This window comes from Erithacus rubecula (genome assembly GCF_903797595.1).
Source record: "Erithacus rubecula genome assembly, chromosome: 5".
In the NCBI taxonomy this organism is placed as follows: Eukaryota; Metazoa; Chordata; class Aves; order Passeriformes; family Muscicapidae; genus Erithacus; species Erithacus rubecula.
Window position 1 is genome coordinate 66640299 of NC_136687.1, and position 240035 is coordinate 66880333.

The 240035-nt window shown below is 48.4% G+C and overlaps 17 protein-coding genes and 2 long non-coding RNA genes across 38 annotated transcripts; 11 read left to right on the plus strand and 8 right to left on the minus strand.

Moving 5' to 3' along the window:
- Positions 1-862: 862 nt before the first annotated feature.
- LARP7 (La ribonucleoprotein 7, transcriptional regulator) lies at positions 863-22944 on the minus strand. 5 transcript variants are annotated; one of them, XM_079306258.1, is made up of 13 exons: positions 22759-22944; positions 19302-19510; positions 18194-18294; positions 18001-18084; positions 15769-15933; positions 15208-15316; positions 14560-14934; positions 13894-14023; positions 11324-11472; positions 10369-10487; positions 7744-7903; positions 5672-5763; positions 863-1380 (listed from the first exon to the last, which is right to left on the minus strand). In XM_079306258.1, exons 2-13 carry the CDS (start codon positions 19507-19509, stop codon positions 1300-1302), a joined length of 1773 nt encoding a protein of 590 aa, XP_079162384.1. In that variant the 5' UTR covers position 19510; positions 22759-22944; the 3' UTR covers positions 863-1299. The 5 variants fall into 5 exon arrangements, with proteins under 5 accessions (XP_079162384.1, XP_079162382.1, XP_079162380.1 ...); XM_079306256.1 differs by lacking the exon at positions 22759-22944 and adding an exon at positions 22248-22364; XM_079306254.1 differs by lacking the exon at positions 22759-22944 and adding an exon at positions 20293-20333.
- Positions 22945-23823: 879 nt separating this feature from the next.
- ZGRF1 (zinc finger GRF-type containing 1) lies at positions 23824-39206 on the plus strand. Its single transcript, XM_079306260.1, has 27 exons — positions 23824-23975; positions 24094-24174; positions 24287-24343; positions 24788-24973; positions 25252-27280; positions 27588-27670; positions 28339-28437; positions 28987-29083; positions 29162-29262; positions 29460-29589; positions 30336-30994; positions 31977-32115; positions 32488-32672; positions 32789-32976; positions 33533-33672; positions 33760-33906; positions 34496-34610; positions 34737-34996; positions 35428-35587; positions 36211-36288; positions 36439-36586; positions 36852-36979; positions 37227-37350; positions 37596-37772; positions 37900-38034; positions 38146-38407; positions 38906-39206. The coding sequence occupies exons 1-27, from the start codon at positions 23955-23957 to the stop codon at positions 39031-39033; spliced, it is 6057 nt and encodes a 2018-aa protein (XP_079162386.1). The 5' UTR covers positions 23824-23954; the 3' UTR covers positions 39034-39206.
- Positions 39207-44026: 4820 nt separating this feature from the next.
- On the plus strand, positions 44027-45426 carry NEUROG2 (neurogenin 2; the record flags this gene model as incomplete). The annotated part of the gene is made up of 1 exon (XM_079306259.1): positions 44027-45426. One exon carries the CDS (start codon positions 44027-44029, stop codon positions 44723-44725), a length of 699 nt encoding a protein of 232 aa, XP_079162385.1. The 3' UTR covers positions 44726-45426.
- Positions 45427-47091: 1665 nt separating this feature from the next.
- On the minus strand, positions 47092-81951 carry ALPK1 (alpha kinase 1). 5 transcript variants are annotated; one of them, XR_013774288.1, is made up of 16 exons: positions 80663-80784; positions 69813-70037; positions 66639-66793; positions 59564-59762; positions 58659-58718; positions 58004-58090; positions 57259-57335; positions 56197-56292; positions 55715-55819; positions 53347-55333; positions 52929-53082; positions 52290-52452; positions 52013-52199; positions 51564-51770; positions 49390-49499; positions 47092-48324 (listed from the first exon to the last, which is right to left on the minus strand). XR_013774288.1 is itself a non-coding variant. In XM_079305998.1 (15 exons), the coding sequence occupies exons 2-14, from the start codon at positions 69940-69942 to the stop codon at positions 51574-51576; spliced, it is 3597 nt and encodes a 1198-aa protein (XP_079162124.1). In that variant the 5' UTR covers positions 69943-70037; positions 80663-80784; the 3' UTR covers positions 49014-49499; positions 51564-51573. The 5 variants fall into 5 exon arrangements, 4 of the variants coding, with proteins under 4 accessions (XP_079162124.1, XP_079162122.1, XP_079162121.1 ...); XM_079305998.1 differs by lacking the exon at positions 47092-48324 and having other exon boundaries at positions 49014-49499; XM_079305996.1 differs by lacking the exons at positions 47092-48324; positions 49390-49499; positions 80663-80784 and adding exons at positions 49984-50232; positions 81872-81951.
- Positions 81801-85174, plus strand: TIFA (TRAF interacting protein with forkhead associated domain). 2 transcript variants are annotated; one of them, XM_079306019.1, is made up of 3 exons: positions 81871-81927; positions 83057-83206; positions 83873-85174. In XM_079306019.1, the coding sequence occupies exons 2-3, from the start codon at positions 83184-83186 to the stop codon at positions 84495-84497; spliced, it is 648 nt and encodes a 215-aa protein (XP_079162145.1). In that variant the 5' UTR covers positions 81871-81927; positions 83057-83183; the 3' UTR covers positions 84498-85174. The 2 variants fall into 2 exon arrangements, with proteins under 2 accessions (XP_079162146.1, XP_079162145.1); XM_079306020.1 differs by lacking the exon at positions 83057-83206 and having other exon boundaries at positions 81801-81927.
- An 862-nt stretch (positions 85175-86036) lies between these two features.
- Positions 86037-98848, minus strand: AP1AR (adaptor related protein complex 1 associated regulatory protein). 2 transcript variants are annotated; one of them, XM_079306012.1, is made up of 11 exons: positions 98668-98848; positions 95726-95774; positions 94843-94869; positions 94362-94387; positions 93854-93950; positions 93072-93170; positions 91164-91225; positions 90184-90257; positions 89271-89399; positions 88146-88410; positions 86037-88092 (listed from the first exon to the last, which is right to left on the minus strand). In XM_079306012.1, coding segments are annotated over exons 1-11 (906 nt in total). In that variant the 5' UTR covers positions 98745-98848; the 3' UTR covers positions 86037-88091. The 2 variants fall into 2 exon arrangements, with proteins under 2 accessions (XP_079162138.1, XP_079162139.1); XM_079306013.1 differs by lacking the exon at positions 93072-93170.
- A 1901-nt stretch (positions 98849-100749) lies between these two features.
- Positions 100750-109141, plus strand: CDKL2 (cyclin dependent kinase like 2). Its single transcript, XM_079306001.1, has 13 exons — positions 100750-101045; positions 102866-103060; positions 103339-103517; positions 103642-103754; positions 103921-104060; positions 104350-104438; positions 104918-105044; positions 105673-105944; positions 106127-106217; positions 106987-107098; positions 107208-107314; positions 107605-107697; positions 108152-109141. Exons 1-12 carry the CDS (start codon positions 100872-100874, stop codon positions 107662-107664), a joined length of 1659 nt encoding a protein of 552 aa, XP_079162127.1. The 5' UTR covers positions 100750-100871; the 3' UTR covers positions 107665-107697; positions 108152-109141.
- Positions 109142-109927: 786 nt separating this feature from the next.
- Positions 109928-126769, plus strand: RCHY1 (ring finger and CHY zinc finger domain containing 1). 2 transcript variants are annotated; one of them, XM_079305736.1, is made up of 10 exons: positions 109928-110081; positions 110161-110280; positions 111000-111115; positions 111179-111257; positions 111498-111542; positions 111645-111703; positions 112019-112045; positions 112318-112438; positions 112646-112763; positions 126756-126769. In XM_079305736.1, exons 1-10 carry the CDS (start codon positions 109968-109970, stop codon positions 126761-126763), a joined length of 807 nt encoding a protein of 268 aa, XP_079161862.1. In that variant the 5' UTR covers positions 109928-109967; the 3' UTR covers positions 126764-126769. The 2 variants fall into 2 exon arrangements, with proteins under 2 accessions (XP_079161862.1, XP_079161861.1); XM_079305735.1 differs by having other exon boundaries at positions 111000-111257.
- Positions 117263-127296, minus strand: PARM1 (prostate androgen-regulated mucin-like protein 1). The gene is made up of 4 exons (XM_079305732.1): positions 127161-127296; positions 119359-120021; positions 118594-118672; positions 117263-118043 (listed from the first exon to the last, which is right to left on the minus strand). Exons 1-4 carry the CDS (start codon positions 127210-127212, stop codon positions 117959-117961), a joined length of 879 nt encoding a protein of 292 aa, XP_079161858.1. The 5' UTR covers positions 127213-127296; the 3' UTR covers positions 117263-117958.
- Positions 127297-129896: 2600 nt separating this feature from the next.
- BTC (betacellulin) lies at positions 129897-134079 on the plus strand. Its single transcript, XM_079306029.1, is given in 7 exon segments — positions 129897-130023; positions 132664-132759; positions 133018-133085; positions 133087-133136; positions 133275-133293; positions 133295-133431; positions 133773-134079. Coding segments are annotated over 7 exon segments (549 nt in total). The 5' UTR covers positions 129897-129950; the 3' UTR covers positions 133879-134079.
- Positions 134080-137550: 3471 nt separating this feature from the next.
- GC (GC vitamin D binding protein) lies at positions 137551-141905 on the minus strand. Its single transcript, XM_079306002.1, is given in 21 exon segments — positions 137551-137620; positions 137703-137835; positions 137991-138014; positions 138016-138086; positions 138186-138304; positions 138307-138317; positions 138586-138650; positions 138652-138789; positions 138878-138892; positions 138894-138925; positions 138928-139007; positions 139233-139327; positions 139431-139563; positions 139734-139807; positions 139810-139880; positions 139883-139947; positions 140028-140068; positions 140070-140105; positions 140107-140161; positions 140604-140673; positions 141753-141905. Coding segments are annotated over 21 exon segments (1491 nt in total). The 5' UTR covers positions 141862-141905; the 3' UTR covers positions 137551-137566.
- LOC306802175 lies at positions 140104-141648 on the plus strand. 2 transcript variants are annotated; one of them, XR_013774294.1, is made up of 4 exons: positions 140104-140194; positions 140560-140699; positions 140796-140931; positions 141575-141648. It is a non-coding gene; the product is annotated as an uncharacterized lncRNA (long non-coding RNA). The 2 variants fall into 2 exon arrangements; XR_013774295.1 differs by lacking the exon at positions 141575-141648 and adding an exon at positions 141404-141442.
- A 4719-nt stretch (positions 141906-146624) lies between the features above and the next one.
- DCTN6 (dynactin subunit 6) lies at positions 146625-188556 on the plus strand. 2 transcript variants are annotated; one of them, XR_013774291.1, is made up of 8 exons: positions 146625-146727; positions 146868-146932; positions 147008-147113; positions 147682-147770; positions 147963-148010; positions 148099-148241; positions 148323-148484; positions 188530-188556. XR_013774291.1 is itself a non-coding variant. In XM_079306023.1 (7 exons), the coding sequence occupies exons 1-7, from the start codon at positions 146705-146707 to the stop codon at positions 148419-148421; spliced, it is 573 nt and encodes a 190-aa protein (XP_079162149.1). In that variant the 5' UTR covers positions 146632-146704; the 3' UTR covers positions 148422-148638. The 2 variants fall into 2 exon arrangements, 1 of the variants encoding a protein (XP_079162149.1); XM_079306023.1 differs by lacking the exon at positions 188530-188556 and having other exon boundaries at positions 146632-146727; positions 148323-148638.
- Positions 148786-158474, minus strand: LOC306802174. 2 transcript variants are annotated; one of them, XR_013774292.1, is made up of 7 exons: positions 158039-158474; positions 157259-157351; positions 155612-155709; positions 155100-155162; positions 153352-153700; positions 149209-149319; positions 148786-148995 (listed from the first exon to the last, which is right to left on the minus strand). It is a non-coding gene; the product is annotated as an uncharacterized lncRNA (long non-coding RNA). The 2 variants fall into 2 exon arrangements; XR_013774293.1 differs by lacking the exons at positions 157259-157351; positions 158039-158474 and having other exon boundaries at positions 155100-156588.
- Positions 150536-164072, plus strand: RBPMS (RNA binding protein, mRNA processing factor). Of its 2 annotated transcripts, XM_079306021.1 has the most exons (9): positions 150536-150667; positions 156597-156674; positions 156852-156890; positions 156998-157060; positions 157782-157932; positions 158483-158613; positions 160331-160400; positions 161688-161793; positions 162390-164072. In XM_079306021.1, exons 1-7 carry the CDS (start codon positions 150605-150607, stop codon positions 160391-160393), a joined length of 588 nt encoding a protein of 195 aa, XP_079162147.1. In that variant the 5' UTR covers positions 150536-150604; the 3' UTR covers positions 160394-160400; positions 161688-161793; positions 162390-164072. The 2 variants fall into 2 exon arrangements, with proteins under 2 accessions (XP_079162147.1, XP_079162148.1); XM_079306022.1 differs by lacking the exon at positions 158483-158613.
- GTF2E2 (general transcription factor IIE subunit 2) lies at positions 170713-191102 on the minus strand. 2 transcript variants are annotated; one of them, XM_079306014.1, is made up of 8 exons: positions 191007-191102; positions 190287-190453; positions 181059-181150; positions 180555-180662; positions 179831-180013; positions 179298-179391; positions 172195-172310; positions 170713-171574 (listed from the first exon to the last, which is right to left on the minus strand). In XM_079306014.1, the coding sequence occupies exons 2-8, from the start codon at positions 190447-190449 to the stop codon at positions 171455-171457; spliced, it is 876 nt and encodes a 291-aa protein (XP_079162140.1). In that variant the 5' UTR covers positions 190450-190453; positions 191007-191102; the 3' UTR covers positions 170713-171454. The 2 variants fall into 2 exon arrangements, with proteins under 2 accessions (XP_079162140.1, XP_079162141.1); XM_079306015.1 differs by lacking the exon at positions 191007-191102 and adding an exon at positions 190803-190875.
- SMIM18 (small integral membrane protein 18) lies at positions 181237-186885 on the plus strand. Of its 2 annotated transcripts, none has more exons than XM_079306025.1 (2): positions 181237-181297; positions 185698-186884. In XM_079306025.1, exon 2 carries the CDS (start codon positions 185742-185744, stop codon positions 186036-186038), a length of 297 nt encoding a protein of 98 aa, XP_079162151.1. In that variant the 5' UTR covers positions 181237-181297; positions 185698-185741; the 3' UTR covers positions 186039-186884. The 2 variants fall into 2 exon arrangements, with proteins under 2 accessions (XP_079162151.1, XP_079162150.1); XM_079306024.1 differs by lacking the exon at positions 181237-181297 and adding an exon at positions 182680-182847 and having other exon boundaries at positions 185698-186885.
- Positions 191103-191156: 54 nt separating the features above from the next.
- On the minus strand, positions 191157-217197 carry WRN (WRN RecQ like helicase). 3 transcript variants are annotated; one of them, XM_079305992.1, is made up of 35 exons: positions 217111-217197; positions 216648-216750; positions 216247-216362; positions 215155-215300; positions 212299-212447; positions 210465-210614; positions 209215-209287; positions 208173-208281; positions 207511-207916; positions 207226-207306; positions 206739-206883; positions 206211-206286; positions 205706-205773; positions 205418-205526; positions 203837-203905; positions 203267-203349; positions 202686-202792; positions 202039-202226; positions 201748-201925; positions 201103-201284; positions 200725-200826; positions 200280-200372; positions 199212-199353; positions 198307-198477; positions 198134-198228; positions 197787-197862; positions 197557-197630; positions 196360-196438; positions 195967-196079; positions 195670-195784; positions 194972-195097; positions 193964-194126; positions 193296-193510; positions 192150-192221; positions 191157-191485 (listed from the first exon to the last, which is right to left on the minus strand). In XM_079305992.1, exons 2-35 carry the CDS (start codon positions 216735-216737, stop codon positions 191363-191365), a joined length of 4284 nt encoding a protein of 1427 aa, XP_079162118.1. In that variant the 5' UTR covers positions 216738-216750; positions 217111-217197; the 3' UTR covers positions 191157-191362. The 3 variants fall into 3 exon arrangements, with proteins under 3 accessions (XP_079162118.1, XP_079162120.1, XP_079162119.1); XM_079305994.1 differs by lacking the exon at positions 212299-212447 and having other exon boundaries at positions 191157-191583; positions 217111-217196; XM_079305993.1 differs by lacking the exons at positions 210465-210614; positions 212299-212447; positions 215155-215300; ... (1 more) ...; positions 216648-216750; positions 217111-217197 and adding an exon at positions 209626-209889.
- A 231-nt stretch (positions 217198-217428) lies between these two features.
- PURG (purine rich element binding protein G) lies at positions 217429-221671 on the plus strand. Its single transcript, XM_079306011.1, is given in 3 exon segments — positions 217429-217844; positions 218813-219548; positions 219550-221671. Coding segments are annotated over 2 exon segments (1011 nt in total). The 5' UTR covers positions 217429-217844; positions 218813-218825; the 3' UTR covers positions 219838-221671.
- Positions 221672-240035: the final 18364 nt, after the last annotated feature.

Sequence of the window (240035 nt, forward strand, 5' to 3'; positions counted from 1 at the left end):
AAATGAATTTCAGCAACAAAATCCCAAACATTTCACCCAGGGTAGGCTGTGGGGTTTATTTATTCCCTTCACATCATAAAATCAAAGAGAAAAAAAACCCTCCTGTCTTTCAGGCTGGATGCCTAGAAGACATTCATTGATCAATTATTTTCACAGTTATGGGCATGAAAACTCCTCTCTGCTGTGTCACCCCATCTCTCACACACCTAGGAAAAGAGAGGAGTTAAAGAGTTGATAAGAATAAATTTAAAATGCTGCAATTGGACTGGATAGGATTACTGCAGGAGTGCCTGGCATCCAGGTTAGCTCCTGCTTTTCCCCTGCAGCCCTCTGGGAGGATCCTCCATACACCATTTCCAAGAACCATTAGCAAGCTCTTCACCTCCACCCCTGAAAGCTGGGCCCTTATCTTGCACTTTTCCTCTCTGTGTTCTTGCTATCTTCAGTCTGATCACTGCTATTCCCTCCCCATTCAATCCTGCCCCACCAGCAGACTTAGAAGTGAAACATTGTGGATAATTCCAATTTCACATTTAATTTTCCATTTTTTTTTCAGATATCTGGCCTCCTATGAAACACCTTAAAGCATTAAAACCACCATTCTAACTTGTGCATTACACAACTTGAACACTTATCTGCAAGTGAGTAACAGATGTACCAAACATACTCTTATTTCTTCTTCTGAAGAGTCTTCTAAAAAACAAAAAAATTCTAAATTCAGTTTAGTGTGTATTTATATAAGTAAATTTCCTTCCAGACTCCTTAATGGTAGATTTCTGGCCAACTCTATTCACTTGAAAATAGCAAATTATTCTCCTCTGTTTTGAAACAGCTTGATGGACTAAGAAGAGGCCTAGAGAGGTTTATGAAGCATTTACCATTTTTATTATTTATAGTCTCATAAAAAGCAAATGGAAGAATTAAAGATACACAACTGAAATTCTCAAGCATTTTATTTTATAACCTAGTGTATAAAACATACAAAAACAAAACAAACCAAAAAAAAAAACCCCAAAAAAAAAAAAAAAGAAGAAAACAAAAGAAAAAAAAATCTCAACAAACTGGAAGTGAACTAGAGGAAGATGTCATACACACATGTTCCAAAAAGCTTTACCTAGGGGCTCAGAAGCAGCAAACATTCAGCCTATTAGAAATGGGATTCAGAACCAATCTTCACCCTTGCAGTCTGCAGAGTTATGATCCAAGGGCCCGGGTTTAGTTGCTGTAAGCAGCAGTGGCTGGTTTTGGTTGCTGGGTTTGGATAGCCACAGGTCACTTCCAGGCTCACCACCAGCCCTGTTAGTTGTCATCAGTGAAACGAATGTGTTTGCTTGTCTGCTGAGTCTTCTCCAGTCTCATCCTCTCAGCTTTGGCAATCAGCTGCAAGCAGGGAAAATGGTGTGGAAAATTAGAGGAAAGCTATATTGTTAGGATTTGACCTTACAGTCAAGGATATATTCTATCCCTCCTTTCATCCCAGCATGGTTGAAGATAGTGACATTGCCATTTCAAAATCCTAAAATACAGCTTCATACAGGAAGTTAAAGAACTCTATCCTTTTATTAGATTCATTTTGCTACTGGTGTAGGAAATCCAAAGTTAAACCATAAAAAGAAAAAAAAATTAAAAACTGCTATATTAATAATCTTGGAATTTTAAACAGGAAAAAACTCTACATATCCCCAGCACACCAGAGAAACTCCACACAAACCCAGTCAAGAAAAACCACACATGAAGGCCACAAAAAAACCTCATAAAATAAAAAAAAAACTCATAAACCCCACACACAAATAAACATACAAACACACTGAAAACAGACACAAAATCCACATGCCACAAAAAAAATCCCTCCAACTCAGGCAAAAACATTGACACTGTAACCACCAACTCACATAAGAACAGGCACAGAACCCATAAAACCCCTAAAACCCACAGAGGAACATAAAGAAACCACAAAGTCCCTATAATGCACACAAAACCAAACACACAAACCACTAAACCCACAAATCAACACAAGAATACACCCACAAAGGCTCCTGGAGAAACACCACAAGCCAACACACCTCCACACCTAAAGGCACATAAAAATCCCAGAAACCAGAACTCCCCTATTTAAAATTCACCAGTCTCTCCAAAAATAACAGAAAAAACACAAACCCACCAGGAAATACCTAAACCAACCCATGAAAATATACAACCTGCCAAAAAAACACCCACAAAAAAATTTGGAATTGAAAAATAAATTAGTAAAACTTCCCCAAACTTCTTAGCCCCAAAGCCCCAGTATATGAAGACAACTAAAAGTACATATAAAACCCCAAACTCCACAAAACCAACAGTCAAAAGCATGTACAGAACCCACAAAACCCATCACAATACACACACAACCACACACACAGGAACCAAGAATCAACACATGAAAATACACTCACATGTAACACAAAAATACACACAAAAACACCACCACAAAAAACCAACTAAACAAACAAAAAATAAACAAAAAACCCCAAAAAACCCCACAGTAACTTCTCTGCTGTGGACTACTCAAACATATTAGCTGGTGTTATGGGGAAGGGTCACTTGCAGTCCAGTGTGCCAGATTTGAGCGATTTCAGATACAAATCAAATTATTTATTACTTCTGCATACAGCTGAGTCCTGCACACAGCATGGAGGGGCACGTCGTGCTGCTGCACTCACTGTGGCAGGCAAGATTTGAGACTTTCCCAGGCAGTTTCCAGCAATAAAACTGACCTAAAGTTGGCTAACCTTTATTCTTATTATTATAAACTTTTGTAACAGTTTAAAACAGTTCAACCCTAAGAGGAAGCAGACTACAGTGGTTTGCTCCTTCAGCACATGGGATGGAGAATGACAAACACGGGAAGGGAAGCTCTAACATCCAGATGTAGGCACAATGCTGCTCCTGAATCCAAACAGGGATCGAGCCATTCCACAGCCACCAGGGGAATCACAGGATCAGGGAAATGTATTCTGGAGCAGGAGCTGCCCGTTTTTGCAAGGACACAGCCCAGGCATCAGCAAGAGTGCCCAGACATTCCCCCTCATCCTTCTTTTCCAAATTATTCGGCCCTTCACAAATACTCAATTCTCACTCCCTTGACAAATGCCTTTCACTTCTACCACCCCTCCCACCCTCTTAAACTTCCTTCTTCCCCCCGTGGAGGGGCTCCAAGGTGCAAACGAGGTTCAGCAGCACCTCCCCCCAGGAGATGAGGATCCAAGCTGGAAGCTTGCAGGCACTCACGCCCTGGCTTTGGCAACGGGAGACTCCAATGGGTCTGGAGTTTAAGGCTATAGACTGATGAATTGCTGTAGGTCTGAATAAAGTGGCACTGCCCGAAAAAGCAGTTCTGGCTGGGAGTTTTCCATCTGTATCAGTAAATCATGGAGGTGGTTTTATCAGGCAGTTAAACAGACAAAAGGGAGATGGATTGGGAGGGGGCAGCAGGTAGAGGGGAGCAGAGAGGTGACAATTGTACCAAGCCTGGGGGAAAGACACTGGACACCTTTTTCACTTCCAAGGATGGCCAGGCCCTTGCTAAGGAACCTTGGGACATCCTATCTCTCTTGGACATCTGGTTTATTATAGGAACTATGCCAGAGGAAGTAAAATTCTACCATTTGCTTTGATTTTGGGCACTGCACCAGCCATCTGCTGCAGTGATCCTTAACCCTTACCATGAGGAAAGCTGGGTAGGGCTGGGCATTTTAGAAAACGTGGAGAAAACTCTCAAACTGCCTAAACTGAAACGCTGTGTGCTGCCTGTGATGGGATGCAGCTCATCCATTTCAACACTGATTCCAAGAAAATATAAGATGCCTTAATTCCAAGCATGAAGCAGCTAACAGGCAAAAAGTTTAAAATCTTCACAAGAAGGGCACATGTATGGCATATTTTACTGAAGATGTTTAATTGTGAATTATTATATTGCTTTTTTCTGCCTTTGAGACTTTCAAAAGAAATCACCTTGGAAGTACTAAGGAAAAATTTTCAAATGGGAAAATATTAATAACCAGAAAAATATTTTGTATTAGCAGTCTATATTTCAGGAATACAGTAAGGAAGGGGTTAAAACTTACTGACTGCTGTGAGGCATTCTTGTCTTGATGCTTTGCTTAACAGCTTTAGCATTTAAATAGAATTCCCTGGCTTTGAAGTTCACACCTCCCTACGTGGCAAGGTGATGGGCAGGGGGAAGGAGCAGGAGTTTGCATCCTTGTGCTGCCATTGTTAGGCAGAACTGAGACAGTTTGTATTTGCAAGGCTGGGTGAGGTACATTACTGCCCAATTTACACCAGCTTGGTCAACAAATATCAGCCTTCAAAAGATGGAGACACTTGAGAGCAAGGGCTCCTACAGTCGAAATTCAAGTCAAAGGTCTCATAGCACCTTTGGTTTAAAAAAGTAAAAGTACATTAAAAAAACCCCAAAACTGGCAGCAATCAGAAAAATGTTCTAAAGCTCTGGTTTTCAAAGTCCCTTTCTGCCTATATTAAATAACAACGTCTCGAATCGATGCCATTTTTAGGCTTTCAAGAAAATTAAATAAGACCTTTGGGCCAATTCTTTATGCACATCTTTGTTTTAAACAACTCAACTTATTTGTCTGTAGGATCTCTGACAGAACATCCACACAAACAGGATAAGACATGCAAAATATGCCTTGCACAAAATAAGGTTTTGACCTGTTCGACTGCCCTTCCTTGAGGTCAACAAAATATTTATTTTCCATTTTATATGGGACAATCTTTTTTTCCTATCGTCCAGGAAACAAAGAGTCTCCAAAGTCAACAACAAGTAATTAAGGTCAGATGATTCTGAAGTTTTGCAAGCCACAGCAAAAAAAAATTCAGATTAAAGCCAACTCAGAAACCTTATCTGGAGTGTGTGTGAAGCAAACCTGGCAATAAAACGTCTGTGAAATACTCTCTGGCTCCTCTCTGTCAAGTCAGGGATCTGACTGGCTTAATCAAGGAACCCTTCAGCCTGGAAAGACCTGCTGGATGGGGCTGGAGTAGAGGCTGCAAGCTCACTGCAACACTCCCTGGAAGCTGCAGCCCCACAGGCACACTGAGGAGAAGGCTGCAATTTCCCAGTTTGGAACTGGAAGCTGTACAGCTGTGGATGCAGCAGTCACATTTGGCTGGGTCAGAGCAATCACTGTGGGGCACGAGCTCCTGACCACTCTGGGAAAACACCAGCATTCACCACAGCACAAATAAAAAATGTTAATTGTTAGGAAAATTACATTCATTCTCAAGCAAATTATATTCTGGATCATAGTAGAGATTTAAGAGTGTGGCATTAGACTTGTTTTCACTAGAGCACATCAAGACTACTTAACTTATTAATGAGCTCATCCAGACAGGGTTTCAAAAGAAATCCAGCTTACAAATTAAGTTCAGGCCTTTAGTCATGGACTTAACTTTCTCCAATCGTCCCTGTAATGACAAACCTTGCACTTGTCAACTGGAGCAAGGCAGCCACACTCTTTATTTTGTGGCTGTAAAACCCTGCTGCCAAGTCAGCAGGAAGTGATTTAGCAGAATTAAATACACAAATTATCAAAACACGTGAAGCAATGCAGAAACAGTGTCATGTTTTCAACCCTTGCTGTAGAGGACAAAGCTGAGATTTGCAGGTTACCTTCTCAGTCCCTCGTTTCTTTTCTCGAGGCTGGTTCAGCTTAGCTTGTCTGTCCACCAAAATCTTCTGCCAGTAACGTTGTTCATTGTCACCTTGGGGGAAAATTGACATTGAGGAGGTAAACACACAGGAAAATACCTGCTAGGGAAACCCAACAAGTAATTCCCCAGTAGTCTTAAATTTCCTATCCACAGAAGCCATATAGAATTGCTCTCTATTTGCAATTACTGCAATTGCTCTCAATTTGTCACCAGCAAAAGGAGATGAGTTTTAGCTGAAGTTTAACTACAGCACATGCAGGCCCCTTTGATTTACTGATGTACTCGACCTCTGACACATTTTAAACAACTACCAAACAGCAGAAAAAAAAAAAAAAAAAAGGAATTACTGTAAGAATAAGTGAGACTATTTTGTTTCATGAAAACCATTGCCTGGGGAATTAATGAGCTGTCAGGAATATTTAAACATGGGCAGCAATACAAAAGCAAAAAATCCTGCAGCTTTTCTCAGCAGCTGCTTTGCAGGGAAGCAGCAGTTTGCCACTGTTCATCTGGTTTGTGATGCAATTATCACACTGGGAATTCTGTGATATCATTTTGCAGGGTCTCAGGGTTCATCTTCAGCCACAGGGAAGTTTCTGAATGATCGCAGAAGATTCCTGCAAAAGTTAACATCTAAACATGATCACAGATGCTTACAATCTTGCCAGATGCCAAGCTGAAGATACTTAAAGTCAAATCCTGAAGAGTAAAATACTACTGGGAAATCTTTAGTCCCTGCTGTAGGGAGCATTAAAGATTCTTTCCTTTTCATCTCTCACCTTCTGCCACCAAGAAAAACAAAAATCCTTCCTGTGACTCCTTTGTGCATTCCTGGAAAGCTTTTCTATTCTCATTTCAATGAGCCAGTTACAAAAAAAATAAAACTTAAGAGGATGAATGGAATGCTCCTACAATGTAGTACTTAGTCCTAATCTCCTACTACACTCTTATGTAAGGATACAAAACCAGAAACAAACAGACACAGAGCACACAGCTGTAGAACACAAAATTTAAGGTTATTTCTGGATCTCTGAAACACAGAGCACACAGGAGACAAATCTATCTCCAAATGACATTAGCAGCACTCACTGAGTCTCAAACTTCAATTAACTTTGATATGATCATGAAGGTTAATGCTTCCATCAAAGCTTCTCCTGCAGTTCTTAACTGGCATCTACATCCCTGCACCCAGTCTGGGTCCTAAATGAGGGTTTAGGCAGGAGTGGGGTAAAATATTTAAATACAGATGAGGTAGCTTCATATTGATTGTTTAATCTGCTGGGTTTTTTTTCCCCATATTTGCAATTTGGTGCATCTCCCAAACAGAAAAGTTTTATGAATACACCAAGTTTGACGGACTGGTTTTTTTTTTTGGTTTTTTTGTCCCTCAATCCCACAAAGAGGCTTCTCCACACTTGGCAAACTAATCCAGTCTAACACAAGATACAAATTTACAGTAATTTCAGAAAGAAATAACACACATTAAAATGAAATAGAAAAGTAGAGCCCTTAAGCACACTTCTTATTCTGGCCTAAATTATTCAACTTCCTGAAAAATAAAGATCAATTAGTAGGTAAGTGCTAAATCCACTTTAAGTGTATTCATGCTGTTAGATCCTTGCCATGTCTTTTCACACGTATGCTCAGTATTTTCAAGAAAGTCTTCCTTTAAAACTCTTTTGCATTATCAGAATGTTCTATTCATAAAGCTGAAATGTGAATTAAGTTCTATAGTTCTTTTCCACTGAAACTGAGGCAAATCCATCTAAAAAGAACAGAATTAAGTTTGTAATAGCAAGCAAAAAATCATCATTTTGCTCTGACTGGTGGTACAAAATCCCTTTTAGCTTTATCAAGTCCACAGTAATTGCAAAATGAGAAGATCCTCAGAAAAAAAAAAAAAACAGACAATTAAACATGCAACCTTTTTCTCCTGAGATATCTAAATATATCCATAAATTCACCAGGAACAATCCCTTTCACAGTAATTAAGGCTTCTCCTGTACTTTCATGAAAAAAAGGAAATCTTACCAGTGAGAACTTCGAATTTCCAGTTGTTTTTGATCTGTATTTCTTTGTGTGATTTCATGACAGTCTGTGCATCCTCAGGAGCCTTAAAGCGAACGTGACACTCGGTGTCTCCCTCCAGCATGTCAACATAAGCCACCTCAGCCAGCACTGCCAGAGCATCCTGCCAGGGCATGAGACAACACACACCATAAATCAGCCCTCAAAAAGAGAACTTAAAAAGAGAGACTTCTGACCATTCCATTTGGAGGTCATTAACATTTTCAAAAAGGTCATGAAGTAGGAGGCAGTAACTGAACTTTGTCATTTAATCGATCAATCTCTTGTCAAAGAGTTTTGAATTAACATTTTTTCTTAAGAAGGTTATAATTGAATTCTGATTTATGAGCCTGCAACATCTACCCATCTATCTTTCATCCTGCCCTCCCATTAACAATTTAAAGCAGCAATTCCTGGAAATGTTGTGGTATCATTTTACTAATGGAGCATCACCCGTTTATTTCAACACTATATCTGATTTTTTCAAAAGTAAAATCTGTGTACTATAACGTTGATAGATCTCAGCCTAACAGAAAAACATCAAACTTGGTTCTACACATTAAATATATAAAAGCAAACTCATGCATGGCAGATTATTTGAGAAAAGAGCAGCAGTAAAACATCTCCATTCTTTATGAAGTGACCTCTGCCTGAAAATTTTCACTGACAGCTGAAGGGAGAAGAGTCAAAAATGCTCTTGCAGATGAAGCACTTCACTTGTAATTCCTGCTGTTAGGGAAATTAAGAAGGACCACACATTCCTAGTCAATTTTGTTCACAGCAGGTAGCTCAAGTAAGATGCCTCTATTCAGTAATCACACACTGCTTTTAACCCTCCAATACCAAGGGCAGCCTTAAAACAAAACAAAAAACTAATTGACAACACGGTTAAGATCATTTGAGAGCCAACAAAAGGCACTTTCCAGCCTTATTCTGTTATCCCAATGTCATCACTTCATGGAAAACTAAAGCAAACCAAAGAGTTCCCTGGAGCTGGGAAAAGTTAGTAACTCTGAGGAGCACCTTAAGGGCAAAATAAGGAAGCAGTGAAGTGTAAAATTAAAACATCAAAATAATATTTAAACTACACTGCAAAGACCTTTCCAAGTCATGTGGCATGCATAACTGCTTTCCTACAACGAGAAATGCAGGTAATTTCTGGAAGTCTGAGGGGAAAAAAGCCCTGGAAACACTGCTTAGTGGCAGTTTGCTGCAGCTGATAGCCCAGGAACACAGCAAAGCCAGGTCGGGTTGGATTTCTGCTTTCCACAAAGGTATAATCTAGTATGGCCAGAAAAACAAACAAACAAGTAAACAAACAAACAAGAAAAAGGAAAGAAATAACAAAGGCATTTAAATCTTCTGCTGTTTAAATTCTAAATTTTCCTGCTGCCTACAGCATACCAAGGTGTAACTCAGTGAGGTTTATCCTGCAGTCAGAGGCCCTCAAAAGTTACAGGCACAACTTGTACCACATTCTCCCAGTGTCTCCAGCACTCAGACAGCTGCCTTCAAACACACACAGAACCATCAGGCTGATTAGGGTGAAACCACAGCACCAGGAGATGAGGGTTCTCAGTGAGAGAGAGTCTCTCCTTGCTTAGGTTCATGTGCACACCAAGCCTCACACACTTGCAGCAGTCAGTGAGATGAAATGGCCTCCCTAGTTACAAAGGTTTGATAAACAGTATCAGAACTGGCATTTTAAACCATTCCCTCCTTGTCTTGAGTGGGCTGGACATGTGCACCAACCTGAGTTGAAGTTTTTCAAATTCTTTCCAGCTGTTACTCATCCTAAAGTGCAATTTGGGAATGCAAAAGTCCTGGGTAACATTAATGGAAAATTCAGAATTTGGAAAAAGCTTGTTATTTCCTTTGGAAAACTCTTAATATTTCCATTTCAAGAGGATGCAGCTTAAAACTGGTTCTTTCCTTAAAAAGAAATTATGTGTGTAAGTTTTGATTCATGTCATCACACAAAACTGAAGGTACCTAACCACTTTTTAAATTTAGAAAAATGAGCACCTGCATCAGGAAAAAAGAGACTGAATCAACAAGTTCCACTGCTGTCACTCTGTCTGAAATGGAGTTTTTGTCATTGTAAAATTATTTCTGAAATAAAGAAAATTGGTTTCTCATGCAGAGAGCACTTTCCTGCCTCTGAAATCCTGTTAATGACAAACACCATAAACATTTAAAAATCCCCACCCTTATACTTTCACAGCTCTCTTGTCAGGATGACTGGCACAGTGACAAATGCAGAACACTGAAGCAGTCTCCGGATCCTTTTTGTCAAGTGAAAAGCACTACAGCATTGCTTATTCTCAATATTTTTATTATAAACTTGACATTGCTCCAAGCACACTAAAGGCTCGGTTTTACCTTGAGCACCCTATTTAAGCCTATTTTGCCACTTAAAATTCTGCAATTACAGATAATAAAAAAGAATTTATACTCAGATACTGGCCAAATAGATGAAGAAAAAACAAAATCAGTGAGACTGGGTGCAATGGTATTCCATATGCAGCCATTTGGGGGGCAGGGTAAGAGGAAAGGCTAACAGCTACCCTGAGGTTACAAAGGCATTACCTTGATCTGCTTCCTGCCCGGCAGGGGCTCGGTGCTAATGATCTTCACAATTACTCCGCTGACAAACTGAGGCCCCATTGTGTTGGCCTTGGCGGGAGGGGCACCATCTTCACCCGTGGCTGGTCAAGTTAAAAACGAGGGGGGGAAGAAAAAAGTTTTTATATTTATTAGGTTGAAAAAATTAGGACATTTTGAAAGCACAGAAGTAACAATTAAATATTGTTACTGCAGGTTGAGGATTACTAAAAGAAGGATCAAGATTGTCCATAAGTTCAAGTCAATTTTAGTAACAAACAACAACCTGAAGGAAATATCTTAGAAATTTTTACAGTCCATAGGGTACTTCCTATAACGATATTTTATATTGCACCAATAATAACCTTGCCGTTTCAGTGAATAAAAACATGCAGAGGGCCATTGGAACAGCAGTGTTGAGGTCAGTGAGGACAAGCAGAGATTATTCAGAGTATATAAAATAAAGAATTCTAAATGTGAAAAAAGGTAGAAATTTAACTACATAGAGCTGATAAACCTCAATTTCAAGCTGTTTTTTTGAATATCTCTGGTACAGTTAAACCCAAGCAGATCGGGTCCAAGCTGCAGCACCAAGAAAGCTGGAATTTCATTTACCAATTGGAGGCTTTAAAATTGCAATTACCTAAATATATCTGTAAGAATGGGAAGTGCTCCCGAAATCACTTTAGTATTTATTTATATAACTATTTAGTCCCAAATCCACCTAAATAAGGGAGGGGGTTACTTTAACTATCTGACATTTGGAGAAAACAGCAACATTTTACAAAAAAAAAACAAAAAAAAACCAAACAAAAAAAAACACCAAAAAACAAAAAAAAAAAAAATCCATTGTGGCAGTGTTTCTGCAAGATCAGGGTCTTGCACCATTTGTGTTTGCATACAAGAAACATGAAGAAAACAAGACAAAATCCAGGATTACTTTTGTCACTTTCAGATTTCTGCACACCAGATTCCGTCTCCATCTCTCCCACGGGCTCAGGTTTGATTTGAGACATTGTTTTCTTCAAAGAGGCCATGCTGGCTTTCTGCAGGGCCAAATATTCTTGCTTCAAATCCATCCATTCAGTCCTAAAAGCAGCAACACAGGCACAGGACATCAGTTGCAAACAAGAAACCGGTGTTTGAAAACATAATGGTAATTTTACAGGTTACAAACATCTTTAGGTGGACTTGGTGAACAGTGCAGTCCATTCTGCCACTGGAGATCCCTCTGCACTGTGGTCAAATTCAATTTTGTCCCTAGCTCAATTTCCCATGACTTTGCTTCATCTACCTATCATTCCAACAATGAGGATTTCAAATTTGCTTTAAATGTTCAGACAGCATAGAGAAGAGTTCGGTAAATTGTGTTTTCCACTGGAAATACACAGAGCACAGGCACCAAATTCAGAGTTAAATCAGAGACAGGGAACTCTCAATTCACTGAATTAGTTCAGTGAACCCGCTCCTGTGGCACTACATTAAGAATCAGTCATTCATTTTGTAGAAAAAAAAATCACTGCTGGAAAATCAACAACTGGTTAAACTCACCAAAAAACCTACCGAGATAAGGACATTCCTCACTATTCAAATGCATTTTGGTTAAAAAATACCCCCCCATGGAAGCAATTTATATATTTACATATATTTAACATGGAGATGTTTCAGCAAACAGCGAGAGCTTTGCTCCACAGCAACACAATGCCCGCAGTGCCACTGTGAGAACGACTCATTGTTACCCTAATCTGTGCTATCAAACAAGCTGATAGAGGATTTTTAAAGAGGAGGATATCTTGTGGTAATGGTTTTAGCTGTTAACAGTGACAACTGTATACTTCAAAAAAGCATCCAGACTCACCCAGGATCATACATTCTCAGCAGAGCAAAGGCATTAAAATAACAAAAGAGCCACGTAATGATTCTTGGAGATAAAAAGGCAATACCATCCCATAGCAAGGTTTGCTATAAATACAAGCTCAAGGAGAAACTTTGCAACACACTTCGAACGAAGAGGAGATCTTGGAGCACGATTCAGGCAAGTATTTGCAATGCTTATACTCTCTAAACATTTTACCGCTTTGCTACTTTTGAATAACTTTTAACCAAAACTCTTGTTTGTGTTGCAGTTTGCTCAAAATGCCGCTGGCAGAGGACAAGCTGCGACGATAACTTTTATTTTTTTTTTTTTTTTTTTACGTGGACCCCTTTTACTTTAACATGGAGGTGCTTTCTGTGATAAAGAAAAAGTAAGTGCTTCCATGTTTTAGTAGAGGTGAATCCTGATCGCAATCCTGAAACGCCATCCGGGATTATGTATTTTTTTTTTGGCCTACACTTCAGCTGAAGATTTTTAGGTCCTGAAAGTTTTTTAATCCGGGAAAAAGAAGTTAAACCGTGAGCGGATCTTTACCAAGAACTAAAATCTAAGTGGCTAAAGTTCATTTGAAGCTATTTTTAATTTTAAAGGTCTCCCTTTGCTTTAACATGGAGGTACCTGCTGCCTAAAAAAGTAAGTGCTTCCATGTTTCAGTGGCGGTGGATCCTAATCGTCAAAGGCTTTATACAGGAAATGTTCATCTATGTTTTTTATTACTGCATATTTTAATTTCAATTTTGTTTCTCCCCTGAAGGACCTCCACAACTTAAATGTGGACGTGCTTGCTTTGGTTCACAATAGTAAGTGCTTCCATGTTTTAGTGGTGGTGAATCCTTTACCTCAACACTTTCCTAAGGAAATGCATAAAATTATGAAAATGTTTGTATATAAAGCACAATTTTGCAGCACAAAGCGGCGAGGACCCCCTCTACTTTAACATGGAGGTACTTGCTGGATGCCTAAAAAGTAAGTGCTTCCATGTTTTAGTTGTGGTGACTCCTAAAAGCCCAACCAACCCTTTTGGATTATAAAGATACCAGAATTTTTACACATCAAGTAACAAAAACTCCAACTGTGTTATTTCAATCTTCTTGCTACAGGCTAATACTGTTGCTAATATGCAACTCTGTTGTATAAAAATTGGAATTGCACTTTAGCAATGGTGATGGACTGTCAGTCATACAAAGACTTCAGGAATAAATAAGTTTTAAACTTTGAAATATAATGAATTAATTTTTTTTGAGCAATAAAATGTCAATAAAATATACAAAACATGTGACTTAAACTCTTGCAAGTGATGGAAAAACAGGAAAACTTGAAAAACCAAACATTTAACAAACACTAAAAATGTGATACCACAAAGCAACAATATCTGCAATACTCTCGAGACATTTACATTGTAGAAACAAAATAAAAAAAGGCCCAACATACAACGACATTAACACTACATAAAACCTATGGATTTATTTCATAATTACAGTAGGTGTGACAACTGGGAAAACCTGGGGGAATTTTGTTAGCACTGGTGTCTCATCAGGAAGGTTCCTTTACAAACAGTAAACCATTTCCCACTACCATTGAGGTGAAAAAAATCAAATTTACTAATACCACAGAAAACAGTTTATATCACCTACTTGGAGAGTACTCTGAGGGGAATGACTTCTTCACCCATTTTGTGTCTTTCTTTGTGTTTTTTCTTGTGTTTCCTTTTAGACTTGGAAAGGGATGTGTCTTTTTTGTCTTTCTCTTCTTCTGCAGAAACTTCTACTTTAAAACAGATGAAGTGAAAACATAATTCAAACATGGGTAGTTTTAACATTATTACAATAAAAACATTCAAATCTCCTGGTTTTTTGAGTTCATTTCATTAACTACCCGAGTTTACTTTGCTCCTCACACTAAATCTCATTGCAATGCAGCTTTTCTTATCTCATGGAACAAATGGATCATTACCTTTTCCCTTTTGTATTTTAATTTATTTATCTAGATTCCTGTGCTGTCTCCATTTGCCCAGGCTTTCTGTTTAACCCCTACTTTACTTCACACAACTTCTATTGATATGAAATTCTTTGAACTATTTTGACTTTTGATTAGATTTCCCGACTTGGGTGTTGCAAGTTTTTCCTCATTCCCTGTGTAGCTCCCCTTCTTAGAGTGACTCCTTACCAGGTTTAATTTTAACTGCAGGGAGCACTAAAATGTCCAAGCTGAGCTAAAGCTTCCATTAAATCCAGCCCACCACTTCTAAATTTCATTCATTCATAGCAATAATGATAATTCAAAGAGGTAAGAATTTTTACCATTGGAATCTTTTGGAGCTTCTGGCATTTCTTCTTTTACTGTTTCAACTTCATCTTTCTCAGTAGTTTTCATAACTTTAGGAGCTGATGTCTCACCATCTCCTGAGGTGGCTCTTTTCCTCTTTCCTGGCCTGCTTTCCAAGGTTACCTCTGAGCTCTCTGTTTTGTCCCATTTCCTCTTCTCCCTTTTGGAAGGCTGCTTGGGAGCCTCAGTTCCCTCCATCTCAGAACACTCTGATGGAGTCCTGTTTCTTTTAGACTTTGGTACTGGCTCTGTTGTATTGTTAGTGTTTGATTCCTTTGGCTCTGCAGCTGCCTGAGCATTGCTCTCTTTCTTGATTTTGGATTTCTTCTTTTTCTTCTTTTTCTTCTCTTCTGGATTAAAAACACAGTTTTTAAAACTGCCCATGGTTAAACACTAGATTAAATCTGTGGTACTGGTTTGTACATTACAGTAGATTTTTCATACTTAAGCCCATGCTGGCTGAATGCAGCAACATAAATTGTTTTTCTCAAAAGCTTTTAAGACACATGAAATTGCTGCAACAACACAGCAGATGAGAATTTTCTCTTCAGAAGCTGAGGCACAAAACTGATCCCAGTAACTTAATACCACTTCCTTGATCCCAATAACTTAGTAACACTTACCTACTACAGTGTTGTCACTTGAATTCAGTGTAGGAACTGGTTTGTTCTTGACTGTTTTGGGGAAAATCCCAGGTTTCCGTGGTGCTTCTTCGGGTGGATTATTCAAAAACTACAAGAAGAAAATTGAGAACCACATAATACTACAAAATCATACTTTTGTTCACTCTGCATTCAAGTTAAAAGCAGAAATCCTCATCACATTTCAATACATAAGTACTTTCAAAGAAAATTAGGTCCATGCTTGCTTGATGAAATTTAAACACATTTGAACATAAATAAAATGACTTTTTTTAAAAAAAAAGTAATTTGGCATCTCATACAGGAAGAGAATTCTAAGTCTCCAGGTTATTAACATAATTAAATCTTTAAAGAATTGTGGCACTGATTGCAGGTCTGGGAGTAAGAAAGAGGAGCTAACTCCTGTCAAGTGAAGCTTTCAAATGGTGATATTTTCAAAAGTTCTCTTAAGAGGATTCAGTGGGTGACCTAGTAAAGAGCACACCATTCATATCACAACATGACACCAGGAACAATGTCAGCAGCAGAGGCACCAGCACTCACCTCAATGGCTTTCTCTGCTTGTTCTTTAGTTTCAAATTCAACAAAAGCAAAGCCCTTTGGATCCCCAGTACTTCTATACCGGGGGATACTGACATAAACTACATTGCCACACTTGCCAAACACCCGCTCAATCCAACTGTGATTGACATTTTTGGGAAGCAGCTCCTAAAGAAGGAAAAAAAAAAAAAAAGCTTGATGTCAAAACGTTGAGAGGCAAAGTATTCAGGTAGTAAAAAGTGACCTGAGAACAGATCTCTAATTATTCATATACCCATAACAAACACATGATAAATTTAATTTAGATGCTTATCTTCTTCACATGACAGATACCAAGACCTCGCCTGCAGCTGGATCTTTGCAACATAAAATCTCTTGGTAAATTTAAAACCTTGGAGCAAATACAAGACTGGTTTGTCCCAAACAATCCTCTGCAAACTTTTTTAAAAATTGGTGGTAATGCAGGGAGGTATCACAGAAAGAATTCCTGCAAGCCAGTAGAGAGTCACTACTGATAAATTTTTTACCAGTAGCCAGTATTTTGAGGTTTAGTAGTTTAGAGCTTAATTCATCAGATGAGCAGAAACTTTTAGGCAGCTTCTTGGATGACAAAATTGTCTTGATTTTTACTTCTATAAAGTCCTTAATATAGCAATGTGTTTTAGCAGCTTGCAGACATCGTGTCTGAGTTCAGCATTTCCTGTCCCCAGTCAAACAGAAATCGTGTCACACTGTTTTCTCACTAGACCCAACAGAACACTTTAAAATCCCACTCTCAAATTCCTGCCTAAACAACAGTGTCAGCACTACTTCATTTTTTTTCTCCAGAAGTTACTGCACTAAAAGGTTCTCCTTGTAGGGAAACACTTAGTACAGTAAAGATTTTCTTTTTCCATAAACTTTGCCATGCTCAGAAAAACATTTTGTTATGGTTTGGCTTTCAGTTGAAAAGTCAGTTACTTCAACATTTTTTCAAGTTTTAATAGTATAATAGTAAAGTCTATGGTGAAGCATATAAAAAAGTCAGATAATTCCAGAGAAATTTAATGTACCAACACTTGGACTACTTCTACTGTCCCACTGCCACAAACCACCTATGTACAAAACATTTAGCCTCACACTTGAACTCTGTATAGACAATGTAGCTCATGACTTAGAATATCTTATCCAAAAATGATATAGACAAAGTATTTCAGAGTTCTAAGCAGTCCCTGTAATCACATTAGGAAAATATTATGTCTGGCACATTGTATTTAAAAAAACAACAAAAGCCAACCACCTTTTCCAGGCTTTTGTTAAGGAAGGAATCATCAGAGCAATTCAGCTCCTCCTTATCTGGATGGGCTGGCATTTTGGCCATGATTATTTTGTGTCTTTATCACAGAAAACTCAGTGCTGTCTGGAAAATACTAACTCAGCTGCTAACAGCTACAGGTACATAGCAAAAATAGCACTTGTTATAAAAATTCCACAGTGGTTTCAAATCCAGCCAATAAAATTGCCCAGGGTTTAAATAAGCAAAAGCTCAACCATCAGACATCTTTCCAATCTACCACTTAGTTAGCTCCACAATGTAACAGCTTTTTTACTCAGACAGGGCTGAAATACCATGGTGAGATGCAGACTTATCCCATCAGCACAAGCTATTTTCATTTAAATTAAGCAGTCATCCCAGTAGCCAGGTAGCCACAGGACAGTGTGCTGTTAGGAGGATAGTTAAAATTTTTCAGGTATAGTCTGCCTTTAAAAGAATGGTGTTTGTGTGTACAAAACCAGAGGCACTTGTAGTAACAGATCTTTTAAACAGATAATGCTGTTTAAAGTACCCTGATAAACTTGGGAATGCAGCTGGATCCTGTTTGATGAAGCTAATTTAGTTGTTATTAGAAATCTTTAACTACATTAACATAATTAGTAAATATATCTTAATACAACTGGTGCTCTTCTAATGGCATTAAAAAAGCCCAGCAAACACAGCAATAGCTCAATGCACTGAAATTGCACCTTTTCAGCCAGGGAAGCTGCACTTTGCTCAGCATTTAAAATTATTTAAGCTGGCACAAGAAATCCCTTCTTGCCACAGTCACTCTCAGCTCTTGCTCACCTGCCTTTGCTTAATTTACTTCTTTTACCTTTGCTGCACAAGCAGCAGCAGCCAAGGAAGATGCTGGTGCACAACTGGAGTCCCCACAGTTAGGAACAGAGAAGCAGGGAGCCCCACGAGCTCAGCCTTACCACATAGACTGTCCGACTGTCCACGTCCTTCGGGCGCTCGCCCAGAGGCTGGCGTCTCCTGATCCTGGTTCCTTCCAAGTCCAACTGCAAGCAGGGAGAAAGAAGCATTTTCCATCAGGTTATTGCTCACTTCAGCACCCTACCAAGTGTTTTTCCAGCAGCAGCAAATACAGAGGGGTCAGATGTTAAATACCTCTACAACAGATGAACTCTTAACTGCCCGAGCGATCAGCTTCCCGTCAGTAGTCAATTTTTTCATTTTGTTGAAAGAAACAAGAAGTGATATGTCAACATCTAGGGGGAAAAAAAAGGGTGTAATTATGAAATCAGGTGGTGTGTTTTACTCCCCTTGTTTTCTTGTGAAACAATCTGCAAGTTCTATGCACAGTATTTAACCAAGGATTCACTGAAAATTTTTACCATCAAAATTTAAGTACATCTAAATTTAATTTTCTTCTGTGCTAACCTACATCAAAGGAATTTTGTTCTTTTACCTCCCCACTGATAACTGTTGTGTTTGAAAAGAAAGGAAGAACCCCCCCTTCCTGATGTAGCTTTACAGCACAAAAACGATTTGCATTGGAACATGCCTCTCCTCCAAGTACTCATAGAGTATTTAATCCAGTGCTGCCAACACAGAGCCCCTGCTTGCACTTCAACCAGACATGCTGCTCAAAACCTTGAAAGAAAATTATGTAGCACTAGTCTGTATAAAATGTAGACATTTCTAGTACCTCTAGAAAATGTAGGGTAAATTTTACTTATGACTTGATTAATTATTTAAGGTGGGGACCTAGAAAAGCCCAAACAATCACATAAAATTTGTCTGAAGATACTCAGAGAAACCCTATGAGCAGTTACACAATTTCTTATCAAACTTGTAGGGAGAAAATTAACAAAACACTTATGCTTAACAACATATTCGAGTAATATTTTAATTTCTGCATCTACCCTGCAAAACAAGTCCAGTACCTACCTGAGAGGGCAAAATTACTCTTGTTTCATGCCTTGTTCTTAAAATTATACAAAAATAAAAAATTAGGTCTCCCAAATAGTCATTTCACCTGGCAGATGCTTTGTCTTAGGGCTGGTAGGACAGGAGAAGAGGAAGAGCAAATAAAATTTTCAAAGTCTAGTACTAGTTCTGCCTCCTGAGCTGCTGATGCTGATTTCCAGCATGGAAATTTCCTGCCTCTCCCAGGGGAAGACAAGCACCTCAAAATAAGCTGTCACTGTTTCCAGCAATACAGGGAAGAACAAAGTGAAAGGTGTTTGCTGAAATATACTGAAAATAAACTTACACCCATCTCTGGACTTCTCTATTTGTTCTCGAAGAAATCTGTCTTTGTGGAGATTAACATCACCAAACCAGAAATCCACTTGCTTGGCTATATCTGCCAGCACCTGTTTCACTCTTGACCTCTTCTTCTTCTCTCTTTCCTTTTTCTGCTCAGTGCTTTCTTCTTCCATGGCTTTGTCTCTCGTTGTTTCAGCCTCCATTCCTGTCATTCTGTCAAATGAGACATAAATACAAATTTAAAAACACAAAAGTCATATTTCAAGGGGAAAACGTTCTTGTTTAATCTTGTTTAATCTTCTGCCCCGTTACCAGAAAAGCAACTTCCTCAAAAGAGTCTACAACAACTAAAGCTGAAAAGCAGGTATTTTTCCTCCTTATAAACATGTTTTTCTAAGAACTGAAAAAAGACACAATTTTTTTCTTCACTCCCCCTAACTCACAGTACAAACCATTAGAAAGATCACACACAAAACCCATGAGCACCACACACTTCAGAAACTAACCTTGCATTCACCTTGATCATGGCAGATCTGGTAACAGAAAAGTTTGTTTTTTAAAAATTGCTTTTATTATGTCAGAAATGCAAACCACTCACACCAGCAGCTACCAAGGCCCTGCCCAAGGGCAGCAATAAAGTGGCTCTAATGGCAAACCCAGGCCTGTCTGAACCCCAGAACTGGTCCCTGGAAAATAACTAGAATCAAGTCACTTAACATACAGATTCATCTTGAAAAATATAAAACCATTTTAATGCATCAATTCATCTCCTTTGTCCACGTTTGTGGCTGACAACTGCCAGTCACCACTTCAGCACCTCATTTCACACAAGCAAAACAAAGCCTCGCTGCCAGAAGCAGACAGCTTTTAGAAAATTAAATTAACACAAAAATTAAAGTAATTAATGTCGCAATCACCATATGAAAGACTTCTCAGCTCTCTGCCAAGGCAGCAGAGAGGGAAACCAGAGCAGAGCCATCAGAGAGGAAGCCCACTTCGACAACAGGATGGCAGGAATGGAAATGGCCCCCAAATTATTGTGCAAATCAGGCTTCCTCAGCCGGAGATCACATCCTCCCCCGCTGGGAGCTGAGGACTCAAGATAGTGAAAGGTCAGCAGTTACCTTGGAAAGATAAGCCAGGTAAAACTGCTCAGCAAGTGCAGCTCCACTCAAGGCCTCCAGCACGTTTTTTATGGTAATAACCAGCAGACAAAACTGCTCAGCAGCTTCATAAACATAAAATGTCATTATCTGTAGGGCTGAACAGCATTAAGGGACCACACCAACATATTAGTGTGGCACATGGACAGCACAGCTTTGTTTCAAGAAGCATTTTGAGTCACTCAGCTCTGGGACTTCCTTCCCAGAAAAGAGGTTCTCATTCAAGCTAGAAGAAAAGCAGCTGCAAGCTGCACTCCAGGCTTCCCTCTCACTTCGTGTTTTAGATCCTCCAGAGTCAGAGCAAATATCAACTATCAATACATACAAAACAATCCAAGTGATGAATTCAGCAATCTGCATATGCCCGGGTGTAAGGCAGTCTGCACTTTTCATATATCAACTCTCACACTGCCAGCACCACTCTGATAAACAATTAAAATCAGAGCAAAGCAAAAGCAGGGTCAAAACTTCACACTGATAAAGCAAAGGTCTCCTCAGGAGAAATAAAATCGCAGTGCCTCTTTGTGCCAGAGTGAAACCAGAAAAGGAGGGACAATTAAACAGGGGGAAGGAACTTTAGGAAAGCAGAGATAATGTAAATCAAAATAACACAGCTCCACACTCAACTAGAGAAACTTCTTTAGACTCGATAAAAATTTAGTAAAATTCAACTGCAATACAAGGTTTGGAAGAAACAGGGTGAAGATATAAAATATACTTCATTCTTCTAAGCATGGATGCAAATATTTGTTTGCTTAAAATTAAAATGGGGTAGCAAGGATGAGGGAGAAAAAAGAGGAATTCAAAATGTACTACAAAATGTTTTTGTGGTGTCAGGGGCAGCCCTAGGCATGCACTGCAGAATAAATGCAAGTATTCAGCAAACCTGCAAGTACTTAAAGAGAAACATCCTGAAACAGTTTGACACCAAGAGGCAGAGCTGCAGGGTGAAGTTCCTGCCCTCAAACTTCTCTCTATACAAAGTGAGGTAACAAAGGACAGGAGTTAATACTTGGGGTTAGCACAAATTTCTTAACCTAAAACCAGAGAAAATTCTGCTTTTCCTCTCCCATTTTACACAATGAAACCAATGCATTATTTTAAATGCAGTTTTGAGGCATTTGATAGATTCCATGAAACTGGTGTGCCCCCAGACAGAAAAAGGCTTTGCTTCCACATGACAGTGATGAGTGTTAAAGCTGTTGCCACACATAGGGAGATCCCTGTGTGTTAGTTGTGTCACCTCAGGAGGTGCAAAGTGGATTTATTTCTGTTCAAGACTGGCCATGGGACTTAGTGCCATGGTCTGGTTGGCAAGGTGGTGATTGGTCAAAGGTTGGACTCTCAGAGGTCTTTTCCAACTTAGGCGATTTTGTGGTTATAATTAAAGTATATGCCAGTACCAGACTGATTAGGGGGATTCACCTGTATGGCATCAAAAGGGCAGCCAAACTTCACCTCACAACATCTCTCCCTCAAGAAACACAACTGAATTTTAACACCTGAGAACTTACTTCTGGCTCTTCCCTGTGGGGACAGACAGGTGATTAAGGAACTGAACAAGCAGCAGAACTGCTGGAGGGAAACACAAGGAGTAAGTACTTGGAAGCAGAGTGGAAGTTGTTACAAAAAAGAGTGTTCTGCGGCCCTGGTATCTGCGACACTAGACCAAAACCAGTGAAAATCCATGGGAGAACATCACCTTCTTTACTCTTCAAGCCAGCGGCAGACTACAACGTGAGGTAGGATTTTCTAGCCCTGACTAATCCTGATCACCACACACTTACCACTGCACAGGTGCTGAGCACTGCAGGTGCTGCTGCTGTAGCGATTCACAGATGTTACCGACAGAACGCTTCAAAAAACAAGCTCAGGCTAAGTCTGAGAGGCCCAAAGCCCGCTCAGCCCCAACACGAGGCGTCAAGCCATGACACCCCGCAGGACAGAACAGCCACCTGCGGGCAAAGCCACCTCAGCGCCGCGGGGCAGTGAGGAGCCCTCAGGAGGGCGCCGGGATCAGCGGGCACGGGGAGAGGAGGATGCCCGGGGGCGGGCACAGGACGGCTGGGGGTTACAGCGGGGTTACAGCCGGTTTACAGCGGGGTTTCAGCGCGATGCCGGCGGCAGCGATGGCCCGGGGGGACCAACGGCCCCCGCCCGGCCGTGAGGGGAGCGCGGGGGCGGGGGGGGGTTTGGCGCGGGCGGCGGGAAAGCCGCTGTGGGGACGACAGCGCCCCCTGTCGGCGCCGCCGCCACCGCTGCAACCGGCAACCCCAGAGCCCCTCCCCGGCCACTGACCTGCTGCCGCCGCCACACCGGTTCGGCTCCGCCCGGCCCGTCCGCGGCTCCGGCTCTGCCTCCGCCCTCGCCAGTCCCGCCGCGACGCGCTGCGCCTTCCCCCTGCTTGCCCAGGGAAAAAAAAATAAAAAAAATAAAAAGCCCCGCGGCGGCGCCCGCGCGTGCGCGGCGGCGTCGGGGGCGCGCCGGGCTCTGGGCGCACGTGACTTCCTCCCCGCCGGGCGTCGCGGCGTCGTGACGTCACGCGGGCGCTGCGGCGGGAAGTTCGGAGCGGCGGCGGCGGCGGCGGCGCTGTCAGGAACCTGATCCCGATCCCGATCCCGATCCCGATCCCGATCCCGATCCCGATCCCGATCCCGGAGCCGCTGGGTAGGATCGGGGTGTCCGCCCGGACCCCCGCGAGTGGCGGGCGCTGCGGTCCCTCAGGGCGGTCCTGTGGCGTTCATTCCCTCGGGAGTCATCCTAAGGGCTCTGCTCTAATAACTAAATCTGTAACTCTGTCCTAAAAGTCAGCGTGTCCAAAGAATTTCACCTTATGAAGGACCCCGGGGGTTGGCAACCATAAGAAACAGCGTGAATCTTTCACCTTTTCATCATGTAAAGCCCTTCTCACCAATCCAAAGAGTATATGAAATTTATTTTAACACACCTCTCGGCCTCATTTCAAGTATGCCAAGAGGTTTGGCTTCACGGGCAGCTGGTTTGCAGAGTCAGTTATTTTTTTGCATGAGCTAAACATGCATGACCAACTCCACACCTGTGACAAAAATCAGTCTGGTAAAGGCTTCTCTGGTTTTTTTTGGGTTTTTTTTCTTTTTTAACTGCAAGTAAATGTTCAGGTTTTTAATTCAAGTAATTCTGAATAAGAGTATAAATGAATGAATTCGTTAAAAAGTTGGAAAATATATTGACATCTATTAAGAAAAGAGGGGTTTTTTTTTCTTTTTTTACCAACAGTCTGTTAAATAGTTGTTGAGATTTCTCTTTAAAATGCCCACAGGAACTCTACCCCACTGGTTGGACACTGTGGGGAATTGCATCTAATTATTTTATTTCCAGGGGGAAAAATGAGTAATTTTTCTGTCCACACTTTTCCTTCCCAGCTCTGGTGCATCCTGACCATTTCCCCCTCTCAGGCTGTGGGAAAATGTGAATATTTGTGAAATAAGCTGTTGGATGACAGTGTTGCCAAAGCAATGGCCTCTCAGGAATTCACTGTGAGTGATTTTAAACCCTTTGCAATTAAATAGGAATAAGTTTAAAGACCTTAGCTGATGAAATATTTGACCATCTTCTTACTTCTAATTTTTTTCAATATTTTTGTATTTAAAACAGGTGTTATACACTCACCAAAAGATGAAAAAATCAAAAACATGGCAAGATGGAATTCTGAGGGTTAGAACTGGCAGAAATCAGGTAAAAATTCAGATTTAACACTGTTTGATTTGATATTATCTGCTACTGTCAATGGCAGTCAAGTTAATTTGTGAAATGACTGGTTATTTAAAATCTTATTTTTATATTGCAGGCTACCTTGTTTGATGATAAAGGACAATGTCTGGAGAGTATCTTTATAAAATCTCAGGTATATTTTGTTCAGAGTTGTTATTTTTATATCTGATTGTTTGTCTTTCAGGCAGCATTTCACACACTTGCTTGGTAGCCAAAACAGTAATTTTTCTTGTTGATATAAAGCTCTGCTACAGTGCAAATAATGGAAAGGGAAAATCACTTCTATTTATTAATAGATCTTAATGTTTGTCCAGAAGGTTTCATGGAATTTTTCTTCCTTTGTGATAAAAGCAGTGACGTCCAGTGACACATGAAATAATCATGGAAGTGCTAATGCTTTTTAGGATATATGTATAAATAAAAATATTTTATGGCATCTGTGATCTAGTAGGTGTAAATACCTAAATTTTTTACATATAAGTACTTAAAACACAGTATTTATTTAAAATAAGACTATATAATATTGTGGTTTTTTTGTAGTACTATTATGTACACACTGCTGGTCTCTCTTTTCCAGGTGACTCCTGGAGATGATTTTGAAAGTGAGCGATATTTAATCACAGTTGAGGCAGTCAGAGTGGGTGAAAAGCCCTCTGAAGAACAGCCAAAGAAAGCAGAGGCTCCAGCAGTGGACAGAAATGGTGTAAAACCTGGTCTTCTACCCCCAAGGCATCTCCCTGTTGGCTTGAAAAGGAAGTTTACGGTGTGTTTTTGTTCCAGGATTTTATGTCTCATGTTTAAATGTGTTATAAAGTACAAGGGACACATATTTTCATGAATGCTGAATATATACATCACTTTTTCCTGCCTCCAGTAAAAATCACAAGGGGTTGAGGTTGTTTCTATGCCCCTGTGGAATCCTCATGTGGATTTGATCAGAATATATTTTCAGGGCATTTGATCAGAGTATAGTTCATGGAGTGTGCCCCATTTTCAACATTTGATTGGAAAACGTGGATTAATTAAAAATTTCTCTCCTAGGGGTTCCAAGGGCCACGCCAAGTTGAGAAGAAAATGCCAGCCATGGAAGATGAGGAAAAACCAACAGTGTTGCCTTTGTCCAAGGAGTGCCAAGGGAGTTTTCCATCCAAGTTTTGTATCAGCTCTCCATTATTTTCCACGATTTGCAAGAAGGATGCAGAAACAAATGCCTCTGCAGGCTGTCAGGAAGAGAGATGGAGGGACAGTGGCAGAGAAGACATGTCTGTGTCCTCACTGCTTTCAGCTCCCTTTAGTGACAGCTGTGAGGAAGAGCAGCCAAACTCCCCTCAGTTTGTTGTGAAGCCAGAATCTCCTCTCCTTTCTGGGCACTCTGGTCCTAGGGCAGTGTCCCACCACATCAGGAGCACAGCACAGATAATTGCTCTTCTGAAGGCCAAACCAGCACAAGGACACAGGGAGCAAACATCTGCAGTCACAGGTTGTCTTTCCAGGTTTCAGGCAGCAGAAAATGCAGATTTATGTGACAAAAAGAGCCCTGTCCCTGCTTTTTCAGGCAACCCCACCAAAGGACTTGTTCCAGATACTCAGCACCTGCCTTTCAGACAGGGAACTGTAAATGATGAAAAGGCCTGGAATGCTCAAAGGCTTCCAGATTCAGCTGAACAACCTTGTGGTGGAGCAGTCACAGGACAGACACAAGACAAAAAGGTAAATAATTTAAGTCAAGATTTACAGGATCACTGCAACACAAATAGTTACTTCCTACCTGAGTCCACTGTAAGTAGAACGAGTGACAGTGAGTTTGTCCCATCCTCAGGTGACATTTCACTTTCAGCAAGTCCAACTGCCTTTGAAAACAATCCCTTTGGGTACAGGGAGCATTCAGGGCCTGACAGGGAGAGTTTCTCAGTGAAGATGGAGAGTGAGCTCCATCCAACACCACATTCAGAGAGAGTGTCCCCAGAGCTCTCTGGGGATGTGACATGGACTGAAGCTGGAATTGTGAAGGAGGAGTTCAGTTTGCAGGGCACAGACTCTAGTCCTGATGGGGAACTGATGGAGGTTAGCTTTAACCTAATGGAGGCTTTTGATTTTAATGACACAGACAATGAAGATGTGTGTGAAAGAGAAGGGAAGGACTTGCCTGAGGGAGACTCTTCACAGAGCTCAGATTGCTTACAGGGAGAAGATGTAGCACAAGATGCTGCATTGAAGCCTCATTCTTGCTGTGAAGTAGAGACACACAGCAAAAATGAAGTAAAGTGTTCCAATTTTGATGGAGAGGGGGGTTCACCACCCCAGCTTTGTGACAATGATGCCAGGAGAGCTGCAGAAGACACTGCAAACCAGACCAGAACTGAAGTGGAACTTTTAGATGATGGATGCAACACAGAAGAGGTCAATGCAAGTCAACCAAGTTTTGAAGGCACAAACAAAGAGGAGGATCTGGATGGCTGTGCAGCACTCCCCATTAATGGCACATCCTGCATTAAAAACCAGCACTCTGATCTCTTGCCTGGTGACACCAATGTTAATGAATATCACCCTAAAACCAGGGTGTTGGAGGCAACTGGAAGTCTTCCAGGTATTTCTCCCAGCAGAATAATTTCTGCCATGGACAAAAAGACCATGGAAGGAGTTCCATGGGTTGGGTGCATGGAATCCCCAGGTGTTGGCTCAGAGAACTTCTGGGGTATTAAGAGTGATGACATTAAACCAGGCAGCCCTCTGCTGGCTTTGTCACAAAAATCAGATCCTTTAGAAACAGGTTATTCATCTCCAGAGGAAACAGCAGCAGGAGAAACTGCATTGGAAAATGCAGAGAGGGTAACTGCTTTTCCTGAAGCCTGCAAAGGAGAAGCAATAGGGGTGGATTTTCTGAAATGCAGAGCAGTGGCTCAGAATTCCACAGGATTCCCTGATCTGGTGAATGATCTTGCTCTTCTAAGAGCTTTCACTGAGCATAGCACAGCATTAGAGAGCTTGCAAAAGATGGAGGAACACACCAGCATGTTCTGTGAAACAGACACTTCTAAGGAGGCACTTGAACCCCTTGAGAAAGATGAAGGTTAGGTCAGCTTGTATTTTAAACTGGATTCTGTATGTACCTGTTTGATTTCTCTCATTTCTCCTCATATTTAGAAATACTTTCAGAGTGATGTGTTATGTAGGTTCCCTCGTGCAGTTGTTACTGTTTAAAGCAGCATTGTGAGCTCCAAGTCTGTCTCTGTTTGCTCTCATTCAAACTAACAATTAGTGTGCAATTTGTTGTGTGGGTGAGGTTTGCAAGACCTGTAAATATTCAGATATTTTAATGTAAAAAAACCTCCCAGACTATTGACTGTTAACTCACTGTACTTTTCCATCTCTTGTAGCTGTAAAAGAGTTTACAGAAATGCCTTACTCAGAAAGTTTACAGGCATCTTCCTGTTCATACTTTGATTCTCCTGGCCTTATGGTAACCAATTTTTGTCTACATATAGTTATTTGTACAAGATAAATCCATTTTCCACCTGGCTCCTGGAATAAAATTCTTGGTGTATGGAACTATAGAGGTTGAGCTACAAATTAGAAGCATTGTTTATGAAGCTGGTAATAAATAGAGGATGTCATCTTGACAATATTCAGGAGGCCTCATGTATGACAAGAAACTTAATGGAATTTGTAGAATTTACTAATGTTTAGTATTACACTTATATGGCTGGTACTTCTCCCTTCTCTTTCCCTATCCCATTTTGTATCACCTTTTTTTTTCCCCCTCATTATCTTTTAAAATACATGGCTTTCATTGGAATTTGAGCACTGGGGTTGAAATACACTGGGAAAACTGTTTGTGTTTGATGTTTCAGATTAATTTTTATCCAATGCTATTAACAGCCTTTTTTCTTTCTCACTCCATCTAAAGCTTAAAGAAAGATTTTTAGAAATGCTTCCCTTTTTCCTGTTCTGTTTGAAAAGCAAACATAGTTTCTTATCCTGTCATGGATGGTCTTGGATCCCAAATAAAAAGGCTGTAACTGAAAAGGCTTCCTTTGTATAAATACAAGACATTTCTTAGCCTAAGTTTTCACTTTAACTGGTTATTAAATTGTTAGACTAATTAGATTTTGATACTTTCCTGTGCAGCCCAATTGTGTGGACAATTTATTACAGAAGACAAAGGCAAATATTGCACCAATAGCAGCAGCCCAAAGAGACCCTGGGACATCTGACTGGCAACCAAAGGTACCAGTGTCAACAGATAATTTTTGTTCTATGTGTAAAAAGTGCCTGTGTTGACTGTAGAGAGTTGCAGAGCAGTTTTTACTTCCTGTTAGTGATAATTCCAATGCATTGTGTAGCCTGTTGCCTTCCAAGGGCACCAAGTGAAAGGATCAGCAGCTAGTGAGGTCCTGTTGAGAGCTCCCTGCTCCCAGCTGGGATGGCAGCAGCACCCAGAGAACATGGACTTTGCAGCTGAGACATTATTCTCACCCCTCTTTTCAAGGAATTATGACCTTTATGACTTCAGACAGGTAAAACATTTTTTTGTTCAGTTATCCTTACTAACCATAGTGCAAACAAGTATCCTGTCAGTTTAGGATAGGAAATAGTTCATTTTTAAACTGCTACAATCATGTCAAAGTCAATTACTTCTACTTACCTTTGTCATAGAACTTCATAATGTGTGACTTGTTTTTTTGTGCTCCTTTGATCAGATGCACTTTGAAAAAAAGAAGATACACAGTTTAATTTCTAATAAATTTTTGCTTTTTTTTTTTTTTTTTAATCTAGTCTCCAGGTTCCAGGAGCCTTTGTAAGGATGTTATCAGAGAAGGGAATTTTCAAATGAAGCCTGATGCTATTGAAGAGCCAGGAGTAAATCAGTCCTGTAAGTGAAAGTAAAAGGAGAAGGGCAGAGATTGATTGAATTTCTGCATGGCTTCAGTGCTTCCTGTGTTTTTCCTAGCAGTGGCATTGGATGTGTGTCCTGAAGTGCCACCATGGACAATGTCAGGCTCCCCCTGTGACCTGAGACAAGCACAGTGGACTGCCTGGGAGCCTGGCAAGGTGGGCATTGACAGCCTCTTGCAGACATCTTCTTTATTTCCTGTGTGCTTGTGGCAATTTCTTCTTGTTGAAACCCTTGTATCACAGCTCTGAGATGATGCAATTGCTGAGAATGATGGGAGAGGGAATAGTGATAAAAGAGCTGTAATCAGGGTTTTTCTTGTCATTCACCTGCCATGTTCATCCTTCACCTGTAGATTTCCTCACTTGATCCAGACTCTACAATTTCTCCACCTTGGGAAAATGAGGAGACTGTTGGAGACATCCAGGAACCCCTGATGTATGGGATCTTAGCAAGTGAACCAGAACTCCCAGATTTTTTTTTCAGTAAGTATTTACACTTTTATACTGGCACCTCACAGTGTTTTAGCTGAGAAATCTCTGAGGATTCATCAAGTACAATGAATTGTGCTCTCATAGACAATGACTCTGCCAATTACAGTCTCCTGAAAGAGACTTTAGTGGAGAGATTTAGTTTTATAAAGAAAAATCTGCTTTTAGTTTGGGGGGAAAAAGGCTGTAAATTAAGCTTCTAAATGATACCTATGTTTTTATTTACCTGCTTTTAGTTTTTCTTCCATATGCAGCTGTCCTCTGACCCTCTCCCATTTGACACCTATCTGTAACTGTCACTAATGATAGTTAATTTAGTCAAAAGGATGCTTTTTGGTAATAAGACCTTATTTATCTGCATTGTTTGATATTAATTCATAGGTTTGTGGGTTATCTTTTGGAAAATGCAGAGAATGTTAAGCTGGGTGCTTTCTAGTTGTCATCTGTGACATCAGATTAATGACCTCCAAAATTAAACCATGTTTATATAATGGTCTTTTATACAAGCAGAGTGGCTACACAATGTGTTCTGAGTATGGAGATTTTAAATAATTAAAACTAATTGAAAGAATCACACAAAATCCCTCATTTAGTGTAATACTGCACAGGAACACTCCAGAGAGCTTCCCAGTTAAAAGACAGGGTGTAAGAGGAAGAACTTAGAATTCCTTCCTTTTTGTACCCCTGAAGTGCCATCCCTGGGTGCTCCAAGGTGCTTGTAAGCTGTATTTGCCCCACAGCCCAGGAGGAATCCAGCTCTCCAGAGGGATGCAGCCTCCCAGCATTCAAGCCCACAATGAAAACAAGAACTCCATTTGTCACTCTTCCTGCCTCTGATGGGATTCCTGACATGTCTGACCCCACTGAGAGTGAGGAGGTTCAGCAATCTTTGGACTCTTCAGGAGGCAATTTGTGCAGTGAGCCAGTGACATTTCCTGAGGACAGGAATTATGAAACCTCTGTGTTTGGGGAGTACATGGAAGATGGACAAAGGGGATCTGTGCCACTAGTGCTCCCTAATGTGACTGCCCAACACAGACAAAGCAAGTGGCTGAAGTATCAAAGCAGTGCTCAGTGTGATTTGATCCCAGAAAACAGCACTGATGAGGAAGAGAAGGATGACATCTGTGCCCAGAGCATCCTTGGAATGCTGCCAGGTGACACAGGAGAGGGCAGAGCCATGAATCCAAGGGTGAACCCAAGTGCTCCCAGCTCTGCACTGCTGCTGCCAGCCAGGAGCTCACCTGGGGAATGCTCCAGGGCTGCCAACAGCAGCCTCCCAGATCTGGTTTCAGAGGGGAAGGTACTTTCCCTGCACTCAAGGCAGACACCTCTGGCTGCAGCCACACAAAAGGTGTTGAGTCACCTGAGCTGCCACACGGGAACAGGAGACAGCCAGGTGTGTAACTGTTCAAGCAAACACAGCTATCACTGACACAAACACATTTCTCTTGCCAAAGGCACTGCATTTATCTGATTTCCTGCAAGATATTATCAGTATGATTGGATGAAATCTTTCTACTGACAGAGTGATACAAAAAAAAATGTATTTTTTTAAAGTGCCATGACTAATCCTTTGTAAAGGTAATTCCTTGGCAAACATGGTGCCAGATTTAGATTTTTCATCTGAATGTTGATGGCAGGAAGATGAAAGAAAAGCTGCTGGGCTGTTTTGATATCTGTAATTGGTAAGAAATTGTGTGCACAAAGGGTTTTTCTTAATTGTGGTATCAGCATCATTTTAATGATTACTTATTCTTGCTTCAAGGCATAGTCTCTGACTTCAAAATATTATAAATTCCTTCAGTTTCAGTTGTGTAAAAGTCAAGTCATGGCACTGAATAAGCACTTAAAATTTAGCATAGCTGTTTGTGACCAGTAGACAAATGGAGCAAATTAGGGGAAAACACCAAACCAACCACAAGTCAGGTTTTTAAAGTTGTCAAATGACCTTGAGAGTTGAAGAAAATGATAACTCTTTTTAAAAAAGCTTTTTAGTTCTTTAAAACTGTCCATCCATTTGTGTGAAGTCGAGGTGAAGAAATAACTAATATATTTGATATATACATTGGTATACACATTTTGTGTGTTAATATACATCTATATGTAAAATGGTGTTTAAAATGATGTTTGAGTCCTCCTTCTCCATGCCTAGTGCAGAAAAGCATGGTTTTGAATTACATCATTTACTCTGAAGCCTTTGGAAGTATTATCTGTGTTATTATAAATGCATGCTCTTTGGCAAGGGGCAAATTTTAACCTCATGGTGCATCCTAACTGGCAGCCCAAGCTCTAGGAACATGTATTTTTACAAATCTGCAAAATTTTTCTCATTCAAGGTCTTACAGTTCTTAATTGTTTATTTTCCTGTGTCTTTTTAGGGCATAACAATTTCTGAGTTGTCTTTTCCTTCTGTGGATAAAGTGAAACATGCCAGTCTTCCTAAAAGGAAGATTTCCATCCCAGCTGTATTTCAGTCTCACACTCACTACAAACAGGTTTTTAAAGCTGCTCTGACAGGTAAGTCTCTGATGTGTGAAATACTGTCATTTTAAACATTGCCTATCAAAGCAACAGGGTGCATTTCATTTTCTATATACATACACTAAAATATAATCAGTTTATACTCAAAATTGCAAAGACAAAACAAAAAGACTTCTGTTCAACTATGTAACTTCAGGGCTGTTTTACAGTCTTAGGATTCCTAAGCCTTTTTTTCCCCCTTGGAATAAGTGGATTTTGCAGGTGACATGTTTTCTTTTAGGACTCAGATTAAGTATTTTGATTTGGGATGGAAATCTTCCAATGAAAAATACTTGTGTTTGGATGTTGTGTACCTGTGCAAGCATTTTAAGGCTGTGCTAATGATTCTGTTCTCCATTCCCTACCAAGAGCAATTGAACATCATGCTGTTTGAGCTGGCACAGAGGCTGCACAATGCCCTCTCCAAAATGGATATATCATTTTACTCTGCTGTGAAAGGTGGGCAAGGCCAGAGCCAAGGAAGCAGTGCTCCACTCTGCAACCACATGCACCCTGCCAAGCTGGTGATGGTTAAAAAAGAAGGTCAAAACAAGGTGCTGTTTATTCCTTGTGTTTTTACACTTTTGGGTGAAAGCCTCCATGGCTTTCTCTGTTTTTCTTGCTTGCTTTAGTGCTCATGGTCTCTTTTTTCCCCTCCCTTCCCCTGCAGGGTCGTTTGTTCTATGCCTGTGATGCCCCAAAAGCTGAGCAGTGTTCCTTTTTCAAGTGGATTGAAGATGTGAACCCCACACAGGCAAAATCCAGACCAAGTGCAGTGCTCCATGATACAAAAAGTATTGGGACTTACCTCAGGAGTCAAAAGATTGCTGTCTATGAGGAATGCCAGCTTTTGGTGAGGTATCCTGGAATGCTCTGCACTTCTCTCAAATGTTGTATGAATTCAGGGTTTATAAATATTCCAGTAGCTCAGGAGTTCAGCAGGATTGAACATGTTTTCTCTGTATTTAAAGAGTAAAGATTTCTTTCTGTAAAGAAATGCAAGAGCTAAATTAGTGAAGGAAAAATATTTGTAGCTATGATATTTCTTTCAAGCAAGAATCAAAACTGCTGACCAACAGCTTGATCAATTGCTTAATGTTTACAACTGTTACATTTGAATTATTGTTCATTTGATCTTCAGGAGGAGAATTTGATTTATTCTCTTCAAGATTATAATTTTAATGCCATAAGTCATCTCAAAGGCTATTCTGTGCTGTTTAACTGTAGAAAAAACAATTTAATTGTGGCTGAATATGAGGGAATTTTGCAGTCAAGATGAAAGTATTTAAAACTGGTTAATGTAAGATAATTTACAGTCACTTGGTCCCATCTGTGGAGGTTTCTTATTTTTGGTGCTGAATCCAAAATGTGCAGATTGTTTACATACTTTTTTTTAAAAATTCCAATTTCCCAGGAAAGCCTTTGAAATTCCAACACAGCGGTACAGTAAGTTCAAGAAATTTCTGAATACACCTGCCAGGTTTGATGGTGACTCCAAACCCAAATTATACCTGAAACTAAGCAAAAAGGAGCATTCTTCTCTCTACAGCAAAGGTGAGCACACCTTAAACATCAGACTTAAAGGGTGGCAGCAGGAGAAGCTCATGAGGACTCTATTTTTTTTTTTTTTTTTTTTGGTAGATGACATCTGGGTTGTTTCCAAGACCCTAAACTTTGATCCCATGGATACTTTCATTGCCAGCAGTGCTTTCTTTGGACCATCCTCCAACAATGAAATAGAATTGCTACCACTGAAAGGCTACAGTCCCTCCAACTGGAGATCAAACAGTGAGTTCCACAGCAAATCATTCAGAATTGGGAAACAAATAAGGAAAAATCCAGCCAGCACCAAAGGATGAGTTTAGAATTTCTCAAATTTTATATATGATGAAACTCACAGTATTTCTTTTTCCTTGTATGTTTGAATATATAATTTGAATGCAGTAATTAATGCAATTAAACCTGCAAAGTAGCTGGCAAATTGCAAATGGGTGGGGAAGAAATGAGTAAAATATTAACAATTTATATAAATTATAGAACATGATATACAATGCAATTTGACTGTCAGAGTGTAAGTAAAAGGGATATGCTTTTACTGCCCTTGGAAAAAGAAAATGCAGAAACCTCAAGCAACTCACTGGAAAATTTATATTTATATTAAAAGCCATGTGCTTTATATAAAAAGTCTGTGCTTTTGCACAAATTTCTTGGTTTTGCTGTTGAATTGATTTAAAGCTTTGGGGTTGTTTTGTTTTGTAAATGAAGTAGATGAAATCATTTAATTACTCTTGGCATTTTAAAATTCATTTACTTAGATGATTTGGAATTTCTGCTCATTTAATTTCTTTCTCATTTTGTTTTTCTGTGGCCTTTCCAGTGTGTGTTCATGCCTTGCTGGTTTGTAATGCCAGTGGTGAGCTGGCATCCTTAAGGAACATGGAGGAGCACTTCAATCCATCCACATTACCACTAATCCCATATCTCCTGAAAATGTGAGTTACTGTTCTGTGATACTGTGAGCAGGTCATACAACAGCAGCAGTCCAGTGTAGGAATATCAGAACCACGAGGTGCAAACCAGATGGTATAATGAGTTTTGGCTGTTTTTTGTTTTCTTAGGAGTTTTAATTCTGAAAATGCTACAAAGACAGTCAACAAAAGGAAATTTACTCCACCTGCCATGAGCCTGAAAAGCTCAATGATGTCTGGCCCTGTGAGCTCTGAAGTGGCAATGGGAGTGGCTGAAGAGATGATCCAAAGGTTCTCCCTGAACCCAGACCAAGCAGCATCACTGATTCACATAGCTCAGATGATGACCTCCTGTGGAAACCCCAAATCAGGGCAAGAACATCAGAGCTTTCCCATCACAATCATACGTGGTACACAGCCAAGAATTGTGACATTTGCTGCTATTGTGTCTTTGCAAAAGTGTTGATAAATATAAAATGCCAGAATCAGCCCCTCTGTGGCATTGATACATCCATTCTGTCAGCACAGAGCTTTTGCCCCTTAAATTTTCATTCTGCCTTTTGCAGGATTTCACATAGGAGGTTTTGCCAGAAATAGCTATACACAAAATCAGAGTTATTTAGTGTCCTCTGATTCTTTGTTTTCATATTAAAACCACTTTTTATCATGTCTTAGCTTGGTTTTTGTAAGTGTAAGGTTGCCCCTGGATACTGACAGCTGCTGACAAAAGCCCATGCAATGTTTTTAGAGGGATCACAGCATAACTGAAGTTAAAGCAATTGATTTAAACTTTCTAGGAAATGCTCAATTGTAACTTGGGCTTTTTCTTCCAAATTGCCAGGTGTTTTTGGGGCTGGCAAGAGCTACTTGTTGTCTGTGGTGATCTTGTTCCTCGTGCAGCTCTTTGAAAGCAGTGAAGCTACAGAGGGTCCCAGGGCAACTCCATGGAAACTTCTCATTGCTTCTTCCACCAACGTTGCTGTGGACAGGATATTGCTGGGGTGGGTTGCTGAGGCTTTTATGGACTCTTCTTCCAAAACCAATATTGCACTTACATTGTAGTGATAATTGTGTTGGTATTTCCTGTAAAACACGTGAAAAAGATGGATTTCTTTCTCTAAAAAGTGCCACACACAGGCTTTAAATTTACCTCAGCTCTTTTGCATAGTTAAAAAAAGAGCAAAAGCTACATAAAACATTTAAAGAAGACTAGTTTAGGCTCTACTCTTATTAAATTTACTATTAAAATCCATCATGACAAAGTAGTACTGCTCAGGAATCTTTGGAATGTAGCAATAGGGGGAGGAGGAGCAGAGAGAATCAGATTTGTGAAAATTCAGCATGAAGTTAGCATGAAATAAATGCATGGTTTGGAAGGAAAAGGGAAGGGAAGACACATATGGAAGGCTTGAGAGGGGAATCATCAAGGCATTAAGCATTTTTGAGGCAAAGCTTGATGAGGTAATTTATTTTGATTTTCTTGAATTACTGAGGTTCTTCATCTCATGAATCACTAAACTTCATGTTCCTCAGTATTCTGATAGTCTTTTGAAACCACTTTTGCAGTTTTCAGTGGGGTTTTTTTTCTATTTCTTTAATGTTTATAATCTCTTTTTCTTTAAAGCCTGCTCGATCTTGGATTTGAGGATTTTATAAGAGTGGGAAGTATAAGGAAAATCACAAAAGCAATTCTTCCCCATAGGTAAGAAACCTCTTTGAGGGATCTGAAGCAATTTGGGGGAAGTTAATACATTGTCATATTAACACTGGTGTTATGTATTAAGTGTGGTTATTTTCCCAAGCACTGCTGTTTTCAGTAACTGCAATGTATGTTACAAAATCTTCTTTGAAGTTTACATGCAGGCTCAGGAAATGAAAATGAGCAGCTGAAAGAGCTGCTGGCTCTCATGAAAGAAGATTTGACTCCAGCTGAAAAAATGTATGTGAGGAAGAGCATTGAGCAGCATAAACTGGGGACCAATAAAACCATTCTGCAACAGGTACAAAGAGATGGGATGGGAAAGCAGGGATTTGCTGTGTCTTATCCACAGGGCCCAGCAAATGGAAACTGGGATTCCCCTCCCACACCTGCCAAGCTCCTGGTTTTAAAATATAAAGTGAATGTTAGATTTGATTCCATAGGTATAGTTTAGTGTCCTGTTTGTAAAAATAAATTTAGGTGTGCTATAGTTTTGTGCTGCACAGAGATTAACTCTGAAATGATCCCAACACTTTGCCTTCTTGTTTTCTCCTCGCTCATGCAAGGTGAAAGTGGTTGGAGTGACATGTGCTGCCTGCCCTTTCCCTTACCTGAATGCCCTCAGGTTTCCTGTGGTGATGCTGGATGAGTGCAGCCAGATGACTGAGCCTGCTTCTCTCCTTCCCATTGCCAGGTACAGCCTGTCTGTGGGGCTTCAGCAGGGACACAGGCTCCAAACTCCACAGCTTTTGGAGCACATGAACCCCGAGGTCTGGCCTGAGAGAGCAAGAAGAGTGATTTTAAATTGAGGCCTGTTGTTTAAACTGGGGTGGAGAAGGGAAGCTGATGGGAAGCAATGTGATACAAAAACACAGCACTCTCTTTGGTTATGAACACTTCAGCATCCTCTTTTTTCCTGTTTTTTTCACATTCTTATTTAGGTTTCAGTGTGAAAAGCTTGTCCTTGTTGGAGACCCCAAGCAACTGCCACCAACTGTTCAAGGGTCTGAGAGTATCCATGAGCAGGGATTGGAGCAGACTCTGTTTGACAGGCTCTGCCTAATGGTAGGTGCTGCTGAACACACCTTTGGAAAAGGTGGAGAGTGGAATTGTAGGTCCCCCAAAGTCACTAGGGAAATTCTTGCTCAGGTGTCAGAGGATCAGGGTTTCAGCATAAAATCACAGAATGGTTTGGGTTGAAAGGGACCTCAAAGGCCCCCTAATCCAACCCCCCACCACAGACAGGGACACCTTTCACTAGACCAGGTTGCTCCAAGCTCTTCCCAGATTCCTCTCTCCTCATTCCTTAGGGCCATAACCCAATCCTCCTTCGGACCCAGTACCGCTGTCACCCTGCCCTCAGTGCCATTGCCAACGAGCTGTTCTACAATGGAAACCTCATGGATGGGATTTCTGAGCAGGACAGGGCTCCTTTGCTGGAATGGCTTCCAACACTCTGCTTCTACAGCGTTCATGGCATGGAGCAAGTAAGTTCCTCAACACTTCTTATATACTTCAAATACAAACAGTCAATATTGTAGTGCTTCCTCCATTCCAGTTCTTTTCACGTTGTTGGTGAGAACTCATTTGGGAATCTTTTTCCCTCCTTCTCAGATTGAAAGAGACAACAGCTTTTACAACATGGCAGAAGCTCATTTTACAGTCAAGCTCATCCAGTCTCTGATTGCAAGTGGAATAGAGGGAGCTGCTATTGGTGTGATTACCCTTTACAAATCACAAATGTATAAGGTTTGTATCATAAATCAGTAATAAAAGTCAATAAAGCCATTTCCATAAACACTGAGTAGCCAGACTCTGCACTATTCCTACAAGCCCCCTTCCCTGTTTCTTTGCCCACAGATCCAGAATTTGCTCAGTGGGGTTCACTCTGAGGCTTTGGAAGTCAAGCCTGTCCAGGTGTCCACGGTGGACGCGTTCCAAGGCGCCGAGAGGGAAATCATCGTCCTGTCGTGTGTCAGGACGAGGCAGTTTGGGTTCATAGACTCGGAGAAGAGGATGAACGTGGCACTGACGAGGGCCAGGAGGCACCTGCTGATTGTGGGAAGTCTGCCCTGCCTGAGCAGGAACAGGCTGTGGGGAAGAGTTATTCACCACTGCAAAGGTAAGAGATTCCTTGCTGGGGTTTTTGGAACCGTGCGCCTCATTTTTTAAAATTATGTATAATACACTTTATAGTGTTATATACTATATAATAATATATAAAATACATGGTATGTACAATACAGCAACCACTATATTCATTACTATTCATTATATTTATTACTATTCATTATATAAACTCCAATTTTTAATATTACCTAGAAAATCTAATATATTGCAAGAAAACCCAAGAATGTGCAAGTTGCACATTTGCAGTTTTACCTGCAAACTCTTTTTATGCTTGAAGGGGTTCTTTATCCAGTAATGGAATTTTACCTGCCTGGCTGACATCAAAGAAAGCATCCTGTTAGTGACTGAACTCCAAAGAGCCATTTTCCAAGCAGAAATGTCACAGCCAGTCAATACTCTTGGGGAAATTGGTGTTGGCATTGCCAGGGGCTGATTCCACTATGGATGCTGTAGAGAGAGGTGTAATTATCCTGTTTATTGCTGCTTTTAGGATGGGAAAATGGCTTGCAACATGCCAGCCAGTGCGAGCAGCAGCTAAATGACATTCTCAAGTCTTACTTGGAGAATTGGGAGGAAGAAGAACAAAGTAAGAAAAAGGAAAAAGAAAATATGTATTGATTTTATGAACAAAATATTAACTGCTTGTTATAGCAATAGCTGTGGTAATTTTTAATCTAGTATTTATTGAATGTGGGGGGGGTATTTTTGTTTGGTATTTTTGCACTGATACTTCTGTTTGACCTTGTGGTCATTGACTGAAAATTATTAAAGTGACTTTATTTGGTTGATAATCATCAGTAGAGTGGCTTTACTGCTTGAGAAATGAAATCCTTTTAATGTAAATCTAATAATAATGATATTAGTGGTACTTCATTGTTCTTCAGATTAAGCACCATGGTATTTTAGAGCAATTCCATCACCTCCCATATTTACAGGTAGGTCACCTCCAGGAAGGAGCTTGGCTGTAACAATTAAAAGGGAAAATCTTAAGTTCTATCCAGGGCCTACAAGGGCTCCAGGAGAGCTGGAGAGAGACTTGTCACGAGGGCAGGGAGTGACAGCACAGGGGGGAATATCTCCATTTCTCAGAGGATGGCTTTACCTGGGATATTGGGGATAAATGCTTCCATCGGCCGGTAGCGAGGCACCGGTGGAGCTTGCCCAGAGGAGCTGTGGCATGTCTGTAAGTGTTCGCGGCTAGGCTGGACGGTGCTGGTGAGCAGTGCCGCAGCGGTGTCCGTTCCGCCAGGTGCCCGCCACACCGGGAATTCCCCGTTTGCCTCCCGGGGCCCCGCCGCCGCCAGGGGGCGCCGCGCGCGCGGCGGAGGGAGCCGCCTCGGCGGTGATGCGCCCCTCCCGCCACTGCGGCCGCAGCACCGCCCCGCCCTGAGGGGCAGCGCCGGCTCCTTCCGCCGGGGGAGGGCTGAATAGCGCCTTTAAATTACTGCTGACACCTCTGTCCCAGCTCCCTAAAATCTCAATCAACAAGCCATTAGAACGCAACGGGAGTAAAACTAAATCCTCGTTTAAGTGTATTTATCCGCTCTCTTTTCTCTCTTTCAAATGCTAAATCCATTTCAGCATATGCCCCTTCTTTCTCTCGCCTTTCTCTAAAGACTGGCAGCCCGCACTACTCTTGTAAATATGAAAGATGCTAATCATATGACATATCACGTCTCAGTCGGAGCCTGGAATAAAGCCTTGAGATTTGGGATCATTGCCTCCAGACAACAGCTTCATCAGCCGGAAAGTTGGGTTTTTTTCTCCTTTCCTTCAACTCTCAATCCCTTCTTTGTCTGAGGGAAAATGCAGCCAACTCGAGCCACCCCGGCCATATGGTTCACTCTGTGTTTTCTTAGTTGAATCCTGAATTGTTTGTGACTTGCGAAGGGGTTTTTTGGTTGGGTTTTTTTTTGGTTTTTTTTTTTTTTTTTTTTTTTTGTAAGTGTGTATAAAGACATAGAAGAGGCTGCCCGGACCAGGGGTGGCTCTGCAGGATAACTCCATGTTCTTCACATGTTCGCTTACCAATAGCCTGTTCCACTTATCTGGTATTCTTCCCATTCTGGGCAAAAATATCCAGGTATTTTTCCCTTTTCTGGGTGAAAATTCCCTCTTGAAACACCATTTGTGTCTTGACTCAGCTCCTCAAAGCAGAGTTATTGCTCACTGGCAAAGCCCTTCTAGAAATGCCTTGACTAAGAGAAGCCCCAAAGTATTTTGAGTAAGGAAAAGTGTGTTTTTAGACCTGTATAAATTAGGAGGAAAGTGAGTTCAGCACACCCGAGTTTGGATATCCCCCTGTTTGATAGCCAGCCTGCCAAATTTTCTTTCTCTCTTTCCTTACCCAACCTCCCCCCCCCCTCCAAAAGGCCCTTTCACCAAACCATTAAATTCTACAGAGGTGGTCAAGCTAGTCCTGCTTTTCAGGCGTTCGAGAAAGAAAAGGGTCCTTGAAGTTTAGAAGATGCCCAAGGAAAACTCATTGAATGACATCAAAAGAATGAGTTTCCATAGCTGTTGAAGCACGAGAGCCGTGTAGCTGCACAAAGGCGGGTTGGGGCAGTGGGACTGTCCCACTGCTCTATCCCAGCACAATTGGGTCACTGAAATAGGGAATTAATTACCATTGGAGAGTGGGCAGCCCATTCACCACTGGCTGAGTTTTATTAAACGCCAATATAAATAACAAAACAACTCTTGTGGCTGCACTATTCCTACACGCCAAAGGAAGGATTATGTTGGGGATTAACATCTTAAAGTCTATGAGACTTTCTGACTCAAGGCTCGGAGCTGGTAATCGTATTTGTCTCCTGGTTCAGCGATTAGTGCTCTCCCTCGCGCACCTTCGCCTGGATGGCCAATGTCCCTTTTTGCAGGCACTGGGTTTTTCACACAATCGGCTGTTCTTTTCCCCACATCTATAGAAAAGAATAAGAAAACTGAAGCGTGTTCACGCGATCCTCAAGCTTCTTCTCTTCTTCATGGGAAAGGAAGGCACCGGCAGCCTTTTTTCACAAGGGGGGGGAGGCAAACCCTCCTGGGGGGGCAGGACTGCAAAATCGCTCCGCAGGCCTGCACCTGCCATGCAAATCTGCCGGGAACAATCGGCCCCCGACGAGGGCCAGGGTGGGGGAGCCAGGGCAGGATGCCGGGACAGCGCTCATGGGGGACCCCTCCTCGCCTCCATCCCAGAACAAACCCCAAATGGGGTTTATAGGTGCTGCCCAGGGCTGGGCACCACAGGATTCAGGGCACCCAGGGGACCCCAAACTCTTAGGACACTGCAGGCTGTGGGGTATGAGGGAGGCAGAGCTGGGAGGGCTCAGGCCACCCTGTCCCCACAGATTCGATCCCACATTTCCTGGGATGTCGTGCCTCTGTTCACCTGAGGCAGGCTGGCCATTAAGGCCGGCTCTCAACTTGTGAGGTCGACGTGTGGATGGGCTGTGCCCAAAGGTCTCTCAGCAACACAGACCCTAAACTTTTAGGGCTATCGGGTCGCCTCAGAGTTCAATCTTCTTACAGCAAACAAAGCCCTTCTGAAGGTCTCCTCCTCTCCCCCACACGAGCTCAGCGTCCTTTATTTCAGGGCTGTGTGATAAGCTTAAATCATTGTGCTCCCATTTCTTGATCGTTGCCTACTTTGGGCTTTTGTTCCCCTAAAGTAGGATTGAGTCTGGCAAAGGGGCTGAAGTTGAACAGTTTGACCCCTGGAGGACAGTTCAGGCTGTGGGCAGTGGCAGCAGCATTCCTGCTCCTGATCCCACTCCCTCTCCCACTGCTCTCAGCCGAGCAGCTCGGCCCTCGCTCTGCCCACAGACCACACAAGTGCCTGTCAAGAGCTGTGAGGATTTGGTGGCCAACCTGTCCTTGGTCACCTTGTGCTTAACCCTAAAGAAAAATGTTCTGCATGGCAGGGGCTGGCAGCAGGAATTGGACTGAACCCCAGAAAGGCACCACCTCTGCCTCACCTCTCCGTGGCTTTGCCTCAGCAATGGAAGCACGGAAATCTCAGCAAGCAGGGTGGTGACAGAGGTGGGCTGGCCCTGTCACAAGTGTGCTCTGCTTTGTCCCTTAAGGTGCTGAAAATAAATACGGTCCTTTTGCGTCAGTCTCCTGGGATGCCAGAGTCTCCTGTTTTTCACAAGGAAGCGGGGGGATTGTTAAAATGTTTCCTAGAGTCACAGAGATACTGATGGAGGCACCCGCCCTGCCTCAACTGCTCCCGAAGGCCATAAACCCAGAGGGCAGCAAGAGCGAGGGTCTGATTTGAGTGTGAGTTTGTGGTGTGCTGAGCACGACTTCTGCAGAGGTTTCAGCTCTTTCATCTGCTTTGGGCTTTTCCAGCAGTTGCAAATACAATTCTGTTTCAAAGCCCAGCTCCCCCAAAGCGCCCTGCTGATGGTGTTTCCATAAGGAGAGGAGAGTGTGCTGGGGTTTCAGTTTTGTATGTTCTCACTGTCATATCTTAGACAAGGGCTTGGAGTCACAGGCAAGAGAGGATTGCTTCACACTGCCTTCACAGAGGGCAGGGTTAGGTGGGATATTGGAAGAAATTCTTGCCTGTGAGGTTGGGGAAGCCCTGGCACAGGCTGTCCAGAGAAGTTTCAGAGGAAGCCCTGGAAGTTTCCCAGGCCAGGCTGGACAGGGCTTGGAGCAACCTGGGATAATGTAAGGTGGAGCAAAGCCAGCCTGCCGACTCCACGGGCACATCACCAGGCTCTGCCACTGAGGGAGGGCTGGAAGGGAAGAGGGTGGAAGGAATGAAGCTTTACCCGGTGCACTGACAAGCTGGCGTTTGGGGTTGTTCTATAAAGTCTCCTCCAGCCTCCGAATTGTATTCGACAGCAGTGAGCCGCCCGGAGCGCAGGGCTTTCCCCCACTTCGGGTTTGGCCTGATGCGAGCGCAGCAGCCGCAATCCATGAAACTGTGCACTTTCCCCACAGCACCAAGCGTCCCCAGAAAGGCGAAACGCTCCCGGGAACGAGAGGGGGCTGAAGGGGAGCCCCCCATCCCTCCCTCCATCCCTCCCTCGGTCCTTCTCTCGCTGCCTTTCCTGGCCGGGCCCGTCAATGCAGCGGCTGAAAGGGAGCCGGCCCCGGGCGCGCGCGTGGCGCGCGGGGCGCGGGGATTGGCCGCCTGCGCCTCGCGCGCGCCCCCCCGTCCCCATTCATTAATAAATTAGCGGCACGCTCCAGCCGAGCGCGAGGCGCCAATGGGGCCCCGGCGGGGGGGGGGGCGGCGGCGGCGCCCCCGACAAGAGTCGCGGGCGGGGCGGGCAGGGCGAGGGGGACCCCGGGGGTAAGTTTGATTGTTCCCCGCGGGGTATATAAGGGGTGTTAAGGAGGGTCGTGTGCCAGACACGCAGCCCGACGGGCCCCGGGCGCCGCTCCCGCCGCAGCCGCCGCCCGCCCGCCGCCCCCGGGGCGCGTGCCAGCGCCGCGCCCCCCCCCGTCCCCCGCGCTTTGCCCCCCCACCCCACCCCTCACGACCCCCGCCCCGCTCCGTCAAACCGGCGAACCGTCACACCGCCGGGGAGGCGAGGAGAGCGCGCCCGCTGCTTGCCCGGTGCTGCCCGGTGCGGCCCCGTCCCGCCGCCGCGCAAGGATGCTGGTGAAGGCGGAGGTCCTGGCGCCGCCCGCCGAGGACGAGCTGCTGCTGCTGGGGCTGGGCTCGCCCGCCCCCTCGCCCTCGCTGCCGTCCAGCGCCGAGGAGGAGGAGGAAGAGGAGGAGGAGGAGGAGGAGGAGCTGCGCGCCGCCCCGCCGGCTCGGCCCGCCGAGGCTCCGGGCGGCCGCGGGCTGCGGCGGGCGGAGGGGAAGCGGCGGCCGGGGCGGGCCCGGGGCGCCCCGCGGGCGGCGCGCACGGCGGAGACGGCGCAGCGCATCAAGCGGAGCCGGCGGCTCAAGGCCAACAACCGCGAGCGCAACCGGATGCACAACCTGAACGCGGCGCTGGACGCCCTCCGCGACGTGCTGCCCACCTTCCCCGAGGACGCCAAGCTCACCAAGATCGAGACGCTCCGCTTCGCCCACAACTACATCTGGGCGCTCACCGAGACCTTGCGGCTGGCCGGGGCGGCGCGGCTCGGCCCCGACGGGGCGGCGGCGGCGGCGGTCCCCGCCGAGGGCAGCCCCTCGCCCGCTTCCTCCTGGAGCGGCGGCGCCGCCAGCCCCGCGCCCTCCGCCTCCCCGTACGCCTGCACTTTATCGCCCGCCAGCCCCGCGGGCTCCGCCTCGGATCCCGAGCACTGGCCGGGCCGCTTCGCCCCGGGGCCGCCGCCGCCGCTGCCCCGCCGCTGCCTCTAGTCCGGCCCGGCGCTCCCCCCGGGGCGGCGGCGGCATCTGCCCGCTTCCCAGGGCAGGGCGGGCTGTGGGAACGGCACCTGCCAAACCAAACTTTCCGTCTCTCTCTCTCTCTCTCTCTCTCGCCGATGTGCACTTTGTCCAGTTTTCCCAGATCTGTCACCGCGGGGCTTTTGTGTGTGTGTCCCCCCCTTTTCCCCGCTCCCCTCTTTGCCATCTGTCCCTTATGATTTATAGGCGGGAGGGGGGCGCAAAGCGAGGGAAAAAAAAAAAAAAAAGTAAATTGTTTTGTTAGGGGTCCAGGTTAGAAGTCATTGTATAATTTGTAGGCTTTGTGAGGGCTGAATGCAAGCGTGGAAATTTAGGCTGAACTCTCTATCAAAAGGGAAAAAAAATCGGGAGGGGGGGAATGGGGAACGATCTCCTCATACATTATTTATTTCGACCTTTAGGGGACAAGGAACTCCCCCCTTCTTTCAGGAGATTAAAAATAAATCAACAGACTGAAAACCTCAACAGACACGGAACATTACAGCGATCAGCCACACACGTGTTCACATTTATTTATTATAAAGACAGATTTCATGGAAAATATGTATTTTTTTGTATAATTTACAGAGTTTATTCTAGTATGTATTTACAGCTGAAGAGCAAAGGAATTGTCCTTGTGATAAAATATAAATAAAAAGCTCTAATTTTCGTAACTTTGGGGTTGTGGCTTTTTCTGCTGTATGTGCGAGCAGCTGGGAATTGTGGAATTGGGCCTGTCCCTGTCTCTGGTGAAACCAAGGTGTCGTGGGGCCTGGTGTCATTGGGTCCATGGGCAACTGTTTCTTTGGGAAACAGCATTAGAGAGAGACAGAGGGAAGTTCAGTGGAAGTTTACTGATCATTTACATTTGGCTCTCAGTACAGAAGTAGCAGGATGAATGAATGGATGGATAAAGAGTTATCACACTTCAGGGTGAGGGACTTCACCAAGAAGGCCGTAGGAAATAAATGTTACAGTGGAAAAAAACGCACGGGTTAAAAGAGGAAGAATTTCCTCTCTGTGAGGGTCAGATGAATTCCAGGCAATTCCAGGGGGTTCGGTTCAGCGTGCACAGCACACAGCCAGGGATGTCACCATGGAGGGGGATGCTGGAGGCTGCCCGGGCCCTTCAATCATCATCCCCGTGCTCCCGGGAGCACTTTGTGACTTCTGGGTACAAACACTTGGAAATCATTAAAAACCAGCAGAGGCGCCTGAGTGTATTAATTAAATAAAATGCTCAGCACGCGAATCCCGCCCGGTGCCCTCCGGATCCTGGGAGCGTGAAACCCGGCCCTCGGAGCGACATCCGCGAAAGGAAGAGGGGGGGAAGAGAAAAAGAAGCTCGAAACGTGTGAAAAGAGAATTAGTGAAATTAGGTTAGGCCAATAAACCGCGCGGGGGTCCCGCCGGCCCCGCAGCCTCGGGCGAGCAGTGCTATCTAGCCTGATCTATTGTTTCCCCCCCTGGCAGGGGGGTTATTGTGTGATAAATAATTCCCTAAAAAAAAAAAAAGGGAAAAAAAAGTAGGAGCATTTGCATAATCACTTGCTTTGATGTGGCCAGCAAGATGAAGCTGTGTTCCCCCAAATCTGCCACGGGCCAGGAGGAACAAAACAAGAAGGAGCCTTTCACGGCGCTGGCGGTGTGTGGGGCAGCCCTTGAGGAGCGGGGTTTTCACTCTCACTCGCTTTTAACGACTCCTTCTGATGACTAAACTCCAGGAATGCCCAAAGAAACCGAGCGCTCCCTCCGTCTTTTCTGGTCGGGCCTCATTGTCCTTGCTCTCCTTAAAAAAGGTTTCCTTTTTTGAGAGACACTGGAGTAGGTGCCTTCGGCTCTCCAAAAGGCCGGGATGGACGGGGCGCGCTTCTCCCTCGGTGCTGGAGCCCCGCAGGAGCAGGAGGGACATCCCGGCTGGCTCAGCAGCAGGATGCTCCCTGCCGTCCCGAGGAGGGACGCTGCTCCTTGCCAGGTGCGTCATCCTGGAGGGATTTCCCCATCCCAGGTACAGACCCTGCTGGCAGGAGCGCTGCCGTCCTGCTGGGGCTGTGGCAATGGCAACCACCGTGGGAAAAAGCACACGACGTGTGGGAGGATGGAGGGGGGTGGAGAGGGGTTTGGGGTGGGAGCCACGCCAGCCAAACCTCCCCTCTGCCCTGGGGGAGGCTGGCTTGGCTGGAGATGCCCTCGGAGGAAATGGGCCTGAGGAGGGCAAGGCTGGGAGGGGGTGGCAAAAAGCTGAGTTGGAGAGGCTGGATTTGTCATTTAGCCCAGCCACCCTCATCCTGACTTTTTGTTTGAATGTGGCCAAAGGCGTTTATTTCCCTTTCTCGCCCCTTAGTTTGAGTTTATTCCTCTCCTTCATATCTTTTTTTCATATGTTTCCCTCTTTTCTCTCAGAAGACTGACTTTTGGAGGTGACAGGGAATTCCCAGAGCCCACTGCAGCCAACATGGAAAGGGACCAGAAGATGCAAGATGGGCCAACACCTCCTTGGATGATGTGAGGAACCTGGGGGTGGTTTCCATGGCAGCCCCTTGCCCCAGAACATGTGTTTATGATCCTTCTGTGTATTGTATTTTGGCATAAAAGCTCCTCTGCGCCGGCAGGCCCGGAGGGGCAGCTTGAAGGCCCCCAGGGGGGTTTACAGCCCTCCTTGGCATGAGAATGGCCACGAGGAGCCAGAGCAGCACCCCAAGGGCTGCTGCACGCTGCCTTTCATGGCAAGCATAAATCTGTCCCCACAGTGCCATCGTTAAAGAGCCCCCCCGACACGGCTCTCAGCTGGCTGGTGCATTTTAAACCCCCTTTTCCTAAAGCCTTCCTCAGGTGCCTCAGGTGGGGCTTCCCCATGGTCCTGTATTATGTATGGATTTGGCCCATGTAGCCCCAGCTCCCATTCCCCATGGGCAAAAAGGATCTCAATTATCTATTGTAACATCAATCCCCTGGCATAAGCAGAAATCCCAGGGGGATCTTTTTTGTAATCTGATATAGGTTGTTGTCTTACTACAAGGCAAAATCTTGTGTTTTAAAGCCTAAGACAGACTCTTTTGCTCTGAGAAGCTCACAATGTAAGGATATAAAGACATAAGGATATTCTGCCTTCTACCTATGATTCTGCAACAGCTGTGCAGGTCCAGCAAAATTCTGGCAGCCTGTTCATCCCCGTGACCTCTCGTACTGAATTCAGATTAAGGAGAGGCAGAACTCCTGCCAGATTTAAAATCAAACCTCTAGAAACTGACTGGAGGAAAAAAAAAAAAAAAATCCTTGGAGGGTCACACTGCAGCGGCTGGGAGGGAACAGGGATGGGGCTGGGGCGGCTGTGACACACAGCCCTCCCCTCTCCCTCGCTCCCCTCCTCCTCCTTTTATTAAAAAGCAGAGAGACCGGCCCAAAGCTGATGGCATATTTACCTTCATGAGTTTTAAAAAAAGTTAATTACCGCTCGGAGCAAGTTGGTCGGGCTGTCCTGAGCTGTCTTTTATTAGTAGTCGCCTTCATTAATTTCCCTCGCTGGATTTGCTGCTAATAGCTGCCTGGTCCTGGGCAGCACAAAGCAGCATCTGTGCCATTGAGAGAAAAGCGGGAGTCAGGCAAAGGGGGGCACTGGGGGGTGGGGGGGCGACGCCGTTTGCAAATCAACCTCTATTAACGTGATGTCCTGCTCGGAGGGCTCGGCTGCCCCGGTAGCCGGCACGACAGTTTGGGCTGTTACCGAGGGAGGAAAGGCACCTGCTGCCTGCCGGGGGATCCTGCCCCGTCCCTGGGATCTCCGGGACCCGCCTCTGTGCGCCCAGCTCCGTGCTGCCGCTGCTGCGGCATCAAATTGTTAATAACTGTGTCTTCTGATGGGAGATACACTCTGCCTTGAGAACAGCTCGGCAGAGAAGTTCGGGATTAGGGAACGGCATTAAGCTGTGTTTGGAGGGGGGCTGGAGGCACGGCGGGCTCACACGAGCTGGGGCTGCGGAGGCCAACAGCCCCATCTGCTCCCGCTCGGCCGGGGGACAGGGGACACGGCTTCATCCGAGTGGAAGAAAGGAGGGCGGCGTGTGTCACCCCCGGGACGGGGAGCTGCCGCCAGCTTCCCCGCAGGGCTGGGGGAGGCACCCGCGTGCCGGGACTTCCCTCCAGGCAGCAGGTGACAGCAGCAGGCACCAACACCTTGCTGCAAAGATCCCGGTTCTGCCTGGTGGGAAGGAGGTGCCGAGGAAGCTGCTGCTGTGTTCTTCCAAGCAGAAGAGATTGGGCAGCACGGGCTGGGTTCTGTGCTTGCTGACGTGAGGCTTTCCCCTCGTTCCCCATGAACAGCCGTGTCTGGTGCAGGAGCTGTGCCTGAGTCCAGCAGCTGGGCTCGGGGGCAGCTGATGCTGCTTTATGGCAGCGAGGCCGTGCTGCCTCGCGTGCAGGGGCTGCCTCACAGCTGGAGGGGTCACCCCGTGCCCGTTCTCTGCCAGCCAGAATGGCCTGGGATGCTGTGGGAGAGGCAGGCAGGCAAGCTTGGCTCAGCCGGCATTGTTGGGATAACTGAGGGGCTCCCTTTCCACTGCATCTTTTCTAAAATAAATTCCCCAGAGTGCTCCATAGAGTAATTAGTAATGGGCAAACGAGTGAGAAAGTCATTCTACCTGTTAGCAGGCTTTGGTTTCATCAGCTTGTTCCCTGGATATCAAATTTACTAACTTGGATGCACAAGCACGACACACAGCCAGCAAGACTCTGCCTTTCACCTGGATACCTGCAGAAAGGGAAGGAGGAAAAACCTCTTTAATACACTCCCTGAAGGACAGGAAAGTGTGTCACCACTTTGTCACAAGCAGGTTGGCTTTGTGCCTGACTTACAGCAGCACTTACACAAGGTCTCAACTCAAGTCCTGGAGTTTAGGTGAGAGGAGAAAATATTTCATGTTTCCTCAGGTGTGATGTCCCTGCAGTTCATATTTCACTGTCACAGCACAACACAGTTTCACTCATTCTGTAGAGACTGGCCCTCAATGATTATAAGGAGTACTTAGGTTGGAATCTGGAGAGTGTTCCAATTAATCAAGCCCAAAAAGCATCTTGGTAGCAGTTACTCAATACAAACCACTGAATCTCCAATAAAAACTTCCAATTACTAATTGAAAAAGAACAAGTATTCCTGAAGTCTCAGTTAGTTCAAATTATTTTATTCTGAAACCAGAGGAAATAACAGCTTTTTTTTTTTTTTTTTTTTTTTTTTTTTTGTCGGTAGCTCTAGGATGAAATTTATAGCCAAAATATTGAATTCTACATCCTCAGAGTCAAATATTTATTTCCTCAATAATCCCCTATTTATACCACAAACACGAACCAATAATTTAAACCCTGTGTGTTTGGAGCCATGTGTGCACCCCAGTTCTTCAGACAATGAGGTTGCGAATTCATGATTTCCAGTATCCAAGGCCCGGATGAAGACAGAATGCCTGATCCACCTGAAATTGTGCCCAGTCCTGTAAAGAGTAAGACCAGTAGAATATGATTCCACGTCTGTTTTAACAGGGAACTGGACAAGCTGACCCTTTACCCTAAAATATCTCCTAAGACCAGCAAAAGCAATAAGCTACTAGCTGGAAATACCAGAAAGGAAGCAAAATATTAAAATTTCACAGGGATGGATTTATTCACAAGCATGTCTAAACAAATTTTCTTTTTCCTCCTTTGAGCAGGAAGGAGCAGGACTGGTCAGGGGTCCCAAGGCGGGGCCGGCTGCTGGCAGCGCATTAGGACACTTTGTTGTGCAGAGATTGTCCCAGAGGTTTTGTTTTGGTTTGAATTGTCTCTATAGAGCAGGGAGAGCTTCTGCAGAGAGGCTTTAACACGTCCTCCCGCCCATGGATTCCCGGGATCTCGCTAACCAGCTTTGTTTGGCGGCCGGAGCCGGGCGCTGGCCGGCCGGAGCACGGAGCTATGCGCGGAGCGCGGCGCTTGTCACCGAGTTAAAGGCAGCATTTCCCCACTGCCGAGCACAAGGCCGCCTTTATTGGCTGCACAACAAGATAACGGGGCTTAATCTTCCCAGTAACACGTGAGTTTTCATGTATCACTTTAATCTGCGAGACACTGGGGCCGAGTGTCCCGTCACATGCCGATTTCACTGCTGTGTGAGCCCGGCTCAATGATGGATTGTTTGCTGGCTCTTAACAACAGGCAAGATGGTGAATGCCCCGGGGTGACAGACAGTGTGCAATGGGAACTGCTGCAAATCTGATGGCCCGGTTCAAGTTCACCTGACAAAGCTGGAGCAGTCTGTGAGCAGCGCTGGGGAAAGGATTATTCACACTGGCATTATATTTTTGAATGCATTTTTCTCCCCGCGCAGCTGCGCAGCTCCCCAAGACTGAAGGTTTATGCACCATAATAAAGAGATTTAATTTTTTTTTCCCCTCTTCCTTCTCCCAATTTACACTTAGTTCTAATCAGTTGGCCCAGGGATAGGGCATCTTTCCAAACAACTCGGCACAAACATCACCTAGAAAACAATAGCATTGCTAAAATGCGGGGACAAAAGCCTAAAAATCTCTGCTGGCTGCAGAAACAAAAGGGGATGGCTTTGTTAAAGCAAAGTCTGTTGGGGACCCATCCTTTTTGTGGAACTTTGATGCTGTGCTCCCTTTCTCATGGAGAAAATTTCCCCAAAGAAATGATCCCAGTGCTAGGGGGCAGCGGGAGATCAGGGCTTTGGAGGGGAAGAGGAGAATGGGAAATGAAGGCAGCTTTTCCTGCTCCCAAAGATGTGTAGGGTAAAACAGTGTCCAGCCCATGGCTCATTCTGTGGACTGACCTGTGCCAGTCTAGGCCAGCAGCTCCACCGAGGGCCTTCTCAAAGACAGGCAGCTACAGATCTCGTTGCACTCCACATGCTGATCATTAAAAAAGTAGTAAATTCCTTTCTTCCCAAAGTTGGAGCGTGAGATGTCTTTGCTATTGAGGGAATGGATCTGGGGGTCTGTCAGGTAGATGAGGCCTTTCCCATTGCCTGTCACCCAGCCTGTGGAAGAAATGGTACATCTTGATATCAAACACCACAGCTTTTGTATTGCCACACTCAGGACTCTCAGCCTGGCACGGCCCTTGCTCTGTTCATGTCACCTCAGTAATTCCCTCTTTCTACCCATGGCAGCAAAAGCAGAACCCTGTGAGACATAATGGATTTTAATGAAATGAATACCCCAGGATACCTGTGGGCTGGAAGTTGAGTGTGAAAGGCATAACCATCACTGTCATACACACCCTGAAGGTCCACGACGACGTCAGTTCCTTTGGAGAACTCGTAGGAGAAGTGGCCGTAGGCCAGACCGTACTCGGTGGCTTTGTACTCATTCTTCACTACCCTGGTGTTGTTGGACAGCTTCACAAACTCCCCCAGGATGTAGGGCTCCACACTCACACACCCTTTTATGGTTCTGCCCTCCAGTATCTGAAAGGAGACAGCCTCACTGCTGCTACAACTGACCCAAGACACCCTTCCTCATTGGGTCCTTGGAATTGCTTACAGGACAGCTCTTACCAGGAGTACTGCAGAGGGGATATAAAAGATTTGGGTAGGGACCTTCTGCTCATACAGCCTCTTGTTGAACTCTGTCACGTAGTACTGGGCGGTCATTTGTCGCTCCACGTCACTGAAATGATGGAGGAGTCCTTTCTCTTCTTTATATTCCTTCCCAACATACCTAAACAAAAGCAGAAGTGTCAGGAGCAGTGTTTGTTCTGGATGCTGTGATGGAGAAATATCACTGCAAAGCAGAACTTGTCAGAGGCAAATCCACCTGTGGGTGATGCATTTAAAATGGCTGTGATTAAAACTGGGTGGAATTCTTTTCTATCTCATAGAAGTGAAAAATTATCTATCAAATCTTCTTAACTCTGAAAGGAGATCTCACTCAGAGATATTAAAATACTGCTCTCCATCCATAATAATTCATAAGCTACTTCTAGTAATTATTTTAACTCTGCAATCACCTGTTAGAAGACAACAGTAAAGCAGCTTTTCCTTCCCAGAAATTAAAAGGTGGGGTGGTGGGACAGATTGCCAAAATGTCCAGCAAATATTCTTGCTACAGCAAGTCTTACCAGACAGTTTTTATCCATGTTCACAAATAAGCAGCAGTGATAAACACTTTGTTTCAGCAATCTGCCAGGTCCATACCTTCCCAGGCTTTCTTCTTGGTGCAGGAAGTGTATCCAAAAGGCTCTTCTCTGCTTGCCTTCCTTGGCCACGTTCAGGTAGTCCCCAATGAACACAGCTGTCTCCTGGCCTGTCCACAGCCCAGATTTCTTGGAGTATTTCAGAAGAAGAGCAGCTAGAAAAAAGAAAACACACAGGTAAAAGGGAGAAATCCACAGGACTGCTCTGAGCCTATGCTGAGGACTGTTATTTATTATTAACTTAATGATCATTATCTTAAACAGTTTTCAGGGATGGCATGTGGAATCTAAAGTCAAGTAATGGTGCAGAAAGCAATTAAAAAATTGAATAATAATAAATGCTGACTAAAATATTGTGTTAAAAAGCCTGAGTCAAGCTTGTGCTCTGTGGAGACACATGTTGCTGCGTGGGAACTCACAGTAAGCTTTGTGAAGCTCTTTGGTCCTAAAAATCCCAGTAGGCCTCAGTCTCTGGACAAGCCAATGATGCTCCACCCCTGCCAGAAGCTGCTTGTAATCATCATCCCTCAGAACCCGAGCATCCAGGATCTCTTCCTTCATCCTCCCAGGTGTGAAGGCAAAACCACCTTCCCTTGGGACTGAACCTTCAGGGGAGCTCGTGGGCATCTGTGCTGGTTTGATCCATGAACTCAGAGAGGAACTGGATTGTCTTTTGCTGCTGACCACATCCTGAGACTTCTCTCCATCTTCTTCTGTAGTGGCACATTCAAAGTGCTTGGTTGTGGATATCTCTCCCCTGGAGGGCAAAGCTGGCACACTGGGAGTTATTTCATGCTTTGGAGCCAGTGCTGTAGGATAATTGCTTACCAAGTCTCCCACACTGATGAGCTCAAAGTCAGTGTCATCTACTGTTTCTGCCTGGGTGTCAACTCGAGGCACTTGGAGAGATCTGCTCCCCAGCACAGCAGGTTTCCTCACCCTGTCACGCACAGAGGAGTCACTGCCCGTTTTCAGCCTGATGTTTGATGATGGTACAGAAGTGCCCCTGTTTTGGGGGGGCTGTGCCTCAACCGAGGGATCCTCAGTGCTGTCTGCAAGTTCTCCTGCGTGGACCCACTCAAAGTGACCAATGCCTTCCTCCCTGCTGCTGTCCTTGGTCCTGCAGCTCAGCTCTGTACAGGAAAAGCACTTCTCCTGCCCTGTAAGAACAGAGTGAGAGGTGGAGAGGGAAGGAAACTCATTGTTCAAACCCTTTGCTTTCTTCTCTGTAGAGCTCCTTCCATGGTGTCTTCCCTCCTGCAGCTCTTCTCTGCAGACAGACTCCTTCTCCACCACCCTCCCTGCTGGAGGTGCACACTCCTCTAAGGAAGGCTGAGGAGACCCCCCAGAGCCATGGAGGGACTCAGGAGGAGCAGGATGCCAGGCTCTGGGGGGTAATGAGCACGAGGGTCCATCCTGACCGTTCCCATTGGATTCTGTGGTGCAGCACTGCTCCTCCACCGAGCCCTTCTCCCCTTGCTGCCCGTCCCTGAGACACTCCCTGCTGCTGTTACAGCTTAGCTCCTCCCAGCTGGAAGAGTAACTGGATTTAGACAGCTTGCACCGAGAGTTCTCAGAAGTAGTGCTTTGGCACCCATTTTGCCCTCTGCTGAAAACACCATTTTTGCTGTTTATTTCTAATGGCTTCTCTTCTTCAAAGGAAATTTTCATCATGCCAGAGCCAATGCCTTGATTTCTCTGGCCATTGAGCCCCTCTGAGCTGCCTCCTGCTGTTGGTGAGCTCAGGATTTTCACAGCACCTCTCCTCTGGTGAACTGTGTCTTCAGTAGTACACACATTGTCCATGGTTTTGGTTTCTGTTCTTAAGGTTGTGATACAAGCTCCCACCTGGATTTCTCCCGGTGCGGTTTTATGACTCCTGCAAGTTTTTTCAAACACTTGGCACACTGACAGGTGATGCTGGGAATGCTTGGCAAGGATTTTCTCAAAGCTGGTTTCCCCTTGCAGGACAGGTTTTTGTACTGAGCCTTTATAACTGTCAGGGACATAAGACCTGGCATCAGAATTGGGGAAGCTTCCCACTCGCAGTCGCTTCTTTACGGTCGCAATCAGAGACATGATCTCTTTGGCAAGCCTCCCTTTATCCTCCTCCTCTGGAAACAAGGTGCTGTAGGAGTGCAGCTTTCCCAGGGCTTCCCTGCAGAGCTGAGTGACCTCCTGGAGCTCCTGGCTCTCCCCATGCAGCCATCGGTGCACGGTGGCCAGGCAGAAGGCAGCTTTGGTGAAACTGTGCAGCTCCTGCTTGCTGGTGATGGAACTCTGCTCCTCCTTGGTCAGCAGCCCGATCTCGAAGGATTCTTTGGCTTCAGACAAGTAGAACTCTCTCTTTTCCGGGGGACAGTCCTTGGAGTGACTGTAGGAGAGCAGACACATCCCACGGATGTTCTGGGAGGGGTCAAAGAGGAATGAAGGGATTAAAAATACGTTTCTTTTCCTTACAGAATTTGAAGCATAGCTCAGCTCTAAGTGACTGCTACTATGTCTCCTGGAGGAAATAAACTTTCTCTTTTTTTTTTTTTTTCCCTTTGAAATACAGCTGTAGTTCCAGGAGAAGCAGCACTCCTGGGGCTTGAAAGCCCATCCTCACTCTGTGGATAGCTCTCCTGTTTGGAGCAACATATACCCCAAACATAATCAACCAAATCCTCAACACAGGCACGACACCCTGTGTGATGCCCTGTTTAAAAGCCATGTCAGAGCCAAATTTGGCAGCCTGGACTCTTCCCCTGCACAAATCCCACTTCCAGAGGGAGGAGGGGCACTCACCACAGCTGTGAGGACAAACAGGGGGGTGTACTGGCTGTAGGCAGCTGCCAGCTTGCAGGCCTCAGCTGCTGATAACAAGCGGTGGCTGAACTCCTGCAGGAGGCTCTGAAGAAATAAAAAAAAAACCAACAAAACAAACATGAGGGAAAAAACTCAACTCAAGGACTTTATTTCTAAATATATGGGGCCTGCTAGGCAGGGACTATCATATCTTAAACAACAGCCTGGTCTGTTTCTGCGGGACCCTTTTTGCTAAGGTTTACCATGGATACCCCACTTGTGACTCATATATACACTCTATAAAATACTCTTAATATGTTCTTTTTCCTGAATCCAGGCATTCTCCCATCCAGTGCCACTGAACTTTTTCACTGGGAGCAATGGAAGTTTCTTCAGCCCCCTCAGCACAGGAGAGGAAATGTGTGGGTGAATTTGGGACCACCTGAAGAATCCACACACACAAAGCCCAAACCAAGTCTCACCAGGTCAATGTCAGCATTGGTTTTAAAGCGTGTATAATCCTGCTCACTCATGGAAGCAAAGATGTCTGCCATAATACCCAAGGATGTGGCAATTCCCTGAAAGAGAAGTAAAACAAATTTATAGTGGGTTTTTTCCCTGTATTTTGAATTTTACTGCTCTTCTGCGTAGAACATGCTGGAAAAACAAGGAAACAAAAGCTCAAACGAGATCCAAAGAGAAGCATGGATATAATAAATTCAGAGATGTCATCTTGGAATGGTTTTATTAATGTCACTTGCAGGAAGTGTAATCTGGAAGACCTGATGCCACCTAAGGGCCTGCCTGGCCAAATAATTAAGAAAAGCAGGTGTGCTCTCACAAAATTCACTGCAGAATTCCCTGCTGCCGCTGAAATGGGGAACACAGAAATGTTCTGAGCTTGAGGCCAAGCTTTAAGACGTGGCAGACAAGAGGTGACAAGGTCTGGGTTTGTGGGATATCTGATGCTGGGATCCAGTTACAAACCCTCTCCAAGCATCACCCGAGGACTTGCCAGGCTCAGGCTCACATTCCTGTTTAGCTATGGACACACAGTGCAAGTGCTGCTTCATCTCCAGAGGGAAGATTAGTGCTGCCCAGCCTCACAGAGGTGTTAGGGACAGGCACAGTGGCTGTGTGAGGTGTCCAGGTCCTGCAGGGCCAGGGAATCCATCATCCATCACAGACAGCGCAGAGCAGCTCTGCAAACAGACGTGCTCAGGGGAAAAGTATTAGTTCTTATGCTAAGGACTAGCTAAAATCTGTGGCTGCACTCTGGAATTAGTCTGTCCTTGTCAGAGGCATCCTCAGGGATGGTTCACTTCAGGTGGTTCTGCTTAAAGAGCAGTATTGCTTTCATCCCCTGCAGGGACAGGAGCGTGGCCAAGGCCGTGCGTGCACGCGGAAACAACGCGGAGTGCAGACCTTGTGCTGCCTGTTAACCCTGCCCCAGGTGTGTGATGGAAACACTGCTGAGCAAAAACAGACAGGCTGCAGTGCTTGCTGCATTGGCAGGGAGATGCAGAGTGGAAAGGAAATGCTACCTTTTTATCTGGCTGAGGAAGTTTGAAGTATCCCACGACTGAAGCCCAGATCAACTCTGCTGCCTCGTACCACATCCCTGCAATAAACCAGGAAACAGGCACTGAGCAGGTGACTGGCAAGGGTGGCTTTCCATAGCTATTCTACACCTCTGGTCCTCAGAACAGGATAAAACCATACCATGGCACGTTTTGCTTCAGTGACTCGGACCATTTATGAGTTTTCTTTAGCTTTTGGCTGTGCATAAACACCCATTTTGTCCTCATAAAAGACTTCAGCTCCACAGTCATGGAAGATGTGGTGTCTCAAATCAAAAGCACAAAATGAAGGCTGTTGCCTCAAGTGCCAAACCCTGAATACAAAAGTCCATCCTGCTGAAAATCAGAGATTTTCCTATCTTGAGAGGGAATATTGCTGTGATCAACTACTGCCTTTCTTTGGAAATAGTGAATTTGGGACAAGTGTTAGCAAACATGGAATGCTATACAGGGTAAAAGGGAACATTTCAGATTGTTCCTTGGCTTCAGGTGAGATGAGTAATAAAATAGCTCCTGCAATATATTTTCCTGGTACATAGCTCCAGGTCCTTGCTGCAAAGAGATGGGTGTGCAACTCCTCCTCTGTGCCTGGGTGCAGGGTGTTCACCACAAGCCAAAATTCTGACATGTGCCCAGTGTAACATTTTAAAGGGTTAAAATAAAACAAACAGGGAAATCTTGAGTGGAAGCTTTCAGAAGAGAGCCTTACCAAGCTTTTGCAGGATCTGTCCCCTGATTTGTAAGCAGACTGCCTGGACAAGAATCCGATCGCTCTGCTCAGCGTATCGCCAGGTTCCTGCAGGAAGAGTGGGAAAACTCAGCATGGAATGAAAAATATTCCTGTCATTCTAAGCCTCTGAGGGTAACCTGAATCCCAGCAAACTGCCAGCATTCTCCTCCTTGCATGGAGGCCCTTTCCATAAGAGAATCTCAGCTTCTCATGGAAAACAAACCAACAAAACCCTGAACTGCCTGAATTTTCACAATTGTACAGCAACCTGAATACACCACTAAAGACACCCTTAGGAAAGTAAAATAAAATGCATAGAATAAAGTATTTATTTAGTTTGTAAGATCAGTGGGAATGTGGAGGATGAACATTACCCCAACAGTCTGGACTTTTGGTGGGATAGAGTTGTCTTAGTTTTCCAAATCACTCACTTGAAATTGCTCCACAGGTTAAATTTCTCCATTCAGAATATTTTCCCACCCAAGTGAAGGTATATAAGCAAAGAGAAATGTAATGTAAGGAGTCATTACTGGAGTTGATTTGGCTTATTCAAGGCTGGTGTAACTGTTAAAATTGGGATCAAAAATCTCACCAAAACAGCAAGTATGAAATTGGAAAAGAAATTTACACATACCTGTTGCTCCATTGTCATTAATCAGGCTGCTTAGGATATATTCAGCTTTTAAAAGTTTACCTGATTGAAAATAAAAGGAAAAAAAGATAGAAAATGAACATTAAAAATGTATTGTGGCATGACATGAATAAAAATACTCATCAGGTATCACCTGCACATAGAACTGCTGCTGTCCATAGCCAGCAATGGGCACCTGCCCACACCCAACTGTGATTGCACAGTAGCATGAAATTGTGAATGTATCTTTTCTATTTTACACATTATCCACTCCTGGAAGATTGTTGGGATTCCCAGTTCTTATTTCCCTCCCAGCAGAAAGTAGTCTAGCCTGTTTCCTTCAGCAGCAATGCTTCTGGATCCCATCCCAAGGAAAGATGGGCTTTGGAAACCCATTTAGGTCTGACTGGGGAATGGCTTGACTTCCAACCAAGGAAAGCACAGCCACAGGAAGATGTGATAAAAATCCTTCAGGTGTTGTCCATGTTACAGGAATGATGGAATTTCTTTTTTTTTTTTTTTTTTTTTCCTGGAGGAGTTGTAATCTGCATTGTTTGCATAGTCAAGTGGCCCCACTGAAAAATAAAAAGCAGCTGGGACAGTGTAAAGAAAATGCCAGTATTCTAATTTCCTTTTCCAAGGCCCTTGCTCAGGAGTACAGCAATTCAGATATCCCTGTTTGAAACCAGCAGGGAAGATTTGTTAAGGGACAAAAGCTCCAATTAGTATTTTCCACACCCTTTCACAATTTCTCTCTCCTGCTCTTGGCTCCGAAACCCTTTATAGCGGCCCCTTTGTGCCAGCGAGAGGAGCCGGGAGGGCTCGGGGAGGGGCTGGGAGAGGGAAGCGAGTTTGGAAGGAAGGCAGGGCGAGCAGAGGGCAGAGTGTCCCGTCCCCGGGGGCTGTACCTGCGTTGAGGGCGAGGCGAGCCCGGCGGATGAGCAGCTGCGGGCTGATGGGCGCGGCGGGATGCAGGCGGTGCAGCCCCTTGGCGATGCGCAGCAGCCGGCTGGAGGCGTCCAGCCAGTACAGGAAGCGATCCATCAGGAACACCACGGCCGCGGCCGTGCCGCACTCCCCGGCCAGGATGGAGGCCTTCAGATAAGCCTGAAAAAAACAACAGGCAGCCTCAGGGAAACTCGGAGAGATGGAAAATGTTCACCTGCAGCAGCCCTGTTCATCACCCTATTTTTGTTTTTAGGCCAGCTGTTTGTTTTGTTTGAGTTGTAAATATAATTTTTTTTGTCTTTTTTAATTGTCTGATATTTGGAAGTGCAGAATTTGGTGGTCTGCTAATGAATTTAAGAAATTCCCAGCAGGAATTAGTTGAAAAGTGGCGGGTGAGACTGGAAAGGCTGGAAATGGTCACTGTAGCCACTGTCCCATGTGGAGCCCAGGCCATCCACTCCTCTGTGCACCAAAACAGGCACACAGGCCAGGAACCCAATGTTTTCCCCTGCAGGCCATCCTTAATGACTACAGTGTCTATGGACTCCCCTGGATTCCCACAGCAGCTCCCACATAGGGAACTGTCAGAATTCCTGAGTTCCTTGCTTTTCCAGGATGGGAGGCCATCACAGGAGACACACACACCCTCATCACAGGTGCAGAAGGGCACGTGGACCTGGGGATATTTGCCAAAAACCCACCCCATGCTGGCCAGGGCCTGGTATTCCTGCCTGGTGGAGCAAAGAGGTGCTCCACACACTGACACCCAGGAGATTGCTTTCCCAGAGACTGCCAAGAAACCTTTGTCCAAATCCCCACCAGAGGTGTGCAAGATTGACATTCCCCATGTCAATATGGGGAAGAGCCTATGGCACCCAGGCAAGCTGGCAGCATCTACCTGTGGCAAGCATTTCCCAGCTCGTGTGCACTTCAGCAAGGTGGATTGTACAGATTTCCTTGGGTTTTTTTTCTTTTTCTTTTTTTAACCCACTTCCCTCAGCCCGAGTTGGATTTTCCAAGAGGATGGCACTTGAAAAGGATTCCTGAAGGTCCAGCAGGCACAACTCTGCCTGTGCCAGCCAACAATGGAGGAATCCCCCTCTCCAAGCACCTGTAAACTGACACTGCAAACCAGCCATTCCAAATGCTCATCAACAGGCCATATATTTAAGCACAGAGCATCGCCTAATCTATTTTTTTTTCCTCCCCTTCTTCCTTTAATAGATGGGAGCACAAAAGCCTGAGAGAGGGTGACCTACCAAACAAAAGGGCCTTTGAGTTCCTAGGAAAAGTAGACTTGGAGGAGGATGGAAGGAATCCAAGTGGCCCTATTATTTCCACTTGCACTAATTAGACATTTTTCTGTCAGCTATTGAGCACTGCTGAGAGGCCAAACTCACTGAATTCATTTCTAAAGTGTTTACAGAAGTTTGCATCTGTTTGTGTCTCTTCAGGAGGAAAATAAGCACTTCAATAGCATTGTGGAAAATCTAAACGAAGCATCCTATTCTGAAGGGCTTGGCAGTCTTGCAGCTGCATAATTTAACTCCCCGCTCAATGCCGAAACCTCTTGTGTCCCTCTCCAAACCCAAATGGACACAAAATGTAGAAAAGTCAAGCCGGGGGAGAAACTGGGCTATTTTTTTTTTTTTTTTTTTGGGAGGCAGGGCGGCACGCTGTGTGGCACGCAGGGACACCGGGAAATCAATGGCCGCTCCTTTCATCCCCTGCCAGCTCGTGTGGCTGGGGAATTCCTCAGCACCTCCAGCGAGCTGCACCCAGCCCGTGCGCAGGGATCCTTCCCAAAACGCCGCTCCAAGAGCAGCCGGGCAGCGCCTCCCTGTCACCCGGCCCCGAGCCAGGGAAACCTCTCTGGCTCCCGGGATGTCCCAGCCGGCTCCACCACAACCAGAAACTGGCAGCCTACACAGATTTACTCACTTTCTCTATTGCTTTAGGCACATCCAAAGAGAGAGAGAGAGAGAGAGAGAGAGAGAAGGAGCGAGGTACGAGCACACTTTGTTTTCACATCTGTGCCCGCGACGTGAAATGGATCTGCCTAATTGAGTTTATGGCACAAAGGGAACCTCGCGGCTGGGAAGTGGAATCAGGTGGTGGGAGAATTAAATTTGCCCCGGATTTCTATACACGGAGCATGGGGGGAAATGCAAAGCAGCCTTTAGAGAAGGGGTCTGGCCTTGATGGTGCTGAGTGGGAGGGTGTGCACGGCTCCCTGCATTAGTGAGGCTCCTCCTCACGCTGGGCTGAAGTTTGGGTCCCAGCTTTGGGTTCAAAGCCACGACGCCTCCTTTGCATTGACAATGGGGGCCGCTCCCAAGAGAGGGGAGAAGCTCAGAACCGGGGCCATCTGGCACTAGGACGGGCAGGAGAGCGTCAAAGGGAAATTATTGGTGCATAGTAAATGAGGATGAGGAGGAGGGGAAGGAAATAGGGGAAAATCTTTATGTGGCAGCTGATGTAAGAGGAATTACAAGCCCAAATAAATGAAATATTGATTTAATCCACTCTCTCGGCCCTCTTTATAAAGCCAAGATCCCAGAGGCAAGCCCCCCTCCATAGCCTGCGGGCTCAGGAGGATCCCCTTTGGAAAAACGCCTCTACAAACAGCGTGATTAAAAGCAGGAGAAAGAAAGATTTAATTTTTCAGTGTCCCCACAGTTTTGTGGATGCTCTACACTTCTGTGTTTGCTGATATCCGTTTGTCTCAGACCGGTTCAGTCCTAGTTTCATTTGTGACTGCAGCTGAGGTTTAAAACATTTTTAAAAGGCCGCAAAACTAAGAGCGGACAGCAAAGGATTTCTAATTCCGTGCACCAGGCAGGAGCATCGGAGGCACGCACGTACTTCCAGGTGCTTTAGCCCTCTCCCAAGAGCTGCTCCTAGTTAGCACTCCACTGAACCCTGACAAATTGCCCGGTTTTCTTTCCCCCGTCAGATTAAACACGGAGCCACAGCGCCGATGGATTGGGCTGGAGCCTTTCCCTCTCACAGCCCACGCGCCGCTAGCAAAGCCCGTCTCTTCCAGAGACCAAAGCTGCTGTCACTGCGAGGGACTTCTCTATCAATCCCTGCCTTTCAGCTGGCAATCAGAGCCCACTCCACAAGCAGCAGGGAGTCAAGCCTCCCACCACCTCGCTGACGGGCAGCAGAAAGCGTGTCTGGAGGAACAGACTGACACACGGACAGTCGCACAGCGAATGAGGAGCCGGCAGCCCCCGGACACTTCTCCCCCACCCCAAACCTGTTAATTATCTCAAGTTATTCATCCTGCAGGCAAAGAAGAGTTGGGAATTCAAAGGCAGCAGCATTAGGTCCATTAGGAGCAGTTCAAAACACCACAGAGTGGGACAGCTTTTACAAGCAACCTGATCTTGCCTCACCAACCGAGGAAGTCCTCAGAGTGGGAATAACTCCTGATTCCCTCAAGAAAAAAAAAAACAGCAGCATTTTGTGATGAGGACAGGAGCTCTCCTGCCTGCACCTAATCTCTGACACTTCTCACTTACAAAGCCCCGGGAGGCTGGGGTGCTGTGATTCCCTCCTGGTTTGAATTCAGCACTCTCCGTTTCACTGGGATCACCCAAGAAGAGCTCTTTGGAGGCAGGTAGCAAAAGGTCAGCCTCAACCACCGAGATCCCAGGGCTAGAGCTGGGGCTTTAATTCTCCTGTTATCACACCGACAGTTAGAAGGAGGAGAGAACTAAATCCTCAGCCCCTGCTTTGGTTCTTTGTCAAAGGCTGCCAGCTCTTAAGTGCCACACACACACCTACAGCAGCCAGGACACGTCCCCTGGAGTGGGTTCCCTAATGGCAATCCATCAGCACCTAATTAGCCAAGGCCCAGCCAAGGGCTGCAGGGCCTTATTTTCCACTCTTTTCAATATTCCCATTAAATCCCATGAGATTCCAGGCTAGCAGGGCCAGGATCTGCGTCCCCCTATCCACAGCAGGGAGCATGGAGCCAGCCTGCACAGCTCCCTACAGAGGGACCAGAGCAGACCCACTCTCGGAGGCTTTTCCTTTTGTATTCCCATTGTACCCATCCCAGCAGATCCTGCTCCATGACTGAGTGCAGGAACTACTGAAGGTATGATAAAAATGATGTAAAAGCCCACATCATCACTATGGGTTTGCAAACAGGTAAAAAAAAATTAAAACGAAAAAAAGAGAAATAAAATAATTACATAGCATGAACCATCCCTCAAGAGGACTATGCGTGTGCTTAGAATTGTCCTTCAACTAGAGCCATAGCAGGTTTTTTGGGATCAAAGCTTCTGTGGACATGGGCATGTTGCCCTCTATTGGCTGCTCACCGAGCATTAGGCTAATTCCATCTCTTGGGAAAGCAAAGATGTGCAGGAAGGGCACCCCTGGCAGTCTCCCTTTGGGATCTGCAGCCCTATTTCAAACCTTGCAGCACACGTGGTATTTAGAGAGGAAAAATAATTCCTCCTTCCTTATCCCCGCCAGCAAGGGTGCTGTGACAATCCTGATTTTGCTTTGCCTTGATAAAAACAAAAATTCCAGTGTTTCCCAGTTTTGGCTTTGGATACAGATGTTGGCTACCACCCTTTGAGCCTTAGTGCAGATTCCCACCACGGGGGCTGCAGGAAGGGCTTGGTTTGCTCGCTGAAACCTGTCGGGAAAACGCGGAAAAAATGCACTGAGCTTGTTGAATTGTGGTGGCCCTCAGGAGGTGAATCCCAGCAGGAAAAGGGGAAAAAACCCTAAAATTCAAAGCAAACCCTGCACCCTCAATGGGATGCAGAGGGGCACTGAGTATCCTGCAGCAAGGACAGAGAGCACTTCAAGGAGCTGCAGGTGGCTTTGCCTTCCCGATGCTCCGAGAGCGCGGAGCTGCCGGCAAGGAGGATCCCACTTTTCAAAAAGTGCCACAACACCGAGGCAAACCCTTGAAGCTGCAGCCTAATCCTCTTACTGCCTGTGCCTGTGCTGGTCTCATGGAGCTTTTGAGCCCCCTCCCAGAGTGAGGCATCCTCACCAAGAGAGAGAGAGAGGGAGAGAGAGCCCCGGCAGCCAGTGCTGCCTGTGCAACAGCACCAGTGTGTTATGGTAATGAGGTGCCTTTCATTCATGGATCTCAAAGCACTTTTTAAATGTAATGAATCACGGTTTATGAGCTTATTCTAAGCATGGCAAATTAAAATAAACAGAGAGGAAAAAAATTTTAAAGGTTTTTTTTTTTTTTCTTTTCTGAACAATAAATCGATAAAGACTTCATTTTTTTTGTCCTTCGGGGAATTAAATTATCCTTCTGTCCCTCATGCCAAAAAAAAAAAAAAAAAAAAAACCGAAAAAAAAGAAGAAAAAAGTTGCTCAGACTTTTATCTTTCCTCATCACACTGTAATCACTTCTCTTCAGCCTCATTTCCCCCCCAGCTTTTTATTCAAAGAACTGAGGCAGCCTTTGCTCTGCCTTGAAATTTTATTTAAAATAAAAAAGAGGGGGGAGAAGGAATGGATGAAGGGGGGAAAAAATCCCTTTTCCTGACTAATACTAATAATACAGGTCAAAATGTCAGTCTATCTACAATTAAATGGAAAACAAAAAAGGTTTTCCCTTTTTCCCATGGTACAATGGCACTGGAATATAAATTACCGATGAAGATGAAATAATACTTCAAAGCACATGGGGAAAGGCAGCACAACGTTTACAAAGTATTTTCCACCGCAGGATGAAACATTGGAGACAACAGCAACCAATGGACTTCAGGGGGGTGTGGGTGAATAGCCCAAAACTAGCACGGAGGAGGATTTGAGGTCCCTATAGTCTCTGACCCCATGGTAGGCTTTGTTTAACAAGGGCAGCTGCAGTTATCAACAGATGTTTCAGCAATAAATAATTGGTATCATCCCAGAAAAGATCCACCTACCTGGGGAGAGGGCATAATGCTGCAAACACTGCTCCACTATTACAGCCACATTAATCTCCCATCTAGCCAGGTCTCTGGGGAGTTTGCTGCAGGTGTTTATCCCAGGAGGGAGCACACAAACGCTCCAAAGTTAGAGAGCTGAGCTGGGATTGTAAAGGAGGTCAACCTCCCCCATAAATTTCTGTCTGAGGCCACACACACCAAAGGGAGAAAGAAAATAAATACCCGAGAGCAGCCACTCCCCACCCTCCCCAGGGAAATTCAGGAGCCCTGCAACGTGGGGATGCTGGGGCTCCCACTTCCCAGTTGGCTTTGCTGAGCTTCTCATTGCTCCATGCTGTTCAGTGGAACCAGAGAAAACCAAAGAAAACCAAAGAAAACCAAAGAAAACCAAAGAAAACCAAAGAAAACCTGCTGGCCTCACTGAGGCAGGGCTCTCTGGGGCAGGTGAGATCTCCTGGCCACTTTGGAGTTAACAACAGGCAGGAATGGGATGGTGTTGGCTTCAGATATGAATGACTGGAACAAATCCCCCTCCATAAAATTCACAAACCTCATCTTTATTCCCATCCTGACAAAGCCCTTAGCCCAGATATTACACTTACCACACAAAAAAGGTGTCCTCTATTTGCCACATGTCTGACATGTCTCCAGGAAAATCAGAAAAGTGAAAAGAACCCACATTTCCTGCCACTTTCTAATCTTTAAGCTCAAACTCATCACTTAAGGGATGGGATCCCCAAGGAGCTTTGGCTCTCCCTTACTCACAGGAAAAGTCACATTGAATCCTTGCCTTTCCTGCCTAGGTTTTGGCCAGCTTTGGTCCCCAAAGGGAGTCTGCCATGTAATTTTGCTGAAAGAAGAGCAGGTGATGAATTGTGTAAGCTCAACTATAGTGAGTGATCCACATGACCTACCTGCAGTGCAGAATTAAACAAAGCACAGCATTCCTGTCAAATTCATGGGGTTTTTAAAAACATTATGTGAACACTTGGCTTTTTAGTGTTTTTATAATGCCAGAGGGAGGCATTACCTTAGTGGAGCATTACCTAGCTGCCCTGTGAACCCCCCAAGCACCTCAGCAGGACATTTTACACCACAGGTGTGTTGAACTTCATACCAGCAGGTCAGGGAGCCTGGTGCTGATCATATCTTGCAGGTTTGTTTTGTCTTCTGGGCCCAGGTCTTGTTTGTACTGCCACCTCTCCGGCACAAAGGGCCACTTCATTTCCTTTGCCTCCTCCAGAAGGCTCCTCAGCTCCTCGGGAAGCAGAGCTGAAAGGGTCAAAGAGCAGGTGAGGGTATTGCAGCAGCTTCAGCTGCTGGATCCAATCTCTCAAAAAGGCCTTCTCCCAGTTGCTCCCAGCCCTCACCACCAGCCTGGTGCCTGCCATCCCATCTGTTCCTCTTGGCTGCACTGCCCTCCAGGTAAATGGGAGACTCCAGCCATGAAAAAGGCTTTTAGCAGGAAGTCATGCCGGCTGCCTGGGCGTGCAGAGCTGCTCCCAAAGAGGCAGGAGGAAACCTGCTCCCCTGTGTGGGGAGAGCACAGAGGGAGGCAATGGCACAGAAGATCTGTCCCCCTTGCTCAGGTGGCAGTGGCAGAGCCATCCTGGAAAGCCACTTCCAAACCTGGAGATAAACCTGGATCATAGATAGCAATCACACAGAAACCTGAAGGGATATAGTAAATGTTAAGCACAAGTTCTCCAGCAGTTTGTCCCTCCCTGCTCCCTCTCCATCAGCTTCAGCTGGACTCCAACCTGGTCCAACTAAGGATGCAACTGCTGGGAGCACACAGCCAGAGATTTGGGCTTGGATCTGTCCCTTACTTCCAGTCACAGCCCAAATTCATTTTCCTTGCAACAGGGGCAAGGATGTGGATGTGCTGTGCCATGCTAACCACTTGGCTAAGCAGCCTCTCTGGCCAATAAAAGTGGATTAACAAAGATTATTGACCAGATGGGGTTAATGGTGATCATCAGCTGCAGATCTGGCCCCTTCTGGCCATTAATCCCCCATAAAAACCCCTGCTCAGAGACCATCACTGCTTTAAGGAGGCAGCGCAATAAATGCATTGCTGCGCATTTTTTAATCAATCCTTTATGCAGGGACTGTAGAAAATGAACTTCATAAAAAGAATACTACATGCTCATATGGCAGCACATTCACAGGTATGGTTTCCCTGGGAAGAAACAGGAAGTTGGATATTTAGGGCCCTCCTCCAGAAAGTCAAGTTGACAACGTTGCCGCTTTTTCCAACCCACATTTTCTCACTTGTTGCTGTCCCAAGGAAACATGAGGTTTGGCAATCTTCCCATTACACATCCTGGCTTAACCTAAAGCCCAGTTTCCTCGTCCTCCTGAAGTGGTGCCTGAAGGGGCTCAGCCCTGAATGCCAAGTGCCAGAGCTGATGGGGAGAGGAGATCCTGCTCCCACCCTCACAACTGGCACTGGAAAATCAGTGCAGGAGCACAGGTATCCACCTCATCCCGGAGAGATTCATCTCATCACAAATTATGGACAGAAGGACTTATCTCCCATGTAGACAGAACTTCCTAAGTCTTTTCCTAAGGAAGATCCAGCTCCAAGGACAAGAGTTTGCCCTTGTAACAGAGAGCTGTTCTCACCACTGGCAATACAAACTCATTAGTTGGCGAAGGCTGAATGGGCACAGAAGTGGACTGGAACGATTCCTAACCTAAAAAAGAAATAAAGCAGAAATCCAGACCCACTCAGTACCCATCCTGCCCCCTAAAGTGAGATAGAGATGTGCTCCTCCTGTCGCTCTCCCCACCATTTCTATGGATTTGGCTTTCAGTCCTTCCTGCTGCAGGTCTGAGAAAGCCGGGGGGAACAAAGGCAGCCCCGGGAGGAGAGGGGGGCGAGGAAAACCCCCCGGCCCCTGCGCTGGGAGGGTTCCCCCGAAGCCGAGAGCCCCAGCAGTTATTAATGTCGCTGTCACCACCCCGCTGCTGGGTATTTTTCTTTCAGCTGATGGGAACACGGCCCTCGGAAAAGCCCGAGCAGCACTCGAGGCTCTGATCGCCCATTTCCTGAAGCAGTTTACCTGAAGGACCGTGTCTAATCGAGTGATTATAAGGGCACTGATTTACCTTATCTGGAACTAAACTGATTATTTCTCATACTTTGTGGTATTTAATAGGAGAAAAAGAGGGAGGAGGATGAGGGGGGGGAAAGCGCTACCTGATTAGGAGCTCAAGAGCCTATTCTGCGGAGCCATAATAAAACTTAAAAGAATTTGCGACGAGGAAACAAAGTGCCCTTTGTTGGAAACAAAAGAAGAGGAGAGAAAAATCTTCCAAGTATCCATAACAGAAACCTACACGCCACCCTCCAGCGCAAACAGACTTAGGTGCTTCAGAAAAAGGCACAGCTGACCTCCCAGCAAGAACAAGGATGCTCGGAAAAACATCTTCTCAACGGCTCCGCGCCCCGGGACAAACAAAGGGTTTTTAAGGATCACATTAACGTTATGGGCGAGCCACTCAAGCAAGGCAAAACTAAACATTATTAACACCAAACTGGAAAGCGGGCAGTGCCGCAGATGTGTCACGCAAAGGGAAGCCTTAATTCCGCTGGAATTGAGAAATAATAAATCCTTCTTTCACGGCGCCACAGCGATACCGAAATAGCTGCTGGTTTCCAGCAGGTAACGCCAGCATTAAAACAAATGAGGAATCCCTTTAGCTCTTGCTAAACGCTGCTTCCTACCCTGGTTATTTATTCCAGCCTTTAGCCAGCATGGATTTTCCTTTCAAGAGGGGTATTGCAAAGGTTGTTGTTTTTTTGTTTTTTTTTTTTTCCCTTGGACACCACTTACAGAGGTCACACACATTTTACAAGATAAAGATTCGGGCAATGAGCTCTTTAATATATGAGGAGAAGCTGACAAACAGAGAGGGCCCTCCCCCAGTTCCTATGAAAGGAGAGGAAATATGTGCCCTTATTCAGAAGTTGCATCCTTTTTTTCCTTTCTCTCTCTCTCTTTTTTTTTAATAACTGAAATTTATGTGCATCAGCAAACTTTTGGGCATTGTTCTTCCCAAACTAAACTGTTCCTTACAGCCTCATGTTTACTGAAGCCTAAAATTAGAACTGACAGCAATTCACTGCAACAAAGTGGACTTCTTTCCCTGCCTGCCTGCAGCCCGCATCCCATTCATGGCCTCGAAATCCAGGCATCCCTTGACACTCGTCTGCCCGGAGAAGAAAAATAGGGCAGGGCTGCGTGCCGGCCGAGTGCTGCCGCCTCTCCCGGGGACAGCTCACCTTGGCACCGGCGGAATTCCCGCTGCTCCGCCTGGCCCGGGCCGGCCTCAGCCTGTGCCTGCGGCAGGAGCGAGTGCAGAGCCCGCTCGCAGTCCCGCAGCAGCGCGGCCACGGCGCTTTGCTCATTCATGAGCGCCGATCGCGGTGTCCCGGGCGCACGGGGATCGATCGCCCGGCACGACGCGCGGGGTCCCAGCGAAAAGGGTCCCTTCGGGGCCGAGGTACCTGGCGAACAAAGGAGGGGGGAAATGATTAACTAAAGTATCATCAATTATCTGAGAGGCTCAAGCAGGGGGAAATAATAGGGGAAACACATGGAAATACGTGACGGCCTCGGAGGACTTTATTAGAGGAGTGTGTGAAGTCACTGCAGGGTCCTGGTGACAGTGTGCCAGGGGGACAGGACAGGCTCATCGAGGGAGCCACGGCATCCCGGGCAGGGAAGTGACAGCCGGGGCTGTGCCGAAGCCCTTTGCACCTGGGAGGCTCGGGCTGTCACACACCCCCAGCCAGGATTGAATGGCAGAGAGGAGCACGCTGTGTGCATTTCCCAGAACACAGAGACCCTCTCTCCTGCCCTGGGGTGCCATCCCGTGTGTGAGTGCTCTCAGGTGCTTAGGACACTGCCACTGCAATGTGATGCAGGAACCCCCACCATTTCCACGACTGGCATCTGGCTCAGTACCTGCCAGAACACTCAGACAGCTTTCAAAAATTAATCACAAGATAAATATTTTGGGTTTGGCTTTTTTTTCCCCCATCAATTTGATGATGTTTTCACTTAGAAAACTGTTCCTGCAGTTCAAAGCAATATAGTCAGGAGCAGCCTCAGTGTAAATGTATTTAAAACTGGGGAAACACCATGGTAGTGGAGGAGGAAGAAGGGCAGTGCAAAGGACAACACACAGGCACATTTTAGCAGCTATGTTTCCAGGCAGTTTTTTCCCTTTCTGCTGTGGCTCTGGGACTGCTGGACCCTGGAGCTGGTGGCAGATAGGCTGTGCTCTCAACGGCACTGAGCAGGAGCAAGCTGCCAGACTGAAAAGCAAAAGAGATGCACTCAAGCGAAAGCAGAGAGGATCAGAGCCTGCCGTGGAAGGGCAGGTGGAGCAGGGCAAAAGATGGGATTCAGCAGCAAAGAGCCTGGAGGCAGGAGCTACTCAGTGGGGCTCTGACAGACTCTGCAGACAAATGTCACAGAAAGAAGAAATTTGAAAAGTAGCTGTAAGAGGGAGACCAAGCAACGGAGCACAAGCACATAAGAGAAACTGGGGAGCACATAAAAGATCAGCCAGAGTCAGAGCCATGGATAAAAGCAGAAGGAAAACCTAGATAGTGTTGCCCATCTTTTTAGCCCCAAGTAGGATCCACCAGGGCCACCCTCTGCAGGGTTTGAGCCAGATGGGCAGAGCTGGGTCCTGGGATCACATCCCTGTGGATGCACCAGGCACAGGGCCCATTCAGGGGCTCCCATCAGGAGCAAAAGGAGATGGGGCCAGAGACAGGGTTGGGGACAAAGCTACAGCATGGTCCAAAGTCCACCCAGGAGATGGGGCTGAGCTAGCTGTCACTGACAAGGATGAATCTAAACAAGGAACACAGCAACGGGATTTGCTCATGGCCCAAGGTCCGAGTCCACATCCTAGTTCACAAAAATCCTTTCTCCCTAAGGATCTGTCAGGGACAGATGCCTGAAACCAGGAACAACAGCCAGAAAGCAGAGTTCCCTGCTCCACCCTGCCAGCTCCAGACAAGCTGATCCAATTGCTGGGTATCCATCAGGGAAAAGTGCAGTTGCACTAACACACCTATGCCAGTGCAGCCTGCCCTGTTAACTGCACTGACATCTGCTAATTGATTTATCTGATTACCCAGCCCTGTGGGAAGGAGTGTGCAGCTGTCCCAGGAGTACCTCCCAGGTTGGGATGAAGCATCCCTGCCATCTGGCCCGGACTCCATTCCTTTGTGTAATTGATTTCTCAAAAATCTCATTTTCCAGGGAGCCCACCCCAGTGACTACCCAGCACATATACACCTGCCTTGGATCTGCTGTGGACAGTAATCCCAGGAACTGGGACCTGGAAACTGCTTCAGGAGTGTGCAGAAGCTGGAGAAGGCCTGTGCTCAGCTGACACCTCGTAGCCTATAAATAAATGCTCATAAGCACAACTTGTAGTGCTGATGCACCAAATCAAGCAAACACCAGGATATTTCCCTATACAGAAAATCACACAGCACCAGGAGCATCCAAGGGATGTGTTCCACTTCTCTGTGCTACAGCCCAGATCAGGCTTCACCCCAAACCAGGCTTTTAAGCCCAGCTCTCGTTGGGTCTTTGCTGCAGGCAGGAGGCCCCGTGGCTTTGTGAGCCACACAAGCTGCCACTCTCACAAAGAGCTGCTGGGGCTTAGCAGGGAAGCTCAAATTAGTGTGGAAGCACAGCACTTGGCTCCCTTGGATAGGGAGGATTTAACTCACCGGGAAACTGCCAGGTCCCTAACAGCCAGCTATGAATGGCAGCTAGCAAGGGATTCTTCTTCAAGTACAATTTTTTTTTCCAAAGAATTGAATAAACAGCAAGGACATGGAGTAATAAAATAATGATTTACAACAGCAGCCACAGCAAAGTGCTGGAACCACAGAGAAAAGTGCAATAAACTGTACATTAGTACTCAGAAGGTAGACAGGCTTTTGAGACCCATCACAGGGGACAATGACTCGCATCATAAAATCAGCTTAAAATGCACCACAGAGCTTTAAAGCACATCAGCATCCTTTACACAGATGCCACTTTGCAAGTTGTGCTTTGTGACAGCTGTGGTGCTGAGTGACAGCTGGGAGGGGGAAATAACCAGGCACACAGCTTTCCTGGGGAAACACTGACCTGAGCCTAAAGCCCAAGAGCAGAACAGCAAAAACTTCTGGAGGCCTTTAGAACCCTCTCAATGGTGACTAATCAGCTTTCTCAAAGTTCCCTTAAATCCTAACAAGTGGCACTTTAAGGAGATGGTTTTGAAGTGGTAAAAATTGCAGCTTGACATGCAGCAAAACTCACATGCAGCACTCACTTAAAGATGCTCTTTGAAAACACATAATAAAAACAATTTTGCATCAGATTGAGGATTTAAGCACTGCTTGGTAACAAGAAAGCTGCTTTACTCCTGTTTTGGGCAAAACCAGCTTTTAAATGTTCTATGTAATTGTTAAGACACTTTAAAACATAAATAATGAGGAAAAAAAAAATCTGTGCCATTTCTGATTGGAGTCTGGATTAAAATAACTCCTTGCATCAAATACGATGAAAAAAAAAATTACACAGGTCTCAGGGGATGAGAAAATACATTTCTGTGGTTGCCCTCTAATTGGAGCTGGGGTTCAGAACAAGAGGGATGGAGAGAAGGATTGGGTGGGCTACAGAGAAATGATCTCTTTAATAAGAAATGGGCCATACTGTGACATTTCAGAGCCCTTGGGCTAGAAGACCAAAAGATCTGTCAAGAGAAAGGAATTTTAAGTTCTGCCATGGATGGAGGGAAGCCTGGGAGTCAATCTAGCTGGTTTAAGACTGCAATTAGCTCTGGAGGCTTTAAGAAAAAGAAGATGTAATTGCTGCATTCAAACTTCAAATGCAGCAAGGATAACAAGCTCTGGTTTCTCAGACAACATCATTTGGGAAATTTTCCACAGCATTATGGTCCTGAAACACAAATTAGAGACCACCAGACCTTTTCTCTCTGAAAATATATTATCCTAATTTTCATCTTATTCAGGTTACCCTCCAGTTCCAGGGAGACTAATGAAGAGGAAGCAAAGACCTGATGAGTTCCATGTGGAGACTACATTTATGGATTAATCCCAACAGGGAGCAAATAAACCTTATTCCCAGAGCTCTCGGTTGGGACTCGACACAATCAATCGAGGAATGGATAGTTATTTATGACTGAGGCTGTTTTGACTTTCAAATAAACATTTTAATTATTTTAAGTGTTATGCTGGAACTTAGGAGGGAGCCCTGTTTCCATTGCACCGCCTTGCTCTCCTGTCCCCTAATCCCAAACCACTCTGGTCATTATGACACTGCAAATTACACTGATGTTCATGCCTAAAACATTTGGAAGGTAAAATCCAGGGACCAGGCAAACTAGAGAAGAGGGAGGAGGATCCCTCTGAGCTGAGGCAGCACAAATAAAAGGAGCACTCTCAAACTGCACTGAAGAAAATGAGGTGCCCAGCTCTGAAACCCTTTTGTGATCAAGTTGGCACATCCTGATCCATCTTTGCATCCTGCTCTTCTGTGCCTGCTCCCACAAGCAATTTTAATAACCAGAGCACTTAGGAGTGTTTCTTTTCTAACAGTTCATTTTCAATTCAAGTACCTGCCCCACTTGCACTGCTAGCTTTTCCCTCCTGCCTAATTTGGTGTGCTGTGGCCCTTCCACACACGGCTTCCCTGAGGTTAATGAAGCCACACTCACTTTGAGGGAAGCTCTTCAGGCTGCTAGAGGTTTTTTGCTAAATAAAGATAAGGGGGGAAATCATGGCAGAGGCAGTGCTGGGTCTGTTGAGCTGCTGGAATTAGTCTCACCTGTCAAAAAGAACAGGCTCAGCTTTATTTTGGGGTTTGGCAGCTTGAGGGATTAAAAACTAAATCAGAAAAAAAAATAAATAAAAGAAAACATGCTGTTGATAACTTAGCAAAGGTTTCAATAATTGAGTTAATATCATCTTCCACAGAAGGCAAATTCAGTTTCCCTGAATATTTCAGTGAACACACATTTGTGTTTTCCTAGAGCATTTACCTTTCTTTGCAAAAAGATGGTTTAAAAACTAAATAGATTTGCTAGGGGCTTTATTCAGTTAGTTAGCTAGTTTACTTCTCTGGCTTAAAGATTAGATGTTTTCTTTTGGTAAAGCTGGCTATCCCAACTGGCTGTATTAAAATAAGGAAGAACCTCAATCAAAAAGCCTCTCCTAAGGCAAGCTTTCTTGTTAATATGCACCAACATGAAAGGGTTTCTTTTCATCCTATACAACTACAGTGTGTGTAAATTGCAGGGGGCTCATTGGCATAAATCTTGGCTGTGACCTCTGAGGTAAACTGGATTTACATTACTTTCTGACAAGAATTAAATGAAGGCCTTGTGGATATATGAACAGCCTTCTAGACTGCAACAGATGGGCATGAATGTGCTCCCTAGGCAAACTATCAGTGACATCTGTGTCCTCCAAATTCTGGTGGTCTCAGCCAATTAGCAGGCAAAAGGGGAAAAAAAAAAAAAAAAAAAAAAAAAAAAAAAAAAAAAAAAAAAAGCTGCCCCTGCACAGCTTCCCCAGGCAGGGCTGAAGCAGAAGTGCTTCTGTTTGGAAATGGGATCAAGAACAGCCTCCAGCAGCAAGGAGCAGCTTTGGGGGCTGCCCTGATGCAGAGGTAATGCTACAGGAAAAGTCATTAGGTAGAGCAGATATTAATAGGAATATTACTACAGGACAAATCCCAGCCCCTCCCCAGCCTGTGTGGGGCTGGGATAATGGGATACCATCGTGGATTGACACTGCTGCAGCCAAGGATGGAGTCCTGTGGATCCCAAAAATGACAGGAGGGTGAAAGTGAAGCTTAGTGCCTGACACAGCTAAGGCAGGAAAAGCCCACTCTTGGTCTGCATCCAAAGCCCTCTCCTGCAGAAGCAGCCAGAGTTGGAAGGGACCCATAAGGATTCCCAAATCCTCTCCAAGCATCCCTCCTTGGGTGGATGGGGCCTGGGGAGCAGCACACTCCATGGCCACTGCACCTGCCTGCTCCAAAGCTCAGGGTTTTGAGGGAGAGCATTCCAGCTGCAAACATCCTGGGGAAAAGACTTTTGCAGTTTAGTGTGTGGGAATGAGGTCTGGGATTTCTTGGTGCAGCACAGGCACAGAACAGAGCCAAGGGGACACAGCCACTGCCCAGCACACAGAGGTGGCCAGAGGGGCATCAGGGAGCCAAACCCACCTCCAACCTACAGCAAAGCCTGGATCCAGGCCAGTTACAGCAGAGAGTGACCCAGAACAACACACAACCTGAACTCTCTGTCTCCCAGTGCTGAATGGAGCTGCCATGGCAGGAGCAGGCAGGACCTCTGGCTAAAAGCAGAGTCTGGAACAAAAGCACCTGTTGTTTTGCCCTGGTCATGACTTTTCAGAGAGGCCACTTGGGTGCTTTTCCCTCAGCACTGCTGTCCCAAGTACTACTAGGGCATGTTAAAAAAAAAAAAAAAAAAAAAAAGGAATAATGAGGGGCAGATCAATAAATTAAAAAGTTCTGAAAAAAAAAAAAGGAAAAGAAAAAAGGCATAATGAATTTGGTACAGCACATATTTTTAGATCAAAGATGCCTTTGAAGTGACAAACCCTTAATCCATAAACTACTGAAGCACTTCCTTTCTCTCCCAAACTACTTGTTGTCAAATAAAATGGAAGTTAAGGAAATTATCTTTATCTGAAAATGGCCAAAAGAAGCCATCACCTAATGACAGCCTTGTCAAAATGACAATTGGGGAAATTGTTAGGAAGGGGAGGCCTGACTACTGGAGGAATAAGCTGGCTGTTTGCTCTAATCTGGTCAGGCAGGCCCCACACAATTCCAGTCAGCTTGCTGTGTGAAACAGCTAAGTCTTTGTCAGTGCAGGCAGGGGCTGGAAAGACTTCTCTTTCATGAATATGTATCACCACCCTCCACGTCTGCAGAGAAAAACCCAAACCTTCCAAACAGCAAAACTTAAAAAAAAACCCCAAACCCAAAACAAAACACAGAAAATAAATCCCAGAACAACAAAATCCTGAGATAAGGAGCTGCAAGGAGAGAAAAGGCAACTAAGCAATGAAAGCACAGGTTTGGGAAGTGCAGCCAGAAGGATCCTCTTCCCAAAGGCTTTTTTGCACTTTTATGCCCCAGCAGACTGGGATGAGGCACTTCAAGTGCACAAAGGCAGAAGGGCCCATCAGGGTGTTTAATGTCCATCACTGTGGTTTGTGTTTGGCATTGGTGGCACTGAACCCTGGCCACAGACACACAGAAAGGAGCTCACAGGAATTCCTCGTGGGAGGAGGAATCACCCAGAGCAGGGCTGGGCACTTCCAAGGGCAGGCACAGAGACAGCTCTGCATCAGGGGCAGAAATTTCCTAAAAGCTTAAAAGCACAGGGAGAAACCAGAGCTCCTTGACAGGCAACAATACAACCAGGGTGCAGAGAAGGGGATGGTGACTCCCCAGAGCTCCCACTGAAATGGTTTCCTCAGAAATGCCCCTGACATCTGTAAAAAAAACACCTTGACTCAGGCAGTTTGAATCCAACTTCACGTTGAAGTCTGGGAGATTTTTTTTTACATCTGAGCAATGTCAAATCTCAAGCATTCTGAAGACTGGCATAACAGGGAGACAGGAGAGCCAAATGCAGAGGAGGTGGATGTACAGGCAGAAAGTGCCTCAAAAGGTGAAATGGCTCAGAAAAGCATGTCAGAAACTCTGTGCCTCTGCAGGACTGATGCTGAAACTCCTGTAAACCCAAAAATGGTGTTTAAAGCAGGTGGGAAAAGAACACAGGATCAAACAAAGTCTGTGCCTGCTGCAGAAAACCCAAATGAAGATATTTTAAGCTGTGGTGGGTTTTGTCTCTGTTGGAGAACTATGACATCATTAAAGCACAGCAATATTTAAAAAGTTACCTTCAAGTATTGCTGCTATCATTTTAAGTTTGCTTGTAAAACTGCAAACTAGATCTTGATTTGTTACAGAGAGCTTGTGGTGATATTACAGGTGATAGTTGTTCTGAATAACGATCAGAATATGAAAGTTTGGCTCCCAGCAGAGATATCAAGACACAATGCTCAGTTTTGAGGTTCCAAATATTATGCAATGTTTGCTGTAGACATTTCCATTTCATTAGCATATCCTCCTTTACATGAAATCCAGCAATGAATGCTGTCCCTGATCTAAGGCTAATCCTCTTTAAAGAGCTACAGGCTATATTACATGTGGCCACAGCCACGGTTGTGCCAGGGCTGAATCACTTTGAAGCCTATTGAACAGTGTTCCCTTGTGAGACCATACACAGAGCCATAAACCAATGCTCCCTGTGCTGTGAAATCCTGCTGTTTCCATGCCCAGGAGTTTCTGACAGGGACACACTGGAGTTCCAGGCAAAGGGCTGCAAACAAGGAAGGGACACTCAGCTGCCTTCACCACCCCTCAGTGCCAATTTATGTAGAGATACAGTAATAAAAATCCTTTTTTCCTAAACCTCAACAGCAACTGCCCCAAGGGAGGGCTTCCAGAACAACCAAAGGTGAAGGTGAACCAGACACCTGCTTCCCTGAGTAGGAAGGAAGCTGCTTGAGTAGTTTGGGACACAGACAAATCCATCTCTGAGGAAAAAAGAGAGAAATGGTCATGCATGTACCTGCAAGGCTGCATTGCTCACAGCTTGGTGCCCTGGAATGATATAAATGAGATAATGGGACTAATGGGACTGTGTTCTTATTGCCACACAATGTGGAATCTTCAACACTTTCACATCTATACAAATTTAAGGGCAAAAAACCCACAGAACAACAAAAAGATCACTGTATTCACTGGTCCTGTTGCATATCAGCAAAATACAGGCTATATCATCTTTAACTGTTCAAAATTACTTTCTTTTTTCAATGAAGGTAACTGGAAAGGCTGGCTCTGCTCAGCCTGCACTGTGCACATTAAATTCCCTCTGAATGGTGTCAAACCAGACAAGGAGAGTGGATTCAGCCTCCACAGTAGAACTGGGGCCTGGAGAAGGCAAAGTTCAACCTCCTCACTATCAAAATTACTTTTCCTTTGCAGGGGAGGGAGAAAGAGAAAAAACAAACCAAAGGTGGAGGGAGCATTAGAGGGAATAGGAAAAATAATCAGCAGGATGGTGAGAGGGAAGCACAGCAGACAGCAGGATGGGCAGGAAGCTGGAAGAGAAAGTGAGAAGGAAGAGAAAGGCTCTAAAAGGAGGATGAAGGGACAGATCATGATGTAGAACGAAAATGAGAACTTGGAAAGTGACATAAACAGAGTCCACCTTGCCAGGAATACTTCTCAGTAGTCAAGGCCAGATTTGTCATCAGTTTGTTCAGGTCAGATGAGAAGAAAAGAGGAGTGGAAGAGTTCTTTTTCCTGAGTAAAGAAGGAGCAAAGAAGGAAATAAACAGAGGGGACCGTGCTCTCTCTTCCTCCTCTGGAGTGGAGCAGCTCTTGGCACTGGGAGCTAAAACTTCAGTGAACACACATCCTCCCCATGCATCTCTCCTCCCTCCCACACTGACATCCAGTGGAATACAGTGGGATATCTCTGGAGCACACCTGCCTTTGAGAAGGGTCTGTCTCTTTTCTGTTTGAACTTGGTTGCTGCACAGAAACAACACCTCACTGCAGAGCCTCACTCCAGGTTGGTGCACACTCCATCAGGCCTTTCCCAGCTCTTGGAAGGTACCACTGCCATTATTACCATCAACTTACATGCACCTCGACAGCTCTTGCACTACCAAAATGAAATTTATGACCTAAAACGAAAAATAAAGAAACAGGAAAGAAACCCCATCCCCACAAACCAACGACTAAAACCCACAAACCACAGAAATCCCCCAAAACGAGCGCTGCCTTCCCGTGTCTGGTCACACATTGCCACCTGCTGGCTCCCACTCAGAGCTCCCAGTCTTGGCTGCTCTGGAATGAGAAAAGGGCTGGGGTTTATGGCTCTGAATCAACCAGCTCTCACTCACCTCCTCCTCAGTGACTCCGTGGGTCCTTGGAGGATGGTTTTGCGTCACCCCAAAGAGAGCAAGCCCTGGGACAGGGCAGGTATTGTGCCCAGGCCTGAGTAAGGCATTTAACACCAGGCAAAGCCATAAAAAGGGGTCATGTGCCTCGGGAGACACACCTGGGATATGGAGAGGGCTGGGCAGGACAAATATCCTCCTGCTGCACCCTCCTGGGGCATCCTGAGCTCAGCAGGTCACAGCTGTGTGACACAGAAACGCAGGGCTCGTGTCTGCTCGTGCCAAAGGAGCAGCACTTTGCAGAGCTCTGCCCAAACCAGCCTCAGTACACCCAAACCCACGAGAGGGGCCTCAGCAGCTGCTTTAATGCCCCTGTGGTGGCACCATGGACAAGCTGTGCCGGTGAGTGGGAATGCTGGTGGCCAAAAAAGCAGGGGAATTACACTCACACACGTTTACAGGTGTGTCACCCTTTGCACCTGAACCCACTGGCAAATCCCAGCACCACAGGGACAGTTGTGATAACCAGGTGTAAAGGCCAAGTGTGACTGGCAGCAATGTAAAATTTCCTTGTATTTTCCCATTTCCCAGATTTGCCTGTGTGGGCTCTGGAGTTCCAGGAATCAGTTGTCAGAACAACAATGCACAGCCGTGTCAAAACCACCTCTGCCTTCCAGCCTGAAAAACCCTCAATCAGCCCAAACACCATGTTTATTTGCAGTTTTGCTGTCTACCAAAAAAATTTCAGCTAAAAGGAGAAGTTATTGTAATACTGGAATGACCTCTACTACAGCACGGAACAATTTTAGCAGGATGATCACCCAAAAACCCCACAAGCACAGAGAGCCTGCATATTTTTTTTCCTCATAAAGGGCAAAACGGGAGCTGTTTTCCTAAAGCTGGCAGCGTTTCAACTGACTAGAGACTTATTGAAGACAGAAGCTGTAAATCCAGTTCCTGCCCTCCCCTTTATAAAATCACACAGAGCTATACTTCAATCATAAAACAATAATGGAATATGCAGCTAATTCGACCTCACCTAATCCTGGAGGAAAAAAATAAAGGTCCTTACATACCTCAACAGATACAAGTATCCAAGTAATCCTATCAGAAAAGTTGTCTCATGACCTGGGACTCAGGCTCTTACCGGAAACCAAGGGCTGGCAGGAATTATAACCATCAACACATGCAATAAATAGCAGGGCTTGCGCAATCCTGGCTTTTCCAGAAAGCAGCAAAGTGCTTTATTTTTCTTGTGTGTGAGCACACAGGTCCAGCCCTGCCTGCTGTAAAAAAGGCTGTGGGAGAAAGTTGGAATAATCTGTTTTTCTTCTCTGCTTTCCGACACAACTTCTTGCTAAACACAGTTTAATGCTTTTTTTTTTCCCCTGATGTCAGGGAGAACTCATAGAACAGCTGTATTAGACTGCACACAGATAAAATCTATTCCACAATAACTACAAAGGAACTTATCAACCCACAAGTCATTTACCTGTTTGTTGAAGATATAAAGAGAACCAACAAGTGGAAAACAATTTCTATGAACCAACAGAGTATTTTGCAACCCGTGCCAAGGCAATCGAGCCCTCGGTACTTACTTGCCAGTCCCACGCTGCACAGGTCCAGACAAGGGAACACATGGAATATTTGGGATCTGGATTGAAAAGGAACAGGTTTGCTTTGCCACTTGTTCTATGCAAATACAGATGTCACACGGAAATACAGAGTATACAGGGCGTAATACAGAAAATATGGAAGTAAGAAAAAGTTTTCGGATCGGTTTAGACCACGGGCCAGGGAAAGATTAGGTTATTTCCCAAGGGCGGTGCAATGAACCTGAACTGCATCTGCTTAAAGCAAACTACCAAATATTTTCCAACAATCAATCTAAGATCATCATCAGGTCAACTGCTGCGCTCATAATGCGCCGCTCACCAAAGCGTTTTACTCCTCAAAGCCTTCATTTGGGGGTAACACCGAAATTATTTCATTATTTCGCCTGACAGCGGAGCCCGCGAACTTGTGATCCCGGCTCTGAATACATGCCCGGATGGTCCCGAAAACCCGGGACAGACCTGTGGCTATTCCTTTAGAGCTGTTCACAGTAATAAATAATTTAACACACACACACACACACACACCCCCTCCCCCTATTTATTTTAAAATAAAAGTTCCACTTCCGGTCCCGCGGTGCCCTCAGCGCCTCAGCACCGCCCGTCCCGCCTCAGCCCGTCCCGCCCCAGCTCCGCCCGCCTCAGCGCTCACGCCGCTCCCGGAGCAATTACCGGGAGAAAGGAGCCGCCGGAGCCCTCGGCAGGCGCCGGAGCCCCGCTCCCGGCAGGTGAGGAGGAGGCGGCCGGGCCGGGCCGGGTGGATGTGAGGGGAAGGGAGCGGGCGGGATGGATCAGCGGGCGGTCGCCGGGCGGTTCCCGTGGATCCCCGGTTCGGTCCGGAGATCCCGGTGGGAGGTGGCACCGAGCCTGCCCCGGGAGCCGGGGCTCGGGTTCTTAGGGCTCCGCGTTGTTCTCCTGCCTCTGGGAGTGGGGATAATGACGCTCGCCGGAGGGGAGGATGAGGTGAGGTCGCGGCCGGTTTGATTCCAGCAGTGAGGCAGCGGCTGCCTTAGAGCTGAGGGGAAAATCTGCAGAAAGCTTCTTTCGCCTGGCCAAAACACTCTAGTAAGTAGAAGCATATTTAGGGGAAAGAATGTTCAGTATGCTCAGCCTTTAAGGCAGGACTGGGCAGCCGTGCGGCGATTCCTGAGGTGATCGCGGATCTGAAGCGCGGTCTGTGGGAGAGGCCGCGATCCAGCTCCATCAGGGGGCTGCCCGAGCAGTGGGTGGCTGTTCTTTATTAATTAACGTAGCCATTTGTAAAAGTCATTAGTGTAGCTGTAGTTACGCGTCACAGAAGTGTGTCTCTGTGGGCTGTAAACAAAGTGAAAGTTGGTTTTCCCCTTCACCAAAGATGACCTCCTGTAACATCTGGTGCAGAACACGGAAGGGCAGAACTGGACACGGGGACGGTTCCTCCTGGCTCTCAGAGCTGCTTCCATCATCCCAGGGCTGGGGAATCTCCTAGGAGGAGGGATTGATAGTGGTGCCACCACAGCTTGTCTCACAGATGGCACAGAAAGGAATAACCTGATACCAGGGTGTCTGTATTCCTGCCAAAAGCACAGATTATATTGCCAACTTGTTTTAAAGTGAGCCCTGCTGGAAATTCTATGTTTCACTCGTCATCTGTGCTGTTGCAGCCTACTTCAGTAACCAAGCTGAGGTCGCTGAGCTGCTGTGTCAGAGCTGTGGCTGGTTTTGTGCTAAAGGTGCAAAGGAAGGGGCTCTGAGGTTTAGCACAGAAAGCGATGCGCTGATACACCACCATTCACTGTGCTTGGTGTTTGTGTGCAGTGTGTAAAGAGCACATGGCAGCTCCATCGACACAAAAACACAATCATCACATAATTGCAGTGATGATTCACCTGCTCATAAAGCTCTGAATGGAGCTGTTGAGCTCCAGACCTGTGTGAGACAGTGGGATCCATCCTCTTACTGCAATGTGGATGTAGAAACATCTGCACTGTGTGATACCAGTTAAATGGCTGCTCACATGTTTCTCTGGTGAGTAATTGAAAACTCATTTGCTGGTTTCTACTTTCAAACAGCAAGACTTTTCCAGACTCAGTTTTAGTGCAGGAAGACACTGGCCTTGCATTCAGAGAACCAGATGGCAGCCTTTTGTGAGCAGTCTCAGGTTTTATTAGGATGCACTGCAGTCACTCAGGCTTTGGAACAGGATTTATTTCATAAGTATGTGGTCTCTGTGCTGCATGTGAAGAACTTGAAAAAAACAACACAAAACCCAAGAGAAGCTTTTCCTTTAGCACTTCTGCAGCAGCAGAGAGCTGGGATTTTCCAAACAGACAATGGGGAAATAGCTAGAGGTGGTGACAATTCCTCTTTTAGGTCTTGTGGATAGTCCAGCTTTTGCATTCACTTTTGATGCCATCACAGGAGTCAGTTCTAAACGCATTTTCTTTGCAAGAGGTCAGTTGGGACCCAAGAGCCAAAGGAGTTCCTTCTGCACATTTGAATTGCCACTGCCTACAGACAGTTGGTAAAAGTAAAAATAATTTGACACCTTCCTGTCACAGGACACACCGAGAGCAGAGCACAGATTTCATCAGATGTATTGTCAGCCAGCTGTCTGGAGTTCTGTAGGGTCAGTTGGAGCAGCACAGGGAGCATTTCAGTGCCACACTGAAACCAATTTGTTCAGTTCCGCAGCGATCCCGTGCTGCGGTTCCACCGCCGCCCTGCTCTGAGCTCTCTTTCCATCATGACCTCCTTGGAGGAAGCCGAGACAGAGGAAACGGTGACGTGCCTCCACCTGACCTTCTACCACCCTGGGCAGGAGGAGAAGATGATGTTCCGCTGCCTGAACTTCTGCAAGCGCGAGCAGGTGCGGGCGGACGACACGGCCAAGTTCGGCCGCGACTCCAGCGTGTGCCGCTACAGCCTGGTGGACTCGCGCGTCTCCCGCGCCCAGTTCTCCCTGCACTTCTACAGGAAGCTCCACAGCTCCGAGTGCGGCTTCGAGATAAAGAACCTGAGCAAGAAAACAAAGCTGACCGTCAACCAGACGGAACTGGGGCACTTGAACAAAATCGACCTGCCCTGGAAGTGCATCATCTGCTTTGGGGACTACCAGATCCTTGCAGAGATTCAAGAAGGGGAGTCCGTGGATTATTTTGAGACTCATTTGCACTTGGCTGAAGCACCCATCCTACAGGAAAGGTGCCTGCCACGCCTGCCATCCCTGCAGCCTATACCTGAGAATGGCATTTCTCCTTCCTTATTTCTTCCCCAAGGCAAAAGCCCCACAGAGATTGATGAGAATGAGCTGTGCTAGCGGGGAGGAGGAGGCTGGGTCAGGTTTTGTAGCCTGCACAGCTTCCAGCATGGACAGCTCTTACCTCAGTCCAGGGTTCTTGGTGGTGCTCACTGACTGCTGCACATCAGTCTTCTTTACTTGGTGTTTCCAGCAGAGGCATTCCAGAGCACTGTTCCACAGAAATGGATTCCTGCCACTGCCTGCACTGAGGCCTGAGGACTCTGTGATGCCCAGAAAGGTGTGGGAGACAGGGTGTCACTCAAATCCATGGCAGCAGGGTCAATCCCAGAACCCTGGCTAAGTGCCTTGATGGGATATTTAACAGGCATTAATACAGAGCATGCACAGCAGGGTTTTGATCCCAGACAAGGGGTGGCACAATCTCTTGTTGCATATTACACTTTGTGCTTTGCTTTGTACGCCAAATTCCAGAACAGTATTTGCAAGCCTAGGTTGTAACTTCACAGATTTTGCAACTTGGAAACACTTTGCCCTTTTAAGTTTATGTTTTTATTAACTTCAAAGCAAGGTTTGTTTTTTATTTTTACTTATTTAATTAACATATATATTTTTGCAAGTTTAACTTTTTGCAAGTTAATACTTTTGCTTGTCATGTAGACAAATATGTAGCATCAATGATCATGGTCTATAAAAATCCACAAATTAATTTTGTAATAAAAGCATTTTGTTCCCTACTAAGGATTTGCTCTATTATACAGCTCCAATCTACAGGAATTTTTAGAAAATAAAATTATTTCCAGGACCATCCAGGTAAGAGACTGTCACTATTCTGGGATTGCTCCAAGGTAAGAATTTACTTAAATACTTTCAGGAAGTTTTCTACCTCTACCCCTCTACCCAAATCCCTCTAATAATTTTCTTGTCTTTTAAGTATTTCTCAGGTTGTTTCAGTCAAGTTTTTCTGTGCCAGCTTTTCATTGGCTTTTTTATTTTGTCAAGTGTATTAGTTTGCTTGAAAGACACATTGGGAAGGAGTTACCCATTTTATCATCCCTAATTATTACAATGCATTTCAGCATTAATCATTCCAAGAAAACCATAATTATTACTGAGGGGAGGAACAGCTGAGATTAAGGCAACCAACCACAAGCGAGAGGAGAGGCAATGAAACTCAAACACAGCCTTATGTAGGATTTGTCTATTCATCTCCTCCTTGACAAAATTACTTTGTTGCCATGTTTTCCACTCTTGGAACCAGGCTGTGGTTTCCAAACAATGACTTGCACAGCTCTATTCACCTGAGGTAAGAATCAACCGTGTAAAATACACATTAAAAAATGAATTGTCTCCTGTCACTACATTGATTGAAGAAGCACAAGTTAATTTACACAAGGAAGGTTGTTTTACCTTTGAAGTGGGAGGGTACAGCTGCTCCTTTCCAACAGGAGAAGGGCTCCATGCTCCAAATTCCTCAGGTATTGTGTTACTGCAGCTTGTTTAGAGCTTCCCTCCCAAAACAGCAGGTCCCCAAAAGGGACGCTGTGGGATTCAGCAGGGCTGCCACAAACCCAGCAACAGATACAACACTGCCAAAGGTAAGATTTGCTGAGAATTTTAATCACTTCTAAATTTGTACAGATATGCATTTTACAGTACCCTTGAATTGTTTCACATGAGCTGTTTATAGAATCTCTGAGTTTCTCACATACCCACAAATATGGAGCATCACTTCAAAGCCACTCAGCCTGGTGCACTGAGCACTGCAAATGTTGTCTTTAACCATGGCTACAGAACATGCCCATCACAGAAAAAGCTGGAGTCAGCCTCCTTTTTCCTAAGTGCTTGTTCATCCCAAGGGCAGGACTGTCAGCTAATTGACTTCCTCAAGGCATGGTCAGGACAAAGTCACCTCACATTCACTGGCCAGGAAAAGCAGTGACCAGGGCAGGGGAGGTGACAGTTTCAGCAGGTAAAAAACATGTTATTTACATGTTGAGGAAGTTGCCTTCCTTCCCATAGGAATTTATTATACAAAGAAATATCCAGGAGAAGTCACACAGCAGTAGCTTAGGCCAAACCCAAAATATACATTTGATGTGTACAGATCTTTAAAGCTCATTACAAGTATTGCAAATATAAATAATGGCAGCAAAATATCCTCAGTGACATAGCTCCAACTGAAATGAAGAGATGGAATGTTACCAACAGGATTTAGCTGTTCTCTCAGGTTATATTTAATCCCAGTGTGCAGCACTTTTCTTCCTTGTCCACACTGCAATGACCCAAATATTTGGAATAGTTTCAGATGATCTAAACCAGCAACACAACTTTCACCAACAAATTCAGTTCTGGTGGTGGCAGCACAGGCTCATTGCTTATCACAACTTGTTCCTTTCACTCCAAAACAGAGTCAAACCCTGTCACCCTTTTTCCATGGAAAAATGAGACAGCTACACAAAATAATGGCAGAGTAGAATGGCTTTACTGTGAAACTTTGGGGAAAGCTTGAGATCTGCAAGTACTTTGCAGGTTCTCTTTTGTTAAAAAGTAAGGGGCAGACCACACAGCCCAGGACAGCAGTGGTGCAGTCACTGAGCACCTCCTTGGATTTCAGCCCGTATTAGCAGGATTAACCATCCACTTTAGAGGCACAGGAAAGGCAGAGCACTTTAACACACTGTTAAAACATGAGTTCTTTTTCCTCTTCAAAATGCAGATACAGAAATTCAGTCTTTAGGTTCTTGTTCTTCCCTCCCCCACTTTGTCACTGAATGTTGCTTTTCCATAACTGTTCTGGTCCAGTGGAATTACAAATCTTCACAACTGAAGAACTTTATGGACCATGTAGCAACAAATGTTGGTCTGTTCAGGGGGGCTGGGAAAACAAGACTTTGGTCCTCCCAGTTGTCCACTGGTTAAAATTCCCATTTTATTGACACATAGAGAATCTGTATTTTTTTTATTTTATTTTTGTTTTTCTATCTAGCACACACTTACTAAGTCTGGCATATTAAACAAGGCAATATCTTACCTAACCTGCTGAATTTTACTATGTTCATTGAGATGAACCCTGCTGAGCATAAAGTAATTTAAAAAAATAAAAGTAAATGGAAAAAAGACAACATGAGACTATGAAGACTTTAACCCAGACAGGGGAAAATCTGCAGTTTGCCACATGTCAGATTTGTTTCGCAACTCTTACTTTTGCACCCTCTAAACAGCTGAACAGCAAGTCAAAAAGCACAGACCAGAAATAAAAATATTTTTAAATTATTTCTCTAGCTTCAAGTATTAAATAAATTATAGAAGACCGTTTCTGACATAAATATTAGGCCAATGATGAATTTAAAACCAAAATCAATAGAAACATTATCCAGAAAAAAAGGCAAGTTAAAATATAGATAAAGTCAAGCTACAAAGCTTCAATTAGTGCAGATAATTTTTATATTAAATCCAGATACCCAGAAATATACACATTAGAATCATCCCAGTTTTCACAAAAGTGGAGAAGGTAGCCCATAAAATTGCACTTAGTTCTGAATTCCTTCGGACAGCGACCGCGCTGAGACAGGGAAAGGTTCCCTGTGCATTCCATCTCCCTTCCCAGCACTTGGGAGCAGGCAGGGCCGTGCAGGAGTGGTCACCATCAGTCCTGGTGGTCACCATCAGTCAGTCCTGGCAGTCACTATCTGTCCTGGCAGTCACTATCTGTCCTGGCGGTCGCGGTCTGCCAGCCGCGTGTCCGAGGCCGACAGCTCCAGCACGGGGTTGACGAAGCCGGCGTACTCGGAGTTGCCGTTGTCGTCCACGTCGGCGCTCACAAAGTCATTCTCCCACTCCAGCCCGTTGGAATCGTCGGAGGCCGAGGCTGGCTGGCTGCCTGCCCTCCTGCTGTTGAACCTCAGCGCTGCCCGCAGGATGTCCTCCTCCGTCTTGGAGCGCTCCCGCACTGGAATCATCCTGTTCATGCCTGGGGAACACGCACAGGTGAGAAACGCGTCCTTGGGACTCTGCGTCTCGTGTTTCTGCTAGAAGAAACTAGGCTGGTGTTTGGACAGACACCAGATTCATTAGATCTAGGAGAGGTCTTCAGTTTGTCTGCAAAGGGACTGCCCAAAGGCATCTTAAGATTTTACTGATTTTGTCATATTTCACAAGACATTCCCATGAAAGAAAAACAATCACCTAAGGATTGGCTAAAAGAAACAAACCCTTGCTCATTTTTGGTGTGCCTTTCACTCAGCATTTTGGATAAACTTTCAACCAAGAGATTTTGCAGGTTTAGTAAATAAAAGAAAGTATTGGCAACATTGAGGAAATACAGAAAACACCTGTAACAGCAGCAATGAGGATAGCTGGGGTACTTCTTGGAATGCAGATCTGAGTTCCCAGTGAATGTTACAGTACAAGTAATAAGGGTTTTCCCCAAAATATTTCAGTCAGACTCCTGACCAACTTCCACGGGTCAAAAGGAAGAATTAAGCTCTTCCTTCTGCTCCTGGCTCACGAGAGGGCAGCATTTCTTTACCATGACTTTTGTCAGGAGTTTACTAGTCAGTAAATGCAGGGGGAATTAATTCATTTGATTACTGGAGTGTCCAAATAAATGAACTCAATATTAGGGATATCTCCACATTTATCAAAATAAGAAATTTTCTCAGTAAAAATGGTTTACAGTTTAACCATTACAAACTTGTCAGAAATTCCATCAGAAATAAGTTTTAAATCACCTTCCCTTTTGAAAATGATAAATTTACAACTAACATAGCTTAAACTGTCAACACCTTTAACTTTTAAGTTCAGGATGAAGCTGAAATGCAAGATAAATACCTTCTTCATCCTCCCACTCTAAATCCAAGGAGGTGCTGTCATCATTCCCACTCACTGATTTGGTTTTGGTCATCAAGTCACAACTGCTCTCTGTGTTGGGTGTGAGCACTGTGGCATCAGATGAAAGTCCTATTTAAAAAAAAATAAAACATAAGGTATTTTTAATTCTTAAATGTAATTGAATTTCAGGTTCAACATGCAAAAGTAAAATTTTAAATTAGGCTTTCATCAGGCTTTGTGGCTCTTTAAACCTCAGGAATGCTGGAAAAGGCACTTCCTCAGTTTAAACAGTAATGAGTGGCTTATTAATAATCAATATCACTGAGATATAGTCTAATTAGAACTAGAAAGGAACTTAATAAGCTGTAAGATGAGCTTGTGTGAAGACTTGTAAAACAAAGCAAAACCCAAATCAAGCCTCTCCTCCCTGAAAACTAAACTACTCAGATTATTTCCTGAAACACAACCATCAATCCTCCACCTTAGTGATTATCATGTCCTGTCACCAAAACTTACAGGTAAAAGCTTCTCAAATTGTTTTCCTCTAAACTGTTAGTGGAATTTTTAAGTACAGGCAGCCAAATTCCCTCTTGCACTTCATTAGGAAAAAGTTAGGCATTAATATGGTTCTAATTACTTTGCCAAGGGATAATTATAAAAAGCTATAAACACACATCTGCATCTTCAGTACAGGGCCTGGTTTTGCAAGACATGTTCACCACTATCTTTAATCTATCAGATGAAGAAATCACCAGACTTTTTAATTACAGAAAAATGTGCACACATTTTATATTTGTGTGTGTAAACATAGAACTAGAAATAATGAGTGTTTATCTAGGAAAAGCAGCAGCACTCTGTGCCCTCAGAGTCCCTTGACATTTTTAAAGATGTGCTTAAGGAAAGGCAGACTTACTACTGCTTCGGAAAGCTTCATACTGGAATTTTGTATTCCTGAGGAAAGGATCCAGATCCTCCTCTGCCACAGAGCTGCAAGAAAAATGCACAATTTTCTTAGCTTTAGAAACCTCCAAGGGTGCCATCAAAAATGTGTAAATCCACATGCCCCCAGCTCTGTGCTACAAAGCACACACACCCTGAACTACATTCTTTACAGAACCATCTGCAAAATGCCTTTCTGTTCCTCTTCATCACATCCTCTCCCAGTCTGTGCTTCTGCTCAATTTCCATTAGTATTTTCAGTTAAAAATCAATTCATTAATTCAAAACAACTCTTCCCCTCTCTTCATCACTTTAGATAAAATCCCCTTAATTTTCAATTCATTTTTTAGGTAATGAATTCAAACTCTGCTCCTGCATTCCTTTGTTTTTAAAATCTGGCCAGTTCTTACTCAGTTTTCACAGTACCTATTCTAACTGTGCTTCCATAGCAAAATTCCTCCTTGTCTTCCAAGCATGAGTTCTTTCTAAAATCACATCATTCCACTCTAAATTTCTCCACTTTTTTTTTTAGGCTTGTTTTTCCCACCACCACCACTGAACAGATAAGGTGGGAATGAAGAGACTTAAACTATAAATAAACACATAAAATATTTAATAAATAAATATAATTAGGAACATTAATGAAGAAAGAGGCAGACTCTATAAAGCACTTAAATAGTGTATTTCTATTGGGTTTTTAGAACAGGGTCCTGAATAATAAAAACATTTTTATGTTAGCTGATATTTTACATAGAAACACTTTTTGGAAATCAACCTGGATTTTGTGGGTGTGCAAATATCTCTTAGCAGCCTGCAGTAGCATTGTATGCAGCAGTCTAATAACTCCAGCAATAACCAGAATGAATCCAAAATACCCCCTGACTTTCCAGATGAGGAACAGGAGTACAAACAGTCAAGACTCTCAGTAATCATGAGTAAAATTTGGTCTCTTACCTCTGGAACTCTCCATTGTTAACAGCATGTGCTCTCTGTGTTATCCTGTGCTGCCTACGTTGCTATCAAGAAAAGTGAATCATTGAAAAAGCTGAACACTCAAAACAGAGCTCTCAACACTTTTTATGCACCCCCCAAAAAAAAAACCCATCAGTTTTTAGAAACGTGGACACCACCTCAGTCATGACTGCACCTGTCTTGTCTCCTGTCTTCTAAAATATGCACAACTCCCACCTGGGTGATGTTGGATTTCTTTTGCTCCGTGCCCAGGAACAGCCACCCTGCCATTTAAAAGATAAATATTTCCTACAAATCCTTTTATCCCTGTGCAAAGCAGTAGTGCCATCTCCTCTGGCTGTCTCCATCAGCACTAAGTGCTTCATCTATATTAATAACAGCTTTGCTGCCTTGCAGGGCCAAAAGTATTAATAACTCTGCTAATGTCAACTTCCCCTGAGAATTGCTCTTTGCTTTGGGTGTGGGGAGGTAACTGCACTGGTTCTAGTGTTTTTAAATCCCAAGATGATGGTGGTGGGTTTGTTTCCTGGCACACTTTGCTTCTTGGGTATTTAAATAGTAATAATTGCAGGCTGAAATGAGTAAATGGGGAGTGAAGAGAAAAAAAGCAGAAGTAGAAATATCACATCGTGGCGGTTAGAGGTGAAAAGATTCAAGAACACAGAGAGGAACAGACAGAAATTTGGCACAATACAGTCAACAAATCTGTCAAAATCAATTTCTGACACATGCAACGATTTTCTTTTAGGTTTCCTATACCCACATAACACCCAATTTAGATTATCTCCCCATTCTGCCAGGTCACATCCCAATATCCAGCACTGCCAGTTCCAGGACATATTAAAATTCCCTGCTGTTACAGACCCTGACATTTAGTAGGGCAACATCAGCAAGCCAAATGAGCTTTAAAAGAGGCCATACTTCCAAGGAAAAAGCCATTTTCCCATTTGTGCCCACAACCAGCAGGGAGATGAGTGATGCATTCAAAAATAGCTTCCAGTTTATCTTGAAGGGCTAAGTGCTTGATGCATATCTGGACAAAAATGCTTCCTTAAAATCCTTATAATCCTTATGGGTTTTGAGGAGGGTGTTTGAGCAGGAGATAAGTGGTACTAATTTTACATGAAGAGGAAATTAAAATCTCTATAATCCATTCTATCTTAGGTCCTGACTAAAAGAAGTGCACATTAAAAATACTGAAAGACAAGAAATACAGCATTTCTTGCACAGAACTTCTACAAAAACCAGTTATTGTCATTTTAAAAAATCTACTTTTTCTGAATTTCTATAGATTAAAAGTGGTAAGAAAAAAAAAAGCAGGCAAAAAGGTCACCAAGAATTAACCCTCCCACACCAAATAGCAAGGGGAGAGAAAGGAATGTGAAATGAGAGCTATAGTTAGTGACACAAAAATTAGGTGAAAACTCCAAAGCAGGGTCAACACAAACCACAAAGACAAGGAACAATACAGTGCACAAATATATAAAGTACATTTTACAAGCCTAAATGAGGTCACAACGTGTGCTTAATTTCAGTGGGTTTTTTTCCCCCCAAAACCCATCACAGATCATTTTACATTTCAGATCAGTAACTTCTACATGTTATATAAGAAGAGTGTGAATCTAATTACAGATTAAAATTATAACTCGTTCAAAATCTATACTGGGTGACAGAAGCTGTTTCAAACAATTATGGTGATTTTCAGCTGTGCCAAGCAGCTGCACTTTCACATCTTGTACTTCTTTCTCCACTTCAAAAGTGAAGTCATCTATACTTCAAAGCCATCTCCTGCTTGTCAGGTCTCCTGAGATGGAAAGGGTATCAGGGAATTCTGCATACATGGGAACAGGACAGAGGCTCTCATATATATTGGGGTCTTTTTCCCCTCACCTCCAAGAGCTTTTTCTGCTTTGCTGCCCTGGCTGCTTCACGTTGTGCAGCATATAAAGCCTCCTCTTCTAGTCTTAACTTCTCCTCTTGTAAGGCTAACTGTATATGAACAAAACAGTAATGGTTAACAAAAGCAGAACCTATCTATCTTCCTATTAATAAAGCCATAAGTGCAAGGAAACAAAAGAAAAGCAGCTAGAAAATAAAAATAAAACAAAATCGACTACAGCTAAAGCATTAACTGAATTTAACAGCTTCCCTCCCCACAACCAAACAGCCCAAAAAATTTAACTACTGAGTAAACATTTACTGTTAGTGAATTGCTGTAATGCTTTTTCTAAGTTCTCATCAACTGCACAGTGAAAGATTTAAAGATTTTCAGCTCTGTAGTTCATTGGCACTTTTAAGTTCATTCAGATTCTACATTGTATTCCACATCATATTCCATTAACTGCTGCAAAACTAAAACAGAATAACAAATTGTGTGGGTTTTTTCCTTAAGAAAGCTGTGGAGAAAATTCAGCACAAGGGAAGTTGAATCAGGAATATTCCCAATTTGGCTCAAATGTAAGAGATCCTGGTCAGAGACCCAGCCTATTCACTGCATTTTTCAGCTAAGAGACTATTGAAAAGAAGGAATTTGTGCATCTTGTAAACTAAAAAAAGAACTGACTGATGAACAAAACCCAATTGTTCCATGTGAATGGAGTCTCCCAGTGTCCATGGCTGTCCCTAACATTTTTGGAAGAAAAACTATTTATACTGTGACTGTAACCACTTACCTCTGACTGAAGCTTCAGATCAACAACCCTCTGCTTTTCAGCAATGGAGTCATAGTGTCTGTCTTTCAGATCTGCAATTTCTTCCTCAGTCAGAGGCCTGGAAGCATGGGAGAAACACAAAAAAGCTCCATCTATTATCCATGCATGGCAACCCTCCTTTGCACTTTAACTTATCTGTGTGGTCTTTCCTGACCAGTCCCCTAATGCAGATCCAACAGGCTGTGCTTGTGACCTGTTCCTCCTGAAAGTTCCAGTTTATTCAGGACAATGCTGTCTCCCCACTCTCATAATATGTATTATTGATATCTTTATAGAATGTGTATTTTCAAAACCATCTCTGCTAACAGAACTACTGGAGTAGAACCATTAATATAATTGCAGTCCAAATATCACTTTTTTTTTTTTCCCTTAGTTGCTTTTGTCCCTTGTTTTTCCTTTACTCCATTTTGTTGAATATTCACAGTGGGACTACCTAGGCAAGGAGAGGTCCTCAGTCTCAGAGTCTTACCTGTGACTGCTTCCTGGGCTTTCCCCCTGTTAAAAAAATAAGAAAAAGGAAATCTGATTTTTGTAATGACAGAGCACTTCCAAAACTTCCCTTAGCAAAGCAACCCAGGTCCATTTCTGTTCTCAGACTGGGAGCACTTGCTGAGTCTTATGCAAAAGTTACACCAGGAGCAAATTCTCCTTTAAGTCTTCCCAAACACACCTTTTCCCCACACCTCTTCTTTCTTCCCAAAGTCCATAATGCCCCCTTCCTTAATGGATTATTTCCCAAACTTCCTAAAACAAATCTCTTAGAACTTTATCCAAAGTCTTAAATTCATATTCCTAGTGCAAGGAAAATTGAAAGTAAAAATTTAAAAAAAAAAAAAAAAAACAAACCTGTTAACAAACAAACTCAGCTTAAAGTAGGAGGAGGATTCAGATGTTGGAACCATTTTTAAAGATTGTATGAGCAGGTTTCACATGATGCCCCAGGTACTCACCTCATCACTTTCCACCAGGTTCTCAAACTGCAGAGAAAAGAAATAAATAACTTTCACAATTCATTATGATGAATCACTAAAGACATACAGCAAATATGATTGCATATTTAATGTGTCTTGTAAAAACACTACTCCAATTCTGACAGTGGGACTCTAACCGTACTTTCAGAGGAATTTTTAGACTTGGACCTTTCTTCTCACCAATGTTTCTTGTCTTAAACATTACATTCTCCTAAAAGAATTATAAAACAAGCATCCTAAGCAGCACATGCAGCAGAAGTTCAATTGTCACATAAAAAAAGAGCAAATAGAAATTCTCTGTACTGTTTTCACTATAGTAATCTTAAATATAGTCAGTGCACCAGACACAGAGGTCAGCAAGACTCCTTATTGACCTAAAATTTGGGAGGAGAACAATACCTCCTTTTCCCTGTCATATTTCTATGGCAGGAACACTCTCTCACAATGGGAAGTTCTGCACCAAAACAGATTTTCCCTGCTGTACACATCTGACCCTTTCTCCATCAACAGCCAAAGCACTGACTACAATAATTAATGTTGTCCTCAGTAATGGGGGCAATCTGGCTGGTCTAGGACTTCCAGAGCCCAGGAACACCCAGGGAAAGTAAACCAGGTTATTCCTGGTTAACCTTACACTACCCTTGGCAGAAAGGAGTTATATCTGGAGAATGAGAAAGGACCTCTGCAGCCAACAAAGGAGACTACAGATGCAAGAAATTATCAGGCAACCCCAGCACCAATTTGGGCTGGAATATCCCAGAATAATTTCAGTGTTCATCAACTGCAAAAAGTGTTAAAGGCATTTCTAGGATCCAGCTTTTCCTACTCTTTCTTAAATGGCTAAAAATTTAAAAGTACTCACCTCTATAGTGAAGTGTTCTCCTGTTGAACACGTTCTAAAATACTTGGATCTGGAAAAATAAGTTTACAGTTAGACTATAGAAGACACAGCAGAAGGTAAATGAGCCTGAGAATCTAAAATAAAATTTTTAAATGTGTTAAATATAAAATAACAACAAAATCTTCATGTATTTAACACATTGACTTATTAACTGCAGCTTTGCCTCGCTACTACAGCAGAGAGAGGTAAAAGCATGTAAACATCTCCTGTAGAACTGGGGAGAAAGCAAAAACCTTGTGAGATGAAATCACATGCCAGGATGCTGGACTTGACATTTACAGACTATTAGCATCTTCTGCAATCCCTCTAATTTTCCTGGAAAAAACATCGTTCCAGGCAATTTCTGAAAATGCTGTTGCTCACCGTGGCACTTAACTCTTTCCTGGCATCTTGTACCTCATCAGTGTTAAACAATATGTTTTATTTTAACAGCTTGGCACATCCAGGAGGCTGAGCCTCAGAGAAAAACATCCAGTAAGAGGTCAAGGCAATACTTTTAAACTACAAAAAAACCCACAAACAAACAAAACAAAAAAACCCACGCTCTAATTTTGTACAGGGAATTGGTTTCTTCCTTAATTCTTTATTCAGAATTCTTCCTATTTTAGTCTAATTCTTTTATAGAGGACAGTTAGCCCTGCCCTCTACAAAACCCAACACAGTATTAAGTTCCCTGAATACATTTTTACCTAGCCAAGCAGGTTTGGCCACCATCCAGGAGAACATTCTAATGTAAACACTCTCCAGTACAACATCCATTTCATCGAACTGTTTCAAAACCAGAGTTTCCAGTTGCAAGGGCTGACTGATACAAGGAATAAACCCAGGGCCTCAGGGATTTCTACACTTGCATGAAAGATTGTTCAGCACTTGCAACCAACACTTACTTTGACAATAACAAAAGCAGCACACGAGCCAAAGCCTGAATTATTTTAACTGTATCGTATTTCATCTCCATCTCATTTTTTCTTTGGAAGCCAGTTTAGGGAACGTCTCCCCTGGCAACCTGTTGCACTACCCACTGGTTCCTTGTTGCACAACCTTTCCTGCCACTAAAGAACCGTTTCCAGAGAATTCAGAATGAAGATCCATCAGCTTCACCCCCATCCAAAACTTCAAGTGAAGTATCAGCAACCTATGAAAATGTTTACACCCTTTATAATTCTCCTTTAAGCTCTACTTTTCCATTGTTTTCTAAGATTTGAGAATCCTTTTGGTTGGATAGCTCCTGGAGAAAAGTATTCAGCTGACAGGTCACAGGACTTATAGAGATGGTCAGATTAATCTTCCAAGATCAGAAGCTATTAAAGAGACCACATTTTCATACATTTATATACACACTCCATCTACATATATATATATATATATTTATGAAGCACAATTCCAAGCAAAGGCAACTTACAATCTTGCAGGGTATTAAAACACTAAAACCTCTATACTTAGTTGTTTAATTAGGAATTTATCTTACAGGCAAATCTTGCAGCATCTAAAAATAATGAAGCTGGGGTGGGGGGAGGATCTGAGTGATTAAAATAATCATTAAGTTGATAAGCTACATTTTGACATTATGGTGTCCCAGAAATAGCCAAATGTGGACAATGTGGTATCAATATAACTTGCAAAGTTCATGAGGACACATTTTGTAGTTTTGGTTGTAATACAATTCCCTGCTCAGTGGAAGGAGAATAACCTTTAACACTCCAATACTGCTCTGTGAACTACCACCACACCACACCCAGAAAACAAATCTGACCTGAAACACGGGCCAGCAGTTCTCTGTACATTTTATATGCCTAAGACTTTCAGTGCAGGTGGTGCAACACCTGAACAATTAGACAATACAACAGCAGGCAGTAAGATTTGCTTCTGGTAAGGACAGCCTGATATTGGACTGACACATGCAGGGATTGTCACTAGCCAGCTTAAAAAAAAAAAAAAAAAGAGTATTGGCATGTGGAAGGAAACTCAGTAAAACACACACGTACAGGAAGAACCTGCCAAGTACTGCCTGGTGTTCTCAAAGCACAACAAACAGATACTTCAGTGCCAGCTGTCAAGGCATTGGAGGTGTTCTCATCCCCTCTGGTGGAGTACTAAAAATACAAGCAGGTATCCTCTACATGCACTGCCCTGGTTTTTCACCCCTGTCTCTGAGAAGCAGCTTGTCTGGAAGGCCTTCCAAGGGTGAGACTCGCCCGCCAGAGCTGATGTGAAGTAAGAGGCCACGAGCTTGCATCATGTAAAATGCTCAGCACATCTGCTGAGAACGATTTCTATCCTAATACATCCAAAATAAGGGATATGTAGGTACGGTCAGTATATGGAAAAACCCCAAGCATTTCATGTTTGCACAGTGCTTTTCCATGATCTGGTTGTGGCAGAAAGAAACAGGTTGTCACACGTTTCCAAGAGATAAGAATTCGTCTGAACCATTCTGCAATAGATGCGAGTTCATCTGAACCATTCTGATTTATCCCAACAGCGTCTCAGCCTCTGAGTCACAGCGCAGACGAGACCACATTGCAGAAAACCGGGTGTTTTTCCATCTTTTGCACGAGCACGGCCGCCCGCACGGATTTTGGCAACTGACCTGAAAACCCTCTCTGAGCATCTCCTGCCGGACAAGCAGCAGCGGCGGCGGCGCCGGCGGGGCACGGAGCGCCGACCCTGGAAGCGCATCGGCCCCGGCCGCACTCAGCGCACGGAGCCCGGCGGCTCCCGGCGCCTCCGCCCGCCGGGACCGCGCATCCCGCAGGGATCGGCCCGCGGGCACCGGGCGCACCCAGACCCCGCATCCCCTCCCGGCCCCGGCCCCCCTCCTGCCCCACGGGGAAGGCGGAGCCGCCGGCCCCGGCAGCTCCCCGCCCCGGGGAGGGGAAAGGGGCACGGCGGCTGCGGCTCACCCTCCGCCGCGCTGGATGCGGCCGGGATCCCTCCGGAAGAGCAGCCCGCAGCACCACTGCGCCCAGCAGTTCCCCATCGCATCCTGGTGGGAGCGGCTCCTCCTGCCTCCCGGCGGGCTCAGGCCGGCAGGGGCGGCCGCCGACCCCCGGGAACAAAGGGCCGGCACAGCCTCATGGCTGCGCAGGGGCGGGCGATGCTCGGCACCAGCGCCGGCACCGCCCCTGGCTCCGGCATCATCGCCCACATCAGCCCGCCCCTCGCCGGGACCGTCCCAGCCCGGCCGCATCCCGCCCCGAACCTGGCGTCCCCGCGGCCCTGGGAGGCGGGTTCATCCCAAGCAGCCCGTGGTTTAAAAGGGGAGAGCATGCAAGGGTTCCCGTGGGCAGGATGAAAAAGCATCGCCTGTAATCGCGTTTTGGGGGAGAGGAATCCCGTTCGAGATCATTATGAGAGGGAAAAGGGGATGTGTTCCCAGTTATGGAGCCCGACTGGGTCAGTGCCATCGAGGCAGCTGCAGACGGTCTGCAGACACACCTGGAGCACAGGAACTGTGGGTTAGCAGGTTCCTCACTCATTCTTTGGCCTCTCGGCTTCTTTAATCACAGCACCGCGCTGACACGTGGAAACACGGGATCACAGAATGGTTTGGGTTGGAAGGGACCTCAAAGCCCATCTCCTTCCAACCCTCTGCCATGTGCAGGGACACCTTCCATTATCCCAGATTGCTCCAAGCCCCATCCAGCCTGATCTTGGACACTTCCAGGGATGGGGCACCCACTGCTTCTCTGAGCGACTTGTGCCAAGAGCTCCCTACACTCACAGGGAGGGCTTTTTTTCCCAATTTCCGATTTAATGTGCAATCTGCTCTCAGTTTGAATCCGTTCCCCCTCATCCATGGTAAGTTAATGGTGTCATTACAAATATGTGATTTGCTCCTTTCTTTTAACAGATCCAAAAGTATCTCAGCAGTGGAAGAGTTAATTGGATTCCAAGTCTCTTTCCATTAGCAGCACAGGACAGATGCCAGGACCCAGAGGAGCTACTTGCTGCAATAGTGATGAGCAGTAGAAGGTAGGAGGAATATAATAAATCCCTGCCAACCACACTCCGATGCTTTCCTTTCCCTGGAAATGTGAGGTCAGCCTGGAAAGGTGCATTACTGTGATTGCATGTAGGGAGAGAGAATGAGGGTGAAGGAGACATAAAAGCAACCAGGAATTAATTACAGAGGGTGATGCATATCCGTGTGACTCAGGAGAAACGCAATGAAAGTTCCAGAAAATATTATTGCATATATGATTCCTCATTACACTGTTTTCCAGGAAATTGGTGTTTTGGCAAGGTATATACCCCTTCTTTCCCAAAGAGGAATGTTGCAGTATTCTGACAGGTGTTCATAAATTTTTTCAGAGAAATTGGACACCTTTTTTTTTCCACAGTGCCCTCAGCTGTGAAACAGAGGCCATCAAATGGATATGGGAATATTGGGAATATCCGTGCTGGATGCCTTTGTTTCTGCAGATTGTTCCTGCCGTGCCACTCCTGCCCAGAACATGGGAAGTAACTGTCAGCAGGGGACCATCATGGGTTGCTACATCCACCACTGGATGGAAAAAACAAAGGGATGCTGGATTAAGAATATATTTATTGGCTGAAGTCTCCATGAATAAACCCACAGGGATGCTTCAGCTTTCCTTCCTCTCAAAGGAAGCAGATTCATGCACGGTGTTAAGTTGCGAATAGCATGTGCAAATAACAGTGCCAAGTTGGTAAGATAAACTGCACAGTAAGGTCACTGGCACAGACATCTAAAAACAAATTATTCCACCTTTTTCGCGGCTTATCCTTGGCAACACCAGCAGCACATGGAACATTACGCGAATTCTGGCTGGGTTTTTAGCGTGTCACTCAGCCCACCGCACAGGAGACAAGGTTTCTCAGCACGCTTTACCCTAGCGGCTTTAAAAAAGCAGCCTTTGTAACATTTTATCCCTAAAATATTTCATTGGGCCTTTTCGCTCTCTCCCAGCCGAGCCAGGCTCCACGCGCCTTTCGCGACAGGCGCGGCGCGGGCGCGCTTTACGGCGGGCCGTTGCCGCAGTAACGGCGCGTTGGGTCGGGAACGGGCGCCGTCCGCCGCGGCTCCATCCCGGTGCCGTCCCTGCATCCCGGGCAGCTGCCGCAGGGCCCGGGCCCTCCCGCCATGGCCATGGACAAGTACCAGGTGCTGGGGCTGGTGGGGGAAGGCAGCTACGGGGTGGTGACCAAGTGCAGGAACAGGGAGAGCGGGCGGATCGTGGCCGTCAAGAAGTTCCTGGAGAGCGACGACGACGCGGCGGTGAGGAAGATCGCCCTGAGGGAGATCAAACTGCTGAAGGTGAGGCCCCTCCTTGGGGCGGAGGTTTTGTGTTTAAACGGGCTGTGTCGCAGCTCAGCGGCTCTGGCCAGCCTGTGCCCAGGGTCTCCCGCAGAATCCAGGCCGGAGGGACTGGCGTGGCCCCGCTTGCACTCCCACGTTCGCCGAGCCCTGCTGGATTAACCGGCCATAACCGAGCCGCGGCCTCGCAGGGCTCTTTCCCTTTTCCCGGCGCCGCGCTGGGCTCGGCTGCTGAATCCTGCCCTGGGAAAGCCTGGCCGTGCTCCGCGGTCTCTGTTGCCTCCTGGTGGCAGCTGTCCCTCTGTCACAAATGCCTGCCCTTGGCTGCTGTGGGTTTTCTGGAAATAGAGAGAAAATAGAAGAAACGCGGGGCTTTTAAAGCCTGCGGGGGAATGGTGGCTGGGTGTGTGACACTGAACGGGCTGGAGGTGTCACCTGCGACGGGGAAATGCTTCTAGGAAAGTTTTCCTTTATTTTCTTTTATTCATGGCACCTTCCTGGCAGGCAAGAGGCTGGAGGAGGATTCCCATGAGATTCCCTGAGCCATGTGTAGCCCCCAGGTGGGAGCCAGCTGGCACTGTGTCCTTTGCTGTTGGAGTGTGGGTTATCTGTCAATGCTGATAATTGTGTCAGTATGGTGGTGAAAGGGGAAAGGGATTCAAACTGAAGGAGAGAGGTTTTGGCTGGATATTAGGAAAAATGATTCCTTGTGAAGTTGGTAAGGCACTGGTATGGGTTGTATAGAGGTGGGAATGCTGCCAAACCTGTGTCCTGTCCTCTTGTCTGCCACAGGTGTCTCTTGCTAAATAGCCAGCTTACAGTTCCTGTACACTGAAAGAAAAAAAAAAAAAAAACCGATATTTGCCATTACTGCAATTGCTACAGAATTTGAGTTCATAGAAATGTATGTGCTGGAGCTTGAGACACAGCCAGCAGCTCCAGGCATTATCCCCTCAAACCCTTCTAAGGTGGATCTGTGTGAGCCTGGATTGTACCCGCTCCGCTGGCCAGACTCACTGAGTTACTGAGTTACTGAGCACCACCCAGATGTGTTGGGAATTAACTGGTTTTCCTGGGTGAGTGGAATCTTAGAAAGGGGAGCATTTGCATATACAGCTCAGGAAGGGTGCCTTCTCACAAGGGAAATAAACACCTGGAGATTTCATCTCTGTGTATTCCCTTCCCTTGTTCCCTACGAATCTTTGGTTTTCTTTTTTTTTTTTTCCTCTACAGTTTGGGCAGAAATTTAATTGTGTCTGAAAACAGCAAAACCTCTTCAGGGTCTCCTGTATGGGGAATAAATCATTCTTGGGAAAAGAGCTTTTTCTCTTATTGATTATCCTTTAAAAGTTCTTGTCTTGTCAGACCTTCTAAGAAATCTGGGCAGGCAGAGTTGCAGGGTGGCTGGCACTGCCTCTGCACTGGCAGTTTCCCCTACAATTCCCTGTGCTTTGCAGTCCTTTTGCATCTTCCTGGGTCACACCCCTGGGCTCTGGTGCTGCCTCCAGTGATGTTCCCCTGCCAGGCTCCAGCTAATAAATAACTGTGCTCTGTAGCATGGCCTTTTATGTTGTTGTGTGATAAATGTGTAACAAATTGGAGGTGGATTCTTGTCTGCTGGGAATGCGCTGACAAAATAACTAGAAAACACAGCTGCTTTTTCTTGCTCTTTTTATTCATGTTGCATTTTTTTTGGTACTGTCCCAGCTGGGGTGCAGTTTAAAAAATTACCTGCAAATTTTTTTTTTTTTTTTTTTAATTTGCCTTGATAGTTTTCCTTAAGTGTTTTTCCTCACTAAACATTCCCTGTTTTATGACAGCAACTCCGGCACGAGAATCTGGTGAACCTGCTGGATGTGTGTAAAAGGAAGAAGAGGTGGTACCTGGTGTTTGAATTTGTGGATCACACTGTGCTCGATGACCTTGAGGCCTCTCCCAATGGATTGGACTATGACAGGGTTCGGAAATACTTGTTTCAGATTATCAGAGGACTTGCCTTTTGTCACAGCCATAATGTAAGTATGTGCAAGAAATCAGCTCTGCAGCTAAAACCAATAGGTACATATTAGAACAGAAGCATATGGTTTTGTAGTTACATATATTTGAGCTTAGAGAAATAGAGCTTTATCTGGAAAGGAAAAGACATACATGAAATAAATGTTTCTGAACTTCAAGGCTCTGTGTTAGCCTGTATTTTCCTATATGAGTATGAGAAAGCCACAGTTTTTGCTGATCCAGTCAGTTTGCTCTGTACAAACGGGGAATTTGCCCTGACCTGTTGTTCTCTGTGCAGATAATCCATCGGGATATTAAGCCAGAAAACCTACTGGTTTCCCAGTCAGGAGTTGTGAAACTCTGCGACTTTGGATTTGCCCGGCCCATTGCAACTCCTGGGGAGGTTTACACGGACTACGTGGCCACCCGCTGGTACAGAGCCCCAGAGCTGCTGGTGGGGGACAGCAAATATGGCAAGTGAGTGTGGCCTGCCAGGCTGGGAGGGGCTCTGGGGAGCACGGAGGGGGTGCTCCATCTGCTGGCCCAGCTGTGGGTCCAGGAAGCTGTGCTGAGCTGGGGTGGTGGTGGCTTTTCTCCCCAGGCCTGTGGACGTGTGGGCTACTGGCTCCCTGATAACAGAGATGCTTACAGGAGAGGCCCTTTTCCCTGGAGACTCAGACATTGACCAGCTCTTCCATATCACCAAGTGCCTGGGTAAGGAGAATCCCTTGGGCTCCTCGTGCTTGCTCAGGAATGAAGGGCTCAGATTTGTTGTGACGGGTGGGAAGATAACAACCCCTCCCTGCAGTGCTGACCCAGCATTTCAGCCTCTCACTGTCCTGTATTTTTCCATGTGGTTGCTTTGTTTGCGTGATTCCAGGTAACTTAATTCCAAGACATCAGGAGTTATTCTATAAAAACCCCCTCTTTGCTGGCATGAAGTTGCCTGAGGTGAAGGAGCTCGAATCCCTGGAGAAACGCTATCCCAAGCTCCCTCCTGCTGCACTGGATTTAGCCAAGGTAATTAACTGACTGTTTCCTGTGGATGTTTCTGTGTTTCCCTGTCCTTTGCCAAGTGCAGCTGAGTACAGGGCTGCTCAAGTGCCTTTCTCTCAGCTCCCCACACAGTGAGCAGCTGCTGGGGTTGGCAGCTTGGTGAGGGCTGTAGGATACCAGAGCTCCAGTCCAGGGTGCTGCTGGGGGCACTCAGTGCTGCAGGGCCAAAGGGGATCCTGTAGGGATCTTTCACTCAGACATGTGATTTAATTCCTGGTGTGTTTACCTCCTCCTGTTCACCTTGGTTTGACAGGAGTGCTTGCAGATTGACCCAGACAAGAGACCATCCTGTGCCGAGCTCCTGAAGGGCGATTTCTTCAACAAGGATGGCTTTGCTGAAAGGTAAAAGCTCCTTTCCTGTTCACTGCAGGCTCAGGTTAGAAAGAAATGAAGCAGTTGTGCTTGATGATTACACCCTGGGTTTGCAGAGCTGACAGCTGCTGAATGTCTTTGTTTTGGCTTGACCTTCCTGGAAACAGGAGAACAGTTGGAAGGCAACACGTTGCAGTGGCACATTTACCTTGCTGGGACATTAATTCTTCAGTGGCACACCATATTGGTAGTACAGTCTTACACTGTATTCACTCTCTGCATCTCAACAAACTGGGATGCAAACACCTTTATTGCTATATTTTGAAAAATGTGTGCTGAAGGTTTTATTTAGTTTAATGTATACATCACATTTGGCTTCTCGTTAGTTAAAAGGCACAGTTTGTTTGACTACTCAAAAGGTTATAGGAGCCTGGACTTAACAACTCTGATGATGATATTAACAGAAACCCTTTTATATTTTTTTTCCTTTCTCCTTACATGGAGTGTAGATTTACCCAGGAGCTTAAACAAAAGATCCTGAAAGATGCCATACGCCATCAGTTCCATAAAAAATATAAAATCAATAAAAGGGACAAAGATGATGTTTTACAAGAAAGAAAAATGATCAGCGTCCAGGTTGGTCCATCTGTGTTTTCCAAACCTGTATTTATTTTTCCTCATGTTTTAAAAGAATTGTTTTTAAAATAGCACAGCAGTTTAAATTCCTAGGAAATAGCTCGGGAGTGTGCAGGTGGCTCTTTGGTGAGACCCTTGCAGGTGAACTGCACAGTGGTGCAGTTCCTGGCAATACAGAGCTGAAGGCAAATCACTTGGGAAGCACATGCTGAATCATGGAAACATATTTTATGCTGCTGTTTACCTGGTTTAAAGCCCTGTCTCCAAAATTAAAAAATTTCCTTTTAGCTGGGTACCAAGGATGCTTCAGAGTGACTTTGAGGTGACATTGGGATGAGTTTTTATTTCATTTCTTTGGAAGAGATATAGCTCTTTTTCCTCCATCATTTCTGATTCCAGTCTCAAGTGACTTATTTGCAAGAGTGCTGGAACCCTGAGAAGTTTTCTCCTGTTTGATGAAAAGCAGAGATTTTCTCACAAAACCAATTCCATCTCCATTAGATTTTTGCAGAATTATGCACACAGGCTTCTGACATGTTTTTGGTTTTATTTTTTTCCTGCATGCACTGCTGTAAACTGCATTTTCAACACGACCGTAAGGAAAGATGATGTTTCTCTTCCCAAACAGGATTTCACCATGGGACCAAGGACCAAAGATGGAAAGCTGATGAAGCCCAAGCTCTCTAAAGCTGATGCAGAGAAAGCAGATCAATCCTCCAAGCTGGGCTTTCTCTACGACACCACAACCAGCCAATTGAAGTTCAGCCCTCAGACCAACCTGAGAGATTCCAGCAGCAGCTTGGACTATGCCAAGAGCCCAGGCACAGTTATCCCTCCCATCAACCAGAACTTCTCTCCTACACTTGGGATGGGTTCTGGGCCTGGGGGCCTTAATTACAGGTATGGGAGCAGAGCTATGGGAGGAGAACTTGTATCCATCATTCCTGTGATGTCCTGGGAGGTGCAGGGTGAAGATGTGGCAATATTTGCCTGACGTGGGGTTTGGGATTCCTTGCATTCATTGCTTTGTGTTCACTGTGTTACCCAAGCCAATAACTACTTTGGGGCATTTTTGATTACAGACTTGATGGAAAGAGTCAAAAGTACTTGAACCCATTGCTGAAGGCACGGAAACCTTCTCCACTGGCCCGTTGCAGTGTCAGCTTGACACCAGTGAGTCATTTGTCTGTCTGCCCCCTTACCCAAGAAAAAATAAATTCAGTTACGTGCTGTATTCCCAAGAACTCCATCTGATCCATCTTTCACCATAACTCCCCACTAGAAGTACTGGTTTTGTTACTTTTGGGTTTTTTCCAACAGATTTTTTTTGTTCATTATCCCTTGCTAATAGTTCTTACTTAAAATATATATTAAGTCAGAGAACACTTCTAAATGAGGGGAGCAGTCCAGCACAGGATATCTGTGAGGTTTGGAATCTATCCATGGTCTCCTGCCTGGCCAGGAAAGGTAGACCATGTGTGCTGTGCTACTGAAGCAGAACTGAGGGTTTGGATTTAATGCAGCCAAGGCCTTGCTTAGTCATGTCATAAATGCATTAAAAATTGATAAGGAAAACAAGTGAAATGGAAAGTTTTCCTCTGCTCTCACTGCATAGGCATGATTATTACCATGCCAGCCAGGAACATTTCCCTTTCTCCAGATAACTAATCCCAGCCATTCTCCAAGTGCTGTATTTTATCTCTCCAAAAACAGCCTCACTTAGATGATTGTTTTTATTTTGTTGATGCTTTTCCATTGCTTATGTACAAATAGCACTTGGGCAGGTTGAATTCCTTCACACACATCAGAGTCTTTTGTCTCACTGTTGTGCAGATTCCAGCTACATCAGAACATTGCTGATTTACAACTTATTTTTAAGCTTGAAAATAGCTTTATTTTTTCCTATGTTTTCATGAGCTGTTCCATATGCCCTTGATTACAGGTTACTAATGAGAAACCCATCCTTCAGGCAAATAAGAAAAAATGGGAGTTACTCAAGACAAATGTGCGCTTGCCAGAATTGAGTCATCTCCCCGAGCTGAGAGGAGTGGATGGTAGGAACTTTGAGGTCCTCTAAATAAAACCTGGGTACCAAGCCAGCATCAGGGAGCAGTGTGTCACTCTGACTCTCTTAACATGTCATTCCTTGCTTGTGTTTTGCAGCTCGGCATCCTAGATTTCTGAAAAAGGAAAATAGAACATGTGCAGAGTCCCAAGTCCCCTCCCTCGCTGCTATCGACCTTCATAACTCAAATCTGGCTTCACAGCAGGTATCAAGGCAATAAACTGATTTATGCTGCTCTGTATTTGGTTGGTCTGTGACTTTCTCAACAGCATGGCCCACAGAGTTCCAGTTTGACTCGTAGAGGAGCAGAATTTACCTTGGGATTGTAAGTCTTACACTGGAGGAGCATTTTTGAAGCCTGATTTGACCAAAGAACAGATTTGTTTTAAGTTAGGTGTTTCTTTGCATGTATCTTTAGAAGGCTGTTTCTGATTGTCTCCTCTGTTTATACTACACTTGGAAATTGATCCTGTCTCATTGTTTCCCAATTTACAGCTGTCAGGGACCTTGATGCTGGATGCATCAGAAGCCAACTTCCCCAGGGTCGAGCACTAGCCCTGGGGAGAGGGTCACACCTGCCTGTAAAAGGTGGGCTTTCATTTCTGCTGTGTAGCCTGCTGGGTGCTTCTAAATGGATGGTTTCGTGAACAGTTACCTAGGAATGGGAAGTGCATTGGAAAATGCTTTTGTACTTGATATTCTTGGTCAGGACAGGCAGCTATGGCTGACTTCTTGCTGAGGGCAGTACACAGCTTGCTGTTCCTGGTAAATCATTTTCCTGACCTGAGGTGCTGGGCATTGGGGTTGGAAACAAAGCAGCTCATGAACTTGGGGGGGTTGAGCAAGCTGGTAGAACAACCAAAAAAATGGGAAGCTGGCTGCCTGCATGTGAGGAGGGGAAGAAACACAGAGGTGTAAGTGAAGAGCCTCAGCAAGGTAAGGATGTGTAACAAATCAAAATGCAGGAAGCCTTTTTCCAGGGAGCACCTCTGTGTTTTGTTAGTCTGTCCAGAGTCATTCTCCTTTTCTCCTCTTGATGCAGGTGGCTGAGCAGTGGGAACAGTCCATCTGAGTTTCCAGGGGCTAGAGCTGCCAGGGGAGAGGAGGATCCCTTACTCCTGCTGGTGCAGCAGGCTGCCACGGAAGCGGCTCGGTCCGGGCTGGGGACGGAGCTTGCGCTGCCATTGCTGCTGGATTTCTTGCATGCAAAAAGCCCCTGGAATGTTGACTTTCTGGCTTAGGGCCAGGTCTTGTCTGAGAAGAGTAGTGGTCACTGGTGTGTGACAAGGGCAGGAGTTGGTTTGGATGACTCTGAAGGAAGCTGGACTTTCTTTTGTCCAGCTGCTGCCCACATGAGAGATTTATTTTTCATAGATAGTGACGAAAGCAGCTGCCAAAATTCTTATATTTTAGTGGGCTGCCTGATCTGGATTGAAAAGCACCTTTGCCTTGGCAGTGAAGAAAATGTTTGTGCAAGAAATGCAATATTTAAATGTGTAAATCTGTAGCTGTTCCTTTGAAACCCTCGCTAATGCACTTGTCACTTTGTTTTAGGTTCCTTTTCCCTTCACGTTTTTGACCCCATGTTTGGGCAATTGTATTTGGGGTGTTTACCTGGGTGTGGTGTCTGGCTGTTGTTGATGGTGAAGGAGGGAATATTCCTGTGGAATACTGAGCTGTGATGCAGGTGACATGTGGAATGTGTCAGTAACTCGTCATCATTCCTTTAGGTCCCTTAGGAGAATGGGACAGTAAAACTCGACTGTTTGGAAACAGTTTTTGCTTATTTTCCCTCAGTTTGTCTGTGGTCAGTTCTGGGCTATCCTCTGTATTGCTCACAACTGTTTTCCATCACCTGTCACATCTCCCATGGTGTCATTAACTTTGGAACTTATTTTTCCACAAAATACAGCCTTTCCCATCGATGGATCATGACAGAATATGGTCTGAACTCATTGTATGTAGGGATTTGTCTCTATGCTGTCTCTTGACATGTACATTTCACTTGTAAATAAAAAAAATCTTGCAGTTCCAGGCTTGACTGTCCCCACAGTGGATGTTCCACTTGGCTACAGCAGTCAGGTAGCCATGGGCAAAAGCAGGGGGGAAGAAGGTTTGGGGAGGGAAGAGTGGAGGTTTTTTGGGGAAAATTTGGTATGTGGAGGAGAAAGAAAGGTTTAAGGACAAGGTTTCAGTTCTGGGCTCCACAGGTCAGGAAAGACGAGGAGCTACTGGAAAGGGTCCAGCAGGGGCCAAAATACTGAGGGGTCTGGATCATCTCTCTCAGGAGAGGAGACTGGGAGCTGGGCCTGCTCAGTCTAGAAAAGAGAAGACTGCAGGAATCTCATCAATCCATACAAGTATCTCCAAGGGGGTGCCAGATTTTTGGTGTGCCCAGCAACAGGACAATGAGCAATGGCCAGAAACTAAAACACAAGGAGTTCCACCTCAGCTGAAGAAGAATCACAGAATCTGCTCAGTCGGAAGGGATCCAGAGTTCAGGATCACCAGGCTCTCGGGCACCCGGTGGGATTGGTGGGGTGTCCTGTGCAGGGCCAGGAGTTGGACTCGATGATCCTTCACGGGTCCCTTCCCACGCGGTATATTCTGTGGTTCTCGTGGAGTTTCCCTCTCTGGAGACACTGCCAGCCCACCTGGACGCGGCCCCGTGTCACCTGCCCTGCGTGACCCTGCCTTGGCAGGGAGGATGCACTGGCCGCTCTCCAGAGCTCCCCTCCCGCTCGACCCAGCATCCAGCGAGCACGGCACCAAGGGTCAAGGTGGGAAAACACCAAATCCTCCGGAACCGGCGGTTAGGAAGCGGAAAGGGAGGAGCGGGCAAGGCGGCGGCCGTGGCCATGGCGGAGGCATCGGAGGGATGCGGGCCGGGATGCGAGCCGGAATCCGAGCAGGGATGCGAGCCGGGATCCGAGCAGGGATGCGAGCACTACCGGCGCGGCTGCCGGCTGCGGGTGGGTGAGCGGGGCGGCCGTGCCGGGGCTGCGGCGGCCGCTCCGTGCCCCGATCCATGGCGTGCCCTTCCTTCCCCAGGCGCCGTGCTGCGGGAAGCTGTACCCGTGCCGGCTGTGCCACGACGGCGCCGAGCAGCACCAGCTGGACCGGTTCCGAGTGTCCGAGGTGCAGTGCATCCGCTGCCGCCTGCTGCAGAAGGTGGGTCGGGGCGGGAGAGAGCGCTCCCTGCGCCGCTGGGTCAGCCGCATCCGCCGCCCTGCTCCAGCCGGGCTGTGCTGTGCCGGGGGGGGGGGTTTAGCGTGGTAGTAGCAGAAGGCTCTTCATCCAGAGGGTGGGGAGGCACTGGAACAGGATTCCCGGGAAGTGGCACGGCCCCAATCCTGGCAGAGGGCACGAGGCGTTTGGGCAGCGTTCTCGAGCACATGGTGGGATGTTTGGAGCTGGCGTGTGCAGGGCTAAGCGTTGGACATAATGTGGATCCCTTTCCAACTCAGGATGTTCTGTGATCACAGAGCATATGGCGCAGGGTTATGTCCCGTATGGCTCTGGAATATCTCCAGTGAGGGACACTCCACAGCCTCTGTGGTCAGCCTGTTCCAGAGCACAGGAAGGAAGCTTTTCCTCCTGTTTGGGTGGAACTACCTGTGTACCAGCTCCTGCCCTTTGCCTCTTGGCCTGTTTCTGGGCACCACAGAGCGGAGGCAGATTCCATCCTCCTGGCACCTTCCACGTCCCTCCAGACATGGATTAGATCCCCTCAGCCATCCCTTATCAAGGCTGAACAGGCCCAGCTCCCTCATAAGAGCAATGCTGCAGTCTCTTGGCAGCTTTGAGCTCTCAGCCTTGCTCCAGGAGCTCCACGCCCCTCTTGGAGCCTGGAGCTGGATGCAGCAGCCAGGGTGTTCCTGTCCCCTCAGGCCCAGCAGCGCTGTGAGGGCTGTGACAGCCTCTTTGGGGAGTACTACTGTGACATCTGCCACCTGTTTGACCGTGACAAGAAGCAGTACCACTGCCAGGAGTGCGGCATCTGCAGGTGCGTGCGGGCGGGGGCTCGGCTCCGCGGGGACCAGCCCTGCCCTGACACCTCTCTCTGCAGGATTGGCCCCAAGGAGGATTTCTTCCACTGCTCCAAGTGTAATTTGTGCCTGAGCCTGAGTCTCCAAGGAAAGCACAAGGTGAGGACACACCACTTACCTCCATGTCCTAAAAAGCAGCGCCTTGAACACGAAGCTGGATGTGCCTCAGCCCCATCTGAGGCCACAGTGGGTTCTCTTCTCTAAATTCACCTAACAGCAACACAGATGCCACCAATTGAAGACATAAGAAATTTTACGTATTGGAACTTTACAGTATAGAAAAAACACATAAAACTGTACAGCAGAATAACTTTTTCTTCTCTTTTTCCATTTGCAAAGTGTATTGAAAACGTCTCCAGGCAGGACTGTCCAATATGTTTGGAGGTGAGCAGCTCCTTTTCATCTCCTGAATAACTGTGTGGCCCTATTTTGAATTGTGTCTGAACTAATTTTCTTCTCTTTTGTCTTTTATTTGCCTCCAAACAGGATATTCACACATCTCGTGTTGGAGCCCATGTTCTGCCATGTGGTCACCTTCTTCACAGGTAAAGCAGACACCTGAGAAAGGGAAATATCTGCTGCATTGTGTTGGGTGTTTATTCAACAGCATTGTCTGTATCAGCTGCTTACAGCTGGTTTCTGAGGGATCTGCACTGTGGGGACAGTCTGTTTCACCAGGAAGTATTTTCTTTGAGAGGGTTGTCTTCCTTCTCAGTCACTTTTGAGAGTGTGAAGCTCTCCTGTTGCTTGGCCTAGGGATGTTTTTAATTTCTGCCTTGGGAATGCCTATGTGGCTTATTCCCTTTGTGTGTTACCTCTCAGTAATTCTGTCTTCTCACTGACTTGTGTTTCTTTTTCAGAACATGTTATGATGAAATGCTGAAGAAGTAAGTATTTTCAAACATTGTGCCTCTCAATATTGTTCTGGTCTAAACATTTTGCTTCAAGAGGTAAAAGTCAGGATGCCAATTCTGCACCAACTAATTTAAAGACAGCTCCTAGAGGAATAAGGGGCATTTAATTTCCAATTCTGTTTGCAAGACTTGCTGTTTCATGGTGTTTGTTTGCCTGGTACAATGTGAAACTCATCCCTATGACTGGATTTGTTTCATGGCCTTGCTTCATGTTCTGATGTAGCCATTTCCCCCCTTCCTGCCAGGGGCTACAGGTGTCCTTTGTGCATGCACTCAGCCTTGGACATGACCAGGTACTGGCGCCAGCTGGACGACGAGGTGGCGCAGACCCCCATGCCCACGGAGTACCAGAACATGATGGTGGAGGTGAGAGGCCAGCTTGGCTGTCACCGAGCTGTGCTCAGTTTTGGTGGCAGTAGAGGGCACTAGGGACACGTGCTGGATCAGGAGTCAGGCCAAGGGGTGGGGAGTGATGTGGAAAGTGACGCGTAGGCTCGGGCTGTTCATCATTCCTGTTCCTGCACACACACCGCTGGTGCTGCAGCCTCTCCTCCCTTCCCCGTGTGCCTGCAGATCCTTTGCAATGACTGCCATGCCCGCTCCAGGGTGCAGTTCCACCTGCTGGGCATGAAGTGCCAGAGCTGTGAGTCGTACAACACGGCGCAGGACGGGCGCTGCGGGCTGTCCCTGGAGCAGCCGTGACCAGCACGGGGAGCCCTGGCACTGCTCTGCCACAAAGCAGCTCTGGGCTGTAAGGATCCCAGCACTGGAGCTCAAGGAGTCCTTCACTGCGTCAGGGAGCAGGCAGATGAGAAGAGCAGCACGAGGAGATGTGACCAGAAGCTGATGCAGCAGCAGGAGGAGTGTGGGGCAGCTGAAGGGGAAGGGAGGTGGAGGTGCAGCTCTGGGGGCTGCAGCTGCTGGGGAAAATGGGTCACTTGGAGAGGCACTGCCATCCTCAGGGCTATGGGTGAGCATGTGGTGTTCCCTGGGAATGATGTGTGTGCCAGGAGCTGCCTCTGCACGGGGGCAGCGGGCAGGACTGGCATCCCTGGCTCCCTTCATGCATTGGCAGTGTACAGAATTCCCTCCAAACAAGGGAATTGCTCTGCCTGCTGGGATGAGCAGCTGGAAGACCCAGGTGCAAAGTCCCCCTCTTTCCCCTGGCCCCCCATCCTGACTCGCTGCTGTCCCTTCACTCAGATTCCTTTGCCAGCCACAGTCACTTTTTTCCCCATTTCTTCCCCATTTTGCCCTGTTCACTGGCAGAGGTTTTAGACATGTACATAGCTCCATTTTGCTGGTTAAAGTACCTAAAGTGAAGCACATGCTTCACATCAGGCTGGGCCTGAGATGTTCACTGAAATAACAGCAGTCCAGAGGCATTCCAGTGTTGCAGGGACCAATTTTCTGTGGTTTTGGCATTTGTTAATGGAAGAGCTTCACTTTTAAAAGAAATAAAAACCCCAACCCCACCCCTCTGCATGTAACATCCTGCCTGAGGTGTTTTGCAGTCTTAAATATTGCAGAAAGTTCATGATTTCCGTGAATTTCACATGCAGATACTTTTCAATAATAAGACATAAAAAAAGGTCACTTACTCTTCAGGTTGTACCTCTCATTTTTAACTTGTTCTGTTGTAAAATGGTCTTTTCTTAATCCAACAGTGCTCTCTTCAGTATATTCAAAATATTTAGGATTTGGAAGATAGCTATTGTAGCTTGCCTTGACTGGGGTATCTTTTTCTGGAGCTCTATTCTCACTGCTATAAATCAATGTAAAATAAGGTCTCTATTAAAATAAACAAATGACACTGTGTGTGATGTGCTGTTCTTTCACACACGTACTCCTGGAAATTCCCAGCTGAGTTTAAACCATGATTCAGTGCTGAAAAATGGTTGGATGTGGGGAGGTGTGAGGCCTGGACCACTGTAGGAAAATAAGTGCTTTATTTTTGACAAGCTCCTGTGTTTTCATATTTTTGTTCTGTGGTACAAGCAAGACTCCCTGCTGCTTTGGTTGGCACCTGGTGGCTCCACCTCCTTTCCTGGATGGAGACCTGCTCCCAGGTAGCCTGGAAGTGCCAGTGGGGCTCCCATCAGCCTGCAGGACTTGTCATCCCAGAAAACTCTGGCCAAGTAGCCTTGGAGGGTGTTGCTGATGGTAAAACCATGCTGGTCAAATCCACAACCAAGCAGGTCTGCTGTTAAATGGGAAGGTAATTTTATTCCAATTACTAACTGGGAATATTCCTGTTTGGGTTCCAACCACAAGAGGAGGCTGAAAGAAAACCCTTAGTTGAGCTGAGCTTTGGGAGAGCAGCTCCTGCTGAACTTTGGTATTGGGAAGGAGAATTATTCATGGTGTAGGATCCAGGTAATTTTGACCTTTTGCTTTCCTGTTTTTGGTTTGCCTCTGGAAAGTTTAGCACGAGGGAATGGGAATCTGAGGGAATGCTGAACCACTGTTTGGTGTGTTTATCTTGGCACCGAGCCCTGAACTCCCTTTGCCGGGGAATAAATCAGGCAGCAGGAAAAGGAATGGGATTTTCAGGGGATAAGGGACAATGGAGGGGATGAGGACAGGCAAGGAGCTGCTTTTATGGGATGGGAGGTGCTGTATGGAGCCCTGCTGCCCTGTCCATGGGGATGCAGCTGATGGGAGGGGAAGGATGCTCGGATCAGGGTGCTGAGATGATTATGGGATGGAAGCAGCAGCTGCCTTGGCCAGAGCTTGCCTGCTGCCTGTGGGAGCAGTTGGGAAGCTCCTGCTCTCCCTGGCACCTGGAATCTTGCCTTGCTCACCCATCTAGGCCAGAATCAGGAGCAGATGGGATTATTGCTGCTTTGTGGGAAAAATGTGGAGTTCCAGCAGGCTCTGCAGCTGCACACAAGGTCACGGAGCTATTAATAAAGCCAGGCCTGCCGAGTATGCGGGACTCGGGAGAGGGGCTGGGGAAGGCAGCAAGTGGAACAGTGAGGGCAGGGGGGCTCAGCTGAGCCCTGCATCCCGTGGGAAGGTGCAAGAGGATGGCTCAGGAGCTGTGGGGCATGGGGATCCCCAGTTTGGGGCTGGTTTGATGCCTCTGGAGTGGTTTTAGCTCGCTCTGATAGCATCATTTGGGATGGGAGTAGGGGTGTCCTGTGTTAAACCTCGGGTTCAGCCGCCCCCTCCTCTGCTCTCCCGGTGCTGCTGTTTGCAGAGAAACCATCTGGTTTTAAATTTCCAGCTGGAAAGAACGCAGGGAGGGAGAGGCTGCTCGTGTTGTGCTATTTATACCCCGAGGGGCAGCCGAGCATCTGTCCCTGCAGATCCACGCTCAGCCCGGGGCTGTGCCGGGAGCTCCGTGCAGGAAACAGGGCACAAATCCTTGGATTTGCTCCTCCTTGGTCCCGGCTGGGGTTGGGTTCTGCCACCTGAACCGATCCCTGTGCCCAAGGAGCAGCCAGGAGGCTGCAGCCAGCAGCTGCTCATTGCTCCTCGCTCCAGCACCTCCACCAGCAGCTTGGAAACATGGATGATACATGGGAATATTCACAAATGAGCCAAACAAGAGCATCATTAGGGAGGCCAGAGGGAGTCTGGAAGGGCTGATAAAGCAGCTCTGCAGCTCGGGCAGGGCTGGAGAGCTGGAGCAGGATCGCTCATCCCCGGTGCCCGCGGGGCTGGGGAATGGGATGTTCCGCACGGAGCCGAGCGAACTGTGGGATTTCTGTATAAATAAAATATCTCAGGGATGAAACGGAGCCAAAGGGGGGTGGAAAGGGAGCTGGAAGGAGGTGGAATTGAGCCAGAGTGGTGGGAGCCTTTGGGAGAAATGGGAATTTGCTGGTTTTGCAAATGAAACAAGCTGGTAGCAGGGTTAACCCCTTAGTTTTTTAAAAGAGAAGGGAAAAAGGCCTTTCTTATGGCATGTCCTGGTTGCTTTTTCCCTTTTTGCCCTGCTATACTCATGTGGGACAGAAACCCCTCAATAAGCCAGAGGGTCTGAGGGGGGAATGTGAGGGGGGTTTTTGAAGCCATTGCCTGGAACACAGGCATCCCCCCTCTGAGGGCATTACCCCCAAAATAAAATGCTTTCCCCACTGTCCAAACCCATCTGTTATTCTCTAGGTTGCCCTGTGCCTTGGCTTGTGCTGGCAAACAGTCCTGCAGATGGAAACACATCATTCATGTCCATATCATCCATGTCACTGGGCAGCTGCACTGGGAAAAAAGGTACTGGGGATGGTGTCTGATCCCAGGGAAGTGAGGAACCAGTTTTCATCCTGGGATATTCCCAAAAATATGTACAGCTTCTTGCATTTTAGGCAAGAGAGAGTAATTCATTTTAAGGATTGAGCAGGAAAACTGACATCCATTTCTGCCCTCTTTTATGGAAAAGGAATTTATTCCCTTGGGGTTATATACATCTAAGTGAAGGTGATGGCTTTTCATCTGCCTTTATTTCCTCAGTTTAGCAGCAGCAGCACAACACCCAGTTTATTTCCAGAGAAGAAGGGTGGTGTTTTTTTAACTCAGTTTGTGTTTTTTCTTAGCCAAAGTAGCTTAATTTGCTGCTTCTTGGGTGCCAAAAAGGTGAAAAGGAATTTTGCTCATCCTAAGCATCTTCACAGCCTGTGCTTCCCTGTCTATGCTCCCAGCCCCAGCAGTTTTCCAGGCTGGCTGTGGCTGGGAGGTGCAACAACCATTCACAGGTTTATTTCCTTGTTTTCACCAAATTTGAACTGGAAAAAGGTTGAGGGATGCAGAGCACTGGGAAAATGCCCAGTGACTGCACTTCCTTTTGGGGAGCAGAGCTGCCCTCATTTCTCCTGGCCTCTCCAGGTGCCGGTTGTGGCGCCGGCCGCGTTTGTTGCACTCCCTGGATGGAAATCCAGAGATGATGCATCTCTGCAGGAAGCAATCATGGGAACGCCCCAAGCTTTGATGTGTCCAGGGATGCTCCATTTAGGAGGCAGGGTGAACAGCAGAGCCTGTTCTCAAGCCTGCACCACCTGTACAGGGACACCCTAAAAGTTTGCACTGCCATTTAGTGCTGGTTTATTTATTAAGGTCACACGGACTCAGGGCTTTGCTTTCCACTGGCAGGGAATTTAGCCAGAGGGAGAAGAGGCTGAGCATCCCCTTCCCAAACCAGCTCTGCCATCAGCCACCCCCAGCCTTCCCACACTGAAAGCTGAACACAAATTGGGGATTAAAAGAACATTCTGCTGTATTTTAGCAGCCAAGTTTTTCAAGGAATGGAAACAAAGCTATGGAGCAAGCAGCCACATGTGTGAAATGGATGGTCAGTGCATCTTCCTACAGGCTCCTGGGCTGCTTTTGGGACCAAACCCCCCACAATTAAATGAAAAAAAATAAATTAGGAACTTCTGCATGGAAAATAAAGGGAGCAGTGACTGAGCAGCCCCATAACTGTTCATGGTTGCTGGTGAGACAAGGGGAAGGATTTTATAGCAGGGCAACACGGGGAAGTGATTTTAGGGAAAGGGACATGTGAAAGCACAGGAGACCCTGGCACACTGCTGGCTCTGGCTCAGCAGCCCCCCTCACCCCCAATTCACAGAGCAGCAGCATTTCAAAGGATGCCACAGCACTGGCTGAACCTCCATCCTTTCCCAGCCCTTCCCCCTGGGGAATTTGAGTTCCCTTGTCTACAACAAGTGGCTGACCTGCCCCAGGACCTGGTTTCCTGCTCAAAGGCCAAAATTCAGGTTTATTGTCAGCACTACACACCCGCCCTCCAGTTCCTGTCATCCAGCAGACCCCTGGTAATCCTGCCTGAGGCAGGGGCTCCGTGCCCGGCATCTCCTCGACAGTGGATGCTCTGCTGCAGAAGCGCTTATAAATTAAGGGTTTATGGGGTTTTTCTCTTCATCCCTGCTAGGAATCATCATAGAGAGGGTTGTTGTAGTTGCCCCAGGAACCGTAGTCGTGGTCATCCAAAAGCCTTCCGTAGGAGGAGTGCCTGCCAGGGAAAGCAAACCGGTTACTTTGAGCTTTTATTTGTTATTTTGCCACGGCATGAAGAAATATTAATGCAAGGGCTGCCTAGGTCAAGCTTGGGGATATTTTAAGAGGAAGGACCAGGAGAAGTGCAGAGAAGCCCAGGCTGAATTTTGCCCCCGTTGAATGAGCCTGGACAGGGTAGGGAATTAAAACAAGACCTTTGCTCATCTCAGCTGTCAGCAAAGCCTCATTAGGGATGCTCAGCACTGGGCTCTGCTGCTGTTTATTGTCCCAGTGACAGCGAGACCCACGGCAGCAGCTTTCCCAAGGGATAATTACTGGTTATGACTATGCTGAGCAGCATCTCTGGCATTTGAGCAAGGCTATTGTGACATGAAATAAGGGACTGGAACTCTGCTTTCCAGCACAGGAGTGGTGAGAAACAGAGCTCTGCTGGCACCAGAGGCTGCACATTGCCCTGCCACGCTTCCTGGGACTTTGTGATGGTGAAAGGGGCTGCAGGGAGCTTTGGGGGGGGGGAGGAACAGGCACCCCAAAACCAGCCTTACCTGATCTTGAGGTAGGCGGCTGCCCCGAACACCAGCACCACCACCACGATGACCGTCACGGTTATGGCCACAATGCTCCCTGGGGATGGAACACCACAAGGGCAGGGTTCAGCCCCCCTCATCCCAGCCCCATGGCACACATCCCACACCCCAGCTGCTCCCCATTCACCCACACCAGCCATCTCTGGCAGGGGAATATTCCCACACTGTTTCCCAAAGAGGATGCTGGGCCCCCCTCTATTTGTGCAATGATCCCCTTCCCATAAATGCAGAGCACTGGGATGAAACACAGCTGGGCTTTGCTTGGGCACCTTTGATTGTCCTCCCAGCACTAGGCAGCATTAAGTGCTGAGCCAAGGCTAGAAAATGCTCCAGATCTCCCCTTTTCCAGCTGCATGGAGCACTGTTAGGCTGCCTGTGGTTGCACAAGGGGACAGGGAGAAGCTCATGTCAGCTTCCTGAGGTCTCCAGGAGGAACAATTAGAACCTAACTCAGGCTGCACCCACCACCCAGCCATTTGTTTCCTCTCATCCTTAAGTGTTTCAAGTCAAATTTAGAACTGAGGATTTTATTCACATCTCCAAGCAACCGAGATTTGTTATCTACCACTCCCGCTCTCCAGAGGATCAGATGACACAGGCTCCTCCAGGAATTTTGCAGAACAATGCTCTCAGGAAGCAGACCCCCTCCTCCCTTCCCATCTGGGGTCTGTCTGAGCAGCCTGGGCTGGCATTTTGTCGCTGTGTGCACATGGCGGTGCTCACCTGGGCTCAGGGCGCGGGGCACCTGCTCCATGGTGACTCCGGTTTCCTCCGAGGCTGTGGCCTCGGCTGCCGTGGGACTCACCACAGTCACTGGGGGCGGTGTTGGCTCCACGGCCAGGCTCGATGCCACGGCCAGTGTCCCCAGGGAAGGGACATCCTTGGCCAGCAGCGGCGGCTGGGTGGCGCCGGGGCTGGCGGGGACGGGTGTTGGGGACAAGCCCGTCCCGGGAGGCGAGCGGGGGTCGCTGCTGGGAAGGGAGGAGGGAGGCGGCGGTGCAGCTGTGCCTGTGGGGCTGGAGGCTGCCCCCAAATCCAGCGTGCTTCCTGCCGGGCCGGCAGGGTTGGCTGTCCGGGGAGCCGGGGCTGTCTCCGAGGTGGGTGGCGCCGGGCTGGAGGGACCGTCCGTGGTGGCCGCGGAGCTCACGGTGACAGACACGGGAGCAGAGGACAGAGCTGCCGCTGGGCTGGTGGCATTGTGGCCATCCCCCTCCAGGGGCCCGGAGGGTGTCCCATCTCCGGAAGGTCCCGTGGAGGAGGGCAGGGAGGGCTGGGCTGGAGCTGCTGTGGGGACATCCCTGGAGTCCGGTTTCACTGGGACACCGCCCCAGAGGAAGGGCGGGCGGATGGGGATGAGGGCAGATTCTGGGGAGCCATCGCCCAGTCCTAGGAGTGAGAAAAGAAATGTTAGCAGCAGGGCAGTCCTTGGGGCAAGCTGGTGCGCTTGGGAGGGCACCAAAGGGAATAAGCTTGGGTTTTAAAATGGTGACAGCCATCTAAAATAAAGAGTGGAGAAATATCTCTGTGTACCTAGAGGTGAGGTTTAAACCTCACCTGGCATAAATCAGCCCCGTTTTCCCCCCAGTTTAGGATACCCCCATTCCCAATCACCCCTCCATCTTCCCAGCATCTCCTCCCAGCAGCAGGGAAGAAGCTCCTCCTCACAGCAGCCACTGTGCAGCTGGGAATGATAACACAAGACGCCTCTTTCTCCTCTCCCCCCCATTTCCTTGTGCATTCATTCATTCGTCTCCATTTCTTAGCATGGAGATGAGTCATTTCTCCCTCTGTCCCCACCAGCTGACTGCTGGGGCTTTCCCCCCCTTTTCTAGGGCTGAACTCAACTCTGGTCCAGCACTGGCCCCCTCAGTGTGGTTGGGATGAGGGAGAGTGTGCCAACCCTGTGTGACACCGGGAGGCATTTTTATTCCATGTGTTCATCTATTCACACCCCCAGAGCATCCCAAGCCCAGCTCTGGGGAGAGCAGAACTCACTCCAGCTGCAATGAACTAATCATGAGTGGGGAGGACAGAAACATTCAGTGCCTGTGTGTAGAAACAATGGGATCTGGCACGGGTGAGCAGGGACTCATTAATCCAGCCAAAATTTATTTTTTTGATTTTGTGGGTACCCATGTGAAGGACCCCATTTCCCAAGAAAAGGGGTCTTGGAGGTGGGGCTGAGGCCATGGCTGCTGTTCTCTCCTGAGGACAAGCACTTGGAGATGCCTCTGAGCCTTCACCCTCCTCAGGCTGAGGACACAAACCGTGGGACAGGGAGGAGGACAGGAATGATGAGCTGGAATCTGAATGAATAAACCCTTGGCCACCACAGCAGCAGGGAGGCCTGGACCAAGGATCCTTCACACCAAGGCTCAGAATCCATCTCTATTTCAACAATCCTTGCCCCAACACCTTTTGGATTTCTCCAGCAGGTACCAGACAGCCTCTGCAGCCCAACAAGCCCATCAGGCACAGCAGGATCCTCCCAGGGGTTGGAAGTTTTTTACCTCTGTCAGTGCAGATGCTCCCAGTCTCTGCAAAGCCACCCTGATGTCCCCAAGTGCTTGGGGCCAGCAGAGCTCCCATGATCTGCCTGAACTTTGGAGGCAAAGCAATGAGGAGCTGGGGAAGCTGGCAGGGCTGCTGGCCTGGATGAGTCAGGAGCTTTCCGATAATATCTAAGGGGTATAAATTGGGAGGCTGAGCCAGAACTGGAGTCAGGAACAATCTTTGGCTGCTGGCTGAGTGCTCCCAGCCAAGGAGGTCACAAGTCACAGGGACTCTTCCCAGGAGAGCCAGCACCACTGCTCAGCTCAGCCCTGGCCTTCCCTGCCTCTCCCTAGGAGCAATCCCTGTGCTGTGCTATCCCCTTCCTCCTCCAAGCTCCACAGGGATCTGCAACCAGCCACTGCCCTTGGGGTGTCACCCAGAGGAGACAGCCCCAGGAAATCCCAGCCATCATCCTAGAGGGAGTGCAGGCTGCCTCTGAAAGGAGTCAGGACTAAGGGACAGCAAGGACTGGGGTGAGGGTCCCTTGGCTGGGGCTCCTCGTGTCTGCACCCAGCTCAGGGGGGCCTGTCCCACAGGTGGGTCCTGTCAGTGTGTCTGCCAGTCCTGTCCTCTCACCAACACATCTGATAGGGAAAACCAAAACCAAAGCAAGAGCCAAGGAGAGCTTTCCTTTTTGTCCCCAGCACCTGGTCTGCAGGAGCTGCTGCTGGGAGCAGGAAGCAGAACAAGGGATAAAAGACAGCTACAACACTTCACACATGACCTGAAAGGCTTAAAACACCTCGGCCCCGGGCTGTCAGAGGGACTGAGGGATGTGTGCTCCCAGAGGATGCCGAGCATAGCTCAGCCCTGGGGAATTTGCTCATCTAATTCACTTAAGGCAGTTGACCACCCTGCTGGAATCCAGCACAGAGCGAGGCAGGGGACTGCCAGCATGAGGTAATCACCTAGGAAAGCAGCAGTGTCACACTCCAGAGCCCCACAGGAGCTTTGCAAAGTCCTTTCCCTAGGTTTCTGTCACTGGGAACACAGGAAACAGCCGAGGAAAGAAGAACCCAAAGCTGTGTCAATCGAATATCCTGCTCTTGGGGAATATTAACCCTAATTATGTGCCAGCCTAAGGACTGAGCCTGATGAATTATCTCTCTCTCCTACTGCTCTCCTGGCTCTTCAATCCAGCCAGAGGGGCAGGTCTTGCCCTTGCAGGAGCTGGGCCATGCTCCTACTCCTCTTGGGAAAGAGCTGCTTGACCTGGGCTGGCAGCCTCTTCACAATGCATTTCCCAGGCACTCCAAAAGCCATTGCAGCAAATCCTAAATTGCTCTGCCAGCTGAAACGCAGCATAAAAGCCACCAGAGAACTCCTCCAGCCCGAGTGAATGACATCAGCCCCCAGCAGCCAGGCTGCAGCAAACAAACATCCACTGATAAGGCAGAGATGGAGCTTTTAACAAGCTCCACTTCAGAACCCATCACCCCTGACACAGCCCCAGGAGATGCACATGACCTAACCCACACACCCAAACTAACCAAAGCACCCAAGCCCCAGCTGCAGCCAGGGATGCTCCTCTAGCAGCCAAGGCCAAAGGGATAAAGAAAGTTTCCATAACAGGGATATTATTTGTTCTGCCTGCCAGCAGCAGGTCCTGACTGCACTTGCACAAGGAATCTCACCACCTGCTCTGAGCAAGAAATGTGACAATGGGAGCAAAACAAGGAGAGCTGCAGGACACAGACAGCACCCTGTGCTTGTGCACTCAGCCTGGGCACCACTTTCTAGCATCTGGTTTTGGGGCAAACACCCCAAAACCACAAGTGACCAAGACCATGCCTAAGCATCACTACTCTTTAAAGCAGAACTCGGTAGAAAGCTCAGTCTTTAATCACAAGGGTGAGCAAAAAAAGACCCTTTGCTGGTCCTGCCTTATGCTGCTCCTCACCAAATGCTGATGACAGAACAGCCCTGAGTCCCATGAGTGTGCCTTGGTTTAGAACCAGGCTAAGTGATGCAGAGCAATAAAACAATCTATATTTAAATGTAAGTAAGGATTTCCTGCTCATGACCTCGTTGGCTCAGCTTTGCTTTCTGTGGTTGGGGATTCCCATAACTTGTGCTGGTTTTTGGTAGTTCCCCTCCCCCTTGTTAATGCTCAGGTATAATTTCCATTGTGTTTCTTTGCTATAAAACCAGCAGCATCAGGCTGTGGATGGCAAAAGCTCTCCTTAAAGTAGCTAGGACTAAGCCAAACTGGTTTTTGCTTTGGGTTCAACGAGTTTTTCCAGCTGTTCAGCCCTGCACTGCCTCACCTTCCCTGTCACCATGCAGTTTGGGATTTGGGGATGTTTAGTTCTTGCTGGCTGGAGGCCCCACCTGCAGTGCCCAGGGGTGTGATTGAGCTCTGTCCTGATGTGGGGTAGGAACACAGAGGATGTTGGTTTGGGCCTTTAACTTGGGTCTTTCTTTTCCTGGGGCACTGTTGTGGATTGCTGCCCCATTTTCCCTAAGAAATAGGGATGGTGGGGTGCTCTGGGAGCAGCTCTGCAGGCTCTGAGCTGTGTCTCACACTCCCCAGGTTCTTCATGCCATCCCAGAGGGAACACCCAGCTGGATTAGGGATGGGAAATGGTGACTCCTGGGGCTCTCTCCAGCTTGAGGAGTGCAGCAGAGCTCCAGCACTACCCTGTGGATGCTGGTGGCCCCCAGTGCTAGCAGCAGCACCTCTGGCTGATGTGCTGCTCCACGCTGCCCTGCCCTATCTCCTCTTCTTTCAGTGCCAGCTGGCAGTGGTATGAAACCAGTTCTGAGAGGAGGGAGAAAACCAGAGGCCAGAAACACCAACAGGTAACAGGCAAAGCTATTCCCTGCCCGTGTGGAGAAGCCAAGGCCATCAGATCCAATAAATCTGCAGTTGCTCTGATTTACTGGCAAGCCAGGCTGGCTTCCTGCATGATTAGTTTTATTCTGCTGCATGGTCGTTAAGGTGTTTAGGTCTAATTGCTCTGAGGCTTCCTGTAGCCAAGAGCAGCAGCTGCAGGACAGACATCCCTGTGCTGTGTCCGTGTGTCCCTCACCATCCCAGGCCTCTGGGACACCCTGGGGATGTCCCCCCTGAGGAGGGGGCTGCTGCTGAGCCAGCCCATGGGGACCCACCTCCCTGGATGCACCAGCACCTCTCGGAGCTGCACAGCCCTGTGGAAAAGGGCAAAATCCGTGTGGATAAATAAAGGATGTGGCTCCCTGCCTGGGGAGCAGCAGCTGCTCTTCTCCAGGCAAGTTTGGGGCAGGAAGGAGCTGATGTGGAGGCCTGGCTCACTCTTGCACACTCTCCAGATCCAGGGAATGCTGTGGCAGGCAGGCTCCCCTTGAGGAAGCAGGAGGAAAGCTCCACCACCCTGCAGTCTCTGCTCTTCCCAGCTGAAAATAGCCTTCAAAATTCACATGGTTCCCTGCCTGCTGCATGGTCCCTCCTTCCTTGCCTGGGTGAATGTCCCAGTTATTCCCACCTGCCCCATGATCCAAACCCAGAGGTGAGGATTTTGGTGGCACAACAAACCCACATTCCAAAGCGAAGTATTGCTTAATTATTCAAATCATGAAGCCCTTGATCCTGATGCTGCTATGGAATTATTGCAGAAAAGGAGGTGAAGAGGAATCTTTAGGTGTTTTTTCTCTTCTGAGAGTGACAAAGCACCCTCTGGCTAGTGGTCAGCCTGTACAGCCAGAGGTATCTTATGAGGACCTGGGGTGGAGAGCAGCAGCTCTTTCAAAAATGATTGTTCAAATAAAAAATACGTGAAGTATTTCAAGTTATGTTCTTGAAACATACAAACAGGTGTTATGCTGTGCTCATTTCCCAGGGGAAGGGGGATATGGGATCCCATGGGAGGGGATGTGGGATGCTCTTTGTGGTCTCCTCGGGCTGGTAGCTGGCAGATGGACCTGTCTGCTTGGGACACCTCACAATACTTTTTCTCAGGCACATATCTTGGGTATGGCTTTGGAGCCATGAGTTTTGCAAGAAGCAGCTCTGCTCAGGTGAAACTTCCCAGTTCCATGATTTTCCTGGCTGGCTGCTAATTAGTGCTTCTAGGTGCAGCTTTCAACATGCATCAGCCCCATTCCAGCCCCTCCCAGGGGGAGAAGCAGCTGGGCTCGGCAGAGGAACTTCAGAGCATCCTCTGCTATTAACATCCTCTGCTCTCTCATTTGGGCTGGGAGAGGGGATAATTACCAACTCCCTTGTCCTTCAGCTCATGGGGGAGCAGGCTGCCTAAAGATTTGCCTACTCAATGGCAGTTTTAAACAGCTCATGAGGCTCTGAGAGCCCAAAAAGCAGCTCTTCCACCCCAGAGTCTCCATGAAGAAGCACTCAAAACCTTAAAAACCGAGAGCTGCTTCTAAAAGGTATTTAAAAATGTCCCAGCTGGGGCACAGGGGGAAGAAGGGGAGAGCGGGCTCGGGGCTGGGCACCACGTCAGGAAAGCAAAGCAGGTTTCAATTTACATCCAGAGTAAGGAGTAATAACAGGATAAAAACTTCCTTGTGAGAGATGCTGTTATTTCATTACGTGGCCAGGCAAAGCCCAGACTTATTTTACTCCTGGCCAGTGACGTCCTTACTGTCATTTAGTCCTGAAGAATGAGCTTGAAGCATATTTAAATCGTGCTTTGTGTTTCTCCCAAGTGAGATATATATATATATATCAGTTTATATATATATATATGTATGTGTGTATAAATATGTATGTATTTATATATGTGTGTATATATATGTATGTATACACAGTTTTTGCTTTTTTTTTTTTTTTTTTAAGAATTATTTCAATGGGGACAAAAATGTTGTAGAAAGCATCTGAAAGATGCTCTAGGGCCGTTTGGGAGCAGCCTGAGAGCCACGGGACCAGAGAAATCTTTTCTGTTTTTTCTGCCAAGCCTGGCTGGCGTCGGTGCTTTAGAGAGGGATGGTCGTGGGAACGGCTCTGGGTTTGGCCCGGGCGCTGGGAAAAATCCGCCTCCCAACCCCAAAGGTTGACTCCCAGCAGAGACTGGCTGCTTTAGGGGCAAATTTGGGCCAGGCAGGGGCCCGTGAAGGAGACGATAAAGCATCCCCAGCATCGCTGTGGAGCAAAATGCTCATCCCCATCCCTCCCAAATGCATTTGCTGGGGAAGCACAGACCAGGAGCTCGCTGGCAAATCCCCCTTTGGGGTCCTGCCCCTTCGGCAGGTCTGGGGGCGCGGTGCTGGCTGCGGGCTGTGCCGGGGAGCTGAGCCCCGTCCCGCCGCGCCGGCAGCAATGTGACAGTGACAGCTCCGCCGATGGATTCCTCCCCGCGCGCGTCCCCGGTTATGCAAGCGTGTTTTCCATGTTCCCGGCGAGCAGCTCCCCGTGGTTATTAAAAGCCCAGCCCGGGCGGGGGGAGCGGTGACCCCCGCCCGTGTCCCCGCGGAGCGCCTCGGCGCGGGGAGATGCCAAAGCGGTGTTTCTGTGGGATGGGGAGCCTGGTGCCGCCGGGGGGAGATGTCTGAAGCTGGGGGGGAAAGCGCCGGGGGCTGGAGGCGTGAGAGCCTCCGCTCAAGGCCAGGCAGAGCCATGAAAGCTCCTTGGAAGCAGTGACCGCGGAGCGAAGGGGGATGCGGGGCTGGGAGCGAGTCCAGCCCGGGCAGGAGGGCACCGTGAGGAGGCTCCGGTGGTCCCACCAAGTTGTCCTCCTTCGAGGCAGTGGGGGACTCTGCTGGGGACGCCTCTGAGGGGCACGGGGTGAGGCAAAGAAGGGTGAAACACCTCTCGCCCTCCCGCACGGGTGTCATTGGCGGTGACCCCCTCACGGAGCGGGTGTGAGCGGGACTCGTCGTGGGGTTCCGCTCTGCGGAGCCCTTCTCCGGGAAGGAGCCGGGCTGTCCCCGGCAAACCCTGCCTCCTTCCCCGACCCCACCGCATCGCTCCCCGCCCGACCCCGAGGGGTCCCCGGCGTGTGCCCCCTGCCCATCCCGGCGCGGCGGCGGGCGCTTACCTGCCGGGAGGAGGAGGAGGGCGAGGAAGAGCAGGCGGCAGCAGCAGCCCATGGTGCCGGCGGCGCTGGCAGCCGCGGCTGGAGGGACGCGCCGCCCGGCCCCGCCGCCGCCCGGCAAAGCCCGGCCCCCGCCGCCGCCTCCCGCCCGCGCCCGGCCCACAGCGGCACCTGCCGGGGACGGGACCGCGGAGGGGACGGGGACCGGCACCGTGCGGGATGGGGACCGGCACCGTGCGGGATGCGGGACCAGAACCGTCGGGGATGCTCTTGTACCAGCCGGTGGCACCCATTTGAGGCGCTCTGTGTCACTGCCACTTCTCCCTCTTTATCCCCAGGGCTATGCTGGCTCCCACCTGAATATAATGGTGAAGCCCTGGCACAGGGTGCCCAGAGAAGCTGTGGCTGCTCTGTCCCTGGAAGTGTTCAAGGACAGGTTGGAGAAGGCTCGGAGCAGCTTGGGCTAGTGGAAGGTGTCCCTGCCTATGGCAGCAGGGTTCGAATGAGAAAAGCTTTAAGGTCCCTTCCAATAAAACTGTTCTGTGATTCCATGATTCTGGAGCTCCTGGGGATTCCTTTGCCTGATGCCTGTGGTGAGGGACAACCCAGGTACATTATTTAACGGGAGCCAGGCCAGAGCCGGGCAGTCAGGGCCTTTGCACAGCACGAAGAGCTCCCAAAATGTGGCTCCCAGTGCCCAAAGGACCCAGCCAGGAGACACCTGTAGCACAGCAGGAGGTACAAGGACCATTTTTTTACCTCTTTCCCTCTGGAAAGAGCTGTGCTCTGGGTGAAATATTTTCAGGCTGAACTCATCCCCTCCAGGCTTTTGCATGCTCGCTATGGAAAAGGATTTACGGTGCCCGGGCTGTAGCTGAGCTATCTTTAACTGGGGTTACTCAGCCCTCTATTCTCTTGTATTGTGTGGCGTTTTCTCAGGATGGATCCTGGCTCTGGGCCTAAAACAGCAGGACACAAAATCCAAGTCAGCTGGCATTCCTGAGGCAGACGGGTGTCGGGCGATATCAGCATCCCAGCTCTCCTTGAAACCTTCCCTCTGCTCGGGAGGAGGGCAAACAATACTGTTGTTGCTGCGGGAGCTTGGTGCCGTAGGAACAGCGCGATAACCTCCCTGCCTCTCCTCTCACATCCTTTTTGGTGATGCTGGTGCCCTGTGATTCCACGGGCAGGAGTTTTCGGGCGGGATGGGCACAGCCGCTGCTCCTCGCCGTGCCCGAGCCGGGGTTGGGGTGCCAAGGGCTGGGTTGTGGCAAACCCGGACACCCCTGGGGGCCACCAGGCTCGGGCTCCAGCTGCCACCTGCTGGTCACCTCTGTCTGGTCCTCCCGGAGCGGGTGCTCCCAGCAGAGCAGGGACATGGCCGGGGAGAGATCCTTTTTTGGGGATGGCTTCTGCCAGCCCTTTCCCATTGCTGCTGGAGACTGGAAACAATTGCCTCTGGTGGCATCTGCCCCGAGGCTCCGGCTCTTTTACAATCTCTTTAAAATGCATTTCCCCACCACTTTTATCCAGATATGAAGGATGCTGGAGGGCAACTTTTCTTTTGATGGGCACGAAGATTTTTTTTTTTGCCCACCCCACCGGGATGAAGCCAGCTCCTCATGGGTGGCCCTGTGCCACATCCAGGTGCCAGCTGCCAGGTTTGCTGGTCTTGCCCAAGCCCTCAGCAGAGCTTTTGCACCATCCTTCTGTTCTATCACACTTTGCCTGGTTTTGGGGGGCTGCTGGCAGGGATCTGGGGGGGCTGTGAGCAGAGAGGCCGGCGGTACTGGTGTGCTGGAGCTTGCAGGAATTTTTGACTGGCCAGGGCTAATAAGGGAGCTTGCTCACCCCCTGGCCAGCGGCCAAATGGCATGGCTGGGTGGCTGCCAGCACTCGCATTAATAGCTGCCAGCCTGCGGTTTGAGGTCACCCGTTCTTTCCAGTCTTTCATTTCCACTTTAATTCGCGCCTGTCAGGACGCAGGGCCGGGAGCGGCTCCCCCGCCCCTCCCTGGCTGCGCCCCTCTCTGCCGGGACAACCTCTGGGGCTTAGCCCAGAGCCAGGACAGCGCCGGTCCACGGCAAAGCATCCCTGCTGAGCAACTCCAGATGGCAGGAGGGGACGCGGCAGCATCTGGGGGACACCTTCACCGCGTGGCTCTCTGCTGTTCCTCAAGATGTCACTCAGGGCACCAGGAACATCCTCCTAACACACCCCGAGGCAAAGTGTACACCCCAAGGCCAGCCTGCAGAGGGCTTGTGTGAAGGCACAGCTCCTTGCAGAATAATTTGGAGCTGCCGTCATTCCCTGCCAAGGCCCTTGGGAGGGTGTCTTATAGCCGATCGCTGTAATAAATCTACTTTTCCACAGCAAGTTGGCCCGGGATAAATGCTTTGGAGAGGTGTGGTCGGACTCTGAAGAGGGGATCCCCGGAGCCCCGCTTGGAACCCATGATGGCAGGATGGGGGATCCCTCTGGCTGCCCAAATCCCCAGGGATCTGGGGTGAGGATCTGCTTGACGCGTCCCGGCAGGACGAGGCCAGGCGTGGCTGGTGCGAGGTGGGACACACGGGAGGGGACACAGGAGGGGACACGCCGCGGGGGCACCGCCACACCGCCAGGGGATGGCTGCGACGGGGTGGGAGCCGCGCAGCTGGAGGAGGAGGAGGCGCAGGAGCAGGAGGAGCAGGAGGAGGAGGAGGAGGAGGAGGAGGAGGGCGGTGGTGCCGCCCCGTCCCGCCCCTCCGCAGCTGCCGGGCACCGGGCACCGGGCAGGCGGCGGCGGCGCGCATGGAGGCGGCGGCGGCCCCGGCCCCGGGCGGCGGCCCCGGTACCCTGCTGCTCTGCCTGGCCCTCGCCTCCGGTAAGCACGGGCGTCCCCTGCCCCGCACCTGCCCGGGCCCGGACACCCAGCGGCTGGCAGCGTGTCCCCGCCCTGTCCCGGCCCGGTGCTTCCGCCCCGGCACGGTGCTCCGCGTCCCTGCACGCTGTCACCCCCTGTCCCCGGCAACCGTTTCTCTCTCCGGTCCCGCTGTCTCCCGGTCCCATCCCGGTGCTCCCCCCTTGCCTGTACTGGTGCGCCCCCATCCCATCCTGCTGCTCCCCTGCTCCCATTCTGCTGAACGCTTGTATTCCCCACCCTCTTACACCCCATGCTGATGCTGGCCCTGTCCCATCCCAGTGCTCATCCTGGTGTTTCTCCAGTCACATCTCAGTGACTCCCTCTGCCCCCAGGACCATCCCATCCCAGCCCCAGCCTGGTGTTTCCCCAGTCCTGTCCCTGGGCTCCCCCGTGTGCCCCCCAGGTCCCATCCTGGAGCTTCCCACAATCCCAGTCCTGTGCTTCCCTCACCTCTGAATCCCTGAATCTCTTGGGGCCAGCATGGGGGCCAGGATGTCCTGTCTGTATCCCAGGGCAGGACTGGGATGCTTTTACCACCTGTTGATGGTTCACTGCTCCTGGGTGCCTGAGTACCCACAGCCATCCCTGGCAGCGCTGGGAATATGGGATGCCGGGGGAAGAGGGGCCAGCACCTATTCAGCGAGTGTGTGAGCATTCCCATGCTAGTTCCTAAGTTTTTGGGAAGCAGGAAGCTGCAAACAGGTGTCTGCTCATGGCTGCCAGGGAATAACCACACAGGCTGGGACAGCTGACAACCCTCCCTGGCAGAGAGTGCCTACACTGAGATTCAGGGGAGCTTTTCTCTCCACAGGGAGCAGTTTGGGTTTGGCCCTTTGGCAGGGCTGGTGACAGCACTTGGCAAAACCTGACAAACCTGTGCTGGCAGGAGGAAACCAAGGATAGCAGACCTGTTTTGGGTCTGGCGTGTCCCCTGAGACCACGGCAATGTCCTGGGTGGTTGCTCTCTACTGTCTGGTCTTTCCTGGGAGAGCATGGGGGTGTTAACAGCAAAATAATCCACTGTTTGGGATACTTTCCTGGATTATCTCTGGCTTCTCAGGGAAGGGTGCAGCCCAAGATAGTGGAGCCAGTGCGCCAGGAAGATGAGGATGTTCACACCTGCAGCTTCTGGGTGCTGCGATCCGGCCGCGGGTGGGCACAGCCCCCTCCCTCTGGAGCAGGCACTGCCACCAGGGCGGTCCTGCGAGGGGCTGCCAGCCCGCAGGATGCCAGAACTCCGCATCTGGTTGCAATAAGGGCGGGGAGCTCAGCTTGGTGGCGATCTTTCCGTGCCGAGCTGTGAACTCGGTCACCGGGAGTGAGGTCAGCCTCCCTCCCTGTCCCGCCGCCTGCCCACGCCGCCCACAGCTGGATCCCGGGGTGCAGCCGCCCCATGGCTCATCCCTGGCTCCCGCCGGGCAGCTCCCACCCTGCGGCTGGCCCGGGTGGGGCGGGGGGCTCCTCTGCTGCTCGCCGGGCTCTCTGTCACCCGCAGCGCGTCACTAGCGCGGTGCTGGCTATATATAGCCGGGAGAGACGTGTGTGCTGGGAATGTCCCCGCTCCGGGATGGGGCACTCGGAGCCTTGGCTGGGCAGCTCCCACCGCTGTTCCCAAGGTGCCCAAGGGCCGGATGGGGAAACAGGTAGCCGGAGACGAGGCTGCCAGGATTTGGCTGCGCAAACTCTCCATTCTTCGGGGTGGCAGCAGCCCCGCCTCGGTGGGAGCCTCCCAGCGCCCTGCCCCGTCAGGCAGGACCTGTCCCCGCTCCCCGGGTGCCACCGCGGCGGTGAATCCCTGGGGAGGGCCGGGCGGGGAGCGGGGCCGTGCTGAGTCAGTGCTGGTATGCCAGCGATCCGGTTACCGCCGCTCTGACGGGCCGGGCCCCGCCGCCTCTCGGTTTCGCCCCGTGAGCCACGGAGAGCGGGGTGGCCCCTTTCCCGGTTGTGTGGGGCTCCAGGGACACCTCGGAGCAGCGTGCAGTGCCTAAAGGGGCTCCACGAGAACCTCGGAGGGATTTGTCACAAGGCCACGGAGTGACAGGACAAAGGGGAACGGCTTCATACTGACAAAGGGCAGGTTTAGATTAGATATTGTGAAGGAATTCTTCCCTGTGAGGGTGGGGAGGCCCTGGCACAGGTTGCCCAGAGAAGCTGTGGCTGCCCCATCCCTGGAAATGTCCAAAGCCAAGTTGGACAGGGCTTGGAGCAACGTGGGGGTAGTGGAAGGCGTCCCTGCCCATGGCAGCAGGGGTTGGAACAAGACGAAGTTTACAGTCCCTTCCAGCCCAAACCAATCACTGATTCCATGATTACGGATCTCCCGGGGATCCCTCCCTGCATCCTCCCCGGGCAGAGGAGCAGCTGGCTGGGCTGTGTGGTCCAAGCCCCACCAGGCTGGCTCCCAGACCTCCGTGCTGGGCGTTGGTGGGTGGGAGCAGCAGGCGGGGCCCGGCTTTCCCCTTCTCCCGGTCCTGGGGAAAAGCTGATGCTGCCAGCGGAGCGGGGCCCTGGGCGCAGCTGCAGAGCCCATTGCCAGCGCCCACCCTGTCCCCGTGGGAGGTGCTGGGGGTCCCCCTCTGAGTCACCTCCTCTGCATTCCAGGCTTGGCGTTCTTCAGCTGCGTGGGGTGCCGACACAACGTCACGGCCGGGCACGGCACGGAGGGGCTCGGCTGCGGCACGGCCAAGGGATGCACAGGTAAAGGGGGGGATGCACAGGTAACGGAGGGCTGCAGGATGCTCGGGGGGGCCGGGGGCGCTGGGAGGCAGCGGGGGAGCAGGCCAGGATGGCGGGTGAGCGGGTGTTTTGTCTGTGGCATCCCTGGTCTGGGGAGCCAAGGACACCCGTGCTGGCAGCTGGTGGCGGCCGGCCAGGCTCGGAGCTGCTGCGGGGTGCTGCTGCCTCTGGGCAGAACTGCCACCCCTCTGAGGGAATCCTGGTCCTGGTCACCCCCAGGGAACGGGACGCAGCTGAAGCGGCAGAGCCACTTTTCGCGGTGCCCGGAGGAGTACCAGCACTACTGTGGTCAAAGGGAGGTGCCGCTTCCTCGTGGCCGAGCAGGCGCCGGCTTGTGTGTAAGTCATTCCGGTGGGGACACGGGTGGCACGGCGCGGGATGCTGTGCCCGTCCTCCCCGGGGGAGCAGCAGGAGGGGGGCACGGGCACCACGCAGCTTTTGGGACCGCCCTGTGCCTCCCCTGTGTCGCTGGGCAGGTGCGAGCGAGGCTACACCGGGGGCTCGCTGCGAGAGGGTGGATCTGTTCTACCTGCGAGGGGACCAGGGCCAGATCGTCATCATCTCCCTGATCGTCGGCATCATCACCCTCATCATCCTCATTGTCGGCAATCTGCCTCTGGCAGTCAGTACGGGGCGGGGAAGGGAAGGGAGGATGGAACAAATCCTGCCCTGCTCCCCCGGTTCCAGGCAGGTCGAACTGGTGCTGCCCCAGTGGGTCGTGGGTCCTGCAGGTGTTGGGAGGTGCCTGGGACATTCCTTTGGGGCGGAGACAGGTGTGATCCATATGGATCTTCTGCGGGTAGAGGGAGGGGCATCACTGGCATGTCCCTTTCTGCCTCTTTTTCCTTTTTTTGTTTTTGTTTTGGGGTTTGTTGGGGTTTGTTTGTTTGTTTGTTTTTGTGGGGTTTTTTGTTGGTTTTGTTGTTTTGTTTTGGGCTTTTTTTTTTTTTTAATTACTTTTTCCCCCTATCAAGCCACTGTCGGAGGCAGCGTAGAAAGAGAAAGGCAGAAGAGATGGAAACGTTAAACAAGGATTCACCTTCCAGAAGTGAAGATGTGCGGGAAACGGGCATCGCGTGAAGGTGCAGGGCAGCGGGGGGACGAGACCGAGCCGGTGTGACCGGAGCCCCGCACTGGGGTGGGCACCGAGGCGGACGGGCTCCGCTCTCTCCGCAGGAGCTCCCGGTACCTGCGGGCGGGTCCCGGACGGCAGCAGCGGCTGGCTCCACGGGCGAGGGCTAAAACGTGCGGGGTTTGAATAAAGGGGTGACGGAAAAGTGTCCCCGTGTCGCCGCTGTCCTTGGGGTGCGGGGACTGCGATACCGAACCGCGGCCGCCAGACGGCGACACTGCGCTGCGGGGGCTGCGATTCCCGCGCTGGCCACGCGAGGGCGCCACGACCGCGGCGCCTCCGTCCCGCTCCCGGTGCCGGTGCCGGTGCAGGTCCCGCTCCCGGGGCCGTTCCCAGCCCCAAGGGGATCTGCCGGGTTCGGGGCCCCGTTCTGGGGATTGGGCTGATGCTGCTCCCATTGCCGCAGGGACCGAGCCGAACTCAGCGTCCCCCGGCGTCCTCCCGGTTCCCGAGGGGATGCCTCGGTGTCCCGGGGGCAAAACTGATAGAAAACAGATGGGAACCGGGGCAGAACTCGGTGAACCGGGGCTGTTGGCTCCCGTCTCCCCGCGCTGTGGGTTAGGAAGGCGCTGGCCGGAGCTGCGGTCCGGACCCTGCCCGGGCAGCCGCCGGTGATGGTTTGTGTCCCTCCCATCGGTGCGGGACCCTCTGGGCTCCCCGTGACTCTGACAGTGGGTTTGGCACGGACCCTCTGCGGGGGAGCAGCAGCATCATCGCGGGATGCAGCCGGGATGCAGTCCCTGGTGCCTCCCACGCTGTACCACGGGAGATGGGGATGCGGTGGAGCCGCGGGGTCTCGGGACCTCCCAATTCCAAAGTCCCAGCACGGGCCTGGAACCTCCCGGGGAGGCGGGGACCCTCCTGCCCGCGGGCTCCGCTCTCCCGGCACGGGCACGGCGGGATCCTCTGCCCGGGCAGGACAGACCCCTCCGGCCCGGCACTGCCTTCGCCAGAGACAGGACGCGCTCCAGCTGGTGAGCGTGGGCGCGGCTGCTGGGGACACTGGTTTGCATACTGAGTTCCAGCCCTTTGTTCCTGCCCTGGTCATCCTCGCGGCTGGATGGACGCCTGGGAGCTGGAGCTGGCAGACAGGTGCTGCCACAGGGGCTTGGGGCGGCTCTGGGGCTGTGTGAAGCCCTAGTGTGACTGAAAACCTTCTTTTTCAGCTCAAAACGTGCCGTGGTGACAGCAGAGGCCACCCCAGGGATCCGCATCAGCTCCTGCAGCCCGGTCGGTGTGACAGTGACTCCAGCTGGCCCCGGGGGCGGTGGCCGCCCCGGCGGCGCCGGTCCCTCGGGAGGTGCCGGTGCCCAGCGATGCCACGGGGCTGTGGAAGGTTCATCCCACCGCCCGGGCAAGGAGCACGGCCCTGAGGTGCCTAGGGACAGTTCTTTGAGTGTCAAAACCCCCTCAGCAGGGTCCAGGATGGGGAAATGGATTCTAGATTCCATGCAGCTGCTGGAAGCCCGGGTGAGAGCTGAGTGGCACCAGCAGCACCTGTGAGCTGATTCCCCCTATAAAAATGCCTGTTTAGCCCCAGGCTTTGCTGGGCCTGCCTGTGGGGAGTGAAGCCAAGAGAAAAAGGCTTGTTGTTCCTTTTGGGAATGTGCTGTACACGATCTGGGAGACAAATAAAATGAAAAGAAGGTACGAGCCTTTTTCCTGTCTGTTTTTTTTGGTTGGTTGAACTTGATGGCTGGGATGCTGCTGGCCAAAAAGTGCTGGGAAAAGCAGGCACTGGGAGATCAGCAGCCCTGCAGGTCTCAGGGGTGGATAAAACAAATACTTTGTCTTTTTATAATCCTTCATGGAGCACTGGCCAGGTTAATGTTGGGGCTGTTTATTCAGTGCTGGGTGTTCAGTGCCTCGAATAATTCTCCTGGGGCTTTTCCCATAGCAGCCCTACATTCCCTGGTTGTAAAGAAGTGATGCTTCCCTGGATGCCACCCTGGAATTCCTGCTTTGCCACTGAATTCCTGCTTTAACCTGATGAGGTCCTAGGTTGTGTTGTGCTGAGCAACAAGGCTGGGGACTTGAAAAAACCCACACAACCCACACAACCCACACAACCAAATTGCTGCTTCCATTGCATTTTTGGAAATGGGTTAGAGAGGTGGTGGGATGCAAAGGCAGGGGGTGAATTCACCTTGTGGGTTTTACGGTGCTGAGGGCAGGAGGAATGAGAGCAGGAAAAGAAAATTATTATTAAAAAACAAATAAAACCCCCCGGTGCAACAGAGTGGAAAAACCACCTGGTTTATGCCCAGGCTGGCAAGGACAGGATGAAATCCCAGGGGAGGTGAGGCTGGCTGGCATCACACAGGTGCAACCTGAACTTTCCAAGGAATCTGGTTTTAGTAAGAGGATTATGATTCATTGTTTTGATCAGCAGCTGAGTATTTTTGGGTGGCTTTTCCCCCCTATAAGCAGAGCTGGTGTCACCTGGCAGGGATGTCCTTGGCTTAATGGCATTTCTAAAGTTTTCCTTGGCATCTCAAAAGGTCACTGGAATTGTCAGGCCTTACCCTGCATATCCAGAATGGGAAGGATGTGAACCTGGGTGCAGGAATGAGATGTGGGTCACTCACCCCAACAGAACAAGATTAAACCCAACTTACTAACTGGAAACAATTAGAAATAGATAGAAAAACTGGGAATTAATGTTTTGGAAAATGAATGCCAAAGGCAGGCTGTAACATGAGGGAAGTGGGTGGATCCAGTGCCTTGGCATCAGTGTTTTTGCTGCTCCAGTGCAGCAGGTCCAGTCGCAGGTCAGTGGGATCCTCAGGGAAGAAAACCAAACTAGCTCAAGCCAGGCTGTCCTTTGTGTCTAGCTGTGTACCCCAAAATAAGAGGGGCTCAGGCAGGAGATGGACAAGGACTCTGCCTGCCAATCCATCTTGTTTCTCACACTGCAGGGAAGGTCAGCAGTGATCCAGGGGCTGCCAACGCTCCCCAGAAGAGGGATGAGCTGGTCTGAACAGGGAGTTCTTGGTTTTAGCTCTGTTTTATCACTCTTGTTCATCTCTGTGCCCAGGTGTCCTTATCTGCTTCCCTTGCTCATTGTACACAGAGCTTCCACATTTGGGCTCAGGGGATTTTCCTCTTGTTTCCTGGGCTGGATTTGCCATCCTCCTGTACCCCAACCTGGGGCTCTTTTGCCTGCAGCATCCTCAAACCCCCCCGTGCTGGGAGGGCTCACCAGGGCAGGTGGGGGGCTGCAGGGGGCTGGGGGCGCCCAGGTCCCCCTCTCAGCTGATGGGCTGTTGCTTCCAGGTAGCTGAATCCCCCAATACCCACAGACTGCTGTCTTTGGGGGCATTTGATGAGTGTTTTCCGTGGTTTCACTTAGTTTTCTAGAGCTCAGCTGCCGGTATCGGGGCTGGGAGCTCTCCCTGCCCGCGGAGGGGCAGCTCTCCCACCCTCCCCGCCGCCCCCAGGGTGCACAAAGCCTTCCCAGCAGCACGGAGGGGACTTGTATCGTCTTTATTTTGGCTGCAGGGTTACGAGGGAGGCAGGGCGCTGTGGGCTCGGTGACACCTTCCATCCGCCGGGCGTCCTGCAGCCCAGCTCCCGGTGCTGCTGCTTCCCACTCCTCCGTCCGGGAGGCGCCATCCCTGCTGCTATCCCGGTCCGCTATCCCAACAGGCAGGACTCCTTGTTGCACACCTGTCCCAGCTCGGAGCTCACCTGGGGAAGGAGGGAAGAGGCGAGGGCAGCCCCGGAGCGGGTCGGGCCCCGCGGGGGCAGGAGGGGATGGATGCGGCGGTACCTTGGAAGCGCAGAGCAGCGGGGGAGCGTCGGGCAGGCAGCAGGTGGAGGCGAAGGACACTCGCTGCTCCAGGAGCTGCTCCAGGTGCTTCGGGCCGGCCTCGGGCTCCGCCTGCGCCAGGATTTCCCGCAGCCTGCGGCGTGGGGAGCGCGGTGACAGCGGGAACTGCGGCATTCCCACCCGCGCCGCTTTTGGGGAGGCGCGCTTGGCGTCGAATTTTGGACGAATTCTGCTTGCACCCAGTAATGCAGGCGTTTTTTGTTTTTTTTTTTTAAGGCAAAGGCTTACCTCTTCTTGAACTCGAGGAAGGCGCCTGTGGTACAGCCCGCAGAGCTGGTGGGCCTTTTCCAGGAAGGGGAACAGCTCTGCTTCTATCCGCTTGCGCTGGGGGCAGAGGGTGGGATTACCGGGAAAAGCCTCTGCGGGGATTTGGTGCGATGAGGGGGAGCAGGAGGGAGCCCCAGGAGCCCCCATAGCGCTCACCTTGTAGTCCAAGCAGGCGGAGGGGTCCTTGGTGGAGCAGCATCCCGCCCGGAGTTTCCCGGAGGAGTCGTAGAGCTTGGCCAGGACGGCATCGGGGAGGCAGGGCTGCCTCCGCGCATCTCGAACAGGAACCTGCAGCGGGAAACGACCGCCCACGCGGGTTTTCATTGCGGGCGCTGCTCAGACGGGATGGGGGCTGCTTTGGACATCTTTTGGTGCAGCCCTGGGGCTGCCTGGTGGCACAAATTCCCTGAGGGAGTTCCCCTGGTTAACCCCATAATGATCTAAGCACGGACGGGGTTCAGGGACAGGTTGGACTCGATGATGTCTTGGGGATCTTTTCCAACTTAAATGGTTCTATTCCATGAACTGCACCCTGGTGCCCGCGGGTCCCGCTCACCTGCTGGCGTGCAGAGCCCCCTCCTTGCCACACAGCTCCTTGTTGGTGGGCTCATAGGCCTCTGGGCAGCTGGGGGGGCGGCGCTGGCAGCATGGCCAGGATGCAGAAATGGTTCTCCATCGGGTTTTGCCGCTGCAGCAGTCGGACGAAGCGCCCGTCCCGTCCCGACAGCGCCGTGCAGACTTTGGCGGTGTGCTCCAGCAGCTGCAGAGAGGCAGCAGGGCATGTGCAGGTCCCTGAGCTCCTGCTGGGACTCAGGAGCTGGTTTGGGATGGGCTCCAGCCTCCCCTACCTTCTTCTGCATGCAGGTCCTCGGCCAGCGAGTCGCAGCACTGGCAGAGAGCTCGGCAGCATCTTCAGCCAGGGGGAGAAGCTCCTCGAAGGAAGCACTGGGAACCTTCTGAGCCAGCGACATCAGGTAGCTGGGGAGGACAGGGTGTTGTGGGGGCTCGGGGGGATCCCCTTCCCAGGAACAGCTCCGGCAGGAGGGTGGGGAGGGAGGGGATGGGGAGCGCAGGGCTGGCTCTGCAGCTGAGCTGTGCATGGAGCAGCTCCAGGGACTGACAGCAGAACTACAGCTTGTGTTTGTGAGTGAGGAACCCTCTCCCAGCCCAGTTCCAGGATGGAGAGGCCATCTGCCCCCGTACCTGAAGCTGACTTTGTCCTTCCCGTAGGCCGAGAAGCGGGAGCAGATGCGGTGTGACGTCAGGGTGAGTAGAGAGAGGGCTTTCCTCTCCATTTTCTGCCACAAAAAGAGAATGGAAATGTCCTCCTCTTCCAGGGCCATTAGCACAGGGCTTGCCTGGCTCCCCGGGGAGCGAGCCCAGTGCTCCAAAGGGCCTCACCTCCTTCAGGAAGCAGGGAGTGGGTGCAGAGGAGATGCAGCAGGTGGAGACCATGGAGAGGAAGGTCCTGGTGGAGCCCACGAGCACAGGCAGGGGAGCCTGGCTGTAGCTGCTGGAGTACTCATAAAGAAACCTGCGGCAGAGATGGGGTAAGGAGGACCCTTGGGATCAGGGATCGGGAGCATGAGTGGGGATTAGAGGTGTTAGGGATGGGAGCTCTCTCCAGGCAGCACCTCAAGCTGTCAGCTCATGGCACTGGCAGCACCCAGCCAGGCTCAGGGGGTGCTCCCCCCCCCGGCTCACCTGTCAGCGAATTCCCGGGGGTCCTGGCGGAAAGCCTGGCAGAGCTCCCTGTCGGAGGGCTGCAGGTAGCGGGGGGCAGCGGCTGGGGTGGGTGCCTGAGGGCAGCCAGGCACAGCTTCCTCTCCAGCCCCGTCTGGACACAGCACTCGCCGTGCCGGGATGCGCCGGGAAGGGCGAGTCCGGGCTGGCAGGACTTGATGGACAGCGCTGTGGACTGCAGGAGAGAGAGGAGTTACCGGCCATCCCATCCCAGCTCTGGTTTGGGGACCACCACCCGTTTCTGGCCAGTCTCACCCATCGTCGTAGCAGGAGGGTTCAGCCCCGTGGGCGCAGCACGTTCTCGGCCAGGGAGACGATTTCCCGGACGACGGTGGCTGATCTCCTCAAAGGTTGCCGTTGGAATATTTCCTGCTGTGGCAATGATGGTCCTGGGAGCAGGGAGCGAGGACAGGGAGAGCCAGGTGAGACTTTATCTTCAATCAGAACTCAGGTTACATCACCGTTTCTGCCTGAATGGGTTTTATGGTGCTGGCTGTGGTGACTGTGAGAAGTAACAGCATATTCCTTGGAAAACAGCCAGGAAAGGAACTGGAAACAGCTTCCAGGCTGGGGGCTGGCACTTACAGGGGACTATGTGTCAACTCTCCTAGAATTCTTAATTATTTACATGCTTAATTGGATTTGAGGAATTCAACAATGAATCAAACTTTTCTCCTTTAAAAGCAATCAGAGTCCAGGGGCTGAATTGCATCTCCCCTTTTTGATGAATTGAATCTATCTTCCCTTTTCCAAGATTTCTGTTTACTGTTTTCTGCTCTAGGCTCAGGTGACAAGCATCCTGAGAGGGCACCAGCAGCAGGAGGTACCTACAGGGTTCGGAAGTTCTCCTTTCCCAGAGTCCTGTACTCCTGGCAGACTTTCTCCCGGACATAAGCTTTCCCTGAAAGTGCAGGAGAAGGAGGAATTGTCAGCAGGGAACAAGGAATGCTCTGCCACCACAGAACACTCTATTCACTTGAGGTTTGTTCATTTTTTCACTCCATTATTTCTTTTTCCAAGTAGGATTTGGTGGTCCCTGGGGAGATGTTGGCACAGCTGTTCTGGGAGAAGCATTCCTGGTATCCAGGCTGCTGCCCCAGCTCTGCAGCCAGGGAAAGGGGCAGGGAGAAAACCCTCTCTGGAGCTGGGAGAGCCACAGGTAAATCACATGGCAGTTTTTGAGTATGGAACATGTGGGGTTGGTTTTTCTGGCAGGGCATGGAAACCGTGAGGGCTGGGAGCTCTGGGGTCAGGTCCACGGAGCAGCCAGCAGTGGCAACATTCCCAGCAATGCTGTCATCCCTGGAAAAATGCGATCAATTTGTGTTACAGACTTTGTGGGGTCAGACTTTGGCACCAGCAGGGTAAACACTGATACTGGTGTTTCCTGGGATTACAGTGTGGGGCACAGTCACCTCCACAAAGCCCAGGGGTTTGGGCCATGAGGGTCACATCGCCCTGGTGGGAATGGAAGGGGAGGGTGAAGGCAAGGGCTGCCAAAAAAGGGACAGCCATGGAAAAGGGAGGTCTCTCTCCTGGCAGGAACACCAGCTGTCGGTCCCAACTTGTGACATTTCTGTTCACTTCTATAAAGCCGTGGGGGAGAGGCAAGCTGTAGGTGTTTTTTGCAGGTGGGTGGTTCCCTGTGGAGCTGAGAAGGCAGCAAAGGGTGGCAGAGCATCGTTTCCATCAAGGGGTGAGTTTTACAGAGGAATGATTGTCAGGAGGGTCAGGAGACCCCATTTTTCTTTAGAAAGAGTTGATCCCTGCAGCTCTGTCTTCTCACCTCCCTCCTCCTCCAGCATCAGCCCCAAGTGGCACCCTGGACACCAAACCATCCTCCCACCCCTTCCCTTTCCTCTCTGGTCCTGCCCAGCAGTTCGGCTGCAGCCTGGGAGAGGGGAGGCCACCAAAAACCACTGGAGGAGTCCCCTGTCCCTCATCCCAGGGGCCAGCAGAGCACCAGGATCACAGCCTTACCTCGGTGCATGGCATCTGCAGCAGCCAGGAGCAGCAGCAGGGCCAGAGCTGCCCTCATGGTGCAGCCAGCTCCTCTCCTCCTGCCGGGAAGCGGCACCGGGAGCCCCATCCCGGCGTTTTTATGGGGGCAGCCGGGACAATCATTAATCCCAGAGGGCAAGCATCCTTGGCCTGCTGCCTGGGGCCTGGCTGCCTCAGAAATCCACCCGGTTTAAATCATTAACTTGGGAAAACAGGGATGGGTGGCCGTGGAAGCTCGGGATCTGTGGAGGATGCTGGGAGCAACGTGAATGGCAAGAGGAGAAAAAGCATTCAGTGCACCCTGTGAGTGGAAAGCTCTGTGTACTCTGGACAGTGCCTGATCTGAGGATGGACACACTTTTTTTGGGATGTCAGCACACCAAACCTGCTGGGAAATGCCAGCTGCTATCCTTGGAAGCTCAGCTCCAGACTGCACCTCAGCCCCAGGATTTCATTCCTACCGCTGCTGGGCTGGGGCCTCTGGCCTTGCAACCTCATCCCGATTTCTGCTGGGTGTGTTGTAGAGCTCTATAGGGTCTCCCTACAGTGCAGCTTTCCCTTTGTCCCTACAAAAATGAAAACTCAACATGTTGTCACCTTCTAGGGTCCTAAGACAAGCCTAGGAAGAGGAGAATATGCAGGTCAAGTGATCTTCACTGGGCCTGTCTGGGAGCCTGGTGAGAGGGAAGCAAATAGGAGGGATGGAGATCCAACTGCTGCAGTGAGACCCCTGACCCCCAAATGTGCTCAGGCTCCCCATGCACGCTGCACCCCACTTGAGACCAGATATTCCCTCTCAGACCACATCCCCTAGGAGGAAGGCAGACCGTGGTTTTTACAGAATCCCAACTTTTCCTCCCAGTGCTCTGCACTGACAGTGAGCTGCAGCTTGGGACCCAATCCTGCAGGAGATCACAATGTCCTGTTCTTAATGGTTTATGTGTGAAAGGTGCGAATAAATAATTGTGAACTGATGGAAGGGGCTCCTCTCCCGGATGAACTGTTCCTGTCGTGCTTTCACGTGGTGGCCGGGGAGGGTGGGGGCAGCGCCCGGTCCTGGCCTCTGTTCTTCGCCTGCACCGGGAATCACCGGGGATCACCCCGCTGATCGCCCGGGCTCAGGAGCGGCAGCGCCCGTCCCGGAGCGGTGAAACCGGGCCCGGTACCGATCCCGGTCCCGATCCGATCCTCCCGACGGGGGAGAGGCGCCACCGGCAGGGACCCCCGGCAGATCCCAGCAGCGCTCGGTCCCGCACCCCGGGACACCCCGGGACACCCCGGGACACCCCGGGACACCCCGGGACACCCCGGCACAGGCAGGGCTCGGTCCGCACCCTGCGGTGCCGCCGCTCCCCGTCGGGAGCATCGAGGCGGGACCGGGGTCGGTACCGGGACCGGACCCGCAGGGCGCCCTCTGGCGGACACGGAGCGCGGTGCGAGCGCGGCGCCCCCGTGTGGCCACAGACAGCGCTGCGGGGGCGGGGCCGGCACAGGCGTGAGGGGCGGGGCCACAGAGCGCGGGGCGAGGCCACGGGGCGCGTGCGCGGCGCGGCGCGAGGCCGCACAGGTGTGACATATCACACATCGGCCGCAGGTGCGCGGGGCTCCAGTGCGGCTGCGCGGGGGCGGGACCGAGGGCATTTTAAACCCCGGAAACCGCCGCGGGCGCCATTTTCTCCCCAGCGCTCGGAGGTGCCGGCAGCAGCCGGTGCGGGCTCCCTCGGCGGGGCCCCGGTGAGGCTCTTCCCTCTGCTTCTCTGTTCTCTCTCCTTCTTTCTCCTTCTCTCTTTCACTCTGCTTCCGTCCTTTTCTGTCCTTCTCTCTGCTTCTCTGTCCTCTATCCGTCTGTCTCCTTCTGTCATCCTCTCTCCTTCTCCCTGCTTCTTTCTCTCTGCTTCTCTGTCCTCCTCTCTGCATCTCCCTCCTTCTCTCTGCTTCTGTCCTTCTCCCTGTTTCTCTCTCCTTTTCTGTACTTCTCTCTCTTTCTCTGTACTTGTCTGTGCTGCTGTTCTCCCTCCTTCCCCCTCTGCCATCCTTCCCCCGTCCTTCTCTCCCGCTCCTGCTCCGCTCCCCGCTCCTTCCCGCCCCGTTCTTCCCCTGCCCAGCCCGACACCCGCTCTGTTTCCCCTCCAGCCTCCCCCTTTCTGCCCCTCGTCCTTTCCCCTTCCCTGTCATCCCGGCCCTGCTTCCCTTATCCCCCCCTCCCTGTCCCCTGTGTCCCCAATTCCCCCCTATCGCCCCCGGCTCTCCCCTGTCTCTCCTCTCTCTTCTCTTCCATCTCTGTCTCATCCGCTCATCTCTCTCTCCCTTGTCTCTCTCTCATTCCTCTCCTCTGTCCCTTTCTCTGTCCCCCTGTGTCCCCTGTGTGTCCCCGCGGTTCGGGGTGCCGGATAATAAAGCCCAGAGGGCCGGAGCCGGCGCCCCCCGCGGGGATCCCCCCCCCACACAGACCGTCCCCAGCACCGGGGGGCGGCTGTGCCCCCCACACTGGGGGCGGGGGGGATTGGATGGGCCCCCTCACTAGGAGGGGGTCCGGGGGGGGTTTAGGATGGGCCCCCTCACTAGGAGGGGGTCCTGGGGGGGGTTTAGGATGGGCCCCCTCACTAGGAGGGGGTCCGGGGGGTTTGGGGGGGTTTAGGATGGGCCCCCTCACTAGGAGGGGGTCCGGGGGGGGTTTAGGATGGGCCCCCTCACTAGGAGGGGGTCCGGGGGGGTTTGGGGGGGTTTAGGATGGGCCCCCTCACTAGGAGGGGGTCCGGGGGGGGGGGGGGGTGGGAGGGCCCCTCCGGGGGGGGCCCTGGGGTGGGGCGGGGGGCGGGGCCCCTCCGGGGGGAGGGGCGGGGTGGGAGGGGTCGGGGGGTTCGCCCCCCTTGGCCCCTCCCACCCTGGCCCCTCCCTCCGGACGGGCTCCGCCCCCGGCCCGCCCCAGGACCCTCCTCCGGACGGGACCGGGGGGGGGGGGGGGGGGGGGGGGGGGGGGGGGGGGTCAGGAAGGGGGGAGATTGCGCTTGTTTGTTATATAAAATTACGGTTCAGAGTGACGTGACCCCTTCTGCTTCCCCACCCCCCCAACCACCCCCCCCCCCCCCCCGTCCGGAGGAGGGTCCTGGGGCGGGCCGGGGGCGGAGCCCGTCCGGAGGAGGGGCCAGGGTGGGAGGGGCCAAGGGGGCGGACCCCCCCGACCCCCCCCACCCCGCCCCCCCCCCGGAGGGGCCCCGCCCCCCCGCCCCACCCCAGGGCCCCCCCGGAGGGGGCCCTCCCACCCCCCCCGGACCCCCTCCTAGTGAGGGGGCCCATCCTAAACCTCCCCCGGACCCCCCTCCTAGTGAGGGGGCCCATCCTAAACCCCCTCCGGACCCCCTCCTAGTGAGGGGGCCCATCCTATACCCCCCTCCCCGGACCCCCTCCTAGTGAGGGGGCCCATCCAATTCCCCCCCGCCCCCAGTGTGGGGGGCACAGCCGCCCCCCGGTGCTGGGGACGGTCTGTGTGTGGGGGGGGGGGGGATCCCCGCGGGGGGGCGCCGGCTCCGGCCCTCTGGGCTTTATTATCCGGCACCCCGAACCGCGGGGACACACAGGGGACAGAGGAGAGAAAAGAGAGAAATAGAGATATAAAGGAGAGAGAGTCAAGATAAGGGAGAGCTGGGGGTATAAGGGAGAGATAAGGGAAATAAGAGGGGATAAGGGGGACAGGGGGAGTAAGAGGGGGCATAGAGGAGCAGGAGGGGAGAGTAAGGGGAGTCAGGGTCGAGATGGGCAGGGAGAATGAGAAGGAAGAGTAAATAGACTCAGGAGTCAGGGTTTGTGGGGGGGCAGAGGGGTGTAGGAGGAGGCTGGGTGTGCGGGAGAGAGGTGTAGGTAGGAGAGGGAATAGAGGGGGGCTCGGATTGGATAACAGCGGGAGAGGAGAGGAGAGGAGAGGAGAGGAGAGGAGAGGAGAGGAGAGGAGAGGAGAGGAGAGGAGAGGAGAGGAGAGGAGAGGAGAGGAGAGGAGAGAGGAAAAGGAAAGGAGTGGGAGGTCGAGGTGCATAGAGGGGCAGGGACAGGAGGGAATAGGGGAGTAGGGGGAAAAGGAGTGAGGGGTAAGAAGGCAAGAAAAGAGGGATAGAGAGAACCTCACCTGGCCCCCACCGAGGGAGCCGAACCGGCCACAGCCGACCCCACCCGGTGCTGGGGGCGCAAATGGCGCCCGCGGCGGCTTCCAGGGTTCAAATGCCCTCGGTCCCGCCCCGCGCAGCCGCCCTGGAGCCCCGCGCACCTGTGCTGACCCCGCCCCGCTCACCTGTGCTGACCCCGCCCCGCTCACCTGTGCTGACCCCGCCCCGCCCGCGGCCCCGCCCTGGCGCTGCTCCCTCCGACCCCCCTTCCCCAGTCTGGGGTCTGCCCTGAGCCCCAAAACGCGGGATTTGGGCTCTCCGGTCAAAGCCTTACAGTGCCTGGATGGGCCTCCTTTGGCACGCCCCAAACAGAACTGGAGTCTCTTCCACAGACCCAAGTTAGCACGGGTGGGGCTGGTTCCATGTGTCAAAAACACAGGACTTGGAGACCCGCCCCCACCAAAAAAATTAAAAAGCACAGGACTTCGTAAAACAAACAAACCAAAAAACATTATTTATTTATTTATTTCAAGACCCTAAAACGGGCCAAAAGAGCCCGTTGCCCCAAACGCGGGGGCTGGTGTCCGTTTCTCAAGCACGAACACGCCGGACGCTCCCTGAGCCCCGCACACGACACTCGCTCTCTCTCTTCAGGTGCCCGGCTCATCGAGCGCTTCCCCAGTCCCCTCCTCACCTGGGGCCGGCCCCGCCCCTCCCGGTGCTGCCGCTCCTCCCGGTGCTGCCGGTGCTCCCGGGGTTGCGGGAGGAGCCACCGGGGCCGGGCCCGCCCGCGCCCCCGGAGCTCCGCCCCGCGCAGGCGCCGCTGCCGCGGCCATGGCGGAGAAGGCGCAGAAGAGGTGAGTCCCGATCCCCCCCGATCCCCCCCATCCCTGCCGCTTGTCCCCCCCCGTTCCCCCCGCAGCCACCCCGGGACGCGGCGTCCCCTCTCCGCCGGTCCCCGGGCGCAGCTCCGTGACCGGCCCGTCGCTCCCCGCAGCGTGAAGATCGCGCCGGGCGCCGTGGTGTGCGTGGAGAGCGAGATCCGCGGGGACGTGACCATCGGTAAGGGCCCGTCCCCACCCGGCCCTGTCCCCTCGCCGGGTGACGGCGCGGGGTGACAGCGGGCTGTCCCCGCAGGGCCCCGCACCGTGATCCATCCCAAGGCCCGCATCATCGCCGAGGCGGGGCCAATCGTCATCGGAGAAGGGAACCTGATCGAGGAGCAGGCGCTCATCATCAACGGGTCCGTGGGACACCCGGGGGGGGCTCAAAACCCTGGGGAGGTAGAGTTTGTTAAAAAAAAAATTACCAAGCTTCGTGATTTTGGGTGCACCCGTGGCACTGTGGCTTGGGAAAAGCCACAGAATCATCCAATGTTAAGTGTTTGAAGGATTTGTTCCAAGCCTTGTCCAACTTGGCCTTGAACACTTCCAGGATTGGGGCAGCCAGTATTGCCCTGAGCAGCCTATTCCAGGATCTCACCCCCATTACAGTAAAGATTTTCTTACATACATCTAACCAATTTCCCCCTCTCTAAATCTGTGCCCATTACTCCTTATTCTGCCACTCCAGTTCCTGACAGAGTCCCTCTCCAGCCTCCTTGTAGGCCCCATTCAGATACTGGATGGTTGCTAAGTCCCCCTTCTGAATCCTTCTCAAGCTGACAGAGTAGCAGAATCCTCATCCTAAGCAGTCTCAAAATTCTGGCAGTCCAGCTCAGCTGGGTGGGATATCTGTGGCTTCAGTCTGTCACAAAGTTGAGCTGCTGCACAGAACACTGTCACATGGAAATCTGTTCTTCCTTCTTGCAGATATCCAGAAAATATAACCCCAGAGAGCGAAGATGTGGAGCCCAAGCCCATGGTCATTGGCACCAACAATGTTTTTGAGGTCGGGTGCTGTATCCTTGCTGTGCAGTGACACACCATCCTGCAGACTGTGCTTCTGGATCCCTCCAGGGGGAAGCATCTGTGGGCTCTGTCAGGGTTCAAATAGCCCAGGGCTGGGTGGTGGTTTGAAAATGGCATCAGGGTTTTTCACCTGTTGAAAAAAAAATCAAAACATTTTAGTTTTACTTAACACAGACCTGTAGATTCCCAGGCGATGAAGGTGGGAGACAACAACGTCATTGAATCCAAAGGTAACTGTGGGCTCAGTGCCTTTGGCCCTGCTGTGATCCTGCTCCTGCAGATGCTCACGGGGCTCCCTGTCTCCCCTGTCCCTGGCAGCATTTGTGGGCAGGAACGTGATCCTGACGAGCGGCTGCATCATCGGGGCGTGCTGCAACGTGAACACGTACGAGGTGATCCCGGAGAACACCGTCATCTACGGGGCCGACTGCCTGCGGCGCGTGCAGACCGAGCGGCCCCAGGTGCGTGTGACCCCGGGACACCTCCTGCCCTCAGGGCTGCTGCCCCAGGGCTCTTCCTCACCTCCCTGCCTCCCCTTCCAGCCCCAGACGCTGCAGCTGGATTTCCTGATGAAGATCCTGCCCAACTACCACCACCTGAAGAAGACCATGAAGGCCTCGTCCACCCCTGTCAAGAGCTGAGCACCCACCTCATGCTTCTGGTGCCTGGCTGGGTGTTTGGTCCTGGGAAGCACTACACACTCCAGTCTCCATCCCTCATTCCATCAAACGATTTCTGCTTGTTTGTGTAATGTATTCATCTTCCCCTGGGAATCTCAGACCTGGTTTCAGTCTGTTGTCTGTCATGCATTAACTGTTGTGCTTTGTTTTGGGAATAAAACCTCCCGCGTTGGCTGTCCGAGGGAGCCGCGGCGCTGTGACTGTCGCGCCGGCAGAGGGCGGTGTGACCCCGCGCTCCCCGCGGGTCCCGGCCCCGCATCCCGGATCCACGCGGGCCTGCGGTGGGAAAGGCTCCACGCACCCGCTGCCACCCTCTGCCCCTTCCCCCGAAGGCTGCTCCTGCTCGGGTTCCCTCCCAGAGGACCCAGAGCGGAGCTGAACCTGGTCCATTCGTTTCACTGGAGCCTCGGGGCTCCCACGCTTCCCAGCCGTCCTCCCAGAGTCTCCAGCTGTTCACAACTTCCCCTTCTATCCCTGTATGGCACAGTCCAGCGTTGTGTCCCGGTGTAGATGGACATCGGTGCTGCAGAAATTCCTGTGGGAAAGAGGGAGAGAGGGGAGAGGATCAGCAACTACCACAGAGGAACTCCAATTGTTGTGGGATGTGGGGCTTTGGGTTGGGACTGGAGGCTTCAAGGCAAGGAAGCAAGTGCAATATCTGCTGGAGCAAATTGTATTTTCTCTCCAAGTTCAGTTTCATGGCTATAAAAAATCCAAAGCTCCCCTTTTTCCGGTTTGAGATTCCAACCTGGCTTCCAGCGCTGCTGGGGAACTGCAGCTCTTCCTCAAAGCTGAGCCCAAATAAGGGTTGTGACTATTGTCCCGCCCGCTGTCCAGCCAGAGCTTTTTGTGGAGATGCCTATGGAGGAGGAAAACAAAGGGAGATAAAAACCATCTCTAAATTCTCCCCTTGCTGACAATCTACCCCAAAAGCCAGAGGCTCCAGCAGCTTTGTGCGATTAGATCAATCCCTGTGCTCTAGATTTCCTCTGGGGGTTCAGCTGCCCTTGTAGCCAGACACTTCCCGCTCCCCCAAATCCAGCTGGCATAGCTCATTTCCACCTCCCTCCCGGACACGAGAGGTTCTGCCCTGTAAATCGCTGCTGCGGGGAGGCTGCAAAGCTGCGGGTGGCCAGGCTGTGTCCCCTGGGCAGCCGCCCCCGGGTGTGTTTCGGCCGGTGAGGCGCAGCAAGGCAGGCGGTGACCTTAAGCGCCTGTTGGGAGCGAGCCCTGTGTGGCGGGCAGGATGTCCTCGGCGTCACCTCCGGCCCCGAGCATTGTGCGCAGGCAGCACCTGCTCTGGACACAGCTGCTGCTCCCCACCCCGAGGGACTCCGTCAGCGCGGCCCTGCGGGACCGCAGCCCCTGCGCGGGGCTATGCAGCGCTGGAACGGCCCGACACCGAGCTCTAGAACCAGGCGTGAATGATGCCAGGCTCAGCAAAAGCCCAGCCTAAATACAGTCCCGGCCAGGCAGGGAGGGGTTGAGCCCCCAGGTGGGGCTGTTTGGGGTGATGAACCCCTCCTCGTCCTTCCACTGCCCGAAGCCCTGCATCAGGTGTCCCCAGCATTGTCCCCTCCTGTGCCCCACAGCTCTGATGTATTCATGTCCCAGCCTGATGTCCTGTATCCTTAATCTTGCGTCCTGTGACCCCAGCCTATGTCCCGTGTCCCCGCTGCCCAGCCCTCTCCTATACCCCCAGCCCGTGTCCCACGTCCCTGAGACTGTGTCCATCTCCCCGATCTCGTGCCCCGTGTCTCCAGCCTTGTATCCCCAACCCCAAGTCCTGGACTATGCTCTATATCTCCCGTACTGTCCTGTATTCCCAACACTGTGCCCCGAGTCTTCTGTTCTGTGGCGCCAGCCTTGTGTCTTATGTTCCCGGCGCTGTGTCCCATGTCCCCAGCGCTGTGTGCCGCGTTCCCAACCCCGCATCGCGCGTCCCAGCTCCCGCACCCCCGGCCCCGCTCTCCTCCATCCCCTCGCGCCCGCTCCGTCCCCGCCGCTCCGCCGCGCCCCCGCCCGTCCCTCCCCGGCCGCGCCGCCCCGCCCCGGCCCCCCCGCCGCCGCCGGGACCAGCCCCCAGCGCCGCCCGCCCGGACGCGGCTGCCGCCGGCGGGACCAGGAGCCTGGCCGGTCGCACCATGAGCAGCGTCCCCGCCGACAGGGAGGGCGGCCCCGCCGACACCAGCCTGCCCGAGGAGGAGGTACCGGGGGGACACACACGGGGGATTTGGGGCGGAGGGGGTCCGGCTTTCCCGTTTCCCGCCCCGCGATCCCCGGGAGCTGCGCTCCGCGGGTGCCCACGCACCCACACGGGATGGGGGGTCCGCGCCGGGGGGGTCCCCTCGGCTTCCGCGGCTCCCGGTATCCGGGGCTGCTGCGGGGGGGACAGGGACGAGCGGCGGGAGCGCATCCCCGCTTCCCGGGACGCTCGCATGCACCGCCCGCATCCCCCGGGGCTCCCCGCAAACGCCCCTCCGCCTCGCCGGAGGGAACCCGCGGACGCGGGGGAACACGGAGCTTCCCGGGGGGCGTGCGGGATAAACCAGGCTCCCCCCGGTGCCGCTGCCGGTGCCCGGTGCTGCCGGTGCTCGTGGCTACCGTGCATCCAGCGGCCGCGCATCTCTTTCCCAAGGGTCACACCCCAAAAACGTCCGAAATGCTCCCATCCCCACGGGAGACGAACCCCACACCCCGCCACGGTGAGAGCTGGTTTTCTTCATTCCAGCCAGAAAGTTCCTGGTTTTGCCCGTGACCTTGGGATGGGAATTTGGACTTTGTGAGTGTGAGAGCGGGAAGATTGCTATCTGAGATCTCCTCTTCCTCCTCACCCTCCACCCGGCTGGGCTGCTCCTGCAGGTCCCTGCTGGCTCCCTGCGGGTGTCCCTGGCTGGTGCCAAAGCTGGGATCAATCACCGCAGCTCCAGCGCCCGCTGTCCCCTGCCCTCATTTGCTTATTCCAGGGGTGGTTCTGGCTTCGGACTTCCCAAAGTTTCCGAAATACCGGGGAGTTTTTTCCATTGGTGGCCTTGCAGGGTGTGTGGGACATGATGCTGCGGCTGTGGCTCTGTTGGGCATGGCAGTGGGTGACATCCACGGAGGCCTGTTGCCTCTTCCAAAAGCATGGCCTGTAGCGTAAAAGCTGGCAAAGGGCAGCCCTCACTCCGCTCCCACTCGGATCCGGAGGGCCTGGGGCTGGCTGTTGCACCGCTGCTCCTCGGGGACCCCCTGACCCGGTGATGCTGGACAAGGGGAACACCCGGAGGGGACGGCTGGGAGGTGCCAGGGACGCCCACAGAGCCGCGGACACGAGGAGGGCGATGCCCTCTCCGTGCCAGGCAGGTATTTGCCCTGCAGGACTTTTTCCAGCCCAGGCTGGAGGAGCCGGTGCTGTCTATTTGCTCAAGTGCAGGGAAAGGGGTTGCCCAGCTACTGTGCCTCACCTCCCCCATCCCAGGGCTTGCCTTCCAGCCTCCTCTTCCCTCAGAAAAGAGGGAGAAGTAGCCCCCGTCCCGGGGAGGTCAGCCAGGGTGCTGCCAGCTGGGAAAAGCCCCTTTTCATCCCCGCTCCTCCTGCCTGCTCCTGGCATCCCGGGTGGCCTCCCCGTCCCTCTCGTCTGTCCCCTCAGGAATGACCCCCCCGTGCAGGGGAGCTGTGGGCCAGGGGCTTCCCCACGGAGGAGCCAGAACAATTTGGGAAGGCGCTCACGTCACTTTGGCCGGGCGAGAACGGCATGTAAAAGGCTCGGCGGAGGCCTTATTTGGTAGCGGAGTGGCTGCGGAGAGCCCGGCTCGTGGCCCTGGTCCCCATCCCATGCCAGATCCCTCATCCCGGGGGAACCGTGCCATGGGGAGGGGACCTCAGGGATGGTTTCTAGGGTGAACGTGCCCGGCGAGTGGATAACATTTGCCCCCGTGGCCCCTGTACTCCATCCATCCGTGCTCCTGCTTCCTTTCCTCCTTGAAGCGTGGGATCCAGAGGGTTTGGGAGCAAGCTCCAGGCGGGACAGGGACGTGTGTGACCCCCGCCTGATCCCGCCGCTCCTCCGCTCTGTTGCAATCCCCCATCTGCTCCCTTGGCTGCTCACTGCCTTTTCCTCTGCCGCTTCCTCGTTCCAGCCCCGGCAGCTCTGAACTCGCTTTTCCCCAAGGGCTGCTCCTCTCCTGCCGTCCTTCCCCGGACGTGAGAGAACCGTGCTTTTCCAGAGAAGCGGCTACGGGGGGCGAGGCCGGAGATTCATGCCGGTCCTCCCGCATCCCCCGGGCGGAGGAGCCGGCATCCCTCGGCCTCAGCCTTGTTTATGTCGGGGAGTTTTGCGGGCTGAAGGCATGCGTACACACAGCCCGGGAATCTAAACCCAGCCGAGGAAGACGCTCCATTAGCCAAGAGACTATTTATGCCAGGACTAATCCCGGCGGGGCGGGGATGCACCCCGCCGCGGGGGAGGCAGCACCCCGCTTTGCCGGGAAAGGGAGGGGAAGCCCTGCTCGCCCTGTTCCGCGGCTCGATGGCAGCCCCGTGCCATCGCCCTCCCGCTCCCGCCGGGAGCCGGTGCCTCCCCGGCGGCGGGCAGCCAAGCGGATAATCGGCTGGTGGAGAATTAAAGCGAGCCCCGCTGCAAGGGGCGCACGGACGGACGAGGGACGGGAGCTGGGCTGAAGGAGGCGATTAAATACCTCGTGGATGAATCACCCGGACGCCTCCCGCTTCCCCACGGCCTGTTAACGTTTACCGGGGGTGGTTTGGGCAGGGCAGGGCAGGGCAGGGCAGGGGATCGAGACCAGGACCATCCGGCAGGGCACTGCTGCTGCAGCACCTGGCATCCCTGCGGGCACTGCCTTCTGATGGGGGTCCCAGCCAAAAAAATTCCTCCCTGGTGCCTCCTTACCTTCAGGAGACAATCCTGGCTTGTGGCTTCATGTGAAGAGGAGGAAGAGGGCCGCTGGAGCTCCATCATGGACCTCTCCATGCTGGGGTCACCCTTGATCCATGCTCTGGAGATGCCAGTCATCTCCTGGCCCAAATCTGCCTCTCCTTGCATGTCCTCGGCCCTGACCATCCCAGCAAATCTCTGCAGATCCTTTCCAGAATCCCTTTAACTGGCCCAAAACGAGATGGAGGATTTCAGGGACAGCAGAACGGGATGGTGAGATCCAGAGGTGAAAGGGACAGGCCAGAAGTGGGATGGACATGATTTCCAAGGAAGAGGAGAGTGGCAGAGATGAAGAGCAGACTTCCTGCAGGAAAAACAAAAGCCAGAAAGGGACATATTATGAGTGAGGCAACACAGGTGATATCCAGCAGCCCTAGCAAATCTGGGAGCTGTGGGGTGCAGCAGCAGGAGCAGAGGGGGACTTGGAAAGGGACTTGGAGCTGTTCCACAGCTGCCATCCCCATGGAAGAAAGTCAAGGTGGTCACCTTTGAGCTTCTCCTGGAGTAAACACCGCAACTTCTGACTTAAAAAAAATCTTTGGTTTCACCCCAAATTTTAGAAAAAAGGAGAGATGGGGAAATGCTCCACCAAAAAGAAACTGAAAGATGTTTGTACAACAGAACTGAAATGAAAAGCTCAGGCTGCCCAAAAAAACCTGGGGTTTAGGCTGGGGGAATCCCATGCTCCAGCGCCCTTTAATCCTTGCTCGAGAGCTGTCAGTCTGGCCCTGTCCCATGACATCCTTGAGAGCAGGCACTGTGCCTGATCCACCTCCCAGAAGGAGTAATTCTTCCCTATGGAAGAACATATACATGCCTGCTGCCTGGCAATTTCTCTGATAAGGCTTTTTTTTTTTTTTTTCTCCCTGCTTCAAGGAAGGATTTTTCCCTAGGAGTGTTTCTGATAGAGGATGGGGACTGAATCCCTGGGTTCTCTCAGCACAAAAAAACCTGGAGCAGCTCCCCGTGGGCCAAAGCTCCCCTTCCATTTAAGGGCAGAAGTAATATTTCTGTCTAGAATCTTTCTCTTGGCAAAAGGATCTCTGTCCAGCCTGCTGGGATTAGCCCCAAGGATGCTCCCTTGCTTTGCCATTCCCACCTGCTTGTTACCCAGCAAAGGGATGCTGTTTATGTAGGACCTACTCAAACATCCCTGGGGCTGGGATGCAGCCCAGATTTGTGGGGTGCAGACAGGGAGCACCCAGAAGCTCATATCTATCCCCTGCCCAGGGCCCCAAAAACCCTTTTGGGGCTGGAATCCAGCTGGGGGATCCTTTGGAGCCCTTTTCCCTCTTGCTGCTGTATAATTTTACAGATTTAAACTTGGCCGACCTACGTTTGAACTTGCAAAGAAAACAAAGTCATTAGAGAAGAGAAGCCCTTCCTCTGTGGGGCTGAATTTCGGAGGGTTCCTTGGGATCTTTCATCTCTGTCTCTCTCCTGTGTGGCTTTGGGGATAAATGGTCTGGCAGGCTTGGGCATGTAGGTTTGGATTTCAGGGATGCGGCAAACTGGCAGCGGGTTCCTGCACTCCCTCCAGTCCCTCCCACTGGAGCTGTGGCCAACAGCCCTAGTGTTTCCTGAAGTTCCCCTGGGAGAGGAGAGGAGAGGCAGGAAGCCAGGGATGGCTCCAGGGATGAGGGAGACAGGGGACACCGTGCAGGGATGCTTGACTTGCCTGGTATGTAATCCTGTAATCCCACTGGAGGGTGGATGTGTCTGGGGAGCCGATTCCCTGGACAGCAGCCGTGCTCAGGAGGACCTGTCTGAAAGCAAATATTTTTTACCCTAGGAAAGGAAAAGTTTGCTTTGTTTAGGTTGAACTTCATGGGCACAGGGAGAGATCCTCCAGGTGAATCTTTCTCTAGTCCCTGCCAGGAGAAATTCGGGCAGTGTCTCCACTGGGGGCCAGGGCAGCACTGAGCACTGTGGGATGCTCCATCACTCCCTGCTCTCAGGAGACAGGCAAAAGGCTGGCAGGGGTCCCCTAAGGTGCTCTGGGGGATGGTCCCAGTAGAGGGGACAGGCTACCAGGCTGTGCCTGCCTGCAGCCCTGGCTCAGGAAGGGGTGACCACATCTGTCTGTCTCCCTGATCTCATCCAGCCTGGATGCTGGTACCCGCAGGGATGATGATGGTGATGATAATGCTGGTACCCAGGTTGGGTATCACCAGGACTGTTGACACAAGGGCTGTGTGCAAAAACAGCTGAGCACCTTTTGTTATTTAATAGATATAGGTCAGCCAGAGGTTTTGTTCCACAAAGCAGGAATGTTTGCTGCTCCCAGGCTGGGAGATGGGAGAGATAGCTTATCTGCAAGAGAAAGAAGAAATGTCAGCAAAAGAATAGGCCTGGGCTGGCTTTTTCTGGCTGTTTCCCATGTCTCTTTCCCAGGGAATGGGGCAGGCAGGGTGCCTGGCCAAAAAAATTAAATAAAATACATTGAGGTTTTCCCCTTCTCTAGCCCAGAGTGTTAGGATGAGATTTCAGGGATGAGGAGAGGAACAGAAGCTTCAGTTCCCCACACTGCTCCTCCTTAGAAGCTGGTTATAAAGCAAAACCATCCCAGAACAAGGTTTGCCCATCCCTGAGGAGCCCCACATCCCCCCTAGGGTGGAGGGAGCAGGATTTCTGCCAAACATCCCAGCTTTGAGGATGCTGCACCATGACAAACGTTAGATCCACCCAAAAAGAATTTAAACCCCTTAAAAGGTGACTTTTACAAACCAGGGACAAGCTGCTTAAATCCAGCCCCCTTTAAGCCAGGGCCTTTCCTCCAGGAGGAAGAGCTGGTGTTTGCTTCTCCCAGTCCTTAATGAGCTGCTGCAATTAAACTGAGACAATAGGCATTGTCTGTGGAGTCCGGGATCTGCTGGGGATGATGGGAGAAATCCTGTTTGCCAGACCAGGGTAGGAAGGTGCTGGGATTCTGTGAGCTTGTTATCCTGCAGAGGACTGGTGGGGTGAGGACAGGTCTCTGCTACCTTTCCATGGTGCCTTAGCAGCTTCCTCCAAGGCAACATGAAGGATAGGGACACCCCTCCCAAAAATTCAGAACCACTCAGATGTGGCTTAAGGCTTTTGTCTGCCCAGGGGGTTCCCCTTGGGCTGGCATTGTCCCTCTGGCTGAGGGAAGCGTGGGGTATCCCCAAGTTAGAGATGAGAGAGGGTCCCCAGGAACCTCCTTTCTTCTTTTCCAGGTGAGAACACTTTTTGTCAGTGGGTTGCCTCTGGATATCAAGCCCCGGGAACTTTACCTGCTCTTCAGACCCTTTAAGGTATCAAACTGGGGAGGGAAAGGGGGGCTGAAAGCATGGGGCTGGTCTCTGCCCCATGGCCCCAAATCACTTGCTGGGATCTGGAAACTCACTGAAGTCTAATTCAGTCAGTTTATTCAGTTATTATTGAATTGTGAGGATCTCCAACAAACAACCTTTTTAATCCTTTCCTTGCAGGGCTACGAAGGGTCTCTCATCAAACTCACCTCCAAGCAGGTAGGAGCTGCTCCAAACAGTGCAACTCTCCCACCATTCCCTGGGTTGAGGGGCTCCTCTCTCTGCTCCCCAAGAGCCTGACTGAACCTCCTGTCCTTCCTCCCCAGCCCGTGGGCTTTGTCAGCTTCGACAGCCGCTCCGAGGCAGAGGCAGCAAAGAACGCGCTGAACGTGAGTGTGCCTGGCCCAGCCACTCCATTTCTCCATGTCCCCCTTGTTCCCCTGTCCCCAGATACTCTCTGAGTTCCTCCATCCCAAGGATATGCACCCCCCATGCCAGCTGGCCCCATGGCATCCCCATCTGTCCAGACAATCCTGTCAGTGTTTCTCAGCTGCATCCTCCCTCCTGGAGGGCTGCATCCCTCTCACCTTTCTCAGGGCCATCCAGGAGGACTTGATACAAGTGAGAAACAGCATTTCCAGCCTCTCCTGTTTATTCAGCAGGAAAAATCCCAGCTAAGTCTGCAAAAAAAAAAAAGCAAATTTCATTTCTTTTAACAACTTTGAAGTTACCTGAAAATAGTCACAGGCAGAACTGCGTGGAGCTGGTTCTCCAATTCCTCCCCAGTTCTCCCTGCATTTTGGTATTTTGGTTTGGGGTTGTTTTTTAACTTGCCTTCATTCCCAATGTAAAAGTTTTTTTTTTTTTTTTTGGCTCCACTAATCCCTCTGGATAAGAGCTCGGCCTTGAGGGATGCCGACTGCCAAATATGGTGCCGATGCTAAAGATGCCGGAGGAATGCGAGCCGCCTCGGGGCCCGGCAAATTAGCTCATTTCAGGGCTGCAAGTTGAAAAAACCCATAAATAACGGGGAGTTATTTTTGCTGCGGGGCCGGCACGCGGCGGCGCTCGCCCACCCGCCGCGCCTCCTTCCCTCCTTCCTCCCCGCAGGGCATCCGCTTCGACCCCGAGATCCCCCAGACGCTGCGGCTGGAGTTTGCCAAGGCCAACACCAAGATGGCCAAGAACAAGCTGGTGGGCACCCCGAATCCCAGCACCCCCCTCCCCACCGCCGTACCTCAGTTCATCGCCCGCGAGCCCTGTGAGTGCCCCCCGCACCGCCGGCAGCGCTCGGGCTGGCAGGCACCAGGGGAGGGGTGGGGAAGGGGAATAAGGGGAGTACCAGGTCTGACTGGAAGCGTTGGTACCTGCTTGCTGCGTGGTGGCACGTGCTGGGGGTTCCAAAGAGAGGGCCTGGGACAGGTGACAGCCAGCCTGGCGTGGTGCCTGGGAGCAGGATGAGGTCTCAGGAGAAACCCGTGAGAGTTCCATGCCCGTTTCTGCTTCTGGAAGAGTTTGTCTCGTGCAGACGCCAGCTCCTCACCTTGCTGTTGCACACAGGCATGAGCTGCACACTCTCCTCTGCTGAGTCCCTGGGATTACTAAACTCTTGGAGATAACAAGCCCAGTCCTGGCTCGCTGAGTGATGCCTCCAGCCCCGTAGCATTCTTGGCTTTGCGAGTCGGCTCTCAGCGGTGGCATCTCACACTTTTCTGGGCCAGCTCTGCTCCTGCCTCAAGGGGACAAGGAAAGATGCAGCCAGGGTCACAGCCCTGTGGTCACCATTAACTCTCCCTCTTCTTCTCTTGCAGATGAGCTCACAGTGCCTGCACTTTACCCCAGTAGCCCTGAAGTATGGGGGCCGTACCCTCTGTACCCAGCGGAATTAGCACCTGCTCTACCTCCTCCTGCTTTCACCTATCCCGCTTCACTGCACGCCCAGGTAATTCCAACTCATCCACCTCCACTGCTCACCCTCCCACCCACCCTGGACCCCCTTCCCCTCGGTGCTCACCGCACCACTAACTCTGCCCGGCTGACAGGCACTCACTCCCCGCTCCCTGAGATTTAGGGAAGGCTCCCAAATGGAGCTGAACGCTGGCAGGGGTCCTGTCTCTCCCCAGACACCTCTTTCTGCCTTCCTACTTTTGCTAGTACCTGTGGTGGGGAAGGTGCTGAGGGAGGAAGGAGAGCTGGGGATGTTCTCAGGGTCTGGACCATTCCCATCGCTCCTGGCACCGAACCACCCATCCAGTGTGAGATGAGGGCTCCAGAAGCCCTGGCTGCCCCTGGAGCATTGCTGGGATGCTGTTCACGGGTGTGAAGCCAAGCAGTTCTCACGGGGAGGAGAGGAAAGCGAAGCACAAATGCAGGATCCATCTTTTATTGACGAGGTGCTGCCTCGTCACAAGCGCTTTCTGCTGGCTGCTGCTGCCAGTGGCCCCCGATGGCAGCATGTGGCTGTTAAAAATTAACCACCTGCCTGAGAGAGGAGCTGGGGAAAGAGAAGAAGTGGAAATGGCAGAGGAAGAGGATTTCTTTGCAGTGCCAGCCTTGAATCATCATGGGGATGCTGGGAAAGGACCCCTGCCACAAGGGGGGAAAGGGGAGCTACCTCCTCAGCATCCATGTTGGACATCGTCCCTGCTTTTGCTCCATCTTGCCAGCAGCAAGCTGGCTCCAGCTCACTGATGAATAAGAGGCAACAAGCAAATAAATATCTGGAAATAAATTTGCCAGATAAACTGCATCCAAAACAGGCTTTTGGCCTTGGTACCCTGGGATTGAGCCAGGTTATCCAGAGCCACCATGCACTGGGAGCTGGAGCTGGAATCCAGGGGCTGGTTTGAGCAGGAGGATGAGGAAAAGTGCTCAGTGTGCAAACCATGTGCAGCCTTTGGATAAAACTCCAGCTTTTTGGGCCCTGCTGTTCATAGGAAGAGTGTTGGTAAATATTATTGCAGCTATGTACTTGCCTTGTCAAATAACTGCTAACAGGCAGCACCTGCCCTGCTCAGGGAAGCGCACAGCCAAGGAAACAGAGACACACAGAAGCTCCGAGGGTCCCTCGGGAAAACCCAGGCTGAGACCTGATGTTAGACAGAAACAATATTACCTGATGTGAAATACCAGCACGGTGGGGAGGGTGCTGGTGGCACCTTCCCATCCCCCTGTGCAGCTGCTGGTGGTGTGGGTTTGGTGGGTGGGTGTTGGAGACTGGTGCCACCGTCCAAACTGGATCTGCTTTGCTGGATCCTGCAGACAGCAGCGGGACCAGGAACTGCAGGATGGATGGTGGGGCTGGCTTGGAGTTATCTGGCAGAGCACTGAGTGCCTGCACGCCAAATTTTGGCATCTGACATTTTCTGTCCTGTTTCAAGCAAGCTTTGCAGGAGCTAAGAAGGATGAGCTCACTCCTGCTCAGTGGGACCATGGGGCTGCTGTCCCAGCTCCATCCTGCTGGAAGCAGCGATGCCGGGGGCTGTGCTCAGCCTCAGTGTTGCTGTTGGAATTGGAGCTGGGATGACTGTACTGCTGGTGTTCCAATCTCCCTCCACCCTGTGCCTGGGGAAAACCAGAACAAGGGAGCCCAGACACAGCCTGACCTTACCAAGGTGAGCAGCCAACCCCTCTCACCTCGTGTCCCCTTGCCTTTGCAGATGCGCTGGCTCCCTCCCTCCGAGGCTGGTTCTCAGGGCTGGAAGTCCCGTCAGTTCTGCTGAATGCCGGGTGAGTGCCACTGTCCTACTCCCATCATCCTGTCTGGCTGGGGACCACCTCCACCTTTACCCTGAGCTTCCCCCAGTCTCCAGCAGCTCAGGGTGTGTGGCCACTTTTCAGCAGACACCTCATGTCCAGTTGCCTTCCTTGTCCCCAGAAAAGGATGTCTGTGCCACGATTCACCCCAACACTTTCCTGCATGTCCTGGGGAAGGCACCGTGCCAGAGGGGGGGTGTGGTGATGGAAAAGGCAGCCCTGACACAATCACCTCATGAAACCTTAAGGAAAATTATCCAGGCAGCCTAGAGTGGTGGAGTTGCCAAAACAAGAAGCACAGCCTTACCGAGCAGCCGGCTGTCCAGCAGGAGGGAGGGACGGATCCCATTCCATCTGGGACCTCTTCGGATGGAAAAAGCCTTGCAAGATATGCTCTGCAAATAACTTTGGCCTTTATGGACAAATAAACAAAAGGAACTCAAATGGAAGAGGGAAGAGAGCCTTGGTGGACACTGAGCACTGCTTGCCCTGTAATCTCAGCCTGCCTGGACCATCCTAGCTGGGAACTATTCCTGCTGGGAAGCCTCCTGCTTCCACACCCAGCTGTGGAGAGCTGCCAGTGCATCCAAAGCTCTGGCATCAGCTGCCCATGCTCGCACATGACTGCTCTGCCCATCTGCCTGGCATCTGCAGCCCTGTGCTGAGGCCACGAGGTCACTCAGCCAGGAGGGCAGGAGGCCCTGCCCTGGCTGTAGCTGGCCCCAGACTTGGATCCATGAAGAATTCTCGGGCTATTTTAGGTCCAGCAGATAAAAATAGGGAGTAGCGAAGCTTTGGGAACCAATGGTTCTTCCAAAATATGCAACATGCCAATGTTTCCAGATAAAATATAAGCAGAAGCCTGTTTGGGAAGGGGAGATGAGCAAATCCCTTGAAACGGGTCCACCAGCCCAAGAGCCACAGTGGGTGGCAAGGATGGAGGGTCAGGGACCTCCTGTTTCCATTCCTGGCTCTGCCACCTGGGAAGGGCACAGCCCACTGAGGGATTGGCTGAGGGCCTGGCTCTCCTGCCTGCATGTGTCTGTATTTGCTGCCTGGAGTCCATCACGGTGGGGTTAATCCCAGAATCAGTTAGGCTGGAAAAGTCTGAGATCACCAAGTCTCACTTTTGGCTGAATGAAGCTGCAAACTGTGCCCTCAGGAAGTGCTGACTCTGGTCAGTGAAATCACCCCTCCCCACAGCACACTGACCTCAGCCCCAGTGCCAGTGTCCCTCACTCCTGCTGTGTCCTCCCACAGGTCTCAGGTGTGTGATGGTGGCCTACAGTCAGTCTTGTGGGTATTAATGGAGTCTTCCGAGGTGGCTACTGGGTTGATGTGCTCTCCACAGGACCTCAGTGTGCTGGTAAGGATGTGGCTCTGTGGGTTTGGCTGCTTTGGGAAGGGGGCAGAGGAGTGAGGAAGCCATCACAATGTCCCTGAGGTTGGCAGGGCCCTGGGGCTGCTCCAGCCACTGCCCTGCAGAAGCATGGCTCTGCCTTTATCACTGTTATCTGGGGTGAGAGTTTCCACAGCCAAGGAATGCCTCTCGGCTTTGAATTACCCCCGCTAATCTCATCTCCGTCCTTGCTTCCTGCCTTGGATCAACAATCCAGAGACTGAATTCCTCTTAAGTGCAAAATGCAACTCAAACTTAACTCCCAGCTTCCCAGTTCAAACCCCAGGGACTGCAGCCAATGGCAGAAACAAAGTGGGATCAGTGGGGTTCTTTATGCCTGAGATGCTACGGTCTCTCCCTGCAGGCATTTGCCACTTTGCCCTTTCCCTGCTAAACAACTATCCTTAAAGCATGGTTCTGACACAAATTTCCAAAACAAGACTTCCTCTCCCCTACCTTGCTTCCTTCCTTCCTTCCACAAAGTAAAAGAGATTAACCACAGCCCACTTTCCACCATCACAGCTGCTCTTTTTTTTTTTTAACACCTCTCTTTGTTATTTCAGGCTTGAAAAAAACCTCACACAAGTTTGGATTCCTCCAAGACTTTCCCACAGCCTCTATCACACATCTGCTCTCCTAGAAGAAAAAAGAAAAACATACCTAGTAATAATATTTTCCTCTTTTACACTGTATATTTGTAAGGAAGAGTGTGTTACTCCTGAAAGCATGGTTTGACAGGCATTGTTGTAGTGTTTGAAAAGGCTTTTCAAATGGAACCATAGGAAAGCAGACTACAAAAAAAAAAAAAAAAAAAAGAAAGAAAAAAAAAAAAAGAAAGAAAAAGAAAAAAAAAAAGCCAAAACAAGAGCAAGTATTTTTGTACCAAAGCTCCTCAAGGACAATCTTACTCCGGGTTGGACCACAGTGCTTGACTTCCAAGGTGTGTAAAGAAGAGTCTTGTTATCCCCGGCCCCGTCAGCTGCATGTCGAAGGCATGATGTTCACAAGTGTGAGGATTTGACACACACCATGCGGGTTTGTAGGAACTGTGCTCCCTCTGTGCTCCCTCTGGCACAGGATCTGTGCTCTGGCCGTGTTGGCAAGGCATCTGCAGACACTACAGTATTACTGTTTTCTTCCCAGTTGCACCAAATGACGAGCAGGCAGGACAATCAGGAACTTTCTTCCCGTGTTTTGTTTTGTTTTTTTTTTTTTACCTTGGGGCTGTGTTCATAGCTGCTGTGCAAAGCTTCCATGGGGTACAACAGCTCGGATCAGGGATGGGCAGACAGCCCACACATGTAGCAAGGTGACAATTTGCCTCCTCCTCCTCCTCCTGCCATGACTGCTCCAAGCTCTTACGGGCAGCGTATACTGCTGTATGAAAAAACATACCAACAAATCCTTGGTTTGCCAGCTTCCTCAAGGTTGGATGTGAGTCCCAAGGGGCTTCCCATTATGCTGAAGCGCTGGCCTGGCCTGGCCTGTGGTTTTAGTGCTGATGTTATGCTGGTCCAGCTGCTCCCTGCGTGGCATTTCCATGCTCCCATATGCAAAGACAAAAAGGAAGGCTGCCAACATCCTTTACATCCTTTTTATCCCTTACCAGCAGAGAGACTGCTTGGCGTACTAGTTCTCCTTCTCCTTGCTCCAGAAGGAATTGGGAAAAAGAAGAGAGCAACCTGACCTGAAACCTGTCAGATTTCAGCCTCTTGCAAAGGGAGGTGCAGAACTTCTCCTGCCATTGCCTTTCCCCAGTCTCCATTCCAGCTGCAGGGAACACTGAGCTCAGCTGCTGCCCAGGCCTCACCATAACCGGTTTTTCCCAGCTGTTCGTGGCCTCATTAAACATCATCGCCTTTTCCTTTCTCCTTCCTCTTGTCCTGTGGGTGGGCCAAAATAAGATGGCTGAGATTCTGGCCGTCAGGGTGGGACAGGGGGAGGAAAAAAAATGGGGTTTTTCATGATCAGAAACTGTCGCGCTGGGGTCTTCTGTAATAAATGGGCCTGATCAAAGTGGTGTGAGAAGAAATCAAATCCAAGGCAAACCTCAGAGCGGCTCCAAAAGGAACGATACCAGCGTTCCCCAGCGATGGACTAACTCTTTTAGCAAACTATTTCCTGTACTTTGTCTCGTGGAGAGGAGAGAAGCTTCCACATTGTCTACTCTGCTTTTGGAAATATGTTTAAAGGTACTTTTCTATTGTAATTTTTTAAAAATAAAGCCGGTGATTATTGTAAGTTAACGCGCAGAGCGTGGCTGTGTGCTGTGTCTCTGGCTAGGAACAGGGAGAAGGATCCCAACACACCCCTCAGGGCCTTGGCGAGCATCAGCCTCTTTCCTCCCTCGGGAAAAACTCAAAGCACTGCGAGGCTCCTGGGTGATTTTTCAGGGCAGATGCCATCGTCCTGTTTGGCTCTCTTGGATCTCTAGGAAAGCTCCAAAATCCAGGCTGGAAGGATCAGCAGGCTTTAAAGAAATGACTCCAAGTTTACAAAGATGTTATCGGTTAGTTTTTAAACCTACCAATCTTGGCAGGGAGCACAGGAGCTGGGATGCAATTTTCCATGAGCTCAGCCTCGGCTGAGGCAAACGTAACCTAGAGACGAAGGGCCAGATTAGCTCTGTATTTTTTTTAACACGCTGGGAATTTTGAAAAACTCGGGTTTGTAAGCCCAACCTAGAAATTCCTCCTCCTTTCTCTGCTTTGCACTCACCCTGATAAATGTGACCAGCACCCCCAGGAGTTTCAACCAACAGGCCAGGCTTCAAAAAACAAAGCCAGGAGCAAGCTCCAGCTTAACAAAGGCAGCCAGGGAAACGGGGTGTAAAGGACAGGATTAAAAAAGCTACAAGCTCCAGGGTGGAAGGAAGAGGCATGGCAGTTATTTGAAACCCCTGGCTGGCAGGGATGAGTTAAGCCCTTAAAGTTGGATGTTAATCCCGCTGCGGCCACCGCGAGTCACAGCTTTCACAGCTTTCCTTCCGAGCTGCATCCAGCGGAGAGGTTTGTTGGCAGGCAGGGGAAGGAAGGGAAGGGAGCCACAACATGCTGCTCAGCCTGAGAGCTGCTCTGAGCAGCAGCAACTGGCCAAAACCTCTGTCCCAGGCACCACTTTAAGGGACACACAGATGTTTTTGGGCGCGGATTCAGCAGCAAACATCCTCCAGCTAAGAGAGCCATGAAACGTGCATGCATCCTGGACTTTGCCTGGGCATTGCATCTGCTCCCAGATCTGCCCTGTGAAAGGAAGTGGGGCCTTGCCCAAAATACTTAACCTCTTGAACCATTTTTTTTTTTCCCAGTTTCCCCCATAAGCCAGGCTGTTTTTGTCTCTGTGCTGATGAGCGTTGCCCTCATCAGCGAGGGGCGGGAGCAGCGGCTGCTCGCCCGGCGTCCCCTTTGCCTGCCGTGACCTTTCCCCTGCGGCCGGGGGAACATTCCTTCCCTGTGACCATTGGGGCACTTACAGGAAAGCCCAAGCTGCTGGCTGACACTGGAGAATTGCAAAACGGGATCAGGGACTCCCAGGCCAGTGCTGCCATCCAATACCAGGGATAAGTCCGGGGGGATATGAACAGGCAGAGCTGGAAAAACCAAAGCGAGATTTTGCACTCTCATTGTTTCCGTTTTCCCAAGCCCTTTTTTTCCCATCCCCCTAGCATAAGGCTAAGCTCAGGGAGGGGGGGATGCAAGCAGCTCCTTCCTGTGCATCCCTGCATAGAGGCTGGCTGACCAGCAGCAGGCTGGAAGCAGCTGTAAAGGTAAAGAACAGCCTGGCAGGGCCTACAAGAAAAAAACCACAGCGCTGATTCCCCACATCGGATGAATATAAGCAGAGAACAGTTGAGAAATAGGAACAAGGTGGGGGAAGGAGAGCCAGATCTCTCAGAGGATTTGGGGTGGATGGTCAGGCAGCAGCAGAAGGGACAGGGGATTCTGCTGCAGGAATGGAGATTCAGCAGCCTGGCCAGGGAGAGCAAAGGGCAGACAGAGCCGGCGCCAAGGCCGGCAGCACCCGCAGCCCGGATGGGGCAGGGAGGAGGAGCAAGCCCAGCACTGCTCCTGGGAGAGGGGGAGAAGGAATAACAAGGCTGGGAGAGGAGAGATGGGAGAGCACCAGGCAGCTTTAAAGGCTGAGACACAGGCTGTGAGAGAGGCCAAAGAGCAAAGAGATGGGTGGCTTTGTGAGGATAGTTGGGGCCTGGCACAGTGCTCAGCATGGATTTGTTTCCTGATTCCTAAAGGGGAAATAGAGAGGTGTCACCCTGCAAGGGTCACCACACTGCCTGAGAGCTGCCAGGCAAGGCTCTGTTCTCCCTGGCAGCATGAAAAAGAGGACATTCCAACCCAGGGGGATGAGTGGGTGCTGCAGACGTGATCTGCCCCAAGAGCCAGGCCCCAGCCAACACCTGAACACATCTACCTCCTCGCTCAGGGTAAAAACCAAAATGACAGCAGGGCTTAAAAAAGCAAAGCTGAGAAATACCATTAGCAGGTCCCTGAAATGCTGCCTCTAAAACACGGGGAAGTCAACCATTAGCAGAGTCTGGACTTCATCTCTGCAGTCTCCATAATTAATAACCAGCTCAGGAGGGAATAGAGAACACAACCAAACTGATGGAGGCAGGAAGAAACCTCACAAGTACTTCAGGCCTTGGATGCAAGCCCAGAAGTGCAGGTATATAGTCAAAAAATTAACTTAATGGCAGGACAGCCTCCTGCCTTAACCATCCTTTTCCCCTGCTGTGCTTGTACTCTGCACAATGTCCAACCCACGAGGCCGGTGCAGTTGGACACGTGAATCCCAGCACAGAAGCACTGGTGGGTTTTCAGAGTCATGGCTGTTTTTCCTGAGCTGTTGAGTAACCCAGAGGCCACTACAAGCCAAAGCAGCAGAAAGCAAGCTGGGGGAAACAAAAACTGCTCTTGCAGCATGCCAGGAGGCATGGAAGGAAGCAGGGCTCAGACCCACAGATGTGTGGGTATAGAAGGAAGTTGTGCGCTGCAGGAGGTCTCTGATCCAACCTCCCTCTCACAACAGGACCTGCCACCAAGAGACCTGGGCAGCCTGGTCTTGTTTGGGCAATGCTTGAACCCTCCACGGATGGAGACATCTCCCCACCAGCTGTTTTCTTCCCAATATCCAAGCCAAACTTCCCACATTCCCCTATTATGTCATCTGCCATAGCTGCCAAAAGCATTTGACCACATCATCCTCCTTACTCCTCTTCACATCCCAGTACCTTGTGATCAGATACATCCCCAGCCACATGCTCAACACACTGAGCTCCCCAAAACTCCTCCCAGCCCTGACCAGCCTGGGAGCTCCAGCCAGCATCCCTGGGGATGGAGGGGCAATTCAGTACAGAGGGGAGACCTTAACTGGACACAATGTCCAGGTGTGAGCTCCCTAGTGCTGAGCAGTGAGCCAACTGCTTCCCTTGCTCTGCTGGCCCTCGCTGGAGCGGCGCAGGCTGCAGTCACCTCATCTGGGAAGAGAACAGCTGCAGCTATGCAATAGCAGGGAGCCCTGCTGTGTCCAGGCAAGCCCTCTCTTCTGGGGAGATGCCAACCTTGATTGCTTTGCAGGGACCTGTCCAGAGAGCCTGTGCAGGGCTGACAACACTGACACAGTCAGAAGGCACCCGCAGAGCCTGAGGAACAGTGCCAGAGCAGACCCAGGATGGGATCACATCCCAGAGCACCTCGTTGGCCATATCCCTGACTTGGCCAGCAGAAAGAAGCCAGCACCAGCAGGCTGAGATCCAAGCTCTCCTGTGCCTGATTGGGCTGCCAGTCTAAACCAGCCAACACTAAGCACTGGTTCTACTGGACATCCTTCCCCTAGAAGCAGGAGCTGCCCGAGGCCCCCGAGGCAGTAACACACAAAGGAATTTGGGCCTGGTACATTAGCAACGACCGTAAAGTGAGCAACAAAGCTGGAAATAATGAGGTGTCAGCAGCACTTGCTTCCAGCCATGTGCAAAGGCAGCCCCTCCCCATCAGCAGGTAGTGGGAGCACGGCCCTCCCTGGTGGCCCAGCACCGCCCGCCCGTGCTCATCGAATTGACAGCCCTGGCTGGCTGCAGCCACGTGCAGGGCTCCAAACCCTTTCCCAGAGCTCCCTCACCTCCCTCTCCTAAGCTTCCTAAAAGCCTGGAATGATCACCATGAATTATAGATCAGCTCTAGTACACATTGCCTTATGTCAGTTTTCTCATTCAACCATACACAATCCCGCTGCTTTCCATCCCCTTCCAGAATGATCATCATAATGGAGCAGGAGGTGGAATAACTCTTCAGTTAGAGCAACTTCTAGGAGAGAAGTTAGTCAGAGGAGATGCATGTTTAGATGTGTGACACACCTGGGCTACTCAACTTGTCCCTTGAAAAAGGAAAACCATGTCAGGACCAACCCACCAAATCCTGGTGCTGAGATGGGTTTGCCAAAGAACCTTCCTGAAATAAATGAGACCAAGGTGCCTGCCACAGACCATGTCCATCTGAAATATTCTGTTCTATGTTCTCAGCACAAGAGCCCTCATTTTCCCAGTTTTCAGCAGATGCTTCCAGGGAAGGAGGAAAAAAATTGGGATAATGGCCCAGGGCTGCCAGGACAGAATATGATGCCTCTCAGCAGCCCTTTGCAATGCCAGACTGAGGGAAGAAGGGTTTTGCCAAAGTAAGCAAGCTGAGAGTATGGTGGTTTTGGCCACCAGGAGAGTCATTCTGCCAGACACAGAACACAAGACAACATTCCTGGAAGAATATGAAGGAGGTTTAAGTTTTTAACAGCTGAACTTCAGCAAAAAGCTCATCAGGATATAATGCTGTGAAGAGGCTGAAGTGGTCTGAAATGGTACTAAAATGGTTTCAGCAAACAGACTCATGCTCATATAGTCTGAGATGTTTTCTAGTTCCACCATTTGATTTTTAAGATGTCTTGGGAAAAAAAGGGGCACTGGGAGCATCTTTGGGAAACAAAATCCAACTCCTGAAGTCTACACAAGAGAGGAGCTCATGTTCCTCTTCTTTCTGACAGGCTTAGAAAATTGGGTCTACTCACTGTGGAGGAGGCTGTATGGAGACCTCAAAGTCCCTTCCAGTATCTGGAAGGACTTACAAGGAGGCCAAAGAGGGACTGCTCATCAGGGACTGTAGTGACAGGACAAGGGGGAATGGGTACAAACTGGAAGAGGGGAAATTTATCTTAGATATATGGAAGAAAGACTTCCCTGTGAGGGTGCTGTGGTCCCCCAGATTACCCAGAGCTGTGGTTGCCCCATCCCTGGAAGTGTCCAAGGCTGAGCTGGAGTGGGTTTAGAGCAACCTGGTCTAGCAGAAGTTGTCCCTGCCCATGGCAGGGGGCTGGAACGGGATGGGCTTTAAGGTCCCTTCCAACCCAAACCAGTCTGAGATTCTATGACTCTGTGCTTATTGTCTGAACCTGCGTTCTTCACCACTTGTCTATAGTCCATGACACCACCAGCAGGCCAATGTGAGCTCCCCTTCAGCTGTTTTTTAGATTTTACCCTAACAAGCTGCAAAACTTATTTATGCCCTTTCTGCTACTACTGCTGATGAGAAGACATCCACCAGTGAGGCAAAGCATCTATTTCAGTCCTTCCAACTGGACACCACCTGGACCCTTTTGCTCCTTTGAACACTGGAGCCTGACAAGGCCAGTGCAGCATACAGAGCTCACAGTCACTTTCCCTCTCCTGCTCTCCTGTTTTTTGAAGTAACATATTTTTAATCTTTCAAAGTAGCTGGAGGCATTTTCTTTAGACTCAGACTCTATTATCCTAATCACTTAAGCAGAGAAACAAAGCAGGTAGTCTACCTCTCAGCCAGCTTTGGTTCATAGAGAAAGGGCAGTGTTATGTAGGACAACTGGGAAGTTACTCCTCAAAGGCAGGAAAGACAACTCAGAGCTCTGCTATGGTCCAAGGACCACCACCAAAAAAATCACTGCTCAAAAATGCAGCAGACTGAAGGGAACCTTTCTTTACCTTGAGTGAAGATGACAGAAGAGAGGTGAACAGTTTTGCAAGTGTGCTGTAGGTACTTAAAGCAGAGCTGTAACAGAAAACTAAAAAGTGCCAAGAGGAACTGTTTGTGCTGACCTGGAAGATACAGGAAAGAAAACGAGTTTCAAAACTATCTGGAGCAGCACACTTTCATACATATATTTAAAAAGCATGAAATATATATATGTATATATAAAAAATAATAGAAGAAACCTCCTAATGGCATTTGGCAGCTTCTTAAACAGGGCTGACATGTGCAACGCTGGAAGCACTGTTTCTCACAAGAGCAGCCTTTAAAACCAGGAGGATAAATGCTGCACTTACAGAAGCACATTTCCCCAAGCTGACAGAACTCGTTCGGTGCCACAGCAACAAAGCCTCATTCTTCATCTGCTCACGTGTCCGCATCCGCCGGCCTCTGCTCCGACCCCGGCTGCATCAAGCAAGACAACAGCCTGTGCTCAATCTGCTGTCGGTGGGGAGCTGCAGGCACCTCTTTTATCTTTGATCCTAACCCTGGAAGAGCAGAGAAACAGCTCCTCTCCTGCAGCGCCACGAAAACAGGATCAGCATTGAGCGACTCTGGTTCGGAACATAAAAATAAGTTATCAAGAGGACATGATCTGGCCACATTCCATGTAGGGCTGTGCTGCACAGAACACCAGGCATCTACAGGCAGCTTGCATTTAAGGTGGTTCCTCTCTCCTTGCCCCAGATGACAGCATTAGCCCAGAACAGTAAGTCACCGAGAGGATAAAAATATAACAAAGATTCCTTTACCTCCATCAAAAGGAAAACTCAACAAGCACAAAAGTTGCCGATTCTCTCACTCTTAAATGAAGCAACACCGGAAACCTGCATTGTAAATTTATTACTTAAAAGAAAAAAAACCACTTTAGTATTACACCGTCGTTTTATTTCCCTCCTGTGCACCGAGCAGAACGAGGAACACACTTGTACCCACAACAGTGAGGAGACATCGCCAAGGGCAATTCCTAATTAACATTAGGAAGCTCTGGCTGCATCCCATCCCACAGCCTGCTGGGATTTTGGAGAGGGGGTTTTCCGAGTTTGAGTCTCAGATATCACTGCCTTTCAGTAAAGCTCAGTCCCATGGCAAGGAAGAAGCATACAAAACCGTGGGTGTATTTGACTGTGAAAGAAACTTTGCCTGCAGTGATTTTAGGAAAAGGTTTCCCTGAAATAGGTAAAACAAACTCTGTATTCAATCGCACTAGAAAGCCCCTTGTAAGTAATTCCAGGTAAATACCCATTAAGCAATGTAAAAGCAGAGTTAAGCACTGAGCAGGAATTCCTGCATTACATGCTGAGCACCATTTATCACCCTATGCCAACAGGCAACTAGTGAAAACCTCTTACTCAAAGACACCTTTCCCATTAGCTAATTAAATTCACCTCTAAATTTAGTAGCTCATACTTGCTCTTAAACTGACCTGTTTCACCTCGGCAGTTGCTGGGGTGGGGGAAACACATCACATTATTATATACAGTCATTCCCTCTGTGAGCAGACACCGAGCCCCAGCAGCACAAAGCCCATCTAGAAACGCGCGCTTGCTCCAGAATTCAACCGCTCACTGCTTGCCAGGAACCACATCAGAGTAATCTTTTAATACTCCAACCAAGTGGTCATTGTGAGTCTTAAACCGGCGTTTCTTCTGAGAAGCAGGTTTCTTCCTCCTCTGAATGGGAGCCTGCAAGAAGAAACAAACAGGAGTCAGAAGATCTGTGACATCTGACCTGACACCGTGCTGGTCACCACCGCTGCCAGAGATGAGCTCTGCCAGAACCAGAGGGGGCAGGGAAGGGAGGTGCTGGCTCCTGGAGAAGCAACAGCATCCAGTTCCAATCCAGGCAGGGAGATGACCCTGGGGACAGAGCAGAGCCACGGTATCCCAGGCACAGTAGTGAAGCTGGCATTCATAACTGCAGCTACAGAAGCAGGTACATGCCCCACCACTCCAACCACAATCCCATCAGGATTTCAAAGCTGTTTAGCAGAAAAGTCAAAACCCCCTGCCTTCCTCCCAAAATGCTACTACTCTTGATGTATTGTACAGCTCCAAGCAGAAGCTTCCACTGTGGAGCTCACAGGGATTTGCCCTCTTTTGATGCTGCTCGGATTAGTTTCACTGGCTTTAACGAGTCATAAAAATCACTGGCTGCAGCACTTGGTTTTTCCAGTTTAACAGCAGTCACACTTCCCCAAGCTCCACAAAGTCGTGCACAGGCTCACCAACACGCTTTGGAATTAACACTGCAGGACCAGGAACGGGGGAATTTCCCAGGAAGATTTATAATTTGTATCTCTTACTATTTTCTTTGGTCCGGTTTCTTGCATGGAAGAAATACCCTGTCGTTTCAGATACTCTTCTATCTTCTCCTCATCCATTGAATCGACAGGAATGCTCCTCCACAGCTTCTGGAATTCTGCAACGACAAACCCGGTTTTATATCCCAGTGAGCAAACCCTGGGCAAAGACCCCAGAGGAGGGGAAGGAGAGAGACTTGATTTCAAACACTGAAACATTCTGGCAGTCTGTCACGCCAGCAGGCACTCACTCAGCACAGCTTCACCCGCTCCAAATGCTGATGCACTGCCAAAATCACCCGAGAAGATGAAACCCCAACCAACAAAACAGCAACAAAACACCCTCAAGGTAAACTGCACTCGAGCATCAGGAGCACCCGGAGGCAACCTGTGCTTTTCATATGTATTTGCTACGGGAGTCTGTTTTTTTGCCTGGAATCTCTAAAAGCTGTGTAGGCTGTGAAAGAGTTTCACAGATTCTGATGAAGGGCAATCACTAACCATAAATGGCAACTTCATTTACACATCTTCAGCTGCCACTGACTTGGGAGACTTGTCATCCCATCTTCTAATTTACTGAAGGTTCAAGACATTTACTTGAGCGGCTCTGAGCTCGTTTATCACTGCAATATGACCCATACCAAGCTCTACAGATAACAAAGTACTAAAATTCCTCTGGTGTTAAAAAGAAGAGAGACACCTTAAAAACCCACAGCAGCAGGAAAACAGACAGAGACAGTAAGTCTTAATTAGAGCAGCTGCCATCTGCCTGCACACTTTCTGCCTCACGTAAAGTTTCACAGAGCCTCTGGAATGCCTTCTCCAGGCAGCGGCTGGTACGATCCTACCTCCCTTCATTCCCCAGGCAGGGAGTTAAGATACATCCTGTCAGCAGGTCTGGCTAACAAACTATAAATAAAACACGAGGCACACACAGCAAGGCAAGACTAAATTTTTCCTTTTATTTCCAGATAAATTTAGTATCCAGTTGTCAAAACAACCACAACCTCTGGATGCTTAAGGACCTGTCCTGTGCAGCAGGGGATGAGACGCTCCAGTGCTCCATTGCCACAGTGGGAGTGTACAAAACCAACCCGGTCCCTGCCCTTGGAACAATTCCCTACCTAAGGCACCTTGTTTTTCTATGCAAATTCATGCTTCGAGTCGTTTCTCTTCTTCCTGCTGCCAAGAGTAAGAGACTGTCCCAGCTTTCCAGGAAACAAAAGAAAGGAATTTCACCAATGAAGAACAACTGTTCATTTTTGGTGGTTTTGAAGAGAACCAAAACCTGTCAAAACACTACTTTTGGTTACAGGGAGATAGCTCACAGCCTGTTGCTCACAGAGGCTATCCAGCACCCTGGGATCAGTGTGCACATCCCTTAATGCAAGGACTGACACTGTAGTCAAGACATTTTCCATCTGCTCATCCATTTTGAGGGGGATTCCAGGCTTTCAGCATAGCTGGTGGTGCCTGCTATCACAGATCATCCCTCACCTCATCCTGCTGCACAGGTGGAGAAGGTATGTCCTCTTATTTATAACATTCTCTGCAAACAAATGTTTCCCCTCATTAGAGTTCAGGATATATGGACAAATATGCCCTGGTGCAAAAAAAAGGAACGCTGAGGACAGGTGCTTAAGGTTAAACCAGTCTACATTCTTCTGGGGAACAGAAGTGAAAAATTAAACACTAGAAAATAAATGGTCAGCTCTTCAGGGATCAGCATGCACAGAAGTGCAGATCACAGTTAATATCTAACTACAGTGCTCTGCATTTCTTGTAGTGCCATGGTTATAACATCACTTCAGCTTCACATCCACCTTTTAAACTCGGCCAAGAAATACAAATGGAACAGGCACCAAGATCCAAAACTGCAGAGCTAAAATGGACTTTACATACAGATAATTTAATCCACTAATTGGCCCCACCAGAGTCACTGTATCATATTCTGCAACTCCATTTAAACACTCCTTCATAAATCAGGCTGCTTTCAGCACTACTGCTTTGATTGCAGTAATTGCAAAAGAATCTTCTTCCCATGCTGGAGCTCCATGTAGGGCTTTAAAATACTTCACTGCCCAGGAAAGAGGGGTCACAACATGGAAGCACTCCATATGGAAGGACTGGTTTGGAACTAGAAGTACAGGATAAAGGTGGAGAAGCACAGGGAGCTGCTACCTGTCTGCACTCAGTGTGACATCTAAAGGAAAGGGGGATCTGTCATCTCATCACAAACCAGACTCAGTGTAACACCAGACACTGGGCTAAATGCAAGGCCTGAAGAAACAGCAGCTGGATGGCTGGCACTGAACCATTTCCACATTACCTGACAGGTTTTTAAGTCTCCAAGGACTATGCCCCTATCAGCCAGGGAAAGTTTAGACCTTGGGAATACACTCTGAATTATTGTGACATCCCCTGTGAAATATGAGAACCTGTGGGAAAAGCTGGCAATAACTACAGCTCTCAATAAACAACCCTCTGCATTTGTAGCTATGGTACTTCTGCACCTCAGAAAATATACCCTTGACCTGCCACAGGGAAAGATTTTTCCCAGTTTCCTTGAGAAGAATGGGAAATGCTGCCACCCTGGCCTTTGCTGAGTGTCTGAGGAGCAGACAGCAGTGGCAGAAGGCAGCTCCTAGGGAAGGCTTCAACACACCAGACCCATTTTTCACAAGGTGCTCATTTTCCCTGTGGACAGGGCACAAGGAGCTCAGTGCTGGTGAAGGAGTGGAAGGGGATGGATGGTTGGAGCAGGAAGCTCCCCACATGCTGCGTGCTGCAGCCAGCCATGGAGCACAGGTTGGGATGTCTGCACTCCTGGGGTGCCTGCAGCCATTATGATGACAGAGCACATTCCATTCTCCTGCTCAGTGTCCTGTTCACTGCTGGGTGATCTTGACACCATCACAGCACAGAAAAGGTGAGAAACTCTTCTCTCAGAGCCACTAAATTATTTTATACCTCAGACAGAATGAAAGTAAAAGGGCTACAGGAGGATAAAAAGACAGCAAGGCTTCACCTGACAGTAGCAGGCAGCACTCAGGCAAGCTGACAATCTCTGCACAGCTTAGGCTGCTTTGACAAGACAGAGCCCAGAAAAAATCCCCAGGGGAGAAATTTCCCAAGCCTTCCTGGTCAAAGCCATGCAGGTGCTTTGAACCCTCACAGAGATTTGCATTTTGCACACAGCTTTCAAGTCCTGATTCCAATGCAGATCTTCCTGAGAAGAGGCAGAAAGCTGTGATCTCAGTAGTGAGGCAAGTGTCAGGAACAAATCTTATACACAGTACCTTGCAATCTGATCACAAAAACATTTTACCTCAGAAACTGGACAGAATCTACACTACTCACAGGCTGCTTCCTTGCTCCCCCAGAGAGCTAAATTCTGGTCTTTGGAGTACTGAGAGGAGGAAATGAGACCAGGAGCTGACTGAAAAGTCAGTTTAGATGTTTGCTGACATCTCCAGCAACATCAAGTCTGCATGCACAGACTCAAAACAATGGGCTCTGACCAGCAGGAACCAACAGAGAGCTAAGCAGAGGGCAGGGTAACAAAGATTCTGCAGGCACCTTCTCTCTCTGAAATACCCAAGGGGTAAGGATGCACAGCTACCTTGATTTTACAGAATCACGAGGTGAAATAGATGAAAACAATTTGCACTGACATTCCCTGAGTGATTATACTCTAACACACTTCCTTTCTGTAAATGCTTACATTTGGGGAATGAAGTCATGGGTAAATGACTGCCTGGTGACTTTGGAGAGGCTTATCCAGCACTTCTGACTGCCTCACCTGCTCTTGCAGAAAGGTTGAGATGGTGGATAAACTGATACATCACACAGGTAATAAAATCTGCCAGAGATTAAAAGCAGCTTAAAAATCTTCAGTGAGCCAAGCCAAAAGCTGAGCAAAGGACAAAAACAGACAATAACAATGTAGAAGGGAAGAGACAACAGTACTAACAACAGTCCCAGGGAACACAGCACTGGATTTATACCAGAAGGAAAAGGTGCTTGATGCTAAATCTGTGCTGTCCCTGGACCACCACAGCTGTAAGTCAGCACTGATCCCAAACAGTTTTTACAGCGTTAAGTTTAAGAAGCTTTGGCCATTCTCTAAAGCCCTCCATAGGCTTAGAAGAATTTTAAAGTAATTGAGTATCCGAATTTTTTAGCAAGAAAAATACTTCCTGTAGTGCATTCAGCTGGGAAAGATACAATCTCTAGCAGTCAGGCAATCAAAAAACTGGCCCTTCAGCATTCAGCACGGGAGTAAAAGCCTTGTTCACATGCAAGTGCTTTGCTCCAGCACAAAAAGGCAGCGCTTGACTTGGCTGAAGCACCTGAAATCTGGCCCTGCTTTTATAAACACTTTCAGCTCCCCACCACTGACAGTAGATTAATTAGCCAGGAAGTCCAGAAAGAACACATGCAATCTGAACCTTCCTTGGCTAATCACATAAAAGGAAGAACAAAAGCTGTTCCTTACTGCTAAAACCTTCTCCAGTACCCCTGAGATCTCGATATATAGGCACCACTCCCCCTCCTGTTGCTGTGATACATTGGCATTTATTTTCACGGTGGGAGAAGGAAAAGCTTGTTCAGCCATCAAGGGCAGAGGCAGGCACTGCCAGAAAGCAGGTTCTCCCACTACTCCAAATTGCCCAGGCAGCTCCTCTTTCTGTGCTGATGGAGCTCAGGCAGCAGTGGAGAGGACACTTTTCAAGGCTATCAGCCTCAGCCAACACATGCTCTGAGCTGGGGTGTCACACAGCAGCACTGTGCACAGAGACCTTATTTCTGAGGATAAACATTAAACTAGAAACATATTTTGAACTGTCATCGGCTGCTAGATCAAAGTGCCTGCCAACACTTCAAGGCTTATTTTGCAGTCTTTTAAAAACTTCATTTTAAGGTTGCTGGAGATAATGAGCTGCAACAGCATTGCTAAGGCAGAGACGTGTCATAACTCATCCTGTGCACAGACAATTCTGCCAGTGACTCCCTGAGAGACACCCTTCTGCTGCTCTGGAAAGAATCCTAAAGCAAAGCTGCTTGGGAAAGATGGGTTTCCCTCCTCACAGGATAACATGGTTGGGAAAAGGACCTGCTCCAGCTGCAGTGAGTGATGAACCTACCCAGGGATGAACCCGGAACTGTGGCATACAGAGGTGGATCACAACAGTCACAAAAAAGAAAATATTCTTGCTCTCCTCTCAGAACAAAGCATCAGAAGTAAAAGCAAAAGCAGCAGGAACAGAGCAACAACAAAACATCACTTCTGGCTGGGGTGGGAAGCTGCTGCCACCTGCGGATAAAAGGAAGCAGAGGCACCTTGAACTACAAACACTGCAGGCTGGATCCCTTCAGGACACACACTGCAGGCTTAGATGCCTTCCTTCAGCAGGAGGCCAGGTGCTTTAAAGGGATTCTTCAGCCTCTTCCTCCCTCTGAGAGCAGTAGCTTGCTATCAGAGGGAGTGAGGGGTAAAAATCCCCCTTTTTTGTGCTCCTAAGCAACCATGGGTGTGCTACACCATGTATTGTGTAAGAAGAACCTGGGATTTGTCCTGGCTGCCTGAAAGCTCTGTCTACATCTTGACAAAATGGGCTCTGTTATGAATTTTCACAGTTAATCCTGACCTCCCTCTGATAACTCTTTTAGTATGGCTGGGTTCCTGCTATCTGGAAAAAATTGCACAAGAAGAAACATTCATTTAGCAACACGACTGTGATACAACCAGTGGCTAAAACTTAAAAGCTCTGTCTCAAAAGTTAGTGCAAGAGCACTGATTTCTAAATGTTTTGGTCACATTCAGACCCCCAAAAACTCTGGGCTGGTGGACTGAAGAGGCACTACCTCTACAGAATGACAGGATTCATGGTAAACTCCTAAATACCTGGAAATCAGAAATTCCCCAGTGAATCCATGCTGCACTTTGCATCTAGTTTCACTGCTGCTATCAAGAAACGACAAAAATTATTGTTTAAAAAGAAATTCAACCTTTTGAGATTTTTTTTTTGTTTTTAAATGTTGTAGATGTCACCTCTACTTAATCACCTTTGTGAAACAAAGCTATTATTACTGAGATTATAAATGTGTACTCTCAGTACATAACAAACAGTTAATAATACACATCTTCAGTTGCTAAGTTCTATCAGAAATAAAGATTCCCTTGGAGGCAGGCAAAGAAAGAAAGATCTTTATGCATCCTCCTGTAAGTAGAGCAGTTCAAATTTGTATCAAAACTCTTTTTTTTTACCATACATGTGATGCAATTGCTTTTTGTGTCATGTTGCAAGAACAATACATCAACAAAAGAAAGTGTTCAGTGTCACTGAGTCATTCAAAATAAGATCTTCTGACACAGATTGCCATCCCCCTTCTGCATGTACAGACACCTGATGTTGGCATTAACATCATTACTGGAACACACCCTGATTTCTCTAATTAATTTCTGTGCATAAAATGACACCAGAAGATTTTACCACTATGTGTGACACAGCAAACATGCTGAACTTGTGAAGCCCCAAATCCACTCCAGGCCTGGGCAGCAGCACTGCCCCAGATCTCTGCTCTCCTCCCAGTTGTAACCACCTCCTTCTCAAGAATTTTGCTCACATCTCATCCCTCTGTGTTTCCTCCTTCTGTTCCATTTAAGGCTTCTTGCAGCATTCACCAATAAAAGGCATAGTTAAAAAACTGGAAAAAAAAACCCAACAAAAATCTTGTACCCACAAATCATTATTTTGGGGTTTTTTTTGGCTTCTCCTTAAGCAACAAAATGTTAGATGCCATTTTATTCACAGTGAGGTGGTTTATAGTCTCTTCTGTACAGTTACTCTTGAAGACAACTCCTGGATTCCTGGTGCCATGTTCCAATGTACCCATCATAAAGCAGAGGAGATTACCACTGGACTCACTCACTGGTCTAGTTAGGCTCAGGTTAATATAAACATTCCCCTCACATCTGGACACACCTAATATTTCATTATCATCCTAAAAGACTGCTCTACCTCAAGACTGCTTATACACAGAGGTGCTTAAGATGAATTCAGACCAACTGTCATGGAAACCTATGTAAAAACAACACCAACCTTCATCCACAGCAAAGTGACAGCTCTTGTCATTGTAGAAAAGAATTTTCTTCTTATCAGGGCGATTGACAAAGATGATCTGGTCCCCTAAAGCCTCAAAAACAAATGCAAAAGAAAATTCAAAATCACTTTGTTTCCAAGCTGAAGGACTTCAACTCCAACAGAGCCAGACCTTGTGCTACAAAAAGCAACAACAAACTGGAGAAGCTGCAAAGGAACTGGCCATGAAACACATGAATACACCAATAAGTCAAAATGAGGTTGAGAGGACTGAGGTCAAGGTGTGAAAGCAAAACTAAATGCCTGCAGTTGGAATATGGGAGATCAGGAGCCTTTTGTGAGAAAGAGCTCTGAAAACTATGCTGAGACATCAGGGGAAATGTGAACATCAAGGATGAAAAACATTCTGTAGGCCACAACATTAGATCAGCTGAAACAGCTTGAGTTATCAAAAGAACAGAAACAAGTAATGAGAAAACTCCTAGTGTGTGTCTTTCCTGTGAGAAGTGAACCTGCAGACATGTGTTCCTCACCTTTATGGCTTTCTGGGCATTGGGCAGCCCCTCCTCAATGTCTTCCAGAAGGATTCCTCCCAGCCCTCGCTGGTCATGCTTGTCCAGGAGCCTGAGCAGAGCCTTTTTGTCTTTCAAGTTGTACTTGGGTTTGAAAGCATACTTCCCATCCACAACTTCTATTTTTGGATTGTTGACTAGAGCCTGTAACAGGGACAGAAATTTCAAACCTTGAAACAGTGCAGACACTCACTACTTTTTTTCTGGTGTGTTTTTGAGCCACATGTTCCAGCTGCCAGGCTGGAGGTTTTAGTTTAAATGGATTTTAAATCCTTGGATCCTAGATCACCCAGCCTAGGCATAATTCACCATGACACAGAGCACCTCTAACAGAGTAGGGACCCAATTTTGGTGCTGCAAGGTATCTGTTTACCTTTTCTCATCTGGCAAAAGCTCAGCTTCTTGGGAGGAGCTCTTCCATTCCATTCTGATACTCTGGTTCATTATGGAAGAAACCTGGAACTACCTTGTGAAAGACTTCAGCAAAGCCAAGCTTCCCTCACAACCAACACTGCCAGAGCAGAGGTTTCTGTTCCCCAGAATATTAGTGCTGGCAGAAGGAATGTTACAGTCTGACTTAGTAGTTTCTTGAAGCAGGGATTAAATAGTTAATAATTTCATAAATGTGCATAATTCAGGTCTATCAGAATTCTTTCAGAAAAATCTGAACATGTGTTTTCTTTACCTCGCTCATTAACCATTGTTTCTGTTTGAGTCCAATATCCAAGTGCTGTGTTTCATCCAGGATCTCTTCCAGGGTTAATGGATGTGTATCACCCCGCTGGTGCCGGGTCTGGAAAAGCAAACAGCATCTGTTACAGTTCTCTGCTCACTTTACTCAGCAACTCAACCACCAAAAAGTATATAAGATTGGCAACAAATGACACTTTGCTTTGATCAATAGCCCATGAATCCCAAAACCTGTCAGCATCTTGAAGTTCCTGTAAATAAACCCCATTATCCTGGTTGTAAAGTGACCTGGGATAATTAGGATTTTAGTTATGGAATAATATGCTGACAATTTCATTTACTGACAGCACTTTGAACTTAAAAAGCAGTTTCCTGAAATTCCCAGGCTTGCAGTAAAAAAATTTCAGAGGTTAAAACATTGAGCATTTCCCAGCTACTACAGGACAAGAAATAATTAAAGTATTTAAAACCAGTATTATTTTACATCAAAACACCATACCTTCATATAATTCACTATTTTAGCAAGGACTCCAAACTTGTAGCCAGAGCCCCCTGAAAGGGCTTTCAAGTTAAATGATCCATTGCTGTGATCTACAAAGAAAGAAAACAAACAATTAGAGGATGCTTTGATACCTTCCTGTTGGCTCTGAGCTCCATCACGTTTTTACTGTACTTTCAGCAGCTTTTGAAACAACAACTATGGACAGGAACAGGAGGGGCAGAAGCAGCCACCCTCAGGTGAGTCCTTGCACACATCTTGATGCAGACCCAGAGGACACAGCTCTGGAACATTTCTGAGCAGAACTCCACAAATGAAAGGTTAAGAAAGCAGCAAGTGACTGCAGAGTTATTGCCACGTTTAATTCGGTGGCTTAACATCCCATAATCATTTACACTACATTAATCCACGCTGAAATAATGCACTGCATTTGCTCCACCAATACCTTCCCTGCTGCTGAGATGGGGCAGAAAGCTTCCTTTCTTCCCAAAAGGCACTCAGTGGTTACACAGCAGGTAAAGGAAGGCTGTGATTTAAAAAAAAAAAAAAAATTGTTTAAAATAGCTCTAGTGGAGGATTTATTAAAAGGAGCCACACAAATGCAAACCAATTCAGCCTGGTGTGTTGCACCACTGGAACAACTCAGAACCCCCTCTGTTGTCAGCTCTGGTGGTCTTTATCATGAGGCTTGCTATTATTTTGTTTCAAAAATTCTTGCAAGGCTGTTAATGACCATTTCATTAATGTCAGCTTTTAGCACAGCACTTTAAACACAAATATCCACAAACCACTATCACAAGCCACAGGCTCATTACCAACACAACTCAAATCTAATGGCAATAGTTTTTTGGAATTTCAGTTACTCCAGAAAAAAAGAACATCATCTCTTTGTCACCATGGGGATTGTTTAATCCTCTGGCGATTTCTAAGCATATCTGACAGACAACAGCTATCTCAGAGATAGGAGCTCCTATCATTTCTTGGAAAAATCAGTTAAGGGAGAGAAAAAACCAAAATTGTGAAGCTGTTACATGACATCATCTTAGAGGCTTTACCCAGCACAACAATTCTAAAATTAACATAGAAGGGTGTAACTCCAGCTACAGAAGAATATTTTACTCTGGTTACTAAATTGAGAAGGTAAAAGGAAGAAAATCAAAAGCCAGCTCCCCCTGAAGATGTGGCCCATAGGGATCTTCTCCTACAGGGCTCCCTTTTAAGATTAAAAATTAGTGTCTATGTAGGACATCTTACAAATAAATAGAAAAATCACAGATGTAAAGAGAGTTCTGAAGAGACCAAAATAAATTCAGAGGTGCAACAAACAGTTAAGACAACTTAATCGTGTTTTTGTTCTGTCAATTGAATCAGGAAGATTATCTTGTTTAATCTGCCTGGTTGCAGCTGCTACAGTTCATGACAAGAGAAGCTAAGCACACAGTGAGGCTGGAAATGTGCAGATATTAACACTTCAAACGTCATGGTTTGATGGCTGATTCCAGCACAAAGCAGAGCAGGGTCGTGGCCAAGGCGCTCCTCTGCTAACGAGCTCATCCCATCCCAAAAAACAACAACAGGGAGGCGTTTGCTTTTGTTCCAGACAGTAAGAGTCATATTTATGAATGATTTACTCCTGGGGTTGAGGGCTTGATGCAAATGAGCACAAAGGAAGTTGTCAGCAGCATCGTGCTCTGGCCAATGGAAGGAAAGCTCCATCTTAGCTGTGCCATAGGCTGCACTAAAAAAAGGGACCAGAACGGCGCTCTCTCAGCATCCTTTCACACAAGAGGTAGGTGTGTATCATTTTATAACATTCTCTGAGGTTTATCTTGATTACTGAAAGAAAATATGCCTGTAAGCTGAGAAGCTGTAAAAGCTTCTTGGAATCAGAATGATTTTTCTCTGGGCTGAGCAGGGTTTATCCCGCTGAACGCGGAGGAGCTTGTCTTGCACGATCAGACAAGCACTTTCACCATCTGTGCACTAATGGAAAATTGATGACCACTCCATCTTACAGCAAAGCTAACACAACAAGCCAAGATTCAGTAAACAAAATGGATTTCATCCTTACAGGGGAGGTGGCTGCTTTCCTGCAGCCTCGCGTTCCTTGTGATTGATTCTGTGTGTTTTCACAGAAATGACAGCGAAAGGGTTTTCCTTAAAACAAAGCCAGCTCCAGCTGAAACGTGAGAAATGTTACCTCCCAGGGGGGTATTCCATAGATTAGGCTGCCTAAAAGAGATCTGTGTGTGTGGAAGAGAAACCTGTTCTAGAAATGTGGTATACCCTGGGCAGGGAGAAAATCCCGTTGCCTGCTGTTATCTTTGGAAATACAGGAGCAGCCATCGATACAATGCAAACAGGCAGGCTGGAATGCACCTGAGATTTGTAAATGCTTTTACCCTGAGATGTCTGCTCAGTGCTTTCTTAAACAGGACTTCCTCAGTGCTGCATTAAAAGGATTTTCTGCCAGTCATTTCCCTCTACTCCATGAATATGATTTCAAATAAAGCTGTTCTCTGCAGTGCCCAAAGATGCTAATGCTTTTAAATTAAAACCTAGTGCAGATATTAGAGGAACCACTTCATAAAATATTTAGCTGACTGCATTTTGGATACTTACAATTGCTGACTTGATTGCAAATCAGACTGGCTGATGATACGAATGTGCTGTTACAAAATAAGTTAAACTGCAGGAAACCAGCCCATTTTTGACAGCTTTCAAGGACACTAACCTCATTAGTGCTGTTTTAATTCTGAACAGTCAGCAACAGCTACTTCAGCCTCCTATTTTAATAATTACAGCAAAGAGCAGCTGATCTTTATCTGCCTCACCTCATTCAAATCTAAGGAATCACCATCCTCCTCGAGGAGCATTAAATTGCCCCTCCTGGCACAAAGACAACCAGCTCTCTGCAGCCTGATGGTGGCTGTGGAGTGGGAAAGGAATGGCTGCTGCTCTGTGCTGGCAAAGGGTCCTGGCTACACAGCGCAGATCTCACCAATCCCTCCAGCAGACCAACATCTCCATCACTTTGGGCAATACCAATGAAAAAAATCCCTAAAATTACTAAATTTTGCATCACAGAAACAATCTATTTTTGTGCCTGGTGTTTACAGAGCAAACTTACGTGTAACTGATTCCAACAAAACCTTCGGTCTTAGAAATATGTTTACAAATTATTTCTTTCCCAAAGGTATCCTCTTGCCATTTAAAATACACAATTAAATCTTGCTTATTTTAATTACTCCTCAAAGGGGACTCCAAATCCTTTTATTTGGCTCCCCTCTTTCTCTCATGGATGTTAAAATAAGTCTTCATAGCCCCTTAACAGGTTGACTGAGTTTCCTTCCCAGACTGTGACCAAAGCAAGCCACTCTCTTGAGGCCAGGAATATTTTTAGCTTGGATTTGCTCTGTAAACTTTTGTTTAAGGGAAAAAACCCACAAACAACTTAATTAATCCCATCCATCTCAGTCATATTTTGTGTATTCAATTACTAATTTGTGTACTCAGTTACAGATTTAACTGAGGAAACAGTAAGTGACTGCAACTGCTCCAGTAAATGTCTGTATGGAACACTAATGCCAGGGACCTTCCCAGTAACAAAGCTTCCCCATTTGTATTTAAATCCATTAAAGACAGAAGGATAAAGAACAAAAGGTGTAATATCTGAACAACAAAAATAAGACATAGATCACAAGCTGGTTTGGCAGCATGATCCTGGTTTTCACTATATCATTTTCTTTATAATAATTTCACAGAAATAAGGACAGGTGCTCAGACTGCTTTGGTAGAGACCATCACCACCATGTTTCACTAAAAATTCCTTGCTATTTCCTCAGGGAAATATGGAGACCTGACTTCATCTCCTCCTCCCACACCCAGTTTTAAATTGCCTGAGGGATTCAAAGGTTACTACAATGTCCTACAGCCCCAGCAGATAACCAGAAGTTGTAACTGGACAATTTTTATTACATTACACTATAGAGCAAAGGCAGATTTGCTGAAGCCAAGTTCTTGCTCCCCACACCACAGAGCAGCCTCTTCCTCTGCTGGGTGCTGAAAATAAGAAAAAAGGACTCCTCAGAAAGGGTTGGGTTTTCCCTTTTGTCCACCCCAGTGACTATGGCACCACAAACAAGATTTCCAAACACTCTCAGTGCCAGCACAAACTACTCAGCAGTGGAAGAGCAGGGGAATGAACAGGTCAGAAAATCTGCCCTCCTGAAGTCAAGAGAGCTTTGCAGGTGAACAAGTCTGTGCTAACAGGCAATTCCACCAGGCAGGTGCCAACCTCAAGACTGACAATGGATGTGTGCTCGAAACCACTGCACACCTTGAAAATCCAGTTTGTAACCTTTGTGCATATAATTGAATTAAAGCAGCAAAGTTCTTATTCTGAATAACTTACACCACATGATGCCTGCATGAATCAGACACTGCCAAATTAAATGTACCATCCTATCACAAACTTACAGATCTGGAGTTTGATATCTTGGTGAGCAAATATAAGTATGCAACAATGCATGTTCACAGAAACTTTGAGCACTTAGTCTAAGTAGATCCAATTTGTGATATATATCACAGCATGTCCTTGATTGACAGAGTTCTCAACAGCTTTGATTTTGTGTTTCAGCTCCCAGATCTGTGCCAGTGAGCATATTCAACAGCTCTTCAAGAATGGCAACCCTCAATGTCACTCACTGGAATGAGACTACTACATCCATTTCCCAATATCTGGGCTTCCAAGTGCAAAAAATTTACCCTTTCCATGACAACTGGAACACTGCCTGCTTTGTTATCCTGATCATATTCATCTTCACTGTAGTTTTCCTGGTGGTGCTGGCTTTCCTGTATGAACTGCTAGACTGCTGCTGCTGTGCAAAAAACAAAACTGTGAAAGATTTGGAGAATGAGCCCAATCCTGTCAGGGCAATGATGAACAGCTTCAGGAAACGTGAGACAGAGGTGGTGTAGGAAGAACTGAGCACCTGCACTTGGAGAACTTGGTTTGACACCTCCAATGAAGCCTCTTGCACCTTACAAATGAACAAGTCATGTGTTTTTTTCTTTTGGACTTAAATATCCACGGTTGCAATTTTATCTTTGGATGTGAGCTGGAATAATTGGCAAAGGCTTTCCAAGTGCTTAGCAGAAAGACAATCTGTTGCAGTGTTATGGGAGGGGGAAAGGATTTTTGGTTTTAGAAGAAGTTTTGCTGTTTATATTGAGTGACTAGCATAGAATTTTGTCTACCTGACCGACAAATGTTGCCTAACATGCATAAAATGGTGTTGCTTAACTGAAGGAAACATTGATAAAATGTTCAACAGTCTGATCACATTCAGTGCAGAGACAGCAGTGTTGTCCCATTGAGTTAATCACACAGGGACAGGATAGAGAAGGGGTAGGAAAAAAGTTGGGAGAGAAGGGTTGAAAGGCAAGAGATCCTTCAGGTAGGAGAGGATGGGGTGAATTCTAGCCTTTGGTAGCATTTTTTATTATGGGTTTCTTGCTTTTACAAGAGAGGGTGGTGGGAGGAAACTAAGCCAACAAGAAATGTACTCCTAAAATGGTCTTTTTTAGTCCTCCTAAGGGGAGTTTGGCCTTTTCTTCCCCCACTTCTCCAGTTCCAGGGAACTGTTCTCCCCTTACTTCATATGCAGCCTGGCCAACAATTTCTGGGTGTTGAGACCTTCATAACCCGTTACCTTCAGAATATCTGACCCTTTCCAAAAATCCTGCTAGAAATGAACAGGGACAATTCTCTGCCCCAAGGCTGCTGCTTCTGTGCAACCACAACACTACAGGGAGTTGGACATGCTGGATCTATCATCCCTACCCCAGTCTTTCAAAGCAAACTGGAACTGATGCAGTTCTTGCCAAGAATGCAGGGAGATGTGCCACAGACCTCCCCCACTGAAGAGGGGGATGCCACCCAGCCCACGGGCAGCTTTCAGGTGCCAACATGTTTCATACAGGAGGCCACACCAGGATCAGCCCTGTGCTAGAGGGGGCAGCTTCACTTTGGACAAGAGAATCCCACTCACTTCATCTGCCTGCTGACACACCCCAGAGCTCACACTCACCCCTTCCTCATGTCCTGACCACAGAACTCTCACACCTCTGCCTCACCAGTGCTCTGCAGCTGTGCTGTGCCTGTCATTTTCAAAACCATTCAAGTTTTGCAGTTACAAATGACAACTGTAATAACAGTGTCCAACAGCAACTCCTGGCAAGTCCTTCACACTCCTGAACCCAGAGAGAAACGTTCTAGAGCAAAGCTACACGTGAGACAAGTTACTGAACTGTATTAACCCCAGAAAACATTCCTGTCATGAAGGAAACAAAACCCACCTAAACAACCACTGCCATAAGTGACCTCACAGTCCCTCCATGCCCAAAAAAATCTTTGTGCTAAGGCCAATATCTATAATGATCTCTTTTTTTATAGATATGAAATCCCTCTCAGGCTGACTAAGCTCCAGAAGAACTGGACACAATGGAAGACTTGCTAATTGACACGTGCTGCTCCTGGTTGGTGAGATGGAGTCACTCAGGGCACTACAAACAAGCACAGCTGGTCCAGTGATTCACCTGGAGAAGCAAACTCCCTCCTGCAGTCACAGATCCTCACAACCATTCATCTCACACACACTTCTCACAGTGAGGTTTGGCCAGGTGCAGAGAATGCTTCAGGCTCAAAAAGAAAAGCACAACTGATGGAAGCCAATGCCCCAAGAACAAGATAATTTAGGACCCACACCAAGACACGCAATGAAGACAATGTCAGTGGTGATAACGAAGACACCTTACCCTCTGCTCTGTGTGACAGCATCAAACTGGAAAGTTCTGCTCAAGGGGCCAGAGTAGCCATCAGGATGCACTGAATTAATTAATGTCTCTTTCCTAAAAGCAAATGCTCTGGACACTTCCAGCATTCCCACAAAAAGCCCATCATGGCTGCACACAGGAGGGCAGTGTGTGCTGGCAATGCCTTCCTGAGAAGCACATGGAATGACAAATCCTGGGACTTATCCCAGCTTTTTATTTCACAGGTCTGCAAAGGGGAATGGGTGTGGGCACAAGGAACAGAAGACAAAGGTGTCCCCTTGCACAGTACCAGAGAAGACTCAGGATGATTCTTTCCCACAAAACAGCCCCTGAAGATTTCAGCTCTTGACTACTGTTGGTGGAGACCACTGAGACAAAGGTCTTAGACAAAGACTAAGACCATAGCAACAATTACTATTGATTAATAAAATGAGACAAAACCAGACTTGATCCATTTCATTTATTTTCCAGTTCCTATTCTGAACTGATTAAACTAGTTTTGAATTTTTCCAAATAACTTCTTTGAAATAATGATAGTGAAGTCTGCATGGAAGTTGCTGTAGGAGCAGTGGGAAGCTTAGAGCCAGATTTCACAGACACAGATTTAGCTGTGCAGTCATTTGAAGATTAGCATGGTCTCCACATCCCTCCTCCCCCCAAAAGTGACAAGGGCAGGTTCTCTGAGTCACAGAATCAAGAGCAAGGCAGAACCTGTGGGCTCTATCAGTGCCAGCACACAAACAGTGACTCCACTTGCCACCTCTGCATAACAAAACTAGGATTGACACCTGTAGATTTTGTTCTTTTAGGGCAGTGGGACAGTGATTCCTCAACGTCAGGTTTTTACTACACTTCCCCACACCTGTCTCTGATACCCAAATAACCTAACAGGTACCTGCCAATCTAGCAAGTGAAATAAAAAGTGGGTTTTGAGGCAATGGATTTTGACTCTGCAGCATAAAAATGTTGTAGAAACCCTGGAACCTTTCTAGTGCTGCCTGGAATGCAGCCAGCAGTATAAAATACCAAGTTTATTTCCTCAGAGCCACACTGGGCCCCTTTTTCTAAAAGAGAATTGTCTGGCAGCCACAAATGCACTTAAAGAAACCCTCAGCCCACAAAAACCACAGAAACAAAACGAAATCTTCTTTATCTGCTCAAATCCTCCAGATCAGACTCACATTTGTACCCTCTGCCCCCTCCCTGACTCCCCAGCCCTTCTTCCAGCAAACCCCACTCACCCCAGTGACGCAGCTTAGGATATTCCACGTAGAACTGTGTTTGGTTTGGAGAGTGTGAAAAAGGGATGGATGGAAACCTGGCCTCCTTGATTTATTTTAGAATGTCTGGCAGATACTTTATTTGGTGCTTGAGAAGCTGCAGACACATACCCAAATTCCCAACAGTTCCCATGGGACAGAAGATGCTTCACTCCTCCCAAACTCCCTGACGTTCTTCTCTGTTGTTTTTAGCTCTATTGTGTCTTGAGGAGTTTAGGGGAGAGCCACGTGTGATATTATTCAAAATATGAGCATGGGCTGAGTTTGCACAACAGGGTATTCTGTGGTTTAGTAACTCCTGGCATTTGATCTGACCTTTAAAGTGCACTTGAGAACTGCCACTGCTTTCGGAGCAAATCCTCTCCCCCTGCTGCACTTTCCACACACTCCCACTATTTTTGGTGCTGCTTTATTCACTGCTTATTTGATACTGAGAGATGTATTATCTCAGTGCCACCATTCCAGGGAAACCCACAACTCCTCAGTAAAACAGGCAGAAACCTTTGAAATGCCTGGTGCTCATGAGCAAAGTTTAGCTCCCAGGTAAAACAAGGACAACTGCTAATTAGGACACGCAAGCCAGACAAGATGCACCTTGCAAAATCCATCTCATGTGTGAACAGCCTTCAACTTACAGTTAGCTAAATGTTTTAAGTGCTCTCTTGCCAGAAAGAATCACAGAAGGGTTTGGGCAAAAAGAGAGACTAAAGATCATCCAGCTCCAGCCCCCTGCCATGGGGACACCTTCCAGCCTGCTTCAGGCCCTATCAGACATGGCAGACACAGACAAAAGGAATGACACCACAGCTACTGCCTGTCCAGCAAGCACCAAAATCCACAAACCAAAGCACAGTTTCACATGATCAATTTTGGCAGCAGCAATTCCTCCAATGGAGTAACAGCAACCAAGCCACGGGATGAGGCTTAACACATATGCACAGGGGGGAATGGCATTTTCACATTGTGCAAGTGACTTTCTTAACAAGAGAGGGAATGACAACAACCACCGGCAAAACTCACAGATACAGAGTCACTCACATTAATAAAGCACAGCTTAAAGGCAAACTGCAGGAAACACCAAGGAGCTGCTGGACAGGAGAGTTCCACCCACCTGTGCTTTGTTTGGAGCTGGAGGAGCCCCCTTGCTCTACCTTGGCCTTCTTCTTCTTGGAAGCAGAGGAGTCCGAGGAGAGGGCTGGGCGTTTCTCTACGGCCGGCGTGGAGAGGGCTCGCTTTTTGAACAGCTCCCGCTCCCTCAGCAGGCTGGGATCCATGATTCTGCCACGGGGGAAAGGCGAGAAAAAGGTGTCGGCGTACTTAAGAGCACAAATATCTGTTTATCACGGAATAGGCTGAGTTCGATGGGGCCCATAGGGTCCCAACCGCAGTCCAGCTCTTAGCCCTACACAGGACACGCAATAGTTCCACTGCGGGCCCGGGAGCTGTGACCACATCCCTGGGGAGCAATTTATTTCTTGTTCGCTCCTCCTTCTCCCGAATATGGACTTCGATAACAGAGTGGAGGTGTCAGTGCAGTACCGGAACCTTGAGGAGTGTGAATGGGAGTGCCGAGCCAGCCCTCACGGGCACAGCACGGTAGGAAAGCCGGCTACGGCTCATGAGGCACCTCACGGCCACCGGCACGACAGAACAATGTGGCAACGCGGCGGGCGAGCGACCGGAAACCACCGGCCGGGGGATGCCGGTGCCTCGGCGCCTCTGTACCCGCGCACAGGGCGGGGAAGCCGCTCCCTCGTCGCCGTTTCCCTCCCGTCCCGGTCCCGATCCCGCTCCCGGCCCCTCACGGCGGCCCCCGCGCGCGCCCCCTCACCCGCGCGCCGCCGCCGCCTAGCGAGCCATGCCGCTCCCGGCAGCCCCCGCGCGCCCGCCCCGCCCCGGAAGCGGCGCGCCCGTCGCCATGGCAACGCGGCCCGGGGCTGCCCGCCCTCCGCCCCGCCACACGGACACGCTTGGAAAGTGCTTATTTATTTCTATCGTTTTATTAACGGCCCCTTTCACACAGTGAAAAAGTCCTAAAAGTGCTGCTCGAGGAAGAGAAGAGGCGGCAGCAGCAATAATGCAGAGTAGTACAGGGGAAATTAAAACCCCTGTGAGGCAAGAGTCTGTGCAGATAATGCTCATGGTAGGAAAGAAGATAAAAACAAAGCGTCGTGATTTTTTCCACATTCAACTGAAAAGCCCTTTTCTGGTTTCTGTTTTGCATTTCTTGGCCTGAGTCACAGGTCCAGCTGTTGCTGCTGAGGTTCCAAACCATTCTGGCACCCTCCTCTTAGCAGGGGGATGCGAGTTCTGGAAGAAAACAAAGGCACAAACATGGAAACAAAGGCACAAACGTGGAAACAAAGGCATATCGACAGCCTGCCCCACTCACACAGCTTTACTTCTCACTTATGAACTCTCCAAATTGTTCAAGGAAGGCTTATGCCTCACTTAAATCCAACCCCTTATTCAACTACCTAAAGGATTAAGAATTAAACTCTGTACTCACAGCAAAGGGGTTCAACAAGTGATGCTGGTCAGAGACATGAGCTCCCTTTTAAATACAAACTCTTCATGTCTGCTTGTGCTCCTACAAAGGTCCAACACCTCTGTTTCATGAGAGCACTGCCCATTTCTTATTCATTTCACCACAATTAAATTTGAGCAAGTGAAGTCTGTGCATTTCAAACAAACAACAACTCGAAATTGTACTTGGGCCTTTTTTTTTTTTTAAGTGGAGAACAGCACTTCCTCCATCCCTATGGCTCTGAAAACTTGAAATGTTTAATTCTTATAGGTGTTTCTTTACAGCTAAAGTGCCAGTTAAGAACAGCACAGTGGGCCCAGAGATATGACCTCCTGTTTTTTGTATCATGCTGACGTTTTCCCATCAGCTACAGATCCCTGTGTTACCAAAATCCTCACTAATGGCAAGTTTGCCACATGTTTTATTAGAGTAAGAACATCTGTTTACCAAAGCCAAAGGCACCACATGCAGATGGGTTTTCTCTGCTCCTTCCTTGGATGCTGGATTGATCCCATTACCCTGTAAAAGCAGCAGCAATGTCAGGCCACTCAAATCCAAGAAAATCCATTAAGAGATTTAAAATCGCTCGCTACAGAGAATTATTAGAACCAGGATATCTTCTAAAAGGGAAGTAAATAAAGACTGTTTGGATTAGCTTTTGGATTTGCAGTCTGTTCCTTTGGATTATGTTAATTTGATTACTAATAGCATGTCATTCCCACTGTTAGCTAACAGGAGCAGGGAAAAGTGTGATCAGAGCTCAGGCAATTGGACTGTCAGCAGGTCAACTGCAGGAAAAAGAAGGCTCTGAGAGATAGTGTAGAAACAAAACAGCACTCAGGGGAGCACAAAAATCAATTTGGCAAAATGGCAATGCTTGAAAAATTGTTTGAGCCAGTGTTTAAGAAATCAGCCCAAAGCCCTGTAGGGAACAGACATGAAATCCCACTACAGGTAGAAGGATTTGGAGCATGGTATTTCTTTTTGCCATTCCCACCAGGTGCCACTCAGTGCAGGGTGTCCTCAGACTATGCTGGATTTTCTCAAACAGCAACAAGGAGCTCCTTATTTCCCAAGATTTGTCCTCCAGCAGACACTTGTTACCAGGCTGTGCCCCACAGTTTCAAGCAGTACAGGAAACCAAATGCTGAGACATTGCTGGAATTGCCTCTGGCTTTTTCATCCTCTTCACCCTCCTGCACAATAGCAGAATCTCTTCCCACATCAGGTTGGTTTTAGGTACCAATGCACAGAAACAAAGCAAGGGCACAATCCTGATTTGGTTGCTGTGAAGGAATGAGCATATCCAAGTTTCCATGCTGGGAAGAACTTGTAATGTGTGTAACAAATCACAGTTAAGCTGCACAGGTCTGACCTCTTGCTAGGTCCATACTCATCCCAAAAGAATCCTCAGTTTCTGCTCTGAGCATTCCTCTGAGGAGGAGGCAGTTCTACCCAAAACTGAGGGAGAGGTGGATTGGGAAGATGAGACACTGAGCACTGCTAGAAACACCAACAACCTTCTGTTAGTCTTTTCCCTCAAAGAAAACATGATTTTACAGAAGAACAGTTTTATGACCTTCTTTTACTAACCTGTGTTTCATTCCACAGGGCACCTTGCCTGCTGGCTTGATCTGCTCCTGTGTTTCCCTGCTGCCCTTCAGGCCACACCAACCTTCTTTTGATAGCCAAGACATCCTGAGATTTATTGCTATCCTCTTTCTCCAATAGTGCAATCATCATCTTGATCAGATACAGCTCAATATTTGCAGGAGTGAGTTTTCTAATTTCTTGAATTTTGGAAGTGTCTTGGAAGAAAAATATAAATACAGTATTACTTATTTAAGCTTCTTGCCCCAATTGAGTTTTCTTATATTGCAAAATACATTTGTTGCACCTCATTAAAGCACAGGATGGATTAAGGCATAGAAATGGCAAGAAGTTAAAAACTCATGGGTTTGACTTGTGACTTCATGTGATAAATTCCCAGTGTGTTTTCTGAGGATGCCAGTACTCACAGAAAAACTTTGTCAGGCTGATGTTTTTTTTCCAAAAAACAAAGTAAATACAGATTTAAGAGGGCTGTCTCAATCATTGCCATACAATCGAGTCAAAGGCTTTATAAAGGTGTTCCCCATTGTTATGGATCATGACAGAGTCATTTTACAGCTGAACCTTGAAGGGAAAGCAGACCCTGGCAGTGCCCCAGCCTTGCAGGAGTGATGGCATGAGAAGCTTCAGGCCAGGTCAGTGATGCTTACCAGAGTTAATGGGAGGACTGTGGATAACATCCCTAAGGATCCTCTGCACTGCAGGAGTCAAACCTGCTCTCTCCAGGCTCACAGCATAGCCAGCTCTCAGGGCCTGGGTCAGGTGAGTGCCAACCACAGCAAGGGGCAGAGATCTGCTCTCACTTATGGCCCCCTGGGGAAACAAAGGCACACAGGATTCACACAGAGGAAGTGTCATTCCAAAAAACAACCCAGAGACACTGGCACAGGACAGCACAACAAAGCTCCCCAGAACTCTGCATTATTCCTGATGGCTCTCTCATTGCTTTTCCAGCTTGTCAGGTGTGTTTCTCTCTCAAAACTTCACAGCTTGAGTGCAGCACTTTACCTTGAACTTGGTTGAGATGAAGGAGCTACAGTGCACTTGACCTCTCAGGTGCATTATACAGAATATCCATGCAGAACATGGATAACAGCACCAAAACAAATTCCCCCTCATTTTCACATGTTGGATGAATTCCCCTCTGAAAACATTTGCCTTGAAGCAAAGCATCTCAAACTTGATTGACCCAAACTTGTTTTTCTCAAGGACACATTTCCAACTGGAGTCTCATACTCTTCAAAAAAGCACCTTTCAAGTTCCTACTGGTTTCTCCACAAGCAATACACACACTGTGCACAGCATCAGGATTAGTGGATGCAATCAAATTGCCCATTAATAATTGTACAACTATTTCCTGTTAGTTCATCCTCAGGTACACTTTAAACTTGGGGATCACCTGGCCCATACTCTTGGGACAGGCAAAGCAACTTGAGTTTCTTACTGTGGAATTTAAAAGTCACTGTATCCCACCTGTTTTCCATCCTACCACTTCAGAAGTAAGAGGATCTGCCATTTTTCAGGAAACATAGTTTTAAAGCAACATATCCAGCACTGTGCAGAAGATTTAAGAGAACTTGTACATCCCCCTCCCTCAGACAAAGCATCCCTGCTGTCAGTTTTCAGCAAAGCAAAAGCCTCCACAGTCAAGAGCTTACCAGAGAATAATTTTTCTGTTGGAACAGGATATATGTGACCTCCTCTGAGGGAGAAAGGGCTCTAGCACGCTTCCAGGGAGATGCTTCTTTCTGAACCTTTGATTCAGATGTGGGGAATGTGTCTGTCTAAGTGAGGTAAAGCAGAATTAAATTAATTCTATCCCAGTGACAACCAGTGGATCACCTGCCCATTATCTGAAGTTATCTGACAAACTAACACCAACAGAATCATTCAGCTCTCTGGAGGTTGGTTTTGACCACAACTCCATGTTCTTAACAAAAAAAAGTAAAGAAGGGAGGGAAAACTAAAGCAAGGAGAGAATCCACATGTACACCCACATGTTCCCATCTTACTAAAACCAGAATGGCATTGCCCAAGGAACCAGCCAGAACAAAGTGCTCAAGCCAACACATCATCTCAGGTATTCCTCATTCCATGTGGAACTATTCCATCAGAACAAACTGTGGCATTCAGTCTGCATGGGAAACTTATCAATCTGAGCCAAACTTTCTCTACAGAGACTCCCTGAAAACAACTAAAAAACTAGGTAAGGCTTTGGTTCCCATTGCTTAAATCAAAGTGTTTTTTTGGTTTTTTTTCCCCTAAAACAAACAGAACTCCACAGAGTTCAATAGCTGCAGAACAAATTCCATCCTTAAGGCTCCTGCCAAGGAGAAGACACTTGAGTTCATCATACCTGCAAACCATTTACTTGGCAGAAGTCCTTAATTTCAGCCAGGAGAGGCACCAACATGGTGGACTTGGCTTCAGACACACCATCAATTTTCTTCAGGTTCTCAAGGCTTGTAGGCCTGGTTTAGGATGAAGAATGCAACAACATAAGACATTCCCAAAATATTGCTGCCTAATGCCTTTCACTAGCTGGGGGAGGCACTTCAGATGCCTCCCCTCTCCCAACAGAAGCAGGAAAGGGATTTGTGACTTGGCTTGTAAGTTCTGCAGTTTGTACAACATGTTTGCATGCTGGCTTTACCTTATCTGGGCCATCTCCACCAGGATCTTATTGGTTGCCAAGACAGCTGGAGGAATTTCCTTCTCATTAGCCACCTTCTGTCTAGCAGTCAGCAGCTTGCCATACAGAGCAGTCTGGGAAGGAAGGAGCCAAATTCTCAGTGAGCAGCTCTACATCACTCAGGGGTATAATTGCTATAAGAGCAAAAGTTATCACCTCCCTGATCTTTCCAATAACACACAAAAACCCTGCAATCCATTAATCCCTCCTTGTGCATTTCAGTCCAATTCTGGGACCTCTGTTCAAAACAACTCAGTAATTTTACGAGCTGCCCAAGCCAGTTGCCCAAGCACAAGACAGCTGTGGTTTGCAGCTGCAATTCAGAGAGATCCTCCCTAGCCCAGAAAAACTTACCTGCAGTTCTTTTTCTCGGGATGAAACATCTGGTTTTTGGGGCTTCAGAGGAGATTTCACTGGTGAGTGCCCTGAAACACTAACAAAAAAAATCAAGTGTGAAGCAAGCCTTGGTTTAGATCAGTTTATTCAGGACTTGGTTCAAGGATGTGGGACAGCAGCAGCCTGACTTATTTTGCCAGCTCCAACAGCACCTCAAGCCAGCTCTGTCCCCAGGCAGGTTGGGGTACAACCAGCAGCATCCTTCATGTCACTGTTTCTCTGACCTGGTGCTCTAACCTGAAAACAGTCTGTTATTGTACCAAGCTCAAGCAGATGAAATAATATCTGTGGGAGTCTGGGAAAAAAAAACAAAAAAAAAAACCAACAACCCAACCCAACAAGATCTCTCAACACTGGATTCCTATCTCTTCAACAAAACCAAGCCCTAACAGTCATTTGTCCCTGTGACATCCCATCTTTGATTTTTGCCTATGGCTGAGAACATTAATCCTGGCAAACAGCAGTGATCACCTTAAAACCATGGGTGACAGGGCCCCAGCTGCTGTGCTGTGAGTGGAATTAGCACAGCTCCCAGTCCATGGGCTCAGGGACATTTACCCCTGAGAGACTGCCATGATTACATTGCAGTATCTGTTAGCACCCAAGCTGGACTAAGAGCATCCTTTGTTAAGCACAGTGCAAAATAATTCGATTTGGATTTTAACTGTCCCTAAAATAATCTGTCTTCACATGGCTGCAGTGGCAATTATTCACCTAAGTGATACAGCCTCTCCTCCTGTCATCTGCCAGCACCAGAATGGTGGCCTGAAGGAAGAATCCACTCAAATACAAGGTGCATTTAATCTGAAGCAGAACATGAGCAGGAAAGCAAATTATTTGGTCTGCTTTTGCAAGAGGTTATTTGATTTCTTTTGACCTGAGGGAGCCTCGAGTTGGTCCCAGTCTTTTCCAGACTTGTGTGGAAAGGCAGAGCCATTCATGCTCCTGATATTAACTGTGAAATCTTGTAAATACAATATATTTTGAAATATAATGCAGTGTACAGCAAGTTTAGGCACTTGTCTTTTTTTAAGGCATTAAGCATTTCACACCCATTTCACAGGAAAATGCTCATTTTAACAACCACCCAACAAGCAGTATCCCCATTAACACAGTCAAAATTAGGTAAATCTGTTTTAATTTCAAATACTCTACCTGTTAAGCATGTTAGTGCTTCTTGGAGGAGTTTGACCTTTTCTGTTATAGGAGAACATCTCATACAGAGATATCTATAAAACACCAGAAGAACAAGGCAAATGCTGATTTACAATCTATTCACTGAGTTTGCTGTTGATGAAACATGAATTTGTGATATGTTTACAAATGTGGGGTTTTAATTTTTTTTAATATGAGCAAGGATTACACTGCAGGAGGGTTGTACTGACCTGCTTGCCTGGTGACTGTGTTTTTCCTTTTGTGCCTGGGGACCACTGCCTGGAGGGCACAGGTGAACGCTTGCTGCTGGAATGAAATTAATTAGATCTTAATTCCATTGTATAGTGACACTGCCCTTCAAAAAGTAACATCTTGCTAAATAAACTGATTTCAAGTTGGTACAGGGATGTACTTGGCCAATCAAGTTATTGATTAATTATTAGAATTGTCATTCTTCATGAAAAAAAAACAAGAACACTGAGGATCTCAAAGCCCCCTCCTTCCCCAAAAGCAGGTTTCAGAGGCAGGTCTGATGTTAGCAAAGAAGCCTTCAAGAGAACACATGTGCTACAGTTACCTGGTAGAAGGTCTCTGCAGATTAAGGTCTTCACTGGACTGCAATAGAAGGCTTGGATTTGAGGCAGATTCAGCTTTTGACAGCCAATTTCTCCCCTGTCAGAAATAAACCACAGGGTTCAGCTGTGCATCACTCAGGAGGAGCTCTCAGAGGGTCACTTCACTACCAGGTACCTTCTGGGTGAGCACACAAATGGTGGCAAACTTGTTCTGGCCTGTGACTTCTTTGAGGAACCCTTCCAGTATCAGCTGCTGGCAGAGGAGTTTCCACCAGTTCTCTGGCCACTCCTTTCCACAGCCAAAGAGAGGGTGCCTCCGGTAGCGCTCTGGCAAGCGCTGGGAGCACTGCAAATTTGGAAACAATCTGTCAGATTTGGACACGCCCTGCACAGGGAGGCTTCAAGGAAATCAGGACACCAAAAGCCCAGCGAGAGCCCACTCTAACCTATTCCACTCCTCATCTACTTTCTGCCAAGGGCACAGCAAGTTCATTTTTCCCTACATACACTTGTGTGACAATCAGCAGCTTAACTTCATTAGAAGGTTAAACAAGGAACATAATTAACCCAGCTTTATCAAGTGCTACAGGTGATTCCTTTTCCTCTCAGTTTGTAAACATAAAAAGTATTTTGTTCTTATTCTAATTCATTTCCATTTTCTTGCTTATTATTTCAAAACAATTAAAGTGTATGGAAATTAACTTATATTCATTCAGGTCCCTACTTCAGTACTCCAAGTCAGACAGCAACACCAAAGCTACAGTGGAAGCCATCCTTTGCTTTGTTCAAACATAAGCCAGCTCATTGAGCCAAGATGTCTAACCTTCATTCTGAAAAAGTCTGTTCCTTCCAAGATAATCAAAATGATGCATTTGCATAAAAATTAGAGGACAATCATGTTGCTTGTTGTGTGGGGAGTGGAGCTGAGCAGCTTCCCAAAGTCTACACAAACATCCATCTCCCCAGAAAAATGGGATACACACATTGACATGAATGTGCATCCATGATAGATGAGTTAGGAGGGACAGTGCCACAGCCCCTCCCCTCAGAACACACACAGGGAGCTGCACCATCACTTACAGACCCTCGAAGAAGCAGAACTGGCATTCTGGTCCCAAACTTCTCATCCAGGGCAGTGACTGCAGACAGCAGCTGGTGTGCCTGCTTCCCAAAGTCCTGCAATCCTCCATCAAAGTCACTGGGGGCTGTGAGGCTGGAGCCACTGAAAGGCACCAAGGAAGCCAAGCTCAACACAAACAAATCCAGCCCCTCTCCCTTGCTCCAGATGGTGTCAACACAGTGATTAATGAAATAATGAAATAACCACAAGTGATTGACCTGTACTTAGTCTCTACTGTCAATCCTAGTTCTATATATTTAAGCACATTTAATTATTTATACCAATGGAACTTCAAGACACATTTATATTTCTATATTTCTTGGACAACTGCCCAATCCAACATTTAAGTTTTCCACGATACCTGCTGTTAACAACACTGTCTCAGAAATCTTTTGAATTCAGTGTTTAAATATCTGCATTGGTTTGGGCATACACAATATTTCTTCAACTGCACTTAAGGGCTTTTTTCTGTCTCTTTAAGAACATAAAGGAAAAACTCTAACTCCAGGGAAAGCTTTATTGTAAGCACAGAAGGAAGTGACAAAGGTGTTTCTGCTCATGCCTCTGTGACTATCAGCCTCCTGAGTCCCCCCCAGCACATCCACGAGATTATTAGCAAGGTTAAAAGAGCACATGTCAGCACAGGAGAACAGCTCCATGGACACTGGGGCAATTTAGCCTCAGACACCTGGTACCACACACCATTTGCAAGTGTTGTCTTTTGGGATTAATTACCTAACAGGGCTTAAACTGATGAACAGAGGTGTTTTTCACTGAGTGTTGCTCTAAACTCCTGTTAGGAACTGTGATCCTGCTCTGTTTCCAGGCTTTCCCACAGCCTAACTTGGAGCTTATCAGGGTTTGCTTGACCCACTGGAGAAAGGTTAGAGACATGTTCAAAAATCAACTCCAGGCTGAACAGCTGCAAGATCAGATGCATGAAAGTCAATTCTTTCAGATAATTTGCCTTGTAAGTCAGTCTGAGAGAACATAACCTGTAGGATCAGCCTTCAGGGAAGAAAGCTTACCTGGACCTGCAATTATCACAGCATTCTTCTGTGCCCATGATGCCAGAGGAAACCTTTCGGAGTTGTCTGTCTTCAAAATGAGACAGGATGATTCTACCCAAGGGAACAGAAAGAATTCAATGAATTTACACATAAAATTTATTGCAGAGAATGGAGTTGAAATCAGCATCATTAATTAATTCACTGGGGAACCAATTATTTAGCCTTGATTCCTCTAAAGAAAAAGTATTATTAAAAAAAAAAACAAATAAGGAAATGTATAAATGTGCTGAAGGTTGTACTTTTGATACTGCTCATTAATACAGAATGGAATGTTCTGTGCTTGTAGAACACACTGAGAGTCTGAGATGCCTTCTGGCTGCAACCCCCAGCTGTGCCTGAGTCCCAGCAGCTCTTACCAAAGCTGCCTGCACTGACAAAGCACTGAAGAGGCTCCAGCACTCACTTCCTCCTGCAGCTGTTGGACACCAGGTACTTCTCCATCTTTGCCAACATCTTCAGCTTGTAGAGCCGGAACTTCTCGTTGCTGATCTCGTTCAGCAGGCGTCTGAGACAGCAGCAAAAAATGCAGAGCCTTAAGTGCTGACCCACACCAAAAATGAAACATGCCAGACAATGCTCTCTAATTCACCAGGAAGAGCTAGAAAAAATAAAACCAGACCCAAGCTGCCTGCTTCCCCACCACCTTGATCCTCAGAGCACGGGCATACTTGGGAAAGCCCTTATTCACCTTCTTCTACAATTATTCCAAAGCTGATAGAACAGGAGAGACAGAGGTTCTCCCAAGCCCACAGGCCCTGAGGAGGGAGAGGGGGGGCTGTACCTGTTGCAGGTGAGGTCTGCTGCAGCCCAGAGGACGTGGCAGGCAGCGGGGAGCCCGTCGCGCCCGGCTCTGCCCATCTCCTGGTAGTAGGACTCCATCTCCTTGGGGGCGCCGTAGTGGATCACCAGCCGGATATCCGCCTTGTTGATGCCCATCCCAAAGGCCACCGTGGCCACCACGCACTGCAGGACAGGAGCCACGTGCCCTCAGCTGCTCCCAGAGGGGCCTGGCTTAACTCACACACTCAGAATTCAGCCCCAGTTACAACAGCTTCAGAGCCACGGGGCTGAGTTTGAGAGCACAGCCATGGGATTACAACCATGAGAGGGATCGTGTGCTGTGGCAAATGCAGCATGAGAAGCAAGACAAGAAGTCCCAGGATATCTCTGCTGCCCAGGAAAGAAGCAGCTCACAGAAGCTGTGATCCTGTTCCAGCTACAACCATTTTCCTTGGACACCATGCATTTTTAAGGGAATTACTACAGAAATTCAAATGATAAGCCTGGAATCTTACTGGTGTCAGCACAGACCAGCAGTTTCTTCACACAGAGGGCATGGCTAACACAGGTAGATATTCCAAAGCTTTCTTCTACCAAAAACTCTGCAATTCTAAATAGGACCAAGAGAATTTTGTTTCCCACATACCTGAATCTCATCCCTCATGAACTGGTGGTGAGTGTCTCTCCTCTGCTTGTTGCCCATCCCAGCATGGTAGGTACCACAGGCCACGTTGAGTCTATTCAGTGCACACACCACCTGCTCAGTGGCCTTTCTTGTAGGGCAGTAGATGATAGTGGGGCCTTCAAACTCATACACAGAACTGCTGAAAATAACAACAACATGTAAAGATATAGAACAAAAAAGCCATCTGCCTTAAAAAAAAAAAAAAAACAACAAAAAACATTTGAGGGACCAAAACCAGGCTCCAATTCTTACCTTCCTTTCCTAGTTAGGAACTGCTTCAGATCCCTAATGATGTCTCCACTTTGCTGTCCAACTTCCAGGTACAGGTTAGGTCTGTCAAAACTGGTGCAGGTGATCTGGGGATTGCTCAGGTTCAGGCATTTCACTATGTCCTCTCTAATGGAGGGACTTGCAGTTGCAGTTAAAGCAATAATGGGGACCTGCAAAGAGATGGAGAACAACATTCATGACCTTTCATTGACAGTTTTTTTACAGCAAAAACCTCAATACAGAACCTAAACAGGCACTTTAATGTGTTTAACATTGGATAAGTTCACTCATTTGAAAATTATAGTTAATATTGAGCTCCTTGAACATTTTAGACCAAAGCTCTCTAGAGAACAGATAGGAACACAACACTTGAAATACAGTTTTATTCTGAATATATCTTCCATGAGTCCACAGCAATTCACTGATGTGATTAGACAAATTTAGGGAATATAGGATAGCACTTCCAATAAAAGCATGTTAAGTTCAGGTCTAAATTTCTGCAAGGGATGCTCCAACTCCAAACCAGCACAGTCAGTACACTCAGAGCACAACATTAAAGGGCTGATATTTCCCAACTATCACAAAGAACCCTTTTCTTGTATCAGAAACCAAACACAGCCCAACCTCACCAATGGCAGAGCCTTCTTTAACAAGCCTAAAGTTCTGAAGGAGTTCCTGAAGTCGTGGCCCCACTCAGAGATGCAGTGAGCTTCATCCACAGCAATGAGGGTGATACCTGGGGGACACAAAACCACAGCACAGCAAGCTCCAGCTTCCCTGAGAAGTCACCAGCACTTTTGTTCCTGGAATGCCTTCTGCTGCACCAACTTAAAGGCCTCTTCCATAAAAAAGGCCCAAGAGCTATTATAGTCTCCCCCAACCACAATCCAAGCTGTGGACATCCAACATCCCTCACAGAGATCCAAAATTTCAGTCTAGTTCCAACAGGACCTTTTCCCACTCACTGTTTCTCAATCACAGTCACAATTAAGAATTACAGATGCCATTTGTTGTATTTTCTGGGTTGTAATACAAAGCCTGATTGTCTCAGACAAACACTCACATATGATTTTTTTCATCAGTGACAGGATCTTGTGTGATGAATGGGGTCACTACTCTCACCAAGAAATGGGTGAAATGTCTTCAGTGATCAAAAAGGCTTAAACATAATTATCCTGGCAACTCACCCACAGTCTTATCTCCAACTTACCAATAGTTTGATCAAGGTCCTGAAGTAACTTTAAGTTTCCTGAACAAAACTCTGGAGTCATGTATATGACTCTGTATTGACCCCTGAAAGACCAGAGAAAAATACATTGGCACAGAAGAGCCCAGACAATTAAATTCAATAAAATCATGATTGCATTGAAAACCAATATGAGAACAACAGATCTCTGATGGGAACCAAGAAGAATTAAGGGGAGACCATAGAAAACACTTCAGAACCATAGGAAAGCAAGGAATTCCAGGAAAAGGAAAACCAGATTTGCCAGCCCTTAGAATAAGAAGGGACTATTGTGTGGATGACAGATTGGTCTAAAACCTGACTAAAATCAGGTATAAATCAGAACAGCTGAGTCAGTAAGCTCCATTTCCCTAGCCAAAAGGCCCAGCAGGGTGGCTGCAGCCTCTCACACACTCAGCCTGGGTGAGTGCAAACAGCATCCTGAGTGCCAGGTCCCAGGGCTGGGTCAGAACCAGGAGTGTCAGTGCTGATGGAGCAGGGAGACATCCTACCCCTCCAGCACCCTGTGTACCAGAAAGCCTGGCTCAAACTCACCCTGTGATGGAATCCTTGACCTGTTTTGACTGAGCTGAACCAAGGAAACAGGCTGGAATCCCTGTCATTCTGCAGAAATAAAAGAAGCACAGTCATGAACAGACTCACTCTCTGAGCTTTAGATTGCAGCCTGTGCCAGCATTTCTAAAGCAAGTTCAAGCTGTGAGGTCAGAGACTATTTTCTTCCAGAATCTTTTTGTGAAACACCTTTTGAAAAAGCAAGAGTGCTTCATGGCTCTTCCTGCCACCCAAACACTCTTCCACTTCCCCTCCAGCTGTCTCCACAAGATACATGCTGGATTAGCAGGAACCTTTCCTTGCACAAGTTCACAAATAAAATATCCAAAAGGATATGCTAAAAGTGTTTTATTTAACTATTCACTGCTGCAGCTCCTCACATTTGGATGTAAGTCTTGCTAGCCCACATTTCTTTACCTTATTCTATCTTTTGTGAATCACTGATGCTGCATCTGCTAATTTTAAATCAGGTGGCTGGTTTTTTAATAACCTACTAATTACCAGCTCAACAGATTAATATTTTACCTCTTGGTGATTTGCTGCATTGTCTCAGAGCCCTTGGTTTCATTTCCACAAACTGCAGCCAGACTGACAGAAACTGCTGCAGTTGGTAGAAATTCAGTCTCCTCAACATGAATGACCCACTGGGAAGGGAGTGAATAAACCCCTTCCACTGAGGAAAACAGTGGAAAAGCCAAAGCAGCAGCTGAACACACAGACACCCTGCTGAGTAATCATCAAGGAGCTTAGGCTGTCCAGCCATTCATCTGTACACAGCCACCAAGTGCAGCAGAAAATGCCACACACAATTGATGCTCTTCACTTCAAAACATCTTCATATCCCCTCTTTCACAAAAGACTTGTTCTTCCCAAGTTGGACAAGGCAGGAATGAACTAGACAACTCAGCATGAGCCCCACAGCTTCAGTGAAAAAGGGTCAGAAGTGAATAGCTCTTACAATAGGAAGTGAATACATGTGGAGAAAGCATTATCAGGTATTAAAAATCAAAGAGATTTATCCTGACAACACCTAAAGCCACTCATGTCAGAGTGATTTGGTGTCACCCACAAGCTCCCCCCTCAATTCTCTCAAGAAGTGAAGGGGCCAGGTGTCAGGAGACCTACTACACTGTCCCTCTGGAAAGCCTGTGCTGCAGCTTTGATCTGGATTGCCTTCAGCTTCCAGCTGTACTTGGTTCAGATGTCACTCCTCAGACCCAAAGGGAGCCCTACCAAACTCTGACATGAGTGTGACAGCCTCAAACAGCTCCCCCACCACTTTGGTCTGGACACAAAAGGCCTGTGAATCCAGAAAGAAGTGTCTTCAGAAACCTCTCCCCAGCATCCATCCTTTGCAACCTCAGCCTCTGGGTCACCTGCATGGCAAATCCAGGGATCTGAGACTGCTGACACAGGCTGTGTGTGTTCCTGGAGAAACACATGCCCTGCAGCTGACACACAAACAGCCCTGCAGAGGGAAACACCCAGCAAGGCCAGAGGCAGGACCCAGGTGAGCTCATGGGGAATTCAGCAGCAGCCTGGCACTGCTGCCACTTCACTCACGTCAGCTGCAGCACCTGGTCCTCCATCAGGGAGATCAGAGGGCAGATGACAACTCCAGTGTGTCCAGTGTAAACAGGAGGAAACTGGTAGCACAAGCTTTTTCCATAGCCTGAGAGGAGGAAGAAAAAGAAAAAAAAAAAAAAAGTGGGACATCATGCTTTTTATGCAGCTACAAGAGACAATTCTAGCACCTTGCTGAGCCCAAAAGACCAAGCCATGCTTGTTTTACTCCTCCTCCCCAAAAAGGGAATGAGTTTTATTGTTTCTTAGGATACAATGGTAACTCACCAGTTGCCATGACAACAAGATTATCTCTTCTGTCTTCCAAAAGAGAATTGATCACTTTCCACTGGACCCTTTAAATTAAACAAAGGGGAATACTTGATTTTTGCCACCACAGATAACAAGTAAATTGCATGAAACTGCATATTCTGTGGAATTGTGGGTTAAAGGGACCCTGGGGGCTGCCTCAGAGTGCTGTCTTTGCATGCTGCAGCCACTCAGACACTCCAAGTGCTGTAGGCAGGGCCACAAGTGCCAGAGTGGGGATCTCTAACAGGACTCAGGCAAGCAGCACTTGATGTAGACACTCACAGGAGATGACAAATAATACCTGCAGTTTTCACAGTGTTTGTGGATCAGTTATCTTCAACACAAGAGAGTGTGAACAAGACAACCTGGATTTGTTTGTTGCCATTTTTTCAAGTAAGCAGTGATAAAACATCATCCAGGTTGAAGGAATGGGAGGAACACATTCCACACAGTGTCCACTTTAACAGAGAAACATGCTCACGGTTTAAATGAAGAATGCCCAAAATAGGTCTTCAGACACATGATGTGGCTTTCTCCAGGATCTGGCAGCAGTGGATCTTTAGTGGGAGAGAGGAGAAGAAAACACTCATTTGGGATTAAATTTTAAAAAAGATAAAGCACTGTCTCCACAAACAACAGTCTGCTGATGGTTTGTGATGCCCAGGGGTTAGAATTTGGGCAATTCCAGTGAAAAGAGAGACATCAAACTCCAGGTATTTACAGGCTAAAATGAAGGATTGAAAAAGCAAAGAGGCTCCTCAGAGACCTTGCAAGAGGAGGAGAACATATGGCCTGATTAATGAGATAAAGCAGTAGGACTGTAATGCATAACTGCATCATCTGGAACAGGATCATCCAAACAAGCCAAGGTGTGCTTCTCCTCACATCTCAGCTGCTTTTCCCCACTTGATTTCTCACCTAAGGGACAACCCCAAAGCAAGTTACAATCACCCCCAAGGCAGAATTTCTTCAGAAAAAAATTCTAAGAACATCAGAATTCAGAACATACCAAAATATTCCTCCTCCTCTTCCTCAATGCCTTCATCTTCATCACCATCTGGTGTTACATCCACTTCTGTGTCAGGAGTTTTCCAGGCTTTACTGGCCTCTCCCTCAGGTGAAACTCCTTCACAACCATCTATATCTTTTAGAGACTGAGAAATTAAGAAGATAAAGTTATTTTGGAGCATGGAAGGGTGGATAAAATGCCTATCCAAGGTAATATGATGATATGGAAGCAGGTTTTAATGTAGTTATAACAACTTAAATCTAGTAGGTGGATCAAGTCCAAGCTGGTGTGGTAATGATGATACACAAGGCAAATGATAGCCAGCAAATGGAATTCCTTAGGTATCCATGTGTTTATTCTGTCCATCTTCTGTAAGCAGCACCATTTTGCTTCACATTCCCTCCCTTTAACTGTGCTCCACTCCACTGTGATCCCAAAACAGCATCATTAGAAAAAAAAATGGAAAAATAAACCCTGAGGCACTCACTTTCAGCATCTCCATTTCCAGCTCTTCATCACTCTCAATGACACAGGACACATTTTGTTCATTGTCTGTGGAACATGCCTCCTACAAAATCAACACCAATCTCTTAGAAGCAAAGCAATTTCTGTTTTACCCACAACCTTCCAACCTTTTGTACCTCCTATAAGCCACTTCTCTGTATGCTTTAACTTCTTACCAAAGCTAATTAAGATCAACATTCAGCTCTGAGGCCTGTTCATTAAAAACAATATCTGAAAGAAATATTAGGATTTAACAAGTTCTCATTACCTCAGGTGCAACTTCATTGACCAATTCCTTTGCAGCCTGCCGTTCCAAGACCTGAAGCTCTTGCTCACTAATGTCCAGGGACATGAAGTCATCTCTGTCCTCTTGGTCTGCAAATCTGGCTGCTGGAGCCCCATTTTCCAGAGCAGTGTTACCTCTCTGTGCCTCCTCTCCCCCCATTTCCTCCTCCCAGAGAGCAGCCAGTGTAGCATCAGAGCAGATGTTGAGGTCACCTTCAGGTTGCTCAGCACATTCTGCTTTTTGTGCTTTGACATTTGCTGACTTGGCTTCCAATAGCGTTGCATTTGCACCACAGCTCCTCTCCAGCCCAGAAGGGGAACCTGAGCCCAACAGGATGGATTTTAAGGCACTGATGTTCTCTGATATCTCAGCTAGTATTTCTGCAGCCCTAGGAGGTAAAAGCAAGGAAGGTAAACAAAATCACAGAGGCAGTTACTCCAGAACAAAACTCAGCCAAGCTCAGTGTCAAATCTGTTGCAATTAGACCAGAGAAAACACATTCCTACATATAAAAAAAATACAGTTTCTTGGAAGACAAAGAGATAGCAGATGTCTGTTCAAACAAGTACTTATTGTGTGGGATCTCTGAGATTAAAAGCAAAACACTGATTGTGGAGGTAGAGACAAGTCAGCAAAAAACTGACCTTTGGAAATTTTCCAGCTGTCCAGAGGAGTCAGGGACGTGAGAAGCCAGGTCTGTTATCTCTTCAGCCAGAGAAGCCAAGTGCTCCTTCACACACTCAGATGTGGCATCTGTAACAAGTGCAAGACTTGGTTATTTGGTAATAATTGGGGTCTAATATCTCTACCTAAAGAACTCACATTCCTGTGACTGCATTGCTACAAGATCCACAGCTGGTAAAACAGCATTTCCCAGGGCTTAGAAATCAAGCATAGAGAATCAGGCCAAGCTTCCAAGCATTCCAGCATTGCCTCTCCTCCATTACACAAGCTCAGGGAAAACAGGTACACAACAGAACTGCTACAAAGCCATCCCTGCCAGCTCCTGGAAAAAAGCTGCTAACAAGGACATGCTGACAAAACCAAGGCTAAATCCTGCACCTCGTATCAAGGGGATAGCACTGCCACTTCTGCCTTTCACAGAAAAGTAAAATTCACCCAAATCAGAAAGGAAACAAACCCCTCACCACCCCTCTTTTTCAGCCTTAAGGTACCTGTAATATCTTCTTAATGAAACACAGAACTGAACAAGAGCTAAGATGGTAAATTCTCCTGTGATGAAGTAAATAATGTTAAGCTGCTCTAAAACATTAGGGTCCTATTGATATGCCTCAATAAAAACATGACTTCCTAAAGTGGTGTGTTTTGTGGCCCTGTTTCATCTTAAATTTGGGATTTGTCCCTGCATCAGCAGCACTGAAATTAACTCACTGAAGTGTTTCCATAAACAAACTGGGATGACAGCAGGAATTCTTCCCATCCCTGTGTACAGCAGAGATAAACACAAACAAACATCCTTAGAGTGCCTTCCTACATCCCATGGAAAACAGTCACAGAGTGTGGCTACCCTGGGCACCCAAGATCTTTTACTGTCTGCTCCCTCTGCAAGTCTTTTGGAATCACCAAGAAGCCAAAGAAGACCTGATACTACTAAAACACCTGCAGGGAAATGGAATATGCAATTGTACATAGAATAAATCCCTCATGCCTGGATGGACAATTTACCTTTCCTCACACTAAATAATTTCTGGTCACCCTCATTCATGTTTTTCAGTTTTTCATAAACAATGTAGCCAGCCTAGAGAGAGAGAAGAAATAATTAGTACTCAGCACTCCTCAGAGAAAAAACAACAACAAAAATTAATCAGGAGTTAATGAAGCAAAGCACCAACAGAGTGTGACCAGCAGAATTCCAATCTGGAATATGGGTTACTTCATAGTAATAACTACCCTAACTCCACTGCCCATCAGGACCAGGTTGTGTGTTACAGAAAGCTGCACTAAGGGCCAAATGCTGACTTGGGACTTCCTCTGGAATGGAGACTCTCACACACATCCCAGGGAGGGTAATCTCAGCAAGCTCACTGCACACAGAAAGCTCCCAGTACTCAGCCCCCAGTCCCACCATCTGCTCACCTCATTCAGATTTCATGCCCTGCTCCAGGAGAAGAGCTACAAACCCACCAAGATGGATTCAGAGTGTTTAGCATTTCCCTTGGTATGAATAATGAGTTCTAACAGAAAAACACAGCCCAAAGCCAGCAATGTGCTAATTAGGCTACACGTGTTGAAAAAGAAACAAGTTACTCCCTCATGTTTTCCTGGGAGGCTCCAAAAGGCAGGCCAGGTGAACAGTGGGAAAGATGCACTGCCTGGAAAAAAATGGCTACAAAAACTGAACCAGGCACAAAAAAAAAATTAAAATATTTTCCTTACTGTTTTTGGTCTTCACAGGTGCTAAGCCCTCAACTGCTTAACTTCTAACTAAACCAGAAGTCAGAAACCATTGTCCCACTTCCCCTCCTCTAAGTCTAGAAATAAGAGACTGAAGGGATTTTTTCTTGCCATAAGGAATGATTTTCTCCCAGAAAGCAGGTGGCATATTGGTAAAACCCTTCACAGAACTGCAGATAAACCAAAATTCATCCAAAATACTGAAGAAGCAGGGACTTCTGGAGAATCACAGAACTCCTATGCAACTGAACTCTTCCTGACAGCCCATATTGTGGTTCTCCTGTATCAGCCACCACTGAAGGCTGTGTTTCTTCCAATGTGCTTTTGAATTTCACCTCCCATGCTATACTGAACAAGATTTGGGTTCATTAACAGCTAAGGAAGATGACAAAACCAGCAGGACACACATCCAAAAGTGGTAACAAGCTACAGTGAACACCTGCAGACAAGGGACTAAAGAAATAACCCTGGAGCAGGGATTTGCTCCCAGAGGCTGGAATGGGGATCCCTGTGGTACATACATAGGCATCAGTGGCTGCATAGAGCTTCTGCTCCTCGCTGAGTGGAAACTTCTCCCAGCTGCTGCAGCGCACAGACTGATCCTTCAGCAGCTGCCTGCCAAAAAGGTGCTTCACCAACCCATTCAGACTCCAGGACTCCTTACACTTCAGCTGGGGGGAAAAAAGCCAAATAAAACACCAAAAGAAGAGGATTTGTTTAAAAAGAAAAGCACCTGCACCTCCCCAAAAAGAGCAATCCCTTGTTAGAAGCAAAGAGCTGTGGGTTAGTCAAAGCATATTTTGTTTTTCATAGCAGTAACTCTTCTCAGTGCTGTCACACTCAAAAATATGAATTATCTGTACAAAGCAACCTCTGGGTTGATAAAATAAAAGCCCTGGATTTAAACAGCACCCCCTCTCTCCTCCAGGATCTTCCTGTTATTTGCCTTTCTAATTAGAAAAACTCAGTATCAAGCACCAGGGATTTATCTGATAAAAACACAGGAATATATTAAAGCCTGTCTGTCAGCATTGGACAAAGCAGAAGAGCAGAGCTCATCCCAAGCCTCCAGAGCCACCCCAACTTGGCTGCAGAGCCCAAGGATCCAGGCCTGCTGCTATTCCAGCTTGGAAAACGTGCCCAACCATGCACAGCAGCAGTGCAGCATTAGCAGCTCATTGCCTTGAGTCTGGTATAAAAAACTTGCTCTTTTTAGGCTCCCCCAACTGTTCTTTTTAGGCTCCCTCAGCCCTTCCCCTCCCATTGTGCCATTATACATAACCCTGTTCTTTTCTTCTCTTTCAAGTTTATTTTTGGTTTGTTTTCTCTTTAGCAGAAGACTTTTAAGCTGCTATCAGAGAGATCATCTTCAGAACAAATTACCCTGAGTCGAATGACAAGATTTAAAAAAAAAAAAAGGAATGAGAAAACTCCAAGTTTTAGAAGTAACAGCTCCTGTTATTGCACGAGTAAAAGAGTTAATATGTATCATTTCCAATCCACTAGGAAGCCAGACTCTGAAATGGCTCCCATGAAAAGAACTGCTCCAAATGTTGGTGCTGCATCACAGAAGGAATGAGAAAAGCATGGAGAGACCAAGCACAGGTAAGGAAATCCATGGTGCACACAGAAATAAAAGCTTTAAGAGACATGCTAGAAATAAGAAGGATTTGGAAAGCAATGAACCTTTGGCTCCCTTCCCTAAAAAGACAGCACAGGTGTCCCTGCATTAAACATTCTGACACAGAACTGAAATTCAGGGTGTGCCAAATGCAGCACAACTTGTGAACAAGAGCTCACCAGGTGCTGGAAACAGCACCCACAGGAGAGCTGAGGTGACACCAGCCTGAGAATCACAGGGATTGAGGCATTTCTGCAGCTCCACACTGTGTGGCACAAACACCTCTGCAGGGAGGACTTCAAGGAGACCTTGATGCCTCCCTTGAGCACCCAGCAAAGCATAGCAGCCTTCTTGTACCCTGTTTATAAGGTTGAGCCATTGCTGGGACAATGGCAGCACTGCCAGCAGAACAATCTGGCCATTCCCATCACTGAGAATTAAAGGAAAAAGCACTTGGAGCTGAATTCAAAAGGTACATCTTGTAAACACTAAAAGTGAACAGACCTTAGAGGGGACAAATGTTGATTAAAAACTGGCTCACTGATGGACAGTTCTTAGTTCTGCAGGCTTCCAGAGGTGTTGTTTAACAGTTTCTAAATAAGTTACAATAGATTTCTGCTTTATTCCACACCAACACGTTTGCTATTGGAACTCCAATAAAGACAAGGAAACCTCCTTTTGCACAGCACCATAACAAGGTTCCCTCCCACACACAAAAAGGTTTTAAGTTTTACTTTCTCATTAGCAACGTCAGCCAGCTCCACAAAGCTCTTCAGTTTGATTTCAAAGTCACTCATCAGCTTCCATTGATCTCCCTCAATTCCTACGCCAACCTTTTTAATTGTTTCATCTTCCAGCAGCCTTTTGAGTCCCTTGGGAAAACCTAAAATAGATTAAGCCCAAACATGAGAAACTAAATACTGGAAGATGGCAGAAAGTCTAATGGAAATGACAAAATCCAAGCACAAAGGCCATCTGCAAAACCCTGTGCTTTTAAAGGAAAAGCCACCAAAGTTCCTCTGTTTATTTGATTTCTCTCTGGAATGACTGAAAACTTCAAATGGTTGTGATGGATCATCTGCAGACAGGCAAGAAGGAAATACTGGAAATAAAATCATCCTGCACCTGAAAACAAACCAAGTGAAAAAAACCCCAAAAAACAACCCAAAACCTTGTCTTTCTTATTGTTAAATCACTCAACAAGAAAGCAACCCCTCACTGGAAAAGATCCTTTAATTCTGAAAATTCTGTGTTCATTACATGAAATCAAATATTATTTTACCATTTCCCACATAATTTCTTCACAGTTTTTGCTATTTCACATTTCTGGGCAACAGTTTAAACCATAAGCATGGGAAATGATCAGAAGCACAGATTCTCTGGAGACACACTCACAGCTAAGGCTGGGCTGCTCCAACAACAGCACTTGGAAAACAGAATTCACCAACCAGATGCTGTGCCAAGCCCAAACATGTCAGTCCTGTCAGCAAGCAAAAACCCACAATGATTAAAGATGTACACAGATACTGAGCATTATATTCTGATTTCTCCCAAACTGATGGCACAGCAATCCTGCATCAAAGGGTATTTTCAAGCTTACAGGACTGAATTAAAGCAAGCAGCTTTCTCATCTCATTTTCTACAGGAAGAACAGCCACAGACACTTCATCCTTGAACAGTAACAGCCTTTCCCTCCCCTGTGTGTTTGCTCCCATTTAAAATTCAGAGCATCTTATTTAAATCCATACCTTCAGGACCCCACAGCTGGATACCCTGAATTAGTCTCAAGTGCAAATCTAGTACCTGCAAGCACACAGAACTGCACAGGCACACAGTGTTTATCTGCCTTGGGTTGCATGGCAAACATCACCTTTTCTCAGTCCTGCAATATCTATTTATGTACTTCAACCAACACTTGCCATCACTGATTTTATTTTTGCACAATTATCTCTGCTCTTTGATGGCTGCCACTGCACAGGTGCATTTGCAGCTACAGCCACATTCAGCTGTACTGTGGACTGGGAAATTGCAGATCCACCTCAGAGCATTAAAAAGTAACTGGTAAAAACCCCTCAGATAGCAGCAGCCTGGTGCTGGGGGATGGAGGCAAAGTACAGCATTTCCAAAGCTTGTGAGCCATAGGAAAAATATGGAAAATCCTCCACAAAAGGGAAATTCAGTCAAATAAAAGCCTGCAACACGCTCAGCTGGTTTGCTGTACATGAGATTTTCACCTAAGGCAATAATCATTAAAACCTTTAAGGATGGGATCTCCCCAGTGGAGGACTTGTGCCCCATTTCCACCACCTCATCCCCAGAAAAGTGACTAACAAAAACCAAAAAGTCTAAGTTGAAGACTGTGCAGAAGGTGCAATCTGAGAAACAGGTCACATTTTGAGAAATCTGTAAGGAAATCTAAATAATACTAAAAAACGAAAAATTATGAACAAAAATAAATAAATGTGGTTTTGTCATTTATACACAGCCCAAGAATGCTCAATTCCTCCTGCAGGAGAAAGTTTTTCTGCCAGGATTTGCTACTTTATATTGTGATCTGGCCAGCATTTCTGCAGATGATATCTGCTGCCATATCAACAGAAATGGGCTCTGGCTCCTGCACAAGTCACTCAGCTCAAAGTGCACCTTCCATTGGCAAGGAGAGGCATTTTGGAAAACCATGGAGAGGCAAACACCCCCCTCTGCTGTGGCACACGTGCAGCCACACAAACATCTCCCCTGCCACAATCAAAAGCACTCCAGCTCTTTATGGCCCTTCCTCCCTCAGCTTCCTCTGCTCACATCATTTTCCTTTGTGCTCTCTCCCCTCCCTGATGGAATAGCCTCCAGCAATTAAATTTTCCACCCCATTTGCTCTAAATGACAAAGGATTGAACACCAACATTAAAATTATGGTTATTATACCTCAGCACGAGTCCCCCAGGGAAATCAGAAACCTCTCACAGGCATAGTTTCAATCTAACATTTTCAACCAAAGGTTATAAAATTGCCATCTCCTTCCCTCATCCCTGTTTTCCCTATTTGGGAGCTTTTATTCACATCCATAATGAATTGAGCCTCTGCTAAGCACACCCCCTTCTCTGCATCACACCAGGTACTCAGTATTCTTTCCCAAAGCTGATGTCATATAATGCAGGTATTGGGAATAGGGAGCACAAGAACCATCATTTTTGAGGCTTTTTGTTGAAGCCAAATTAAAAAAACAAGACAAAAAAAACACAGCCTGCTCTATTTAGGTTCATTGTTTATTTTGGCACTAAACAGAAACCTCATTATAGGAGCAGGGAATTAAGTATTTAAAACTGGAATAAAATATTCTCTCCCAGACAGAAAAATAGTCCCCAAGTAAAACTCTTCTCCCCTGTTCAGTACCCACATCCTGTTTTCAAGCACATGTGGTAAGCTAAGATTGTCTTAATATACAGGCATCACTCAAAGAATAAATCCCTTTATTATAGGTGGGAAAGGGGAGAGAAAGATGGACAAGAGCCACTGCTCAAGGCTGAAATTCAAACCTAACCACAAGAAATGGGGAGCAGATCACACCCTAAGTAAGGGAGGGAGTACAGTACCTGCCATGGAGGAGATGTGGAACAAGTAGCACTTGTCCTCAGTGACACACATCTGGATTACAGCTGTTTTGGACATCTTCCCTTTCGTGTATGATGGAGGCCATTCAATGTCAAATCCAACAGCAGCCCCATCTGACAAACCCTGCCTGGAAAGGAACAGATCCCCCTCACATTTATCTGCTGTTCTATCAGCACTTAAAACACCACCCCTGAGTCACCCCACGTGAACATGGGAGGTGCACTGGCTGTGATTCTCCATTTCAAACCATTTCCCAGCACAGACCCCTTTGTGCTGATCCCCAGAGGCACCTGAAATGCTCCAAAACTCTGCAGATCTGCATGTAAATACCAGCACATTGCTCATAAATAGCTGCAGGGTGTGGGTGCAGAGAAGGACAGGGAGAGAACACTCAGCAATCACCAGCATGGGCAAAGCAAACACATCAAAATGAACTGATCTCCTACCAATCAAATCAGTGTAGCATAATGGGAAATAAAACAATCTTAAAACACCTTTACCAAACCACTCCCTTCTTCCCTGGCTCAACTGGACTCCCAAATTTCCTACCTCTTCCCCCTCAGGAGCACAACAGGGACAGGGCCTTTAGCCCCCCACTACTAAAACTTGGCCACAGAGGCCTCAAGGAGAGCCAGAGGCAAAAGATGATGGAATAGTTTTTATTGCTTTGAAAGGCTGTTCTTGATTCACCCCATGATCCCTTGAAAAACAGTCCTTTATCCCACAGCACTGGAAACTTTACACAGATTTTTTTTTTTCCCCCAGCAACATGAGCTGTGCTACACAAAAAAGGGAAAAATAATCATTTTGCACCACAAATTTACTGTCTTTTCTTTAAATATACAGTCCCAAGTTAGGAATTAACTCTTCTCCATGAGGGCTCACAGAATTACCCATACTGTGAAAGGCAATCAATCTGCATTGGAGCATCCTGAGCTTCTCCTTTGAAAGGTTCAGCAATGGCACCTCCACCAACAAGGACAAATGGGAAACCATTCCCAAAAGCTGAGTCCCTCCCAGGAAGAGAGGAGCACTCAAAGGAAAGAAGAAAAAAAGTGAGTATGAGCTGTTACCTGATATCTTCTGCAAGCAGAGAACAGTCACTGGCTTCATGGCTATAAACAACAGAGCCACAGAACTGCAGGAATGGCAGCCCATCCTCCAGAACACTCCTCTGGGCACCAGGCTGCTGCAAACAGCATTTGGGAGAGAGCTGGTTACCCACCATAGCTGTCCTCTCCAGGGAAATCCATCCCAGCCATATCTCCCTTTGTCAAAACATCTGGGTTCCTGCCCCAACCTCTCTACTGAGCTCTGAGCACTCAGTGAACAAAACATAAAAGTTATTGCTGTTTCACCTGATGATTTTTAACATCCAAGCTACTAAGCATTTACTAATCAACTAACCACAGGCCTAACTAAGAGCACATTCTCCAGAGCTGGGTTATTATGCAGCCTGCAGAGCATGACCTACCTTTTTATGCCCCAAAGAAGCTTCCTCCTGGCTCTCTGTCAGCATCCACTGGGGATACTTATCCTGCAGGCCAGCAGTCACCACATCCATTTTTGACACATCTCTGCATTAATAATAAGAAGAACAGGAAATTAGAACACTCAGTGCTCACGTGGAGATAAGCTGCCACTATCACCAGGCCTGAAATAACAACACTGAAAGTTTTAGATTCTTTATTGATTCCCAAAGCTAAGCAGACTTCCCTTGGTGTGCAGCAGCACAACCAACTGCTCCCTCCATTTCAACTCCAGCAAGGATTTTAACACAGAAACAGAGACTCGGCAGGAGCTCTGCTTTACAGCCACTCAGTTATTCGGGCTGGGACTGCCAGGAGCAGAAGAGAGCAGTGCAGAAGCTGGAAATAAAGAACCAGCGACAAGTTCCAGAGCACCTTTGGTACCCACACACGACCCCACAGCATCACCCACCTGCCCAGAGTCGGGCCACCAGCCGGATCGCTCAGCATCCAGCGGAGCGGGGCCATCCCGCCCGGGAGCCCTCGGGATAACCGCCTGTGCTCCCCACCATCCCAGCGCTCCCAGTATCCCCACCAGCGCCCTCACGGCTTCGCCCGCTGCCCCCAGTGCCCCCAGCGCGGCAGGCCGCGGCGCGCTCGCCCCACAGGCCCGCGGTGCCGGGGAGCTCGCCGCAGCCCGGCAGTGGCCCCGAGCGCTGTCCAGGGGCTCTGAGCGAGCCCGTTCCGCCGCCGCCGCCGCCGCCGCTCCGGGTCAGGTACCTGCGAGCGCCCGGCCTCCCTCACAGAACCCGCGCTGCTGCGCGCACATTTTGCGCCACGCCGCGTCGCGCCGCGGACACGTCACTTATGGCGCCCCCACCCCCGTCTCAGCTCGGGTTACCCGAGGTGACGCGCAGGCGCAGTGCTGCGGCGGCCGCGGGGCACTGTGGGTGTTGTAGTCCCGCGGCCGTGAGGGCCGCGAACCCCCCGGCGCCCCCCGCGCTGCCGCCGCCGCCGATCTCGGCCGGGCGGGGCCGGGGCGGGCCGGGGAGGGCCGGGGCGGGGCGGAGCGGAGCGGGCGGCGGGGGAGCGCCAGCCCGTGGCTCTGCGCGGCGGGGGGGGCGGCGGGGCCGCCGGCTGCGGGCGGTGGCGGCGGCGGCAGCGGGCGGCTGAAGGGCAGCGGCGGCGATGGGCGCTGCGGGGTGAGTGACCGGGCGCGGGGAGCGCGGCGCTGGGGGGCGCGGAGGGGCCGCGGGGGCAGTGATGGGGCGGGAGATTCTGTGCTGGGGGGCGCTGGGGGGGCCGCACTGGGGCACTGGGGGGCACTTTCGGGACATTGGGGGCAGTACTGAGAGCACCGGGGGACAGTTCTGGGAAAACCGAGGGGTTCTGGGGTGCGATGCTGCGGCACGGGGGGCTCTGGGGGGCAGTGCTGGGAGCGCTGGGGGGCAGTTTCGGGGCGCTGGGGGGCAAGGGCTGAAGTTGTGACAGCGCTGGGGCAGGAGGTGTAGTGATGGGAAGCACTGGGGGGGCAATACTGGGGCACTTGGGGGCCGGGGGGTAGTACCGGGGGAGTGGGGAGGGCAGGACCGGGCACGGTACCGGGGCAGTGAGGGCAGTGGGGCAGTCCTGGGAGGGAAGGAGCGGAAGCCTTGGGGCACTGGGGTAGGGGATGCAGCGGTGAGGGGGGTCCGTGGGTACCGGCGGGCAGGAGGGCAGTGCTGGGGGGAACCCCAGTGCCCCCCGGGGCCCTGGGAGGAGGAGCAGAGGGGTGATGGAGAGGGAACGCAGCGGCACAGGGACAGACCCTGCAGCGGGGAGCCGCAGCCTTGGGAGAGGGGTGAGTGCCCCCAAACAGCGCGCCATAACACACCGCCGTGGGGCAGCTGGGGGTCTGCAGTACCACAGGGGCAGGACAGGGGGGCTGCCGGGCAGGGAGTCCTGCCGGGGAGTGCCGCTGGAATCAGGGCTCCCTGGTCCGGGAGACGGAACGCGGGAGGGGAAGAGCGCCCGGGATCCTCGGGCTGCGATACTGCGTGCCACTGGCAGCGGAAAGGGATGCTGGAGCCTTTGTAGGGAGAGCAGCGCCGAGCGGAGCCGCTGCCGAGGAGCTGAGCAGGCCCCTGGTGCTGATGTTGTCATCTGTGTCTCTGTTGTGTATTATTTCCAGCTGATTGGTAAAGATGGAAAGAGGGAGAGGGGAAGGAGGAGGAAGGAACCTGGGAGGCTCTGGCCTGCACAGGAACATTTATTCCCAGTCCCAACAGCAGTATCACTACCCGGCCTCCTCCCAGGGGAGCTGCATGGAGATCCAGGAGCTGGCCTCCAAGAGGGTGGACATCCAGAAGAAGCGATTTTATCTGGATGTGAAACAGAGCTCCCGTGGCCGCTTCCTGAAGATCGCCGAGGTCTGGATAGGAAGGGGCAGGCAGGACAACATCAGGAAGAGCAAGCTGACCCTCTCCTTGTCCGTGGCTGCCGAGCTGAAGGACTGCCTGGGGGACTTCATAGAGCACTACGCCCACCTGGGCCTGAAGGGCGGGCACGGCCACCGGCACGAGCACAGCAATGACAAGGAGCAACATCCCCGGAGGCGGCCGCAGCACCCGCCGCCCTCGCCCCCGGCGTCCGTGGGCTCCGAAGAGCCCCCCCACAGCGTCCTCAAAACGGAGTACATCGAGAGGGACAACAGGAAGTACTACCTGGACCTGAAGGAGAACCAGCGCGGGCGCTTCTTGCGGATCAGGCAGACCATGAGCAGGGGACCTGGCATGATGGGTTACTTTGGCCACAGCTTGGGACAGGAGCAGACGATCGTCCTGCCGGCGCAAGGGATGATCGAGTTCAGGGATGCTTTGGTGCAGCTGATTGAAGAATACGGCGAGGGGGACATAGAGGATCGCCGGGGGGGGAGGGGACGAGCCCCCGGAGCTCCCCGAGGGCACCTCCTTCCGAGTGGACAACAAGCGCTTCTACTTTGACGTGGGATCCAACAGGTACGGCATCTTCCTGAAGGTAAGTGAGGTGAGGCCGCCCTACCGTAACACCATCACAGTTCCCTACAAAGCGTGGACACGGTTCGGGGAAAATTTTATCAAGTACGAAGAAGAGATGAGGAGGATTTACAACAGCCATAAAGAGAAAAGAATGGATGCCAGAGGGGACAGTGGTGAAGAGCAAGAGGGTCTGGAATAGAGTGCATTGGACAATTAACCAAACAAAGCAAGCAGAAATTGGTGAGAGGGACTGACCTATAGTAATTCCAAGTTGCCCCGGTTTTTTGTAAAGTCCTTTTCTGGTAGTTCTTGCTAACTCCAGTACATAATGTTCTAGGAGGCTGGTTATCACGTTAAACTATGCCCAAAACATCTCCGTGTGTCTTAGGAAAGGACCAACCTCCCGAGTCCGTATGAGTCAGCTGCTTCGAGTGTTGGAGACTGTGGAAGTACGAGTATCAGCACAAACAAAATCCGGCACCCTGACCTTTAAATAGTCTAGAAAAGGCTTGTGTTGCACTTAAACACGATACAAAAGTTCCCCCACCCTGAACCTTAGGATGAAATGTATCAGTTACTGCTTATCACGAGTTTTTCAGGACTGGCTTCTGCCCGTGCTCGGTCCAAAGGCCGAGCAGCATTGCCGTAGAGCACTTACGGCAAAAATCAGCTCCACGTGAGTCTCTGGTCTGTGTGTGAGGAGGGAGAGAGGTTTTAAAGTTGGCATCTCCTGGTTATTGAGTTGGAAACAATAGTCTGTTTGTGGGTAAAACCTCGATGAGTGGTCAGACCTCGGTCACGTGCCGGTGAAGGGCGGAAGATCTCTCATTCCTTCCGTAGTTTTGTGCTCAGCAGATAACCTGAGTATCCCAGGACAGCGGAGCGCTCAGCCTTCTGAATTAATGGCAGTGAATAATAACCCACACCTCATCTCCGTGTTCTGCCCGTTAGAGGCTGGTGATATATTTTTTTTTTAAAATTATTATTTTTAATGCATTTTGTCCAAAATTTCAGAAGGTATTTTTGTATTAGGCGTTCCAGCAGGCGACTGTGGAGCGGGTGTTGGGAGGTGGAAGGAATGCCGCGACCGAGGCTCCCGCCTTCTCCCCCAGATTAAAGCGGTTCAGGATGTTGCCTGTGTGAGGAAAGCATTTGGGTGTTTTCCTCCTCCTGCCACGAGGAAGACCTTTGGGGTGTTGGGTGCACCACTGGATTCGTGTAGAAAGGCATCTCTTTCATGCTCCCCCATGGCATGTCTCGGAATCTGTGGTGGATGCCCCACTGGGTTTTCTGTTGTGTTGATTGTGGGTGGTGTTGGGGAGACAACATCGGTGCCCTGCCATCACCCCCTTCCTCTCCAGCCCCCTCCTCAAGGAGCTGGAGCTGTCCTTGAGAGGCGCCAGTCCTTCACCTGCCCCAAGGTTTCGGTATCATCCTGGAGTCTTTGTGATGTAAATTTTAAATTTCCTGATATTAACTCTCTGCCTGGAGGGAGAATGTGTGCAATTACCTGGTTAGGAGGTTGATGAAAGATTCTGTGTTTCTCAAAACCTGAATATTGATAACATAAGGGGCTTGTCTGGCCTATGGGCAAGCAGTTCCTTCCCCCTGAACCAGCGGGAGTTTGATTGAGCTCCAGGTACTTCTAGTAGCGTGTTGCTCACCTTTAAGATTGTTTTAAGCAGGCGTTGCCATGTCTGATCAGATATTTATAATCACTCCAATTGTTTCATTACAGAGTGGCTTAGTGTGCATGTGGACCGACTATTTTTCCATGCAAACATGACCTGTTTAATTTTTTAACCTTTTGAGAAGCATCTTTATCTCCAACCAGACTGCTCACCCCTCCGAGTCTGGAGCCACGTGCACACTGCATGGCCACGCTCAATCCGAACGCTGTTGCCTGTTAACGTCATAATGAGAAAGGCTGGGGAGACAGGGTTGGGAACCAAGAGGATAATCTGGATTTTAGTTTGGGTACTAAAACTAGTCAATCTGTTTAAAAAAAAGAAAAAAAAAAAGAAAAAAAATAACAGCTTGCACCAAAGTCACCAAAGAACCTTTAGGAAAATGTTACAGTTGTAACAAGAAGTAAGAAAGTTAATTTCACTGTTTTAGGTGATTCCCCCTTTAAAACCACATATAGCAGTTACAGCAACCAAGCCTTTGGCTTAGTGTCAAAATCTCCCATCCCTTTCTCCATAGGTTGCTCTTTCAGGTCCCTTTTCAAACCTGGAAGAGATGTTTTCACTCCATCACTCGAGCAGCCAGTGGACCGTGATGAATCAGCGGGAGTTGTGCGCGGTACTGGTTCATCATCGCTCTTACGGCTTTGGTCCCAATGGTTTTAACAGGTCAATTGAAAAAAAAATAACCCACAAAACCCCACGTTAAAAGACCTCCACATCCTGTTATGGTGTGAAACCAGAATTTGGTGAATGAGTCGTTGATGCGTACGTTAGCGTATCGCTGACTGCTGCTGCCCGTCACAGTGCCTGAGGTAAAAAATTCACTTCTAGTCCAACAAACTGGAGCTATGAATGTACGAACTTTTTACGCTCTCCTTCCCGTTTCCGTGTGGCGTTCCTTCCCTGCGAGCTCGGCATCTCCCATCCCTGCCCACCTTTGCCTCAAGGGATCATGAAAGCTCCTGGGTTGGAATTAGCCTGAGTGGCCACGTGTGTTGTAAGTGCTCATGCCTTCCCTGTGTTCCTGTAGTGTTGGTGAGGAAATTACTCGTGATTGGAAAGGGGTGTTTTCTTCACCATTTTAAAAGGAAAAAAGGATGCGAAATTGCTTTCCTTATTGCTGCCCATGTTTTTAAAAACCCCTTTGTCTTTCGTTAATGAATTGGCTTTCCAATGCCGTTTTTTTGTTGTGAATATCACCCAGGAGTCCAACAGCTGCTGGCTGCCGGGCCGGCCTGGGTTCTGGCACACAGGTGTCCCGTAGGATCCGCTAATGCATTTACTCCCCTGGCACGGGATGCACCTTAGTATCCAGACCCGGATCGGGATCTTCACGTTCATTGCCGGTCACGCCTGGGTGGGCCGGCGGCTGCGGGTGTCCGTGGCAGTGGGAAACACCGGTGTTCATGGATGTTGGGTCGGAGGATGGAGGCTTTCCACGCGATGGGAAGCACATGTTGGGGTGGAGGGTCGTAGGGATGCACTCGGAGTGTAGCAATGCAAGACTTGAACGGTGAGATTCAGAAACGGGTTCCTTTGTATTTTTGGCAGCGCGTCTTCAGCTTCCCAGAGCGGTGACCATGTGAGCTGCTGGTGCCTAGAAAGGCCCAGCGAAATGCTCGGGAACACTGAATCCCTGATGTGTTTTAAATGTTCGTTCCTGACGCCCTGAAACTGCCATGTCCCTTAAACTTGAGAAAACACAAGCTTATTTGCACTAGAAAGAACGGCCAAAAACAATCCTTAGGAGGACAGGGTGAAGAGCACCGGTCTGAACCTCTTTTTCTCATGAGAGAATTTCCTATTCAAGCCCTCACCTCTGTTTCGAAATAGTATGGTCCCGGCAGAAAGTCTGTCAGTTGAATTATTAAATCCTAATGCACTTTATATTGTGTAAATAATGCTAGGAGCACATTCCTGCTCCCGCTCCGGTAAGGGGATGCTTTGGTAACGTAGTCTAATGCCGAGAGAAGCCGTCTCCTGCATGCACGTGTCTGTCAGAGACCTGTTGATCCTGCTCGGTCCAGCTCCGCTCGTACGTTAGAGGGGGACAGGTGCTGTGTTGAGGATCCTCTCAAGCCACCAAGAGTGGGATGATGATCTGGTTTTTTGAATTGCAATGTGCAGAGCTGCTGAGTGTCCTCAGCTCCGCCATCGCAGCGGCTCCTCGCCCCTTCTGCAAACTGGGCCCCCCCATGTTGCTGTCGAGGCTTAAAACCGAGCTTTGTGCTTGTAGTCTTGACAAAGCCAAGCCCAGCAGCTGCCTGGTACCTGGCTTTCCTCGCTGCTGGCATAAAAGGCAGGGTGGTCCCTGAAAAGCTTATCCCGGATGGAAGGGGCTGTGGGGGCTTCCCCTGCCTTGCAGCTGGTGGGGGTGTTGTGCTGGGTCCGGCCCATGCAGCTGGCTTTCCTGGTGAAGTACAGAGCTGTGGAAGGGTTGGGAAGCATTTTGCAGTGTGTGGAGAGGGTGAGCTGCAGGGTGCTGCAGGGGAATGGCAGAACCCTCCCTCGTGGGCTCCTTGTGTGCAGCCTGGAGGACGATGGACTTTACCCCGCGAGAAGCTGCAGCGGTTATTGGTATCTACTCGTCGTCGTAAGTGTTTCTTATCTGTATCCAATATATACCAATTCATATCCACGTATAGGCATTAATATATTTATGTGAGTATATCGTAGCCTGTAGTAGCTCGTAGCGAAATAACCTTATTTATCCGAAGTGCAGTCTGAGGAGGGGACGTCTGCTGCCACCACCGGTCTGGATAAACACGTTATTCCATCCAGAGTTGGGTGCAAGCTCTTGGCCACAGTCCCTGTAAGAATTCCACAGGTTTTCAGCAAGGCTGCAAGGGGAAGCGCAGTTAAAAGAAGGCAAAGCTCTTCCTTGGAGGCGTCGCTGAGGCGAGGTGAGAGCTGTAAAGAGGCAGCTGCTGGCCACGTCATGTCTCCATGCCATTTTACAACCCCTGGCTCTGCAAATCTGTGCTGCCATGTTCATAAAATCCCAAGCAGAAGTATTAAAATCCCGTCCTTTATACAAGAAAGGACCCCCAAGCAATTACCAAAATCAATGTCAGCACTTTTTTTTTTCAGCTACAGATGTCCTAGTCTGATAATTGCATCATTTTTTCCCCCTGTGGCCTGCTGAAGTGACCTAAACTCCCAGGGAAGGGAGCTGGTGGTGGTTAGGAAGCCTTCTGCTCACGTGACTTGCAGTCCTGTTTTCCAATTCTAGTAATTTTTATAGTAGAAAGGAGTTTATTATTGTGTATTTTTATTGGGCAGATTTTGCACCAGTCAAAAACTATATAATAAGTGTTTTCAGTTCCATGGCATTCCCACTTTTGGTGTACATGCACTAGATATATGTGATTTATGAAAGAATTCCTGAAGAAAATTGGACCTTCTGTTTAATTTTCTGTGCTGCTTACTTCAAAATTGTTGCCCTTTATTTTTAATGACTTAACGTGTTGTGATGTCTAAAATTCACCTTTCCTCTCCCACACCTCCATTCCTTTCACGTAAAGGTTGTGTTTGAAATTAAGAGTTGATTCAAGAAGGAGTGGAATTAAAGGCTACTCCATAAGCTATAGACAAGAGGGGCTGTCACATCACAGCCTTTGCCAAAATGTATTGTTTTGAGGTGATCTGGTCTTGCCTAAAAATGGCCAAATCCTGTCATGGCCACAGGAAGAAAAGCCAAGGGGACAAGGTGCTTCTGGATTTGGGGGATTTGGAAAAAGCTAAAGCCAGATCTTTTGCTGTTCTATTTCTCCCAAACCTGCAGAAGCTTTCATGGGCTGACATCAATTTTTCTTCCTAATATTTTGTCAGCCTGCGTTCAGTTCCCCACCTGCACCTCAATAAAGGCAACAGTATTCTAAAGCATCGAGGTGAAGTAAAATATCAAGAACTCCTGATAGATGACATGGATTAAAAATTGGTTTTCCAGAAATGTCAAAGCATAAATTGAGGTTTTATAAGCCGGATGTCGTTTTGGCATTTCTGTGATGGATGTAATTAGATCGCTCCTTCCCCATGCGGAGGGAGGCATCACGCGGAACCCGGACCTGCAGCCCCGGGGCTCTCTCGTGTGCACCAGCTTCTAGAGAGGGGCAGGTGCCTGCTGGCTGCTCACGTGGGGTGGATGTGGTTGTGTTCCTACTGGCCTAGCCTCGAGGGGCCTGGCTGCCCCTCAATAAAACCGTCATTAATGGCTTGCTAATTCATCTTCTTAATTGCTAGGCTGCACAGAAACGCTTGGAGTGGCACATGGAAATTGCTAGCTCTGCACAGAGTCGAAACTTACAAAGGCATATTCCGTCCTTTCGGGGTTTTAGACCCGTCCAACACAGCAGTATTAAACAGGGAGGGATAACAGCTCCTGCCTCGGAGGTGTTGGTTGGACAGCAGACAATGGGATGGATTTCCTGACCGCAGTGGGGGAAATCCGTCCTGCGGGTGCCGTTTGGTCTGCTCTTGGTGGGGATCGTTTGCCGTGCAGAGATTGATTGAGGCAGAGATGGCCCTGGGTGGTGGCTGCTGGCAGCCCCAGAAAGGGGCCTCGTGCCCAGCCCCGCTCGGCGCCGCGCTGGCACAACATCTGTGACCTCGTGTGTGGGCACAAATGAGCGCAGCGGCAAGGGAGAGAGGAGTATTAGAGATATATATGCACAGACATAGTACAAATAATCATTCCCCCCCTTTCCAATAGGTCCTTCCCCTGGAGATATTAAACACAATCCATGGTCTGTTCTGTTTCCCGTACCGGAGATGTTCAGCGTGCAATAGGAGCAAGATGGGTTTCACAAGCAATATCAACATACTCTACTACTAACCTTAAATCTTTACCCTGCACAGTGCATGCAATGGAATCTGCATTTCAAAACAGCAGAGAGTATGTGGGATAAAAGACACGGGTTAACCCCAGGCTCTTACAAGTATTCCCATCTGGTCCTTGTTGGGAGCACATGTTGTTGGCACAATGCAGAGGGAGAGGGGGAGTAAGAGCAGAGATAAGTGCTTCCCACCGAGGCAGAGGAACGAGAAGGCAGGAGGGGGTGGAGGGAAGTGAGGACAAGATGCGTGCTCCAGGGAATCATAGAGCATGATGATGGTTTTATCTATAGTGGGAGAAATAGGCAGCACCTTCAGCACTGGAGTCCCACCGACCTGAAGGAGACACAGAGCCTGGATCCTAATGCTCTACTCAGGCACCAGGGGGGTTCTCTTGGGCCAGTTCTCCTTCCTCTTTAGGATCTGTAACAGGCTCACGTGGCTTGGCTCTTGCTGAGCTGGGAGGCTTGCCCAGGAATACCTGCAGAAGCTTAGGGGGGCACACAAGTGTTGTGTGTAACTGTGCAGTGTTATGTGTATTGAGGGGGCAGCTGCTCTTTTCCACTGCAAAGGAGAGGGGTTGGTGAAGGCTGGAGGGGGTCAGAGGGGAAAGAGGCTTTCATGCAGCATTCTTGTGCCTGCCTTTGCAAAGGGGTTTGTGTTGTTTCTAACGAGGCTCTGTGGATGATCACCACTTGTACTGCCTTTGCTTTCCTGGGCCTGCCACTCTGAGAGGTCTGAGGTGCAGCACGGGTTGGTGTCAACAGCTGTTGAAAGCTGTGCTTTGAACCAGTGAAGTGCTGGAGTAATTGCCTGGACTATGGGAAAGCTGTCAGTGTGTGGAGCTGGGCCTCCTGATAATGGAGATGGCATCACTTTGGCTTTATCCTGCCTGTGCCTGTGTTCTCCACCACTAAAAGGGGGTGGATGATACCTCCCTACCTCAAAGGTATGCCAGAGTTCTTGTGATGATCTGATGCTGGTCAATATTGATGATATCCAAAAGTGAGACAGGGAGAAATTTGGGATGAAATGTAGTGTTTGGAAGGTTTGCAACCTACCTGAGTCTAATCTTGAATTTGCAAGTGCAAGGGTGCCTCTAATGATGTGTTTCAGGGACAGGTACAGAACAAAAAGCATCCATATTTTTCCCAAGTAGAACAACCTGGAAAAAATCTGCTCTTTCAAATCTCCCATGCTGGGTATTCCCAGCTTCCCTCCCTAAGCTATTTCATCCTACTCCCTCTCAGATACCTTTCCTGCTGTCCAGTCCATGTATCCCTTGCTTCCATCTAATTCTATTGCTTTTTGTCTTACAGGCCATGCTCTCCAGAGTTATAAAAACAGTTTGGTTTCTTCCCTGCTGCAGCTCATACACATAATTAAAGGCTGTTGTCAGGTCTCTTCTGCATCCTTTCTAAAGGAAATACAAAACTTTCCACCAAGGGTAATTTTTAGCCCTAATCATTTTGTTGTTGCTTTCTGATGAGTCTGTAAGGAAAGCACTAAGTGACAATATAAGCTCCCTGTGCCAGCATGTTTGGAAATACAGGTTTTCCCTTATGTTCCTAAATCTCCCAGGATTGTGTGTTGTCAGCATATGAAGAGTCACAGACATATTGGCATAAACTTTCCCTCAGTAACATTTTTAGTGCGAGGAGATCTGAGAGTTTTGTGTAGATCTAACATGAGAGAAGCTCCTCCTGTCCCACAGTGTCACCACTCAACATGAATATATGATGTATATTCATCCCAGCACCTTCCAGAAGGGCATTTAGGCAGGTGCCAGGCAGGTATTTCTTCCCTCCTCCTCCTAAGGAAAAGGCTGGATGTGCCAATGCAGCCCTGGTATTTTTAACATAAACTAATTATCCCTGCTGTTGCATGTTAAAGGGGGAGCTGGAGCACACCATGTGCTGGCAGCAGCAGCCCCTGATGGCTTTTCAGCACGAGAGCAAAGCTCAGGGCTCCCAGGGAGCCGAGCCCGGCGCTGGCGCGGCTCCCAGCGCTTCCCTTGGCAACTGCTGGTGAGCAGGAGCTGGTTTGTCTCTGCAGGGTCCCCCCGGACCTGTTGCTGTTTTGCAGATTGTCATTTTTGCTTTGAGCATGGAGGAGGTTGCTGTGCTGCTGCCTGGTTGGGAAGTACCTGATGTAAAAAAGAGTGTCTCTCTCTTCCCTCCCCCAGGAAGCTGGCAGGGGGAATTTGAGGTTGGAGACCTTAGGCTTTGGGAGAGAGGTGAAGGAGCAGTGCCCTGGAGTAAATGCAGCTCAGTGGGCAGTCAACAGATGTGTTTTCTGTTTGGGTTGTCTTCACAGCAGCTGCTTGTGCATTCCTTCTGGATGTTTGAACACTTCTGAGATCTCTATAGGGCTGCCTAGAGCAGGAATTTGTGAGGGAACCGAGCTGCCTCCAAGGATGGTCTCTCTCCTGAGACTCCAGTAAACATGGCAAAGTGTTTGAAAAGTGGAGCATTGTGCTGGTGGCACTTTTTTAAAAGTGTTTTTCCCAGGTAGATGTCTCAGCAGGGGTGAGCAGAGGCTGCTGACAGCCAAGAACAGAGGGCAAGGGTTTGATCTAGTTCTTGGCAGTAGGATTTATCCTAGATTCAACAACTCAGTTAATGTGCACATCCCTGTAGCATGTGATGAAGTTCCTTAATTGAAGCATTTTTAATAATCTCCCCATCCTGGTAAAATTAGGGAGAGAGTTTTTTTGGCTGAAATGTGTAAGCTGAGAATAGGCACTGTGTTTCACACGGTGAAGCAAACTTGTGTGCCTCTTACCTCAGAGTATATCCTTTAACTGGCATTTTATTTCTTGCTCCATCTGGTTTCAAAACATCAAGGTCACTAAAGCAGCACAGGCAGAAACCCCTGTAGGTGTTTATATGGCTGAGTGCATAGGGACATTCTCCTCTCACTTTGCCAGCAGGGCCTGATCCTGCTTGTGTTGTTCCTTTTCCCTGTTGGATCACCAAGTTCATGTCTTGGGCATGACCTAGCTTCAGGGCTCTTTTTTTCCTTAGAAGCTCAGCATCTTTTTCTTAAGCTTTCCTTATGAATCCCTCTGGAAATGTTGTGCAAAGCCCGAATGTGCCTTGGTTCCCTCCCTCACCATGCATTTGCTAATTGCTGCAGCCAATGTAGGACAAAAAGATGTGGAGCTGGTTATATTTTCCCCTGACAGCTGTTTTGCTCCGTGTCTGTTTTGGAGTGTTTTGGCTTTAACCATTCCAGGGATCCTGTTCCGCACCTCTCACGTGCTTCTGCAGCTGTTGCATGAGTGGTGGGGCTCTGGCAGATGTTACCTCCAGGCTGGGGCAGATTCTTGGGGGAGTTATTTCACCATGCAGCCAGCCATTCCCCAGGGATGGCTGCCATGTGGAGCAGGGGCCCATTACCTGGGGCAGATTTGGTCCTGTGCTGGTGGCAGACTCGCTGCTTCCTCCGAGCAGCCGGCGCGCACCATCTCGCTTGTAGGCAACGTCTGACAGCTTCCCCAGGGATGAGCTCTGCTGCATCTGCTGCAAGTGCTGCTCTCAGCTCAGCCTCTTCCTTCCCACCACAGCTCAATGGCATGCCTGGATCCTTTGTTATGTGTAACCTCAATTTGGTTTCTTTGAGCAGTGCCAGGATTTCATTCTCCCCGGGATATTTAAATGGGGTGCAGAGTAATTAGAGCCGCTTTTCTCTGCGTGTGTAATAGCAAATGCTGCCAAATCAGTTTAGGAATCGACCCAGGGGTTTGATGTGGGTTAGTAAATTCAGGCACGTGGGATGAGCGTGCCCACAGCAAAGCGGGCATGAAGATGTGGAGATAAGAGCTGTGCCTCTGCCAAGCTCCTGTCTGCTCTCTTACAGTCCTGTGCTGACTCTGGTTGCTGCAGTGGGAGCCACCAGGAGCAGGGGCCACCAGAGCCTGCCCACGGAACCTGGGTCACAGTGGCAGCAGACACCTGAGCTAGGCAAGGGACTGCCACCCACAGGTATTGTGTATCCCATGATAACTCAGAGGGAAGGTGTCAGCAGCTTTATCCTGGATACCACAGGAGCCCAGTTCTTCTGTCCTTCCTTTTCTGCCTGTGGGATTTTCACCTCCTGCCTGGTGCATCCTCTCTGGAGAGCCTACAGGCATGTCTGTCCTGGGATGAGTGTGTGCCAGCATGCAGTGAGCACGTAATGCTGCTGCATCCCGGCCCCCTCTCCATAGCAGCATTTATTGCTGATGTCAGCACAGTCATCCCTCAGCGCTGCCAGGGGTAACCCTTTGAGCTAACCACTGATAAGTTCCTTCTAGCTGTCTTATTTTTAAAAGAAGAAATAAAAAAAGAGGAGGGAGGTGCTGTAGTTGCCTGATGAACGTTTTCATGGATGCTGCCAGCTTTTTACTGTGGGTTACCTTGGTGAAGGCATATTACAGAGACTTTTCTTTCAAAAAGAGCTTAAAACTGTCTGTTTGGCAGTGTGTGCTTTGTGCTGGTATGTGTTGAACCCCAAGAAAACCCCCAGTCCAGAGCTGGAGGCAGAAGTGGTGCCCACTTAACTCCTGGCTGCAGCATCAAGCTGAAGTTTAACCTGTTGCTTTTCTCACCTCTTTCCCGCTCTTAGGAGGCACCTTCTAAGCTGGGATAAGCTCCCTAAACCTCACTCCTCAGGCTCTTCACAGAGGGAAGGTCACCCTCCTCCTCCCCACTGCAGCCTTTGAGCTGTTGCAATAGCCCTTGAGGTCCTTGTTCAAAACCCACGCCGGCCTCTTCCTCTCAGCGAGGCCGAAGATGCTGTGCAAAACAAAACAAGCAAGAGGCCACAATATGGGGATTTTTCACTTGCCTCAGCCTAAAAACCAGCCTCCTCCAGGCTCTCAGTCTTCCAAGAGCTTCCCACCTTTCTAGCCAAGCGGTTTGTTTGCTAGAAGAAAAATCGGTAGCTTTGTGCTAGCAATAAGTGGAGTCCTCTTTCACTAGCGCAGGCATTTTCTCCTTTGAATTCTGTTTGAATGCAGAAACTATTGTGAAATGAGAGCAGTAATATCGGGAAAGGGGAAAACAGAGTGTTCCTCTGGATAGGGTTTGATACAATTTGAAGCTGCTTGTGGAAGATTGGCTGGAAGGTAAACTGATTTGGACTAAAAAAGCTGGTGCTGGTAAAGTGTGTTAGTGACTCTTCAGCAGATGGTCCAAAATAGCTTTTTTATGGTCTCTGACCTCTAGGAAAGATAACTGGATTTTTGATCTTAGATTGAAGGGGCAATTTCTGCTGGAAGAAACTCGTGTTCTTTAGAAACCATCTCAGGTTGGCATTTACTGTCAAAAACATTTCATGGAAGCGGACAGAAAACAAGCGAAAAATCGCACGTCTGAGTCAACCCCAGGCGAGCCTTGCAGGGCGCTGCCGCTGAGCTAGCCAACCATCCAGAATTCAGGATAGATCCCCGTTGTCATCCACCCTTCTGGTGGTCCATGGCCACCAAAGTTTCCCGTGGACACCAGCAGGGGTGTGATTAGGCAGGAGCTCCTGGTTTTGCAGCATCCTGGGCTTGATCCGTGGGCTGCAGAGGTGTCGTGGCCCCAAGGAGAAGCGTTCCACTCCAGTGTTTCTGTGTTGTGTTGGAGCTGTGGCGCTGGTACCAGATGGTGGTTGCTGAGGTGGGTATTGAGTTAGAGGGGTGCATTTCCAGACCACTGCTTGGTCACCAGCTGTTGTCCAGGACGCCGTGGCTTTTGGTACAGCAGTAAGAAAATCAACCTTTCTCTTTGAATTTCAAGTCAGGGGCCTGTTTTCTGCCAAGCTACCCCCCACCGTTTCAAATGTATTTTATTCTCCTTTTCTTTCCACTGGTCCCGTTCCGCTCCGCTCAACAGCTGCTGCATTTAATCCCAGAAGCTGCAGTTGGTAGGGAGCAAAGTGATCTCCATATAACCTCTCTCTTACTCATAAGCGTGCATTATGAAGCTTAACCGATGGTAATAAAATGTTTTGCTTTCAACATGCTGTCCCTGTGGTCCAATGTTCCCATCTTCAGGCTCCATCCTTACGGCGGGGCCGCGTACCGGAGCTGCTGTGCTGCTCCCCAGGAACGTGCCTGGGAATACTGGATGTAGGCCTCACGGAGAAGGTGGAGCAGAGCCCTTTCCATGGGTGGTGCAGCTCTTGGAGCAAGCTTGTGTCTTGGCAGTGCAGGGGAGAGGCGCTGGGGGTCTTGCTTGGCTGAGGCCCAAGTGCAGGTTCCCGTCTCCCTGAGATTGTCTGGCAGTGCAATCTGCTGTGGGAGCCTCTTCGGGGACCGCGGCGCTACGTGGGGGAGAGGGAACAGATTGCAGTCCTGCTGCTTGGTTGGGTTTTCTTCATCCCTTTCACAACCACTCGGCAGGTTCATGGCTTTATTGGGCTTTTTGTGTTTCCTGCATACTGAAAAAGGGCATTTTCATGCCATCCTGCACGATGGATGTTGTTTGTCCAGAGGGGAAAAAGGATGTTTCTCATCCACATTTAAGTAAACATACAAAATGTGCAAAGTCTGCTTTAGGAATTTGATTTCTGTTTATACACCATTGATGCTTTTATTAAAAGCATCTTTTCGCATATAAATAATTTAGAGGTCATATGATTTTCCTGCTCTAAACTGAAAGCAGGGATTTCAAAGCAGGGATCTCCAAGCATCATTTCTGTGTCACGGTGGGTTGCAATACCCCTACAGCTGTTTTTTGTTGAACAGGATGGGGTTTCTCCATATTTGAGGTTTGCAGCCTTTGGTTTTCAAGAGGAATTTCCCAGACAGAGCCCCCCAGAAGGTATCAGAATATATGGCTTTGTCAGGCAACAATAACAGCTTTTTTCTGGAGATTGCCATTTTGTAAATAAGCTTCTTCTCGAGCAGCACAGCTACAGCTCTGAAAGATGGATGATTATTTCTTCCCAGAATGGGTCTTCCGCTGCAGGATCTGGTTTTTATTGCGATAATTAGCATAGAATTAAAAATGGCCCTGCATCTTCAGTTTGCACTGAAGTGCCTCTGGTACCGAGCAGTCTGGGATGGTGTTTTCCTTGGAAATAGGCTGTGTCTGGGAATCACTTGATTCACCACTGGAAACCAGTACACAGAGATCTGCAGGCTTCAATGCAGCAAAAGCCTCCAAAAAGAAATGATTGCTCCTAATAAACTTTCAAATCAGTTGTTTTTTGGAGACTGCAAAAGTTGCTGAGGATATTTAGATGAAAATCTAGCGCAGCAGCCGGAGCAGGATTTTATAAACACCTTTAAATTCCGGAGCTCGGGTTAAAGGTGAGGTCATGGGCAAGCAGACAGCTTTTTCTCCTAAAAACGCCTGTAATAGCTTTTCTTTTTAAAAATTTAACAGTGTTGCCAGTCCAGGTGGAGGCAGAATTACGAGGAGTGTCACACATGGAGGACAGTGTATCCGTAGGAGAAACTAAAGCCGCAGAAATGCAGCACGAGGCGTAAACTTCCTTGTGAGAGCTGTGCAGGAAATTACAGTGCAATTGGACGCGGTGTCCTAGCATTAGATTTATTATCCACTTCCAAATCATCTGCCAAAAACCCTTTCAGTCGGAAGATAGGAAAGAACATGTTATAAAAAGACCTGGAAAAAGAGTCATTTTGGCACGGGGGTTTTCAGGCTGGTAATTGTCCACGCCTACAGTGTTTGGGTTTGGTCTCAACATTGAGGTCAACACTAAATAAAAGTCAAATCCAGTGATCCCAGTGCATGGTGAGATGTGCCTGTATTCCAGGATCAGGCTTGAATACTGTCCTGGAGGATGCTTCTCTGCCCAGTCAGTTGCTCACCAATTAATCCTGCAAGACTCCAGCATCACTTAGGGAATGCCATGGTGTGCAAGCTGGCACACTTTTCCCCCACAATGGACTTGTTCCTTGCTGGGTGGCAGGGTCACAGCCACATCCACATGCTTGTTACATTCCCAAAGCTGCTGCTTTAGCAGCAAGGATGGATGTAGCATTCCAGAAGTGTCTTGTGTGGATGGTGGGCTGAGATGGTCACATTTCCCCACCGTGCACCTCACTGCCCTCCTCACTGCCCAGAGCACACTGCACTCCTCCAGCTCCCACATCTTTTCCAGGCTCCTTTCTTGCCAGTTGTATGTCTGCAAAGGTGGATCTACATCTGTATCCCTGTATGCACAACCTTGCTTTTTGGTGTGTTAAATCCAGATCTTTCTGGCAGTAATGGAAATAAGTGGCCTGAGTTTGTAGCTCTGTTTTTACTCCTGGGATATTAGTGTTCCCTGCTGCTGGAAAACCATCTCCGTAGTGCTTGGTCTCTGATGAGAAGCATGTCTGCAGCTGTACCTGCAGCATCCCCAACATATCCTGCCAGCTCCAGCAAGTCCATACTTTTGACTTAAAAAGAGCTTTCTCCCTAAGATCCACACCCCACCTCAGACACACCAGGTGTTGCACAGCCAGATGTTGCCTTGTGCAACACTTGGGAGAGTTGGTGGCAATGCATCCAGGGCCTGGGGAGCCACTTTGCTGTTCTGTGACCTTTTTTGGGGGTGCCTGCTGAAACATAGTGAGAACTGAAGGTTCTGCTTTCCCCTGTTCTCATTTGGCACTCTTGTTTTGGGAGAAAACAGCCTATTTTGTGAGTGCTGAGCCCACAAAGGTAAGGGGGCAGGAGGTCACTGCTGGAGCACATCCCTGCTAACAAAGAGACACTTCCAGCCCAGGGTGAGGACTGGGACTAGCACAGTCCTGAGCAGGGAGATTTCCTCTGAGATTTCGTGCACCCTGTTTCAGCAAGCAGAGCCTTTGCTTTTCTAGCACGAATGTAAAGCTAGGGCTGGGTGATGGGGCAGTTGGTGGGAAGTGTGTGTTTACCGAGAGAAAGGGGAGTGCCTGTCATCTGTTGGGGTGAATCCTCCTTTCCCAGTCTCTTTCCAGGAGTGTGCTGATCCAAAGTCCTTCTCTGGAGCTTTTTTCTTCATACAAATGAAGCCGGGCCCTTAATAACATCAGTGTTTACCAGACCGCCTTCGTCGTCTCGTCCTCACATTCGTTGTCCTTTGACTGGTAGGGTGGTTAAGAGAAACAAGCCAGCTTAATGCATGGTCAGAAAGCTACAATTAACCAAGCAGACCACAAATAAATAGGTAAATAGGCTAAGCTGTAAGATAGCGTGTAAGAGGAGGCAGTCTGCCTCTGTAAAGTGCATGATAAGCATCGGCCAAGCTTGTTGCAGACACTGGGCAAGGCTGCTTTCGCTAGACTTTGAGTATCCTAGTTGCAAAGGCTCGTCAGTGTTCCTAAAGGCTCTTGGTTTTGGAGTGGGGTCGTCTTTTGTTTTCTGTGAGCTGTGACCACTTGCTTCCCGAGCGGGTTCGTAGTGATGGAGTTAATGGAGCTGTTCTTTATAGTAACCTACAAGGTGTCAGTCGTTTGCTCGTGTGTGTTCACAAGCTGTCCCTCCGCAGTGGTGTGATTTGAAGCACTTTTGGTGTGGCATGTGCAGTTGCAGTGCTGTTTGTTTTTAATTTCCCCCCGGGGCTCCCTCCCCGCGTTCCCTGAACCAAACCGATGTTGGGACTAGCACTTTAAGTACTAGTAGTCACTTTGCTTCAGACTAAACTGAGCACTGCACTTTTGTACGTACTGTTAGCACTGGGTTTTGAACTCTCTTCTTTTCCCCATCTATTTCCCCTCCTAGGCGCAGTGCTAATTACGTAGGGGCCATCAGAAAGAAATTCTGAGGTGTGTTGGACCGCTGTCTGGTGCCTGATTTCCATTGCATAACCATTAGCAACTTGATAGTAGGGAATCTCCCCATCCAAGCTTATTTTACACAGCAGAACCAACCCCTAAATCACTGACGTTCAGGCAGAGGTGGTTGTTGTAATCCTCAAGGTCACCCGGAGACCTGAGCACATGGCTTTTAAAAACACCAAAGATACAGGAGAAGTCTCAAAAGGGGTTGGGATGGTGCCAGATCATCTCCTTGACCCCTGGGACTGAGCGGAGCAAGAGTCACAGGGCAGACGCTCTTGTGTCTGGTGCAGGACCCTGGTGAGTCCAGAGGACAGCCCAGTTCCAGCCAGTCTGAGATCCTGGTTCCAACAAAGGCTGTGCTCAAGCCATTGCAATAAAAACCATCACTGTGCCTGCACGGGAAGTGCTGTTGGGATTGGTCGTGGGCTCCAATTGCAAAAGGTGTTTTTAAGTAAAAGTGAATTACAGATGATTTAGAAGAGGGAGCATAATAACCCTGGGGTTTGCTGTTGAATTTGGAAAGTGTTGTTAGGAGCTGATCAGCTCTCGTGTTCAGAGGCAGTTCAGATGTGCTATTCCTGTTCAATTCCTTGTGGTATTTCCATATGGAAGGCCAGGGATCAGAGCTCCCTTGCTAGCAAGAACACAGCAGGGTAGAGCTAGTAGGAAACATAGTCAGAAATCTCTAGGATTCAAAATGGGATGGTGATCCCTGGGATGCTGATTAATCTGGGTTTTGATGTCCCAAACCACCCACTCCCAACCAACTGGTGGGGTTTTGCTTCTCCAAAAGCCCCTGTGGGTTGTGCACACCAGCAGATAAATGACGGTGGGAGTGCGAGCTCCGCGTTCCCTTCCCGCCGGGGTGTCCACTGCTCATCATCCCTGAGGAGCCCACAGTCAATCCAAACCCTTCTCTGGCAATCCTCCCTGCTGGGAGTCTCTCCCTGGTGACACTTGATGGATAAACCCTGCCAGCACAGCATGATTGGTGTGAATGCAGAGAAGGGGATTAGGGCTTCTCCTCCACTGCTGCTAGCAGGGGGCCATCATGGAAATAACCTTCAGCAACAAAAAGAAATGGGTGTGTTGGGTTTCCCTCTTGCACAGATGGAGGAGTTCTCCTAAAGAACTCCAGTTTTAGTGGCTGGTTTTCTTGGCTTCCTTCTTCAATAGACCTTCAGGAGCTTGGATATTTAACACAAGATGGTTAAAACCCCCAAATCCTGAGCAACCCCAAGTATTATGCTCCTACATCCTCTGTCACTGGATGTAAAAAAAATAGAATCCACATTTTGGGTGGAAATTTACCCCAAATTTATCCCTGCAAATTTAGCTTTAAAGAAATAGCACCAGGCAATGCTGCTGCTCTGTCTGAGCCCCCAAAATTATAGTGGCTGAGGGAACAGCCTCTTCTGAAAGGACCTCGGTGACTCAGAGCCCACATCCCGCTCATTGTCACCAGGATAAAGGCAAACCATTTGGAAAATTTCCCCCCAGTCTCATTGAGTCCTTGGAAATAAGCTTGGGAGAAAGGGGGATGTGGAACAGGTATTTTTTGTCTTATTTTCCCGCTTGGGTGTAGTTTTTTGTCCCTTGGAGATGGCATCTCATCCTTTGGGAAGGCAGAATTAAGCATTTTCTCCTGCCTGTCACACTTGAGGCCTGAATGCAAATCCTAGCACAGCACCCTTTGCTCTGGAAGGGCCTTTTAGGTGGAAAAAAAGGAATTTTAGTTGTTTGGGTTTTCAGATAGCTCATGGGAAGCATTGTAACAGCACACAGGCGATGTTTCACCAACCTTTTCTGTTCCTCCAAGAGAGACTTTTTAATTTGTTTCAGTAGTTTAGAGTTCATTTCCTTGAAAGTCTTTTTGGACCCATGAAAATGCACTTGAAATGAGTCAAGTTTATCAAAACAAAATTGTGCACACACCCATGCACTGGCCTGCATGTTCGTGCTTGTCTCCCTGGGTGTGTGTTCACATAGAGGAATATATTATTTCCCAAAACATTCCTTTTTGTTTGTTTGGTTTGGTTTTTTGGGTTTTTTGGGTTTTTTTGGGTTTGTTTCCCCCCACCCCCAGGATATTAGCCAAAAGGTGTTTTAAAGTCATGGCATGAAAACTCCTAAATGTAAATCTGAGTACCTTGTGATGCTAATTAACAGGTTTTTTTTCCTGAAACTTTATGTGATGCTTAATATTTTCCTTAGGAAGTTTTGTTTAATGTTAGATCATTGTTCTGGAGGATGTTGGTCCTACTGGCATTAAACTAATGGAAATAAAATGCATGTGTTACAAGTGTAGAAACGGTGAAGAATTAAGTGTGAACTTACTGTACGATACTGATTCTGTTTTCAAACAATCTGTTTTGCTGTTCAATAGTTGACATATGGAAATGCCAATGTACTGTAATTTAGCACTTTTCCAATGGACCCTGTTCTCACTATGCCTGAGGGAAGCAGCAGGTTTGGCTCGAGGCCGACTGGAGGCAGCCTCTGAACCCTGTTCTGCGTGTTTTGGCACCAGAACTGGCCAGGTGGAACTCACACTGGAGGTTTTCTCATCGCTTCTGTGGCTGGCACAGGGCAGAGTGGGGTGGCTCTTCCATCCCCGTGGCCAAACCGGGACGATTTTGCAACTTGGTCTGGTGAAAGGTGTCCCTGCCCTTGGCAGGGAGGGTGGAATTAGATGATCTTTGGGGTCCCCTCCATTCTGGGATTTTGTGATTTGGGTGCAGCCCTCGCTGTGGGTGGATGGACTGGTGGCGTTGTGCTCCACCAGTGCATCCCCCCGGGAGCCAGGCTGGGGTCGGGCTGTCCGAGCTGGGGTGGGAAAGCAGCCGAAGCAATCCACAGTCCCTGAAATCCAGCGGCAGAAGGGACAGCCCACGGGCCAGCCCTCCCCAGCCCAAACCCTCCTTTCCTAGTGCTAACAGGGTGCAAAGTGTTACTTGTCATGTACTGTACTGAAGGGTTAATTGATCAGTGACTGTATTGTACTGTATGAAAACTCATGAATTGCCTTGTATTGTTTCTAATGGACTGTTCCATGTCTCCCCACTGCCCATTCCCCACGTTTCCCCCAGGGACACGTGTGCTCAGTCAGGTCCTCCAAACTCTCTGGTGCTAATTCCTCCGTATCCGATGGTGCTCCTGCGGACGCTGACTGACCACACGCCCGTCCCCAGCTTGAAGTTCACCACGTCTTTCTTGTCTGTTTGTATGAAGTCTCACACACACACATACATATGAGAAAAATTAAGGATAAACTTGAATTTGTTTCAAAGCCTCATTGACAATCTAATGTTTTCTATGTCTGCGTTTATTTTGGGATGGTTTTTCTAGAAAGCAGCCCGCCAGCACCTTGGCTCTGGGAGGGGATTTCGTCCTGTTCACGCCTCTGGCATCCGAGGTGAGCTGCTCCCTCGCTGGCTTTTCAGGCTCAGCCACTGGGGTTGATCCATCAGGAGGAGCCAGTGAGGAAGAGGAGGTGCAGGCGTCTTCAAAGATGCCCAACCCTAAAAATTAGCTGGGATCCTCATGACTGCACCACCCAAACATCGGTGGGTGGACACTGAGGGTCGTGGAGGGAATAAACCCACCCCTTGCTTTGTGGCAAAAATTGGCTTTTGAAGAGAAAGGATGTAGAAATGTGGAGTCCCAAAGGCGCCTCCATCTCCTCCCAGCATGGCTCATCTCCCTGGCAGAGGAGCCACCTCCCTAGCCTGAGGTTTTCCCGGTGACCCACAGCTCGGATGGCGTGAACAGGGCCATCCCCTCCAACCCCCCACCCTGATGCGAGCTGCTTTTTGGACAAAATGAAATCTGACTATATTTTATATCGATTTGAAAACAAAGTCTGATATTTACCCCTGTTCTCAACTGAATTTGCATATTGTTGTTTGCCACGATATTTGTTCTGTCTCCAAATAAATTTGCTTACTTGTGTAGTCTTAACTGTCTGCTCGGATTCTTACCATCAGCTTTATCCCTGCTCCGAGGTGCCTGCACCACAGCTCTCCTCTGAGCGCTTCCCAGGGAGGCGAGAAGGAAATTTTCCTGGGAGGAGGAATCATTTCAGGCTGCAAATGTTGTTCTCTCCGTTATCTCCCATTCATCTCCCCGGGG

Coding starts and splice junctions, on each gene's coding strand:
- LARP7 (XM_079306258.1), bottom strand. CDS start 19,509: ATGACAGGAATGGAGGCTGAAACAACGAGAGACAAAGCCATGGAAGAA. Junction 18,295..19,301: donor AGAGAAGTCCAGAGATGGGT/GTAAGTTTATTT, acceptor TTTTCCCCCTAG/ATGTTGACATATCACTTCTT. Junction 15,934..18,000: donor ACAGTCGGACAGTCTATGTG/GTAAGGCTGAGC, acceptor TTCCTTCTTTAG/GAGCTGCTTCCCAAAAATGT.
- ZGRF1 (XM_079306260.1), top strand. CDS start 23,955: ATGGCCTCTCAGGAATTCACT. Junction 24,974..25,251: donor GCTTGAAAAGGAAGTTTACG/GTGTGTTTTTGT, acceptor TTTCTCTCCTAG/GGGTTCCAAGGGCCACGCCA. Junction 38,408..38,905: donor AGTTATTCACCACTGCAAAG/GTAAGAGATTCC, acceptor TGCTGCTTTTAG/GATGGGAAAATGGCTTGCAA.
- ALPK1 (XM_079305998.1), bottom strand. CDS start 69,942: ATGAATGAGCAAAGCGCCGTGGCCGCGCTGCTGCGGGACTGCGAGCGG. Junction 57,336..58,003: donor ACAGATCCTGCAAAAGCTTG/GTAAGGCTCTCT, acceptor GGTTTATTGCAG/GGATGTGGTACGAGGCAGCA. Junction 53,083..53,346: donor AGAGCTTCACAAAGCTTACT/GTGAGTTCCCAC, acceptor TCTTTTTTCTAG/CTGCTCTTCTTCTGAAATAC.
- TIFA (XM_079306019.1), top strand. CDS start 83,184: ATGGCTGCTCACATGTTTCTCTG. Junction 83,207..83,872: donor GCTGCTCACATGTTTCTCTG/GTGAGTAATTGA, acceptor TCAGTTCCGCAG/CGATCCCGTGCTGCGGTTCC.
- AP1AR (XM_079306012.1), bottom strand. CDS start 98,744: ATGGGGAACTGCTGGGCGCAGTGGTGCTGCGGGCTGCTCTTCCGGAGG. Junction 89,400..90,183: donor TGAAGCTTTCCGAAGCAGTA/GTAAGTCTGCCT, acceptor TTTTTTAAATAG/GACTTTCATCTGATGCCACA. Junction 88,411..89,270: donor AGAGTGGGAGGATGAAGAAG/GTATTTATCTTG, acceptor CGTGTTCCCCAG/GCATGAACAGGATGATTCCA.
- CDKL2 (XM_079306001.1), top strand. CDS start 100,872: ATGGCCATGGACAAGTACCAGGTGCTGGGGCTGGTGGGGGAAGGCAGC. Junction 101,046..102,865: donor GGGAGATCAAACTGCTGAAG/GTGAGGCCCCTC, acceptor GTTTTATGACAG/CAACTCCGGCACGAGAATCT. Junction 107,099..107,207: donor CGAGCTGAGAGGAGTGGATG/GTAGGAACTTTG, acceptor TGTGTTTTGCAG/CTCGGCATCCTAGATTTCTG.
- RCHY1 (XM_079305735.1), top strand. CDS start 109,968: ATGGCGGAGGCATCGGAGGGATGCGGGCCGGGATGCGAGCCGGAATCC. Junction 111,543..111,644: donor ACTGTCCAATATGTTTGGAG/GTGAGCAGCTCC, acceptor GCCTCCAAACAG/GATATTCACACATCTCGTGT. Junction 112,046..112,317: donor TATGATGAAATGCTGAAGAA/GTAAGTATTTTC, acceptor CCTTCCTGCCAG/GGGCTACAGGTGTCCTTTGT.
- PARM1 (XM_079305732.1), bottom strand. CDS start 127,212: ATGGGCTGCTGCTGCCGCCTGCTCTTCCTCGCCCTCCTCCTCCTCCCG. Junction 120,022..127,160: donor CCTCCTCCTCCTCCCGGCAG/GTAAGCGCCCGC, acceptor TCTCACTCCTAG/GACTGGGCGATGGCTCCCCA. Junction 118,673..119,358: donor GCCCCGCGCCCTGAGCCCAG/GTGAGCACCGCC, acceptor TTCCATCCCCAG/GGAGCATTGTGGCCATAACC.
- DCTN6 (XM_079306023.1), top strand. CDS start 146,705: ATGGCGGAGAAGGCGCAGAAGAG. Junction 146,933..147,007: donor CCGCGGGGACGTGACCATCG/GTAAGGGCCCGT, acceptor CTGTCCCCGCAG/GGCCCCGCACCGTGATCCAT. Junction 147,771..147,962: donor TGTTTTTGAGGTCGGGTGCT/GTATCCTTGCTG, acceptor ACAGACCTGTAG/ATTCCCAGGCGATGAAGGTG.
- RBPMS (XM_079306021.1), top strand. CDS start 150,605: ATGAGCAGCGTCCCCGCCGACAGGGAGGGCGGCCCCGCCGACACCAGC. Junction 157,933..158,482: donor GTTCATCGCCCGCGAGCCCT/GTGAGTGCCCCC, acceptor CTTCTCTTGCAG/ATGAGCTCACAGTGCCTGCA. Junction 158,614..160,330: donor CCGCTTCACTGCACGCCCAG/GTAATTCCAACT, acceptor TTGCCTTTGCAG/ATGCGCTGGCTCCCTCCCTC.
- SMIM18 (XM_079306024.1), top strand. CDS start 182,709: ATGCAAATGAGCACAAAGGAAGTTGTCAGCAGCATCGTGCTCTGGCCA. Junction 182,848..185,697: donor AGCATCCTTTCACACAAGAG/GTAGGTGTGTAT, acceptor TTTGTGTTTCAG/CTCCCAGATCTGTGCCAGTG.
- GTF2E2 (XM_079306014.1), bottom strand. CDS start 190,449: ATGGATCCCAGCCTGCTGAGGGAGCGGGAGCTGTTCAAAAAGCGAGCC. Junction 172,311..179,297: donor TCACTTTGCTGTGGATGAAG/GTTGGTGTTGTT, acceptor TTGTCGTTGCAG/AATTCCAGAAGCTGTGGAGG. Junction 171,575..172,194: donor AAACCGGACCAAAGAAAATA/GTAAGAGATACA, acceptor TTCTTCTTGCAG/GCTCCCATTCAGAGGAGGAA.
- WRN (XM_079305992.1), bottom strand. CDS start 216,737: ATGGATGTGGTGACTGCTGGCCTGCAGGATAAGTATCCCCAGTGGATG. Junction 206,287..206,738: donor AGAGGAGGAGGAATATTTTG/GTATGTTCTGAA, acceptor CTCCCACTAAAG/ATCCACTGCTGCCAGATCCT. Junction 201,285..201,747: donor TCATGAGGGATGAGATTCAG/GTATGTGGGAAA, acceptor CCTGTCCTGCAG/TGCGTGGTGGCCACGGTGGC.